Source organism: Plectropomus leopardus, chromosome 3 (genome assembly GCF_008729295.1).
Source record: "Plectropomus leopardus isolate mb chromosome 3, YSFRI_Pleo_2.0, whole genome shotgun sequence".
NCBI classification, from domain to species: domain Eukaryota; kingdom Metazoa; phylum Chordata; class Actinopteri; order Perciformes; family Serranidae; genus Plectropomus; species Plectropomus leopardus.
The window spans coordinates 31,764,090-32,047,607 of NC_056465.1; the positions used below are offsets into that span (position 1 = coordinate 31,764,090).

At 39.1% G+C, this 283,518-nt stretch overlaps 7 protein-coding genes across 17 annotated transcripts; 2 read left to right on the plus strand and 5 right to left on the minus strand.

Annotated features, from left to right (window-relative positions):
* The first annotated feature begins 1,521 nt into the window (after positions 1 to 1,521).
* On the plus strand, positions 1,522 to 36,936 carry clocka (clock circadian regulator a). 8 transcript variants are annotated; one of them, XM_042483134.1, is made up of 23 exons: positions 1,522 to 1,596; positions 12,362 to 12,448; positions 22,194 to 22,427; positions 22,538 to 22,629; positions 23,036 to 23,095; positions 23,420 to 23,568; positions 23,674 to 23,765; positions 23,875 to 23,964; positions 24,142 to 24,262; positions 25,534 to 25,647; positions 25,738 to 25,856; positions 26,470 to 26,552; positions 27,849 to 27,955; positions 28,060 to 28,207; positions 28,773 to 28,848; positions 28,972 to 29,116; positions 29,223 to 29,323; positions 29,466 to 29,657; positions 30,311 to 30,469; positions 30,588 to 30,791; positions 30,890 to 31,077; positions 31,891 to 32,140; positions 33,042 to 36,936. In XM_042483134.1, exons 4-23 carry the CDS (start codon positions 22,610 to 22,612, stop codon positions 33,303 to 33,305), a joined length of 2,682 nt encoding a protein of 893 aa, XP_042339068.1. In that variant the 5' UTR covers positions 1,522 to 1,596; positions 12,362 to 12,448; positions 22,194 to 22,427; positions 22,538 to 22,609; the 3' UTR covers positions 33,306 to 36,936. The 8 variants fall into 8 exon arrangements, with proteins under 8 accessions (XP_042339068.1, XP_042339109.1, XP_042339090.1 ...); XM_042483175.1 differs by having other exon boundaries at positions 31,891 to 32,071; XM_042483156.1 differs by having other exon boundaries at positions 29,469 to 29,657.
* A 4,208-nt stretch (positions 36,937 to 41,144) lies between these two features.
* On the minus strand, positions 41,145 to 50,888 carry tmem165 (transmembrane protein 165). Its single transcript, XM_042483768.1, has 6 exons — positions 50,571 to 50,888; positions 47,286 to 47,511; positions 47,008 to 47,183; positions 45,442 to 45,624; positions 45,083 to 45,188; positions 41,145 to 43,677 (listed from the first exon to the last, which is right to left on the minus strand). The coding sequence occupies exons 1-6, from the start codon at positions 50,712 to 50,714 to the stop codon at positions 43,601 to 43,603; spliced, it is 912 nt and encodes a 303-aa protein (XP_042339702.1). The 5' UTR covers positions 50,715 to 50,888; the 3' UTR covers positions 41,145 to 43,600.
* Positions 50,889 to 53,138: 2,250 nt separating this feature from the next.
* srd5a3 (steroid 5 alpha-reductase 3) lies at positions 53,139 to 56,327 on the minus strand. Its single transcript, XM_042483941.1, has 5 exons — positions 56,107 to 56,327; positions 55,736 to 55,887; positions 54,000 to 54,185; positions 53,794 to 53,919; positions 53,139 to 53,514 (listed from the first exon to the last, which is right to left on the minus strand). The coding sequence occupies exons 1-5, from the start codon at positions 56,319 to 56,321 to the stop codon at positions 53,255 to 53,257; spliced, it is 939 nt and encodes a 312-aa protein (XP_042339875.1). The 5' UTR covers positions 56,322 to 56,327; the 3' UTR covers positions 53,139 to 53,254.
* Positions 56,328 to 60,819: 4,492 nt separating this feature from the next.
* On the plus strand, positions 60,820 to 88,092 carry kdr (kinase insert domain receptor (a type III receptor tyrosine kinase)). 2 transcript variants are annotated; one of them, XM_042483184.1, is made up of 31 exons: positions 60,820 to 61,309; positions 62,878 to 62,971; positions 63,069 to 63,271; positions 64,964 to 65,085; positions 66,036 to 66,204; positions 66,942 to 67,081; positions 67,483 to 67,666; positions 68,210 to 68,324; positions 68,489 to 68,652; positions 68,966 to 69,122; positions 70,125 to 70,245; positions 72,879 to 72,990; positions 73,087 to 73,307; positions 73,765 to 73,933; positions 74,342 to 74,488; positions 74,575 to 74,706; positions 77,543 to 77,649; positions 78,012 to 78,147; positions 78,898 to 79,002; positions 79,111 to 79,224; positions 79,537 to 79,625; positions 79,855 to 80,017; positions 81,421 to 81,512; positions 81,621 to 81,743; positions 81,831 to 81,942; positions 82,030 to 82,129; positions 82,210 to 82,315; positions 84,112 to 84,257; positions 84,350 to 84,434; positions 87,348 to 87,433; positions 87,544 to 88,092. In XM_042483184.1, exons 1-31 carry the CDS (start codon positions 61,243 to 61,245, stop codon positions 87,758 to 87,760), a joined length of 4,098 nt encoding a protein of 1,365 aa, XP_042339118.1. In that variant the 5' UTR covers positions 60,820 to 61,242; the 3' UTR covers positions 87,761 to 88,092. The 2 variants fall into 2 exon arrangements, with proteins under 2 accessions (XP_042339118.1, XP_042339126.1); XM_042483192.1 differs by having other exon boundaries at positions 66,039 to 66,204.
* A 23,541-nt stretch (positions 88,093 to 111,633) lies between these two features.
* kita (KIT proto-oncogene, receptor tyrosine kinase a) lies at positions 111,634 to 139,472 on the minus strand. Of its 2 annotated transcripts, none has more exons than XM_042483225.1 (21): positions 139,182 to 139,472; positions 135,079 to 135,333; positions 132,318 to 132,602; positions 132,094 to 132,233; positions 131,404 to 131,575; positions 129,874 to 130,060; positions 127,832 to 127,947; positions 127,440 to 127,554; positions 124,688 to 124,872; positions 122,178 to 122,284; positions 121,916 to 122,042; positions 121,249 to 121,353; positions 120,800 to 120,910; positions 119,324 to 119,465; positions 119,063 to 119,157; positions 118,819 to 118,949; positions 118,358 to 118,480; positions 116,401 to 116,512; positions 116,206 to 116,305; positions 115,755 to 115,860; positions 111,634 to 114,746 (listed from the first exon to the last, which is right to left on the minus strand). In XM_042483225.1, the coding sequence occupies exons 1-21, from the start codon at positions 139,234 to 139,236 to the stop codon at positions 114,564 to 114,566; spliced, it is 2,952 nt and encodes a 983-aa protein (XP_042339159.1). In that variant the 5' UTR covers positions 139,237 to 139,472; the 3' UTR covers positions 111,634 to 114,563. The 2 variants fall into 2 exon arrangements, with proteins under 2 accessions (XP_042339159.1, XP_042339151.1); XM_042483217.1 differs by having other exon boundaries at positions 131,404 to 131,596.
* A 24,259-nt stretch (positions 139,473 to 163,731) lies between these two features.
* Positions 163,732 to 187,397, minus strand: pdgfra (platelet-derived growth factor receptor, alpha polypeptide). Of its 2 annotated transcripts, XM_042483201.1 has the most exons (29): positions 187,188 to 187,397; positions 184,834 to 184,909; positions 183,929 to 184,210; positions 181,853 to 182,113; positions 180,700 to 180,839; positions 179,092 to 179,254; positions 178,511 to 178,703; positions 177,355 to 177,470; positions 176,973 to 177,269; positions 176,621 to 176,887; positions 176,364 to 176,494; positions 176,070 to 176,238; positions 175,787 to 175,976; positions 175,547 to 175,662; positions 174,614 to 174,740; positions 174,300 to 174,496; positions 173,658 to 173,752; positions 173,106 to 173,238; positions 172,678 to 172,782; positions 171,508 to 171,618; positions 170,957 to 171,110; positions 169,529 to 169,680; positions 169,112 to 169,227; positions 168,174 to 168,296; positions 167,439 to 167,550; positions 167,252 to 167,351; positions 166,934 to 167,039; positions 165,959 to 166,194; positions 163,732 to 165,490 (listed from the first exon to the last, which is right to left on the minus strand). In XM_042483201.1, exons 2-29 carry the CDS (start codon positions 184,889 to 184,891, stop codon positions 165,343 to 165,345), a joined length of 4,398 nt encoding a protein of 1,465 aa, XP_042339135.1. In that variant the 5' UTR covers positions 184,892 to 184,909; positions 187,188 to 187,397; the 3' UTR covers positions 163,732 to 165,342. The 2 variants fall into 2 exon arrangements, with proteins under 2 accessions (XP_042339135.1, XP_042339142.1); XM_042483208.1 differs by lacking the exons at positions 181,853 to 182,113; positions 183,929 to 184,210; positions 184,834 to 184,909; positions 187,188 to 187,397 and having other exon boundaries at positions 179,092 to 179,258; positions 180,703 to 180,774.
* Positions 187,398 to 193,514: 6,117 nt separating this feature from the next.
* Positions 193,515 to 194,436, minus strand: gsx2 (GS homeobox 2). The gene is made up of 2 exons (XM_042483263.1): positions 194,061 to 194,436; positions 193,515 to 193,855 (listed from the first exon to the last, which is right to left on the minus strand). Exons 1-2 carry the CDS (start codon positions 194,434 to 194,436, stop codon positions 193,515 to 193,517), a joined length of 717 nt encoding a protein of 238 aa, XP_042339197.1.
* Positions 194,437 to 283,518: the final 89,082 nt, after the last annotated feature.

Below are 283,518 nucleotides of genomic sequence, written 5' to 3' on the forward strand. Positions count from 1 at the left end.
ATTGCAGTTTGCTGCTCTTGCTGTTTCCATGGTGATGAGTACCACGCCAGGGATGTGGAAAATGTTAAAATAATCTGATCCAATTAATCCAAAATCAGTCATCTAAACAGCAGACAGGAGACCTAAACTGCCAAACAACACAGTATTTGACATGACTATTTCGCTATTCTGAATTCAATTATGTTCCAAATGAAAATAAGCAAACAAACAAAAACCTTATACAAAACCCACAGAATCACAATAGGCTACCTGTCTGTTTGGTGTACTAAATAGTAGTATAACCATAAAAATCAGTAGCATTATGGGCCTGTAATGTTATAAGGGGTTTAGAAAAAAAAGATGGGTTTTTTTTTTTTACTTTTTTTTCTTCGTCAAAAAATGTCTGATACTCATTGTAGACAAATTGTAGAAAAACAAATCTTATATATACATTTTATGTTAAAATCTGCAGTGAAAATCAGCAGAGCAAACTACTCTAAGCAACAGTAGGCCTATTTACAGTAATTAGTCTGACATTCAAACCGTATTACAAAAATGTCATATAACATAAACAAGGGACTGTACTATATGTGACTTTTAAAAGATATATATACACACACACATATATATACATACATATATACACACACATATATACATATATATATTATGACCCTCCCTGCAGTTGTAAATAGATTTCCTTGAGCCTCCCTGAGTGACCATAGGGAAAATGCATGACAATGCCTCCACTATAAATAACTATTTATCATAGTGTCTGGTTACTATAAATAGTGTGATTTTGAAGAAGTTTAAAGAAAATATGCTTTTCAAACCCACTTGCCAGTTTTGGGGCTCTAAGGGCATTAAAATGAGTGCAAAATACGACCATTTAGAGTTGGAAAGTTCCTCCCCTAAGCCAAATAAAGAAATGTTTAGAAAAAAACCCAACTTCATCCGCAATGCTTAACCTTGTATGATAAGAATGATGCCAGTTGGAAAAAAAATGCTTGTAATGTTTTTTGTTATAAAATAGATGTAGTAGTCATAATTTGACAAAACCTAAATAAACAAATTTTCTTGGTGGGATTCCATAATGTTATTATGTTGCTTCAAGGGCAATACTTACATTTTAACAGCTTTCTATCACTTAATTATCAAATAAAGTGCATTAAACAATAATTCAAAAAAACAAAAACAACCCTTACTCATCTGTTATTTTGAATTATAATGTTTTCTAGATTGTAAAAATGACAGAAAAAGACCAGATTATCTTTGTGGAGAGTCCCAAAATTAGGGGAAAAAAGCTCTAATGGACTACTTTGAATTTTGCCTTTCCACAAGTGGTTCAGGGTGACAGATTTTAGTTACATCGAATCAACTAAAAAAACAAACTCCAGTAACATTAAATAACATTGCGTGTAACTGTCAAATCCAGGTACTGTAACTACTCCTGGATGTCCATCACCTGTCTCTAACACATGTGTGTGTTATCTGGAGTAACAGCGGCCCTTTTGGCTCCAGTTCCAGCTCCAGTCAGCCTGCCTCAGCCTGCGCAGTCCACCGTCAGCAGCGCCACTGGCTGCAGGGATATCCCGATGAGAGGGGACACTGTTCGGGGTAAGTGTGACATCTCCACCGCTGAACTCCGCTCCGTGTTTCTGTCGCTTATACCTCCAGCCTCTTGACAGCCTACCGACACACGAAGAGCCGCAAACGGAAGAGTTTTGCCGGCGCTTGTTTGGTGACAGAGTCTGGCCAGAGGCCCGGTGACCCACATTCTTATCTAATGCTGCATGTAAGCTAGCGCCGCGGCTAAAAGTGGGTTGACACACATACAGTTGCATACGAGTTGAACGCTCGCTTTATTACAATATAAAGTCGTTACCCAGCGGAGAAAAAACGTCAATTTAACGTGTGACGGATGAAGTTGCCATGGCAGTGTGTGTCATATGTCGCAGTGAGTGTGGCAAACTGTAAATCTGTTGTTTTGTTGCTGTAACTGACGTTAGCTTGCAAGCTAGGTGGCGTTAGCCTTCTAGCAATCACTGCCCGGTGTGCCGGCCGGTATCACCGGCAGCAGCGAGGTAGACGGATAGATGTGCTGCACCCGGGCTGTCACTTCAAGACTGACTTTACCGTAGGTGTCTTAACATCTCACCGACACAGTGTTTTCCACATCTACTGCCTTTTTTTAACGGTATGTCTGTTTTATTTCTCCCGGTGTTTATTAATATATCTGTATCAGCTGCGTTTCTCTCCAAAACCTCACTCTTGTTTTCGCATGTTTCTATTCTGCTGCTCTTCATTCAACAGATATGATCATATAGTAAATTTGTTCGTTGATCTATCTGTCAGTCTTGTCCAGTAGTGTAATTTGGACCTGAATCCTATCTGTTGAGATGTTCACATGTTTAGTTATTCAGCTCTATATGGGGGATCAAGTATGTTTTATTTGTGATTTTGCAAAATGCATATAAACCAAACGGCAAAGAGCAAAGAGCAATTGTTGCTCCACCATATATATATAAAAAAACATTTAAATTTATTTCCTGTCATGTCTACAGAATAGGATGCCAAGATACATTTTGTGTATTGCCAATTATGTAGTACTTTCACAGTAAATTATTGAGACTTATAGCGTATTGTGTCTTTGAATCAGATTCACGCATCAAAGTTTGGATGACAACTCAGATTTTATGTTTATCCTTGAGAACAATAACCCTTCGAAACCTGGAACATTTGTTTTCTTGGGTTGCTATCATTCATAGGCTTTTAAACCTTTGTAATCAGAGAAAACTGGTTTGATTTCCTTGGGAAAGATGTCTAAAAGGCACTGAGCAACTAGGTAAGAAATGTCCCACATAAAGCTGCAAGAAATCAGGAAAAGGTGACCAGAAAATGACCTGGAAATTAAAGAGAGAGAGAGAGAGAGAGATCACTGGAAGGTAATAATAATAATTTAAAAAATAGGGAAAATGTCCAGAAAACCATATTTATTATCATTATGTTATCTGTACATTTGTACATTTTTGTTGTTGTTTTTTTTCTTTTTGCCATTTTTCTTTCCTTTCTTTTAACTCTTTTCTTCTCTTTTCTGTATTGTACTGAATTTCATGTGATTTTCTTGTAACTTTTTCCTGTGTTTTTCAAAGAAAAGCCAATTTGGGTTAAAGGAAGTAATAGGTAATAGAATTTCTTATTTACTTTTTTTCAAATATACTTCTGGTTAGTAAAGCAAACTTTACACAACCCAGTGGTTTTCAGCCTTTTGTGTGTCAAGTAGTACAATATGCCTCCCAAAAAAGATTAAGATTATTTGACAGATATTCTGATATGAGCCGCTATTTTAGTGGCAACTTTTAAGCAATTATTATCAATGAAAAACAACATATGAACGATGATGTGGTTTGTGGCAGGATCTAAACCAAACAAAAGCTTTAAGTCTGGAGTGTGATTTATTGGCCGGGGCATCTCTGTAGCACCACAATTCTTCATTTATAATGTTATTTTGTGACACACTTTACCTTTATCAAAAATGCATAGCTACTGTGATTTGGATATTGCACATGGCTGTATTTCAGTTTTGATAATATTGTGATTAATTGTGCAGCAACAGTGTTAAGGACCCTTAAATTGACACACATTGGGTAATTTATGGACCTCAATCTAAGATTGTGGTTGTCAGATGTAATTAAACCTTAATTTCTATTGTTGATAATTAAATTTGAGGAGATAACTGTGGAAGAAATGAAACCTATGATCAAAATAGTGACTCTTTAGCTCATAGTGAATAAACAGTGACGATAAACTATGCCCCAGTTTTCTGTGGACCCCCTGAAACTCCCTTTAGGACCCTTAATGCCTGATGCAGCAGATTCTGTATAATTTAATTCAGACTTATTGCAACATGATGTGATCTGGTACACAACATGATGCAATGATGTAATGCGATGAAGTCTTTATTTTTAATCAAACTTTTTAACATCTACTTTGGTTTGATTTTTATTCACCCCTTGAACCCTAAGTGAATATGCTTGATTTCTTCATAAAGATATTTTCAAGAAAGCCAGTGGTGAGCAACTTAACACAACACATGGCCCAAAAATTACCAAGAAATAAGTTAGAAGTTACAAGAAAATTAAAAAGAGAGAAAAGACAAAAACAAATAGCCTCAACAGAAAAAACCTAATTTTTTTCTGTAACATAATTTTAAGAATCATAAATATAGTTTTCTGGACATTTTTCTCAATTTTTTAGCATATCTATTAATTCTCCCCAGCTAACTTTCAGATAATTTTTCCTTGTCATGCTCATTATGTTTTTTTCCTGTATTTAAAAGAAATCAAATCAATTGTGTCAGGTTTCAGAGGTTTAAATGTAAAATGTGTCTAAATGCAGCACATGAAAACTGATGTTGATCTAGGGTTAAATGAAATCATGAAAGACTGGTAACATTTTTTTAAGTGTCATTTGATAGTAGAAGAGCTGACTAATACATCAGTAGGCTATTCATCAAGTCATGTCTTCCAAAAATAAGTTCTAAAAAATGTTGAAGCCAGTGATGATTTCTGTTTTAAGTCCCATTATAATGCAGTTTGATTTCATGAAGAAAAACTAGACAAATTTCAACATCATGTTTCCTACAAGCTTAACATGTCTGTAAAAAAAGTATTTTACAGTATGTCATTATTTTAGCTACATGTTGATTATTTTTAGTGGAAATTAGACAGCCACAGTTTCCGAGAAGCCATTGATAATGAATAATACCTTGTTTACTCACCACACAGTCATTTAGTCATTTAGTCATTTTTACTATACCGAGTTGTTGGAGCTGTAGGAGGAGCATGGAAAAATACTTTGACACTTTCTTTGTTGTTGGCACAGCGGCTGGCTGCAGGTGAGGGGAGGCAACTGCTTTGGCAGATAATTACTACAAGCCTAATCTATTGTGTTTCATTGTTGCTCAGCATATTTTAGACATTAGAGTATGTTTATCAAGTTTTACAAGTGCTCTCATATATATATATATATATATATATACACACACACACAGGGTTCCCATAGTCATGAAAAATTTGGAAAAGTCATGGAATTTGTTTATTTGTTTTCCAGGCCTGGAAATTCATGGAATAAGTGAAAATCATTAAAAGTTTTGGAAAGGTAATTTAAATAGTATCCCTTTGAAACCTAAGCAAATTGGCTTGATTTTTTTCAAAAATGGAAAAAATATAAGTAACCTAAATTACCCAAATTATCAAGAAAGTCACCTCAAAATAATAATACAAAAAAACCCCCATAATTTTTAATATATATAATTTTCTGGACATTTTTCTGTAGATTTTTTTTTTAAATTCTAAATTTGCTCATTTCTTTGCTAAAGAAATCTAACCAATTTGCTAAGTACTCAAAATACTTGTGAAAGGCATCTTAACACAGCACAAGCAATCTGTTGATCCAGATTTCAAAGGTTAAAAAACCATGGAAAGTTTTTGAAAAGTCACAGAATTTTGTTGTGTGTAATGAAATAGTTGCAGTAATCTTCTATAAATAACCCTCCAAGTATAACAGAAAATTCATTTTCTGTATCTGCCAATGTAATTTACTTTAATATGTGTTGACATGTGACATTGTTTTGGTTATCATCACATACATCTCTATTTTCTCCCCGTGTTCCCTTTCTTCCTTCACGTTTTTCACTAGATAAAGTATGTGTGAATACAGCTTAAATTTGACATATTTGCAAAATTTTGGGCAAGTGGGGCAAAAGTTATTTATGTCACGGAAATGTTTTTGAAATGTTGTCCATGAAATTGTGTGGGAACCCTGTATACACAGTTAATGCGTGTTTTGTGTATTATATGGAAGCAGTTCTGACAAAATAGTGGGCAAGCTTGGCAGCAGAGCACTGGCATGTTTTCCTCAAACAGAGGAGGGGGTGGGACTGACAACACTGTCAGACAACGAGGGGGAGAGAAACACATACAGATTACATTATTGCGCTCTACGCCTAATAATGTAATTACTACACGCCTGTCATATCAGGCTCTTCTGATACAGAGGAGCCTGCGTGGATTCAGCTGTGATGTTCTCCGGCTGTGGACTCATGCAAGCTCCCAGCCTGAGCCGTTCAGTAGGCTGATAAGAAGTGGAGGTTGTACTACCATTTCTGTACATCCAGAGTTGATACTGATAGTCAGCAGCAGACCGGGACACTGTTTTTCTGATTAGAGACTTGTTAATGAATGCTAAAGTTTGGGAATTTGCAGTAATGTATATCCAGTGGTGGAAGAAGTATTCAGATCTTTTACTTAAAAAAGGTCTAACTCTGTTAAAAGTAAAGGCCTGCACTAAAAAAGTTACTTAAGTTAAAGTAAGCAAGTATAATTAGGAAATTGTACTGTAGTATTAAAAGTAAAAGTGCCCAATTTAAGAAAAGACCCCAAATCTCAAAATTATTAAAGAGTAAGTAGAGGAAAAAAAAACAAACTCAAACTTTTAAAAAGAAGAAAAAAAAAACAAACCCCCACAAATAATGCAAACAAAAAAAGAGTTTTCCTGTGAATTGACTAATTGATTACGCAACTAATTGTTGCAGCTGTAGTTGTGTAAACTGTTTGGTGAGTTAATAACAAAACATCATATTTTATAAACACCTCTTATGCTTTTTCATGCAAAAATCTTAATTTGTAAAGCAACCAAAGCTTTCAGACAAATGTAGTAAAGTAAAAAGTACATTAGTCCCCTGTAGTGGAGTAAAAGTGTAAAGTGGCATGAAAATAAAATACTCAAGTGAAGTACAAATGCCTCAAATTCATACATTCTGCCATTTTTTATATTGCAGTTTCTGTTATGCTTCTGCAGCTCAGGTGGAATAAAAAGACAACTCTATAGCTGCGTAAACATTAGGGCCTTTGGTTTTGTGCAGTGGCTTTAAATTTAAATTGTATATTCATGGTGTCTCAAGTGTGACTTCTAGTGTCATCACCTCATGGTAATCTTCCTTCTGTGAATATCAGAGAGAGATTTCATGTGCTAAAATATGTGCAGTCAGATTTATAAGAAGGTTATCATGCTTTACAGTCCCTGAAATAGCATTTTACATAGCGCATTTTGTCAGTCAAGGTTGACCATATGACTGCTACAGTTTGTCTGACCTGCTATCATGAGGTTAAAGACTTAACTTTGTGTTTTGACACCAGAGGTCTTCACCAGAGGTGACCCTGACTTTGACATCATGTGAGGTCTTGCAGTTGTTACTTATCATGCTCGAAGGTAACAGAATAGAAGAGGGTTTTATCTTTTCTATCGAAGACCTATCAAGATACTAGCAGTCAGTAGCAATTAGGAATCCTTTTTTTTTTAAATTGACAAAGTGTACATGTACAATACATCAACCCTAAGTTACAATATTTGTCTTATTTTGCACAATAATTATTATTACACACACTAAAAGCATTGCATTTCATGTCTTCATTCACTGATGGGCCATCACAATAAGAGAATACATAATATGATGTTAATTCCACAACAGAAAAGACCTGATGATCACTAAATTTAGGTGAAGAAAAAAGTGTATATATTGATACTGGCATTAGTGATCAGCCAATTGAGTTGTTGTTTATCTGCGTATCAGATATCAGTAACAAAATCCAATTTCATGCATCCCTAATAGCAATACCAATGAAATTCCATGATTCTCAATAACCAATTCGATACCATGGTAAAAAAAGAAAACAACAATAAATCCAAAACATGTAAATGAAATTCAATTAAATTTTATTGTATTAATAATAAAAAATCAGCCTTGAATGCAAAATACTAGTCTATGTGTGAGAAAACATGAAGTAATAGATAACCTTCAGGTATTAAGATATTTCTCCTCCATTGTTGTTCAGCTCTTGTACATGTGACGATACATGTATTTATAAGACGTGACAGTTGGTGTTTGTTATAGGCTATTTGTTGCACCTCTCCTCTTTGACTGGGCGGCTTGTAAAAAAGTGATGAGCATTTTACACATAGTAGAAAATTTTCAAATTCCTGCACCTGGAACGAAGATGCTCAGAGCCTCGTCACGTCGTTGGTGATTGCAGCATAATGTAAATGTATCGAGGGTACAGGAGAAAAACGAGTACTGTAACATTTTCAGAAAGTTATTATCAACTTGGTACCCAAGTATTGATTCTAGTGACATCCCTAGACCTGACTGATGATGGGTTACACATGTGAGGTTGTTACTTAGAGCAGAGTTTGATAAGATGGCACTCATCCAGCAGTGACAGTCTTGAGTTTTGCTTTAATAATAAAAGTAATTTAATCTTAAATGAAAAAGAATAACTGTTCATTGTCCCAGTACTTCAGTGTTTGATATATCTTTGTGTAGAATATCAGATTGACCACGTCTAGCATTCTTCTTAATGTTATCGTCTACGGATTTAGGAGACGGCATGTGACTGTGTCATCATGACTGCCAGTAAGTATGCTGACTTCATCAGTAGAGCCTTGTTGTGGCTACAGACTGACGTTTCCCCTTTCACGGCCCTGCTGCAGATAATCTTGTATCACCAGTATTTAGTCTGCTTCACACGCAGTTATTAATGCTTTTTGTTGAGATATTGAAATGAATTGTGCTGACGTACTGGACTTCATTATGCTCACAGTATCTTATTGTATATTGTATGACGATTTTAAATCATAGGGAGTAGTTAGGGAGAATTTACAGATTAAACATTATGTCACACATGCAGTATTTTTTTGAAATGTAGTGTAGTGGTAGTATAAAGTAGCATAAAATTGAGTACAAATGGAATACCTCAAAATTTTAGTGAAGGACTTTAGCAGTAGAATCAAGACAGATAAAGATTCAACAAATATTAGCTGTGACGTTAATAAGGGAAGACAAATTTCAATAAATAATCTGTCATTTTAATTTAACACATATCAAATGGATTTATACAACAGCTATGTTATACTTTGCTGCTCCCTTTTTTAACACTGTTGCAGTGTTTAAAACCCTGTAAAAAAAACTTTCAATAAATTATTTATTACATACAGTATCATTTGTTTGTACCCCAAAGGCGTTTGATAGCCATTCACTGCAGAGATGATTTGTTAACAGATATGACACATAACACACCTTCAGACAACTGACAGTGCTCTGACCTTGTTCATTTTAATGAAGGAATAAGTCACCCAAGGCAGCTTTTATGTGTTTTTAATGTGTTTTTGGACAACAATAGAGTGTTATGGCATCACTTTGCTGAGATATAATAATACAAGCATTATCCTTGAAATTCTTCCACAAGTGATACTGGTAAAACGTTAAATTGAAGTTCGTAAAAATGCAAATTTCTTGCATTGAATTAATAATAATATGTACTCCTGTGAAAATCGAACGCACTTTTTTTTACTTAGTTCTTATGAAAACAAAGCATTAGAAAAGTTGTTGTTATTAATGAGCTCATTATGCCAGTAAATACACAGACTAGGCATTCACAATGATAGCTTCTACTGGTTTCACTTTACTGTTTTGTTTCTCCGAGCTCTAAAAAAAAAAAAAAACATCCACTGATAGCGACATCAGCTGCGGAGAAATCCCTCTGCAACACAGTATTGTTTCTGTCAGAGCGACCTTTCTCTGAGTGCATTCTTCCTTTCAAAAGCACAAATCAGCACCCAGACTATTTATGTGCATGGCCTAATGCACTTCATCACCAACTAAACCATTAAAATAATGTTCCATTACTTGACAAAACTCCTTAGCGTGTCTCAGTGTGTGCGAAGATGACACGGTAATGCTACCTGACGAGGCGAAGAGGAAGACTTTCTGAACTTTTAAATTAGTGTTAATCAGGGCTGGGCAATATAAAGATATGTCATGTTGAGATATGACACTATATATATTGTCTTAGATATTGGTTATTGTTTTATTGTGATATGAAAAAAAATGTTTTTGCCTGATTTTAAAGGTTGCATCTCTGTAAAGTGATACAATGTTCTCAACTTATCAGACAGTTCTCCTCGTTTTAATAGTTGCCTTTACCCATTTCATTATATCTACATTACTAATGGTTGTTAATCAAAAATGGAATTTTGTTAATATTTTTCAAAGTACCAATAGTCATTCCTACAATATTGTTACATCAAAGAGGGAGTTTTGTTTTAAAAAAATACAATTGTAATGTTTATTTTATCTCCCAGTTCTAACATTTATGAAGTGATTTTGAGGAGATTTGAAAATATCGAGATACCAAGCTGCAGCCATTTATGTCTCTGGCCAAGTACAGCAAAACTAAAATTTTTGGATAGTTTGACTTTTAGAGGTAAATTGCGGCTGAAAAATACTGGCAGACAATCAGAAACGAGTCATTTAACTCTTGTGACATGTTGACCTATGCTAGGAAGATTTTATTTGCGCATGAAATGCATGAACACGCCTCTGACCGTAGAAAAATGTAATCATTGCAATAAGCTTGCCGCTGCTTATTAAGTTTTTTGGTCCTAAGAGTGTCTTTAATTAGAGAGGATGCAGGTTTAAGGCATCTCCACACTGGCTTCACTTTCAGACCTGGAGGCTTCGTCCACTTCTTTTCTTTAGTCTATGGACTGAACCACATATGTGGATACGCATCACGCATGTAGACACATGAAGAAAAATAATATATTTCACAACACAATCCACCCTCTGCAAACACAAATACAGGTAGTGAAGTATGCATACACATAATATGTGCCACCTTTAAAAACAAAAGTAACAGTCACTCTAGAGCAGTTGTTTCTTGTAAAAAAATAGGGGAAAAGTTGACCTACATGAAGATCAGGGGCAATCGAAAGAGTGACACTATCTGATTTTACTATGATCGAGAAAAAATGGGTCAAGTCTATTGGGTGTTCCCTAAAATTTGACAGGGTAGAGGTGCATCTGTGTTATCTGTAACATCACTGTCATCGGTGATAGCTCCTCAGTGCTCACATTAGACATTAGCAAATGAAATTGGCTATTTTGAAAGCTGACACTGATTGTTTTAACAAAAGATGTTGTCATTTACAAGAGTATTAAGACAATAATGTAATTGCAATGAGGTTAAGTAATTTAGCCTACAGAAATAAAAAAAAAAAAAATTAACTGGAAATATACATTTAGTGGTGAAACAATGAGTTGATTAATATATTTTGTTAACAGAAAATTAACACTTTTGCTAATCAATAATTGTTTAATCAATTTGTCAAAAAAAGTGCCATTCCAGTCTCTTATATGTAAGGATTTGCAGCATTTCTGTTTTATAATATTAAAAATGTAATATTTTTTTGTTTAGATTAGGGGTATTGACAACAACTGAGATATTAAAAATGATATATTGATAGCATGTTGATAATGAACAAATTATAATATCATGATAATAATGATAATAATCCAGCACCTCTAAATTATTTGTTTCTTTCTTTACTCGCTTGTCTCCATCACCTGACTACCTTTCACTATTTATTAGTCATAATTATTTTTTTTTAGGGACGCAAGCTATTGGATTTTTTGCCAATATCTGATATGCCAATAAATGACATTTTGCCTTTAACTGATACTGATATCGATATATCCACTTTCCCCCCCTTTTTTCCCTTTTTACTTGACTTTAAAAAAAAGTTGTTGGGATCTTGCTGTATATGATGTTAAACTTCTTATATTTGATTAAACATTTGCTCAAGGTACTTAAACAAAGTTTTGTGTTGGAGATTTTTATATTCCAATTTCTAAATTTTGACAAAGATTTTTATTTTTATTGTAAATGCATTTTGGCTCCTAATATTGTTTATAAGTCTCATAAACTACGAATAATCAGTATCGGCCCTGAAAAACCAATATCGTTCAACCCCTACAAAGAATACAACAGGAAGCCAGCATATTAGTAATGTTGTAGTATGAGTCCAGTATATTATCATGAATAGCTTATCAACAGCATTTTATGACACTGTTTGTAGGTGCTAGTATGACAAAGTTCTTGTTAGTGAGGAAGGTAATAAAATATCCAAGTTGCACTGCTCAGACACACTATTGCACACTCACTTGCATACTCACACACCTTGAGCATCACTATTTATAATGATGACACACAGCTTTATAATAATGCACTTCAAGGAGCAGATGCTTCTGTTTACCTTGCCTGGAAGTAAATCCTCTCCCAGCTGATGGCCAGGGGCTCGGGCTGTGAATGAATGAACTTCAGTGAGACGCCCGAGTGTGTGTGTTTGGAGCTATTCTCTTATCCCTGCAGTGCTGTGGGAGGCTCACGATGACCCAGATGTTTTAGTTCTGATTGAGTAATGTGAGTTTCTTTGCTGTGAGCCACTCATTTGTAAATCTAGCTTCTCTCTTTCTATTCAACAGGTGAAGAATTCAGACAAGAAGCAGCCTCAGAGTCATCCGTCATGAGGTGAAGCAGCTACTTAATTAACCATCACTCAAAGATAAAAGGTAAGACAACTTGGGCTTCACCTTCTGAATTTCGGTCTTGGTTTTAGCAGCGGTCTGTTTTTGGGTCAGTCAGATTAGGGGATGGACAGTCTTGGCTAATTAAGTCTTTTGAAGCCTAATTCATCAGCAGCTATTACAGAGACATTATACATCCTTTCAGTAATGTTCTATTTTTGATCTGCGGCCTGTCGATGTTTCTCCTGAATATAATGAATATGGAATTGAAATGATGTTGACTGAGTCATCAGAGCATTTCGAATCATTTTCTCATGATGAGATATTATCATGGAAAAGCTTTAATATTCCTTGCATCTGCTGATGCTCTTTATAAGTTGGTATTGCTCATACTGCTGTGTTTGCAAGCTGTTTGTGCTTGTTATTGTTTATATAAGTCCCGAGGCTCAGTACAAAAAAGGGCTGCATCTAGAGCCAGAGTTCCCGTGGATCCTCAAAAAGTCCTAAAAAGCACTTGATTAATTAATCTAACTATAAAGCCTTAATTAACGACATGGTGGTGTAGTGGTTAGCACTGTCGCCTCACAGCAAGAGGGTCCCCGGATTGAACCCAGGTTGGGGACCATGGACGGGGGCCCCTCTGTGCAGAGTTTGCATGTTCTCCCCGTGTCTGCGTTGGTTTTCTCCAGGTTCTCTGGCTTCCTCCCACATCCCAGAGACATGCAGGTTAGGTTTATTGGGGACACTCAATTGCCCGTAGGTGTGAATGTGAGTGTGACTGGTTGTCTATATGTGTCATCCCTTCGATAGTCTGGTGACCTGTCCAGGGTGTACCCCACCTGTCGCCCCATGACAGCTGGGATAGGCTCCAGTCCCCCCTGCGACCCTTACAAAGATAAGCAGTTACGGACAATGAATTAATGAATGAATAAATGAGCAAAACCTTAATTGGTATTGAAATATCTTAAATAAATCTTTCAAAAGTTTTAATGATGCTTAGACATGAGATATGGGATTTTATGATTTTTTTATTATTATAATTGTTATTATTATTATTATTATTATTATTATTCTTATTATTGTTATTATTATTATTGTTATTATTATTATCACCATCAATCAATTATGTCTCTCTCTTTCTCTTGAAAGTCGTGTTTTTATGTTACAATAAATATTTCTGCATTCATGGCATGTGCGATGTACTGTGCAAGCCCCTGCCCCCAAAGACCTGTAAACCGAATTTGATGTGTAAAATGTGGAGTTGCCAATTCACAGTAATGACTTAAGGGCTTAAATGCATATATCTCTGCTATAAAAAAACAACTTTGTTTAACCCTGACCATTACATCCACATTCCTCACAAAAATATTCAGCATGTCACACACAAGACCAGGCTTTGCATGCTTTACTTGCCTTTGGTATAAAAGGACAGTCTGTAACACTGGACGAATTTTCAGTTTCCCGTAGTTCCTTTTAGAAAGTCATATTTGCATCTTGAAACTGTATAGCATTTGAAACTTTTCTCTCTAGTCTCTCATAATAGGTTGACGTGCTTTAGAGAAAAATGTTGTGCGTGAGAATGTTACAAACTCTTGTGTGCTTTCACTGCCAATATGCCTCGTTGGAAATTGTTCATGAATTCCCAAGCGGGCAACTTTTCAGTTTGAGGTTATTTTCAAACATGATGTCAACTATGGCTGAAACTAACATTTTTTTGTAACTGATTTAGAACAACATGTTTATTCTGCAAACAAAATCAGCAAATCCTTCCGAGATGCCACTGTGTTGCATGTTTGCTCAACAGTGTATCAGTTCTTGAAAACGTTGATTTACTTTCTGTCGACTAATTGATGAATTGACAAGTTGAAACAGAAAAAATGAAAGTATTGCATTAGTAGTGTATGTCAAAATGGGTCTTGTGCGGTGGTCAGGTTTTGTATCAGTTGTTTGTGAATTCTGCCTGATGAATGGTGTTAAGATCATGCAGTGGCAGAGCAAAGGAAGTACTCTGTTTTTCTCCGATTATCGGCAGTCAATAAAGTGCGATTTTGCCTTTGACACATTGATCAATAGAGTAAAATATAATGTGGTGCAAAGTCTTTTGGGAAACTACAAGCTACAAAATTGAGTTGTATACCAGATTAAATATTGTTGATTACGCGTCGGTAATATGTTTTGATCATAGACTGTGGTCTTCCAGGGCTGCGGGTCTGTAGTCATTCTTGATTGCTTCTCTTGTGCTGCCAGTCGTCCTTCTGAACTCCAATGACCCACTTGGCATCAGTGTGAGGCCCCTGGCTGAGTTCCTGCTCCGCTGGGACAGGAGGCCAGCAGCAGTCGAGGGGCCCCTGCCAGCCACTGCTGCTTGCCTCTCAAACATTCCTGTCTGTGGGCTGTGGAGTGAAAATGCAAAACAAAGACCCATTTTGTGCTGCCGGGCCTGTGGATGTATGCGCTTTGAGTGGAAACACAGCTGGCTGCCCAGTGTCGAGGGTTCGGTTGGTACAACCGTGCAGCAGTGTGGTGGGCAGAGTCAACAAGCTTGTGTTGTGTATTTTACTGCTCACAGTCCAAATGACCATGACATTATTAAAACCATCCTCCATGTCATCTCACATCCCAGTCACGAGGACACCACTAAGGGATTCACATCTTGTGGATGCCACCAGGATGTGCAGGCCTTGATGCTGCCTCAGACAGGATGTGTGACTGAGTAATTTATTCGTAGGTGTGTTTTTTGTTGATTTATGTGACCTCCTTGGCAGCGACTCTTTTGCTTGCCGGATGTTAAAATCTGCATAACATTATCCTTGATATTTCCCAACACTTGGAGCAGGATGAGAAACAACCCCCATCCCCCAACACCCCCCCCTCGTTTGCTCCGACCTGAGTACCAAAGCAGTTTTGCTATAGACTGTATCAGTGTTCCTATCATGAAAAACCTGGAGAAATCTTGGAATTTGCAAATACCAAATTCCAGGCCTGGAAAAGTTTTGGAAAACTAAATATACACTTAACTTTTTTTTTTTTTTTTTTTAAACAAACCTGTATAATAAGACATGATGTGTTCAAGAACCATCAGAAATTTGAAAATCCAACAATTATATCTGTTTTTTACAGTTTCTGGCTGTGACAAATGGTGTAATTTTTGGTGACTTTTAAAGAAAACATGCCATGGGTTAGAGAGGCATTTTTTTCTATAAAAAAGTAAAAAAAAAAAAAGTCAAATATTTTTTCTTAAAAATTGCCAAAAATTTGAAAGAGAAAAAAAAAAACCAAACACCAGTTTTTCTTTAAAAAAATTCAGCCAACATTTTTAAGGGAAAAAAATGTCAGAATCATTTTTTAAGAATCAAAAACCCGTGGCCCTTTGCTGCATGTCATCCCCTCTCTTCCCCCTTTTACTCTGCTGCGGTCCTTTCTAATAAAGGTGCAAAAAAAGTTTGCCTTTGAAGACGTGTTTTCTATCAATAAGATTTTCTTAAAACAGCTATTTTATTGTTGTGAAAAAAAAAACAATGAGGGTTTTAGAGAATGTATGGCCTTAATTTGCCTCAATGTCTTTCTGGAAATGCTGTAAAAGCTGAGGTCTCTGTTGTGACACCTGGATTCATTGAGGGTTCACAAATCCCCTGCTCTCAGGTGTCAGGGTGTGACGTAGATGATGAAGAAAACACAAGGGTTGCTATGACACCAGAGTTTACCTAATCATGTGATACAAGACCTGCCAGACAATACTGTCTGCACACAGGGTTTAAAGTTGCAGAAAAAATGTCCCTTTTTAGAAAATTTAACAGTAACATTGTCAGATAATTTGAGGCACTTTTGGAATATAGCAATAATAATAATAATAATTAATAATTAAACAATAATAATAATATAGCAATTAATTGATGACTATTATGATCAACTCCATAGAGAAATACTAAAAAAATACTAATACTAATACTAAAAAAAAAAAAAAAAAAACAACAACAACAAAACAAACAAAAAATAGGGCTTTGTACGTGGAATATGTCATCTTTTTTCCCTACTAAAATATAAAAAGTCTAGACAGTCCTCAGTTTGTTATGGCCTGAGAAAGCACTCAAGTTGATTGAATAGCCCCTTAACTGGTGAGTTATGTCTGCTACTCGCCAAACCTCAGCAAGACCAGAAGGTCACCTGATCTGATGCACTGATAACTTTAAGGGAACTTACTTGTTGAGTATACTGAGATGATAAATTTGGATGACTGTCAGATTTGTGCATGTGTATATATGTATTTGTGTAATTATGCATTTTGTGTTAGCTATAATAGAGGCAAGCTCTGGTGATAGCGATGGCGGTCTGTCTGTGGGCCACCAGCCTGGTAAAAAAAAAAAAACAAACTGAAATATGGCAACAACTATTAAATGGATGGCCATTGAATGTGCACATATTCAAGTTCCTTAGATGATAATTTTGAAAAAAAAAACAAAAAAAAAAACAACTGTGCTGTTGTCAGTTGTATGATAGAAAACATATTTATTTAGCTGTTTTCAGCAAAATAGAAAAGCTTGATTTGGTTCTATTGTGGATAAAAACGAACTATTGTAAAGAAAAGGCTGTTTGAGGGCTTTAGCCCGCCTCTGCACGGAGGGCTGCTGCTCCTTTGCATATCAACAAGTACTTTCTGCCCTCATTAGAGCAACATCTAATACACAGTGATATTATCCTGTGTGGTGGAGCATAAAAGTAGAAAAGCTGCATCCCTGGTGGATATTGATTACTGCTCTTTGGTTCACATTAGGATTTTCATCACGGGGTTCATTTGATATGTCGCCTTTTATTTGAATTTCCGGGCTTCCTGATTCATAAGAGAAAGCCGTTTACCTCTGTTGTATTCTCTCTTTGTTCAACCTAATTTAATAGTAAAAGCACTCTCCCTGATGGAGGGAATCTGCTTCATAATACAATAAGGATGGGAGGGATTGCTTATGATTGGTTTCCCCTAAATGATGCAGAATGATGGCCACAGCATGAGAAAACATGACAGTAATATTTACATGACACGTGTTCCTGCGGCGCTGCACAGCTCGATCTGTCACAGTGTTTCACATCCACAGTCTTAGCCTTATAGTCTGATAACTCTGTGTATGATGGAGGGAGTATCAGCTTCGGAGGAATTCAGCCGGGCTATTTTCACTCCGCACGGTGAGGCCCGTGTTGCTATGGTGTTGCCCATTGGCACTGTTGCTGTGCTGGCATCTCAGTGCGGGGTGTGGCGGGGTGCGTGACAAGCGGCGCCATAGATCCACTTCAGAGTGACTCATATCCTCAGAGCTCTGCTGCCCTACATCTGAGTATGCGTGCACACACCCACATACGCACACACACTCAACAGATACTTCACAATGCTGTGTGAGAGATAGAAAAATGATGATAAAAGAGTGTTTTGGGTGTGATTTGACACATTTTAGGATGAAGAATACTTCTGCGTGTGTAAATTGTGTTAATCTGAATATGTGTGCTTATCTAAACTGTTGACATTACTAAAAACTGATAATGAGCTGTTGAAAATTCAGCACTTTTACACGTCTGCAAGGCTTTTTCCTTGAAGTCTGTGCCCACTGAGGCTCTGGCATCTTTGCATGCCATGTGATTAAATGAAGAAATGTGATCTGCAGACAGCGTGATTCCCTGCTCACACCTTTTATGAATGTACTGGCTGCGTAAAATGGTTGGCTTTTAAAGGATTTGTGTTGACAGGGAGTGTGGTGTTATTGGTAAGAACAGGAAGGTGTTGCCTGTGGAGCTGTGATTAAGTTAGATCGGAGGAGGAGGAAAGTAGGTCATTGGGCCAGCAGGTCAGTGAAGCACGGATGACATCACAGTTATACAACCTCTGCTCTCACGCTTACACAACGCTCACTGACTGCGCTGCTGCTACTGCTGCAACCACCGCTGATACTGATATACACAACATTTTCCTTCCTCTTATTTGGCTTTCATTAAATTTCTTTTTTTGTTTTGTTTTTAAATTTCCTGGCATTTTTCCCTTTTTTCAATCCTGTTCTGCGGTCCACATAGTGGAGCAGAATAGCTCTTTGCATCTGTTTTTAAGTAGGTAACAAGTGTCTAGATAAAGCTCTTTACTACAACTCTCCACTCCCTTTATAATGTTGCCGCAAAGTGCACGGCTTGTGTTGACAAACTGTAATCGGAGATAAGGCTCCCAGTCTGTGTTAGTTTCAAAACAGTCACACGCAGTGAGCAGTAAAATAACACTGCATAGCTGAAAGTCAACGGACCATTATAAACCCTACTCCTCCTTTTACTGTCATTTTTGGCATGCGTTCCTTAACATGAAGGTGTAAATACTAAGTGCTTACTTCCTGTCCTTTTTTTTTATGAACTTGGCAGTAAATTGATTTAAACCAGGTGTCGACTAAAATCGTTTTTCCAGTGCTGATGCCGATTATTAGTAGTTAATGAGACAATAACCGATATTTGGAACCAATATGCATTTACAATAAAAATGAAAATCTTTCTGTCAATATTTAGAATTTGGAATATAACAAACTCCATCACAAAACTTTGTTTAAATGCCTTTAGCAAATGTTTAATCAAAACTTTCAGCGTCATATACAGCAAGTTCCCAGCAACTTTTTTTATAAAGTCAAGTAAAAAAAAGATAGAAGAAATAAAAATAGATCCATGGGGTTTTACAAAGTAAAACTTTCTTTGCACTTTTTGATTATTTATATCAGCAATCATTTAAGCAAAATGCAGATAGAGGTAATTGGTAAAAGGCCTAAAATCGGCTCCAGTAATCATCCAGGTCAATTATCTGTCAACCCCTAATTCAAACACATCTACAAAAATTGTTTTCTTTTTTATTAGGGATATCCCGATCTGATCTGAAGGATCAGTATCAGGCCCGATCAACGCATCTTTTAAATGATCGGGATCGGTTGTTTTGAACATGTGTCCTGCCCGATCCTTTGTTTACATCAGCTGTCACACAGTTACCAGAAACAGAGAGCATGATATGCGGCAGACTTTCAGGGTTTATTGTAATGCTGCTAAGTGGAATTGTGATAATAGCCATATAAAAATATATGTATGTTTGTTTACTTTATTATTTTGAAAAAATAGTCAGACACCCTCTCACATTATAATGTGTGAGTTTTTAGTTGCACTATAAGATGTTGAAAAGACTGGGGATGCTGAAGGGTCACTATTCGCAAAACTACAACTGGATTCCTTTAGAGATTATTTCCATCCTGCTCCTCCCGGAAAATACTGCGCCAAACTCCCTTCAAGAAATATGACATATCAACAACAATTAGTTACATGTCTGCAAAAACACATAAGTCTAGGAAAACAACATAAAAAGTGTCAGATGCTGACAGTATTCTTGTCAATTCTGCATCAATATAATCCATGAAGAGAAACTTTACATTTTGGATTTTGTCACCTCAACTTGCTACCAGCCTCTGTTTGTTTGCTGCATTGTTTTATTGGGAGGAGACCATGGGAATGAGAGGTAAACCATTTCAAAAATTAAGATTTTTCAGTAAAAGTGAACCAGATACACTCTAAATCCCAGACACTCTTTTCAACTCCACAAGTCCACCAGTTTCTCCTCCTTTTCCACAGTCCAAAAGAACAGAGACTTGTTTACATTCTTGCGCCTCCCAGGAGTCCCCTCCATGTGGACTGTCCACTCTGCTTGCTGCTTCTTGTGAGATGCTGGAGAGAGCGCAGCTATTGGTTGTTGACAGTGCTGACGTGATTGGACTTCACTATTTATATGAGCCAAGACTAAAAACTTGCGGAAATATTAAAAATGTTTAATTTTGTTGGAATAACAAGATGAGAAAAACACTGATTTAGGTCAGCTGGACTAGGTTTTATGACTACCTTACATCTAATGATCAAGATCACGAAAGTCAGTAGAGGTAAAACTACTGACACTGTATTGTGCTATTGAATATGAAAATAAAAACAAACCGAACAAAGCAAAAATAATAAAATCAAATGAAGAAACAGCCCCATTTTGTGATGTGTGTGTGTGTGATGGCTTGGTTTGGTGTTTTGGGGGTTTACCTTGATTGTATATGAATGTGTTATAAGGCTTAACCAAATACTTTTCACAATAACAGACCTTCATTTAAATATTTTTGTATGTATATATTAGCTTAAACGACTTAAGCATACATCTCAGAAATGGGAAAAACTATAGTAACATTTTATCTGAAACACTTGTATGGTAATGAAAATGTAATGTACCATGATACACAGCAGAGAAACACTGAAGGGATTTTCTCACCAGCACAAATAGGCCATTATGGCAAGAAAACCTCCCACACAGGTTCTGACGGTAACTGGTTCATGAAATAAATGGGTCAAAAATTTAGGCTAGAGACCCAGTGGGCCTTCTCGTTTTAATTTGACAATCTATTGTAGGCCTACCTGCGTACGGAGAATAGTAGAGTCAGACGACAGGAAGAATACGTCAGCTGTCTGTGATGTGCGGTATCTGAATGTAGATGCTTTTTTTTAATGACTTATTTAAATCAAGACAGGCGCTTTCATCTTACACATCTCAATACAGGGTGTCAAACATGAGGAAATAATTTATCTTAATATTTCTTACAATATATGTTGCAGTGATTCTAACAATATGAGGCTTAGTTCATTGCTTGTGCCCATGCAATGTCTTACACTGACTAGTATTGCCAGTTGAGGTGGGTTACTGTGATGGCCAATTAGACACATCTGCTCTTTTGCTAAGGCTGAGTATTGTTAATTGTTATTTTCTTTGGACCAGAATAACCCAGTACCAATTAGTATAAAATCATCTCCAGTCAAACGATACCTGCTTCCGATCTAGAGCTGCACGATCAATGACAAGATAAGATTAACTTTATTGTCCCAAAGGAAATTTGTCTTGGGGCAAAAGTGCTGAGTGCAGCTGCAGAATACACGACAAAGCATAAACCAACGAGACAAATATACACATTGACACAGATATAAAGAAAGATAGAACAATTAAAATCGAAATCAGAAAAACTGCACGTATCCTATAAGAAACGTAAACATCTTATGAAGAAGATTGCTCTTCAATTAAATGAAGATGGACATACATACAAGAGAAAAAAATAACTGCAAAACTATAAACTGTAAACCATAAAACTATAATTAGAAGTGGATGAGAAGAGTCAATAATAATCATTTGAACTTAACTTGAGTGAGTTCTTTGTATATGCTTCTTAGATGCCTTTGTGGCTTCCCTGTGATTTTTGAGGCCATGTTCACTGTTTTCTGCTGTTTGTTCCTCCTCTGGATGTTCAGATTACCATAACACATGATCATGTTAAAAGATGGGATGCTTTCCACTCAGCTTTTATAATCAGTTTTTCTTTTTTGGTTCACTTATTTGGTAAAGTTAGATAATTGGAAAAAATGTTTTGGTAAGCAGCTACATAAAGTCAGTCTGCTGCTGCATCACTTTGAGTTTAGCCGGGCTGTTAAAGCAAAGGTCCATCACAGAGCGTCGGGGGTTAGCTGGCCATCTGGAGTTGTAGGAGAGCACACATGGGCATAAAAAATGTCCCATGCTTTCTCCCATATGAGACCGACCAGACAGCTTTATTTGAGTGGCATGGGTGTAATTAATCAAATCTCATGCATCAATCTTTTCTCCTTATCCAACCTCTCTTTGGTACTCTGCGTTCTGCCTTTCATATGCTGATCTGCGGGACACACTGATCGTGTCTGTATTTAAAAAATGACAATGTGTGTTTTTTTTAACCTCTCACAGACTCTGATGTTGCTGCCATGTGCCACACTCACACCCAGAGCAGACGAAAAACTCAGCTCATTGAAGACTTCTCGTCAACTTTCTGCCCTCTGATTGAGGAAACTTTCAGTGACTTTCCTCCAAGACTCACAGAGCTCCACTTCCCCCATCGCCACAGTGTGTCTGCACGCACCCTGCCTTCATCCAGCAGCAACTTCCTCATCCTCTCACAGGACTGGCTGCACTGTCAGTAAGGTAAGATTTAGTTTTTGCAATCTCATTTTGTATTTGTCTGATGTTTTAAACCAGTGGGAGGTGATGAACCTGTTGAAAGTTGTAAAATCATGTTGTTTTTTTCCTAAAAGGTTCATTCACAAATGTCTACCTCACGATTAAAAGACCCCTCTCCAACACTGCGACCCTGAACAGGATACAAAATGACCTCAAGCATCGACCGGTGAGTCAGACTTTTTGAGTTATCTGCATTTAGTTTGTTTTTCTTATTAATTTCTAATACTTTTGTTGTCTAAGAAATGTCCAAAAACACATTTTCCCCCTCCTATGAACAATACAACTAAAAAAACAAAACAAAACAAAAAAAACATGTATTCAATTTACTGTGATGTTTTTGCTAAATGATGACTTATTGTTCATCACAATTGCTGTTGATTTTGGTCAAACTAATTGTTTCAGCACTTGATAAAATTCCCTTGAGGGATGCAGTGTTCAAAATCTTTTTATTCGGTTTTATACTTTCCCACTTATACCCCAAAATAAAAATGTAGGATAAACAGGGACTCTCTTATCAAAGATTATTGCAGAACAAATATTGGATAACAACTGCTGGTGTGTTCGCTCTGCAGGGATGACAGCAGTATCTTTGATGGGTTAATGGAAGAAGATGAAAAGGACAAAGCAAAACGGTAAGGTTGCAGTCGTTGTGTTCATTTCATTTATATTTTATTAACATTAAGCAGCATTTCTGTAAATGTGCCAGGGTTAGCCATCAGGCTAATTTTGCTGCTGTAAAACCCCGACGAAAAGTAATAATAAGAAACCTGATATGCAAAAAACGATCTTTTGAAAATGACTTAAGTTACTTGTGGAAAGCATTATTATTTTACCCAAAATGAATGTAGTTGCATTTTTTCGGAGCACTCACAATGATGCAGCATTGCTTATTTAGTGTTGACCATTGTCCAAACTGTTCTATGTTAGCATTTATGTCATTGTGTTTACACCCACAGTGTGTCCCGTAACAAGTCTGAGAAGAAACGCAGAGACCAGTTCAATGTCCTCATCAAGGAACTGGGCACCATGTTGCCGGGCAACACCCGCAAGATGGACAAGTCCACTATTTTGCAGAAGAGCATTGACTTTCTGCACAAACACAAAGGTGAGGAGCTCTGCAGACAGCCAGAGATCGCTTTTACTCAGACAGCTGTGGTTCACAGACCTCAGCTGAACAGTTTGTTCAAGTGTTTTATGTCTTGTTTACCAGAAATTGCTGCTCAGTCGGAGTCGACCGAGATCAGACAAGACTGGAAGCCTCCTTTTCTTAGTAATGAAGAGTTCACTCAGCTGATGTTGGAGGTGAGCTTAGAGCTCTGCTGAACATGGAGCGCACAGTAGTCTTAACTTGTCATCGTGTTTACATGCAGGATTATGAGTGAATTAAAAGAGTGTGTTTTGTTTCTGTCAGGCATTAGATGGATTTTTTCTTGCAATCATGACTAATGGGAATATAATCTATGCCTCTGAGAGTGTGACATCCCTACTAGAACACTTACCTGTGAGTATAAATTTAATTAACAACAAAATAGTATTACAGTTTCAGAATATTTCAAGACTACTTCAAAGTCCAAATGTCAACAGTGCCAGCTGTTTGATACACTGTTACTTGCTAAGTGTTTTGAGCTGCACATGCTCAAAAATTCATTCGTGTTAAAGATATTTTTTTGTGTTTCAGTCTGATCTTGTGGATCAGAATCTGTTGAACTTCCTGCCTATGGGTGAGCATTCAGATGTGTACAAGGCTCTGTCCTCTCATATCATGGAAGGAGAGACGCTGACACCCGAATATCTGAAAAGTAAGAGGAATCTTTTATTTACATTAGCTTTATAGAAGGTAGAAGGTAGATTTAGTAGTCATTTTTAAGCAAGGTTTAAAAAACGAAATTTCATTTGTCCTTGATCCTGCTAAATCTTTGGAGTTTAAGGCTGAGTCGATTAAAATCAGCAGCTACTATGAAAATTTCATCTGGTTCTTTGGGCTCCTGATGGCATCATTCAATTTCTGCAGTGCATTTTTTGAATTTGCATCAGTCTTGTGTCCTTATGGCTCCCAACAAGGTCCGTCTATCCAGTACAATACCTTTATCTAGGATGTTAAGGGTCAACCATGTCTAGAAGATTTAAATAGAAGATGTGCACAGGGCAGTGTCTGATTTCCCATTGCTAAGTGAGTCTCAATCACATTTCATCCACTTTATTCTCTTGCGACCAGACATTAGCCAGAATAAGGCTTGGTAGAGGAACAGCTCTCAGTCCAAATTGGGTCAGCCTTGCCCTGATGCCGGCTCTCCTCCCTCTCTTGGCGCGTTCAGTTTCATGTCTCCCCTCTGGTCTGACTGGCTGCTCGGTATATGCCATTGGTGGGGATCCTCTCGCGGTCTGCTGCATTCAGTCCAAACTCCACACAACTTTTCCCGATGTTGATTGGTGCTTCTCTATTGTACAAAAGTCATGCTTCAGCATAAGGGGCCATAGAGTTGAAAAAATAGGAAATTATTGCAAAAAAGTAATTACACTGTTACAGTGGAAACCTCTTAATAGTGATCACGTCTGTGCGGGTCAAATGAATCACTATGAGCAGATGATTAACCATTTTGAACATTGGGGGCAGGCTGCTTGATTACAATAAGTGAAATATTTATACAGTATTTGTTTAGCTTTAGCTTTTTAATTTATGTAAGCGTTTGATCACTGTACCTGTGATCATGATAAGCGGTTTCTACTGTATATTGTTTTATTGGTATAATTTGTCTTCCTGAGAACCTGTTCTTTTCGTCAGTGTTTTACTAAACTGGATTTTATATCATTTTAAATAATCTTTTTATCTCTGCATCTCTTGTCTGAACTTTTCTACTTTTAATGGTGATTTTTATTTTAATTTAATTAATTTTACCCTTTACATCCTGTCTCTTTACTCTTTTATTGTAAATCTATATCCTTTATTTTGTTTTAACATTTTATTTCTCTGTCAAGCACTTTGAATTGCCCTGTTGTATGAAATGTGCTATACAAATAAAGCTGCCAAGCTGCCTTGCCTACTTTTTAACACTATCATTTTTTCAACCAGCAAAAAATCAGCTAGAGTTTTGTTGCCACATGCTCCGAGGGACAATCGACCCCAAAGAGGCCCCCGTGTACGAATATGTCAAGTTCATCGGAAACTTCAAGTCCCTGAATAATGGTGAGTTTCACTGCAATAACTGTCTGAACCTCGAGTAGTTTTCCTGTCTGAAAATGTCTTAAACTCTTCTGTTGTTTCATTCCTCACCAGTGCCTAACTGTACCCGAAATGGTTTCGAAGGAGTGATCCAGCGATCGCTTCACTCTGCCTTTGAAGACAGAGTGTGTCTCATAGCAACTGTAAGGCTCGCCAAACCACAGTTTATCAAGGTAAGAATCATCAGCCGTTCGCCCACTTCTCACTTCTTATCTGGTCGACACACATTTGGTTTCATGCTTCAGGGTTTGGAAAAAAGGTAGTTTTAATTAGGACAGGGCTGAACAGTAATGCTTGCCCAGTCTCTCCAGGCGAACACATTTTGGCTCCTGTCAACCATTATGTGCAAATCTCCTGTTGCCTCTGTTGGCAACCGCTTTTATTTTGTTAAAAACACTTTATCTTTTTTGGGTTTTTTTACCCACTGTTTAAAATCTTTCCTCCAGCTGAGTAAAAGAGCTACTGTGGATTTTACTTTTATTGTTACTGTCAGAAATTGAGTTTGAAATGAAATCAAAGGACCATCATCACAGACTAATACACAAGATGATGGTGCTGAAATTGAGTCAGCAGAACCCAAATGAAAGAGAAACAGAAACTTTATTTAAATGTTTGAAACAAAGTAAACAGGAAATGGCAGCGGTACAACAGCAGGTGTACAATAAACGCTTGTTTCCTGCGTGTTCAGCTCAACATGAGCCCTGATGATTTAGTATTTAGTACATGTATTTTTATATAAATGGAGATGATGTCTTTTTTCACGCTTCCACCTCTATCCCCTTACAGGAGATGTGCACTGTAGAGGAGCCTAATGAGGAATTCACCTCCAGACATAGTTTAGAGTGGAAATTTCTCTTCTTGGACCACAGGTACATATTTTTGTTAAATGGTCCTTGTTTCAATGTCTGTTTTCATTGTGCTCTGTTGTTTGTGTTCAAACTCTGCCAAACTCTGGTTTAGAAAGCTAAACTGAGACCATCTGTTAAAATGGGTTTCTGCTCACATCCAGCTGAATTTTAAGCAAAACGGACCGACCACAGGACTGTGAAAGTCTGTGTTTATATGGTCTTGTGTTTTTTCCTGCGTTGTTTGTGAGAATTATTTTTTTTTATTTTTCTATTGTCTGTGTTGTTTTTATAGTTTTTGCTAGTATTGGATTGTACTGAACTTTGGTCAGCAGTTGTTGTTTTTAAATGTGCTTTTTAAACAAATTTGGATTGGATTGGAAAGTGATAGAGTAGATATGTGACATGAGCATGAATCCTAAACCTACTATTGAATGCATCTGCTGATTGTTGAATGTTTAATAAGCCATCTTCGAACTTATTATTAAGTGATATATAGCCTTTGCATTGAGCTTGTGCTCTGTGTGTTTAGCAGGTCCCCAGCAAAAATGATGTTTGTCCTTTCTGTATCTGTTTGCCACTGTTAGTGATATACGAGATCCAGTTGGAGTCATTTACAACTTCAACGTCTGGCAATCTAAATGTTGAGCTTGGTTAGTAAACATAGTTTTGTTGCTGCAATAGTGATAAAAAAAGGCCACTCTACTGTTGTAATTGAAAATCACGGATGTCATTAAAGTCAATATTAATAAGTATATACAAATAAGTAAGTAAGTAAATATGGCTATGATATAAAAAGGGAGGCAATACATTTATGAATAAATGTAGACATAAAAATATAACTGGGTCAAGTTCAGTCAGTAAATCGTGTTTTTTTTTTTAGGGAACTAATGAGAGCTGTGAAATAAATGAGGCATTGGGGAATAAAAGTCCCCTGAAATAAATAAATGTGATTTTTTGAAAAACATCCTTTAAAAAATAAATAAAATAATTAAAAACCCCTGTATTTTTTAAACAATATATATGTATTTTTATATTTTCATTTATCTATGTATACATTTATTGCTTAGTCTCTTTATTTCATGGTTTTTTTAATAGCCAAATTCATTTCATTAATTAAGTTATTTATTAGATATTGACTTAAATGGCTTTCCATAACTGTGAGCCCTCTGGGAAAACTTTTTTTTGTCCTACTGCTGGGAAAACGTTACGATAATTAGCCCTGAAATGATGGTGTGTGATTAAAACTTTATTAGTTGAAGAGGGTGTATAGAGGTCTTTCAGTGACTCATCTCAGTAATATTTTCTTTGTTTGTTAAGGGCTCCACCCATCATAGGTTACCTCCCCTTTGAGGTCCTGGGTACTTCAGGATATGACTATTACCACGTAGATGACCTGGAAACGTTGGCCAAATGCCACGAACACTGTGAGTAAATCCCTCTCAGACATCATTTAAGTGAGTTCATCTGCGTCTTTCTGAGCTTTCAAGTAGTGACTATCAGTCAGCTCCCTCTCTCTGTGTGTCTGCAGTAATGCAGTACGGCAAAGGAAAGTCGTGCTACTACAGATTCCTCACCAAAGGGCAGCAGTGGATTTGGCTTCAGACCCATTACTACATCACCTACCACCAGTGGAACTCCAGACCAGAGTTTATTGTCTGCACACACACAGTTGTGAGGTACATGGAGGATTTACCTGGAGATACTTATAGAGAGAAGAGTATAAAAACACACCATCGTGTCTCTCATCTTTCACTTTAACCACAATTCTATGTACTTGTCGCTCAATGCAAACACCAGGGTTCCCGCAGATCTTTACTTATGTTACTTCATTGCCTATTTCTTTCTTCAAATGTTTTTTAGAAACATATTTCAGTGCACTGTTTAGCTGTAAAATAAGTGAATACATGTTTATTATAGGATTTCTTGGATTATCAATAAAAATTTTAACCTAATCCAGTGGAAAAATAACAATAAGTGAGGTTTAGAGTACACTTACAAAAAACTACAAAATGATGAAATTCAGCTGAGAGAGCCAAACTTTAAAAACCTATAGCAAAAAAAAGTATTTGGTGTATAGCTCTGGTATTTTGCCAATAATGGTTTAGTAGTTTTTACATTACTCATTTTTTCTTTTGGTGAGAAAATCCATGATGTGAACTGGGAAAAGATATTAATCCTGTGTGAGTTGGCATGATATTACCCATATGAAAGTGTAATTTAATTACTGTCTTTGCTCTACAGTTATGCCGAAGTTAGAGCAGAACAGCGCAGAGAGCTGGGAATTGAAGAATCACAACCTGAGATCACAGCAGACAAGGTGTCACTTCTGTTCAACAGTATTAAGGCTTTTTTTTAGATTAATTGTAGGATGATGGATCAGTACTTTGTGACGATGCTTTGTACGGATATCCAGAGCTGACATTGTTGCTCTCCCTCACAGCAGTCCCAGGATTCAGGCTCTGAGTCCCAGCTCAACACATCCAGCCTGAAGGAGGCTCTGGAGCGCTTCAACCACAGCCGGACGCCCTCGGCCTCATCTCGCAGCTCACGCAAATCCTCACACACCGCTGTGTCTGACCCAGCCTGTAAGCACCCTCAACAATGTTTTTAACAGTTTTCTATTCAGTGGTCCTTTATAATCTGACAGTGGTCCTTTATAATCTGAGCATCATGTTTATATCTCCCTCTCAGCGTCACAGATGAAGCTTCAGGGAGATAGGAGTACACCGGGTCGCCAGTCTGTCTCTGCTGTGGAGATGACATCACAGCGAAGATCGTCTATCAGCAGTCAGGTCAGTGAAGGGACGTGAACACAGAGAACAGAGAAAAAGGCTTCAATTACTGGAAAAGATGCTTGAAGTGCCAAACTCTGAGCTGTTCTTCATCCTTTGTTGTTGTTTAGTGCTAATGTTGTTTCTGAATTAATTTTATCAGCAGTCGATGAGCTCCCAAAATACAGGACAGAACATGGCTCCATCCATGGTTTCACAACAGCAACAACAACAACAACAGCAGCAACAGCAGCAGCAGCAACAACAACAGCAGCAGCAACAACAACAACAACAACAACAACAACAACAACAACCGCAGCCTCAACAGCAGCAACAAGTACAGACCAGCAACCAAGTAAGATATTTATTGTTTGTTTTAAAGACTAATTCACATCTTATCTTTTTATGCACCATAAATCTATCTGTTAGCAAGTTTTTCTTTTCTTTAATATAATTTGAATATAATTTTCCATGTTGTAATAGTTTGATTCATAAACAAAATAGCAAAAATGTTTTAGAGGTGGAATTGTGTCATGGTCTCCTCTGATAAACAGGGTTCCCACGGATTCTTAAAAGGTCTTCAAAGGCATGGAATTCATTAATCTAAAAATAAGGCCTTAATTGGTAATAAAATGTCTTAAATTAGTCTTTCAAAAGTCTTAAAATGCTAAGACATAGGAAATAGGATTTTTAGGAATTGTTTTTCTGATGTTGCATTGTAAAAATCTCACAATAATAGGTTTGAACTTGTGAAAGTGCCAAATGCCTCTTGCATTAACATCACCAAAAAGTCATGTTTTATATCACAGTAAATATTTGGCAAAATTCTCCAGTATCTTAAAAACCTGATTTCAGTTCATGATTTTTTCCCCCCATCAGTTTTGACTCATGTAAAATTGATCCAAAATTTTTATTATAATATTATACATTAAAATGTTCACATATAAACCACCTCAGCAGCTGCCATTTCTCTCCCTGTGGTGTCCCCATGACATTGTTCTCTTCTAGTCAATGGTGCAGTTCTCCAACCAGCTAGAAGCCATGCAGAACCTGAAAGATCAGCTGGAGCAGAGGACCAGGATGATCGAGGCCAACATTCAGCGGCAGCAGGATGAGCTTCGGCAGATCCAGGACGAGCTGCAGAGAGTTCAGGGGCAGAGCCTGCAGGTGAGACTCAAGAGAGCTGCTCATGAGTGTGTGTCGACATGCATTTATTTATTTTATTTATTTACAGTTTGTGTGAATGTCTTGCTGATATTGTGAGAATCGTTGCTGTATGTTTCAGATGTTCGTGCAGAAAGGAGCAGGAGGACTAAATCTGGGCTCTGTTCAGATGGCTCAAGGGAACGCGGTGCAGCAGGGAGGAACACTCAGCATGCAGGGCCAGGTGGTCTCTGCAGGGCCTCTACAGAACAGCATACAGCAACAACATGCTGTCCAGCCTCAGCAACAAACACTCCTGCGGGAACAGAGCACAGCGCTCTCACAGGTCTGACAAACTAAATAATTCTCCTTCTCCTCGTGTTGTTCATTAAACACGTCAAACACAGCCGCATGTTGTGACTTACTCTGCACTGTGTGTTTCAGTCTCAGCGGTCGTCTCTCACTCTGCAGCCTCAACAAAACCCACTGCCTGCGTCTCTCTACAACACAATGATGATCCCTCAGCAAAGCCCCGCTAACGTGGTCCAGATTGCAACAAGTCTGGCTCAGAATACTGGACCCAACACTCCTGCTGTGGCGACATTTGCACAAGACCGTTCAGCTCAGATTAGGTTTGCATCTTCATTTAAAATCTATTCTTATTTTATAGTCAAAGTCACATAATATATCTTCATACAGAGTGAATATGCTACCAAAGGGGACCTACTATGCTCATTTTCAGGATCATGCTTGTATTTAAGTCTCTACTAGAACATGTTTACATGATTTATTGGTCAAAAAAACACTTAATTTTCCTCATACTGTCTGTACTGGAACACTTGAATTCACCCTCTGTCTGAGACATTCTGTTTAGCCTCTTAAAGTCAACCTCCCAAAAAGTTCAGTACTGCAGTTGGTTAGAGTTTTCGGGTCTTCCTTATCTATGCATCTTTGCATCTCTACACCATCAATGCAGGGAAATAAATGTAACAGAGAATAGTACACATCCAAAATCCTCAGCAAAGCTCTTAAATGAAACTGGACACGCTCAAGCTGGAACCTTATCTGAGATCGAGGATTAATGAACAACATGGCAACAAAGAAAACAGGTTTCCCTGACATTAGCATGTAGCTACATGTAGCAGTGTACTTGCAGCCAGAGAATGACTGTAACGGAGAGTAGTAGCATTTCTGTCGTGAAATATCACCAATAAAAGCTTCTAAACTAAAATCTTCACCAACAACCACAATGACATGTACATTGAGCAGTGTAGGCTACATACTGTAAACACTTGCAGTAGCGTGCTTGGAGCAGATGACCATATAAGAAAAACCCATCACGGCCTGACGTCAGCTGGTCGTGAAAATAGAAAGAAACACTGGAAAATGAGTGTTTAAGACAGTCTGAGGTCTACCTGACTAGTGCTCTCTTCTGTCTCTGACAGGTTTCCTGCCAGTCCTCAGCTGCTCACCAAGCTAGTGACGGGACAGATGGCCTGCGGAGCAGTCATGGTCCCCACAACCATGTTTATGGGCCAAGTGGTGACTGCCTTCGCTCCCCAGCAAGGCCAGACCCAGACCATCAGCATTTCTCAGCAGCCGCCTCAGCAGCAGCAGGAGCAGCAGGTACAGCAGCAATCACAGGTCACAGCCATGCAGCCGGGGCAGGCCCAGCAGCAAACACAGTTCCTACAGGTAACACGAAGGGGGGCTAAGAACAGTTAGGTAACTTTGCTCTTTTGTGGGTCTAAATGATGGTGACAGTTACTTTAGCAACTGTGTATTTATTTGTGTGAGCTCAGTATATTTAGCTTGCTGTTAAAGTGGCCATTTAAAAGGTCTCGCTGTATTCCTGCATGTGCTCACTGCACACTTTCATATCAAAAATGCATTCTGCTTAATGGAAAATATGCATTGCATGCAATGTCACTGTACACACAATCACACAAAAAAAGTGCACCAGTCGGTACCTGCATAGTGCGTTTTTTGTTAAAAAAACAAACCTTGAAAACACTAACAAAACGGTAAAGACACATTTTTCAATGCTCTGCACAAACAGATGCAGAGAGAAGCCATGAATACGTTTTTAATGACCTGCAACATCCAAAAGCAGATAAGCTACATGCTGACTTTGCTGAGCCAAAACCCAAATGTTGCTCAGTGCAGTTTCAAAGATATACTCTGCAGGATTTTCCTAAAAAAAACAAAAAAAACAATGTATAAACTCATACAGAAGTAATGCCTCTTAGTGTGTGGCAGTGTATTTTTCTGCCTGTATTTTCTTTTGTTCTGGACATTCATGGGTGTGAACCCCCACAGCACTCAGGTGACACTGGGATTTACAAAAAGATAGCAACGAGGTGCCAGACCGTAATCAGAAGGCATCCAACAGACACAGTGCCAAAAATACCCACATCTAGCTAAGCGAAACGCCAAGAGAGAGTGAATCTGAGCTTGGCATTTACTTTTACTTTGACTTTCGCTGGCAAGCACGTTTCCAAACAGCATGCTTTAGTTAAATCTTGACTTATTTTGCATGGCTCAACAGGTTAATTTTACGCCTAAGAATTGGCTAATCACATTTTTTTGACTCAAGGCTCCTAGACTTCTTCATGGAAACCAGTCCACCCAATTGATCCTGCAGGCAGCGTTCCCTTTGCAGCAGCAGGGTACCTTTACTGCCACAACACAACAGCAGCAACAACAGTTACAACAGCAACAACAGTTACAACAACAACAGCAACAGAAGCAGTTACAACAGCAGAAACAGCAACTTCAGCAACAGCAGCAGCAACAGCAGCAGCTGGCCCCTCACAGGGCGGACAGTTTGTCTGAGCGCTCTGCTACGCAGCCACAGTAGCTCTTGATGAGATGAGACCAATCAGAGGCGGAGTTAGCCAAACCCGAGTGCAGGTGTCTTTGTGACAAGGGTCTGAAGAGGCGTTATCTCAAAGTGCAGCACTGAGTGCCTGGATCAGAGGCTGAGATGTGATTGGATGGGCAGGCCGTGGCTTCCCTCCCCTCACAAGGATCTTTTGCTGTTTGCACTTAACTCCTGAGCACAGAGTGCTGCGGAGAACCAGGACGGGCCTCACTGTGGCTCTCTGGCACTGGGCTTTGGCTCAAAGACGAAGCCCTTTCTCCAAGAAAACAGGGAGCAACAATCCCTATAATGGACTCCCCCTCACACCCTCCCTGGCCCTCTCGCTGTGTGTTCAGTGTGTGTGTGTGTGTGTGTTTACTGTGTGTGTGTGCTCCAGTCACCCTCACAGGATTATTTTATGCAGAGCTCTCTGGTTAATTAAGTTAACGCAGCGAAGCTGCCATCAAGCTTCAAGGACGTCCTGCAGAAAAACCAGAGGCCTGTTTGTTTTGGATGTTTTCTCCTATTCTTGTTTTTCGTGTAAAAATAATTATGGGTCAGAAAATATTTTTAAGAATGTGGTGTAGATTGAACTTTTACTGTACAGAACATCATATGTAATATATTATGTAAATATTATGAAAAAGAAAGAACTAATATTTTATATGATGCATGAAATGAAATGCGTAATCTGTTCTTTGCAGCTTTGAATATGCTTTTTTTCTTAAGAAAAAAAGATCTTAAAAATGCTCAGTGGCTGATATTTTCACAGACTTCCTTTCTCCTAGGGGATGTGTTTGTGTGTCTGCATAGCAGACAATGCCAATGCTGCTTGTTGTGTCACAGTTTGTTTAATCCTTGGCCCATATTTTCACAGAATTTCATAAAATTGTCAAAACAATAGACTTTTAAAGTATTTTTAAGCTTTTTAAAATGTGCTTTACTGTAAGTCTGCACACTAAAGACTAAATTGAGCTTGAGTTGAATATTGTGAATGAACTAAAGACTACTAAGGTCAAGCTTAAAGGTATGCAACAGTACAAATAGCCAGCATAATCGTTCATATTCTTCACATGTAGAACTTCTGCTGAAATCCCTCCATTTCAGAGGCATCCATGATGTCGTTATGACTCCCGAGCAGACTTTATTCAATATATAGATATTTATTAAACCTTAAAATATGTATAACAGACCTGCATATCTGTGGCTAATATTCTCAGACTTAGCTTGAGTGAAATGATTTGTGTTAGCTAATCAAACAATGCCCTCTTTGGCAGTCTGGTCATCCATCCAGTCTTCAGACGCTTATCTGGGTCAACAGGGTAAAAAGAGCAGCACAGACGGGCTCTTCCCAGGCGTCCTCGCAGAGGTTCCCTCATATCTCTTAACTCCTTGCACTATCTGGAGGAGAGACCAGTCACCCCAGAGACTCCATTTAGCTTCCTTCTATCCGTAACCTTGTTTTGTGACCAGTGTTAAGTGGTTTGAAGTTTGTCTCGTGAGAAGTTCTGGTTCCCTGTCATGTTTTGAGAAATCAGATTCACCCTCAGAAAATTAAACCTCTTGTAATTTTCTGCATGTTCACTCACCCTCTGTAAAACCTCCAATAATTTGTTTTCGGCCATGAGGCAGCAGCGGAAACCAGCTGTGAACACCAGTCTGGCTGAAAGGATGTAGACTGTGGAGATGAAGCTTGTCATCAGCCGCCTATTTCAGGCGGTTACACTCTTAGTGCGTGTTACTGTTTTCAAAATCCCCATTACCACGTGAACGTAGTCTTTTATAGTCAGATCTATCTTCACACTCAGCGATGTGTGCGAAACATCAACAATTTCGGAGCTGAAACGTCTTTTTTATGCAGAGGTTTTTTTCTGTTGTTTGCGTTTCTTTGCAAGGATTTTGCCATTTTAAGTTCTCTCCTAACACTATTTTGCAAGAGCACTGTTGTCTCATCCTGTTTTTCCCCTCATACCACCGACAAAAAACAGGTTTCATTCTGATCTTTGCAACTAATTTCGAGCCGTTCAGAGAATTTCAACTAAAAAGAAATGAGTCTGAACCCAAAAAATTGGTTCCCTTTTGGAACCAAAAAAAGCAGGTTTTTCTTGATCTGAATCGTGAACTGTAATGACATCAGTGGTCGTGTCATATTCTAATGAGAGTGTGAAGTCTTGCGTGGAACAATCTTATCATTAATAGTTGGTCCGTGGTTATTTTTGGGATAATGACAAATATTTTTAACTAGTAGCAGCTCAAAGTTAATAAATACAGTCTGCCATCTTGCTACTACTTCTGCTACTTTCATTGTGCTTTGTGCAACACCCTTTGTTGATGACGTATCCTTGACTACAATGGCTCCACTCAACACTGGTTTGCTAGAAAGCACCATTTCATTTGCTGGAAAAAGGTTATTTGTGCAGAATTATGATGGGTAGGCCAGACCTGCCTCCGGCGCTGGCACAGCCTGAGATAAGTGTGGCTGCGTTGCACTCAGTATTTTCACCTGTGACACAAAGAGTTGCCTGTTTACACGTCCAGCAGATTCAGAGCAGCGATATTGTTCTTTCAGAGTCCGTAATTATTTGCAAACAGATTCTGTCTTAAATTGCAGTTGATATATATTCAATAGTTGGAACTCATCTATTTTATTTTGTACAGTTTAAAAAGGGGACCACCATCGTAAGTCTGGAATGAAAAGCACTGATATCAAACTAATGACACTGAGGAGATTACAATCTCTCTGCAGTCGCAGACCCCCTCTACACTTTCTGGGTTAGCAGGCGTGCCTGGCAGCCTCCTCACCATCTGATCAAATTCACGGTCAGATGGTGTCGCACTGATGGGTCAGCCCATTCTTCATCTGTGTGCAGTGACGGGCTGAGAGCGACACATGGCCACTGGCCTGCTGAAATAAATTTGGTCAGTTTTTGACCCGAGTTGTCTGGTGCAGCGTGCATCTCGTTATGTTTGAGTATGATGTCCACGATGGGGAAACCAGTTTAGCAGAGAAATCCAGTAACTTGAGATCATCACATCTAACGGCTGCTGTTTCCACTGCGACCCGCCCTGAAACCCAGCTCAGTTTGTGTGTTTGAACATGTGGAAAATTGATATTGATAAGATCTTTTCTCCATCATAACTGCCTTGACATTATGATGCTTCAGTTTAAAGTCTTGATCTGTTACAAGTGTTAGTTAGTAAGATTTACACTTTGTTAGGAGATTATCGCCCCTGTTGTGTATTTAAAGTTCCTGTCACTCATTTCAGAGCACAACATATTTATATAATTAGTCTTTTTTTTAAATGGTTGTCAAGTTGCCTTTGTTAGCTTAAGTTGTCATTTCATATCTGAGTAGTTATTTTATGAAACAGGCCTGTGTGGAGTGTGTAGTTCCCTCTGGAGCTGTTGTCAGACTACATAATACTCAGTCACATTCAGCGTCAGTGTTGCTTAGTGTTGGCCACTTAATTCATTCACTCGTTTATTTTTCAGATTGCAGTTAAGACATTTAAGGGACTGTACAAAAATTATTGAGATAGGGAGAGGGGCTAAATCTTATGTTTGACTTTTTGAAAAAAAAAAAAAAAAAAAAAAAAAACAAGACCTCCTCCAAGGTTATTATTATATTTGGTTTGGACCCTCCCCTTGACTTAGAAAAAAAAACAGCTCAATTCTACTTCAAACTTAAAATGTTAATGGGACCATAATTATTTACATAGCCCAAATTGCACAACATAAGTTAATTTAGCAGTTCTTAGCTCAGCCAGGAGCTACAAAAATAAACAGGTATTACCATCACTGAGTTTACCAACTCAATTCTACTTCTATCTTAAAACAGGCTCTTACTCTTGTGCTAGTAAAGGTTGAGTCTTGCTAAAAATGGACTATATTATATGATACATTCAACTTTACTGTAAGTTATCGTTACCTATATCAGAATAAAGTGAAGGAGATAGTAGACTGGAAAAAAAAAGTTGCAGAGTTTTATCCCTACCAACAATAAAAATCAACATCTGCAATTTAAAAAAAATTACATATTGGTTCGACTACGAAGTAGAAGATAAACTCCTGTTACAGAAAAATGTGTTCTGTTTCCATGTGAATTAACAAGAGGTCAATTTTAACTTTTACTGCGCTCCGCCATTCAGATAATGTGATGCTCTGAATCAAATGATATATTCTAACATCATCCCCAATTTATGAATAGTCCAGTTAGTGCCTGAAGTGGCTATTTACGAACGCAGCCTGTGTCACGAATGTCTGTTACTGCACTGAAAAGTCTTAAGTTAACTTCAGCTTGCAAAAATGTTTGAAATTTATCATTTTTTAATGTGGAATTTAAGTTTTTACATGGGCTCGGGCCCAAAACTGCTGCTGTGGTTCAGACAGAAACTATGTGGTTCCATGTGAAGTTGGCCCTGATTTTATCACAAAGCATGTTTTTGACTTAACTTTTTTGATGTAATTAATTTTATTTTTATACTAAATCCTGGAAGAAAATTCTGAAGGAAAAAGGAAATGGAGGCCATGAAAAAATGAAAGACCCTTCATTGCTCTCCAGAAAATTTAGGCCCTCCTTTTTGTAAAATAGCAATTGTACAGAACCATCCCCCTTTTCTGACCCCACTAATAATTTTCATACAGTCCCTAATACCTGCCTTCTTCACTGTCGATTCTGTGCTTCTATATTGACTGAAAAGAGTGTACAGGTAGACTTCATAGTCTGGTCTTTTACACAGCACCCCTCTCTTCTTAAGAAACAGTTTTGGAGCTGCATCACATGAATAGTTCAGTAAGACTCGCGACAGTTCCCTGCTTAACAAACCTGTAGAGTGAACCTGGTCCTGGAGTGTGATATACGCGGTGCAATATAACTACAAGAATGTAATTAAATATCATTAACACGAGTATTTTTGCATGAGACGTGTGGCTGTGAGAGACTTTGCACAATGTATGAAAGGACATGCAGTAAATAAGAGAACTCAATTATTTTTCTATTACTGGAATAAACCTCATTGAGCTTGCAGAGATGCGTAACAACACTCACAGTAATGGCGCCGCTTTTAAACGCTTTTAAAAGGATCTAAACGAACTGTGACATAAACACAAAGACTGTTGAACTTCTTTCCCCCAGAAAGAGCTGGTTACATGCGAGTTGATGGTTATGCAAAGACTTTGTATCAGATCTTAAGTTTGTTTTGAGTCTTTACCAGCCAGTCTTTCCCTTTATGCTGGAAATAATTGACACTTTAAAAAGAGGACACTTAAGTTATTAGTGGGTCGTTGCCAAGTTTTAAAAAAATAAACTCGAGGGGTTTTGTTATCCAAAGAGAGCCCAAAATGAAAGGACACAGTGCATTGTGTTAAATGTTGTGTAGTTCTAATGTACACACTAGAAACTCTGAATGTCTATCAGTGTTCTCTCTCTCCGTTTTCAGTTCATATTTGTGTGGCGTTATCGTTTGGCTCGTGAAATTTACTGCTGCACTGCAAAAAATTCTGGCCACACACCTGAAGCAGTGATGTCAGAGCAGGTGTGTCAGTGTCCTGAGAGGAGCACCACACCTGCTCTGACACTCAGGCGTGGCCTGAGGAACAGAGTGCAACATTTCCACTGAAATACAGAACAGCTGTTTATCATTCAAAACATTTGGTACCGCTTTCCAGTGAAGCACCTTTTTTAAGTTCCAATTTATCACTCCTTTTGTAAAGGATAGCCTTATTAGAAAGTGGTACCAAATGTTAGATATTTTCCCCATACAATAAGTCACTTACAGTACCAACCAGGGTTCCTGCAGATCCTTAAAAAGTCTAATAAAGCACTGAATGCATTTATCTAAATATAAGGCCTTAATAGGTATCAAAATGACTATTGAAAGTCTTAAAAATGCTCAGAAAAGGGGAGTAGGATTTTATCAATTGTTTTCTCTAACGTTGCGTTGTTAAATCTCATAATTTTTTATATATTAAAAACACAGAATTGCCAAGAAAACCAGACAGAAGTGGCAGATATTTCCTACTTTTGTTGGTAAACCAAATAGATAGTTTTATGCTGGACAAAAGAAATTTCATGTTTTATGCCGTAATAAACATTTGGGCAAAATAAAACTGTCTTTAATTTTGGTTCTTAAAAAAATAGTCTTAAACTTCATCCAAGTGAGATTAAAAAGCCATTAAAATACTTAAAGCTATCTTGCTTAAAGCTGCAGGAGCCCTGGTACCAACACCAAATTAAGCTTCACTATAGATTCACCCCTGAAATGTTGAAATGTTCAGTTTTTATTCTGATGCTGAGGCACAGGGATGGAAAGTTCATTTTGCACTCTTCACGTCCACTACTGCCATCTGCTGCCCAGTTTTAGGTTTAACACCTTTTTAGTAAACATGTAGATCACAGGTTACATTCTCAGAGGTGACTAAGGCCCCAATAAACAAACCTTCACTGCATTGCAACTGATGAATTGCTGCTAACAGCACTTTATTTCTTGAGCCAAACCAACCAGAAATTAAAACATGAAATAACCTTTGAAGGCAAATGTATCAATCATTTGCTCCCCTTCAATTTGAAAATAAAACTGTAATAAAAATACTCTTGCAATTGGTAACTTTATTTACTTGTTCTCCTAAATTGAGTTCCCCAAAACAACACAGTCGCCAGAAAAAATGTTGCCGTGGTTCATTTCTGCAAACCATGGGTGTGGATTTGTACGTTATTATGTGGCAGATGTGCTGAACTTTATGTTTACGTAACACTGTGATTAACGTGGTTATGTTCAGACACAAAATCAACTTGGTTATGGTGAAGAAAAGATCAGGTTTTTAGTTTGGCCCTTAATCTATCTATATCTATTGATTATATATTTATACATTTTAGTCTGTTTCAGTTTTACTTCTTCCTATATCGTTTTGTTATTTTTAACCTTTTTTTTTTTTTTTTAACTTTGTGCTATAATCCTGTCATTTACCTATTATTTATAGTTTGAGTATTTTACTTTTTTTATTATTTAAGTTTAAGTCAGTATTTATCTTTTATTGGAACTGTTATCATTTTTTAAAAAAATATTTAGTTATTTGTTTATTTATAAAGGTATAGTATGGTAGCATTTCCTTAGTGCTTTACTTAATCACAAAGTCTTGTTTTTATTTTTGTGTGTGTGTGTGTGTGTGTGTGTGTTCATGTCAGGGGGTTTTGAAAAGCGCTATACATATAAAGTCTGATTGATTGATTGATGTTTTGGCTTAATATGCTCCGTTTTTGGGGCAACTTCCACGCTGGAAATGCAGCGATGTCTTGGTTAAAAAAAAAAAAAAAAAGCTTTTCATGGCACGGTTTCTGCTGGAAACACAGTGATGTTTCAGTTACTAAAAAAGGCTAAACCTTTACAGCACGCCCCTGAGCGGAAAACGGCTCACTAAAGAAAAGTGGTCGGCAGCTTGTTTTACTTTTGTGTCAAGGTATTTTTCTCCCCTCTTCCTCCTGATGACCAAGTCAGCTTATATACTACATCACCTTATAAACTTTTATAATATGTATGAAAACATAACATATTCATGGTTTGTAGAAATGTACATTTTCTTCTGGCAACTGGGCTGCAGAAAAATGGAGGAATAGTTTATTTACAGCATTTAATTCACTGTAGAAATTAGCTAAATGTGAGTGATGGGTTATTAGTTGTTATCTCTTTATATAATCATATATCAACCCCCAAATTTTTCAGATGGTGGTCCGTGCAGCAAAATCTTATCAAACGGGGATCTGTCACAAAATGTGTATTGACAAGTAAAAGGTTGAGAATCACTGTCCTAAATGAGCACACAAACAGTTAATCCAGAAATCAGTCAACACAAGAAACATTTTTATTGAGCATTTTGGATTTATAGGTAATTCAACCAACCATGTATCACAAACAGAAGTATTTCACAGCTGGGCACGGCCTGTCAAATATTGACAACGCAGCTTTTAGCCTGTTCACTTTAAAAAAATATTTCCATTCCTTGTTTATAGTGACCTCCCCCCACCTGCTCTGTTCCTACAGTACATGTGCTTAAAAAGGAAAGACAACGAAATAAATAGAAACCACTTTAAATACAAAGGTGAAACGTAGGCTTGAATTACATCGCCGTGTTCGGGTGTCGCTACAACACAGCTGCTTATGGCGAAAAGGAGTGACTCATACTGGAAGTTTTTAGCAGGATAAATTACACAGTGGTGACTTATTGCTTCTGTACCCAAAGTAATCGTTGATTTTGTGATTCATGGCGGTAACAATAGAGGCAGTGAGGTTCATACTGGTTGGTACATAATGGCTGTAATCTCTGAGGAAGAGTGGGAGAATTTGTGATTATGACTGGCCTTCAACCTGATCCAGATTTTGTTCACTGTCGGCACCTGAAACTGGAAGCAGGAAATATAGAATACCCCGATCAATATCTCCAATATGTGATCTTTTTAAAGTACCTCAAACATCTGTATGGTGACGTGGATGCAGAGCTACTCTAGTAGTTCAGGTCTGTCTCTTTAAAATACCGCTCCTATGTCAAAGAGACTGAGGGGAATATTTCAGTGACCTCTGTGACTCAAAGTTTCAATTATGTGCTGTTGGTTTTAATTTTAGTGTTTTTCCTCCCACTGAGAAAAGCAAAATTCAACCTGCTTCTTATGTTATTTTAAAGGAATACATCACACCTGAAAAGATCTTTTACATATTATATTTTCACCCAGTGTTACAGCAAATTTGTGCAGCAATCTGTTTTTCTTGCATGCCTTAATAATGGACAAAGAATGAGAAAAAATGAGAAAACTCTTGATTAATTTAAGTCTTATGGGTACATATTTAACAACAGCTAAACTATATCAAAACAGCCATTTAAACTCGCACAACTCGTGTTATTATCCAAGTCTCATTTAACCAGTTTTATGGTCAATACTTCCCAAACACATGCATTTTTGCCAAAACGTTGATTTAAAACAGAGTGGAAAGACTGATCTGGCCTTTCTTAGAACCAGACTCCATTGACAAAAATCAATAATTTTACCTCACTGAACACGGGAGCTGCTGGTCTACCGCTGCCTCGATCGGTTGTGTTTTTGTGTGACTTTGGTGTTTTAAATGGTTACTTCAAAGTCACAAAAACAGAAACTACAAATAAAGGCGGTGTTATACCAGCAGCTCCTGTGTTCAGTGAGGTAAAAAAGGCGTTTTTTAGGCTTTGAAGAGAGCATAGATAGAGAGCACTGAGCAAACGACTGCATAAACGAGACTTGGACTATACTGCACGAGTTGTGTGAGAGTTTGTGTTGTTTAACTGTTGTTAAATGTGGCCCCTATGACTTTAATTCATCAAGAATTTGGGGATTCTTTGTTTACAGCGTAGACATGCGAGACAAAAGTTTTCTTTACAAATTCAACTTCACACAAGGTAAATAACTGAAATACAAACGATCATTTGGGGGGTGAAGTATTCCTTTAATTATGTGCTGCTGGTTCTGTTTTTCACTGAAAATTTAAATTTTACATAAAGTAGGCCCATTTATTATGTGATTTTAATGCATTGTGGCAGAAAATGTCACCCAGAGAGGAAGATGGAATAAACAAACACGCCACACCAGCCAACTGTTGCACAGTGAGAGCAAGCTGGCGGCTCGGCCACAGTTACAAATCTGTCAACAGCCACCTGACAGCATCTGGGCTCATGTCAAATTAACAGAAAAACATTCAACATTTAAAAACAAGAAAAAAGTAAAGGTTTTTTATATGGACTCAAGTGTCTGACTGAGGGAAGTACTGCATGTCGGGCTCTGTTTCGGAGCCACAGAGCCTTTTACAGATGGGTCCGAGAGCAGCTATCAGTAACAATCCTGTTTCTTTCTCTCACACACGTCGTGATGAGAATCCAGCTCTTATGGAGAGCTACAGTCCTGCTCCTCCGCTCCGAGCTAGCCCTGTAACTCAATGATTTCTCCTGATTGAGGCTTTCAAGCTCCAAGAGCTTTCTGTTCTGAAGTTCAATATTTCTCTAACTTATGTTCTTGATAAAACACTGACAAACGTTTATCTAATGGTAACAAAATAATGTTGAAGTGCTTGACCTTCAAAGAGGAGAACCCACTGAGTTACAGACTGCGGTGGGTCAAAGGCTAGCTCGGAGAGTCGGACGGGACTTTGGCTCTCCGTTCAGCCCGTCAACACTGTCTGCTGGACACACACAGAGTCAAAACTACAGTCTCTCTACAGCAACTTAACCAAATTTTACAAGTATGTACAGAGAAACCTGAAAGTCTTTCGTGCGGTTAAACTCCAGCGTCTGGCTTGATGAACAGGGCAGAGAAGGCGAACGCCAGAAAAACAATCCCTCCGATGATTGTAACTATGGAAACAAAACCAGAAAAAAAATCATTTAATTATGGGGTGGATTATAAAACAAACAACCAGTGTAAATGTACTTTGTGCTACGGATCAAGGGACGAGTCAACACGTGTTGCATAATTCACCAATATGCGTTTTTTAGGAACAAAATTAAAAGAGAGAAAGTGAGAAAAACAGGAGTCTAAATGGGATCATCAAAATGTGCACAGACCACTGATTTGTTGCAGCTTTGAATTATAACTGATGTTATTTTGAATGAAATTTCCAATCTGAGACAATCTGTCATCACCGTTCATAACCCAAACTGCTGGAGGAAGCTCCCATCTGGTCTCTGTGCTCTCAGGGGTTAAATTATGTTTGAGCTGCTCTGGTTTCCATGTTGCCATCACAACACTGACCAGGACAAGTTATGCAAACGTTAATGGATGGATGCTAATTCACCCTGGGAAACTGAGAGCCTAAATCATAAAAATTTACAGCTTAAAACTGTCCAGCTGCAGGACGTGAACAATCTCAATACAGAGTTCCCCCGGGGTTCTCAAAGTTACATCTCAGACTTTTTAAGACCTTTTTTTACCACCTAGAATGAAATTTAAGTCCAACTTCAAAGCCATGCTGGAAAAAATGTGACTGATATAATGCGACAACACTGTGAAAGGACAAGTAAAAAATATAAGAGCTTAGTCGACGTATTTCAAGACCCTATTTGCACATTAAGAGTTTTTAAGGTTATTATTTTAAGAATATTAAATTTAAGGGTATTTACGCCTTTAAAGACCTGAACTTAGATGTTGAGTTCTAGTCTGGGTCTCGAGTCCTCAAATGTGACTTGAATCTGACTTGAATACATTTCTGTGACTCAGGAATCGCACCTCTGTCAACTGGTTGCTAACAATCTTTAAACTGGCAAAAACTGGTACATTTTAGTTTTCTGACTTATTGTCCTAGAACCCAGTCATCTCAGGTGTGATGTTATTCTCAGCTCCGACTCTCGAGGTAACTGGAACGCAGCACGAATCAATAATCTCCAGACTCGCATACTTTAAATAGACACCTGCCGGCATTGGAGAACAAGTCGCTCTATTTTCCAGGCATCAAATTCAGATTTATCGCCATTCGAATGATATCTGTGTGCTGGAAAGCACGTTCCTCCGCTGTGCCAAAAGCCACTTACAACAATCTTTTCGTGTTAAATAAGGCAAACGTGAAATTTACACTCAAACTATTGAAAAACATAACACTAACTCTGTGTGTATATTACAACAGAAAACTTTGCACATTAATATTAAAAATAAGATCCACTGTGATTTAATTACAGTTTAGTGCACTTTAGGGATGGATTTAAAAAATGAAAATAGATGAAACAAATCTGCTTTTTAAAAATAATACTGAGAGCAGAATCTCACCTGTCCTGACAGATATTTTTTGGGCGATCATTCTCCCTCCGATCACAGCCAGTCCTGTACACATACAGTGTCCAAGTGTACCACCCACTGCAACTCCAAAAGGATCCTGGGAATTCAAATAAAGATCATTTCATGTTGGTGCCACAGAAAATGATACATTTATAAAATATGTAATTATCAGTGTTATGAACACAGCGGTGAGGGACACTGAGTTTGTGGTACGGATCAAAAAGATAAACAAAGGTTTGTTTTGCACCACGGCCACCCAAGAGAAAATTCAGACACGCTACTCGCTGTTATATATGCTATAAAAAGCTTTTAAAATGACACAGGCGTGCTGCAGAGTCAATGTAACAAACCTCCCGGGCAGCTAGAATGATGGTGGTGAGCTGCGAGCGGTCGCCCCACTCTGCCAGGAAGGTGAGGGTGAGGGCCTGGATGAAGATGGGTGAAATGAAGCTGTGCCACTTTCCCTGAGGAATGGTTGTCCCTGATCCCGCCTCCACATCTGGAGTCCCGTTAACCAGCTTGGACCGCTGGAGCTGCACAGACAACAAAATAACCAAGGTGATTTTATAAAAATACTGGATGTACTGCTCCATTTACATCATGAAATACAGGAGTATTTTAATAAATGTTATGTTTCCCTTTTCTTACAGAGAGAAGCTGCCACTAGACAGAAGATGCAGAATCACCGACTTTATGGGACACAAATTTAGATTTGAAGAGGTTTGAGTCAATCTTCTGCAGAAAAATGCTCCAACAGTTGCCCTTCTGATGGTACAAAGTTCAGAGACGGCATCCACAACAGGTAGGACTCCCAAATTAAAACTGTAATTAAACTGGTAAAACCCTGATACAGCCTGGTGTTAAAAATTCATTTAACACTACAGTTCTTTAAAATAACAAATAAGTCATTGCATTAACTTTGGATTCCATCAATTTTACATTTCTTAACAATTACAATTTCACACATAATGCACATAATGCATCACTTTGGTATTTTCCTCCTTGCAATGTGCAAATTATCTTCAGCACCATGACAGAGATTTCCTGGTGATTAAGTGGAAATGTTCTGCACGACTTGTGTTTCTGATCTTTAAATGTAAATTTAAGACTTTTCTACTAGTCGCGAAGTAAGAAAACCATAAAAAAAAAAAAATTGAGCACAACTTAATCTATATGATTAAACATTGTCTGAAAAATGTGGCACTTTAATCAGTGTATTATAAAAATTGCACATTATCCTATAAAACAGGACAACAGCTCAATAAATTAAAGTAAACAAATAATAACTGTATTTACCTCCCAACCCTTTTTCATTAAAAAACAAACAAAAAACAGCAAAAACATAAACATACACAACTCTGAACTTTCTTATACAGGAGCGTGCACACGAATTCACACACACACACACACACACACACACACACACACACTCACACACTCACACACTCACACACACACACCAGGATCTCCTGTGCGCCCAAAAAATGACTAGCCTAAGCACCTGTCTGGTTCAGCCAAGTGAGAAGACATCCAGCCTGTGTGGGTGTGTGTGATTTTAAGAGTGCGTGTGTGCGTGTGTGTGTGTGTGTGTGTGTGTGTGTGTGTGTGTGTGTGTAAGAGATAAGGGAAGAGCCGTTGGTGATAAGAGCAGCTGATAGTCTTGCATGCCAAAGTTTTACTACCTAGTATTTCTGGTGCCAACTAGCGAGACCAGCTTTGTTTTATTTAACATGTCAGTGATACAATAATGTGAACCAGTTAAGTGCAAACACTCAGACTTTACCCACACTGAAGGTGTTCATGTGACTGCTCGTATACATTTTGTATGTGTACTTGTAGTACCTCTGAAGTTGTACTACTTCATCTGCCGCGGATAAGAGTGTCTTTGTCGGTCTTAAAGTGAAAAGTTGGCTCACCTCTTCATCCTTCTTCTTGATCTCTGCCTGGACCTCCTCCAGCTCCTCCTGGCCTTCATCCGGACTCATCCTCAGCCCCTCTCTCAGCATGCGGACACCGAAGATGGCGAAGAGAGCGGTGGACACGTAGTACGTGTAGATTCTGGGGATGATGGTGGTGGCATAGCCGAACAGCACTGAGGGGTGGATACACAATGAATTATTACTCAGCACAAAATGGAGAATAACTATAAATACATCACAGTTTGCAAAACTAAAAAATATTCACATCTACTGACCAGAGAGGCAGGTCATGAGACCCAGGGCCAGCATGGCGCCTGCCAGCACGGTGAGACGGTTATAACGCATCGCCATGATGGCTGCAATGAAAAATGTCTTGTCTCCCAACTCAGAGACGATGATGACAGAGATGGAGGCCACGAACGCGTGGATGAAACCCAGGTTTCCTTTGCTGGAGTCATCCTCAGACACTACTGGGCCGATGGGATGCGGACTTGAGGCTTTCTGCAAAGAAAAGTAACACGGTAACACACGGCGACAGTCAGCTCAGTTACACACAGTTTATAGTAAAAGATGAAAGGCTAACTTAATATTTGGGCTAATAGGGTCACAGTGGTGTACTTACTTCTTCTATATACTGTGGTATGAAAATTAATGGTTATCATACTGTGTACATTTGCTTATTTAATGAATTAAAAAAGTGCAACTGGACGGACAATTTCACCTTTAGTTATTGTCAATAGGGAGACTTTTTTTTACACACTTTAATTAAAAATATAAAGTTTCAATTTTAGTAATAAAACATTAGTTCAACCCCCCCAAAAAACCATTTAATGGTCATTTTAACTTGCTATAATAGTATTTCTCTAATACAGCAAAACTGCAATATTTTCTGACATGATTATTGCACCATAAAAATCTCATATCGTTGCGACCCTAATGGCCGCATGTTTTACGAACATTACATTAAATGTAAAACGTGGCTGCTCATGACCCCTTTGTTATTTTTGTTAAATTACTTTTATAGGGTTCAAAAAAAAGAATCAAATGTGACATGTGTGCCAACTTGACACAAAACACATATAAAAAAGAGTAAAAAATAAGTACAAAACAAAATATACACATTTATAAATACAGTGGAAGAAGTACGTATTCAGTATACCAACATTTTCTTATTAAAAGCATTTTTAATGCAGCTTTTCACATGAAACTCAAACTACTTAGAAAGAGAATTTGTAACTCTAATCCATAAAAATGTGCAATAAAAAATGTGCTTTTTTTATGTGCAATAAAGTGGAATAACACAAGAATAAAAGTATTGAACACACTATGAGAAACAACAGTAAACCAGCTGATTCCACTGATTAGTTCTCCTCCCTGAGCTCGTTCAAATCAGCTGGATTAGTGCTGATTTGAACAAAAGTTGTCAAAAGTCTCATGATGCGTAGAAGAGCTCTTCTAAGACCTTCACAGCAACATTGTTGAGCAACGACACTGAAAACCGATGGATTTCTCAACTTTTATGTTCCTATAACCACCTTTGGGGACATTATCAGCATGTGGAGGAAACGTGACTCGCATTAACCGACCAAACACAGGAGCAACATTTCCTACCGGATAGGCAGAAAATAAGTGAGAGGAGGAACCCTAAAGCATCGGACCACTCGATAAAAGAGCTTCAGAAAAGACCTGGAAGCAGCAGGTGCAGCCGTCACAGAGAAAACAAAAGGTAATGCCCCCCATCACCTCACTCCGTGCACAAGACTTTGCTTGTTTGAAGTTTTCACGCAAAATTCGGAGAGGCCTGGAGATTACAGGGTGAATGTCTTGTGGTCAGACGAGACAAAACTTTTTGGCAACAATACGACGCGCCATTTTTGGAGGAGACACGCTCTTTGTATGGCCTAAAAACTACTATACGATGGGAAGATAAATGGAGCCATGTATCTGGAAATTCTTGAGCAAAATGTGTTGCCATCCACCAGGATGATGAAGATGAGACTTACTGCAAAAGACTGTTGATCGGCTCCAGAGGAGGAAAAACTGTGTTAGTTGTCCCAGTCAATCACCAGACTTAACTCCAATAAAGCATTTGTGGAAAAAACTGAAGACTACGATTCCTAAAAGACCGTCTGTGTGGAATAATGGACTAAAATCCCACCTGAACACTGTGAGAGATCAGTTTCCTCACACAGGAAGCATCTAAAAATGTGTCGCTGCAAACAAAGGCCTCTGCACCAGGTATTAATTACATTCAGGTAGTGTGATCAATACTTGTTTCCCTGTGCTTTTCCACTTTATAGAACATAACTCTTTTATGGATTGGAATTAGATTAATTTATCTGTGTAGTTTTCTTGAGTTAATACTAATGTCTGATCTAAAATTTATGCGAATAGCTGCATTGGAAATATGCTAACTGAAAAAACCCCCACAAAAAAACCTGCCGAATAACCAGTTCCCCCACTTATACACACCTTCATATAAACACACACAAAAATACACATGCAAATCAGTATACCTACACATTCACACCAACCCCTAATTATTCTGCACTTGGAGAAAAAGAAAATTATTACAAATCGGAATATATGCAATTAATGCGAATATGTTATTGCAAGTGGGAATTTTAGATTATAGTATTGAGATATTTTCTGTTGCAATACTGTATCTATACACAATCGCGAAGTATCTATATTTTATTACATAAAATATAAATGTTGCTAATGTAAACTAAATGTATGCTGCTGTAGTAACGATGACTCATTTACAGAAAAATCTGACATTTGATTGGATGTGGTACATGTTATTCTATCCTTATTAGCATAATAGCAATGTGAGAGGCATTCCTTAAATGATTTAAAACATAGTTATTGCAAAGTATTTCGAGATTTTGCAATGCAACATCATTAACTTTAATACCGGTTAATGCCTTATTTTAAAATAAATGAATAATGTTACAAATTGTAAGCACTTTTAGCTATTAATCGATTTTTCCTCAAAGCTCACAGCAACATATTATACATATTTTGACATTTCATATTAATTAATCGATTAAATTTCACATGTTCGATTAAACTCTTATCGATCATCATTAAATGTTATCATCCTCAGAATGAATTTAATGCCTTTTAAGACTTTTTAAGGAACCGCGGGAACCCTAACATAGTTAATTCATTTTGAACAATTTTCATCAAAAATCTATTTAATTTTTTTCTCCATTGTTTACATAATTTAAACTAAACGGATCATCTTGTTTATGCATCTTTTTTTAAGCCTTTTTTCGGGTGACAGCATGTTTATATGCTACTAACAACACCGTCAGTACGTATTTAAACGTCTGTAATATTATCTTAACTTTGCTTTAAACATTTGCTTTGCTAATCATGTCTAAAAATGAGACACTAACTTTACACACTTGAGCTGCACCCGGAACAATGTGGAGGGGACCTCCGTTAGCATGTGCTGCTAGCCCGGAGGCGCTAACAAGCACCGGCGTCAAAAAACTGTGTCCTACCGACGACGATAAAATGTTTAACTGGTAATAAATAAAGAAAGCTTTTACCTCTTGTTGTGGTTGCTCTTGTACCGGGTTGTTCTCCTCTGGAACAGCAGCAACTCCGACCGACAACAACAACACGGCGGCGAGCAGAAACAAGACGCGCACACGCTCAGCCCGTCGCTCTCCTCCGCCGACCGTGAGAGGCATTATGGCTTCCAAAATACCGATCCAACGCTGTTTTCGCTTCGATTAGTCTTCCGTCAATCACTTAATATCATCGGCAACAAATCTGGCTAACTTCATATTAGCCACCTAGCTTTACAATTTGAGGAACTCCTCGGTAATACACGTCACGATCACATCGACCGAGCCAGGGACGAGCAACTCAGGGCGGAAGTTACAGTCCTGCTGCCGCGTTTAGAGAGACATGATTGGACCGTAGCAGGGTGACGTTGGATTCTAAGGTGACGTACGTGCAACGCGGCTCAGTGATTGGACAGTCTCCTTGTCGGTAACAGTATGATGAGGATGGTTGAGTTCGGTGCTTAAAAGACAAACGAGGAAAAAAAAAGTTATCATGATAGGTTGATTGTCTCTAAAAGTGATCATATACACGAACTATAAAGATTAGAGATTAAAATAATGTCTTATCGTTTTATATTTATAATGTGTAATTTTCTCCGTGTTAACTTTTGTGTCTTAAAACATTGTGAATTTTTAACCCTATGGAAACCTGGCCAAATTTGCTTGAATTCTTTCAAAAACATGGGAATCAGAAGTTATGAGTTAAAAGAAAATGACCTACAATTGAGAAAAAAAAAAAAAAAAAACAGAAAAGGTTAAAAAAAAAAAAGTACATAATACTACATAATAAGTACATAATAATAATAATAATAATAATAATAATAATAATAATAATAATAATAATGATGATGATGATAATAATAATAATAGTTAGTTAGTTAGTTTCTATTTCTGTATCACGGCAGACTCTAGACCAACCCCATATGGGATTACAAGACACCTTAACAATACAAATCATGTGTCATCATCCGGTTTTACAGACTTTTTTCAGGGAAAAAAGATACATACAATAAATTAGTTACTCAATAATATGACCAATATTCTTTAAAAAAGAATGTACAGTGAAAAAAATGTAATAATAATAATAATAATAATAATAGTAATAATATAGCTTTCACCTTGTCTCCCTTTTTTCTTCTAATAAGAAAGTAAAAAAAACAAACAAGGCAATGACTTGGAAAAAGTTCTAAAACTGTAATAATTCTGCAATTACAATATAATTTTATATGTTTATTTTTGATGATTATAAATATAGTTTTTGTTCCCTAGCTTTTTTTATCTTTTTTTCCCACCTAGATGTTGTTCACTAGCTTTTTAAGAGAAATTTTGTTAATTTACAAATTTCTTGCAATTTGTTGGAACATTTCTCACAAAGTTGTTCATTAAATATAAAAACAAACAAAAGAATAAATAACCTAACATGCAAAAGCATTAACTATGTGCACAATGTTTATTCGGAAGACCCCCTGACCACTTTAAATGTCTGAATAATCTGCAGTTATTTTTTTCACAATAATTAATTAATACAAAAATGCATTCCCTTGGTACACTTTTACAATTTTTAATCATGTTGTCAGCCAAAAGTTCAGAAAACCAAATAATTTGTTTAGGGTTTTATTTGCACAAAACAAAAATAAATACAGCAGCAAGTTGTGCATGTGAGATTTATCAAACCCCTGGGGGCTTATAAGGAATCTCACCGCAACAAACATAATAAGCAAATACAAAAGTCATGTCATCAAAAAACCTATAGAAACAAACAAAGGCTGAATAAGCAACATAAATTAAGCATAAACAGGAAATAGATCAAATAATGAAGCAGGAGTGAGTATGTTTGTGTAAGTGTATGAGTGTGTGTGTGTGTGTGTGAGTGAGTGAGTGAATGCACATGCACAAAGGCATACTTATATTCAGACAACTCTTTCTGATAAAGAGAGAGAGTCAGTTATAGCCTAATATAACCAGATCAGTCATCAGTCAATTTCATTGCTTTCTAGTGTATTCCTCAAATCTCTGTAGACACACAAAGTAAGTAAAATAAATAAGTAGGCAGAGAGAAATAACACATGAATTTTTATTATTTGGTTACTTCTACTATTACCTCTAATTTTAGGAGATGAGTTAGTACGCTGTAATAAAAACAACATTTTATAAGTTGCTATAACAAGATAATATTCAGTCAAGGCCTCAATTTCTCTGATTTCTCCATATGCTTTGAAATAAACTTTTTTTTTAATCAAAGAAAAATTTAAAACTTCCTTATTTTAACATGACTTATGAGTTATAATGTGTTAAGTTTCTATGTCATTATTACATGAATGTACATCAGTATACCAAAAACAAGGTCTTGTAATGATCAAATGATTTGTGGTAACATTTCTTATTTTTTCACGTCATTCTTGAAGAAACAGGTCACCTGTCATCTGGAGAGACTTTTGTGGTGGAGGAATATTTCTGGTCACTTCACACGTCTGCTGTCAACAACAGTCAGCGCTGTCCTGTGTAGCAGCTTCACCTGGTTGAGAGCACCTTGTCAATCAAGGCTGAGAGAGAGGTGAGTTTAACTCCCACACCGTCACGTCCTCAGACACCTCGTCAATCATTTCTGGGACTTGACAGCTCCCAATAAGGAATGTAAAACAGAGGACAGTAATAGTACCTATTCAAAGCACAAAGGGTATAAATGCTTTTCTTTTCTTTGGGTATGACTCATATTTGCTGATATAAAGGTCATGACAAAGCTGTGCTGCCAGCGCCTGGTTGAAGAGCACATAAAGAACAACAAGCCACCAGCTAAGACACAAGCCTCCAAAAACTAAGCTCAGGGAGACGTAGATCAGCAGCTCTGCAAAGTAATGCGGGCACGACACCAGCTCGAACCAGCCTCCCTCTGGCACTCTGTGAGCCAGCGTCTCCACTGTGCCTAAAAGACGCCACAAAAGACAACAAACAGAAAATACATCAGAAAAAAAGTGCACATAACAAGCAAATTATATATAAAAGGCAACCAGATGGCGTTTAAAGAGGAAGACAAAAGAGGAACAGAAATAAATGGCGATGATTTACGAGGTGCTGGATTATTATCATGTGTATTATTGAGATTATATTGATATTTCGTTTTTTTTTTAATATTGCAGTTATTGTCAATACCAGTACATCACAACAACCTCAGTGTTAAACAAAAACAGCAGCATAAGCTTACCTGACTTTCCAGTGCGAAGCCTGGCCAGCAGGACCATGCACTGATGCTGCATCAGCGAGGCCCAAATGAAAAGTGCAGCTCCAGCCACATGAAACCAGTCCAGCTGAGAGAGGAGAGATCCAGTCCCTAAAAAGAAAAGCAAATATGTCAAAACTGCAAAGCAGATAGCAAAAAACAGATGTAGAGAGGACTGAGTTCAGTTTAACCTTTTCGCAGACGATCCGAGCAGAGCACCGTCAACCCCAGCACGACGTAATAGCACACGCCGAACACATACTGCACCACGTGTACGGCTCCGTCAGAGAAAACACTGACAAACAGGCACTCCAGCAGCCTCCTGAGGGAGTGGACGCAGAGCAGCAGCTGCACCAGCAGAGTCGACAGCTGTGGGACTACAGACAGTGTGAATATCAATAACAGTGTGAATCAAACAGGAAGACAAACTTTACAGTTTTTATCATTTGTCCGACCAGAAGTTCCATTTTTAAAGCAGTTCACAAACAGGCTGGCCAAAAAACTAACAAAACTTTAAAAACAAAAGCAAATATTTCAATTAAACAACACAACTTGTGATCGAATTAATAAATTATTTCAATCAGTCATACTCAAACACAATGGACAACAAAATATAAGACAGCTATCAGTATGAACTGGTTTAATTAGTCTGTGCGATGTGCCAGTGCCATTTGATGATACCTCATATGTCCAAAAAAAGGCAAGAAAGCATATCACAGCATGAACTGTATTCTTTTCTTCAAAGGTGATTTTATTAGGAATTAAAGTTCTGCTGTAGTCTGAACCTGCAATTTATTTTGCAACTTTTTAAGATGCCCTGTTGAAATACAGTTAAAAAAAAGAAAAAAGTTTTCTTCAGAATCAGAAATACTTTATTAAAATTGTGTAAGCTGTGTGTCTTTACAGTTGCTATGATGTAAGCATAGAAGATTAAAGAGGTAGTAATAATTTCAAGTATAAAGTCTAAAAATGCAATATAGAAATATGTGCAATATGCTGCAATATTAATACTAGTATGTAAAAATATTTTAAAATAAAAATATGTAAAAATAAACATATAAAAGTATGTCTATGGTGCTACAATGTACAACACAATATATACATAAATAGAAATAAGAATAAGAATCTACACAATATATACATATGACATACATACATACATACATACATACATATATGTGTTGAATAGAATAATAATATTATTATTATTAATGATAATAATAATAATAATAATAATAATAATAATAATAATAATAATAATAATAATAATAATCATAATAATAATAGTAATAATAATACACGTTATTTGTAGGCACCTTTAAAAACACTGAAAGTCACCTTACAAGGCAGAGTTAAAAAAAAAAAACAACTGTATTACAACAGATCAGTTAAATTAATGAGACAATTTTACAGTATATGAAAACATTATTTACAAAGGTTTAATGTGACAGGATCAAGCTGAATAGGGATGAAACTGAATAATAATAACTTACATTTAAGAGTTGAATATTGCATGTTTGAATAATTGCAATAATTGCAGTTGAGTCAAGTTTATTTCATCACTTCAAATATTCCTTTTTTACCTACATTTGACCTCTTTGATACATGTGTGCAAATAGCAGCACAAAGGTGTATTATTTTACAGATGCAGTTTCATACAGGTGCTTTAGAGATTAATTATTAAGCAAATGATTTCTGTTTAACCCAAAAGAATTTGGGGTGTTTCTGCGAGATGTGTGTGAACTGTTTTGAAAATAGTGAAATCAATGAAAAAGTGTCCACGCAATTTACAAGAGAAGACTTTTGCTCTGCTAAGGTGGTGATAATGAAGATAAAGTGTATCCCAGTTTCATTTATTATGTCTTAGCAATCTAGAAACACTATAAAAAAAATAAATAAAAAAAAATAAATAAAAAAAGGAGCCTACCTTGACTGTCAGCACTTGGTACACCCGTCAAAATGTTTAATAACCCATTCAGCCACGATGGGTGTTGGTGCTGCTGAAATATGAAGTTTAGGTAGAAGGCCAGAAGAAGACTGTTCCAGCCAACAGAGATGGCATAAAAGTGCCAAAACCACCTGAAATATGGAAAAAAAAAAGTTGTCACAAGTTATAATTGTTGTGCGTGTTGAACTAAATCACCATCTACACATTTAAGATTTTAAAATATAAACAATGAAATGAACCCCTAAAACTTAACATATGGGAGGCGGGTAACTTTTGCAAAACACGTTATATAACTGTACAATTTCTTTTAAAAAAAATACAGTAATGTTTGTTTTTTAAATGTTAGTTACCTCTTTGGGACGTCAAACGCGCGCAGCCAGTCGTCTCGTTTGAGGTTTTGTTTTGTTTTTCCGTACCGGATAAGATCCTGAAATAACACGTAAATACGACACGTTTCATGTTTTATCGGTAGGTGTTGTGATATTTTATGAACACAAAAAGCTACAAGGAAACAAAACGCCAGAAAAGACCATAAAGCATCAATGAAACTCCAGCTGAGTGACATTTTCCGGATGTAGCATGGTTTGTTTTGTGCGCTGCTGAAAAGAGACCGTCGGAAAACGGTTGCAACAGTTCCGGATGAAATATGAAGGCAGGAGAGATTCCGGGTAGTTATTCAGTCGAAATGATTTAATTGTTTGCTTGGTATATTTGTAAAATATGTTATAGGCTACTCGGCGTTCATAAGAGGAGCTTTGAAGTTTATATACAGACTTTAAGTGAGCAGTGTTGGAAAATGATACAGCAGGTGGCAGCACAACATACAGCAACAAGAGGAGCCAAAATGAAAACATAGACCATAAAGTCAGTGCTAACAACATTTATACATGTGATATTACGCATTGCATTATAGATTCATCATATGTTATGAAACATGAGCAAATTGTCTTAATTTCTTTCATCAACATGAGAGGAGGGCAATGAGCAACTTAACAAAAAATGGCCTCAAAATTAGTAGAAAGTACCTAAAAATAAGAAAACAAACAAACAAAAAAAACAATCAAACAGACATAAAACCACCAAGAAAGTGCTAAAATGAAATTAATTCATTCTACTTTTTTGGGAACATAATTTGAAATATATAATCAGGACGATTGTAAATACAGTTTTCTGGGCATATTTACATTGTTTTTTGGATAATATCTAATAGCTGAAGATATTTGCACTGTAACTTCAACTTCTGCACAACTGTACAATCCCTCCATTGCACCTTTTGTACATATATTTTGTGTTTATATTCCATTTTTCATTTTATATTTTTAAAATGCTGATATATTTTTTATCTTATTTTTTTAAATGTACTATTTTTATTCTTCCTTTATTTAAATTGTTTTGCACCAAAACACCAATTAAAATTCCTTATATATAAACCTAATTCTGATTCTGATAAAGCCTATTTTTGATAATTTCCTTGTCACCTTTTACTAGGTTTTTTTTTTTTTTTTTTTTTTTTTGCAGTCTGAAGGATATTTCTTGCCAAGTTGCTCATTATCAAACAAATTTTCTCAGGTTTTAGAGGTTTAAAGACATCTGAATGCAGCACAAGAGAACCGATGTCGCTCCAGGTGTTACAGGGTTAAGTCTTTATATTACAGCTCCAGACAAATGTAGAGGTAATTCAATGTAAAACAATGATGTTTCCCTCTGAGATGTAGCAGAGTAGAAGTGGAAGGTGCATGTGTGTTTTATGTGTCAGTGATTGTTCAAAGCAGTTTTCTGGATTGAAAAATCTTCGTCACACTTTGATCTCAGCTGATGTTGACCGACCTCTTGGCCTCTGCACTTCACTCAGGCTCCGTTTTTTGCTGAGCTTTCCTCTTAGTCTCGCTCTGTGTGTTCCTCCGCTCCACAATGCAGTAATGTGTCAGAGGAAGAGAAGTGTGTTTGTGTGAAAGACTTGGTGAAGCCTTTGAGGCATTAGATTCCAGGATGCCTCTTAGAGGAGCACAGTATCCTGTCTGAGGAAGTGTGGACCATTTCCTGCTTCCCTCCCTTCTCTGTCCTCAGTGTCCTCTCTTCACTATGCCAAGAGCGGGACCCCCATAAGACCCCCTAAAGACTGCAGTCAGGCTGGTGGTACATTGGCACCACAGAATATCATAAAAACATATATACAAAATCTCTGAGCCCAAAATAAATGACACAGACAAAGAAAAAGACTATTACTCTTTCCCCTTTGTTTCTGACACACTGGAGCGTGCAAAGGATCTGGAAGCTCGTGCGCCATTTGGCAAACCCTCCATGTTTTTGTGTTTCTGCTAACAAAACCCAGAAAAACAGAAGTTGCACTGAAAAGTCTGACATTGTAAGTTTAAATATCCTGCTGTTTGTCTACAAAACATTAAACAGCTTTGCCCCGTTTACATTTTGCAACTCGTGTCTCCATGTCACATAGCTGAGCCTGAGACTTTCTGACTGAAGGCTCCTATTTATCCCTAAGCTCACATCTTCCCCCTCTGGTGCATTTTCTCACTCAACTGACCCTTTCAGGAGTCAAATAATAATTAAAAAAAAAAAAGTAAATAAAGTTAGACGATAAGATCAATACGTCAAAGATCTTGTAGCTGCCAGGGCAAAGTGGCTTGAATTCGTTCAAAAATGAAGAAGAAGAAAACAATGAGCAGCCAAAGAAGAAATGAGCTAGAAATGAGCAAGAAATAAGTTTAAAAAAAAAAAAAGGTACCCCCCCACAAAAAAAACCCCCAAAACAACTAAAAAAAACAAAACAGCAAACTAAAACAAACAAACAAACAAACAAACAAACAAACACAGAAAACAGGGAATGAAAATAATAGAGCTATAATTATGTCCTTATGGGATGTTTTTGTATTAGTGCTGCGGTGTTCTGTTTTTCACATGTGTTGTCAGTTTGTGTTGTTGTGCATTAAGTTATCTCATCTCGTGCATTCAAGCATTTCCTTCATGTATGTCTGCTTTGATTTTAGTCATTTTAATGCTGCATGCTTTTCCTCTTGTTTCTGCTAAGTTGTGTATATATTGTTATATACTTTTCTCCTTGTGCCCTCTTTTCTGCATCAATCACAACAATGCAGAGGATACCCAAACTCTCTCTCTCTCTCTCAGTCAGCATCCGAGCGCTCTGTGCCCATTCTTCTCTCTTTATTGAATTGTGGGACACTGACCTTTGAAATCCCTCTTGTGATCTCAGAGCATAAACACAAACTGTGCCAAACAATTTACAGCTTTTTACTCATGAAGACTTTTGAATAGGAGTTGTTTTTCAGCAGATTGTAATGTAAACACTGTTTCTGAATTCAGATCTATCAAGAACTTTCCCTAAAAACAAAAACAAATTAGTGCTCTTTATGTTTTGTTTATTATTCAAAAGAAAGGACAAAATGCTTCATTTAAAGTGTGTTGCAGACACTCAAGACCCAAATTTACAAATATTTTGTAGATATTGTCGAGAGTAATATGTTCCCCAGAACTTTCAGCATTTGTTTCTCTTGTTTTTCCAGAGATTCTTTAAAAAAATCTCTTCTGTTTCTTTTTGAGTGGGCCAGAGTTCAAAGCAATCACTTCATGCTCGGTGTGGAAAACAAAAGCAGACTGAAAAATGGAAAATGTTCTCTGTTTCCAGCTTTTCCAGAGGTGCAGTTGGTGTGGAGTGCCCTGCAGGAAGTGCTGGTTCGGAGGACGGTGGGCGGTTTAGTGGGCAGAGAGTCCCTGTAGAAGTGACCAGGCCAGGAAACATGTGGATGTAGCGCAGAACATACAACCCCATCATCTCCCTACACCCCCTGAATCCACGCCAACTTCAAAAAACACATACACCTCCTCCTCTTCCTCGTTAGGGAGCAGGTGAAATTCTGCTCCCTGCTCTCCTGGTTTGAGTTGGTATTGTCCCAAACTTCCAAACTTTAACAGACATCTTTGGGCAGGTGATAAAACTGGATCCATTTATCAGCCTCGTAAGAAGAGGTCTACTAAATATGACATTGATCATAGTCCTCTGTCTCACAGAGTCACAGTTGTTTCAGTTTGTAACACACACCAACATAACAACAGCCCATAAACGTAATAAACCACAAAATACAAATCTGCAGCTTTTAATGTAATAATCCCTCAAATGTAATAGAAGTTGCCAAAGTGATACATAATGCCCTGCACATGTAATAGCTGCTACATTTGCAGAGATTACGTTTGTGGGAAGGTGAAAATCTTCAGCTTTCAAAATTTTAATGAATTGTTATTGTTGTTTGTTTATTTACTTATACACCTGCCATTAGATTTGAATCAGCTCATTGAAAAAATATCACAGGTTTGGGCAGAGCAGGTCACAACGTGTCAACGCAGCACTCTGAGTAAGTTATGAATAACTTACAGACACATTACGTTCAATATCGGCTCCTGCAGATGTAATAGCTATTACATTCCATATTACATTTATTATTTTTATCTTTTATCTATATATTTCTATAAATTCCTGTTTTTAATGAGAACTCTTATGTTATTGTGTGAGTAACACTTTGTCGTGTGTGTCGTACAAATATCATGTGACCTATAAAAGCAAAAAAAGTGTTTCCATTGCAGTTTTACAAAATATGGCTTTTTTCAAATCACTTGAAATACCACCTCATGCAAGTGTAAAAACGAAATTGACAAGTTTCAATTATGAATATTTTATATTAACAATTTCAATTTGCGCAATCTAAGGGTGAATGGAAACCAACCTACAGACATTTAAAAAAAATTGTCAAAGTTTTGCACATATCTGTAATGGAAACCCACCTAGTGTTTGGTTTGTCCATTCTGGGCTACTGTAAAAACAACATGGCGGAATCTGTGGAAGAGGACCCCCTTCTCCATATGGCTTCTCCATATGTAACTTATTTTAACGTAACAAACACGCTACAAAACTTTGTATCAGGGGACTATAAACTAATGACAACATGTAATATAAATTACAATTTCTACCAAAGGCTTCCACTAAATCCTACATATTTTTATTAGCGGTTGTGTTACTGCTAATGTGTAAAGTAACATCTTTACAGCTCTATAAAAGTGAGATTAGCTGCTCCGCTGCTCTCTTAAATTTAACATTTAAAGTAAAACTCCTGACTTAGTTTAGTTTTTGTGCCTTCAGAGGTTTGTCTCGTGTGTGATGGTTTTAACAGTGAGAGAGAGTCGCTCCTCCCCCGCAGGCTGAAGCTGTCTCCATCCTCAGCAGCAGCTACATGAGGACAAACGGCCGCACTTTACTCTGATCCCCGTCCTCTGTGAGTCCTCTGTCCGTCCTCTGCGGCTCGTTTTCATGAATCTGTGGCGCCGAAAACTTTCTCTGGAGAGGAATATAAAACACCAGAAGTCAATGGATTAGCGCTGAGCGTGTAGGATTATTATTAATGCAGAGACGTTTTTTTTAATCGGATGTTCATGAGGACTTTGTCCATGTCTTCTGTCGGATGATGGCTGAGACAGTGTCCCTCATTCCACTGTTGGGCATTATTCTGAAAATCAGCTGTGTTGCTGGTAAGAAAATAAAGTTTTCTATCTTAACTACTAACTTAATCTAAATAGCAAACTTGAAAAAAGTTTTGTTGTAAAGTTAATTATATATTACACCTGATCATTGTTATTTCTGTGTTTATTTAATGTAGTCTGAATGAATACTTTTTTTGGTTTTTGAACAGCTGGATAAGTCTGTTTCGGATACATTTTAAATATGAAGAGTTTGCAAAAGTCTTGCAGTGTGTCAGATAATTTCCTCTTCTGGGATAAGTTGAGAAAATGAGGGAAATGTGAGTTACAATTTCAGCAAGTCATCTGGTTCATATTTGCAAAAAAAAAAAAAAAAAAAAAAAAAAAAAAAAAAGAAGCTAATAATGAACTTAAATATACAAATTGCTTTACAGGGACGATATTATAGTTAGTTTAGTTTTAGTTGAGTTGAGTTTAATTTAGTTTGTTTTCATATATGTATAAAAAATAAAAGGGAAATTAAACAAGTCTGTGCAGGAGAGGTTAGAAGCCCAAATTGACTTATGCAGATACCCTAATACTTCCCTATTAAATAATTCTAAAAAGACAAAAGATAATAACAAAGATTACATAGCTAATCATAACTTCAAGACTAAGCAGTAATACAAAGTTCATAAAAATGTACAAGTGTCACAAAGTTTGTATTTACGAAGTAAAATGCATTACAAATATAGTGATTAAGTCAAATTAAATAAGAGTCTTTTTCAGATGCTTTTAAAACGAAGATAATGTAGATATTGATTGTATGATGAAAGTAGGTTGGTCCAAAGAGATGGTCCTTGTAATTTCTGTAAAATAGTGTATATATAAAATCAGCTTTAATATATAAAAAAAAGTAAAACAAAACAAAACAAAACACTGGATATAGGTTAAAACCAGAATAAAACAGAGTGTGTAAAAAAAATAATACAATTATTGAAAGGGGCAGAAACTTGACAAACAACAGATTTATTGTAAAAAAAAAAAAAAAAAGGAAAAAAAAGAAACTTTCATGTAAAAGTTGGTTTTAAGCATACAGTTTAAAAGCAGATGCTGTGTTTGGTAATCTAAGTTAAGAATAAAGAATAGCATATTAATTTAGAGGTCATTAAGTTAAATTAAAGCAAACTTATATAATGTCTTCCGGGTCAGTCTTATGTGTTTTTTCCATACAATACATTATGTGCTTTAAGGCCTCACAGGGAGGTGGTGGGCAGCCTGTATCCTCAGAAACAGGAACCCCACCTAGGCCACACTGTGCTCGGCTATTGAGCCTGACCCAGCCCATCTTCCCCTGCTTCCTGTTTTGACACAACTCCGCCATTTTCTGCAGCGGAGGAATAATGGCCCTGAGTAGCCCAAAAGCTGGTCACAGAACAGCCCTACTTTTTCTCTGTACTGTTTCTTTCAGTTTCAGTTAGGTTGACCTGATTTAATTTCCATTAAAACATTTTAAGGACTGTTCTGTGCTTATTATTAAAAACAATAGTGACCTCTGACCCCTTTATGTGTTTGTTAAGGATGTACAGGCTGATCGTCACTGTTGACGTCTTTGTTATAACTGAATTTTTGATTCTTAGCCATAGAACTGCGGTTTATGCCTGATCCGCCAACGCTGAACATCTATGGCGTCCACAGGATGAACAGATCTGACAACGTGGAGCTCACATGCAGGTGTGTATGAATACATCTTACTGAGCTCAGTCCATGCTTTGACCCAGACAAACACAAACATACATGCTGACTTTACTCTCTGTCTCTTGATTGGCAGAGGTCGGCAGTACCTGAGGTGGACGACCCCTCCTACGAGCACTCGCTTCTCCACCAGTGACTGCAGTGGATCGGGACTCTTCTGCACAACGCTGCGGATCTCTAATGCAACTGTCAATGAAACTGGACAGTACCAGTGCGCCTACAAAGACATGAAAGCCGAAGATGGCAAAACTTCAGCAGCAGCCTATGTGTTTGTCCACGGTATACCTACTTATAATTTTATTCTGAAGTGTAGCTGAAGTGATGCTGTGGTTTATTGTGATGTTATGTCATGCAGAAGAACTTTATGGCAAATTGGCACTGGATGGGGAGAAAGACATGTCACTAAAACTTCATAATATAATATGTTGTTAAAAACATATTTTAAAAAAATGACATAATACAGTATGTCATTAAAAATCACAAGAACAGTCATATTATATCTTCAAAATTCTCACGAAAAATGTCAGAGTATAGTACCTTGACAAAAATGTCAACAAAATCTCATAGCAAAGCATGTTGTCAAAATTTTTACAAAAACTTTACATGTCCTCAAAAATCTCACAAATACGACACTTGTTTAAGCCTGTGGTTCTAAATCAGGGCTCATGTGACCCCCAGTGGTCCTTGAGGGGGTTTCAGGAGGTCCCCAGAAAAATGGGGAGTAGTTTTTTAGATTTTTCTATTCATTTCACTCTGGAAGTGAGGACAATGTGAACAAGAGTCGTAAGAGCTACTCTTTCTCCACTGTTGCCTTCTCAACTAGTCGACAACAATAATCATATCCCACAACCAGAATCTTGTCAGATGGAGGTCCCTATAGCCAAATCTTGTCCAATGACTTAATATGTATCAATTTACTCACAAAAAAGTTTGTTAATCATGTTTTAAAGCTGTATAGTAATGGTTATTTTTACAGTATTGGTTTCTTTGAATTGATACATGCAAATATTTCTTGAATCTTTCGAACCTTTCAAGTTTTGATACTTTTTGTAAGTATGCTGTCAGTTTACCTGTGAACTCTGTTATAATTCATGCACCTCTGACAGCTTGTGATGGCCGCCCCCATAAAAGTCATCATCATAGATTTACATCAATAATGATAAAATATTCATTTTAATGCGTCAATACAGCATCCCAACTGTATGCAGATGTGCTATGTAAACTCATTATGATGCACAAAACACTATCTTTGTGGCGTTTATGTTGTTTCACATTATAACTTTGAGCTCACGTACACGCTGTAGTTGAAAAAACGACCACTTGAGGAGCACGTGAATGCGTGGAGGTCTCATCTTCATCGTTCATTCAGTGCCTGTGTTTCACTACATTACGACACGTTAGGGATTCATGAGCACTCTGACGTTGGACAGGTTGACAGTATACGTACTGGACACTAAAAAGTGTTGTTCACATATATTTGTTTGTTCATTTCCGCCTATGACATATACAGTAAAAAGGAAATCTTTCATATAGCACAGTGGTTCACAAACTCCCTCCCAGGTCAGAGACACTCAATAATGTCTGGTAAATGTCATTTGGTAAACTTTTGGATTGATATGAGTTAATATTACTGCAAGTAGTGTCACCATTTAAACCCCAAAATACTGTAAAAAGTTGTACATTTGTACTGTAAATGGTGTTAAGGTTACAGTACAGTGGTTAGAGATGTATTTTTTTACATTAATCAGGGTCATTCACCGTAATAAAAAAACAACCACTACTATACAGGTGTACATGAAATGCAATATCATTATTATATAAACATCCAGTCAAAGAAATATTAAGACGGCCAATCTTAATTTAAGGGTAGCCTGTCTCGCCTAGCTCCTGCCAGTTTGGTGTTGAGGTCACTTTAACTTTCTTCTTAACTTAATTTAAACACATTTCTTATGTTTGTTCATTTGATTTTAGATTACAAGGTGCCATTTGTGCCGTCTGAGAAAGAATACGAGGTGGTGTTCATCCGCGAGGGAGAGCGGGTGGTGATACCGTGCAGAGGATCGGTGGAAGATCTCAACGTTACACTGCACACTGTGAGGAAGAGTTATTTCTGTTCTGTTTATGTTGTTTCTTAGTGAAATCTAAGGTGTTGTACAAGCTGGAGCAACTTCTGGAGGATGAGAGACATAATAGTAGTGTAATATCTCATCTCAGTTTAACACTTTAAAATCCCTTTTAAATAATGTAAAGAAAAAAGTTGAAGCAACTTTATTTTTATGAGTAAGTAGCTTAAAACTTTTGCTCATGAATATGGTAATTAAGTGTATAATACTTTCTTTTTCATAATGTGGAAAACTTAGTTGGAACTGCCTTTTTCCCTGTTTTTTGGAAAGAAAATCAAACCACTTAGCTCAACTAGATCAAAAGTTTAAATACTCATGAAAGATGTCTGATCTCAGCACATGAAATGTGTTGTCAGCAAAAAATTCTCTTGATAAGGGTTAAAAAAAGTTAATTTTTTACCATAAGATACCCTGTTTTGTTTCCACAAACATGGCTTGAAATGTCCAGATGAGAGAGACTCAGCTCACAAACATGTAATCTGAACTACGTCACATTAGAAACACTGATACGATAACTATGAAATGCACAAACACAATTTATCCATGGTTTGCAGAAACGCACCATGCCAACATTTTACTCTAGCGACTGGGCTGGAGCAGTCTAACCTTCATGTGTAAAACCAATGGAGTTCCCCTCTAAACCAGTGGAACTGAGACTAAATGCCTCTTTATTAAGTGTGGTTTCAGGCTAACTGAAACTGCTGCAAATATGTTTTCAACAGTTCCTCCATTATCAGCAAACTCCTGATGCTGATAATATTATATCAGTTTACTGAGTGTTTCCTACTTAAGTGGTGTGAACAAAGTGATGTTATCTTGTTTACACAGACAGAAAAGGCTCCTCATGTGTACAATGTGTTGGTGTTTATGTTTTTGTTTTCATTCTATGTTCGAAATCAGTAAATTTCTATGTCTGTCAGAAGTATCCAAATAAGGAGCTTCATCCTGATGGAAAAGACTCTTTGTGGGACGCCAGAACGGGTTTTACTGTTCCCAGTCATCTGATCAGCTACGCCGGCGTTGTGTCCTGCCAGACCCGGATTGGAAATGAGACGTTTAAGTCTCCTCTCTACATTGTCGCTGTTGTCGGTAAGATGGAGAGAGATTCACACAGAAAATTATCACAAGTCAAAAATGTAGAAGTAATATACTGTAGGTGTGTGAGACAGAGAGAGGGGGACTGATGGTTGAGTTAACCCTTTAACCCTGGGAGGGACATTAGTTATCTTGTGCTACTTTCAGCATTACAAGCATTTAAACTCCTGAAATCTGAGAAAATTGGTTTTGAAAACATGGCCTAAGGGCTAGAGGCAACTTGGCAAGAAAAGTCCCACAAACCGCAAAAAAATATTGTAAAAAGAGAAGAGAATGTGACCTGAAAATCAGCTGAGGGTCATTATTTACACACATTATTTATACACAATTAAAAAAAAATTAAAACATTTTTCCCTTATATTTATGAGGGAATTTTAAAAAATATATTTTTATTTTTAAAATATTTCTTCTCTGTTTTTTTTAAAATAGCAATTTCATTTCTGAAGGTCTTTTTTTCTTTTACTTTATTTTTTTTTTCTTATTTTCATGTAATTTCCCTGTAACTTTTCACAAATTCCCTGGTAGGTTTTTGGGCATTTCTTGTTAAGTTATTCATTGCCTTCTCCCAATACTTTCAAAAGAAATCAAACCAATTTTCTTAACTTTCAGAGAGTTTAAGTGGGACTTGGTGGTGTAACAGAGCGGACCAGAGAGAGGGAGAGAGAGTCGGTATTCTCTGGAGAACAATAGGCCGTCCACTGACTGCCTTGTCTCCCCTCCCTTTTCCGCAGGATACAAGATCTATGAACTCACCCTGACCCCCGCGCAAGTGAGGCTGTCTGTGGGGGAACGGCTGGTGCTCTGCTGCACCGCCAAAACCGAGCTCAACGTGGGCATCGAATTCAACTGGACGCACTCCGGTCAGGCCCTGGTCAGTGCCCGAGGCTTTTCTGTTTTTCCTCCGTGATGATCAGTGCCCCTGTATGTATATTTATAAGCCAACCTTCAGTCACACTGGTTTACACACCGCTGAAGACAGACAGACACCAGACATGGTGCATCTTGTTTCCTCTTATCCGGGCACATATTTCTGACTTCCTGCTTTCAGGAATCCTTCAGCTTCTCTCTTTGTCAGGTCAAAGTGCAAAGGTGACCATGTTTATTTTGATGTTTCACCGGCTCACATAAGACAAAATAAGACTAAAGCCCTTTTGTGGTCGTTGTCCTCTTTAAAAAAAAAAAAACAACTCTTTTGCTCTCTACTTTCACAATTATTCTAAGTTTGCTAAACGGTCTAACTTGCATTTCTGATGTGTCTCTCTCTCGTGTCAGACCTCGGTGAACGGTTCGAGGCCGACCCACGCACAACCGCACAAAAAGAAGCTGTGGAACTCTCTGGAGCTTTCCAACACACTCACAGTGGAGAACGTGACAGTCGATCACACCGGAAAATACACCTGCACTGCATCCAGCGGGCAGATGGAGAAAAGTGCCTGGGCAGTTCTTAAAGTGTATGGTAAGTGTACTGAACACATAATACAGACAGCTGTTTTGATGCTCATTGTAAAACGTTGGGAAAAAAACCATTCCAAAGACATTTATGCAAATTACGTCATCTCATCCTCAAGTTCTTTTATGCTATTTACGTTGGTATGAAAAGTTTTACTCTTTTAAAGACAGCTGAGGATTTTAAAGTGTGTGGGTTTTTTTTGTTTAGCTGGACATATTCAGGATGTCTTGTGCATCATTTTGTACATCTTTCCCTGTAATTCAGCCTGAAATATCATAATAACATAATTAACTTGTGCAAAATACATGATTAAGTTATAGTTGTAAAGTTTTAAAAATGTATTAGACAAAATTCACATCTTTTTAGGAGTCTTTACTTTTTGCAGAGTTTTTTCTTCTTAGTTTGATGTACCTTACCGAGCCCCAAAACAAACGTTCTGCTTCTTTTTTGTTTTTCTTTTACATGACCTTATTAAAGCAAATTCCCATTAGCTTTGCTGAAATGGCAGTATTAACTCTTGAAACATTTTGTGATTTCTCATTTTACCAGAAAAGCCTTTTATTGACATGAAAGAACCATGGCAGAAGGTTTGGGAGGTAAATGTTGGAAGTCAAGCAAATATCCCTGTCAAGTACTCGGCCTACCCAGAGCCCAGTCTCAAATGGTATGTTCAGTCTGTAATACAGTTAATCAGCTATATGTGTACTATTTATTTTGGCTATAGTCTGTGGGCTGCAGATTACTTTTTACTGTGACCTTGTTGCATTCATTTTTGATATTTTCTGACACAGATTACTTCTGTAACATTCCTCTTTTCTGTCTACCCAGGTTAAAAAATGGCCTACCACTGGCTGATTACAGAATAAAACAGAGAAGTGATACCCTCATCATCCAAGGAGTCACAGAAACAGATGCAGGGAATTACACAATGGTCCTGACCAATAAGAATACAAAAGAAGAGCAGAGACGCTCTTTCCAGCTGCTGGTCAATGGCATGTTTTGTTTTTTCTTGACCTTTTTGTATTTCTTCTTAAATAGGAACTTAAGTGCTTTTCAATGTGGACTCGTGTTTTTGTGTCCAAGTGACTGGTTGTTTTCTTGTTTGATTTTTACTTTTTTTTGCTTATATTTTAGATAATTTTCTTACAATTGTTTGCTATATATTGGGCCATGTCTTGTTAAGTTGATGTTGCCTTCTCCCTATGTTTTACAAATTAATCATACCAGTTCGCTCAGGTTTGAAAAGGTTAAACTGTCATCTGGTCAAGAGACACGGATGATAACTTTTTGTCTCATCCTCTACAGTGCCACCTCATATCATTGAGAAGGAGGTGGCGGTGGACAATGATGTGTACCCATATGGCAGCAGCCCCACCCTGAGGTGCACCGCCCGTGGGTTTCCCACACCTGCACACATCCAGTGGCAGTGGATGTCTAAAGAGGACTGTCCAGAGGCCTTCCTGTAAGTGTTTTTAGTGTGTCTGAGTGTGTGTGTGTGTGTGTGTGTGTGTGTGTGTGTGTGTGTGTGTGTGTGTGTGTGTGTGTGTGTATGAGGGAGACACAGCAAGAGGTGGGACTTCCTTTCACACGCAGTGTTCACATGCTTCTCAGTCACTCATTGTCAACAGGTTGTTGATTTAGGAGAGGAATAGCTGCTTTCGTGATGTTGACAAAAACAAGAGATGAGACAATGAGAGCACACTCTGTCCTGATGCAGATCAGCGGATATGATTCATGCTTTTCACAATGTCCATTTTTTAGAAGGGCATCAGTTATTAAGACTGTGTTTACTCATTTGTACAATCCGCGATTTTCAGCCGTGTAATACTGCAGCTCTGTCCGAGGTCTCAACTGTTGTTACACTACAACCTATTTAGGTATGCTGTGATTTTACAAGTGTTGATATAGAAAGGAGGGGGTGCCTGTGAGTGGTGGCTTTGTCCAGAGGAGACCATCAGCAGGTTCCTTATCTCCTGCCTCCACATCAGAGCACTTCCTCACTCCTGCACTTTGTTTCCTGTTGTTCTCCCGTCATGCTCTCTGTCAAAAAAAGAGCTTCTTCCTGCTAAAGCTGCGATTCTCCTTGCATACTTTCTGTCCCTCGTTATCATGTACCCATTTTCACAATCAACAAACACTCAGTTTTCCTGTGTTTCTTAATTTGGATTGACATTTTGTCTGCGCCTAAAATAAGAATAAATTACATAACAAAAATAGAAAAGAATGAAACTGAGCATTTTTGCAAAACAAGATGAAGCATATGAAAAACACTGTAAAAAACTGTAATAGTGAAAGTCATAGGTCTCCATTTGTGAGTATTCATATCTACTTGGAGTGATAGAGACACTCTTGCAGTGTGCAAGAGAGTGTAACACTGAAGCTACATTCAAAGGAACATTTCTTTAAAAGTGTCACAGCCAGATTTGTTAGTCTCACCTGTTTTATGTTTGTTTTTATCCAACAGGTCTGGACTGATAAAGTCTGAAGTAAAACTAGAGGGGTGTACAGGTTGGAGAGATATCAGCAATAGCACTGGTCACCATCCTGTCGAGCGAATTATGATTGATGCTGAGCCTAACCGAAAGGTAAATAATTGCTCTTCATTACACCCCATTCTCCCTGTTGTCCATCACCATGAGTGTCCTGTCAGTTAAAAGTGAAAAAAGAAGTGTCACAACTGCTGACAAGCAGTCAGAGGCACGCTCGGCTCCCTCTCACCTAACACTGAAGCTCCATTGCGCATGGTGTCTCTCTCTCACCTGACACGCTGAAACTATAGGGGGTTTGGGATCCCATCCCTCCTTCACCTCCCTCATCCTTCCTCAGTCTCCCTCATCCTTCCTCATTCTCCTTCATCTGTGAAGCACATGGTCTCTCCCTCACTCACCTGAGAGTGAAGCTCTTGGGCCCAAGGTACCAGCACAGTATCGGTCATTCTAATCCTTTAGGAGAGGGGAAAGTGCCTCTTTCTTGGTTATATACTGTTGCTTTGAACAGAGGAAGGTTCACGCACTGAAGCTCCCCTTACAGTTTTTTTTTTTTTTACGTTGAGCTACGAGCTTTTCTTCAGTCTGAAGATGTGCATGTAGGTCAGAACATCACTGGTTTTGTGGGTATCGCAATAAAAAAAACTGTAAAGGGAACTGAAGTGTACAGACCTTCCTCCGTTCAATATTCACACTTCAATGTGGTTCCAGCACCTTTTTCAGCGTTTTTATGGATGTGCACATTTTTAACTTTTGCTAAACACTGTTGCTTGTAATTGTTTTTCTGTTGTTGTAGAGCCTGACTTGTCCCGATTTTAACTTATTTATCCAATGCATTGCTTCTGTAGGCTTACCTTCCTGTATATATCCTATATATATGAGACGTGACGTAACGTCGTCACTGCAACTCAGGAGGATGTAAAACCCAGATCAGATCCTTGCTGAACTGACTTGGACTTTGTCAAAATCCTCCTTTCCTGCATGCTTATCGGCATGTTTCTTTCAGCAACTCTCCTGCTTTTATTCAATGCACTGTATCCACGTGAGGTGCATGAATGTGGTCAAAAGGACATAAACCGTGATTTTACATTTTTTAGGAGATTCCAAAATTGGAAGACACAGATGACTGTAGACCCCATGACTGTTCGCTATCTTGTTAAACTTTTTAGTCTTTATGACTGTTTTTTAGTAATTCACTCGTGTGATCTAAGTCGACCAAAGGCTAGAAATGACATTTGTGCCTACACAAAACTCAGCAAAAGAAAAGGTCCCATTGTTTTGTTGCTTCTCCTATCCGGGAATGTTCAACCCAATCCTGACTCCCATTTTAATTATTTTAACTGTTTGCATACTGCTGATGATTTTAAAGCTAGGTCTGGACTTTGTTTTATTCATCAAAATGTCAGAAGTCTGCTTTCTATATTGGATTTACTGAAAATCTAGACGAAATGTCCTGATGCTGATGTTTGGTCTGAACCGTGGTTAAACAAATCCATCAAAGATAAATACAGAGTTATAATGTCTTTTGTTGTGATCGTCCCAGAAAATGTGAGGGTGTTGCTATCTCTATAAAAAACAAATTTCTTGCTACCATTCTTTTATCACTGCCTCTCAGCAGATGATTTGAACTTCTTAAAAGCCATTTTACTACAGCTTTAGGGTGTTATAACCTTCATCAGTAAGCAGTGACACTTTATCATCTTTGAGTAATCAGTTATAAGCCTTAGATTTTAATGAGGTTGTCCTTGCTGGAGATTTTAATTTGTACTTGTTGTCCCCTGTCTCTGACCATTTTAAATCTCTCTGTGACTCATACAATCTTACATAACTAATTAATAGCTCAACTCATCCAATTCTTGAATATCCAGAAAAATATTTCCTTCTTGATTTATTTTTGACAAATGCTGCCCACAAATATTTAGACATTGGTATTTTTGCAAATGATTTGAACGATTGCTGTGTTACAGGGGCAGTCAGACGAACTGAGCTGAGCTTCCAAAATCAACACCACAAATAATTCTTTAACAAGACTTTAAGCATTTGTGTGAGAAAGCTTTTTTTGTTATTTGTGGAACTTTGAGTGGAACAAAATGAATCACATTATTGATGTAGAATTTTCTGGGACATAGTCTCACAGTGCCCTCATTGATATTATAAATAAACATGCTCCCTTTTGGAAATTTAGAGTGAAAGGTCATAACAATCCTTGGTTTTCCCGTGTGCTGTCCACTCTGTTAAAAGAAAAGGATATTGCCGATGTCTGGCTATACTGGCTATAGCCAGTCAATCAAAATCCCAGGCAGACTGGCTGATCTTTAGACAGCGACATTGATTAACCCCTAAGTTACCAGAGAAAAAAGTGAACAAGTTGAAGCAGGACCAGGCTTGTGGTCCTTCTCAGACATGCTGAACAGTATCAGAGAAATCAGTGAGTCACTGATTTCTCTGATACTGACTGCTTTATTTAGGGTTTTTACAGGTTTACATTACTTGGTTTATTTTTTTTGGAGAAGGAGAGACCTCTGCGGATAATTCGGCTCCTGGTAAAAACCTCCTGAACTGTGAACATTTAGGGAATTTTATCTGAGAGAAGTTTCAGCTGGTTAACATCTGCAGTCCTCACCGCTAGATGTGACTAGATCCCCCTAAATCTTTCACACTGTTCCTTTAGATAAGTGAATGTTGCGTTTTGACCGCATGCAAATATTAACAAAGTAAATGCATTTCCCCAGAAAATCGCAAGCTCTTTGAAGATTCAGAAAGCGGAGGCCCACGCCCTTTACAGATGCACGGCTGCCAACAAAATAGGAGAGGATTCACGAATCATCTTCTTCCACGTCACACGTGAGCAACGTTCTCTTTTCTGTCTCATGTGGGTTATTTCTGTAATAATTTATATTCATCACCCTGCTCTTATTCTTGCTACGTGTCCATCTGCAGGTGGCCTTGAGGTGAGTGTGTCTCCGTCTAATAAGCCCTTAGAAGAGGACCATGTGGTTCTGCGCTGTAAGGCGGACAACATGATCTACAGCAACCTGGTCTGGTACCGCGTCCACAACATCTCAGAGTCAGAGCAGATCACGCCGATACAGCCCTGTCGCCCCTGGTGGACTATAACTAAGTACACTAACTCCAGTTCTGTACTGAAGAACAATCTTGAGGTACTTGTACATTACTTGAGTATTTCCATTTCTTCTCTGCATTTCAGTGGGAAATACCTTTTACTTCACTACATTTATCTGCAAGCTTTTGTTACTTTGCAAATTTGGATTAATAATACAAAATATAATGAGGTAATAAATTATGAGGTAGTATTAAGGATAAAGGCACCCAGCTGTAAATAAAGTAATCTGAATAAGCTTCACCTTCAAAAGCTGCAACTTTAAAGTGCTAAACACATTTATTCATCAATAATTATTCCAATAATCAAAATCTTTAATATGTTTTATTCTGAAATGGGCCATTTATGCTAATGCTTATGTACTTTTATGTTACTTTTCTAAGATTTTGAATTAAGGACCTTGACCTATACCACAGTGTTTTTACATGATGGTATTGACACTTTTACTTGAGTAAAATTTCTGAATACTTCCACCACTGCCTGTCGCTCCCCTGCAGCAGAAGCCCCGGTCACATGTAGTGCTGTCCAGTCTGCAGGGCAACAACGTGACCCTGGAGCTGTCGCTGCACAACGCGTCCCGTGAGGACCAGGGTCTGTACGCCTGTCAGGTGGAAAATATCAAGACTCGAGAGACAACCTGCCTGCTCCGCCGCCTTTCTCTAAAAGGTAATGTAACTTTAAGGTTCTCTTTTTATTGTTGGAAATCATGTGACATGCGGGACCTACAAGTTGGGACTAGTGTATCATATTATAGCTGCAAGTTATTATTATTCTGCTTATTAGTTAGTTAGTTAGTTTCTATTTCAGTGTCATGCCATTTCTGGCCTATCCCACATGAGATCAAGACACCATTACAATACAAAGCATGTGTCATCCTGTGGTTTTCCAGATATCTGCAAAAATTACAAAGTGGGTACACAAAATAAATGAAGTTGATTAGGATCATGAAGAGTATACAATAATAAGAAGAATATATTATTTAGAGTATTAAGAGTGGGGCATTAGATTGACACACAAACTAATATATATAGTTTTAAGTGTTTTTGAAATAAATTTCCTTTAATCTTCTTTTAGGTCTTGAGGCTGCCAGAATCCTTAATAATTTGACCGATCAAAAAGTTAACGTGAGTGCAACGATCAGCCTCCTCTGTGATGCAGCTGGGACACCAAACCCAATGGTGGTGTGGACCAAAAACAACCAAACTGTGGTGGAGGGCTCAGGTGAGGCATGCAGGCTTTACAATAAACACTCACTCGCTTCATGAGGAGCCAGAGGTATTCAAAGGCACAATATTGATGGTTTTCAGGTGTGATTCTGAGCCAGGATAACCACATTCTGACTATTCAGCGCGTGAAGAAGGAGGACAGCGGTCTGTACACCTGCACTGCATGCAACATCCGCGGCTGTGACACCTCACAGGCCTATTTGACTACTGAAGGTCAGTGCTTCCCCAAATAATTGAAATACAACATTGTACAATGACGAAGTATTTCCTGTTTGCTGGTAGCATAGATGGCCCCGGGTAAAGACATATAAACGTCCCCACACCCCTTCTCCTTCTCCTTCTGTCTCGTAGGTTTTTTTCAGTCACTTTGGTCATTTAGCTTAATTTTTTAAAACCTTTTATACTGTTTTTAACATTTGTTTTCTGTCTCTTTGTAGTCATTTTGTCTTCTTTTAGTGTTGTTGTGTATCTTTGTGGTGATTTTGGTGATCTCTTTGTATTCATTGTGGTCACTGTAATTGTTTTGAATTTCTTTGCAATCTTTTTGTGTCTCTGTCATCATCATGCTTTTTCTTTGTAGTCTTTTTGCATCTCTTTGTTTTGCTTATCTGTCTACGTCTTTAATGTCTCCTTTGTATCTTTGCCATTTTGCATCTATTTGTAGTCTCTCTAGGATCATTTTGCTTCTCTTTGAACTTATTTTGTGTCTCCTTGAAGTAGTTTCTTATTTTCTTTGTGGTCATTCTGCAAATTGCAGTTGTTTTGAATCTCTGATGTCTTCGTTTCTCTGTCATCATGTTTTTTCTAAGTAGTAACTTTGCATCTCTTTCGGGTTTTTGTGTCTCTGTGTAGTCATTCTGTGTATCAGTGTAGACATCTTGCGACTCTTGTATTTATGTGTTGTTTATGTGTTTGTTTGTGATCATTTTCCTTCTCATTGTACTTGTTTTGTGTCTCTTTGTAGTTGTTCTGTATCTTTTTGGAGACATTTTGTGTATGTTTATAGTCTGTGTCTTTTTGTGGCTGTTTTTCTTGTGTTTGTACTTCTTTTGTGTTTCCTTGTGGTTAATCTTTTCATCTTTGCAGTCGTTTTGCATCTATTCTCTTTCTGTGGTTGTTTTCTGTAATTTATGTCTTTTTGTTGTTGTTTGTCTCTCTTTGGTTGTCTTGTGTCTCTTTCCAGTTGTTTTGCGTCTCTTTTAGTTGTTTTGTGTCCTCTGTAGTTATTTTGTGTTTCTTTGTATTGTTTTTGCATCCTTCGTATCTATTTACTAGTTTTACAGTACAAGTTAATAGTCACTGGTCCCTGAGCCTGTGTCCGGTAGACCCGGTCAGCAATCCATTGCTTATAGTAAAGAAGGTATTGCTCATAGTTCATGCTAAAAACTTAAGCCTGAACCTTTTGACAATACCCACAATACTTACAAAGACAATGTATTTATATCTGGCCTCAAGACTTCAGCAGTTCACATCACACATATGACATGTTTGATATCAAAGATGTAGAGTAAGAATAACTCTGCTTCCGCATGACAGGAAGTTGGCCCAGTTAGTGCACATCCTCCTGGGAGTTTCTAAATCCAAAACAATGAGGAGACTGCAGGACAAAGGGAGAGGCCAGCCCTGCCACAGCTCCGGCCTCTGCTCTCCTGTCCACCCTTTTTTCTGTCCAGTGACAAACAAACAAATGCGCTAACTAGAACCAGGGGCCTACGTGACCTGGACCCCGCCAGCAGAATGTAGACCCAGTTACAGTAGCTCCCAGCTCAGTCCAGCCCTGCAAACGAGGGAGGGCAGAGGAAAGATCAGCTAACAAGAAAGTCACTGTGTGTGAGGGATTTTTACAGAGCAACAGAGGGGGAGAGAAAAATATATTCCTCAGTTTTTTGGGGTGGAGAGAGCGGTTGAATTATATGTTTGACATTTATGAAATCAGACATGTGACTGTTTTTTACTGTTAGTTAATCCTGAGTTACATGTTAATTACATGTTTCCCTAAAACTAAAGCTGTCTTTGTTATAATAAAAATGATAAATAATGATACACTTTATTCATAGAGCACCTTTTATACAGACAATGGAGAATCGACATTGATTTTCAAGATGCCTTTCATAAGTATTTTGAGTGCTTAGCAAATTTGATTTCTTTCAAAAACATGGGAAAAAAGGCAATTAACAACTTAGAAAGAATTGTCGTACAAATTACAAGAAATAAGTACATTTAAAAAAATATTTTTAGAAAAATTGGGAAAAATGTCCAGAAAAAATATTTAGAATTATTGTAGTTATATATTAAAATTTATGTTACAGAATCAGAATTATTTTAAAGTAATTTTTAAGCTAATTTTCTTTTCTTTTTTAACCCCCAATTTTTTCAAGACAATTTTGTTCTGCTTTCAAAAATCCAATTACTTTTCCACAACTTTCATCGATTTTAGTCTTATTCCATGGTTTTCAAGGCCTGTAAAACATGATTGTGAAATTCGTGACTCTTCCCGGTTTTCCATGACCGTGGGAACCCTGGACAAATAATGAAGACAAACTGGCTCTCAGCAGAAAGAAAAATTACCCAGACCTCACTTTTCTGTCCCCCTCTTTCCCCCTGATAATTTTTCACGCGGTCTCTAAATTGAATTACAGGGGAGAGGGTTCATTACATCGTGTAGTTACACACTGCGGCTCTGATAGGCCTTTTCCAAGTTGTCTTTGGCAGTGTTTGTTCATGCTGACTGCTGACCATTTGTTATGACTAGATAAAATGTCAGTATGCTTACAGACCAGATTCCAACAGTCTCCTTCCTCCAACCCAAACACAGACACACACATACACATGTGTACATGCCAAAGACAATGACAAACCCGTCTGAGCTTTATGCAACAACACCAAGGCACGCCACCCAAATTACACTCGACATTCCACTGTGACTGTCCCACGACTTCCCCTGAAGCACTGACACCAAATTACCTGCATAATCTGATCTGTGACACATTTTTTATCATAAGGCCACCTGTGAATACCCCTGCCACTCATATTGTTGTGTTTATTCTAGGTGCGGAGGAAAAGACAAATGTGGAACTAATTGTTCCTATTGGGTCAGTGGTCATCGCCATGTTTTTCTGGTTGCTGATCGTCTTTGTCATCCGTGGCAGAAAGAGAGTAAGAACTTCCTCATCCTCCCTTTGCCACACTTTTCCTTCCTTGGATTTTCCCTCCAGTTACACTCAGGGGAGCTGGTACTGAATTAAAAATATAGCTAAAACACACACATGCACGAGCACACACACTGTGGGGGTGTATGAGTGATTGGAAGTGACTGGTCTGGCTCTCAGTAGCCGCTCTCTTTTGTATGTGGGAACAACAGGGCCACTCTCTGCTCCCATAGGTCACGTAGACCCGCATTACTGATTGGGCCCCTTTTTACCGTCACTGGAAAACGGCTGTACAGTTTTATTGTGAAAGGAGAGAATGAGATGTTAATGAATTGAGGCTCATTAATTTACACGTTCTCTCTCTTTCAGCCAAGTGGTGGGGATCTGAAGACGGGCTATCTGTCCATGATCCTGGACTCGGAGGACATGCCCATGGACGAGCAGTGTGAAAGACTCACGTATGATGCAAACAAATGGGAGTTCCCTCGAGACAGACTGAAGCTCGGTGAGAACGCTGCAGGCAGAGAAGTGGCTCACTGAGTAAAGAGTCAGTGCTTTAACTTGTGACAGCGTCCTGTGTCCTTGAGAAACACACTGAGTCCTACAAGTGCCAGCTCAGACAGTTTCCCTGGAAAAGTATAATCCTAATGCATTATGCTAAAAAAGAAGTTTTTTTTTGTGTTTTATTCTACTGAGATTTTTTAGGTTATAGTTCACAGTTCCTGCTAGCAGCAGGCATGATGACAGTGCTGGTCTGTCAGTCCACCACCTTTGCAGATATTTCGTCACAAACCAAAGAATTGGGCAAATTTAAATTTTTGACCTGATGATTAATGATAGCATTAAAGCAGGGATACTCAACGTGCTTAGCCTCGGGGACCCTTTTTACAAAATGACAGGAGGCCAGGGGCCAGTTAATAAAATTATGTATGTATATATTTAAAAAAAAGCCTGTTTTCAACATTTGACATTTTATGTCCCCACTAATTTTTGCTAAATCCAGGCACAGCAGCATTTCTAGGATTTGTTGACATTCAGAGTGTCATTTAGACCTTTCTCAGCCCACTCCACCACCCACTCACTTTTATAATTAAAAAAATAAAAAACTGTATTTACATTAAAAAAAAATCCTTCTATGAATAAATCTTTTCCTAGTCTGAATTATAAAATGGTCAGGGGGCCACTAAAAAAACAATGTTGGCACTGATGGTGATATTTGCATGTGTGTTTTCATGATAAATGTTTTACATTAAAGGTGACCCGCTGGGACGAGGAGCGTTTGGTCAGGTGGTCGAAGCAGCTGCCTTAGGCATCGAGAAAGCTACCACGTGCACCACTGTTGCCGTCAAGATGCTAAAGGGTTAGTATTTTGTCCCTCTTTCTCCACCTAAAACACACAGGTCCACTAACAGTACACACAGTTAAAACTGTCAAACGCTAACAGGTAACGCATCTCTCTGTGTTACAGAGGGAGCCACATCGAGCGAATACCGCGCATTGATGTCCGAGCTGAAAATTCTCATTCATATCGGACATCATCTGAATGTGGTCAACCTGCTGGGAGCCTGCACGAAGCCTGGAGGTGAGTCATCATACGGAAATGTACTGTACATGAAGACGGGCCCATATACTTTGTTCCCTTTTGTATCCCGAGCATGCAGTGTTACCGGTAATTTTCCTCTTTATGACGGCCAGTGATGGAATTTAACAAGCGTTTCCAAACCTAATTATAGTTATCTATTTGAGTTGGCTTGTATTTATTTTCCTTTCTCTCTAATATGCCTCACACTTCTCATTAAATCAGCCTCTAGGTGTCCTTCCTGGTTCCGTTATGTAAAGTTACGAGTCGTCTAACTTTGATCCCTTGCCTCTTTGCTCTTCCCTCTCTCTGCAGGGCCTCTGATGGTGATTGTGGAGTACTGTAAACATGGAAACCTCTCTAGCTACCTGAAGAGCAAGCGTGGAGAGTACAGCCCCTACAAGGTAAATGAAGTGTGGCCCTCATGCAGTCAGTAAACAGCAGCCAAGCCTCTGATGTGGTTACACTCAGCCCACACAGCTGCACACAGTCCCATCATCGACCACAGATCATTACGCAGGTTTAATGGCCAACAGACTATCTAACATATTGTGATACACACATACAAAAGCTGCAAGCTGAATAAAATATTGTGATTCTAACTCTTGTCTCTGTGTTTCCCGTGGTCAACAGAGGAAGCGAGTTGACAGTCAGAAGTGGGCGTCTGCAGAGGAGGATGTGACTGAAGGGGATCTGGGTCTGGGGAAGATCGCACAGCTGGACCTCTGCACAGGAACGGCCGTCTGCTCCAGAGATGAAGAAACGGCTTCAGGCAGCAACATTGACACTCAGGAAGGTGGGAGAGACGACTCAGAGTGACACAGCTTTCACTTTAGCACCACTGCATAGCTTCAGGACAAATGCCATACGGAAATGTGATATAGTTGTACATATATTGAATTCCCATATATATATATATATATATATATATATATATATATATATATATATATATATATATATATATATATATATATATATATATATATATATATATATATATATATATATATGAAACCAATTAGAATTTGGAGAATTTCATATATTGACATATATGTCTAGCCTATACAAATGTGTCGCTTTTTGAATATTTGATACATTTATTGCCTTGTATGTCGCGTGTATTTTTCAAACATATATATTTGCATACATTTGTAAAATTACACATACATAAATTTCATCTAGAAAAAGACATTATCTAAGTTTTCCAAGTACAGCGTAAGGCAAATACAAAATATGTTTTAATTGATGAAGGATATAAAAAATTAAGAAGAAAAACATACATACATAAAGTACACAGTATATTTATGTATATGCTGATTTAAAAAATTTTCATATATAAATTAGATATATATTGTTAAAATTTATGGTTGCAGCATTAATTTTGGTATAGGAATTCCGAATACAGATATTTTTAATATATCTACTTTCTGATTTTATATATGTATGTATATATATACATATATATATATATATATATATATATATATATATATATATATATATATATATATATATATATATATATATATATATATATATATATATATATATATATATATATATACATATATATACACACACACACAATAGAAATACATTATTTACATCTATATCAATCCTGAAGCCCACTGAAATGTGTTGATATTATATACATATATATAGAAAAGATAATAATATGTCAAAAATGAATAAGAAAACATATATAATCCAAATAGAATGTTTATGTTATTTTCATAAACTTGCATATGCATTGAATATATATTATTTACATGTGTGGTTGCAACACATAACATAGTATAAAAATTCGTCATGTAGCTATTTTTAAATATATGTACAAATATAATATACGCTTATTTTTTAAAAAAATTAAAAAAAAAAAAAAAAGAATAAGAAAAACATACATAAGCATACTGAACTTATACATGTATTAATTAAATATGTATTATCAACATGAATTCTAGCAATGTATAATACCATAACAAAATCCTTATATAGCTATTTTTAATATTTGAATAATACAAATATTTCATGTTTCAATCTTATATCTCTATATATTTTCAGAGAATGTATGTGATAATAAAATATTGCCTCACTCGTAATATAGAGGCATTTATGTCATATGTTACATTTCTGTGTGGGTTGTAATGTTTAAGGGTTCATATTTACGTTTGTTAAAAATGCATCATGTGACCGCAGAGAGCTCAGACGATGACCACCTGACCATGGAGGACCTGATAAGCTACAGCTTCCAGGTGGCCAAAGGAATGGAGTTTCTGTCGTCCCGCAAGGTAAAACAACTATTTAGAAATCTGTGTTTATGCATGTAGACATCAAAAAATTGTAGATAATAATCTTGTTTGCTAATGTGAATTCCTGTGTTTCTGTTTGATTGGCAGTGTATCCACAGAGATCTTGCAGCCAGAAACATCCTGCTTTCGGAGAACAATGTGGTTAAGATCTGTGACTTTGGCCTAGCCAGAGATGTATACAAAGACCCTGACTACGTCCGCAAGGGAGATGTAAGCTGCCCAAAGTTACACATAGCTGATCTCTCACATAATTAAGATCTGTGAAATAATGATGCTTACATCTTCATCATATTACAGGCGCGTCTACCTCTAAAGTGGATGGCTCCTGAGACCATCTTTGATCGTGTGTACACTACACAAAGTGATGTTTGGTCCTTTGGGGTTCTTCTCTGGGAGATATTTTCTCTGGGTAAGCATATTAATCACAAGTTCACATAACACAAGACACATAATGATCACTGTATGTCTGCAATTTCACCTGTTTAACCTCCTGCAGGGGCTTCTCCCTATCCGGGTGTTTGCATCGATGAGTTATTCTGCAGGAGGCTTAAGGAAGGCACCAGGATGAGACCCCCAGAATACGCCACCACTGAGATGTGAGCGGACATGATGCAACTGAATAAATGACGGGAATTTAACTTATTCAGACGTCTTAAAATGTACTCTCTGCTCACAGATACCAGACCATGTTGGACTGCTGGCTGGATCGTCCCACAGACAGACCAACGTTCACAGAGCTGGTCGAACATATGGGCAACCTGCTGCAGGCCAGCGCTCAACAGGTCTGTTTGGTTTAAAGCAAATGTCTGCTGTGTCCATAAAACATTTAAAGTGATAGTTCACCCCAAAATCCATTATACATAGATTGTTTTGGTGTGAGTTGCAGAGTGTTGGAGATTCTTAAAACCTATTTTTATTGACTTGCTTTTATGTGATGTCATTTATTTTTTTTTAATTAGTGTATTTTATTCATCTATTTATTTATTTAGTTTTTAATTTATTTATTTATTTTTTATAACATAATTTATTTTTTATTCTGCAACGGCCATCTTTAATTCTATTACTAGTACTATTATTTCTGTTTTTACCACAAATATTTTTCAAACAGCATTTATTCATATCGGGATTGGTTGCTGTTGTTATTGTTTTGTGATTGTTTCTCTCTTTTCTCTGGCTTTAGTTTGGTATTACTTTTTGGCTCTTTTTGTCATGTTACTTCTGCGAAAATCACCTCTCGCTTCTGCTTTGCTTTGTTTGTCAAAGCAATTTGTAAATTCAGTTTTTAAAGGTGCTATATAAATAAAGTTATTATTATTAATATTTCGCCCGTAGAGATGTAACTAGATGGCACTCGGCTTGTGCCATAAAAATATATTTTAAAAAACTCAGTTGAAAGGTGTGTTTTCAGAAGTCATGGCCTAGTTATTCAAGAATATCCACAGATCTTGTTTCGAGTAGTTAATTTGTTTTTCCTACTGAACTACACCCACCAACATATCAATGCAAAAAAGAAGCAACCATCTACTTCAAGAAGCAGCTTCACGGGTTAAAAAATGAAGCCAAAATGCAAGTGCTAAAAAACTGCAGTTTCCCAAAAGTCCACTTGAGTCTGGCTCCAAGAGCAAGTCAATCCCCATGACCCCCATGTTAAGATGCCCAACTTTACAGAAGAAATAAACATGTTTAAAGCCTGGAAGAAAAAACAAACAAACAAACAAACAAACAAACAAACAAACAAAAAAAAACGGTTTTGGACTCTATAGCTAATGGCAACATTCATGACAATTATACGGAGTGAATTTTTATACAATTCACCAGTTTACATTTTATTAAGGCTTAAAGTTTGCAAAAAATAGGGCGGAGCAGCTGACTGGCTGTGTGTGAAAAGTGTCCTCTGCTTCAAAGTCAGATCGGCCCCTTGCTCATCCGCAGCTCCAACCTCTCATCACTTCTGTCTACAAACAGCCAAGGTGGTGATGGCCAAAATGCCAAACTTAAGGCTTCAAAGTGAGAGTCCACAAACCACTGGGTGACCTCATGGTGGCGCCATCACTTTTATTCACAAAATTACAAATAACAATTTGCCTCAGATTGCTTTAGAGCATATGACATTCCTCTGTATTTGGACCCTCACAGCGACTAAGGAAAAATTCAAAAATCCCAAAAATGCCTTTATCGAGGAAAAAAACCCTTTAGAAACGAGGAAGAGCGATTGAGGGGGGATCCCTCTTCCAGGATGGACGGACGTGTAATTGATGTTGTAAAGAACAATTGAATTACAATAGATGACAAAATAATACACAGCAACAAGCAACAAGTTCACACTAATTCGCTGAGCAGTGCCAAGTCACTGTGGGAAATTAAGGAAGTCATTAGCTGAAGTAGAAGAAAAAAACATGCTGATGCAAACTCGTTGCAACAGGAAATACTGATTATAGCATCAGGAAAAAGTAATTTCTGGATATATTTAATATCAGTGATCGCTTTAATGTGAGCTCATATGTCCACTCATTTGTGTGGATTTATTGATCCAGTGTGTATTTGAGGTGTTGTAATTAAGAGTATTCTTGGTCTCCAGGATGGGAAAGACTACATCCCTCTGACAGCTGGCGGCGAGGCACAAGAATCTCCAGTAACCCCGGCCCCCAGGAACCCCTACAGCCGGCCCCAGAGTGGAGAAATCCTGGAAGCTCAGCTCCACTATGACAAACCATCGTCCCTTGGGTCAGCATGATGATCTCATTCCCCACTAACATCTCTGAAAATTAAAATACTCAGCGGTGAATCTTGTTCAATAACTTATCTCCTCTGTGCAGACTGCAACAGCAGAGTGAGCGGTGCAGTCGTCCCCTCAGTGTGAAGACGTTTGAGGACATCCCTGTGGCGCGCAGCAGTGTTATGGTGAGCGAGTGTGACTCTGCACAATCATCACACATTTGCAAAACAGATTTTTATCTACGTATTGCTTTGAGAATGAGCAATGTTTTCTTTGTTCTTAAATGTTTCTCTACTTTTAAATAAAAAAATAGAAATGTATTATGAATAATGCAGCTCAGTGCATCACAGCCACAAAGTAAAGCTTTAGAAATAACAAAACCAAAAAAAATAAATGTAAAGATAAATGTAAAGAGGAGGAGTTTGTTAAAGTATGACCCCTGTAAATGGCCAAAAAATGCGAAAAAAAAAAAACCAACAACAAAAAAAGCACAGTTAATTTAATTCAAACTCCCAAAGACTTATTTTTACGTCTGGAAATGATAAATGTTCAAGTCAAATTTTGCACATGTAGGTGAAATGTACAGGAGTTTTCAAGCACCTTTAGCCCTTAAAAGTGTAATTTATTTGAGAGAAAAACCCATCAGTTTTTATAAAAACATTAATAAATAAAATAATAGTCATTTTGTTGGGTTGTAGTACAGATGTACCTAATAAACTGGCAACATAGTGCACTGTACAGTAATTTCTCCACCCATAAACTAATACACATACATTCTTTTTACACTTTTATACATTTATTTTCTGTTTGTGGTTAGATAGTTAACAGGGGTTGAGCTGCACCCTGAAAACCTTCGGTAGTCATTTTTCCTGGTGCAGCAAACAGGGAAAACGTATAGTGAAGCAAGGGAGGACACACACACAGAACTAAAGAGAGTCAGGATTTTTTTTTAAATGCTTACATTTAAAATGTGTACATAAACGGTGACAAAATGTGAAAAAGTGCAAACATTTTGGTCCTATTTGACTTTTCTCAGTGCAAAATGTGGCATGATGAGTCTCCCTGTGTGTGAGTTCCTCCTCAGCTGCACCTGGTCAGTAATCTTTGCGGTATTTGTGCATATCCAAAAACCTGCTGATATCTAAGTCTTTCACAATGTTTAAAATTAAGCATTTTTTTCCTTCTGACTAGAAAAGTTGGATTTCTTCAACAATTGTCATATTTTTTCCCCCTTTTTTCCCAGTTTATTTTAGCTGGATGTCACAGTTCCCTTGAGTTAATCGCAGGTTGATTCAGATCACCTGTTGCTCAGGGTGTGGGGAATGACTCCTGATTAAGAATTAAAAGCAGCTTGATGCATTTTCCCTCTGGACCAATCAGAGTGTGACTTCTGGGGGCTTAAGAGAGGTGGTGAAACACACACTCAGGGCATTCTGATCATGCCTCCAACTGATACACACATGCACAAACACCTCATATTAGTGCCTACTGCCAGCAAGAAATGGATCTGATCTTTAGATCTTTTTGAGTCTTCTTTACTTTCATTTTCTTCTCTGTTTGAGGGTGATTTTGAGCCTTTAGAAACCTAAGTGGAGAAAATATTAAAGAACACCTTTCCCCTGGGTTACCTTCATCCAGGGGTGTAGATTTTGAGGGGAGCATAGGGGACAGTGGCAGCTCACCCCCAAATAACACATATTTAAACCATGATTTGTCTATCCCAATAAAAACATGAAAGCAACAGAGGACTTTTATTTTGAAAAAATCAAGACATTCAGCTTTTGCCATGAATGCGTGCAGAGACGGCATGAAAAGTGCATGAAAATAAACCAGAATGCAAGAACTTGAGTGTTTTCAGTTCAAAACCCCCAAATCCCCCCATTTCATAAGTGTCTCCCCCAAAATTAAATGAAAACTATGCCCTTGACTACATCAAGGCAGTTCTTAATGTTTTTGTGCAGGACTTTTTTGTCTTAACAATGACCAAATGCCCATTTTATATGAGATTTTGTTTATTGATATGATCGCAACCCCATATAGCAGCATATTTGTTAATTATCAAATGGGCGTTATTAAGGCAGCATTTTATTTGTCGTGACAGCTCTTTTGAGATTTGTTTTTCACTCATTATTGAAAGTTGGGGCAAAGCCTTATTGTGATTATTTCATTTATTACCTTTCGATTATGCTCTTTAAAATGATAAAAATCTTGGCTTTTTACCCTTGTAGTAGGCCAACCTAACAGTGATATATTTTTTTTTTTTACATAGCATTTTTTACAGTTAAAGACTTGATTTTTTCAACTGTCAGGCACACAAAAAGTCTAAGCATTATCATAAAACATGAAGAAATGTTAAAGGATTTTGGTTTTATTAAATAAAAGGTTATTTAAAGATCTGTACAATAAAAGTTTGAAATCTCTATTTAAGAAATAAAAAAAACATTTAATGTTGCCCAAGCAACATGTAATTTAATTTATAGAACAAAGACCACAGTGTGTGTGTGTGTGTGTGTGTGTGTGTGTGTGTGTGTGTGTGTAAGAGAGTGAGAAATATCCATGTTTTCACAGACATGGAAGTAAAATGTAACTGCAAAAGCACTATATAAGATAGGACTTATCACACCGGGAACATTCATATGTTACGTCATGCTCAAGAATCAGAAACAGAAAATGCAAAAGTGATTTGAGTGCAAAAAAAGGATTGAAAATTACGAAATAAAATAAAAAAATATACACCTTTGACTTCTGTAGATGCTGTATATACATGATTGATAGTTGCACAGGATAACTGAAACACACACATGATGAGGAGTATATTTACCACAAAAATATAGCAATATAGCCTACGAATATTATTGCACAGTAAGAAGTAAAATGTTGCATCCAACTGCGATGCAATTATTTTGGAAGGACATAATTTGTCCAAATTCTCAAGGAGTTTTCTCAGAGTGAATTTTTTTTTTAAATTATAATGGTTGGGACATGGTTCTCAGATTTCTTTCTAACCACCTAAAATCTGGGGAATTGGTACAACCAAAAGTTAGTGTTTTTCTGAATACACCAAACATCCGTGTTCATTCCACTTGTTATCTCGACAGGAGGGTCACACAGACAGTGGGATGTGCTTCTCTCCAGAGGAGTCGAAGGGTTTGAATCAACAGCTGCCAGCTACGCCCAACTTCAGGTGTGAGGGCGACGCATCAACACAACTTATATAACATCTATCTGGGAACATTTGTTTTAGCTGCGAACGAAATTTCAAATATACGTCTCCTTCCTGTTTTCTGTCTTCAGCCAGCTGCTGCGCTGTAAGAGTAAAGAGTCTCTGGCTTCTGAGTCATCCAATCAGACGAGCGGATACCAGTCAGGGTACCACTCTGACGACACAGACACCCCGATCTACGCCAACGAGGAGGTGATCATGAAGCACAACATGCTGAAGAAGCCTCCGCTGCCCAAGACGCCGGACAAATTCAACATGGAGATCCGTTACAGCACACCACCTGTCTGACCCCCAGTACTGAAAGTCTTTTCACTGTACAGTGTTTGTTTGTTTATTACAATTTAGAAACAATGACAACAGTTTTTTTTTTTGGTTTTTTTTTTTGTTTTGTTTTTTTTACAAGAGATAACTTAAAGAGTCAGCTGTTAAAATGAAGGTTGCATGATAAGTTTGTTAGCTCTCTTTGGTCAGCCGGAGGAATGCTTTCATGTTTACACAGTGAATAAAACGTCTGGGGAGCCGAGACACGGGGACACGCCTACTTCCTGAGGCGCAATCCACTCACTTCCTGTGCAGCAGGAAATGACATCTGGAATTTTTAGATAATGGAATCAGCAAATGTTTTTTTGTTGTGTTTTTTAAAGTTTTTTTTTATTGTGTTGGCATAGTTAATGCCCGGAAAGGAGGCAGTTCTCTCAGATCAATCAGAACGAAGTTTCTGTGGAGTCACATTTGTACAGTTCCTTTATGCATATAACTTTACAGTATTTTATTAAATTGTATTACTAAACCTGCAATAAATGTAACTAGTTTTATAAAATAAAAAATACTCACAGATTAATACACGTTTGCTTTTTTATTTGGCACAGAAAGTCCATATTTGTTACTTTTTGTTCTTACCAAACATGATAATCCGTGAGCGTGTTTGTCTGTTTGTGTGTGTCATACACCTCATTTCCTTTCTGTGTCTAACGCAAAGAAAACAGCATGTTCCCAGCCTTGGTCATTGTGTGTATGCGTCCTATAGGAACAATGCCCTTGCAGCCTTGGGTATTTTCTTTGCTGTTTTCAGCTCACAATGCCCATAATAGCCCTGCCAAGGCCAGTGTGGGCCAGTATGACAACAAACAAAGTAAAGGGTACATTTTAACCCTCAGTGCTCTTGTGCTGTGATCAGGCACTTCTCACAAGCATTTAAACCTCTGAAACCTGAACAACCTGGTTTGATTCTTTCAAAAAGGCAATCAGAAACTCGAGATAAAATGTCCTGCAAATTGCAAGAAATAATTAAAAGGTGACAAAAAAATACCTGAAAATTAGCTAAAAAAAAGGGGGGAAATTGCCAGAAAATTCTATTTATATATTTTTTTTAAAAAAATATTCATCAAAATTCTGAGTAAACATATTAGTTATATACCACCACTTTAGAAACACAGTGTGACCATAGCCTTGTTCATGCATGTCTTGTTATATGAAACAGTAAATGTTTGTATAGTGTTATAGTGTATAGTATAATGAGTGTAATGCTGATGACTTTTGTTTGAGGATTATGTCAGTGCATTGTTCCAGCCCTGGTTTACAGTTGTTCCAGGATGTATTAAAGGGACAGAGTACCGCTGCCACTGAGCTCGGCCTAAAATGTAGAGGTGCAGGCCTGATCGTGCATGTGAACACAATTTATTTAGTCTGCAATCAAGGGTTAAAAAAAACAGCTAATTATTGCTGCTAAAGGAAATGACTGGCGGCCTGTGAGGAGTTGTTTCCACATGTGACACTAGGGGGTAAATTTAGAAAATCCTCCCCATTATCATCAGAGGAGGCCAGAAGGACAGCTTGATTACTGTCGGTGTATTTAAGACCTGGTGGAGGATTTTTTTAGTTTTTTTGCCCAATATTTGTAATACAGTCTTTTAAATATTCATCAGATATGTGTGTTTATATATAAATATTTCCTTTTTTCCTTTACACTTTGTATTGTATTTGATGTACTTCTTGGTTTTATTTGATTAATGTTTACTGACTAGTTACTGTTTCTTCTCTTTTTTGTCATTTGCATTTTTTGCATTTATCTGTAAAATGTTAATTTAGAGGTTTTTCTTTGTTGCTTTAGTTTGCTGTTTTCGAGTTAAGGGTGTTTGTACAAGCCTGAGGCCTCTTGACCCTTCGTGATACCAAAAAAAAAAAGTTATTATTAATGTGGATTTTTCTGCAGTTTTTAATTGTGTGCAAATGAAATAAAACTAAAATAAAAAATCTGAATCAGAAATACTTTAATTCTCAGAGGGAAAAGTTTGCAACTTGAGTAAAAAGATAAATACCAAATGTGAATAACTGTCAGAGAAACTACTCTATATTTGGAAAATGGACATAAATCATCCATCCAAGGCTTTAAAATTACTAGATGAGAAATTACTTGGTGAAAATGATCACCCTCACTATTCAGAAGCTGTTTTTATTGTTATCGTTTGGAAATAAGTGAGCAACAGTGGCCTCCACTGTACTAAAGCTGTACTTACACATCACGTCCCCCCTCCTGTTTTCTCTTAATTCAGAAGATTCTCATAACACTGGGCCTTCTAATATATATATATATATATATATATATATATATATATATATATATATATATAAATAAACCTTTAATAAACCAGGTTGGTCCCACTGAGATTAAGAATCTTATTTTCAAGGGAGACTTGGCCAAGACTGTTTGCAGTGAAAACACATAATAAGAGAGAAATGCAAAGGGAGACCAAATACAACTCACAAACACTAAAATTTTCATGTAAGGGAACTACCTATGAGTCAGGAGACTTTTGGGGCATCAGCTGTACAACCAGGCAGGCTGAAAACATTGATATTCTGTACCATTTTTGATATCACAGAGGAAAAACACAGACATTCAAGGCATAAAATTTTAAATGTTACTATATAATAAATTATAAAAAGGCTATAACAACTTCCATTAGCTTGGTTAGAGGCAGAATAACTATATCAACACGTGATCTCATAAAGGGACACAAGGCAGAGGGATCATTTAACTTCTATTTTTTCTGAGGCTCTAAATTCCACCACTAAGTGGTAGTAACGCTCTAACATCAGCTCCCTAAACTCTGAAGTCTGAGGTCAAAATCGGCAGCAGCAGCTGACTGGATCTCTTATCACTTGATGGCACAGCCCAGATTTTTACACCCCAATACCCCGATGATATGTGACATTTGGTATGTGAGAGGAAATGAGACTAATCAAGAGTGCCTTGTAGGATCATGTCTACATGAAATCTGCCTTGCTCTTTTCAATTTATCTGCGTAATCACGTCGGAAAAGATTTGCTGAATTCCCAAACACAGGTACACACACGCACACATCAGTTTTGGATTGACTGATGCCTTGTTAAACTGTCAGTCTTGAATCCGTGTGTCAATCAAAGATAATAAAGTGTGAACTCTTTAACTAGTATTTAGCATTACACTGTCAGCTCACAGATAACTACCAAACCTGCCTTAAATATATGAGAGAAAATTATACATCAACACAGGGGATTAGCTGCATTTTTAACACACTACTGTGCACACAACACACAGACACACACATATTGATTTGATAGATATGCTTGTTTCACTGACGGGTCCGTAGTAGCTTTATCTCCTGTTCTTGTCATTTCCCCTGAGCATTTAAAGGCTGCTTATACAAGCCTGTCACTCACTTGCTGGCACCGAGATTGACTTCTGTGATACACAACAACAATTTAGCAGGAAATCGACTCCTGTGGCATTTCGGTGTTCAGAGGCAAGAACAAGTCTCACAGCGACTACGCCTCTAAATTTTCTCAGACAAAAAGGCAGCCAGATGCTGAGTTAATTTGATGCAGTTAAAACATGACAAATTAAAGCTGACTGAACCACAAATGATCAATGATGATATCATCTTGCATGCAGGGCAGAATAAATTGGATGATTTGATTATAACCCTATCAGGCCCTTAAGGTCATCAGGCATCTGAAATCACTGAATGAAAGTTTTTTGAGTGTGTTGGTTGTACTGGATTGTTAAGACAAAGGTCATATGAATACATATCAACTTTGTGAGGATATTTAGTGATTGGACGAGTGCTGTAATTTTGCAATATTATTTAGCCAACCATAGGGGATGGCAATCAACCACCACAGTGGCTATGTTAACATTTTTATTTCTTTTTTTATAATGGGAGGTCCGTGTTTTTACACTTTGCTTCAAATGTGAGCAGTGTTATGAGGTGCTGAGCGTGTATTCTCTGCTGAGCGCTGCACATTTGCTTAATCATGGAAAATTCCTTAACAACATTATCATTGACATATTGCCTTAAATATGCACATTTCTAACACAATTAGTTGCGGTGTGTCTTAGGCATTTCAACAGCTTGCTCATTTATGTATACTAGTCCATACCCAGGGATATGTGCACCGCAGCTGCATGCAGACTTCAGGGAATATGCATGCCACAAACTTGTGCAGACAACAGATTTGGTGCAGATTTTGCAAATAAACACCAAAAAATCTGCTTTTGACAACATAGGTTTTCAACTTCTGTGACAGAATGCTTTTTTCTGTCACTCAAGCTGCAGTCCCACAATGTGGGCTGCAATGGCAGAGTGATGTGTTTTCATTTGTTGACTCTATGGGTGGAATAAGAAGCAAGTCAATAGTCACTATATATGAAGAATTTTTATACAAAACAGTCTCAGTGCCCATGTGCAATTTTATATTGATTAGTCATCCCATCACAGAGAAAAATTGATGCAGGCAGACAGATGAAGTTTGCTTCATTGTAAAGTAGGATACTGACATGAATCCACTTATGTGTCTGTTACATTCTGTAATAACTGTCACAACTGTTAGTTTTCAAGACCTCAGTGAACATCTTAGCATCAGTATTTGTGACCAAATGCCTTAAATATGGTAATATCTTATCACTCCCTTTGCAGATTCACCAGCCGTCAGTCTCCGAGTCATCAGCCACCAGTGTCTGGACACAATAGAGAAGCTTTATCTATAAGCTGCTCAGATGCCTCTCAGTTACAAAATCTCCCTCTGGAGTCTAAGTACCAAAGCATCTTCTGTCAATTCTAAATAACCAACTCATTCTGTTAATACATACACTTGTAATTGCTATTATTTTTACTTTATTTATCCGACTCTTCTGATTGAAATACCACATATCATGCTTATCACCACAGTGGAAATTCCATCACTGCGACAGCCCTAATGAAGACAGTGCTGATGTCCTCAAAACCCCCTTTTTCTCCATATGATATACAACTGTACCAGTGTTCTCATGTTATACACACATATATATATATATATATATGGTGTATGTAAATGCTTTACATGTATTATTTATGCCATATAAATAAAACTGCCATACTGACGTTATAAGGGGCCTGGGGCTGACTGTGCATCTCATTTGGTCTCACTGTGGGTAGTGTCTGGAAGGGGAGCTGAGGTCTGGCAGGAGCAGTAGGTGATATTTAGTTCTGTTGGAGCCTCTGGGCACAGACTGTGAGCAATGTTCCTATCAACCTGTCAGTCCGACCTGCCAGTGCCCTGCAGGATATGGTGCTTGTATGGAAGGTGTGTGTGTGTGTGTGTGTGTGCGTGTGCGTGTGTGTGTGCAGCCGAGCAGTACAGATGTTGTGATGCAGGTGCTAATACATGCTACAGTTCTGGGAAAGTTTTTGTAAGGTTGTACCTGCGGTTTGTGATTTTGACAGAGTAATGCATTGTGCATTGATTTGATGCGGGTAATAATCATTTAATGAATTGTAGGGACAATCTGAAACTGGTTCTCACTTATACATCATTATAGATTATGGCCTGTGGAAAAAAAAAAGATTTATTTATTTATTGTTGTGATGACTGATTTATAAAGATACACTCAGGTTTTTGGTCCTGGTGGCACAGCAGCAACCGCAACCAGCTATTTACCCATGACTCAAGCAAACCATGTCAACTGTTTATCCAGCACTGTTTTCTATTTTTTTTTAATGCATTACTTTTATCTGAGTATTTTACCATTTATCCATTATTTCCAGCCAGCTGTTTAACACAGAAAAGCTATTAAGGCAAGCACAATTTTTTTTTTCTGGTGATTTTTCTGAACCCCTTCTTATATGTGACAACAGGTGAATATTCATTTATTTACTTAATTTTTTTTTTCATCTGTGTAAATGGTTTAAGAAAAAAAGACCTTCATGTCAAAACAATGAAGAAAAAAACTGGGTGTGTCTCTTCTTTAATTTATCCATTACTTAGTTATTTATTTTAGTTTATCGATTACTCAAAGCTCATTAACTGATCTGCTGGCTTGCTTAAGTTTTTATGCACTCTGAGTTGCTGAGATATATCAACTGTCTCAATATCTGGATTTATCTATTTTTCAATCTTTCAACCTGTAAACAACTGCAGAAGTGCACCCCGGGGTACGTATCCCTGGTAGGAATTCTTTACATTATAGTGTTTCAACAATAAACACTCAACAGTGAATGCTGCATGCTCTGGCTTAGGGCTATTGCCTTTGACCAGTGTGTCTACAGGATGTGATGGTAGTGTTTTGGTTATAATCTCAAAAAATGATCTCAGATTCACCCACAGGGAGTGTTGCACTGTTTAACATGACTGTTAAATGCATTCATCGTGTGTGAGATCAGATTAAGAAATCAGTGATCCATCTTCCTGTCTGTGGCAGGGGGTGTGCAGCACCACCTATCCATCAATCAGTGTGACAGACAACTGTCAACATCTGCAGTCCATATCAGGGTGAGAGGAACGATGAACGCCCCAGAGTGACTGTCAGAGGGGGAAAGTAAATGTGTGTAACGTGCTTATAATTCCTCAACATTCACCAGATGACAGATTTAAGTGCAGATGTATAATCACAGACACACCTATTTGTACCTTTCAGAACATCTGCCAAGACAGACTTGAAGTGATGTCAAAATTTAGCCCACAACTGAAAGAGATCCCAACCCATGATCATTAGAAATGCAAACAATCTGAAACATTGCTCTGTGGTTCAGCAGTAAACAAAGATTTTATTTGTGTAAAGGAACCTGTGTAAACTTTGAACAATGCATAAACTGATTTATATCAGCAGTGGTTAACAAAAACAGAAACATTCTGATATTACTTTGTTGTATTTATTTATTAAAGCACCCCTGCAGTTCGGTTTTATTTTGTTATTGTGAAACTCAACAATAGGAGGTGGAATATATCAAGATGCTCTTTGAAAAGGAGAAGAGGAAATGGTGCCAGCTACTGGAATGGATAGCGGAAGAAAACAGAGATGGGGCATAAAAGCATAAAATATTAACATACTGAATTTGTATTGTATCAGATAAACAGCATGAACAACAGCAATATGATAAAATGTGTAATAAATTACATCCAAAGCCTCCGAGATATATGGGAAAGCATTTTAGATCATAAATTCAACATAAGGTTAAAGCAGTCTTTGAAAAATGCTTCTTTTGAAGGAATTAACAACAAGCATGAGATTGATAGTTTAACTGAGTCATATGACCTAATTTATGACATTTCAGAGATAATAATGGTAAAATCAAGTCCTTATTTTGCATGTCACAAGTAAGTCTCAAGTCAATGCACTCAAGTTCTGAGTCAGAATAGACAAGTCCTAAGTAAAGTTTCAAGTCACAACTGAAAATTTCCAAGTCTTAAACATGACTCTGAGTCCTAAAAAAGTCATTATGTGCTCTCACCAAATGTTATGCCATTTTATCACAGTATTAATATATTACATGGAAATTGTTGCTTTTCTAACTACGTGAACAAAATGATCTTTGGCAGGGGCGTAGCACCAAATTGTGAGCCCTATGTGTAAGCAGTATCTGTGCATCCACCCCCCCCCCCCCCCAGCCCCGCCCCCCACCTCGACCTTTCTCTATTGGTTTCCTTAATATAGCTTTTGATTTTTTTTTTTCAAAGTCAGCTGCTTTCTTTTCCTTTACTTCCTTTACTTTCTTTTTTTTTTTCTTTCTCAAAGCCTTGATTTCCCTTTCTCGGGAAAAGATATGACAATGCAGGAGCAGACTGAACCATTTTGCAACGTTAAGGGGTGAGAGGAGCCCCAGAGCACCACTGTTTGTTGTTTTTTTTTTTTTTTTAAATACAGGGTTAAGGCCAATTTAAATTTATTTCTGGCACTAGTTACTCAGAAGAAAAAGTGGCTTTTCAAGGGCACCCCTTCCACTGCAATCAGCTGGTTCCAGTTTTGCCCGTTCTACGAAGCACCTAATCTTTGGTATTCCTTTTTCCAGCTGGCGCTCAGTAAAGTATTTCTTTAAATTTTTTTCCTGCAACTTTTAAGTTCAAACAAAGTGGATCTGGGGAATAAAAGTTGACTTGATGGGAATGAATATTGCTTGTTACATTTGTGACCCCAGTCTGTTTTGAGTCCAATTCATGTGACTCGAGTCCACACCTCTGCAAATACTAACAAAGCAAACACTGACAGGGGGGTTTTTCTAATTTTAATTATGTTTTAATAACACGAGCCTTAAATGTCCCATGGTACTTTTTTGTCCACATCAGTTTGTTTGCATAAGTTAGTGTGGTATCAGAAGACATGAACAAAATGGCCCGACTCCAGCCAAACATTGTTAGTGTAACGCAACTATCTGCAGCTGGTATCAGGGCATGAACTGCATGATTCCTATGCAATGGCACTGTATTCTCACAACAATTGATTGCACAATTATCCATTATGTATTGAGTGAGGCAGGATGTGCTGGCTCACTGTTATTGTGTCTCGTAGTCCTACAAGGGGCTGAAATCTGCAAAGTCTGATAAGAGTACCGGCTCCTCTGTCCATTCACAAATTTCTCATGAGGTCACTTAGCTGATGGATATTAAAAGCCAGCGGGGCGGTTGAGGTGGTCTTGGCGGGGGGGCAAGAAAGTATTACCCCTCAGGATGTTTTTCTCTCTGTCATGATAACACTGCTGGTTCCTTCCTTCAAAAAAGGATTGTCTGATTACAGTGACTACACTACATATCAAGGAAAAGACAGGTATCTATGTCACCAGTGCCTCTTTGTGTGTGTGTGTGTGTGTGTGTGTGTGTGTGTATGTGCACACGTGTCTTCGGTGAATAATTCATTCATTCAAGTGTTGTTGTGCCGGTCAAGCACAGCTGTACAGGAAGGAGACCCTCTCAGGTTATCTCACCGGACACTCGCGTCATCCCACAGTTACACTGCAGATGTGTGTTTTCTCTGCTCAGAGGGAAAACATGGCAGGGAAACTGCAGCACTGATAGGAACATAAAATATTTGTGGTGTTGCACAATTCCTAAAAACAAATTGAAACTGATGTCAGATATAAAACTTAATATGAACATAAATTATTGCAATCCTATCACATTCATTTTTAAATTAATCACGATAAAAGCCGCACAGAGAGTGTGTCTTCGGGCCATTACTTTTCGCTATTAAATATTATAAAAATCATCTGTGGAAAGTCCACAAACAAACCTTTAGCACTGCAAATTATCTGTTGTTAATAAAATTTTACTTACTTTGTAAATAGACAAACTCAGGCCCATATGTGAATCTTCAGGTATGTTTAGTCAACTTCATCATGGGTGCTTTGTGTTGAATAGTTGTGCAACTGAATGCTTAAATTTAGTCTTGCAGGAGCTCCTATAATTTGTGAAGCAGTTCAAAAACATATTTTGATAAATTCTGCTGGATGAAGCTAACAGGAAGCGGAACTAAAACAGTTTGAGGAAGAGGAATCTTTATAATCTCTGTTATTTATTACCTTACTTACTACTTAGAAAGCACTTCTCTGCTGTACTTCTGCCTAAAGAAAGGGTGCAATAGTGTCAATAGCCCATTAGTGAAGTCATGTTTACCTATTTGTTCAGTTATATTCAATTCAGGTATTGATGTGTGTCCCTAAATTTTCTTGACAACTGTTCATCCAGTCGACTTCACACTTTGTGGGTGTATAGCTGAGGAACAAAGAGAGTGTTGTGTTGAGTGTGAGCTCTTGAAATCTACAGGATATATTAGTGGCGCCACTACCACCAGAAGTACACACTGTGTACACTGCTACACCGCTGAAAGGCACGCTGGATGCACAGTTCACTCTTTGTCAGTGGGGAGACCGGAGATGTTACATTGTAGCATCTCAAACATTTCAAGCATCCCTGATATAACTTTTGAATCACCACGTTTGTTTATGGAAATAGCCTGTGCATATACACTAGCATTGCTAGGGGACACAATTATATCATGACAGGTTTATTGCTCAGGACCCAAAGAATTAGGCAGAGTATGACGCTGCTTGGATGAGCGGTTCTCAAAAAACAAAAAACAGCGAGTAGAGTTACCAGCTGAAATATCAGAGGCCAAACAATCATGGCACATTTGGGGCCTGTTCAAAGCACATGCACTAGTTCACCTCCACTGTGCTGGCTCATGTTACAGTTCAGCCAAGTAGGACGCTGTAAATGTTAACATCTTTTACTGTCTCTTGTCCATGATTAGATGCACACTTCCTACTGTGGGGTGATACATTTGGCAGGTGCAGTGTGGTAGAAATTAAATAGTTACTGCATGAAACTGCTCAATCTGTGGATTCTCCTGAGTAACTGGCTCGTTTCAGTCGTGCTACATTGCTTGCAAGGTGCACCTGGCCTGCACCTGGCCCGAGAAGAAGTTGCTCAAGAGTTCCCGTACCAGCAGCAGAGCAGAGAGGCCTCTGGCATAAGGACTGCTGCCTGTCAGCTTGTGATTTTATTGTCTTGTTTGCATGTCTTGTAATAATAAATCAAATCAATTTGATTGTTTTACAGTTGTCTTATATGGTTGGCTTGGTTTAGATGTGGAATACTATTTGTCCTATAGGAATACCTAAGGATGGTGTGCAATTCCCTTTTCTTTACATTACTGAAGCACTGATGTAATGTTTGTCAGGTATCCACTGAACTCCAATCCTGAAAGAGAACTGCTTTTTGCATAACCAGCCCCTGGAAAAGCAGCTCAGCCTTGCAGCCCATTTTTCCCACTGGCCACTTGCAGTATTGCAGCAAAAAAAACAAAAAAAAAAAACCCAACCTGTAGCCCAAAAAGACTTTTTCCCATTGACCCCACTGAATTATAAAACACACATCTGTAAAACTGCAAGGAAGATAAATTATAAATCTTTCTATTATGAATTTTTGAGCCACGTCTTTTTTATTTGTAAAACTTTCCTCAAACTGAAAAAAACAATTAAAAAATGAGTGTCGTCTTCACAATGTAAAGTCTGTGAGCCGAGCAGTAAATTGATGGCGGGGCCAAGGGGAGAAACAATATTGTGCATATTCGTTGCTGCAAACCCCGGGAGTAAACCCCACAGCTTGAAAACCTTTTTGGCATATGCACCAGGCAAACAAATCCACTGTAATGAATAGGCACCGTCTTTGGTCCAGCGGCAAGATATTAATAAAATCTATGGCAGCTACCCCCTAACTACTAACTAATGCTTCCAGTGTTTACAGCCACATTTTAACCCAGAGCCCACCCACAGTTTGCTGTCTCAAGGCATGTGCACATTTAGGAAGCCCTCATGGCTTGTTTTGAGAAAGTACTAATATCTTTAGTAAAAGTGGTGATATCGCAGTGTAGAAATACACCATTTTAGGAGACATATTTGTCTGATTTCTATTCTCTGCAAAGATATGGTTCATGGTGAGTGAATCTGGTCCATTTTTATCTGAACGATCTGGGACGCAAGAGAGAGAATGAGTGCGTATGGATGTTTATTTAGCTGTAAACAGCTCAGATTGAAGGGGAAGGAAGACTGATATCCTTGCTCTCAAAATAATGAATGCAGAAACAGGATGTTTGGTGCGTAGGATACTACACAAGGTGAAGAGATAACAGCATTGTGTACAGCTCGGTCAGTGGGAATAAAAGACTTTCATCCTCTCAAGTTGTGCAGGCTCAATTTCCATCCTGATTTTTTTTTTTTATTGAGCTGAAGAAATTGAAAAATTTGACTACAGCACTACAATTCAACTATTTCTGATGGAAACAGGCTAATTTGTCATGATTGAAGATACAAAATCAAAATAAAATTCAAGTTTTCACATAAGGAATTTGCATTGGTATTTGATGCATACGTCAAACATACAGTGTTGCAACACAGAACATAAATATAGAAAAAAGTTACACTAAAAAATGTGACTGATTTAAAAAAAAAAAAATCTTGTGACATAACAAATATAAACAATATAGTGATTTCAAAATAAGATGACTGTACAGTTTTGGTGTAGGATGTGCGAAAATATCAGTCAAGGGATGTGCAGAACAAATAAAAGTCTACAGAATAAACTGGCATTTCTTATAAGACTTTACACTGAAAATCACAGAGGCGTTAAAAGTTTAATTCAAGACTCACTTCAATCAATGGTTGGTTCAGAAGGTTGGGAGTCCCTTTCGGAAGTGAAAATGACTCACTACAGAATCTTAAAATGAAGCTGAATTTATTATTTTGTACTTTTCGAAATCCAGTTCCACTAAAATAAAACAAAGTCAAATCAACAGAGCAGCTTATGAGACACTAAGCAGGGGAGCTTCTGGTCAGTGAACTCCAAACATCCTGTGGAATTTCAGACAGCTTTCACCAAAGAGCCCCAAAATAACAAAGAGTATCCTCGGGGCAGTCTGTCATCATGGATATTAAAGCTCATAATACCCGCAAACTATTTATAATAATACCACATATGGACAACAAACATTCACTTATAGCCTCAAAATCATCTGCAGGTGAAAGAATTTCTAGAAAACAAAACAAAACACACACACACACACACACACACACACACACACACACACACACACACACACACATATTATAATATAGGATGCACTTAAAAACTACCTCCAGGCTCAATATTACATGTGTGTGTACACTTATGAAGAAAAATTCCTAAAATGACAGTTAAGCTCTGTATTTCAGCAGAGCTGGCCTCACAGTCAATCAAAATCACAATGATAGATTTGAATTGGCAAAAAAAGCTGTAGGTGATCTTGATGCTTATCACAAGTCATTGACAGGGATGACGCCATTGTTCGCTGTTTGCTTTGTCAGTAGTTAAGTACAGAGGGGTTGCATGGAGAACCTATGACAACAAACATCAGTGTCTGTCAATTTATCACTTGGCGGTGGAACGAGAGAAACTGCCTCAGGCGTTTTTTTTTGTTTAAACCTCTGCAAATGGCAGCATATGCTGCAGCTACAAGTGCCTCAGTGAAAGAATAAAACAATCAGATTTCCCTCCTAGACTTGTACATATATGTCCAGCATGTGATGTCACATACCAGACGGGTAATTGCAGTTGTAACAAACTATACAGCTCGAAGGTCTTAATACGCTGCTGTCACAAGTGTCAACAATGTGTGCACAGCTGTTTCTTACACTTATAGTTGTTATTAGAAGGAAAGTACTTCAGAGTTTACTTTGCTGGAGGAAAGGCAGTCAGTCTATTTGATCATCTGTTCTGACTCAGACTAAAATCCTCCAAAAAAAAAATTATATAGGATGCATTGCCATGAGAGTTTGTACATTATCTCCTGAACTTTATTCCAGCACCAGCCACTTGGCATTTTTGGTCGTTGGTAAAAAGTCCTGACAACCATTTCCAGTGATATATTTAATGCAGATATTTATGGTGCCCAGGGGATGATTTTGCTAATCTTGAGACCAAAGTGGACATTTTCAGAATCTTAGTTTCTTGCATTCTGGTGACTTTAAAAGAATGAAAATAACATATTTATAAGCACATTGCAGCATCTGCATTTTAATGTTTGTTTTGGTTCATGCCCCAGGTGCTCTGGAGGCCAGGCTGTAGGCTTGGCACATGCCAGGGACCCACAGACGGCTGTCTTTCCTGGTCCACAAACCCCTGGGTCCTGGATGCCTAATCAAGGCAAAACAGGAGGCTCACGGTCTCTGCAGCTGGGGTACCCTGTTGTGCTGAAAGATGGCAAGCCAGGTGTCACCCCCCCAACCTCCGCTAGAGCATCACACTGGACTTAAGCAAGTGCAACGTGGCCAGCAAGATGACGTGGTGTCCAGTGGCAGCTGGCCCGACTCATGCAAACATCTTTTTCTGGTCCCAAGGGGTCAGACAAAACGAGCGAGGGTGAAGCACCAATGGATTGAAAACAATACACTTTTAGAGTTGAAGAGCTTATGATGCACAGTGCCAGAAACAAGTTGTGATAACTAAAAGGGAAAAAAATGTGTGAAAATGTTTCATAAATTGCTAGAAATATGGGAGACTTGTTACCACAGGAGGGCAATTGAAATCAGGAGTCTCCAGGGAAAATGTGAAGATTGGCAAAGATGTGGATGAATCCTAATGTCTTTGGTGATCCCTGACAAGACAGACTGACACAGATTTGTTTCAGGTATTCATGTTCCCCTCAGGATGAATTGTTATATCTTTGTTGATCTACAAACTTTTCATCTAGCACCATCTTTAGTTTATTACCAAATATCTGCTAATGTAACCATGCTAACATGCTAAACTAAAGGCTTATTTCCACTCCATTTATGTTATGGTTATATCCATCTTAAACTACTCTATACTGCCCCCATAATCTCCGGTGGTGCTCCGTTTCGTCTGTATCCGTAAGCTTACTGGAAACGTGCATGAATATGGACGAAATATTCATGCTAGTATGGACACAAGGCTCCATCTGTGTCCATATACGTATTTAATGTTGAGCATAAGTGTGCCCTTAGATGGTGAATATTGTTACTATACCTGCTGTCAATGTGAACATGTTAGCATGCTTACATTAACGTCTCAAAACGCCACTGGGTGAACTGCAGCCTCACAGAGCTGCCAGCATGGCTTTAGACAGTTAGTCTTGTTTAAATAGCACTATGTGAACCACTTTGAGTACCTTGCATTATATTTGCTTATCATCAGCATCTTGGCAAGCTGGCACAAGGATTTAAGTGAAAACACCGCTGTGCATAGCCCCAAGCAGTGCCACTACAATATATTGGTTATAGCTCTGTATCTTTCCCCAAAGTTTTCCACATTTGTTATACCACATTTGAAGATCTTTGCTAAGACCTTTTTTAGTAGGTATATGTGCGGAAAAGAACGAAAATGCTTTTTATTAAAACAAAAATAACTTCATAAAGTAATTTCATAAGCTTTAATGGAGGGGGGTGTGAGGCAGGGAGCTGCTCATGTGTATCTTTTAGATGAAGGCCTTAAAACCCCTGTTTCCTGCCTCTAGTCATGCATGCTCTCCCAGATTACCTCTGTCATCCACACCATATGGGAAGGGGTTGAGGGACTACGAGAAACAGCTTGCTTGAAATTCCACAATCCAACGCACTCATCACCTGAGCCACAGCAACATATGCCGATATATATATATATATATATATATATATATATATATATATATATATATATATATATATATATATATATATATATATATATATATATATATACACATATGTTTTTAGCTTTTTTATTAAGGTAATCTTTCAAGAGACATCGTAGAACAAATAAAACATTTAGAGAAAGCTAAATGCCTTCCAGACATGCAACGCAGCAGGAAAAAATCACAATAATATAAAGTCTGACTTTCATGCAACAACAAATAAGAACAAAAGCTTGACTGTCATAAAGGTTTTGGTAATATGTCTTTACAAAATATCTCAAGAGGGCAAAAGAGTTCAGAGGTGTTTGCATTTCATTGTCTTTTGAAGTTGAGTTGTGCAAATCCAGTCCTACAAGGATGAGTATGCAAATAAGGGACATCCAAGGTTAAGTAATTATTGCATCGTTTATCATAATCGTAAGATTGAAATGAGAGAGATGATGTGAGGTTTGGAAGATGTGACAGTTGAGCTTCATAGATAGACATCATGAAATGTATATTCTTTCTGGTAATATAAAAGGTTATCCAAGCTTCCAGAGCAATAAAGTGTACAAAAAATATCACCAGTGATGAAACACAACGAAATGTGTTCAGCTGGGTTTAATTGCGGCTTCAGAATGCAAAATGCCTCAAGTTAAGATCAGGTGTAACACTGGAGCGAATAATAGTTTGAAATGGAATGAATGGCATGTTTGGTGGAGTTAACTGTGGGTAAACGTCATGATCTATGTGCCAGTTTCAAGGACATCGGAGATTAAAATGAACTCAATACCTTGCTTTTGTCAGTCAGTTAAATATTTGATGGGCGGACAGGTGATATCCTCTTACCCAGTGGAATGTTCCAGCACACAGAAAGGCTCGGAAAAAATGTTTCACAGGACGAATGAATGAACAAATGAACAGAGAAGTTTTGTTGACATATAAAATACCTGAGAGGATAATTTATTATGAGTCAGAAGAGACTGCACCAATATTGTTAAAGCTGTAGAACAAAATTAATCAAAGTCACACATAATTCTGTCTAATTATGACAGTAAGAGGTCTGTTGACATCCTGGGATGCACCTCAGGCGTAAAAAACTGTCAGGAATAAGCATAGCAGTTACTCTGAGTTGAATTTCAGTTGCTAGAAGTTAATGTTTAACCCATTTTTTTAATGATTGGCTCACAGCCAGGAATATGGGCCATATAAAAAAAGGCAGCGAGGTTGCCATGGTACCCTGTGTTGCACCGACACAAATAATGTGGCATCAAGCCTGAGGTGAACAGGGACGGGTGAGATTAATGATTACCTTAACTGCACAGGGATGTTGACATCTCTTTGAAACAGGGAAACACACTGATGCAGCTCTCACACATTCTTCAGAAAACAATGTCATTCCTTTTAAAAACTGGTTAAACATGTTTTACATACAGTTTTAATATTTCTAATATTTACACCACTTCAAATGAAAAATCTCAACAGCTGTTTAATGGATGAAATTTTGTACAAACAGACATGATACCCAGAGGATGAAGTGAAGTGACATTTTATGTCAATTTATTGTGAGGATTTTATTTCAAGTGAAATGTTGCAAGAAATAATGGACAGGTTGTCATGGCGAAGTTTTTTCACACTTTGTGTTTGTGAAACATCCTATATGCTTTATTTTCTTGTTTCAGGAAAAGAGAGCAGTTGTCAGATTTGAAATGACAAGAACTGGAGATGCCATTGGGCCCAGAAAGACCCAGAAAGATTTTTTTTTTAGCATAACAATTTCTGCAAAATGACTTGTGTGATCAGAATGTGACCTATAATGTTGTGCGAAGTCTAGAAGAGCTGCAAGATTAAATCATTTCCCATTTAAGTTAGCAGAGTGCTAAACCAGGCGAAGTTGGATCGGCTGTCAAAAGTCTGTAGTGCGCTTGCTCAGTAGGTCCAATGATGCACAAGCAGTGCCAATCATCTGAGTAATTTCATTTGTGGTAGTTGTGTTTTTGGCTTCATGTACCACTAAATATCGTTTACAGGGTTGATAGACAGGTGTATAGAGCTCTTTTTATATACCAATGTGGTACATGCCTCAGCTAAAACTTCCCAGTCCGCTGGCTTTGGGTGGTTTGGATCTTGTAAAGACTTAACAACCTGATATAATGTCTTAATTAGCGGGCTTAAGAAGTGCTGCTCAACAGATTTTGTTACCTTTTGATAAATCAGAGCTTGCCATTTGTCCCTGTTTCCAGTCTAAGTGGTTGCTGGCTGACAGATAAGAGAGTGGTATACATTTTGCCTTCTACCACCCTGCCAGAGAACCAATAAGCTTATTTTGCAAAATGTCAAACGACGATATAAATATGAAGCTGGGGCCTGGAGACAGTTATTTTATCTTTAAATAATGACTGGAGACGGGTGTGAACAGTTAGACTTACTGTGAAAGTATCGCTCCAGGAGATCAATGTTCTCTGTCTTCAAACAGTTTGGCACATAATTCCCGAGTAAACCATCACTTGTGATTTTTTTATATATACATAAAACTTAAGAGGGATCTATTGATAGAAATTGAATATAATATCCAACTAAGACCCGTTGTGTTTTCATACAAAGAGCCCTTCATATTTGCTTATCTTCCACAGAGCCTGAAATGTTGCACTGCCTTGTTAGTACAGAAGCGCTCTGACCAGAAAAACCAAACACTGGAAAAAGGCCTCTAGAAAGAGTGTTTTTACACTGAAGTGAAGGCCATCATAGTTGCTGGCTCCTACATGCTTGGAAAGGAAATGGTGAGGAGAGAGGAATTCAGTTGGTTGCAATCTGCAATCTCACTGCTAGATGCCACTAAATCCTTGACACAGGTCCTTCTGTATGGATCATAAAAAATTACTGATCTTTGAAGTTACGTGACATTTTTTTTTTTTTTTTTTTTTTTACCTTCGGTTCATGGTTGCCTCCAGTCTTTATGCTAAACTTAATTATATCACCTCACTCCACCTTCCTATTAAACAAACAGATATGACAGTGCAGCCTGTTCTCATTGGCAAGTCATCAAGTAATGAAGTATTGTCACGTTTAATTGATGCCAAAAGCACCCTTAAGCCCTTCTAGGAGATGCACCGGGCTTTCATCTAACTCCAATGTAAACCCACTCTTGGCAGTTCTTACCGCTGAGAGCAACTGATGTAATATACAGAGCGAGAAAGTCCACATAGGTCGGAACGGAGGGAAGGGTGGTTGTTGGGTCAAACAAAACTGAACTTTCACCCAAGTGACCCAAGATCTTGTCCTGTGTGAAAAAAACAATCTTATTTTGATATTTTGTAATTTACCAACAAGTTCTCATCCCAAGTCATCACGCATTGCCTCTTTGTCAGTAGATTTCTCCGTCTACATATTACGCTTTAGGTAATCTTCTGTGTCTGCTGTTGACGTTCTGGGATGTTAACAAAAGCATGTGGTGGGATTTTTGCTACAAAAGCATGTAGTTGTGTTTATGCAATAAAAGTGCATTGCAACCAATGCCGGGACATCAACAAAAGCCCATGTTTAAGATTTGGCAACAAAGCCACTAATGGTTAGGTTTGGGCAAAAAGGGCACATGGTGAGATGTAGAAAAAAAACATTACATTCACACTGGAAGAAAACACCAACCTCCCAGGTGAAAGTCTGGCTTTTGACCCATCCACCCCTTCCACTTGTCCTATTGAGACCTTCATGTTCCTTTATATTAAGTTGTTACTGGCAGTGTTTCAACCTAGTGGTGCGAATCATGTAGACGCGACAAGTTCTGTCAAGCTATGTTATCAGCTGATACTGTTCTATCACGTATCATGCTGCCATGGCAGGTACACACAGACTGGTCCTTTCCAGCTGGCCGTTTTCTCAGCTGATGCCGCCTGGCAGAGTATCATACATCTTACACCGAAAATATTGCAAAAACATCGATATTAGACAACTTTGGATTAAGAATGGGCTGTCATGTCCCGTGTGAAGCCAAACGTTAGTGTTGTTTTATTATGTACCTCGTCACGCTCTGACATCAGTCATGTGACTCATTTATGTCAAGGCTCTTTGTCTTGATAAACATAAGAGCTCTTACTTTGATACTGTCTTAATATTAGACCATACCCAGGAGAAAGGCACAGCTGTGCATGGGGCTTCATTGGTTTTTTGAACTACATGAGGCTTGTTTTACTGTACTTTGTTTTAATGTCCTTTATATGTGTATTGCTGTGTTGTTTGGGAATGCTGAATTTCCCATCTGCACAACATATTTAGCCCTGGGTACGTATAAAGATACCTTGAATGTTATGTAACAAGACCAAAAACATAACTTTTTTTCTAAATCTAACCGAGTCATTTTGTTGCCTAAACCTAACCACAACCATTTCACAACATTAACCACATGTTATAGTGTGTTTCAGCTGTGCCTAACATCAATATGCAAAGCATTTAAGTGTCAACATTTGACGACTTTGGAATGAGAAAAAGCTGGAGAGCGGCATCAATTTTGTCATCGAACTGCAAGCAAATAAGTGTTTTTTTTCCAAAAAATATTGAAGTACTATCTTATATTCCAAGGACCTTTACATCTCAATAAATATAACCAAACACAACAATATGTGCATCCTCTTTACATGTCATGAGAAAACACTATAAATGGTACAAATCAAAGTAAAAAAAAGTTGTTTGTCCATCAAGGTCGCTTTTTATATTCACAACAGAGTTACAGCAGCCATCTGCTGGAGTCCTGAGCCTGTCACTGACCCAACACCCAGTGCTGGGAACAGAAGGTTCCCTCTTAGCACATGAGGAAGTGCAGTGTACCTTAGATAAAATGTTGCCCCTTAACGCGCCCCAACACACGCACATCCTTTACCAACCTTTTGCACACACACACAACTCATCCTCACCCAATCATCTCTGCCTGCTCCCTCTGCGGTATCTCGCCGCTTCTTACTGGCAGCCCGCAGTAGCACCCCTCCTCAGCTCTGCAAGGGTACACACGGCAGGGGCGGCGTGTTTCCTGGGCAACTTGAGCAAATATGGGAAGTGGTGTTGACCCGAAAGGTAACCCATATGTGACACCCATGTCGCCTTCCTTTCTCACACCCCAGAACATCGGTTAACTGCTAAAAGTGCACCATAAAAAATAATCAAGAGACTTCATGCTGGTTCATTTTGGTTCAAGCAGGACATGGTCTGTGACAATGGCAGTATTCAGCCCAGCAAAGCTGTGGGAGGCTAGTGTGTAGGAATGTGTTCTGGTGTACAGTACTTCAAGAGAATCCTTTTTTTCTAACCCAAGGCTTGATGTTATCTTCTTGAAATAGTAGCTCACTGAAAATAGTCGTGAAGTATCACATGGTAAGGTATGAAGCATCACATGATGCAGAGCAAAGACATTGTGATTTGATCAAGGAAGGTCATTCATTAAAGGGCCCTGGAGGTTTACTGTTAAATGTTTCTTTTCTCTGAATAAATTTGTGATTAATGAGCTGTAGGCAATCTTCTTTCTGTTTATGACGTAATATTAATTTTCTGGAAATCGAGAAATTCCCAACAGTCACAAACCAAAGAAAGTCATGTTCTTTTTTACATAAATGACCTCCTGTCCTCAACAGGCCACAGTGCACCAGCCTCTCTATTTCCTTCTTACCTTTAACTTAAAAACATACAGGAGTGTTTCAAATTAAACTGCCAGATTTACCACAAACTGTGTCGGAAGGAGTGTGACATGCTTATCAAAATTTACAACCATGGCAAGGAACCGCAGCAAGGTTGAGCAACCGCATTCAGCGCATACTGAGAGGGGACCCATTGCACATAACAGAGTGGCTACATGCACATGTTTTTACTTATTTTTTATGTTTTATATTGCAAAATACAAGTCTACTCTTTTGGAGTCAGACCATGTCCCAAAGTTGCAGCTTTTTGGGTTAAAGAGAAGAGACAATTGCAAAAATGAATGGTGGATCTTCTTTGTAATATAACTGCCCCCCCAGAAAAAACCCAAACCATACAGAAAATGTGTGGTATGTTTGCTTCTACAAGGAAATTTCCATTCTCAATGTATAAATATTCAGCACAGTGCACAGCTATTAGCCCTCAAGTCAATATGACTGTTGTATTAATCCCAGAGTTGACAAGTCTTTACAGGTCAGTGGGTTCAAAGCATCATATTCCACTTTATTCCCATACTTCTGCTCCATGAGGATTAAAGGAGCAACTGACTGTGTAACTGAAAATGACATGTTCATTAGAAAGACAGTTTATGGAAGTGTGTTATAGCCATACTGCTCACCAATTTGGAAATCGAAATTATATACAGATTTAAAAAGTGGCAAAGTCTCTTCCCTCATGGTGCCTTATCTACCTTATCTCTATGGACCCGATGAAGTGAAAGCAGCATAGATAATCTGGGTAATTTTATGCACGGCAGTTAAACTATTTTGGCTTCATGTGCCACTGAGAAACTTTCATACAACACACCTGAGCAACATGGTGGCACACACAGTGAACTGAAAAAGTGGCCTTTTCATCAATTATTTCACTTTATACAGTGTTTTTTGTAGTTTGTGTTGTGAAAAGTGCTTTACAACATTGTAGCTGCAATTTTCATTCTGCGATTGGTGCTTGATAGAAGTTTTTGTGAGCATGTGCATCTCCCATCTCAGTTCACACAAAACAAATACACACAAGAACTTGGTGGTTCAAACTTTTGCGTCTGGCACCTGTTTACATGATTTTGAGCTGTGGTACATTACCTGAATCAGCAAAGACGAGCAAGACAACTGACTTCTTCTCTGTACATACTTGTGAAGCTCATAAACTTGCCATACAAGCCTCAGTTTACATCCATGTTTTCCCAAGCAGGTGCACTGGGACACATTTATAACGGAAGTCTGGAAAAGTCTCAGAATGATCAGCTTCCGACTTGCAATAGATTGCAGTGTACGGTCCCATAGTGGTCCACCAGAAGAGGAAGGACTTCGCCTCTCTTTTGACTGACATTAAGAGTCATGAGTGTTGCGACAAGTAACATTTTATATAGTGAGAGCTGCGTTAATATTTCACCATTGGCCTAATTACTATGAAACTACAAAGATACATCTCAGCCTTTCTCTCTTTTTAAAACTTCCGTAAGTCTGACTAACAAACATTTATTTCAATGGTGGGATTTCCTGTTTTCTCTTATCAGTTAGATCCTGAAACAATGGACTCTGCCCACGCAAAATTTGTGCACCAGGCTTGTCTGCTCTCAGCGCTGCCGTCCTCCTCGCCGGCTTTCCCCTCACGACCAGATGTCCCTTTCTGGGCTGGAGCCAAGGGACTTTGAGTAGAGGCAGGAAGAATGGCTAAAAAGAAAATCAGATAGTGTGTCATCCATTACTGTGCTTTAGGTTAGTATTTAAACCTGCATTTTACAGTGAAGCAGAGAAGATCTGGATTACTTGTGACAACTGCCACAGGGGACAACCTGCTATGAGGTTCACACACACAAAGCAGCTGGCACTTGTAAAAATATTAAAGTTATATTAGCCATGAGAGGATCTCAATGCATTATCATGCACAATTTAACAATGATAGTAGCTGCACAGACCAGTGCTGATGTTGATGCTAATGTGTGCAAAGATATAAAAAGGTAGCCTGGTAAGACCGTCCCGATGACATGAACTCAACATTCAGTTTCTCTCTTTTTATTAATCTGGACTCTCTGTCACTCTGAACATTTTCAGTGGGCGGGATCACTCAACTTGTCAGGATCGGCTGAATAAATTTGTCTAGCCTCAACCACAGAAACTTTAGATGAGAACAAGAGTTCTAAAAAATACAATTTATTCATACCATTTGTATGTGACGTTTACCTCATTGACAACAAGCTCCTTTCGCAACAACACAGACACAGGTCGTTCTCTGTCACACAGGTGTTTATTAGGCATTTCTGTCCCTCTGCAGCTTCAGCATCTTGTCACGCCATGAAAATTATTTTAAGGAAAGACATAACAGAAAATACATTGCAATGTAACATAAGAAGTAAAAAAACTAACAAATTGCAGTAAGTGCAAATATCACATGAAAATATCACATGATCACAAGAAAACATCACATTCAGACGGGAAGCAAACACCTGACTCCCAAATGAAAGTCCAATTTGCTGGATCCATCCACTGCCTCTCCCACTCACTGTCATTCTCTTTATATCACATCGTTACCAGCAGCGTTTCAACATGACGCCATCCAGCGGTGTATCATGAGGATGCAACAAGTTCTGTCTGGCCTTTTTATTTTCAACTGACGCCCACTTTACACGAATCATGATGCCTTGACAAGTGCCATCAGGCCATCTGGTCGTCTAAAAGGGTACGAACACACTTCTGTCTAGCCACGCTCTCAGCTCATACAGATGCGAAAAGTGAGCTTTTGGCATTGGGATCTTTCACCAAAAACACTGCAAAACCAGCGATATTTGATGACTTCAGAATGAGTATGAGCTATGTTAATGCATGCTGCTTCTGTAGCCGCTATCACTGATGTGCAAGTGCTGGCCTGCCTTTTATGTCATCACTACAACACAGTCCCTTCTATGGCTAAGATTAGATTTAAATTTCTGGAAAGTGTTTGGGGCAGCAGTGATTCCTGACTAATACAGAGAGTAAAGCAAAATGTTAAGCTCATGTCATTAGGACGGTACAGGCGAGTAAAAAGAGACCCAAAAAAGTTTCATAGGGAATTCAATATACACAATTTTATTTACATTGACACATGTATCAGCAACACATCAAATTTACACAGTAACACTAAAGCCTCAGGTTTAATAAATATGTAGCAAAATGCAGGAAAAACTCTTAGGGGATCAATGAAATAATGAAAAATATCTCTATTACTCTGAAACATTTCCTTCCTGGCTGTTAAATTCAGTAATATAATTTTCCTACTGATCAGATATGACCACTGGGAGCAGTTTAGTCTGTTTAAATGAGCCAGTTACCAAGTGAGTTGGCATAACTGGCGAAATCAGCCAAAATTAAAACATTAGCCAAAGTGAATTTCCTCCGTTTAAGTTACCATGGTGACAGAAACACACGCAGTGTTTTGTTGTGTTTTTCCAGTTAAACCCCCAGTTTGAAATCTGTGCACACATAAGAAAATACAGCATAATAAAACTCTGCATCAGTGTACCACATCTTCATTGAGATAAACATCTTCAAAAGCATTGATATAACTTTACAATATATACGCACATTTATATTTACAAAAAGACAGAGCAGTAAGACGGTGGGGTTTTTATAGTCTAAATGAATATTTAGTAGTGGCACCTCTTGACAGTGATTCTTTTAAATCTGCAGTCACACAGTCATGCACACAAGTACACGTGATGCTCTCTCTCTCTCACACAGTTACACACACACACACACGTTAACACACACACAAACAGGACACTTTCCTGGTGCTCTTCACAACAACATCCACCTGTGAGAAGAGGGGAATCATCATGGTCTGGACTGATACAGACTACTGGCTGACAGGAGCTGAAAGTCCCACTTGTGCTGGAGGAAACAGCTGGATACAAAGAAGAGAAGAACTGCCGGGAAACCAGCTACTGGTCCGAGAACAATGAGATGACCAACACGCTGAGATTGAACGCTGTATCCAGCGAACTCTTCAGGCTCATCACCTCAAGGAATATTGCAGTCCACTTAATGGCATTTCACATGAGCATCGCCCTGACATTGTCCATAATATATACTGTACAATAAGATCTACAGCACAGCATGAGCAAAAACCAATTACCTCTCAGCCAAAACAGAAAGGTTCCCGTTTCCTGGTCCTTCATGAGGGGGAAGACGGAGAAAAGCAGAGAAAACACCTCAGAAATGGCAGTACCTGTCTCATGCTTGTAAACAAAGATTATACACTGGATGTAACTGGAGAGGCAAACCATATAAAGCTGAACACTTTTTTACACTTTTACAAGAGACCTCTCCAGCAGTCCAGCTGTCATAACTATACACCCACATTACATGCTTAAGTAACAAAGTCAAGGTGAACGCGAAGAGTTACAGGCTTCTCAGAGTGTCCTCTTTGTCACGTTTAATTTCCAGCCCAGTCACCAGAAGAAAATGTTGGCATTGTAGGTTTTTGCAAATCACACGTTACATTAGTGCATTTTATAGGTTTCATATCAACATTTATAAAGTGATGTAGTTCTGATTACATGTACATGAGCTGACTATGTCACTTTTTTAGCAAGACTTTGCAGTTTTCAGCTGCAATTGTGCCACCAAATTTAGTTTTCTAGTGAAATATCAGCTGCGTTTGAGGCAATTGAGTAACCAAAACTGGGACCAGTGGGACTTCCAGCTGTGATTGAGCTGCATTTTCAAGTCTATTGTGCAACAAAAACCTAGTGATTTTTAGCCAGACAGCAACACTTCCTGCCATAATTGTCACACAAAAGTCAAAACATGATCTTTTCCTAACTGTATTCAAGTGGTTTTTTTTTTGCACTTTTGCATAAGCAGAAATTAATCATAGCTTTGCTGAAAGTTACAGAAACATTAACTTTCAGCATATCTGCTACATAAAAACACAAAGGTTACATATTGGTGGTTTGCAGAAAAGTACAGTGCCAAAGTTTCTTCTGGCAAATGGGTTAACTTCCCAGCTCATTGTACAGCAATGACTAATATCATTACCTACAGATATGTACACATATACAGTCACAAAGCACATATATGAAAAGCTAGCGTACCATGTTCATATCTCAGAAGATGACTGCGTGTGTGAAGCAATTGTGGGCTGATCTATGTTATGTGTTTACAGATCCAGTGAAGAGTTTGCTTTCTAGATGGTGACATCCAACATAAAAGGAGCAGAAATGTATCTCCTAATTGACTTGAAGCACTTATGGACTCTAAGCATGACTGACCATGCTGTCTAATAGCTTATATACCAGTGTCTCGATATCTATATTTAAATTGGCCCCCAGAAAAGTGTCTCCTTCATATCAATATAGATGTGAAAAGTTGGAAATAATACTGACTATAAAAGAGTAAAAAAAAGAAAAGAAAGCTGCATTATGTGGTGTTTGTAATGATGTGAAGTTCAAGTGCCTCAAATGCTTTTCCTCTGACAGTTGCAGCAGCCAACCAAAATAAAATGCTACATAAATATCCACGACAGAAAAACAACAAAGAATAACAAAACACAAAAAAAATGTAAAAAGAAAAAATAAACTCCAATTATTAGAAAGAAATAAAACGACCTTTATGAAATGGTTAGGAAAAATGTAACTGAAAAAACAACAAAAAACCCCACAAAATAACAAGACAGATAACAGTGTGATAATGAACGTAATGACAGTTTTAGGGGAACAGTTGATGTCCCTCCACCCTCACCGGTGCCTTTACAGTTCTTTGCTATGACTATGGGGACATTAGTCCAACTGTCCTCCCTGTAATCTGCAGGCAAGTATTGTTATGATAATGATAAAAGCCATTTGTCCTTTGTTGTTTCTGGTAAAAGATGGCAATTACCATTCCTCTGCAACACGTGAAAACAAATGCTGCTGGTACTGGGTGAGTGGGTGTAGTGGTTGGATGGTTTGTGGCAGAATATCAGAGGCACTTTATGAGGCAGCCAGACAGGTTGGGTGGGTCCTTACACCCGTTGGGCTCTGAGGGTTGTCCCCTCCAGGAAGACCTCGTGCTGGACCAGTAAGGGCTGGGTCGGAGTACTGTTGTTGCCAGTTGAGTTGAGACACTGAAGTGCAGCATTTTGAGAACTGGGCTCCTCCCTGCCTCTGGGCGTCACAGGAAGCCTGGAGCTAAAGTTCAGATAAATCTGCAGATATGTAAGGAATAGTGGAGGGAAAGGAGGGAGAGCGAACTTAGTTTGATATTTAATATTGATTCAGTTTTGCATTTGCAAACATCTCAGTGAAATGTCAGTTTTTATCTTATCTGCACATTTTGTTTCTTCTGTCACTTTATTTCAAAATGCAGATACACTAAAAGAATAGTTTGACATTTTGGGAAAAACTCTTGTCAAGAGTTGTATGAGCTGAATACCACTGTCACACATCTTCTTTAATCAGTGTTGGGCATGAAAAAGTGCATAAAATACCTGAAAATAGTGAAATAGGCAAAAACAAACAAGGAAAATGACCTAGAAAGCATAAATATATATATATATATATATATATATATATATATATATATATATATTACATATTTTGTTATATTTTCTTCTTTTGTATAATGTCAGTTATGGAATTTTCTGGACATTTTCCCTATTGTTTGGGGACAGTTTTCTATTAATCATCTCCTATTTTTTAAAACTAATTATTAAGTAATTTTCTTGTCACCTTTTACTAATTTTTATGCAAATTTGTTGCTTGCCAAGTTGGTCATTGCCTTTTCTGGTAGGTTTTTAGAACACTGCAGACTGGCACATTGCATGTGGTTGCAACTTATTTGTAGTGAATCTTTGGTCGGACCGGACAGTCATGAAAAAAAGTCAGTCATGTAGTCATGTAGCAAGATAAAATCAGGCCAGCTGTGAATTCTTACACATTTGCTCATGCTGTGAGAGGCCCCTGACCTTAAGCTGAATTATGTGTGAACCCTTAGGAGGTTAAAAACAGCTTTTACCACGAGAAGCGATGCAACATTCTTAGAAACACACACCGAGTGTGTTAGCAGTTTGTATGAAAAAAAATAACTTGGAGTTGCTTCCTTCACAAACTCCTAATCCTGCTGAACCACCCATTAAGTCATCTTGATTTTATTATTTTTAAGAATTTGAGCCATTTATAGTGAAAGTGAACAACATCAAAGTGGTGCAACCTACATGCTTAGTGGCATCTGACAGCTGTTGTTCGATCCTTTCCACGACCTTCCTGAAGGGGGGTCTGTTGAAGGGGTCAGGATCCCAGCACGACCTCATAATCTGATACCTGCAGCGCAGCATGGAAACACACAAACACTTTTATTTCTCTGCAGTTATTACATCCCCTTTTCTTTTTTGGTGTGTATATTGTTTTCTGTTCTCTGTTCCACATAAGAGTTTTAGTTACGCTTGTGAAAAGCCAAATGCAACAGGATGAGAGCTGACTGCTATTCACATCCCCCCGCATACTGCATTCTTTTATAGTTTACCACCTCCACCTACCACTTCACAGCATCTCTCTCCTATGATCTTTTTACGCATACTTGTATTTCACCTCAGCACCTTTTATGCACACACACACACACACACACACACACACACACACACATATTTCAATCCAGCAATAACTCACATTTCACTGGGTGCAAACTCTGGAGCATCCATTCTGTATCCTTCTTTTATCAGTTTGTAGAACTTGGCATCCACCGGCATACCAGGATATGGACTGTTTCCTACATTTATTGGAGAAATTCAGTAACATTACGTTCCTTTAAAAACACAAGAACAGCCAAACAAACACACACACATAATGGATGGATAGACTTACCCAGTGAGAAAATTTCCCAAAGCAAGATGCCATACGACCACACGTCACTCTCAAATGTGTAGACACACTCAAAGATACTTTCTGGAGACATCCATTTCACTGGCAGACGAGCCTGAGAGAAAAACACTCAGTCAGTTGGTGGAAAGACTTTTGAAGTTGAAACCTTTTTCCCCAGTTATGTTTTCCTTGTTTCATTTTTTTGTTTACTTTGGTTGGGGTAAAAAAATGTTTGTTACTGAGCACTGCTAAAAGAGCAGACTGTACAAAATGCCAGGTGTACACACAATGTTTGCCTGAGGATCATTAAAATCAAAAACCCCAAACAAAACAGCCCATCTGCAATGCCCGTACCTGACATTTGTGGAAAAAATGCAAAGATGTGCAGGAAAAGTTCATCAGCTGTCATTTAGAAATACTACTTGGTTGCCAGGAGCCACAGTAAATCTAATATTTTAACAAACAGTTTTATGAGGTTAAACGATGTGTCAAACATTGGTGTCAATACTTCATAAATGTACGTGTTTATGTCTATTTTTTTAATTATATATTAACAAATGTGCGTCAAAGTTGATGTATGTCAAACGGACCTCATTAAACTAACATCATAGGAATAATGGTTTATTTTGTTGTTTTTAACTAATTTTTCAGTTTACATTGTTGGTAAACACTTAGTGTTATGCCAGATGTGTTAATCCTGTTCCATATTATCTCATTCACGCCTCGTTAGAAAGCTAACATTAGCTTTGTTGGTCAACGACTTACACAAGAGTTACACCTGGCAACAGTAGGTGTAAGTATTTAGTTACAACTTAATCTTATCTATAAAAGAACTAGTTTGTGTGGTGCAACCTGTTTCATTATGTAAATGTTCACATTGTAAACACTTATGTTACAACTAGGTTATATTTGTATTGACAAATACCTGCAGAATCCAGGGCACTTGCTAAAAGTTTCCTAGAAGTAGTTAATTAAACAACAGTATTTACAGTTTGGTCTCGAAAATGTGTTGGAAATTCATTCAAAAGCTTAACAGCTTTCTAGTGAACTGGAATAGCCCCCGAGGAAGAAGTTTACTCATACAGAAGCTCTGGCAAGTGAAGACATGTTGGACTGAAAAGCCTATCTTATGGGGCACTCAACATTTTGATGGTTGTAGCTTAACAGAAATGAGGTGCTTTCATTTATAAAAAAAAGTGTTGCTCAACACTTTTCTTTCATGTCGCCCACCTTGAGAATTTTTTTTTTTTTTGATACTGTCAAATTTTATCGCGCGATGTTATTGGGTAATCACGATATGAGCAACATACAAGGCTGGTGTTGTGTCAAAGACTGTGTCCCTATCGATATGTATCCCTTACTTAAAATTAAACTTTATCCCTAACCATGAACCTGAACACTATTAAAAACCGGAACAGACTTTGATGCAATACCAGATATGGTTGACCAATTGGCAGACATCCGAAAATACCAAAAGTGCAGTGCATAAATTCACATTTGTTGGACCAAAACACCCTGTAGCTTCTATATTTGGTACAATGTATGCATTGACCACTTCATTTTTAATGCTCATGTTGTCATCTCAAGAGATGTAAGTTTAAAATCTCTTCATCTCTCATCAACACACTAATTTCATCAAATCCCTCCATAATCAAAATGCAAAAGTATAGAAAGTAGCACAAATATGGTTGCTGATAAATGAGCCTATCGGGACAATAAAATGTAGGATGTAGGAAAAAAAACGTTCCTTGGCTCTTTAATTGCTGTTGAGGGACACGCCCCAAAAGTGTCGAGTGATTTATCATAATTCAGACTTAAGCAGACAGTTTTACACCAGTAAACAGAGGCAGAGTTTGATTCAAGACGAATATAGCATGTTGATGGAAGACATTCCTGATGGCCACCGCAGGATGTTCCCTTCATCTGCTCTCAAATTCCCAAGTGTCAAGTGCGGACTTACATTGCCTTTGACCACGTAGTTGGTGTCTGTGTTGATGTCTCGGGCCAGGCCAAAATCACAGATCTTTGCCACTCTTCCTTGAGTCAGGAGGATATTTCTGGCAGCCAGATCTCTGTGGATACACTGAAAAACAAATGCACCACTACCTTTAATATCTAACGAATCATGTCAATACATGACCAATCAATAAAATAACATCAGGAAATACTCTTTCTGATGCAGTTTGGTGATGAATTTCCACACTTGAATCTGTAACACGTAACCACTGACATTGATACATGAGCTCACTGGCAACAGTATCTTGTCTCCGCAGCTAATAAATCTTTCAACAGCATGCTCCAACATGCGTTTTTAGATCCGTTTACTAGCTGTGGAAACAGGATCCATGCTCTGTCAGATCTTATACATAGAAATTCAAATAAGAACTGTTTTGAAAATCAAGTATGTTATTCCATGCTCACATTTTTGGAGGCTAAGAACTCCATGCCTTTGGCCACTTGATGTGAGAAGCTGAGGAGGTCTTCGGTATCAAGAGACAGACCGTCCTCGTCAAACAATTCACTCTCTGCATCTGCTTCAATATATGAGCCACCTGAGAAGACAAAACAGGATGGAGATTATTTTTCTGAAATGGTACGAGTCTTACTTCAGCTGCTTCTCTGTATTTTAAGACTGAGAGATTTGATGAATGGCTGGCTTGCTTGCCTTTGCGTATCGAGCGTCTCTTCTCGGAGGATGAGCTGAACGGCAGGTTGCCAGCAGCAGAAGGCCTCATGGTCATGTAGCCGTTCAAGCTGTCACTGTGAAGAGGAAAGGAGCAGTCTGGTCTCAGCTGAGCACAGCCACACAAAGGCACGCTGCTGTCCAAATACCCTCCTCCTACGCACGTTCTGGATAGTAAATACTAGTACTCTTTTCTCTTACACACACAAGATACCACTCTTTAAACACAAAAAAGAACCTGACCCAGTGGCGTCTCTCTGCGGCATGACGTTGCGGTAGTAACAGTCCTCTTCAAGCTTATAGCAGATGAAGGATTCCCTTTTTCTGCGGAGAAAGTTGAGGAGGTCCCCGAAGCAGCAGTACTCTGTGATCACCAGTGTTGGGCCTGCAGACAAAGAAATGCACCTCATGATAGTGATCTTTACATGACTCATAGCTTCTGTAAAAAGCTGAGTCAGTTGGTGTTCTACAGTGACAGCAAACAAAATTAATCTCCTCTGTCAATAATGTTTGGAGTTTATAGTTTCACTTCACAGTCTTTAAGGGGCTGTATGCAAATTTCAGAGTGTGAGTTGTCTGGAAATGGTTCTCAACATGAAGGTGGCTCAGCAGCTACTGGTGCTAACTCCATAAAAAGTGCTGACAGAGCTAATGGTGCTAACCAGGGTTCATGGACAAAATTTCTACACTTTTCCACAACTTTTCGTACCCATAATTTATTTTTTCTTGCCCCATTTGCCTGTCATTTTTTAAAACACAGCAGACTCAAACTCTGTTCAATCATAATTTTGAGAGAGTGGGCTCACATGAAGGAAGTGAATGAAGAAATGTACATGTTGATAGAAATAAATATCGTCACACACTGACGCATATTAGAGCTAAATTACGCTGTCAGCTGCAGCAGATTTGCTGTAAAGTTACATTTCATGAAAGTTATCTGTGGAAGATGGTTTCATTACACGCAACAAAATCCATGACCTTTTTTAAAACTTTGCATTATTTTTTTCAAATTCCAAGACTTTCCCAGGCCTGGAGAATGTGACTGGGGAAAAACCATGACATTTCGAGGTATTCCATGAGCGCTGGAACCCTGGGAGGAACCAAATAGCCATCCCGATATCAATGATGACCGCTGTTACAACAGCTGAGCACAGTACAAAGCGGCGGCAATAAGCTAGAAAGTGGCATTAGTGTTGTCATACACTATTTGCAGATATACGAGTAATGCACCAAAATTTGTAACACATGTAAAGCCGGTAATTTGTGTATATTCCACGTTATTGGGAACGTTGCTATCATGAGACCAATGTGCCAATATGTACCAATGCCAAAACTGTTCCTTTTCCTAAACCTAACCTACATACCTTTATGCTAAGAATGTAATTTTACTGACATAGCTAGTCTGACAATGCCATTCATGGTGCTCTAATTTGTTAGATAACACAAATCATTGAACGTGCATTTTTGGAACATATATGCATGAGGATACACTGGTGAGATATGTACATGCACTAACATGAAAGACCAGCTTACCACAACAAACCACAGAGAAGCTCAGATTCAACACACACAGAAATAGCATGACTTCATTCTCTGTGCAGGACACTATTTCTCCACTTTATCTTGAAATTACAAATAGCTGTTTGCTGCTATAATAATGCTCTGAATGTCACATACAGAACCTTGAAATGATAATACAGGACAACATGGCTGCCGTACCTCCAACAGTGCAGGCTCCCAGCAAGTTGACAATATTCATGTGATTTCCCAAGTAACTGAGGACTTTCAGCTCTGACATCAGGGCCTCTTTCTCCGTGGCATGAGCGCTTGCTATGGGGAATTCAAATTTTAAGATAGAGCATAATCAGTAAACAACTCAAGTTGTGCTGTGATATCTTGATCTGGTATTTTCAGGATTGAAAAAACAAAATGGGTGGTGCTGGAGGCAAAATAAAATAAAAAGGTGCAAATTAAATATTTTTGATTTGGCAGCCCTGGGCAAGCCAATAAAAAGACACATAATTGCTACCTGTCTCTTAACACCTTCACAGTCATTCACTCATCAGTCTTTAAAACTTTAAAATTAACCATTCACAGTTGTTACAGAGTCCCAAATAGAGACGCTGTGCTCGTCCCACTTCATTTGCATGTGTGTTGACAGTGCTTACATTTCAGCATTTTCACAGCCACCGTCATGACTGAATCTGCTTTGGAGAGTCCATATGCAGTGGCTTCCACCACTTTCCCAAATGCACCAGATCCCAGTGTCTTCCCTGAAGACAAGAAGACAGAGACAAAACTGTTATTCCCCATCCTGTTCCCCTCCCACAAACTGGCCCCATGCCAGCGTTCCTAGGATAACACCAGTTTGAGCCCCTGGGCTGTGTACGTAGGCACCAGGACACGCAGGATCCTGTTTAAGGAGGTTTGTCAAAAACAACACCCAGAATATGTCAACAATCATGCTTGCAGTGAGGGAGTAGGGTTACATCATCAATGGGCTGTGAAACTGGTTAGTGACCACAGACATGGCTAAAACCTTAATGCTGTGACCATACACACAAAAAAACAGAGTGTTTGTCAACCAGCATGAAGTAGCCTGAGGGGGGCAGTGGTGATGTCATGCCGACTGCACTGTTAGGCTTTATTATTGAGACTGTTACTGACACAAACCCTCGCTAATCTCCACATCTCTGTTTCGTGGATGACTTACACCCCAGACATGAAAACCAGGACGTACACTTCGGTGTCAGATATGACAGATTAATGTAATTAGGAGGCCTAACTGCAGCATAAACCACAGATGATTGTGATAAAGGAGTGCAGGGTGCTCACCAAAGCGCAAGTTGTTTCGTGGAAACTCCCACTGGTGATCGTACGGTAGCTGGGTGGGGTCAATGTAAACATAGTTATTTCCATGGATTCCTTCGATGACTTTCCACTGAATCTGGTATTTAGGTTTCTGGCATGAACACAGACAAAAGCAACATCAATTACAATTTAAGTCATGCAGTTAAAACATGCTTTTGATTGAGTCTTGTTGTAAAAGTTAATGGAAGAGGGTGTGCCATGTGAGAAAAGTGCAGAGCTGTCTTACCTGCATGTACTTGTAGAACAGCACGATAAGTACGAGACAGAGGATGCCTGCTGCTGATACGGCGCCAATTAGCAGAGGGGTGAACAGATCATGGGGAACGGTTCTCTCTAAAGGGAGACACAAATGATCATTTTAGATACAAGAGAAGCAGGCTGTTATCATGCAGAATGTAGAATGTATATCTATGAAAACTAAAGCATCGCAATTCATATATAACCTATGTAATCGGAGAGGCTGTGCTCACGTGACCACTGCACTGACAACAGTAAGGAACAAAGCAGTATAAAGAGAAAGAAGAAGAAGAAAGAAAGAGAAGTCTGTGCAAGTTGTTGGACTGGTCAGACAAACACAGTACTTTTGCCCAGGAGACCTGTGTTTGGAACTGTGTGACAAACTTTAAGTTGTTTTGGGGTGCATTGTCACCACATTTTTTACCCCCTTAACTTATCCTATGTAACTTCACATAAAGTACGCAGTAGGAAAAAAACAAGCCATGTTTCTTTTCCTACCTAACCTACATAAATTTACTTTCCTAAACATAACCTACACAACTTTACCTCACGTACATAACAAGTCCAAGCATATTTCTTTTCATTAACCTATATAACTTTGCTGGCCCTAAAACTCTTAAACCTAGTTTAAGAGTTCTTTCAAGATATGTCGTCACCATGTTTCTTTTCTTAAACGTGAACAACTTAACTTTACTTTCCTTAACCTAAAGATGCCTATCCATGTTTCTTCACATTTCTACTTACACATTAGGTACATAACTTTACGTTATGTGTGTAACGCCATTTATGGGGTAATGTTGTATGAGGATACGTTGAGAGCAGAGGCTATAGAGTCAGTGATTGACTCTTTCGATGGTTTACCATGTTTACACTCTAAATGACATTGCAAAGGGGCATTAAGGTAACCCAGAGAGGGCTAAGTCACAGTGAAGCTCACTTTAGTCAAATCACAGTGTACTAATCCAATTATATGTGTAAACATACACCAGTGTTCTTTGCTTGTTTCCTTTTTTTGTTTGCAAAATCTGCATTTTATTTTGTACTAACTGCTTGAAATCTGTTTTGATCATATAGTGTTTTACTGTATTTCTGTTGCTTTTACATCTGTAGTTGTGAGTAATTATATGTAATCAGTGTTCTATTCCTTTGTGTCTGGCTGTTTGTGGTGCCTCATTGTTTTGCTCCTCTGTACAGTGGGGTGTAATAAGCTCTTTAGAGATAAGAAGCTTTCTCTCCACTTCAAATCTGAGAATGCAGAGTCTGCAGGAACTAATCCGCTGTAAACCTGTCAGTGGTTTCTAAAGCTCTGTGTATTCTGTGCCGCAGCTCACTGACACCTCCAAGCCTCCCACAGCCCCAGAACGCCCAGCACCGCCAGGACTCCCACTGCGCTCCACACTCTCAGCGCCTCCGCCTGGTCTGCTGTTACTCTGTGAAGCACAAAAATCTTGGGCACACGCTCCCAAAGGCCTGTCCTGCCTGGCCATAAACACTCTCCTCCCTCATAATGCTCGCCCACATACCCGCTGTAGCCACAGTTAGCCCCCTGTGTCCTGCCTATGCCCGGGTCTCCAGGCTCAGGCAGGGACAACTTTGCTGTACTTTCAGTTCCTGCGGTCACACCACTTTGAGAACATTGTGCAGCAGATGGGGAAGTCGTTATAACAGAGCGGATTTGGAGTCATAAAGTAAACAATGGACTTAAGCTTATTCCTATCTGTATGTGACATCTTATCATGGCCAATCATGTTTTAGGTGTCTCCACTTTCTTATGTTTACCTAACAGATTACAGGCGACCAACCTCTGTTTGTAAGACCACAATTATGGGTTAATCCTTTCCAAAATCATGCTTGTAGTAAATATTTTGGGTTGCAGATTAAACCCCATGTGGAGTTTCAGAACGGCTGCGATAACTTTGTTTTCTAGTGCACAGGGCACAGAGTCAAACTTTTTAACGTCACAGAGGTTACTCCAATAATGAAATTAACTGGTGTAGAAAGATTTGCATCCTGAAAAGAGGAGATTTTCATGTCTATATGTCCTCACTTGTGGTGTTGACTCTGTTGTGCTTAATTCTAATCTGAAGGTGAAGACATGTCATATGAGGATTACATCAAATCAGCAACAAAACATGAGACTAACAGGCGCCCCCATATCACGTGGCCTACCAAGATGGCTACAAAGCATCACAAAACAACCAAAAAATCACAAAATTACTTCAAAGAGACACAAAACAACTTGAAAGAGACACAAAGCGACTATAGACAACAAAAAAAACCCTAAATAAACATGGGCAAAACAACCAAAAACAGACACAAAATGACTACATGGGGAAAGATATATGCAAAGAGATGCAAAACCGCCACACCACAAAGTCAGAGGTGATGGGGCCTTTTGCATATCTATGCCCAGGGGCCCATTGTTTTATAATCCAGCCATGCATGGACTGCATCCACCTTTATTTAAAATATGCATTCATATACATGATATCAACTCACCGCTGATAGAAAATAGTGTGTAGGCCTGCTCTCCTTCTACCGTGGCCACACATTCCAGAGTACTGAATCGACCCCTGCTCACATTCACCCGACTCTCCACCTCCGTCTTCCCAAACATTGGACTGAAGAGGGTGACGGTGATGACATTGCTCTCTTCCTGGGTGGCATTCACCTGTTGGGAGCACCTGGGGGCAAAAGATTATATGTGGTTGACATGGGAGTGAGGGGATCACGGATCAGTTCATCAATAATGTCACTTGGGCATGTCTCCCCTAAGACTCACGAAACCAATAATGTATGTCTTCCAAACAGTTGTGTGATGTAAAACTTAGGTGAAATACCCTGGGTTCAAAAGTTCACAGAACAAAAAAAAAAAAAAAAGCCGCTGCTATCTGAGTGCCCTAATGGTCATACACTCAATCACGTCACTTTCTTTCTGTACATACATTTGCGTGCCAGTATGTAATTAGTATTAAGTGGATTTGAGTATAATTAAAAAATTACTGGATAATATTTGGATAAGCACTTATGATTCACTGCCTGTGTTGCCTGGGATTGGTGTCGCTATAGCTACCGGATGCTCCTCCTTCAACACACTTTATGTTTGACACGAGATGAGACATGTCCAGTTGTATCCAGGCAGACGTGCCCAGCCCCCGCCAATCACAAGTCAACTATTTCCAATCCCCTGTCACATGAGGGCCGTCTTATGTCTGTCAACCAATCACAAGTCAGCCCACGTCAAATCCAACAATCCTACTTTATTCCACCGTCATCATTAGTCCTGACACTGTCCAACATGTCTTTAGTGTGACCTTTAGGACCCTTGACATGCACGTCATGTGAGTTTTTGAAACAAATGGGAAACAACAACAAAGATCTAATTGAATGGGTGGATGCCTTATTATGAATGGGTGTTGCCAATCATCTGAGTAGTCATCAGTTTCACCTTGTATCTGCCGTTGAACACACAGGCATGAATGAGTCATTACCATGGAAAAGGCAGCGACACAAACAAAGATCTAATAATTGGACTGATTTAGGATTGTATATTTATTAACATATGATGCTTTGGATTTTGGTTATGCAGTTTTTCTTTTGTTTAATCCGTTAAATGACCACTGTCCCTCATAAAAGTCAGGCTCTGGCTCTAAAGTTTAGTACACTTATTAATAATGCCAGCATATTTTGTCTTTGGTATTATTATTTTTCTTCCTCTTATTTTTTTCTCTGATAAATTCAGGAAAATTCACCAATATGCATAAATGTAGATGAAGTTTGGAATTAAAAGACAGGACCATGTTTACTTTTTTTTTAATCCAGAAAAATAAAAGTTTTAATTATTTCACCATAATATTTAATAATCTATGCTAAGTATATAAATATGACAAAATAGGGGTGATTATGTAAAAGTGTAGATGAAGTTTGAGAAGACAGGACCATATCTACTGGTTTTTTTTTTTTTTAAGCAAATGTTTTTTTTCACACCTTAAACAACTTAAGCATCAAGTATTTCTCAGTAATATTAAATATTCATCACTAAAGACAACAACAATCAGTGATTAAGATCAAAAGAAAGTTAGAGTGTGGTTGTTATTGGTCTGATTTGACAATGACCTGGCAGCCTAGGCAAATAACGCCACAACTGTCCCTAAATTCTCATTGGTGCAGGGACCTATGAAATGACATTTCCCAGCATAGCACCACCCATTGCAAAATGAAGGAAAATAACACCAATAAATATGCATACATCTTGATAAAGTTTATGATTGAAAAACTTGATTATGAAAAGTGCATTTCATGCGCAGAGCGATACGAGTGTGTTTAATATTAAAGCTGGCCCTGTCATGCCTCATTCTGTTGGTTAAGTTGTCTTTTTGGTTCTCCTTGTGTTTCATTGTTTTGTACTTCCTGTTTTATTTTGAAACTCACAGTCTCATTGGTCTCATTTCAGGTCCTGCACTTCCTGCTTCTGTCTTTCCCTCCTGTGTGATTACCTGCCCAGCCTTAATGTGTTGCACCTGTGTCTTAGTATATAGTCTCTGTGCTCCCTTCCTTCTGTGCCAGGTCTTCTTGATTTTCTGTCAGTGTCCTAGCCAAATTTTGTGAGCCTTTTTGAAAGTGAGACCTGTTTTCTGTTTTTTGCACTCTCCCCTTTGCCTGAAAATTTTGTACCTCTGCCTGAGCTTTGTTTGGATCTTCTGTGTAACGACCTATTTTTGGATATTATAGGACTGATAGTTAATTCTTCCCACACGGTGTCTGTGTCTGCATTTGGGTCCAAGCCTGTGGTGTCTGTGACAGGCCCTTGCGTATTAAGTATTTCTCTAAAATATTCAATATCAATTACTAAACAAGCAACAAACTGTGGTAAACTGTGGAAAAGAAAAAATTTATTTATTGGTTGTTGTTTTTTTAAGCCAAAAACTCATCAGGACTGTGAAGGTGTGGTTATTACTGGCCTGATTTGACTGACAATGACTTGCCAGCATGAGCAAATAAGCCAGAGGCTGTTGTTACAACATTCAAATTTCTGCAGGGATGTATGACATCACATTTCCCAGCATAGCCCCACCCACTGCAAACCAGTAAGAGAAGCACAAACAAAAACAAACACAAATCTCTTAAGTAAATCAAGCAAGGTTGTTTTAGCTATGGAAGAAAATTTGCATGGTTATGCAGCACTCAGTCACTGATAATAAGAGGCTGACTGGGGGGAAAAAGAGGTTTTTGGGTTCTTTAAAAATCTCACCTGGCATACGGCTGCTCACAGTAGAACCAGGTGATCTGTGGGGCAGGGAAACCCTCCGCCACACAGCGTACCTGTCCATCCACCGGGCCCTCATGAGACACAATCTCAGGTTTACCTAATCAACACAAGTTAATGTCAGAATATGTCAGGTAGGAGAAAAATGACAAGCTGGAGAGAATTTCGCATTCAAATGCATTGAACCTTAGTGAGGTGTGAAAGATTCCGGGTAAGGCGAGGTAAAGAGCAACACCTTGTTTCACATGAACAAAAAGGTCAAATCTACTCCCACGTGTCAGCTCCTCAAGATTAATGCAATGTGGAGTGATGGATTTCATTACGTGGCTTAAGGGAACAAATAACCTTTTAAAAAAATCAATCTAATCACAACTTACTGATCACAAAGATGGTGAATGTGTGGTTTACTGAAGCGTCACCGTTGGAGGCTTGAAAGGTGTAAACTCCGCCCTCTGACATTTTCAGTCGCACCAGCCTCAGCTCACTGCTGTACCTGAACATAAAGAAATCCCATTTTCAGCATGAATAAATCGTCAGTGTTTTAGAATCATCAGCTAAGGTTTTTTTTTTTTTTAAAGTTTTTTTCTTTTAAGTTTTTAATATGCAAAAACAGAAAAGAGAAGATACTCTTTCATCATGCCGCCCGAGGAAGAACTTTAAATGCTCAGATATTTGAATTTTAGATTATAACCAGTCTTGTGTTTGTCTTCTGCACTTTTATGCACATCAGCTCAATGACTGTATGCACATGCAAATCATTAATTGATTAAATAACTGTATGCAGCTTCCAGTTATTCTTAAGTCTACTTTAGACATCTCTTTTTCCCACGGTTGATAAATTGATTTACTGATGACTGATGTGGCCTTTTCTTTTGGTACATGCAGGCAGATACCCTTTAAAGGGACAATTCACTCCAAAAACAAAAATACTTATTTTTTCTCTTACCTTTAGTGCTATTTATCCATCTAGATTATTTTGCTGTGAGTCGCAGAGCACTGGAGATATTGGCCGTAGAGATGTCGGTCTACTCTTTAATGTATTGGAACTAGAGGGCACTCAGCTTGTTGTGCTAAAAAGTACATTTGAGAAACTCAACAGCAATGTCTCTTTCCAGAAATCATGACCCAGTTACTAAAGATAATCCACAGAGCCTTTTGTAGGCCAGGCATGTCCAAAGTTCAGCCTGGGGGCCAACTGTAGCCCTCAGACCAATTTTAATCAGCCCTCATCTTGACTTTTGAAAATATAATCTAGCCTGTCACACAGTATTTGTTTGTCAAGCATGATCACTTTTCATTTTTTCTGTTCACCTCACAACAGCAGGACTATAATACAGCTTGAAGACACACATCAATAGGATCTAATGTGTTTTCATAAACAAACAGTAAACAAGCAAACGACAGACATTTCCTGCTATGTAGCAGACATGGCCACAGCAAAGAAACATAAAATGGACAGTGAGGGCCGCTGCCTCCAGGAGCGGTGTAAAGTTGTACACATTTCACTGAAAGATGAAACTTTTGCATTTGTCTTGTTTGTTTGTGGGTTTTTTTTTTTCAATTACTTATTTTATGTGAAAAGCCACTGCCCCCTAGTATTTTTCTTTGTATAGTCCTGAAAAATCAAAAAAGTTCAGACACTGTTGCTGTAACTTCTCATTTTCAACCAAGTACATCCACCAAACATGTCATCATACAGAAGCAACAGCAGAGAGACTTGTGCTCGTGACGGGGCAAAATGTAAAAATGATTGGCGTCCCCCTCTGCTGAACTGTAATGTCAATCAGCTCAGTGGTGAAAGGTGAACTTGCAATAGATGCACGCCGCCATCTGCCATCAAGTTCCTTTATGTTCAAAAGACGGCACTGATATCTCAAACACTGTGCAACTCATGCCAAATCAGTCTAGACTGATAAATGATAATAAAACTAAAGGGGAAAAATATGTATTTTTGGAAAACCTTCCCTTTAACGTCATACAAAAACTGTGTTCCATTATGTAAAATTCACTGAAAAGAGATGCCTCCAGTAGAGGCTCAAAGGTCATGTCTTATCTTCCAATGTTGAAAGAAATCTTTGTAACAAACACCATGAAGCTTGAACTAAAATCCATTACACTGAGTATGCAGCCTTGGACAATATTATGTAATATTTTTTATCTGCAGCAGAGAGATAATACTGCAGATATTTCATGGTTTCTTTTTCTGTGGAAGACATTTATATTCTGAAAGTTGTTGTTTCACTAGAAACCCCGGAGCCTTAAAAGCTGTATTAGCTGTATTTTTCATGTAGCTGTTACATCAGCACCTCCGCTGGCCTGCTGTCAAACCGAAGGTGTGAAATTCCCCTGAAAGAGGGTAATGAACATTTCCATCTATGTGGTAAAAGTGGGGCATCTACAACAAGTGTTTGTGTCTCACCTGTATTCGTGGCTGTGTGTGGTGATGACATGGTCGGTTGTGTTCTTCAGCTCATGGCCCATGAAGCTCCAGGAGAAAGGGTGCGGCTTTGGATAAGCCTCCATGTCAACAGTTAGGGTCAAACTTTCGCCTGAACGGATATGAATGGTTTTGTTGCTTAGGGGTGCTAAGTTGATGAAACCTTTCTCTGAAAAATAAGGAAATGAGAAATTTTACTAAAAGGATTTGCAGAAGTAAAATTGATTCCAAATTTATTTGAGTCAAAATTATTTAGGTGGTCAGAGATTTACAGACAAGTCACAAACACATGCACATGAAGACCTCACAGTCCACAGATGAGGCACAATAACACATACCGTATGTATACGCAAAGCAACAGTTTGACATTTGGGAAATACAGGTTTGCAAAGATGAGAAGATCAGTAAGCTTAGAAACTGTAAGGCTCATCATGCACGAGGAGTTTTGTTTTTTTTAGTTTTTGTTTTTTTTTAGTCTTCGTTTTTTTTAGTCTTTGTTTTTTGTACTTATTAAGTAAAAGTGATAAAACATGTTAAAGCAGGAGTAGTCAATTTTATTTTGACATCAATGGGCAAAAATCCCATAATAATCTTTGAGCATATTATGATTTAGGTGGACTGAGAGAAAACTTGACCTCTGCAACTCTTCTTGCCTCTTGTTTCAGTCTTTAGAAAATCTAACCCATGGAGAGAGATGCTACTCCAGCATTGACATCAACTGCTTGCAAAGCAACCAAAGACGATTTTTTTCCAAAACATGAGGAAAAAGTCAATGAGCAACTTGGCAAGAAATGCCCCACAAATTGCAAGAAATTAGTAAAAGGTGACATAAAAATTACCAGAAAATTAGTTTTAAAAAAGAGGAACATTAAAGAATTTAATGGAAAATGTCCAGAAAACCGTATGTATAATTATTATAACCAAAAATTTAAAATGATGTTGCAGATAATAACAAATACTTTTTTTTTCTTTTTTTGTGTGTAATTTTTGGGGTCATTTTCTTTTTTTCAGTTTTTGTTTTTTTTACTATACTTTTTTTTCCCCCATACACTTAATTTCCTGCATTCTGGTGATATTTTTCATACGCCACTTTGTACCTTTTCTGCATCACTTTATGGTTTTACTGGCTTTACTTTTGACAAATTAAAATTCTTGTGCTGATTTCATGATTTTATGGCGCACATTTTAAATACCAGGGGGGACTTGTTCATTGCATCCCACCTGGAATCTAAATGTGGGGTGTGTTATCAGTCTTCTCATCTAACTTTGCAAGAACGTAAAAGTGTATTTCTAAAATTTAAAAATTGGGATACTTAAAGCCGCTGTCAGTAATTTTGTGAGAGAAATTAAATATCAAGACATTCAACTCAAGAACGAATGATTAACAGACAACACTTTCTGCTCCAGATTTGTCCTCAATGACCAGTTAAATTTCCACAAATTCTCCGTTAAATGACTTTAAAAGTTAGCAATTGCAGCTTTAACCTGAAGCAAATCTCTTCATGTACTCACCATAAACTTTGAGCCACACTGACCGTGAGCTGACCCCTTTTTCATTCTCAGCTTTACAGTGGTACCTCCCGGCGTCTTCAGGTCTGACTGCCGCGATATGCAACGTGGCGCTGCGCACGTGAGTGAAGTTCTCTGTCAGGATGCGCGAAGCACTGTCAACCTCTGCTGGTTGCTGTGGATACCAGACGGCACCCTGTCAACGCCCAGAGATCTCTAGAGATTAACCCTGTCTGTGTGTCTATCCTCGCCAAGCACACAAATACTGACACAGACACACACAACCGCCTGCATGCACACACAAACACACACACACGATCACTGACACACGGCAGTCTACATGGTGCACACACAGCCAAGATCCTGAAGTTGAGACAGCATGAACTTTGACCCCTTTTACTCTCTTTCATGAGAACAACCACTGATACCAGGTCCATGTGGAGAAAGCCTCATTTTTTGTGGATTCAAAAGTCACTTTTCTCATGATTGTCACTGAAAACTTGAAGCCCGTGAATTGTGTTAATTATCAGTGTATAACATTTCTAAATGCACTTAAAATGTGATTTTCATCATAGATTTTAACACTGGTAGTGGGTATAAATCTCCAGGACAGCTGATAATCAGTGGTTGACTCTTAAATATTACAAGACAATGAGCAAAGCACACAGCCAAGAAAAGGCAAAAGGGTCTCACCGAGCCAGGCGGGGTGACCCACTCTAGCTTGATTTCTCCGTTGACATTAGTGGTGTTGCAGGTGAGCGAGAGACTCTCCCCCAAAGTGAGAATCACCCTGTTGGTTCCCTGCATCTCAATCACAGGAGGTGCAATGGGAACTGAAAGGGAAACAAATGAGTGAAATTTCAACCTGTGTGTGTCTGAGAGCCTTTGAAGCAACAAATGCATTTACACCACTGTACCTGGTTTTACTGTCAGGTAGTAATCATGTGATCTGACAAACTCTTCCCTGAGTCTTCCTGTGCACACATAGCAACCCTCGTAGGCCTTTTGTGTGTTGCTGATGACGATGCCTCGCTCCAGGCTCGCAGAAAAATGGAGACCAGAGGCCAAAGCTCTACCGGAACATGTTTCCAGGCGCAGGTTGTCCAGACTTGGATCAGTTGCCAGGCAGGGAATGGTTGCATTTTCTCCCACACGAGTAAGAATCTTGAACACCATTGATTTTCTGAAGGGATTGTCAGGATCTGCCAAAAAATGGAGGCGTCAGAGCTGCAAGTGGGGCTGCAAACTGAGTTGTTGAAGCTTTTGGTTTACTGACAGCTGATATTACAATGCTACACTGTTTAACATGCCCTATTTTCCCAAAACTATTTTGTTATTTTGACCTCTTGCCATATGATTACTAGGAATCCCTTGCTTCTGCGTTTATGGTGTAACAGGCCGTGTGTTTGGCTGGCTGGTAGCACACCATAACCTTGAAAATAAAATGGATGAAGGAGATTCATTTGTGGGAATGCTGTTTTTTTGCATGGACACTTTTCTTTTTTCACTTTAAGTTATGATCCTTCAGATTTTCATGTTTTGCTGTGGCGGGGTCTGCCATTTCCATACTGGATTAAAATACAATCATCCACATAAGGGATTCAAAAAATAGTGGGACTAACTCTCCACTCAGATGCCAATAAATCATTGCAAAAGAAAAGGATACAATGAGATGTAATAAATTGCCAGACAAACCTTAAATGGTGGAAAACAATGTGGGAAAACATAATGGAAATATGGCATTAATGGTTGTTTCATGTATCAGTTTAATGAATGTTACAGTCTACTCCTATGCAGATCTGATGTTTTTGTTTTTAGTCTCTCCAGTGGAGCAAAGGCTTCAGAGGACCTTCAAAAGTTCCCTGCAGAGTTTTTTTGACCTCTAGTACCCTGACGGAGCTGTTTTTCTAAGTGGTCCATGTTTTGTTTGTCTCATGCATGAGAACGCACTTGTGTGCAGATGCAGGTTGCGCAATGCACAATTCTGCAAATGGTTCCACATTATTCCACTGATCTACAGGTGGTAGCACCAAGAAACACAGCAACAAAGATTATGATGAAGAAAACATCAAGCTAGTAAACACTGATTTAAAAAATAAAGGGTTTAAAAATGCTTCAAAAATTAGCTTTGCAAATGTTTTATGAGTGCAGAAATGCATTTAACGTGTTGGTTAGACCTCAAGATGAGTAATCTGCAAACCATCTGTGTCGAATTTTTCACATTTCCACACAGATTTTTGTGCACTTTAGCAGATAAACAGATTCATTCATTCAATACTTTAATGCAGTATCAATGTAAATGATTGGAATTTGTTTCAGTGAGCTCCACGCAAACAAAAGAAACATTCACTCCAAATACATAACAAGGATAAAAACAAATATATCACGAGTGAAATCCAAACCACTGGGATGGAAATGCACTTACTGTCTAATTGTTTACTGTTCACTCAACCCAGTCTCGCCCCCAAATCGTCAAATACCGACACTTAGTCAGTAGCCCTAAACATTAGATGCTACCCTTTAGGAAGGGTAAGGAAGTAAACTTAAAAACAAAGTTTTTTCCGGACGTTCTAAGTTTCTTTGATTGTATGTAATAAGCAGAAACTGTGTATTTACTGTGAAAACAGAAATCTATTTTGAGAAGACACAATGCATGTAAAAAACCTAAATTGACACATCATCCCCTGCATCCAAAACCGATGCAGTAAGGATCATAATTTGACATGTAGGGCTTCTGACCAAGCGTCGGTATTCGACGATGAGGTAGCGAAAATGTGTTAGTTCGCTTTCTTTTACTATGTCAGAGCTGTATAAAGTTACAGCTGATGCAAATGTAACAGTTCCTATTGCTTTTGCTTTACATTAAAAGCACTGAATAGATGAAATATGGGGTGGTTTTTTACTTAGGTCACCAATCATTTATCAAAATGTGGCCAACAAAAAAACAGTAACAGTAATGTAACAGAACAACATGAGTTTTTGCAGAACAATGCAAGTTTGGTTGGCTGCACTGTAAACAGATACACCAGCTGCTCTACTGTTGTATTTCTGAAATGTTTCCAGAATTCTTTGACGTATCATAAAACCATGGGTGTCAACGCATCAACCAGAATTGAAATTGAATGAATCACAACTTTAAATCTAGTTATTGCAATAATTTTTTTTTTCAAATTTGCGGAATAAACAGGCACAAAGACTGATCTGCCAAAGTGATGACTTCTACCCTACGGATGCGAAGAGTTGCACAAGCTTGAATTTTCTAATCATGTTAATCCAATTCATATATCTACTAATAATGCTATATCTGAGCCTCTTATCTATAAAGTTGTTACTGCTTGTTGCCTCAGCAGTTGAAGCGGTGATTGTGAAGTGAATGATCAGCACATGATATAAGGCAGCCTGCAGCCATGGCAGTGGGCCAATGGTATGTGGAGTCACATCGCAGAGGAAATACAGTAAAACTCATCCATGCACTCGATAAACAGTTACACTATCTACTGTACCTGTCCGGAGCAAAGTTACAAACACCTTTCGCTGCGAGAACACCTACACACAGTGCTCCCTGTCACTGCTGACTTCCTCTGCTGAACTCACTCTAGATTTCAGTTGTCTCTCTTACGCAAACACCACATAATCTCATGTAAATACGCACAAAGACTGACAGTTACATTCAGCTACCTTTCACGTATACGTAGATGGAGGTTTGCTCCTTGGAGATCTCCTCCAGACAGATGAAGCGGCCCATGTGAACAGGCTGAGCCCTGGGGATGCGCAGTGTGGACATCCCAGCGCTCTTTTTCTCTCCCCGCACCTTCAGCCGGTCCTCCCGCTGCCACTGCATGGCCTTCTCACCCAGACAATGCAGCTCGAAAGGTGTGTTGAGCGGGATGACAAGGTGGGGGCCGGCGGGGGTGATGGTGGGCTTGGTGTTGCCTGTAAAGGAACACAGAGGGAAATCAGCAGCATGTCAAACATACCAAAGTCATAATGAGACAATTTGTGCAAAGTGATCTCATTTTCACCGGGGAAAACATCATGCATAATCATTGCCACATTGCGGATAGTTGGGTTCACTCAGAGGAACAGAGATAATAGTTTGAAACACCATGAAGTTGAGTTAAAAGTGAAATAATTTTCTCACCACTGTGAAGTCATGGTGTGTCAGCACCTATAACCCCATGGGACTCATATGCTTCAGAACAGCTTAAAGGTACAACACATGATCCAAAAGTAAACTGCAGGATCGTTCTGCCTCCAAACTCCAAACAAAAGACAGGATTTCTACTGGCTGTCATTTCCAAAATGATTGAGAGGTTTTCTGATGCACATCTTAAAAACATGACAACGCCTTCTTACCGTGCAGGTAAAAAATGGTATGTTAAAGCCGTGGTTCCCAACCAAGGCTTGTGACCCATTAAAACACAGTATAGGCCACTTGTGATCCCTCAGCAAGCCTCATTGTGGAGAGAAGCTGTGAGCAGTTCAGCCAAAATTTTGATCTAAGCAGTTAGTAATGCAGTATTTCACAACCGAAAATCGTGTTTAAAAAATCTTATGAAGCCTCACATTTATCCTGGAGCCTCTTGGGGAGATCAGAGTTTGGAACCATTGTGTTAAAGTTTTGTCTTCATCAGTGCTGTTTGTAAAAGTAGAAGTAACACAACTATAATCTTTCATCTGAAACTCCAACACAAAATATACGTGACTGTACTTGTACTTTGGATTGTTTAAAAAGTGACAGACTGAGCTTTTCCGTTCTGACTATGATGCAGGTAAAGAGGTTTGGAGTGACAGCAGGGATTGAACCATCAGCCTCTTGACATATCAGCAGATCTCTGTGATCACAGGGCCGTTTTTTACCTGCCACGGTCTAACCATTAAACTATGTAAGCAGTTTTCTCATGGGCCCCTAACCTCTGGGGGCCCCATGAGAAAGGACAAAACCAAGGCTGACAACATTTAGGCCATTCTTGCCAACAAATACTGACAAAACAAAACAAATCCCTCCATTGCACCTTTTGTGCATACACTTTGTGTTCTTTATACTCTGATTTCCATTTTTTATATTTTTATATTGCTTTTTTATATTTTAAATTTACTATTTTTATTTTTCCTTTATGTTATGTTGCACCAAAACACCAAGTCAAATTCCTTGTATGTGTAAATGTACTTGGCAGTAAAACCTGGAAAAAAAAGGAAAAATAATAACCAATAATAATTACCCACAGAGACGAGAGAAACTGACAGATTGTATAGAGCGAGTACGTAATTTACCTGCAAAACAGGCACTCCCATGATTCTGTGGTTACAAGAAAAAAAACATAAATCCCTTTGTCATTTAGATTGAAGTTAATTATAATTCATGAACAAGATAATGGCAAAAGTCAACGCAAACTGGGATAAGTATCCTCCCATGATATTCTCTGACAGTCTGCCAGCCCTGCAGCCCATCATTAAGTTCAATAAGCTCCATTTGAAAGTTAGTTTCAGAACAAGGTGTAATCCTTTTCATATTGCAACAGCCACATGTACTGTCTTGATGTGCCTGCATGTCAAATGTTTCAACCAGTTTGGAATTTACTGATTCATTACAAATTATTATTTTTTTCATAGTTTCTCAGCAGAAATCATAGGGAATCACATGACTGTACTTTAACTCTTAGCATGTAAAGAGATAATTGTTATAATAATCAATTAATGAAAAATTACATATATTTGATTAAAATAAGACTTAAACAACTTGTCTACAGTTTTCCAAACCAATGGCTGATTTAGGGCTTTGGCTCCTCTTAATATGTTCATGTTTTGCCCTTTTCTTGAACAGTTTTATGTTAATACTTCATTTAAACAGTGCTCCTTCTGCCTTTCTTTCTCATTTTATCATTGCACCAGACTTTGCACAACATTATTAGTTACTTTTCTTTATAAATGTGTGCTCTTCACCATATGGATGCCTGATACATCATGTCTTATTGCTTGTGTCACATCCTTTCTACATTTAGACATCTTACACATGAAGAAGAAGTCTCAGGCCAGTCTTAATGATACGAAATAGAACAAATGTGTGCGGCATGAGTTGCTTTCTATGCCAAATATTTAATCCACCTGCTGAAAACAGGTTGGGGCAGCAAGGCATGAGTAGTGTTACCAGAAAAAGCATCTTCATGGAGATACTTTTTCTATTGAAGCCACCTGTAGCAAACACTGCAAAAGTGTGGCCTGAAGCTTCCTCTGGTGCAGGAATGTGGGGGAAAAAGGTGCTGCAGATGAACACATTCCCTTCCATCCCTCCTTTGGTACAATAAATAAATAAATCCTAATTACTCTTCCATTCTCACAGTCTTTATCAGTGGCTATTTATAGATCTGCCATAACATGTAAAAAGGGTGTGGTGGCATGACAGATATTTATAGAATCACAGGACAGCAAGCAGAAATGTATCATTGTACAGAAATGGGTCTGTTTGTGGCTTCTGTGTTTGCAGAGCTTCTGCTTCTGTGCGTAAATATTTGGAAACTGTGGAGGGGATGTACAAGTTCTCCATTTAAAATATCGTTTAATTAGTTTAATAATATAAGTGTTGATTAAATCATAATGGAGCGTAAGAAAACGTGGTAAAAGTTAACTGCGTAAACAGGCTTAAAGCAAACTTCATGGCGTGCCTTATTGCATCACACGATAAAGTGTAAGCCCGTGCACACTGTGTCGAGATGTGGGGGTCATTCAAATTCCCAGATGATATCGACATGGACATCAACTGCCTCCCACGAGCGCATCGTATACTCTCAAGCTGCCCATCAGATGGAAATATATATGCGGGCAGAAATAGAGTCCACCTGGTGCCGAGAGGGGTTCGCAGACGCAGCGACAACACTACAACTACAACACTTTGCACTTCACAGCTTGTGTGTGCAGAGGATGCGCTTGTGTGTGCGGCTTCAGTCAAGTCTGAGAAAATCTCACACTCAGCTACCATGAATAAGTTTTTGTAAAAAAAACTTTAAATCTTGATGACGCTCATAAAACCAGTTTGCAAACCATTCAAATGTAACCTCCCAAACAAAAACAACAGACCGAGGCTAGTTTTGGGTAAAACGGCAATAAAGATGCAATAATGAATTTTATTGAGCGTGACTGCTGAAGCTAGCCTTTGGTGATGAAGCCAGGGCATAATAGTAACAATCTGTTTCGGAAAGCACAACAAAGTGTTTCCAAATTGCTTCGTTAAAGTCACACTTATACCCCAAAAGTGATATATTACATCAGCACGCGAACCAGCACTAGGCATTCCAGTCGATAGTTTGCATTGCTTCCTAGGAATTAGGAGTTGCCAAAAAATTTCCATAATGACGGTTATGCGCGAGGAGGACAACCGCATGAACCTGTCGCTGTTCATCGAGCGCAAAAAGTCTCCCTGCATCGCGTTCATTTGTAAAATTCCGCATCCTACTTCACCTGCACTATTTGATTACTTTTTTTGTTAATGGCGCCCTGTTCTCAGAATAAAACATTAATTATTAAAGTTGCGCGTTGGCATCCTGATCATCCGTATCCACTTTCCACATTGGGTTTCAGTGAGTTCAGATCTCGTTGCGGCGCTTCCCTGAACAAAGAAAAGTGCGCAGAATTGCATCATAAAAACGATGCGGAGAAATTCAGTTCACTATAATGTGGATTATCTTTGCCCAACTGGGCTGAAGGGAGATGAATACCTGCAGTCGACACCGTGCTGCACAAAGAAACCAGCAACAAGTTGCGTGCGTGAAGTGGAAATGTCTTACCTGGATGGAAGGTTAAATGTAGAAAGACAGACAGCAGTATCCAGTGGTATTCCATAGTGATTATTCCATGGGTCTAGCTGTGAAGGTGAGCCAGTGCCTCTGTGGTTAAGGTGTCTCTACTCTACTCGCTGAGCGCGTCGGACAGAGTTGTGGGAAGTTGACTGTGACAGAGGCGCACTTACAAGTCTTTAAAGGCACAGATGCTCGCTCGCAGCAGCAGCAGTCGTCGCCTGTGTGCAAACATGCTGTTCTCCCTGAGCGCGCCAGAGGGGACGATCACACACACACAGGGCCGAGCAGGTATCTCTGACTGACTGTGGCGTCAACAGCATGTTTATAGGAGCCAGTGGCGGAGCCTAAGACTGACAGGGCGCGCAGAGAGAGAGAGAGAGAGGGAGGGGGGGCGTTTGGGACCTGTTGTCTGCTTCCCGACAAAGAAAGAAAGCGCAGATACAGACTGGCATCAAGACAAAGAGACATGCATCCAGTCCAGTTTTTACATGCCCTCTTCATCTATTTAAATTGTGGTTGTCAAACCATTATTTTTTAATATAATATATACATACACACACACACACACACACACACACGTGTGTATGTGTGTGTGTGTGTGTGTGTGTGTGTGTGTGTGTGTGTGTGTGTGTGTGTGTGTGTAAGTATGGAAAGAGGGCAACAAGCAAGCTAAACAATGGCTCAAAAATGGGTAAGAAAATAGTAAAAATTTACAGGAAAATTAGAAAAGAATGAGCAAAGAAAGTAAACAACAAAAAATGACAGAAAGAAAAAAAGAAAGAAAAGAAAATGACCCCAGAGTGCCAAAAATGACCATTTTATTTTTCCTTCTGTAACAACATAAATTTAAATATTAAGAGAAGTATGAATGTAGTCTTGTGGACATTTTCCTGCTTTTTGGTCATACTAAATGATCCCCCCTTCAACCAATTTTCAGATCAGTTCCTGTCACCTTTTACGATTTATTTTTTCAGTTTGCAGAGCCTTTCTTGCCAAGTCGCTTATTGTGTTTTTACCCCTGTGTTTCTAAAAGAAAACAAACCAATTTTCTCAGGTTTCAAAGGTGTAAATGCTTGTGAAAGGGGTCCGAATGCAGCAAAAGAAATGTTGATTAAGGTGTTAAAGGGTTAAACAGGTTACATTATGATTTATTGAATCAATAACTAAGCTGATAAATGGATTGTCCCATTTTACCTTAACATGTCATCAGAGTGAGACAGAGGTTCTCGAAATATTTGAAGTTGCTACGTTTCTAAATTATTTAACTTAACAACATATTTTCTTCATAGAAATATAGCAGAGAACCATAACAAGTTATACAAGACTTTACCCTATTAATAAAAAGCTTGGACAGTCTTTTTTTAACACTGATACACATAATTTCAGCTTTAGGGAAACGGTAGCCAACAGTAATGTTTCCCCAAAATTTTAGTTAACTGATTTATATTTATTTTATCAAACAACACATAAATAATTTTAACAAGAAAATCTAAATTTAGACACTGAGACCAAATAACAACCCTTTGTGTTTTGCCGCCTCATGATACCACACATGACATATTTTGAACACTGGCGCACACTCTTCCACAGTTGGCCTAGTTTTCTATTGGCTATAAAACACCCATTACAGTCTAATGATGCATGTTGACAATGGCAATTCCATTTTAATTAAAAACAGATGTTTATAATCCACTGAACCAACCACATCAAGTTTGCATAAAGTTCCTGTGACAAACCTCGTCCTGTGATTACAACAAATACTGGCACCCCATTTGAGTGACTTTTTAGGGGAAACCATTACGAAAAGTGAGGAGAAACATGAAATGCTTCACATGCTTATATTTATCCTGTGATATGATGCTAAACTGTTTTATTTTTCCTGTAATTTTCACAAACATTCCTGCACATGACTGCAAATTTACACTCTTGTGGGAAGCTATCCCTCCAGCTAAGGGCACTATAATGCCTTAAAAAGTTACCAAAGCTATTCAGTTTTGCACCTCCATAAACCTATGGGAGCTAAGAGTGAGTGATTAAAAGAATGAACTATATATATACAGAGGTAGAAATATGCTATCTTTTATTCTTCAGTTCAAGCTCCAAAAACACTGAATCCAACATTTCCCATATAGAGCACCTTTGTGGTATCTTTCATGTTTGTGTTATTTATTGCCTGTCAAACACCCTTATCTTTCAAACTACAAACTCCCAGTTTATTACCAGTTTATAGCACAGGTTTTCTGTCAAATATTTTTAGTCCATGTAACTAAAGATAAGCCTGATGACATCATCAGGTGATTTTCTCAGGGAGCTCCCTCCAGAGCCAACGAAGACATGACACAGCTGTTGATGAGTTCACTGACCTTTATGTGTAAAACTGGTGGAGCATCCCTTTATAAGCCACTTAGCTTATATGTTTGGTCTGATCTAAAAAGCGTGGGTGGCTACACATGTCCATTTAATTCTTTATGATTTGTATTTTGGACGATCAGTTTCTGATTTGACTTTGACTTTTCTCGGTGCATACTTGCTCAGTGGTGCTTTCCTTTTGCACAGTGATATAGTTCAGGCCCTGAAAAAGTGTGGCAAGCATTGAAGCCAATTTTCGTAGTGGCCAAACATTTGAATTACAACTCCTGAGACCGATAACATTTGATAAGTCTAGAAGAGCCACACAATTGACTTTTTTTAATTTTAATTGTATTTCCAATCGTAAGCAGGCATTAAACCAGAAGTTTCTAGTGTGCCTGCTCTGCACAGTGTGGAAGCAGCCTATCATCCAGATAATTTTATACACAAAAGTTGAACTTTTTTTGCCAGCAATTTACATAGGAATGAACTGGGCCCCAACCTCAAACGATGTACCCAATTTTTTTATATATCCATGGTGTAGTTCGGTACAGAGAAAACTAAATTGCTAACAGCAAGGTCTGTGGACTATCACAAATAATGCTTATTATTTCTGGAAAGAGACATTGTTGCTGAGTTTTCCAGATGTATTTTATTGTTGCGTGGAGCATCACAAACTAAGTGCCATCTAGTTGTATTATACTAGAGAAAAGGCAGACATCTCCACAGGTAATAGGAAAAAATCTGTATTTTTGATTTTGTTGTGAACTGTCCCTTTAACAGCCAGTGTTTGGATGCACATGCAAATAACAGGGTGTGGGATGTTGCCTAAACCCTGCCCCAACCCCAAACACCCATAACCAAAACACTGTGTGTAAGTAATGTGATCTACTTGTTCAACAAATGACAACAAACAAGTCTGCGGTGGCATTTTTCACTTGAGGGCATGAATGTCACCACTACTCTATTTAAACAAATGCCATGAAATTTGAGACGCATGCTTAGGAAATAGGTAATCACTCTAAATCCAAAGATTGTGGCTAAAGTGACACGTGGCATATGAATGTAACCTCACGTGAGGCATTTGGCAAAAACCTGTTATCTAGGCTCCACTATCTTGCGAGGATATATTCAATATCTGCACATATAGTTGCGTGTGTTTGGTCACGAGTGCTATAGGCACTTGAGCTACAGAAGCGCTGCAGGCTGCTGCATTAATATATTTATTTAACATAAGATCCCTGCCATCTGACAAGATTCCCCAGAGGTTAGTTTGCAATAACAAGCTCTTGTTTTCATTCTGTGTGCGGATTTGTCCTCGCAATCACAGTTTTTGAACCATAAGCAGTGCATTTGTTTAAGAAAACATGCTTGTTGTTAAAATGTGTCAACACCATTAAAGGTATGAACCATAGTTTCATTATTTCTGCAATTTAATATCTCCCAGAATCATTTCTCATAACATGGACCACTCTTAAAGGCTCTAATGGCTTACCCACTGAAACCAAATCTCTAATTTGACTTCCTCGAAGCATTAACTCCTGTAAAAGAGCCATCAATTATCACACATTGATTTTTCCATTCACATAAATGTCTTTTAGGATAACAGAAAATGATTTCTGATCAACATGTGAAAACACGTGTGACAACAGCTTGTCGTCAGATCCACCAATGAGAGCATTTTGTGCATCCGGAAGCACAGATATTGAAAGGGAGAAATTAAATCTTATAATTCATAAGTTGTTTTCACTGGCAGAGCCCAAACATACAACAAGAAGGAGCAGCCTCCTGCGGACCAAAAAACTATTATTTATGTGTGAAGCAATGTAAAATTCATATGTGAATGCACTGAGCTTGACAAGGTGCATAAAACTATATAAAACAGAACAAACAAAATAAGGACAAATCTACTGTTAGCACTTTGCAGTTACTGTCACTTAAATTTACATAATTACCAACTATTGTATAGGAAATCAGGTAGATGGGAAATATGAAATTAATACAAGTTGTATTTAATTGTTTAAACAAGTTTGAGGGAAGTTGTTTGCTTCTCCATCAGTAATTTTTGACCTGCATATTTTTTCATCGTATGTTTCCTTTCTTTTTTCTTTTTTTTTTTGTTGCCCATCGCATAGTTTTTGTACCCAAATAAAGTAATTAGTGTCAGCTCTCTGGGAATGAATAGCATTTATCTTAGTCCAAGAAATGAAATTATTTTTGGCACAGTTTTTAAATAATATACTTTTTAATCTTTGGACCTGAGGGAAGGTTTATAGTATTTGAGTCAAAAGGCTCAAGTCAAAGCGAAGTCACAAGTCATTGGTGTGAAAGTCAAGTTGCAAGACTTTTTTTTCTTTCAAGTCTAAAGTCATCAGATTTGGACTCAGACTCTGGCCCAAGTCATTTGGCTCAAGTTCACACCACTACAAAATAGATACATGTTCTGTTCTAGTCTAAACATAGATAATACACAAAAACAAAGTCATGTTTATTTTCTCTGTAGCCAGAGCATCATCTCTACCCACAAAAACACAACTGTAATATGAAAATGTTTTGTCTATCCTGTGCTGAGATAGAGGAGGCATCAGTTTCCCCTCTCAGTCTCCAGAGCAAAGTTTTTACTGTGTTTCTGTCCAAAACATTTCAAGTTTTAGGTGGAACAGCATACGGGAAAGCACAAGGCTATTGGAAGAGGGAAGTAGGAACATGACACTATCTTCATGTTAAATAATGTTTGTTTAATTCTGAACCCGCCCACTTACGACCAACGGACTCCAAGTTACAGTTACAATAGTCAGTTTTGATAATATTGTCAGACCAAGTTTTCTTCAACTGCTTCCCTAATGGTTACATGACAGTGCATGCAAGCGCATGCATAACTAAAAAAGATGAAAAGGGGTGATGCATGGAAGTGGGGCTTGTTTAGGAACTGAGGCTTGTTAAAACGTGTGCAGGTGATAAGTCTTTGGGAGCCTTCAGTTCCAGAGAATCTGACAAAACAGAAACGGTTTCTTGTTTAAGGATGATTTCACCTAAAAAGAAAACTGTTGTAGAGAATGATTATGAAATAAGTGGAAACAGTTCATAAAAATGAAAACGATTTTTAGTTTCCATTTCTACCATGATTTAGTTAACATGTGGTTAGGTTTAGGCTCAAAAAACACTTAGTGTGGTAAGGAAACAATCATGTTTTGGCTTCAAATATCCAATCTTTAGGGCATAATCTCTGCTGGAAATCCGGCAATGTCTTGTTTTTTGTGGCACTGTCCTCCCTTCAAAAAAAGAAACATGGCAGGTGGCTATAAATCACAGTGTTTGGTGCCTAAAAATCCCTGGAAAATCAGTGACATTAATTAAAAAAACACCCACGATCGTTATAACAACCACATGTGGTGCCCAAAAGACACTCGAAAAATAGTGATGGGTCACAAAAAAACACCCATGTTTGTTGTCTATAAAGCTGCTGGAAAAAGGCAACAGATTGTTACAAAACACCCATATTTTGTGGCTAAAAAAATGTTGTAAAAACAGCTACAGGTCACTAAAAACACCCACGGTTGGTACTACAAAACACCCACATTTGTTGCCTAAAAAGCCTCTTGAGAAACAGTGACAGCTAACTACAAAACCCATTTTTATGTTTAATATGTCCCTGGAAAAACTGTAGACACACACAAAAAAAACCCAACAATGTTTTCGGGCACTATCGTCTCTGGTAAAAAAAAAAAAAAAAAAAAAAACAGCACAAAAAAACACAGCAGGTGGCTATGAAAAACCCGAGTTTGGTTCGCAAAACAACCATGTTTTGTTGATTGTTGCTCTCAGACAGAGGTCTGACCTTAGTGACACGCCATCTACCAACCTTTTTCTCTTCCCTCTGACAAAGTCAGCCCATACACTACGTCTCTTTAGAAATACTGATATGCTTCATGTGAATATGCAAATGTACCGTATTTGTGGTTTGCAGAAACGTACAAAGCCATAATAATTCCCCTTTTTATTTATTCCTTCATTTTCTTGTTTTTGTCATTAACCCAGTCCTTTGGATGCACTTTAATAGAAATGCAGTGCATAAATCTTTCACCAGCAAAGTTGGATGTTTGACATTTTGTCCAAGCATCTGTTTTTACCACAGCCAATCTTGGAAGACGCTAAATGTCTGTCACCTGTGGATCCGTGGTCTGTAATCATCGTGTTCTAGTACTGTTCAACTCTAAATAAAGCTGTTGACATTAGGTGACTGCTTGCATCTATAATTTACATTCCTTTTCATTGCTGATGGTGAGAACTCAATGGTTATATATTGTAAAGGTTAAAACAAAATGTTGATGGATTTATGCAGTTTATGCAACATCAAAACACTTGAGAAACAAGAGTAATAACTCTTTTTTTGTGATACTCAATATTCAAGCAAAGGATAACTGCTCCAAACTTGTCTGCATAGCATTACTAGTAATGGTGTGGACATTTTTATTCCCAGCTAAGATAAAGCAGATGTACACTGTGTCTGCCATCTTTTGAATGTTCTCTTGCAATATTGCAAAGTAATACTATATGGACGAGGCTTTCTGAAGGGTGAAATAAGTTCTCACTGTGTCTCTAACTGTGATACTCTGGCAACCTGTCCAGGGTGTACCCCACCTCTCACCCAGTGTCAGATGGGATAGGGTCCAGCCCCCTGGCGACCCATAATGGTTTATAAGCGGTTACGTCTAATGAATTAATGTCTCTCATAAAAAAAATGAACAGCCCTTAAAACAGTTTTAGTTCTGCCATCAGAATGTGACAAGAAGCACAAACAAAGGAGGCTTTCGCTGTTGGAAAACCTTTATTTTAGTTGAGTTTACATTAAATTGCAAAGAAGATATTGACTTAACTTAGCATGTCAAAGGCCTGTGGGAAAAAAGTGACTTTTCAACCTCTTAAGGGCCAATAAGAAAAGTAGTTATAGCCAAGACACTAAGGGAAGAGATATGGAATGAAATATTCTTTCTATATTCTTTCACCTGTTTTAAGTGTTGACAGGTTGGAATTTGAACAGTACAAAAAACTAAAAAAATATAATGCATAATCATAAGAGAAACAACAAGACGCAAGCTAACTCCTTCCGATATATGATATCATTATTTCCATTAACTTTTAATGTATCAGATTTTGAAACACTTTTATAAATCCTTTCAAAATAAGAGCTTTTTGAATTTCCGTATATGTTCAATTAGCAGAGAATGTGACTTTCACCAGTTGTGTCTAAAAACTAGACAACATAGAGGGCACACACATAAAACAACATTGTGAAAACCACAATCAGTTCAGCCTGTTCTCATTCCAAAATTGTTAAATACTAGCACTTCTGCAGAGATTTTGGCGTGAGATCTCAACTTCAAAGCCACCTTTCACCTCTGCATAATATGTTGCTGGATGTTGCATATTATTCTGGATCAGTCCAAGACATAAAAAATATAATTGGTTGCCTCTGTTATTTATCATAAGGACTTGATTAATAAACAACAAAAGAAAAATCTGTCTGCTTTCTAACTGGGATCAACACAGAATTAAAGGTCAGTGGCTGGATAAAACAGTATTAAAATGGTGTTTTCATTGAGCTTGACTCGAGAAGTGTGCCAAGTGCAGGAAGACAATAATACACAAGTTCAAAGCCTTTGAGCCATGTGTATTATACACAAGCTCAGAGCTGATGGCACAAATTTGATGCCAAGTGGGACTGATCACCAGTGTCCCCGCAGCAATTTGATTGGCTGTTTGCCAGATACAAGTCAATGATGACAACAGTACTTGGCAATTAGTATTCCTTTTAGAAAACAGTCATTTCTGTCACCATGAATTATGTAGATTATCTTTTAGCACCAATTTGAAAGTCTGTCTGTTAAAAAAACCATAAGATTTAATACCTCGGTTCCCCCGAGCCATGGTATATTGTTATAAACACACAATATTTGCACATAACATCACATGCTATCATAGAGTGCATTTAGTAATTGTACGCTTATCACTATTGTAATACGACATGCTACTGTTTCCGTTATTGCTGTGCATCTCTCTACCTCTCTCCCTCTCTCTCTTTCTCTTTCTTTTTTGTCATTATTGTAATAGAAATGTTATTTACTATTGCAATTCTGTCCGTCCTGGAAAAGGGATCTCTCCTCAGTCGCTCTTCCTGAGGTTTCTTCCATGAGGGGGTTTGGTGAGTTTTTCCTTAGGTGATGTGAGGATCTAAGGACATAGGGATGTTGTACGCTGTAAAGCCATCTGAGGCAAGCTGTCTTTTGTGATACTGGGCTTTATAATTAAAATTGACTCGACTTGACTTTTATTTAACCCCTGTTAAAAAAAAAAAAAAAAAAAGATTTAGTGTGGAATGGTTCTCTTGGAAAAACTGCTGGTTTGTCAGATACATTTTTTTTTTTTTTTGCTTCCCATGTGTTATTTGGAGTGGATGGTGATCAAGGACAAGGTCAAGGACTGGTCAAGGACTGGACTTCAAGTATCTTTCTGAGAGGATTACCAAAAATGAAAGCAGCAGGACTACGCGGTAAAATTAGACTTGCTTGTCAGAGCACAAAATGACAGCGCATACGAATGGGGAATTGCACAGTATATATTTACAGAACAGGAATGTTTCCAGCTGAATTATAACCTGTATTGACCAGGGAGGGAAATATGAAATAATGCATTTTGTCAGACTGTAAAACTGTGTAATTATTTGGTTTCCATCTGTGTAAATTGTTGTCCCACCATTTTGTTCCACCAAAAAATGCTACCGGGGCTATTAGATAACAGTAAAATAATGTGTGCCTTTTAACCTAACTTGCAGATTATCTCACTAGTGAGTGCTATCTTGGCTCTCCTTCAATGCTTGGTCATAAAGGTCCATTGAGAGTCTCCTGAGGTAGGGGGCCTTGTTTCCAGAACACGTTAAGCTCCTTTTTTTTTATAACTTCCTGCTTCCATGCAGAGAAGATGGGCAAAGAAAAAGGGACCTTTATACTGTGCACAGGATGAGGCATTGTTAGGGTTATGTTTAGAGTTAAATTTTTCCCAAAGGTCACCACAGAGTGGCACGCGGGCCAACAACTGGGCATTTGGTCTGACCAGAAGGTAATTTTGGGGACACTGGGGCTGCTGAGGAGACTAAAGTTTATGGACAAAAATAAAGCATAGAAGTATTGTGTTAGGGTGCAGGCACATCCTGGTTGACAAAAGGACAATTTGGCTTTCAGAGCAAACGCACTGACACAGAGCGAAATGGAAAACAACAGCTTTGAAATTTGGTGCATGCAATATTGATGAAAAAACAAAGAAACTTAGATGGAGACCGGGAGGAGGATGGTGGGAGCCGGGCTTTGGAGTACAAGCAAGACACAATATTGGCTTTAGTAAACACTATGAATTACTTATTCAAGACGTGATGGAATCTTGGCAATAACTGAAAGAATCGGGAAGGAGCCAGAAACCTCACAGAAATGTGTTTAGAAGTGTTTGACAGTCTCCTCCATGAGAACTTTAATTATACCCATTACATAACCAAAAAAGCGCCTGAAATAAAAACAAGAGATTATAAGTCCAATATGTTTACTAAAGTAAGCTTCTGCATCTTTTACCAGTCACTCAGGTGACAAGATTCATGATAAATGCTCAAGCATTATGTTTTAATTATAAAGACAGTAAAATGATTCAATAATTTCAGTTATACTGCAATACCTTTCCAAAGTAATCTAACATAGCCAGCATAAGATACTCATTTCACTAGGTGGAGTAAGACTAAAGTGCCAAAACTGCTTTTCAATTTTGAGTGTAAGATTGTGTTGTTTCTTTCTCTCTGTTTTTATTTTTTAAGCTACAAACAATGTTTTATGAGCAGTTATTGAGAGTAGATAACAGAGATCCAAATGAATTCATCTATGTAATATTTTGCGATAAAAAATGTTTACATTTTTTGGGATAAATGTGAGAGAGTCATGGACTGTCATTGTATGCCGATAATGTTATTCTGTTCATGTGGGTATTTTGACTCCAGTCGATATGAACATTTGGTGTGGTTTTCAGGATATGTGGCAAGCGTGTTTATTAGTATGCTTTCAATCATAAATTATTGACAAACTGCTGAAATAACAAGCGCAGTCACCAGAATACAATGTTGGCATTGTACATTTCTGCAGACACACATATGTTAAATTTGTGCATTTGATACATTCGAGATATATATATATATTTAACCACTGAGTTGTTGCATCTTGTTTATATAGTTCTTGTAGTTCTATCCCAAAGCAAATTTCCCCATTGTGGGACTAGTAAAGGATTGTCTTATGTTATTTTATATTTTAGTATTTTAATCACATGAACTCAGTTTGAATACCTGTTCTGGTGTCATGGACAAGAAATGATAGCTGTAATTCACAAAAGCTTCATTGACTAAATGCAATAACAGTGAATTATTTTGCCAGTGAGCTCCTCATTGGACCCCTCATGGTTCCCAGGATCACACAGTCAGAAAGACTGCCGCTTTTAAAAAAAGAGGCCAGAATGAAAAATGAGCTTTTATCACTCATCCCACTCTATGGTGTGAATTGTCAACTTTGCCCTTCCTCCAATTTTAATACACATCACATGAACTGGTTGCAATCTCTTCCAACTATAATGCTTTGTTTGTTATGTGCCATAAACCTCTCAGCATGATGCTAACAGACTGCAATGAACCTCTGAGAGTCACAAGAGAGGAAGTAACAGGTCTGACACAGCTATACTTTAAACATTGTCTATTATCCACTTGTGTGCAAGGAGGCCCAGCTGTCAGTTATCAGTCTGTAGACATTAAAAACAGTTTCCCAGCCAGGGAACGCTGTCTGTTGCTTGAGTTCAGACACATTTACGATTTAGATAGACTGGAAATTGCAGCTTTGAGAGAAGAGATATGTTTTATGTTAGCTTTATTATTTACTCCATCATGGGTGGTTTGATATTTTATTACAGAAAGTTTGCTTGGATATTAAACACAATAAGAGAGCTCTGTAATTTTCTCCCTAGCCTTTTGTTTTGGCTTCAAATTTTCTTGGCAACACTCAGGTGGGGAAAAAAAAAGTTGTGAGAATAAGCCTTAGCAGCACATCTGCATAATTCCCTACAGGCCTTGTTTGCTTATGTCGATATTGGCAAAGTCCATAAACGCACAGTGTGACAACCTAGGTATATGTGTAGGTAATAGGTAAAACACTGCTTAACCACTGCATCTTACAGTGCAAATAAATGTCAACACTAGAATAACATTATTTGTCTTAAAGGCAAGGCATTATGTCCTACTATAAATCCGTTATTCACAGTTTTAGAAGTTTTTATTGATGTCAATGTTATTTCCCCATCTGTTACAGTTTATAGTCAGAGTTGCAGTATGAAGGCTTTGTGATCTCACAGCACTTGTTAAATTTAAAAATCTAAAGCAGGTGTTGACCAGTTTCCTTTAAACTGCCATGTGCCCTAGTGTGACATTTGACACAAGGCTACCAAATCCAGAACTGGAATTTTATCAAGTGATGGCTGTCCCTTTTTTTTTGGAAAAAAATTGAAAAAAAAGAGGACATGAGGGAAACAGGTGTTTTGAATCGCTCTCTGGATCGCGGATGGATTTGGAGCAGCTCAGCTGGTTGGAGATATCCTTTAAATCTGCAAATTCCACCAAACAGCCAAAACGGAAGACTAAAAAATGAATACATTTTACATTTTTCACAGGCATGCATCAAACTTATTCTCACTCATTTCTTTTCCTAAAACAAGAACCTGGTGCCCAGATTTTGATATGGTTTGAGGTTCACGCTCATTTCCTCCAAGATCACAACAACCTTTAAGTCAGGAAAAGAATAAAATATAATAATATTGAAGTGTATTTATATATTAAAATGTATAATCAGTGCAAACTTACCTTACCACTAATTTAAAAAAATACAAGAAGAGTAACTTGTACAATAAACACTCATCTATGCAATATTATACAAACTTCTGACATAAAAAATATGCTACACACTATTATACAACATTTCTGCTAAGTATTCCTATAAGAGCTGTAATACAACTTACCTGCAGCATATAGATTCTCACCTTTAGAGATCTGTAAATATTTTCTCTGTAGTCAATATGCAAATTGCGACTGAAGAAAGTCAAATAGAATTGTACTCTTAGAAAGTTTGTTTTTCTTCACCTTTCATAGGCCTAAATCACATTCTTAAATGTTAACCAATAGCCTCCAGACAAGCCTCAACTGCTGGCAGATGAGAATGATAACAAAGAGGTCTTAACAATTTTATGGACTTTTCCTCTGTAGCTGGACCATTACGATCGCTTCAGGCAACTGCTGCTCTTTTGATGCTGCTCTGGAAGCCATCCTGGTTTTTTTTCTCATATGTGCCATCGCTGCTCGTGTAATGTGGGCAAAAATTCAATTATGTCATGCAGAGCAGTCAGTCCATTAAATTTTATCTACATAGCACCTTTCAAACAAATCAAATGCAGCTCCAAGTGCGTTACAGTTTGAGAAACAAGAGCAACATATGAAATAAGGAAAAAATGATCTTAAAAAATGGATCTTTAAAAAAAAGTAGTAACTATAAGAAAGTAATATTCATAAGCCAGATTAAAATGATATGTTTTTAGTCTGGCTCAGGTATCAGTATTTCCAGCTCTACTCAGATACTCCGGCAGGCTGTTTCAGCGTTTTGGAGCATAATGGCTAAAAGCAAAATCACCAAATGTTTTAGTTCTACTCTGCAGAGCAGCTAAAAAAGAGCAGTCGATCTGAGGTGCCCTCTCGGTTCATGAACTAAAAGCATCTCTGAGATGTAGTCTCAAAAACTCAAAAAAGAGGAACAGGTCAAAGCAAAACAATCATTAGTTCAGCAGTTGTGACAGAGGAATCGACAACCTGCTAATCAACCATTTCAAAGTTTGTGTCATGGTTGCTTATTTACCATTCATTTCCTCACTTGATTTGTTTGCACATCATTGTCTAACTCTGCGGTCACTTCAGACTCTGACACTCGCACTGCCCGCCCCCTCGTCAGCAGATTCACTCCACCTGCTGATCACCCCTCACCTGTTCCTGATTCCCTCATTATCTCCCAAGTATATATACTGATCCACTTTCACCAGCTCTCTGCCACATTGTCTTTGTGCCATGTTTTTGAGCTTTCCAGCATTCATTTTGTTTTGTGTTTCTTATCTAGCTCTCAACCTTGCTTGTTTTCTCAACAATTCTGCTGCAGCCCAACCCCTTAATTTTTTTTTTTTTTACCCGGTGAAGACTCCTTGTTCAGTTCATCTGCCCTCGGAGTCATGCTCTTTGGTTCTTGTCTTTAAACTGTGACAGGTTCTGCTCCAGACATGGAGTTTAATTGTCTATATTTTAAGCACTGAACTGTGTCATGATGGATTTGGTTCACCAAAAGCTTTTTAATTACAGTGACCTTGAGTGCCAAGCAAACCGCAGCCAATAAAAGATGTTACAAATGGGCGAAACAAAAAAAAGTACATATCTGTGCAAAGAGGCAGACACTGAATCTCATTCACAAACAATTTGTTCGCACAAATGTGTGCCTAAACGGTGCATTTTAATCAAAATCTGGGATTCATCCATATTTTCTTACCTAAATGTTTTCTTATTCTGCGAACAAATTTGTACACACAGATTGTGAAAGCCCAGCTGTCTTAGAAAATGTAACCACACACCTGAAACTAAATGCAGAGAATGTTAAAACTGCACTCATTACAAAGGCTTTAATAGACAATATTTAAAACCATTCATTTAACAATAAATGTACTTATTTCATTCTCAGCCATCCATCCTCCTCAATTATTGTCATACTTACAATATTCCACAATAGAAAACAGTTCATCTTACAGTGGAGTATTTGACAGCAGAATCTCCCTGTAATGAGGGCTGCTCACACCAGTTTTTAGTGCCTTGCTGCTGTTACATTCACAGACACTTCACAGTCTGATAGTGGTGTGTGTGTTGCCTTGTCTTAATTCTTGTTTGATTAGATGTGTATGGTTAATACTGGGGCAGAAATTGGGAATATTTAAGTTTTAAGGATTTTATGAGCATTCACTTTGTGCTAATCCTTTTTGGAATTTAAATACTATTTACTGAATATGTCCGATGAGCATTCTGGTGTTGTTTTTCTTGCTTATTTTTATTTGGCATGTTCGAAATAAGGATCTAAACCAAAGATTTTGTCATGGATTGCTGTAATTTTATTATGTGTTGGTCTGTTCCAAACACACAACATCTATTGCACGTCTAGTCTAGGAAAAAGATCTCTCCTCAGTTGCTCTTTCTGAGGTCTCTTCCAATTTTTTTCTCCGTTAAAGGGGTTTTTAGATGGAGATTTTCCTTATCTGCTGTGAGCTTCCAAGAACAGAGGGTGTTGTATGTTGGGAAGTCCTCTTAGGCAAATTGTGATGTGTGATATTGGGCGTGATGTGTGATATTGGGCTTGATGTGGAAAAAGTATTTAATAGAGAAGTATCTGATTGTCATCATGTGTATATATACTAATAATTGTGTGACTGCATGGTTTATCTATGGTCATGGTTTGGTATTTTTGGAGGCTTCAGAGTCCTTCACTGTCTGCTGCAGGCATGTGAGGAGGCTCCAAAGTGTCTGAAGGTTAAGATGCTGTTAGACCAAGATTGTGTTGTTCAGACTTCACTGTGGATGCTCACAATAGTCTTCTCTTTGTCTCTCAGAAATAGATGAGCTTTTTACTAGTAGGTTAAAAAAATTCTAAGCTTTTTCTCCTAAACTCCTCCCTTGGGAGAATAAGGAGCAAAAGAATAAATTAGCAGGAGTTATTTTGCTGTGCTTACAGGTTTCTCAGAAGTGGGGAAAGTCTGAGAACAGATAAAATACACAGAGTTATGACCTTTTCAAGTTACCTTTTGGATCTTGCTTGTATGTCAGGAGCTGGTTATTTCTGACATAAATATGTTGTTGCAGTAAGAGAGGAAGAAGAGTATTATAAGATCTAAAATTACGATACAGTCGAGACAAGGGTGAAGGCTATCTCTCAGGAATTGAATTTCACAAGAATGAGAAAAATGTCCAAATCTCATATTGATGTTAAATTGAGTTCAGGAGACATAAGCTGGACAAACAAGAGATCAGTGTTGATTTTTCTTTTCTTCTGGGTAGACACCGCTGCATGGTGTGTGAAATTCGCAGGGTGAATAATTGTTCTGCTACTTTAAATATTTGGTGTGTCTTTGGACATATAAGTGCTTCACCAAGAGCTTCTTGAATCTAATGTGTGTTGTCATTAAACTTAATCAAGTTTTTTTACATATCAGGGCTTTAAAAATAAAATTTAATTGAACTGAGATGAATTTAGAAAAAAAAAATACTGCAAGAAAAGAACTTGACCGTTGACAATTAGGGGAACGTTAATCCCACAGAGCACCGTGGAAAGTTTTTTTTTTTGTTTTTTTTTTTGTTTTTTTTTTAAGACCATGGAAAGTAGGCCAATCTCTATATTTAGCTGTTTATTGTATGTGTGGCACATTGGGGAGCAATGTCCTGAGGGGAGTCTGTAGTTAACAAATATTATAACAATGACTATTTTGTTTAACTCAGGCTTCAACATCTGTTTTTTTTTTGTTGTTGTTTTGTTTTGGGGGTTTTTTTTACCACAGATTTATATTTAACGATAAAATAGAGTTCCACATGACGAACACCTGTAAGAATTAAATCTATAACTCTCTATCCATAACTACGGGGAAATACTAATAAAAAACTAATAAAAGAGATCAAAAGTTGAGAGAAATGCTGATTTTTCTGATTAGTAAATGTTGCAGAAGAAGACAGACTGAATGTTTCTTGTGCTGTATCAGTAGAGCTGCAGCTGTATCGGCTCACTGCAAGGTTTAAAACCATCTCCACTATGATCCATTTTAAAATGCCCCTCAGCACTCAAAATAGTTATCTGTATATAGTGCAGCTGAGTATTTGGACATGTTTGCTCCACACCACACAGAGGGCATATCATGGCCATTCTTTGAAACAAAGCAAGAGTCAGATGCGCTTTGTTGACTTTGTAGAGTTTATTTCTGACTGTCGGCTAAATGAAAAGAGTATATTTTCCCCCACTTAAGCCCGAGGCTCTAACAGAGTGCCACTATAGCCCACTGTCACTGATCACATGAATGGAAGGGTGTCATCCCCAGGCCAAGGCCAAAAGTGGAAAAGCACATGACCACTACAATGGGTCAATAGCATGCAAGTGTACATGCATCCATACAGACAAGCCAACACACCAAAGCAAACACGCACACAGTCTCAGAAGACACTAAGATACAAAAACAAGCCCTTACATGTTAAAAAAAACAAACCACACATGATTGTTCTGAGTAAACATTGTTCTATCTGTCTCAAATCTTCCAGGAAGCAGCAAGGCAATGTTCTAGACTGAAACCTCTACCATGAAGAGACGGAACAAGGGTAAAGTGGAAAAAAATAATAGGAAAACGAAAACAGTCATAGGTCTGTGCAGAATTTCCAAGATGCCTGTGTGTGTTTGGGAGGAGAGGGAGGGGTTAGGGGGTCATACAGACACCATGGGTGTTGCTGCTTTGTAGAAGTTTGGAAGTGACACGGACAATCTGATGGTTCTAATACATTTAGCTCAGGGGCAGACGGCTAGTGAGCGTACTGGAGAAGATTTTTCTGATAGAGCAAATTCCATGAAAGCATGTCAGTTTTGCACCAACTGACCCTGCATGTACAGAATAGAGGAAATACTGTAATGTGAGGCAGGCTGCGTACATGTGGCTGGAGTGGTGTACGCAGCAGTAGAACTGAATAGCTGGGTGTCTGGTGTCCTCAACAATCACCATCATAGTCCATGACCAAGTGGTGGTGCTTTTCAAACCTGAACTGTCAAAGACTCTCTTTTCAAATGAAGTCCGCTCTCATGGATAATTAACATTAGGCTGATATGTACAGTTATTTATGCTTTGGCTGTAGATGCTTTGGCTGAATTGATTTGTATGGCCCCATCAGCTAAGTTTATGGATCAATTTAGGAAATATATGATAAAGGAATCCTGTGTGATTTATGAGGTAGAAAAAGTAAGTAAGTAAGTAAGTAAGTAGGTTTCTGTTACAGATTTGAGCAAAACTTAAGCTATTTTTTCGAAATGTTGTCAGAACATGATATCATTCAAAGATGCATGGCGATGGATGTTCAAAACATTAGCGGGTTTATTTCTGTTGCAACCACTGCACTAGACATCATTATTTCCAATCAAAGGCAATGTAGGCGTCTTATCTGAGCAATAATGGAAAGACAAGCACTTTATACGCGGGAGCGACCATGTCTGAGGGATTTCTGGGAGGTGATAGTCCACGATTTCACAGAGGAATTGTGGATTTAAAACTTCAGGATGATCCGCTTAACTGAGTTTTGCGATGCAATAACCACTTTTGTAGCACCTGCTGCATCACGCCCGAGGGACCCATTTCCGACCAACAAGTCCATAGCATCATGTGAAATAGCACCTCATGCAAGTGTTAAAACTTTATCAGATAACTGAGAGTTTGTTCGAAGTAGACATGTTTCCATTAGGTGTATTTTATATTCACAGTTTCAATTTGCGCAATTTGAGCCTTAATGGAAACCCACCAAGTGATTATATGAGGTCACTGGTTGTTGACCTTTGGCCCTGAATCAACAGGGGACTCATCGGAGACAGAGAAAGTGCCTGTTATTTGGCATAAGCAGCATAACCTCTTATGAGCCCATTTAACTTAAAGCTCTGACACTTATCTTGTAAAAAAAAAAAAAAAAAAAAAAAAAAATGAAAGAAAGATAAGAGACAAAATAAAAGACTGTATGGGAGCAATTTTAGTTTTATTTTCATTTCTGGATCTTTCTTGAACTCCCAGACTCAATATAAGAGATGAAAGCTTGAAAGCTGAACAAAAATTTTGTGACTTGTGGTCCATTTTGGTCTGAAAACACACATTAAGAAAAATGCATTAATACAGTATTCACAGTTATTTAACACTGGCATTGTCATTGCCATTACCATATATATATTTTCAACAATAAAAAAGTGCACTACACAAATAAACACTATAAAATGTAGTTTTTATTATTATTTGTAATTTCCAAGGAAATATGAACTTTTAGAAATACCGGCCAACAAACATGTTATTGATTTTAACAAAATTGACGCGGATTTCTGTTCCCACTATGGCATTTAATGTCATCCAGCCATGTGCTCCCCTGCGACATGACTTTAAGTATGGTCACCAGGTTTACACGCTCTTAAAAATAAAAACTGAGTTTGAACTTTGCACAGTGTAATGAAAATTATAGTAACCCCAAGGGAAAAAAAATGCTTTTTATAAAAAAAAAAAAACACACATAAAATACCATTGCATCTCACAACACATTTCATCAAAATGGGTATTTATGTATTAGTTGCATTTGGATTTCGCATTAGATCAGAATTAAAATTTACAATTAATCACGGTTAAATGTCCAAAATCAGCTCAGGGATAAAGGAAATGCAGCAAAATAATAATAATTAAAAAAAAAAATACATAAAAGGAAACTTTTATACAATAAAAATATTGACTGAACCATTTTTTTTATTTTTTGTATATTTCTTTTGGGGTCAAGTATGTGTGACAAAAATAAAAAAAAAAATAATAATGTGCTTGTTTTCTTATGCCCAATAGGGAAACAAAAATAACTATATTTTAAGAGTCCCCCATGTTCTAAGGAGACAAGATGTGACTGAATTCCAAATGGTTTGGTTGCTTAAAAAATAAATAAAGGAAGTCTTAAAAGTGCTGTTTGGAGCCCTGTTCTGCTTGAGCCTCTAGCGTCTCATATGATTTCTGAAAGCAAACTTTCTTCACAGTCATGAGTTAGCATGTTTTTCTGGCTTGCAGCAAGAACTACAACAAGGCCTGTGTCATTGCAACTATAAATTGGAGATCAGTCGGTTTTTGGTCCTTCTAAAGCATATACAGTATGTGTGTTTGTTTGTGTGTTAGGATATTATCCTAAAAGTACTGTTTATGTAATATGGCCATTGTTAATTTTCCAGTCATTGTGTGACAAATCAATGGCAGTATCTGTTTCAGAGATGGTATTTTAATCTGGATGTGATGCCCCCTGTTAAACAAAAAGCCTGGGAGGCACATGCCGGCCCCTCGGAGAAAAAGCTGGAAATAGGACACCGGCCTTGAGGACACGGCCAAGAGACAAATCTCTTTTACAGCGGCTCTGTCTAAACCCTGGACTACTCCTGGACCTGCTCTCCCAGAGGAGAGTAGGATGGAGACCGCACTGATGGCAATAAGGCGTCGAGTTTCACAAAGGAGACTGATGTTACATATCAAACAAACCAAAGAGATGGCTAATCTAATTGTCTCACACTCACTCGGACAGCCAAATATATCAAAATCAGATTCCCTCTCACTCTTGTAAAGTAAAACATGTTGCAATCAAATTTCCCCCAATCTCTCTCCTGACTTATGATCTGGTACGGTCTCACCCAGTCTTTCCATTCTGTTAAAAGAGATCTTTATTTGTTATTTTAAATCACATTTAGTGTTGCTCCTCAAAGCATTCAGTAGATGCACCACTTGTACTTTGTTTGCAATATATTTGCTGCTGAGACCTCTGTTTGCAACTCAAAGAAATGAATTGTTCCTGTGTAAAGGCAGGGTCAACCAGAATCCAATCATATGATTTGTTGCACATATCTGTGTGCTAACTTGCCCAACAGTAGTTTTTTGTATTCCAGGTTCGATTGAGTGCACCCCCTTTGACACTTTTTGACAGAGGCCCAAACCCTGCAGGGCACCAACTGTCCTAGGCACTGCGGTGAATTAGCCTGAAAAATGAAGGCAAAAGCGTGAAGTGTATCGCCAGCAGTCCAAATCACTTTATAAATAAACAAGTGTTGACACAATAATGTGTGGCTTTGTCTCCCCCCCCCCCCCAGCAAGATCTTATCTTATGCACATTTGTTAAGTTGTTAGGGTGGTTTGCTTTGCTTTAACTGGATGATAGTTTATGTGTCAAAGCCAGAGCCATGGGGTCAGCATCTGGTGGGACCAAATCTGTCTGGAGGTCCTCCCCCAAACAGAAATAAAAAAACTGAAAAAAAAAACTCTCTGTTATGTTATCTTATTTATCATGAGCAAGTACAGCTATACAGTATACAATATGAATATGCAATACATAAAAGATCCTACTGTTTACACACATTACACATGGAGGGCAGCATAAATTATTGACAATTTATCATTCATGTCACATTCTAGTTTTTCATTTTTTATTCGTGTGAAAGCAATGAAATATACAGACAGTGTCTGACTTGGTTCCCACTGCACTTGAGCAAAGGCTACTAGATTGGTGTGTTTTGGTGTCAGCATAGGTTTTCCCACACACTTTGGTCCAGATAGATATATATTGAAAGCTTTCAGATCAATTGCTGCTAAAGACATTTATGGTCCTCAGAGGATCCATTCTAATGACTTTGATGATCATGTTTTTTTTTTCTTTCTTTCGACAGAGCCTGGAGTTTTCACCTGTTTTGTAATATATCAACATCTGCTAAAGGAATTATATTGAAATTTTGGACAGACATTCGTGTTTCCAAGATGATGCATCTTTATGACTTTGGTGATTTCATGACTTTTCTATTAGTGCCACCATGTCATTTCGAGTCAAATGTCTTCAAGGCTCATTAGGTCAAAATTATGAATTTGTCCAGTCTTAAGTTTATGACCAAATACCTAAAAACAACAACAACAACAAAAAAACCTGATACAATTCCCATTAGCCTCAGCTGTACTTTGTCTTTTATGCTTATACATAAATAAATTCTCATAAAGTATTTTACTCTGGAATAAACTTCCTTAAATGCAATTGTTTGTGTTTTAGTGTCAGTCTGTCTGACACGTTGGTCCAGACTGAAATATATATTAACAACTAAAAGATGGATTGCTGTTAAAGAAATTTATGGTCCCCAGAGGATGAATTATTAAAACTTGATGTTTCCCTGTCTTCTTATTTTGTTAAATTTCTCAATGCTGGGACTGTTGTGAAATTTTGAATAGAAAATCGTGGTTCCAAGAAGATGAATCTTACTGACTTTGGTATTCTCCCAAGTTTCCCATTAACGCCGATGACATTTGTGCTCTTGCATTTATTGTCTTAACTATTAAATCATCAGGTCAAAATTTCATTTTTCCAATACTTTGGTTTATGACCAAGCACCTAAAAAAACAAAAGAACAACCATAACATTTCCATTAGCATGAGCTGTCTTTCATACTGATAAAATTCTCATCAGATATGTTACTCTGGAATACATTTCCATAAATGCAACCGATCTGCAAAAGCTACAGTTATTTTATTGCTGTAAGTTCATTGCAATACTTTGCATGCATATCTCACAGTGATATTATGAGATAATGTTTCGTCCACCCTGGTGCACACTGCAGGGGACTTCATTTTTCTCGAGAACAAAGCCTCCCATGGAGCCATTCTGGGCTAAGGTTCACTTTAAATTAAAATAATAATTAAGAATTATCATTCTGACATATTTAGACGTAATGTGAGCCTTTTGTGGAAAATTATTTGTTCCATTCGAAAGCCCCTGCTGGCAGACTGCAGTTCACATCTGACTTTGACAGACTCTCGCAATTATTTCACTGAACCCCAAATGTGAGGGTTAATACTTTTCATTTCTTGGCCCAGGTGCAATTATATCATAAAGATGTTTTGTTTTTTCTTAAACTGTTCCCTGTAGCTCCAGCAGTTAATTTCTGCTGCAAGAAAAACCTTCAACTGTTGGTTCTTCTTAGCACGCTGATATGTTTACCAGTAGCCTCCAGCACACCACTACCAGCTATCATAACTTGTCAATCCAGAACAAGCTCCTCTGCAAGCTCCCCAGGGGTTGTAAGCTGCAGCTGCAGTTTGGAGTAGATATTGACCCTGCTTTGTAGTAGCACCGGTCTGCCTTAGGGGTTTCAACACTTTGAACAAACAGAAGAGAAAAAGGGGACACCAGTAAAACATGACTGGATTGGAAAGACAAATAAGGTTAGAGTTGTTGTTGTTAAGCTGTGTAACTGTGCCGATGTGGGTAAAATAATACTATAGGAGTGATGAAATGCATCACGATACAAATATTTGTCTTCTTAACAGAGTGGTTATGTGGTTAGTGAGGTATTTCTTTATGCTGCCAGGTAAAGCTGTGCTTAACAAGCATATCACCAAACAGTCTTTATAGATTTAAGCTCGAGGAAGGTTATGTGGTGGTTCAGATGAAGAACAGGTGTGCATGCGGCCTGATGGATCATAAAGTTGTACTTTCCTCACGACACACCCGCTTCAGGACACACACCCTCTGAGCTTGTTGTGATCAGGATTAAAGCTGGTGTGAAGGCCCTCCCCAGTCTGCAGGCTCCCATCATTAGTTGCACCTCTACATCATGCTGACCCTCCTCTTCTCCCACTTTAACTCCCACCCCGCAGCCGCTCAGCATTATCTGCATCCTACCTCCCTCTAGTGGGACAAAATGATAATGACAAGTTACTCTCAGTGCTGTGAGCAAATGCAGTGGAGCTTATTTGGGGATTTTCAGAAGCTTAAATTAATTTTAGACTTCAGCTACACAGACCACCACCAAAGCAGCGACACTGAGAAAACTGGGCAGCATGTTTTATGATTTAATGAGTGTTTGCTGTCTTTTGGCAAAGCATTTGGCAGCCTGATGGTGAAGTTGTTGCCCTCTAATGGCTATCTGTCTGACTGCATTTATCACATTTTGACAGCTTACTTTACTCCATGTAGTGACATAATATTTATATTTGATATAATATCCACATTTCTATTATGTTTTTGGGCTGTCCACGAGTATGTACATATGTCCCATTGTTGTGAATGTGATATTTCAAGAATTCCATATGGGAATTTCTTCAAATTTGGGAGAAACAACCACTTGACTTCAACAATAAACTGATGGTAATTTGGTGGTCAAATGTGGCTGTGATCTTCTGCATCCATTTCATTCTCATGAAAGTGATATCTCACAAACACCTTTAGTTAATTTCCTCAAACTTGGCTCAAACATCCACCTGGACTCAACAATTAAGTGATTTGATTTTGGTGGGCAAAGGTCATGGTCATTATGATGTCAAAAACATATTTTTGGCCATAACTTAGGAATTCATACACTATTTATGATAACATTTCACACAAATATCCAAAACTTGTAAGGTCAGCTTCACTGTAACATCATAATGTTCTGCAAAAACACTTTTCTGACCATCATCATACACCATGACTCAGGAACAGAAAGGGGGACATTTGTCCAGATACTGAATTGCTGACACAAATCTTGCCCACCTTAAAACTGTGCTGAATGTACAGATCTCCTTGTTTTAGAATTTGTGACTTCTATCAGCAATATTTATATTATTTTAAGCACTGTATACAATCAGGGTGACATATGAGTCAGTGCAAACTGCAATTGTAACTCCACTGCTTTGCACCGGCACACAAGGATACTAATTCTGTGTCTTTTGTGTGTGTGTTTTGTTGTGTTTATTTTTTCCCCCTTTCCCACAATTGATAATCTCAAGACCCCCCTTTTTAACCTGGTGACCCTCTGAAGAGGACTAATCCATTGGTTAAGAATCACAAGTACCATTTGACTTTTTACAGTGACTTTTGCCTGTAATTTAGTATTTTCCATTTTTGTATTGGTACTTTTACTTCAGTAAATGATCTGTGTATTCCCTCTGCTGGTCCTTTGTGTGTGTCACTGCTGTTATGTATGATAATGCCCTTATCTACAGAAGGCATTTCTTTTTGCAGTCTTGTTTTATTCATACTGATGTTATTTACCAATATGTTATGTTGCAACATATATAAAATGAGTCTCATTATTCTTGTCCAGGAATGCTGCATCTTCTATTGCATCCTTGCATCTTTATAATTAATTTTCCCCCAGTACATGCACCTCATATATCCTTTTTTATTACTAGTGTTACTTCTGTTTGTTTGAGTAATCCTTTAAAATCCCAGACTTGAAAAAAACACCCCCCATTTACATTATAAATCATTTATTGAAATATAAATCATCTGAATGTACACGTTGTAACATAATGAAACATAGTATTAAATCATCATATTGGGTGTGATTACCTATAATTACAGATACTGTACCGTCGACAACACATCACTCACCTGCGGCACAAACATTCGCATCCACACAGCTTTAGACATCAAAAGCCAAAAGAACTTTCTGTTTTTTTTCATTTCTTTTCTTTTTCTGCAAAACAAACAAATGGAGACAAAAATAGGAAAGTGCAACAACTGATTGCAGATTATATCACAGTCAACAGGAAGAGGCAGAGGCAGTGGCACAGCTGGTACAGTAGCTGGAAGATACGGAGGATTACAAAGAGTCTACACATAACTGATGTATAACATCAGATCGACATGAATCTCTAGTCCATCTAGTGTCTTAGTATAACTAGAACCTGCTAATAGACAATGGATATTATATGAGACTGGAGGACACATATAGCTGTTCTCCTTTTTCCAATACTGCCATTTCTACTGACAAGATGAACTTGGTTTCATTTTAATCCCTTTTATTTTTCCATTTTTGCAGTAGATAAATTGATTACTATCCATATCATACATAAAATATGAATATTTCTAATCCACAAATATTGTCATTGACTATATGCTGTCCACTATATTGGCACATTTTGAGGAAAAATTGCTGTTTTCTTTGTTGTAACTTATTTGGCTCCACGGGGGCGAATGAGGGTGCAGAGGCTTAATATGTGCTTACATAAAATATCGTTATCCCAATAAGTCTCTCTTATAAAACAACTCTGGAGCTATTTACAATACAATCACACTTCGTTTTGTTTTTCAAAGCCCGTTTGTCACACATGACTTCAGGGATGACATTTGAGAACTTCATGTTGTATTAGGGCAACTCATAAGCTCTACTCTCATAACCATTCAAACAGCTATGGTCGACATCTACTCGGTATTCACAAATAATACATGTATACAAAATGAAGATGTACAAAAATAAATTTGAATTACCGCATGTATTTCGACACTGAAAACACTACATGGTCATATACAAAACAGATTTTGTGCTTTCATATCTGAGTATTGCGACTGATTGTGCCAGCATCAGGTGCTTCTCTTGCAGCAGGTGATTGTGGAGTGAGTTTACCTGCCAATGTTGTTGCTAGTATCGGACTCGTTTAGTTTAGTGCATCTGTAGTGGTTTAATATATAATGTGAATGATACTCCGTGGTGTTCATTTAGAGTTGCTGACCGACTTGTTGAATTCATCCCTTCTTGCTTATATTGCTGTTTAAAGAATGCCCGATAAAATAAAGCTCTGCAAATTAAAAAGATCTTTTTTAGGTCCGACACAGGCTCGGTGGTTCTTTGAGTCCTTGTTGTCACCTTTTCATTGATGCTCACTCACTCCTCCAGCCCAACAGGGGGCAGTGTCCAGGGAGAAGTAAAGGGCGTACCGCACTGTCACCACAGACTCATTCAGACAGTAAAGTGGTTTTGTTCTGTCCTCTGAACGGGCGGTCAAAGAGGAGGAATGGAGGGGTGACAGCCAGAGTCTTTGGTTGATTTACAAGTTTGTCTCTAGTTTTCCCATGTCCTTACACCCCCTATTTTTCCCTGCTTCTGCTCTAAGGGGTTGGTAGTTGTCACAGGAAGCTGTCCTCCCCCAGGTCGCTACAGTCCAGACACATCTCATCCAGCAGCGTGATGTCCTCCAGAGTCTCGCCCTCACGCTTCGCGTAAGTGGAGCTGCTGGAGCCCGTCTCAATGGCGCTCTCCTCGGATGTCTGAGAGCTGCAGGGGACACGAATAACGCATTAGTGTCATCTGTGGTCCTCAAAGACCAGTGATTCCTAACTTTTTTTTTCTTAGGAGACCCCTTTTCTATTATCGAATGAAGTGACAACCCTGACTCAGTGACATATTATAAGGACAGGAGTATAGCACCAAATTCTGGTCCCTATGCATAAGCAGTCTGTGACTAAACCATTTTGTGCCTTTAAGAGGTGAGACGGGCCCCAGAGAAATTCCTATATGATTTTATACGTAGTTCAGTCTGTCAGCTCATTGATTCAGCCAGTATATTTAGTTCTAGCACTACTTACTTAGAAATAAAACCTTGCAAACAAAACCAAACTTTTCTTCAAGGCTTTTCGACAGCCCTGCTCCCACTGGGGTCCTGGCTAGTTAGTCCCACTTCTCCCCTCACTCCAGCACCCCTGTTTATGGATGTTTTGGAGACAAATGTTTGCTTTCATTTACCCGTGTCTGTTCCTCTTTCCATATTCATCGTCAGATATGGGGTCCAGGTCGGGGAGGGGGATGATGTAGCCGCTGTCGGAGCTCAGCCGCTGCTCGTCGAAGCCGCTCTCCCTGTCCTTCAGCTTGCCCTGGTTCTTGTAGGTGATGCCAATGTAGGCGTCGTCGTTTTCCATGCACACCCGAGTCACAGCGGGGTGGTCGCTCTTCAGGAACTCGTGGTTCACCCTCTCATAGTGCTGCACAAAACAGACAAATAAATCAGAATTAAATGCTTAAATTTAATACAGTGTACAAGTGTGAGCACAGAATTAATAAAGCTCTACAAAGTCACAGGAGAACTGTGGTACGAGTGTGATCGCTGGTTGTGTTGCCAGCTGGACGGTGCCATCTAAACTGAAAATCACACATCCCATCCAAGCTGAGGTGCTAAAACAAGATTTGGTTCCTGCTCTGCCCCACAGCCATTAAATCTCTGCAAAGGAGGCAGAGGTGAAGCTGTTTTGATGTGCCATGTGCGGTGTGGAGTTTAATGGGGTAATTAAGGTCGGGTGGTGGAGGCGAGAACTGGGGCTGCGTCATTACACAGTCTGAGGCCAGCCGCTCTGACATCCAGCTGCTGCATTTGCGCTCTAATCACTTGTAGGTTTTGGTTTCACAGAAACACAGAGAGCCCACAGTAACACTCCTAATGCGCTCTCAGAGGAAGCGGAAGGGGGTTTTAAATGAACAGCCTGCTACTTTAGGAGTGTGTTTAAATGATTTTCAACCTGTACTTTGCTCGGGGGCACAATTAAAAGCAAAAGCATGAGAGAGGACACTTTGACATTTAAAAATCAGCTGAAAAAATGACAAAAAAAAGAAGAACAGAATGTGCAAGTTCAAGCATGGGGTCAAGAATGAGAGGTGGTAAACTAAAAAGCAGGTGTTAAGACTCCAAAGAGGTCTGGGCACATGAGAGGTCACAAGGAGACTCACCCTCTTGTAGCTGGAAGGCAGCAAAGAAGATACAGTTTCACTCAGGCCCAGGAAAGACGGCCTCTTCTCTGGCTCGCTGTTCCAACACTTCATCATCATCTCATACCTGAAAAAAGTAAAAAAAAAAACAGGCAATGTTACCATAGAGAACAGTACGACCTGTCCTGTACTTTGTAATTTTGCTGTGACTCATGTCAGGCACTGTATATCACACTTCAGAAACAAACTGTTCTGAGTTTACAGCATTCCTCATCTGACAGCATGTTAGGTAATGTAATGCGCAGCAACAGTACAGTCATCATGGAAATTATCACGTACACGTCAGAAGGTGCGTGCTCCGGTTTGGACATCCTATATCCGCTCTTGATCTTGTTGTAGAAGCTTGAATCCACAACCATCCCCGGGTATGGGGTGCCACCTGCAGACCAAAACAGATTCTCATTAGATTATCATCCAACATCAGTCTAAAAGATTTATTTACTCTAATATGTTTGCAGAGGCTCACCTAAGGAGAAGATCTCCCAGAGTAGGATGCCATAGGACCAAACATCACTGAGAGTGGTGTACATGTTGTCAAAAATACTCTCTGGTGCCATCCACTTCACTGGCAGGAAAGTCTGTGTGATGACAGAGAGGAAATGTTCAATCACACTTGCAAAACCATGATGGAAAAGAATAAAAAGCTGTGTTTTAGTGCAGTATTTTTCACAAAGAGCTCCACCTGTGCTGTGTTCATGGATGGAAGAGACACAGAACGATACAAAGGGACATGCAAGCATTTAAAAAAAAAATCAAAACAAAAACCTGTCATCAGCTATCGCCACATACAGCTATCCCACATAATTCTGTGGGAAACACTGTAGTTCATGTAAAATGAGCTATTTTGATGAATTTTAAACTGATTAGTTCCTGCATATTTTGCATTATAGATGCATCAGAGTTATCCTGATATTTTTCGGAATTTTTATATACCATTCTCTGTCTGCCTTATGTATTTCTTAGACCTTTAATAATAGTCTAAACTTAAAAAATAGCCATTTATTTTAGATGTCTTCAAAAAAATATATTGAAATTGTAAGATTATGCCTACTGTTTTTGGGTTTTTTTGTAAGTTTTCTTACATCTCTAAGAATCAACGTCTTTTGATCCCCCGTGAAGCTTTAGTGACCCATAGTGAGGTTTGGGACCCCCAGGTTGCAAACCATGATTTAAGTGCATACAGTGATGAGCAGAGACTTACACTCCCTTTGGAGACATAGTTGTTGTCATGCATGATGTCTCGGGCCAGTCCGAAGTCACAGATCTTCACTATCTTGCCCTGAGAGAGGAGGACATTCCTGGCAGCGAGGTCCCGATGCACACACTGCAAAAAAAAAAAAAAAAAAAAAAAAAAAGTGAAAGAAGGGGATTTGGGGAGCTCATTGCTTCATCAAAATTTTTTTTTAATCCTCGGTTTCATCCACTCCCAACACATTTTGCTCCCACAGCTATCTATTTCTGTATGTATTTCATTTCAGCTGAGTTCACTTTTAATGCCGTTTCATATTGCTTTATAAAGCATGGTCTTTGTGTAAACATGCCAGTTGGAGGGATGGCTGTGACCACTGGATATTTAGGGATAATAACTATGAAGCAGAATGAATAGCTTCTGGCTGCAGTGTGTCCCTGCCCGGTAATTCTAGCCCTGGATGTGCGGCTACTATATTCAGCCCCTGGCCTCTCTCCTGAGTGGGCTCAGCAGCCTCCGTGAGACTGCTTATCACACAACTGCTGATTTCCTCAGTTCCCCTTTGGCCACCACTGCTGTCACCATATAGGAGCAAAATCCACAAGCAGCGGGTAGCAGGGGAATGTGAGGCTACAAGACCTATACGTGGCATGCAAACCCCAGCTGAAAGAATGTGGAAAAATTGGATAAAAATATACGTTTCGTTCATTTCTCTTTCCACTTTCAAATCTCATCCCAAAATGCATCTTTTAAAACCTGCATATTATAACCTGTGTACCTTTGTACATAATGATTTTTTACATTGTTAATTTGTTTTGTTAATTTAACTGATCTGTTATTTTTTAACCCTGCATTATAAGGAGACCTTGAATGTTTTGAAAGGCAATTACAAAAAATATATATTATTATTATTATTTGCCCACATTGCGTTCACTGTGGACATAACTTACATTTTTGGAAGCCAGAAACTCCATGCCTTTGGCCACCTGGTAGGTAAAACTGAGCAGATCGGTGGTGCTGAGGCCCTCGTTCATGTCATCTGACAGCATGTCGTCCATCTCACCCTCTGAAAACACACAGAAAACACCATGAGTATATGTTCAACATGTATTGTAAATATAGTACTGGCTGCTCAAACCTGGCTTTTACTAATGGCAGGGAGAAACCAGGCATTATTATGCGTGTGCTACAATTATCCTCTCCATGTAATTACAGGGCTGTACCAGTCCTAAATTCTGACAAGGGTGTACCCCTTCACCAACACTGACTCAAACACAGCGCTGAAGCCAAACGCATCCACACCAATAACTCAGAGGGGAGAGTGGAAAGCAGGACACAGAGAGGAGGAACAAACTGTACGTTCGTACCTTTCTGAGAGGGTGGGTGGTCATAGTCAGACCTCTGGATGTCTGAGTACTTGGAGGCGTTGCTCATCTCCAGCATGGGGACATACTGAGTGTTGTCAGCCTGCTTCATGTCCATGTAGTCTCCTTTGCTCTCGAAGGACAGGATCACATAACTGTGTGCAAAGAAGAGGCTGTTAGCGATGAGGGAGGAATTGTTCAAGAACCATGGTGATAAAACATTGTGTTACACATCTTATCAGTGTTGGAATGTAACTATGTACATTTACTCAATCACTGTGCTTAAGTATAAATCTGAGGTACTTGTACTATATTTGATTATTTTCTTTTCATTCCACTTTATACTTTTACTCCACTACATTTCAGAGTAAAATATTGTATGTTTAATTCACTATGTGTATCTGACAACAAAGATTTTTCTTATAAAGTAAGAGTAATGAAATATAACATTTTGTTTAAAATTAAACTACCAAACAGTTTATACAAGTACAGCTGAAATGAACAGTCGAGTCATCGATTAGCTGATCAACAGAAAATTAATTGGCAAGTATTTTGATAAATATTTAAGTCATTTTCTTTACTATTCTCTATTCTTTTGGAATAGTTTTTTGGTGTGTCTTTAATTTCTTTCTGACTTAGGTACTTTGGCAAATATTTTTCTTTATTTTTTTGTAGTTTTGAATTTTGGGGTGTGTTTTTGTTTGTTTGTTTGTTTGTTTGTTTGTTTGTCTTGGGGGGGGGGGGTCTGAATAGTGTACTTTTACTTGTCATACTTTAAGTAGATTTTCCTGATTATACTTACTTACTTTTACTTAAGTAACATTTTCACTGCAGGATTTTTACTCTTAACAATGTGGTATTAGTACTTTTACTTAAGTAAAGGAACTGAATACTTCATCCATCACTGCATCTGATTCAGTCCCCACTTGTGTGTACGTCAGTGCCCTTAAATCCTCTCCCTCCCTCCATGTGGCTGGGGTTAGAGGAAGATGTGGTTGAGCCTAACATGGTAGCCAGGATTAAATCATGTTATGGTCAATTCGAGGTGTGGTCACTGTGAGTCATCCATCAACACAGATGAGCCAGAGAGGGCTGCTGTTTCACCCTGAATGTCTGGGTTGGAGAGAATTAACAGGTACCTCCGATACAATGAAATTAGGTTGAAAGCCGAGACCACTTCAGACTGTGATTTGATTAGGTGAAGACGCCAGACAATCTCCACAACCATGGAGAAAATGGCGATAGAGTTACCGATTAGGGGAAGGGGAGAATGTGAGTGTGCGTGAAGCAATTGTGCAAGTTGTTGGGCTGTAATATTTAGGAGTGGCAAAGGGGAATTGATGTAAAAAGTGCATTTAAATGTGTCCTTCGTTACATGTAAAAGGATAAAAATAAAACTTAAATGCATGTATTTAAGCGTATAAGGGATACCTCCTGCTGCTCTCATCTGCAGGGTTGATTCCAAAGATATCCAGCTCTTTTTTGCTCTTCTCTGGGTTCAGGCTGAGGAAGTTCTCCCTGTTCTTGTGCAGGTAGTTGACCAAGTCTCCGTAGAAGCAGTACTCAGTGATTATGTAGATGGGGCCTGGGAACAACACAGCAGATAAAGTCGTGCATCGGCGTCAGTCTGCAGGCTAATCTTATCAGAGGCTCGTAAAGGCTAAAAGCACAGTCACCAGGGCAAGCCTCCACTTTCCCATAAAAAGCCTATTAAAATACCACACCCACCGAGAGCTGAGACAGGGATGTCAATCATTTCTGGCTGTTAGAGCCATAAATGTGTACAAATGTCAAATCTGAATGAGTGTGTGTGCATGCAGGTTTTTGGCAGCATGGACGTGGGCGTTATTGTGTGTCTCTGGTGACAAAATTACAAGGGAGAGACAACAATGGTTAAACTAAGCTGTTACTATATATTATGTGTTTGCCTGTGAAGGATATGTGTGTCTTTACGTTTTGCAGTTTGTCTGTGTATTAATCACCTGACTTGGTGCACGCTCCCAGGAGGTTAACGATGTTGAGATGCGGCCCAAGATGAGTCATGATCTTCAGTTCAGACATCAGGGCCTGTTTCTCACTGGAGCGGGCTGTGGCTGGAAGACACCACAGAAACCATGATTATCATCGCACATAATCAAACCATCAAACAACAAAATGTTAACCCAAGACCTCTTTAATGTGAAGCCTATAATTGGTTGCTTTATCTTCTTGTAAAAAAGTGTATTTATTGTCCTGTAGATTCTTTAGTATTTTCCTTTCTATCACTTTTTCCACTTCTTTGTCATTGCCCCTATAAAAACAAAGTTCTGCATCAGCTGAATAGAATCAACTGTCTGAGTTGTTGCTACGTTGCATCTTGCAATGTTTTCAGAAACATTTTAAATTGTTTAGCAGGTCTCATATTTTATGCTACTCATTGAATTTATTATTGCAGTGTTTTATGGGCTCAATTATTTATGGCAGGAGTCTCAAAGACCCTGAACACCCCCAGTCTATGTCCTGTTTTGCAATTTAGCACTATTAAAGGTATCTCGAATTAGCTGTTAGCAATTCCTTTTTGCATTGTACTAATGCATGTACAGACAACTATCACTGGATTACTTTTAATTACAGCAAAAGAGTGCCCCAGGAAATAAGTTACCATTCAGCACTCCCGTTTTCCTTGTCTCAAAGTCAATGGGTTTTTTTGAATAGGTTTTTTGTTACAAGCCTGAAATAAGGTCTGTGGTTAACACAAGCTGAAGAGACACAAAATACGTCAGTAAATACCCCACTCGTGAACTTTGAAGCTTTTATGTGTCTTAAAAAAGACAGTTGTAAACAAGTGGCAAAATGAGACTGCAAAACGTCATCACATCAAGCCACGCTGGACAGCCTTGTTGTGGAAGTGACGTTAAGTCATGCGACTGTAGTGTAGTTTGTTTTTACCCTAACGTTAGCTTTTTACCTCTGGAGATTGCATCGGCCTACATAAGAATGTCATCTATAGCCTCCATGTCACTAATACAGCTTCTGCTGCTACTGAGGGACAAATCAGCTATACTATAGTATAGAGTTACAGTACAGGTTCCCTTTCACCTAACCAGTGCCCATAACTAGTGAGCTTTGCTAACATGAGGTAGCATCACGGCTTAAATGTCTTGTAAACTCACGTTTCAGCATCTTCACTGCCACCTTCATGACAGGCTGGGAGCGGCTGAGACCATAGGCAGTGCCTTCTACCACCTTTCCAAAGGCCCCAGAGCCCAAGATACGACCTGGAAAAACAAAACAAACAAAAACACACACACAGCAATTATCAACAAAGAAAAACAAAAGAACCTGCACAAACACATCCGTACACTCTGGATGCCTCTGCTTTCTCATCTATGACTCTTCCGGTGGCTGAATGTCCCCTTGATCACTGAGGCAAACCAATCCCCAGCCAGAAAACCCCTTCTGCCCGAGCCAGATAAGCTTATGACAGCCTCACTTCAAAGACGGAGTGAGACATCCTGACCGGAACATCCCTGCAGGGAGGCTGCAGAGCCACCGGGACAAGAATACGGCTTTAGCACATCGAAAATGAGAATCAGCTCACCGAGCACAAGCCTGTCACGGGGGAACTCCCATCTGGAGTCGTAGGGAAGCTGCATGGGATCCACATAGATGTACTCATGGCCGTCTGGGCTCACAGACTCGATAACCCTCCAGCGGATTTCATAACGTGGTTTCTGGAGGACAAAATACATTTAAGAACTAGTTAATTAACCTTTGTAATTTTGGCATTTGGGACCGTTTTAACATTCTCAGTTGTTTTTAAAAGCAATTTACTAGCCTTGCAAAGTCTGCCCACAAAATTTGTTTTATTCATAGCTCAGGAGACTTCAGAAGCATTGCTGTTTGGTGGATACTCAAAACAATTTGGCACAGTGCACATCTGCTATTCAAAATACATGACTTCTCATTAGCTGCCATAAACCACTAATATCATACATTTTAAGGCTGCAGTCTTAATCTAAATGCTTGATTTTGCAAGGAAAATATGCACTCCAAAAACAACTTTTCCCGAATGCATAAAAAAGGTGGAAGAGTAGAGCGTAAATATGAGAGTGGATATGCAAGAATGATTGCAGAATGGTGGCAACAGTACCTGTTTCCAAATAACAACCAAGACAATGAGTGAGATGATGACAATGACGAGGAGCACCAGCACAGCAGCAGCTACAGTCAGTTCAGGGTGAGGGCCTGTGCAGGAGGAGAGCCAGCCGTCACACATGTTAGATGGGCCGCACATTGATCACACAGATGCAACATGTGTTTGTTGTAATGACAAAATGAAATGCTTGCAAAGAAATGTGTGTATTACAAAAGTCATTTATCAGGCCTTAGAAACAATTAAATCCACAGGGAGTCCAGATTACTAGGACCAAAAGGTATGCTGGGAAGATAACATGGAAGAGGGGGAGGGGTCCAGGCACTTAGGGGAAGAAGATAGGGGTGTAAACTCATCTGGAAGAACCAAATGGCCTAACGATCACTTGCTTCCAAGAATTAGCTGTCAGAGCCCCTTCCTCGTGGCTAAAGCGCAGCCCCCTATCAGCTGTCTCACTGCAAACTCATCATCTGACAGCTGCTGTAACACTGACAGCACTTTCCCAGCCCTGAACACAGCTACTCACAAAGCCTGTCGCACTCTGAGTGTCGGAAATGGAAGCAACTTAAGAGGAAACAAGGTGAAAACAACAACATCAAATGTCAGATAAAAAAGCTGGTTAAAGACTTTTGTTCTTACCATTGGACACCAGTTTGACCTCCCTGCTGACAGCAGCCATTTCATTCCTGGCTAGGCAGCGTACCGCCAGCGTGCTTTCCAGGTGACCAAACATGACTTGGCTCTCCAGGTTACTGTCCTCGTCAATGTGCGAGTCCATTGTGATCTCGGTGGAGTTGGCGGGGAGGGGCACCCATGAGGACGAGTCATTGGCACAACTAGATGTGAATTAAAAAGAGAGAGAAGTGTGGCGTGACTGCATTGATGTGGACTGAGAGGTCTGGAAGCGTCTCTTTTGGCTGTTGAGCAAATGACTGTCGAACTAAAGAACTTACTGTTTGATGTTCTTGCAGACGAACCACTCTACAACTGGAGTTGGCTGCCCTCTGGTAATACACACCACAGATTGGCCCGTGGCTGAGCCATGGTGGATGTCCATCAGTTCCACAATGACTGCAGGCACTGTAACACGGTCAAAAGAAGTGGTTAAGCAAAAACTGTGTTTCCGCCAAGCAGGTCAGTTCAGTTCAATTTGCATTTTTCACGTTTCCATTGTGAAAAGCTGAGGATGCTATCTTTGGAATTGTTCCCCTTTGCTTGTTTACCTAGCACACTGATCAGGTACTAAAGGGTAAAGCTAGAAACATTGCAGTCCATTGATATGTCAGTAGAAAATCAACACTCTGTGCTCAGGGCTGAGCTGTAGCTGGTTTAACCACTGTTTATACTGTGACAAGTTTTTTATACATTAGTAAGCTAGATTTATAAAATGAAAGGATGTTTGTAGCCTCTAGCAGCAGCTGTAGACGGTGAAAAAATAATTTATCTCTGGGCCGACTGCCAGCAACTTTTAAGGTGGAATGCTTACTTGTAATATCACTAAATGTATGAGTTGATAATGTGAATTCAACACTTTAATTTTCAATATGACAACTTTGACCACTCCATCTGTTTTTATTGCCTCTCTTGGATGACACACACTTTGAGTAATGAGTGGATCTTCAACCATTTAAAAAGAATTATATTCATTTCAACAGTATTAATGTGAACTGCATACTCTAATCCTCACTTGGAGACAGAAAACATGGCAGAGCTGGGAGGTACATGTTTGTAGGGTTTACATTTGGTTCCAAAGGTACTATACCAAAAGCTGCTGATGAAAACACAGCTAAAGTGTGTTCAAATATGTGAAGACAGACCATAACATCGACTAAAATGTTGAGGTGAGAAAGAAAGTAAAAGGTAATGAAATGTTTCCTCTCTCTGACCTTTGACCTCCAGGATTAATCCAACATCACGAATTTGGTCTCCGTTCTCCACTCGCAGGGTGTAGTTCCCGCTGTCCTCCTCCTTGGCGCGGATCAGGGTGAGAACACTCATGTAGCTAAAACAGAGCAACCAGAAACTGTTTTAAACACACAGTCACAGGACCTAATAACAGGCCTGGTTGATGTGAGGGAAGGTCAACGCCGAGCTTGTCATTAGTCGACCTTGTACAGGAGGCTCACCTGGTCTCACTGAGCTGCCGGAGGCTGGTGGAGATCTCGGCTGTCACATCGCTGAGCGGGATGCCGTCTTTAAGCCAAGTGACGTGAGCACTGGGGAAGGAGCTGATTTCGGCCCTGAACTCGCGGACTTCATCCAGCTCTGCAGATTCGTATTCTCCAAACTCCGGCCACACGGACATAAATTCACTTGCTGTAAGAAAACAGGAAACAGACAATCAGCAATCATTCATCCCCAAAGGAAAGAGAATTTATGAAATAAGTCAACAAAAAACAGCGTTCATACCAAAAACTCGAATAACTAGTTCCTTTGTCTGGCTCTCATTGCTAATAATATCAGTGATGGAGCAGGAGTAGATGCCGCTGTCTTTGGTTGAGGCCTGAGGGATCGTCAGGGTGTAAAGGATCTCCTGATCTCTCTTATTCTCATGCACTGTCTTGACAGCACGATTAGCCTGTCACAGAGAGAGGATCATCAGGTTTCAATCCACCATGCAAAAAGAGGTTTGGGGGGCCGACACCAAAACAGAATTAGTTTGAACCGTTTTTTTGTGCTGCAAAGGGTGACTTCTGCTCTCACCAGTTTGCCAGGGTATTTCCAGTGGTCTTCCAGAATCTCAGACCCCCGAGCCAGACAGTTGACTGTGATGGTGTCTCCCACCAGCAGAGCAGTGCGTTTGGCCGTCAGCTCAACGTGCAGCCCAGTGCCACCTGAGATTAAGAGGGTTGAAATGTGTTTGGACACAGATCCACAAAAGAAAACATGGAGCTGACCCATCAGATTTTACAAGGTATGATGCCTCCTTTTTTAACACATTTACAAATGCAAACACACACCTGTCCAGCCGTGGACGATGTATTCCCCGCTGACGTGTTCCTCTCCGTTTATGACGGCCTTACAGACGTAGGTTCCAGCAGTGAATACTCCCAAAGCACCCCTCTTGCTGTCATAAACACTGGGCACAGGCTGCTGGGTGTCCACATTAACCAGGGTCACGTTAGCACTGGGATCAGACACTCGACACTGGATCTCCATCTCCTCGTGGTCAGACAGCACGTGGTTGCCAAAAGGCACCGGCGATGGCACAAAGGGAACATCTGGATCTGAGGTGAAGTACAATTTCTCAGTTTCTCAGACTAGATAATAAAGTCGAATCATAAAACATGCAAGCTCAAAGCTGCTTTGTACCTGGCACATAGATGTAGATGCTGCTGTCCTCTGAATCGTCAGTGCTGTTTCTGCTGTAGAAGCAAGTGTAGTAGCCGGTGTGCATGGCAGTGGCGTTGTTGACAGTGACGGTGGTGACAAACAGACCACTGTTGTCCTCCTGTGTTTGCTCGTGCACATCGATCGGTGTCTCCCAGGCTAGTTTTGCCTCTCCTCGACAGGTCAGGGTGAAAGGAGTGTGGAGGGGCACCACCATCTCCTCCACCTGTGGCAGCAGCACTGGGGCTGAGGAGGGTGGGAACATCATTGCGGTAGGGGCTGAAAGAAAGACACGTGCAGCGCTCAGTTACAGATCACAAATCCTCTATTTGTTTATCTTTCTATCATTTGTTATCTATCTTACCTTTCACTTTGAGGGTAAAGGAGAACTGAGCAGTGCGAGAGCCACTGAGGGCTGTGATGGTATAATTCCCGTTGTCTTTCCCCAGAGGCTGCCGAAATATCAGAATGCTTTGATACCTGTGAGAAGAAAAGTAGAACATATTTTTTTCGTTTAAAGGAAATTTTGGAAAAGCTATATTAGAGGATTGATGCCACTTTCCTGCCTTTACATTAAATATGAGGCTGGAGTCAGCAGGTGGCTGGCATACAAAATCCACCTACCAGCTCCTCTTAAGCTTGCTGATGTCATTTATTTGATTTGAAAGAGGGTTTTTTACAAAGCACAGTATAGAATCATGACATGACATAACTACCTGTAAAACTGCAATGTTTTTCATTTTAAAGAAATACTTCACACTCCAAATGACCATTTGTTTATCAGTTAGCCTACTCACCCTGCGTTAGACTGAATTTGTGATTTTTTTCTTTGTCTTGAATGCATTGGTGAACAAAGAATTCAAAAGTTTTATAAGATTAGGTATGATTCACCATTAGGCAGTGATATACCAGCATCTCCCATTTTCAGAGAGGTAAAATCATGTTTGGCTTTTAAGAGCAAAGATAAGTTTGACTTTTAGTTCAGTTCCCCGTCAGAAAGGGCTGTCCGTTTTGAGAAGTACGACTGGACAAATAAGACCGTTTTACTGTTGCTAAAGGTGGACTCCTATGACTTCAATTTATCAAAATGTATCTCCTTTTTGGGCTGTTCATTCACCATGGAGGCACGTACAAAAGACAAGGTTTTATTTACAAATTCAATGACACCCAATGGCACACAGTGGGGGGGGGGACTTTAGGACTTTTGTTTTGGTACAAATTTAACAAATGAGATGTAAATTAGGGAGCTTTAGAAGTGCTGATAGACTGATTTTGTCACCTTTGTTTGCACCCAGCCAGGCTAGCTATTTCCAGTCTTTATCCTGAGCTAAGATAACCATCTCCAGACTACAGCTTCATATTGACCATACAAACATCAGAGTGGCATCTTCTTATCTAACTCTCAGCAGGAAAGCAAAGGAGCGTATTTCATGAAACATCAAACTATTCATTTCAATGTATTAACTGCTGTCAGACTAAACAGCCCCTCAATTAACTTATAAACAAATCTTTATTCTCACCGATTGCCTTCAAGGTGGCTGGTTTTGGTGAGGACGTAGTAGGTTTGTGGCATGACTTTGCCGTCCTTCAGCCACGTCACTTTCGGGGCCGGGTAGGCATCAATGAGGATGGTAAACTCTGTCTCTTCTAAAAGACTGACAAATTCAGTAGCCAGAATCCCACTGTGGTCCAGTGCCACGAAGGAATTCTCCTCTGAGGTGAGAAAACAAGAAAAGAATAAGCAGGTGAATGAAAACAGGAAAAGAAACAGATTCAGTGAATAAAAAACACAAGAATTGAGATGAATGCACAGTGACAGAGAGGTGAAATGAAGGTCTGACACACATCTGCTGGAGCCATCCCATAAAACACAGTAGCTAATGTTGAAAGCAGAGGTGAAGCTTTACAGTCGGATGGTAGAAAATGACTTCCACACACCACTGAAAGCACCTCGTGCACATACGTGAAACCAAGACAAATTTAACTGGATGATGATGATGAGAATATTTGGATAAAGTGGGTGTAAATTGGTGGCGTGAGCACTTATTCACATCATCACAGTTCCTGAAAACTCATTATGTAGGAACCGTCTGAGACTTACCGAAGACAGTAACAGCCACGCTGCTGACTCTGACCTTTCCGCTGATTTCGTGGGTGATGGAGCACTCGTAGGTGCCGCTGTCCTGAGCAGTGGCTTGTGGGATACTGAGTGTGTAGATGACCCGGTCAGGGAGAGTCTGTTTCATCTGAATTGCATCCACAGCCTATAAGAACAGAAGAACAATATGGGTTTAAGATCACACACACCAGAATACAAAGAAAAACTTCGTAACGAGATATCTGAATTTCTTAACTCTTAGTGTTTTTTTCCATTTTACAGGTACAATGCATGAGAGCCAGTTTGTCGTGCTGCTGAGGGCTAATGGTTAAAACACTTGCTGGGCCACAGGAGATAAATCAGCTTCACAGAGCCTTTTAAAAGTCTGTAATTGCAACTGAGACCAAAACCAGGAGTCGCGACTCCAGCGTTCTCCATCTCTGGAAAAAGGCTTAGAGAAACCCCATGCAGAAAAACATACAACGTGCTGCATAGATTGAGAATCTGAATATAAACAAACGTAAATTGCACATGAAACTCTTTCGGATCCTTTCAGCTAACACTTCAAACGCATTAAATGTTTAGCTGGCTGTCATGTGTAGACAGCATCTGTCCAACATGGCACAAGGTCACAGGGGTCAAAGGATTTACTATCCTTTTCTTTTCCTTTCCTTTTTTTTTTCTTCTTTTTTTTAACTGCCTGCTCTCCTCAAGCCATTTGTCCTGAACTTCCCGTCAACATTTTGCGTACGAGGTGGAGCCTTTGAAACATCAGCAAATTGGTTGATTCCTTTTCAAAAACATGGGGAGAGGCAAAGTACAATAACACGCCATGGCCCAAACATTTGCAAAAAATGAGCAAAAAAGAAAAAGAAAAAAATACCTAAAAAGAGCTGTAATAAAATATGTATATGTATTTATGTTATACTTTTTATTATTTCATATGTTTTATAAATCATTTTAAATATACAATTATTTATAGTTATTAATACATTTTTATGGACAAAATATTGTGGATTATTTTTTTCTGGACATTTTTCTCTGTTTTTTATATAATTTTTCTCTAATAATCCTTTCCTTTTTAAAAACTGATTTTTAGGTCATTTTTGTGTCACCTTTTTACTGTTTTTGCAATTTGTGGGACATTTATCACTAAGTTGGTCATTGCTTTTTTTTCCCTCATGTTTTTGAAAGAATTCACACCAGTTTGCTCAGGTTTCAAACGGTCAAAACGCTTGTGGCTTCTGCATGCAACACAAGAAAACTGCTGTGCATCCAGGTCTCAAAGGGTTAACTGCTGGAAGAGCTTTTTGGCTGACGTTCCTCAAAATGAAGACACAACATTTGGTTGCTGCTTTCCTTACATACTTTGTAACCACTAAGGGCCGTCCACAGAGCTATATTCCACTTGCCACTGCTACAGTAGGTTTAGGTCCAAAACCATTATTCGCTAATTTAAGGCTCAGTGCTGCTGGGTAGGAAATAACATGGAAATATGACAAGGGGTTGAAGGAAATAGGGCAAGAAGGCTGAGAAGTTAATGTTTATTATAGATGAACCCATACAGGAGACTAAATTGAAATAAAAAACACAGAAAAGAAAACATCTTGCCTGTTTTTTGGGATGGAGCCACTGCTGATGAAAGCCCAGCCCAGTGGGAGCGACACACGTGACGTTAAAAGGCTGCCCGGCTCTCAATGTCTCCTCACTGGCTTTCACTTCAATGTTGAAATCCTCCATCTCCACAGGGGCTACAGGGACCACCAGAGAGCAAATATCAGCACCGTCATCACAAAGGTCCCAAGATAGTGAGATCTCGATCACCATGAGCTCATTTATCACAGAGCTGTGGCTTACTAGGTCGTCATTACGCAGTCTCACACACACACACACACACACACACACACAAAGAGTGAAAACAGACGTGTTAAGTCATCTCCCTCTGTGATAATGACATAATGTCATTGCTCTCATGCAGTGAGATCACCCTGCAGTTCCCTCATGGTAAACAGACTTGGGGAGTGATTCCAGCTGTTCAGGTTTCGATTTCCTATCCTTTAAAGTGCTTTTTTGGAAAGGCGTGCACAAAAAAAAACTTTCTTTCTTTCTCATTTGAACTTACTTTTACAAAGATTAAAAACATATTCATCACAAGGAGGCAAAGGTCCTGATATATTCAGGGATGTTTTCATAAAACACACACAGAATTTCATTAGAAATACTGCAGGGTCCCACACATTACGTAATATTTTTAATTTTTATATTCTATTTATGTATTTACTATTTTTTAGCCTATTTTTATTACTTTATTTAAGTAGGTGAGGTGGGTTTGGCCTATAATCACGCACTTCCCTGGATGAGCAAACTGTTAGCACTTGCTATCATTATTTGCAATTTCGTGCTGCCAAATAGTTGTATGTGCAAATAGACCAGCGGTGAACTTACAGGTACTTTACAAAATGTCCAGGCTGCATCCCTTTTTGGACGATTAAAAAAATGCTAATATGATCAACGGTCATACACTGTTTCACTTGATTTTAAATACAATGTATTCTATGTGACGTGTTCAGGGAATTTTATGCACATCATTTAAATGATAGCAAAAACAATGCATATTCAAAACTTTTCCAAAACTTTCTGTTAATTCCCAAGCATTTCCAGGCCTGGAAAACAGTATTTCAAATTTCATAACTTTTCCAGGTATTTCAAGAAACCTTGAATATGACCCCAAATCTACAAAATGTCCCTTTTTTTGTTGACTTACCCTCAGTCTCCACAGTATAAACCGCACTTCTCATCGTCTGCCCATTCACGGTGGTTTCACACTGGTACTGCCCGGGCAAGAGACTCCCAAAGAAGCCCATCTTGTTGTCGTAGTAGGTGGACATCTCCTCTCCGCTGGGGACGCTCCTCAGGATGACGTTAGAGTAGGGGTCAGACACACGGCAGGAAATGGGGACCCCAGGTACATACATAGGGACGACTAAGTTTTCAGGGGTCTCGGGGACAAATGGAGCCTGGGGATCTGAGAAAGAGGAATTAGGTCAAACTTGGTTGATTGCAAAGTGTATTATGATACATTGTACCTCTTTTTCATACTTAAATTCATATTTGTTATGTATTTAAATTACTATATTTTTACGTTTTTACCTTATATTTGTTTAAAACTGGACTATTGGTTTGTAGCCTAACTTTTTAAAGATGTACAATGACAATTTATTGTGATATTCTTTTAAGTTTATTTTTGTGTCTGTGTCCAGTTCCTGTTTTATTTTGAAATGAGTTCTCCTTGTGTTTCGCGCTAATTCTACTTCCTGAGTTTGCTCACCTTTGTTGATTACCTCATGTGTTTCACCTGTGTCTTTTTCACTCACCTAGGTGTAGTTAGTGATCAGGTCTTGTGTATTTAAAGCCAAGTGTGTCCCACATTTACTTGCCAGATTGTCTTTGTTGCCGTTGAGTGTTCATGCTCTCCAGCTTTTATCTTTGTGTTTGATTGTCTGATTTTTGACTCTGGACTTTGTTTCTTGTGTGATTTCCCTGAACAGATTCTTCTGCCATCACATGTGTGACCCCTGACCTCCCAAGTAAAGATTTGGTTCTGATAAGCTGTTCTTGGTGTTTGTAGCTTTTCTCTTTTTGGTTTGTACTGTTGCTGTTTGGTTTGTACTGAATTTTTACAATTATATGTCTTTTACATGAAAAGTTGAGTTCCTAAACAATAAAACATGCTCTTTCTTAATTGAATGTACTCTGGCTCATGGGCGGATTATGAGACAATGGGCCCCAGGGCATAGATATGCAAAGGGCCCCTCCACCTCTGTCACATAGGACCAAGTCAAGCAAACTTTTTTGTTGGTTTTGCATCTCTTTGTAGTTGTTATGCATCTTTTGTGGTTGTCTTGTGTCTCTTTTTGGTATCTATGTGTCCTTTTTGTAGTTTTGTATCTTTTTGTGGTCATTTTGAATTATTTCTTGGTTTATACATATTATCTGACACTCTGGGCCCTTGGGTCTGTGCCCATTAGGACCGTTCAGTAATCCATTAATGCTCAGGTTTTGCTGCTCTAGACTTGATCTTGTAAGTTATGACAAGTTTATGGGGGCCAATGCTAACTTCTATTAGCTAGCTTTAAGTAGCCTAATTCTGCACAGGCATAGATGTTGGGGTTGAATTTGTCTTCCTCAATAAAAACATGACAATGGCAGAGAACTTTTGTTTGGATAAAATTTCAGACATTTACACCACCAATTGATGCAGAAAATTGGCACATAATAGTGTTTCATGCTTAAAATTTTCCATGGTTCATCTTTAGCCAAACTTTAATGTTTTGCACCATTTTACTCCAGTTTCCAGATTAAACAAGTTTCTTCAAAATGGTGTGCAACAGACTTTAATTTATGTTTTCTCCTGTTTTCTGGGGGCTTTAGAGGAGCGCTGAATCAAAAGCAACATGTATAAAATACAAAGTCTTACTCTTTTAATTTTACTTTTGTTCTGGCAATACGTTTCCCCACACCAATAAAGAATTAGATTAAATAAACCTGGCAGTTTTAAAAGGCAATGCTCCTGCTTAACACAACAGGGTGTCCACACATGTCTCTGTTTAAATAAACTTTTTGCTACATTATATTGGGGCTAAAAGCAGCCCAGAACAGCACTTCCTTATTGGCCTACAAAAAAACGTCATCCCTGCAGTTCTCTATCAGCCACTCTGTTTTTATGTTTTATTTTTTTCAGCATTTACTTTTATCCAACAGTTAATATTTGTGTCATTTCCCTAGTCCCACTGACTGTTGACGACTTAAAAAAATAATAATAATCATTTAAAAAAATCACCTGGAACGAAAACATATATTCCCGCTTCATTATCTTCTTCCGGTTCGGACCCCAGGTCATCCTCATAGGTGCACATGTAGTATCCGGTGTTTTCCACAGTTGCGTTGTAAATAAAAAGTGTCGCCGTGTAGTATCCCGGATAAACGAAGGTGTTTTTCGGCAGAGGTTCAACCCAAACTACGTTTCTTTTGCCGGTACAGCTGATGTTGAAGACGGAATTTGGCTGCAGGATGAACTCGTCTTTGTTGGACACGATGGTAGGTGGCGACAGTGCGGAAGTCACTGAAACAAAGTGTTTAAAAATATTGGAGGAAAATGCACTTTTAGTGATAACATATGGAAACATGAGAACACGTAACTTTTCAATGTGTAAACATGACTATCTTCTGGAGTGATTTTCAGTTTCAAAGACACTTTGGTAGGAACATTTTACTCGAACCAAATTTCTCCAACGATGAGCAATATATCATTATTTTGCTCGCTTTTAGCTTAGTTTTACATCCATAAAATGTTTATTTAATTTGCCCTCATACCACTTTCAAATCAGATCTAGATACATATCTGAAAACAACGTTAAACTTAAAAAAATGTAATTAAATTAAAAAATCAACTAGCATAGCCCTACCAAAACTGTTAACCTACTTTATGTAAATACAACTTTATTAGCCCATTTCATACTTGTGTATTTTATTTTATTTGTGTATTTATTTTAATTTTATTTAATTTTATTTCCATTTGTGTCTGTTTTGGACCCACTTGTCTCGCTATTTTTATTACAGTTTTTTTTGCATTGACCACTGATATACTGTTTTCAAAACTTAAAAAGCCTAAAACAAACAAACAAGAAAACAGGAGCTGTCAAAACATGACAGAAAACATCATTATGCACATTGCTATGTATTTACCTGAAACCAGCGCCACCAGGATACCCCCAAAGACGACATACGCCTTTACCCCATCCATGTCTATGGATGCTGTGGTCTGTAAACACAGAAAGTGAGTTATTTAGTCAACAAGTAGATGCACTTTTGTATTATTCGATCCTCGGTGATAAGGCATGATAACCTGCTACTGTGTCCACATTCTAAACAATAAGATAACATTACAATTTAATCAATAAATCAACTGAAGTCCCGTGAAGCCCAGCCTGTGCGCACTAACACTGACTCCTGCTCTTGCTATAATAAACCCACAAAGATTTATAGAGGGATCATTCTCAGGGGGATTTGGCAGCAACTCTTGTGGTCTCCCACATCACTTCAGCGCACAATTTGAAATTTATCACAGGAGTACATGATTTTTTTTAATATAAAGTGAGGGTGAAGATAACAAGACTGTTAATTCCAGTGATGGATGTTGGACCGGATAGAGAGGACAGACAGAGCGCTCCTCTGGCTGCAGCGAGCCGAGTCAACATAAAGACTGTCGGTAGAGGGCGACACAGTCCACATTTTGGCACTAAACCTTGAGTCTCATCATCTCCAGTTTCTCCAGTCGCTTTTGTAAAGTTTTCTTTTCGTCCAAATGAAGAAAATGTCCACTTTTTGTTGATTTTGCTCTAAACAGTTATCCCTAAGCCCCCAAACATGTCTATCTGACTTTTTTTCTTGATTAATCCAAGAATATTTTAAACGAAATATCTACTGGATCCCTAATTAAGACAAGTTTAGTCCAGACTCTTCAAGTCATCTCACAGACCCTGTCAAGTTTGGTTTTGTCACGGAGCTCTCCAGCCCGCATTCCCCTTGTCTCTCTGTCTGTCCCTCTGTCTGTCTGATGTTGGATCAGCATCAGGGGCCCCACAGTTTGAGAGGCGCGGACTAAAGGAAAACGCTTCCAAACGTTTTAATTTCCACTAATCATACATTTTTCCTTCTAAAACCATCTTTGTTTCAGGAGTAATTTGAGTTAGGATCGTTTTATATCTGACTTATTACTATTTTCCCTGTTTTTAAACGTTCAGAAGCCAATGTGGATATATTTTATGGACAGTGTCCCCAAACAATAAAACGTTTTGGCCCCTGCATAACTTCCTGTGGCTGTCCGCTCTGTCTCATCCGAAACGGCCTAAATTATCCATGGGCAACCTGGCTTTCTTTAACTCTATAATTAGCGGACCCACTCCGCGCAAAAGTACATATTCGCGTGGGAATCAGCTGACAAAAAGTCTAATCCGTTTTGACTTGTTTGTGCACACGCCTTGTCTCAAACAATTTCAATATTTTTTTTGCCTTGGCTTTGGCGAAGATCCTCCAGCCACTGCGAGTTAATCTTAACTAAAGCCTGGAGTGGCAGTCAGACTGCTTGCATGTCTTCTTTTATTCCCCCGCTCCCAGCAAGCGACCCAACAAATGTGGCTGATAGCAAATGCATCGCTGGATAGTTTGAGCAACAGCTGACGAGGCGCCTCTCAACTTTCTCAGTTCAATCCCACTCCAAGAAGCTGATTTCCACGGAGAGATTTCTTTTTAAAAGTGAATATGTCGTACGAAAAAAAAGAGAGAAAATTGTGCAAAAAGCATCAAAAAAGTTTTAAATATCTTTTTTTTTTAAATGCATTTTTGTCAGTTTTGACCACAGGCATATGCAAAAATCCCTTGGTGACACAGCAGGGTTAGGTGGTTAATGAAGAATGCGCCGTGGCTCCAAAACAGCTTTCTTTTCTTGAATCCATTCAGCTGCAGCTCTTGAAGCCCCACTCGGACTCATTCCAGTGCCTCCAGTGCCGATTTTTCCATTTTAATTCCCCACATTCCTCCACCAGACGAGAAAACAATGTGATGTACAATTTCCAATGTGTTTCCCATTACATGCCAGGCAGCATCCCACAATGGTGCCTTCAGTCTTCGAGGTGACACCTCCAGCTGTGAGGCCGAAACCGAGCGCTTTTATCCAGCCGAGTCAGCGACATCTCCCTGCTCGGCGTCCAGCGGGGAGACCATATGGTGCACGGGGGACACAAATCTAATCTAAAGGAATAAAATGCGTTTCCTAGTGCAAAAGTTGCAAATACAACTTCAAGAGCAGAAATGCATTATTTTTATTAGTGAATAAAACTTTAAAATAAACTTTTCCAGATCGGACTCTAATAATTAGATACACTAATGAAGTCTGCAAATAAACTATTTGACCTATAGATGTAATATTTCTTGAATTTCTAATACTTTTTCCGATTAAAAAACACCCCAAACTTTTTTTCCTAAAAGACTGAGAAAATGTGTTTCAGTCATCTTTTTGCTCCCAGCAACCTTTCAATTACCTTTTAGTAATCCCCTCTTTTATATTCCCTTCGTGCAAGTATATCCACAGTGAATTGGTCGCTCCAAAAGGCGCAGTGAGGGTCCTTTGCAGCGGCTGTAATCCTCAGAGATCCTGCGCTGTGAGAGCATATGTGCGCCCCTCTGTCCGCATCCGCGACCGTCCTCACAACTGCGCTCCAGCTAAGCGACCTGTAACTGATTCAATGTTACAGTCCTCCCTCCTCCCCTCCGACAAAAAAAGTAATCATCTGGCTCAAAGTAAATAACTCTCAGGAAATGACACCCCCCTCTCCTCCCTTCCAGCGCTGGACCCCTTTTCAAAGTAAGAGTCTTTTTAAGGAGTGGGAATATCCGCGGAGAAATAAGGGGAGGAATGGCATTTTCATGGGGGTTTTATGTGGATACGAGAACTTTTGGAGGATAAAAGGAGGTTTGGTGTGTTTATGAGAAACTTTCGGTGTGTCATGATTGTTTTTCGCTGTCTTTGATTTGCATAAAAGTTCTTGTTTTGTGAGTGCAATTATTGGCAGTTTATTTTAGCAAGCATTATTAACAGATTTAATTACATAATTGCACTTTTTTACGGCTCCTTTTTGCATGATGCATGGCAGTTTAGTGAATGGACACAGTATTTGTGCATCTATCGCAAAGTGGGAACAGTAGAGCCCTAAACTCATAGAGGGCGCTCCAACACCATCATATCACAGCAACACCAGACCCTCTCTTTCTCTTACTTACACACACACACACACACACACACACACACACACTTTTTTCCGCAGAAAACCTAAGGGTTCTCCTGTTTACCGACACACATGCGTCAGCTGTGTACCGAGTCCCTAAGCTCAGCCATTATTATTATTTTTTATTTTACCCCCTCACCCCGAGGCTCTCCTGTAGGGCAACAGGAGAATAATGGGCCGCTATGAATCACCTATCTGTGGGCACAGATGAGGGGCATCAGACCGGTGTCTCTGCACCGAGCAGAGCCCCGGGGCTGATGATCACCCCCTCCCCTCCTCCCTTCTCCCAGCTCCATGCAGCCGCTTGGCGCAATTACTTCCACATGTTGCCGAAAAGAACAGTGTCCTTGTTCTCCAAACAAAGGATCGCAATTTCGGAAGGGCCAAGCTTACCTCCAACTGGTTTGAAGTTCTCACTTTTAGGAATCTTCTTTAAAAAAAAAAAAAAAAAGATTTTTGATATGTAAATTGCACTCAGGTAATATGGATTCTACAGGCAGTTTAAGATCAATATTTACCCCAAAAAAGTTATATATACTTTTTATTTTGAATGAAGTCAGCATAATCGAAGGCACATATTTCCCATATTTCCCTTCATATTGTGACTTAAAAGTTTAAGTCACAAATAAGTCCCCAGATAAGCCTGTCTTCTCCATCTTAATATCACTAAAAAGGTTGCTGAGTCATACTAGTTCTTCTCTTGTCTATAACATGATGAGGCCGTTTTGGAAAAAAAAATCGTTTTTATTATACCCCCCTCAATGCAACACCATGTCGAGACATTTTTTTTTGTTTTAGTGAGGCACTGACTTACACCCATACCTACACCCAATCCTACTTTAGTAACACTGCAGTGTCTTTAGTTTAAGACTGAATTGCACCTGTAAGCGAAAATTCATTTTACTCGTCAAATTGTTCGAACTGATTGGGTAGAAAGCCAATTGTAATGGTGTGGCACCTGGGGTGGCCAGTCAGATTTCAGGGTTGGCACCCCTCGTTATTCCCTAGACACGCCCCTGCCACCATCACGCGTAAGTGTTGTATATGGTGATAGCAGGGGTGTTAAACGGGGGGTGGGGGTGATTACCCACCCATAGCCTCGAATGAAAAAGCCTAGAATGAAATGTTTGTTTTTTTTTATTTCTGAGTAATTGGTGCCATATAGCTAAATTAAAAAAAAACAAAACAAAAACAGTTGTAAAACTGAAATTTGTATTTAAAAAAACACAAAAAACAGTGGACGCTCATGAGGCCCCTTTCATCCATCAGAGGCATAAAATTCTTGAATCTGTTGTTTTCTCATATTTCGTCTCTAAAGGCAGAGCTAGGTGACTCCTTATGCTGCCAAAGCACCAATATGCACTGTCATGTTTTTCACCAAGAAAGAGAAATAAGGGTTTCAAAAAGAAAGAAAGGACAGGAAAAGAAACCGAAATTACTTTGTATAAGAAAACAATATCAATAAAAAATAGAGTCACGTGAAAAATGTGGATCAAAAGAGGGAAGGTGAGGGGGCCCACAGAGACTGCTTATAAATAGGCCCCAGAATTTGGTGCTACGTCTCTGGGTGGTTAGACATTCTTAACTTAAAGATGGAGGCGGAAATCTCACAGTCAGGATGTTTGCACACCATTGCTTAAAGCAGGATAGTACCATTTACCAACATTACTCATCTTCTTTATGATGACCTCCCCCCAGCTGTCCACCAGGGGGCTTTGGTCAAATATGTGGATCTACAGTGAAGAAGTAGCATACGTCCAAATTGGACTTATCAATAGGAATGATCATAAATACTCTTTAAAACTAAACAAATTGAGCAGATAATTTTGTTATATGGCTCGTGCTTTGTGTTTTAACGAGAGCCCAAATCCGAGAATGACTTTCCTCTTTTAAAACATGCGTTCCGATACGCTTCACTTTAAATTTACAAATAATATAATGACATAAATGTAAATTGAATTCAGCCACTTTGTTATTGTTTAAAAGTTGTTAATTAGATTAAATACAATGACGTACTTTTTTTTGTATGTCACTCTCCGACTTGCAAGTCCATGATAAACAGCACATACAACATACAGGCCTGAGTGCACGTGATCATACAGCACAGCAGCCCACAGATGTGCTCAGTGTTTGAAGATGTACAGTCTGTCTGTCTGTCTGTCTGTCTGTCTGTCTGTCTGTCTGTCGGTGGCCGTCGGGCGGCGGTCCCTGTGGGAGCTGTCCAGCGTGCTGAAATCTGTCTGTACCAGTCCTGGCAGTGATCGCCTCTCAGCCAACTGTCTGTCTCTCTGTTTATCCAAATAATAAATAAATACATCAATAAAATCCCCCCTCTGTATTTTTCAGGAGCTTAGACCTCCCTGAAGCTGCGGACTGAAGGAAAACTCAAAGGCCTCATGGAGAACTCCATTAGGTGAGTTTTTATTAATTAAAACGAAAAATAACATTACATAAATAAAGAGGAATTGGGACTGCTGCATCTATCTATCTATCTATCTATCTATCTATCTATCTATCTATCTATCTATCTATCTATCTATCATCTTTTTCACACAGTATAATGACAAAATGGGTACAAAACAACCTTAAAGGGCACTTCTTTTCATCTGTGTGTAAGATATTTTAAAAATCCCCTAAGAGAACTGGAAGGCATATTACTTTAAAAAGGCGCATTTCTTGGCTTTTCAGATCAAGAGCAAGCAAAATTATTTCAATTAGCCTTATAAAACTGAATAATGTTGCACCGCCCCTTCGCCCTTTTTTGTGTGAGTGTATCTGACCTTGTTTATGCAGGGACAGATTTACACACTTGACTTTCACTTTTAAACAGTCGCCATCATGGTTAACTAACCCCCCACCCCCACCGCTGCACGCGCGCACACATAATGGCCTTTCAACGCCACGAAAGGATGTTCGCAATTCAATTCATATCTGAGATTATTCAAAAATGACCAAACCTATTAGCATACTGTAAACGTTTTAAATGTTCTACTGTAGTTCGGTTTACAACGGTTTGATAACATCAGGTCATAAGTGTTAATGATGCACGTTTAAATGTACAAAAAGTTGCAAAATGTGGGAAGCAAGAGGTGTGAAAGTGCCCTTGGCTCTCAGAAAGTAGAGTCTATTCTATACAGTTGTGATGATTTCCAGTCTGTATAAGAGGGATCTTTTTTCCCGGATCTCGTCACACTCTCTGGTGTTTGGATGCATGGGCCGCATTTATATATCGCACTGCTGATTCATTAGTAAAGTGGAGGTCTCTTCGGGGAAAGACAACGGTTCTCCCCTCTTTTCCACACCGGCACTTCAGCTTCTTCCAGCCTCCATCTCTCCGCATGAGACAGCAGCTGCAACCGGCTGAAAAGCGCTCTTATTAATTGTCTTTTGTCATGCGTAATTGCCGCACTTTCAATGGTGGCCGAGGCCTGACGTCTTTGGAGTGGTCTCTGTGCAGTGCAAGGTATAGTCCCTTTCATGTAAAATTTACATTCCGCTCTCTGCTTCGTTTTAAACATTTTGTTTGATGAATGTGATCAGAAGTTTTTTTAGTTTGTGGAGAGCTGTCCCATTTGACCTGGACGAATGGATCCACTCTCTAAATGCAGCTTCGGTTCATTATAGTGGCCTTACAGTCTGAGGTCACGTCCTGGGGGGCTGAAAAGGGGGGAGTCTTTCTCAAAACTGCGATTGTTAATCACTTTAAATGCTGCATTGGTCTTTCACACCTGCAAGGGAACTCTAATTCGATTAATAGGAACTTCAATATATATTCATTAGGTGGCTTTCCCCCAATAATATATGATCACCAGCGGGATGTGAAAGGGGACCATTTATTCCGGCTCTGAATGGGTCTGCGTGGGACCAAAACTTCACCTGCTTCCCCTCTCAATTAGGAATGTATCCCAAACTCTGACAGAAACGAGTTAAATTAGGCGTCAGCTAATTTCCAGCGGCCCCTCCCACGTAATCCCCCCTCAGAGTCTTTCCATTTGAGCGTGCCCCCTTTAATTCACCATAAGTTGAAAGGTTCAAATAGTGCCTAATGAAACAGTGACTAAATCGTTCTCTGTCGCTCGGAGGAACCCTGTAGCTGTCTCTCAAAGCTCTCTGAGCACACAGCCGTCGGGGGTCTTCGGCTAAATGCGAGTCCCAAGGCAGGACAATCTAACCTGTCAAAGCCTTTGCCCACTTCTATATATCCTTGTTCTGTGGTTTCAGGCAATAGCAGCATAATCAACCAACGTGGGACCGAAAACGCAATTAAACTCGCTTTGGACAACCAAAAATCTTTTCAAAAGTGAACATTAATGGACTATTGGCTGCTCCCCAGGGGCGTTATCGGGTACCCTTTTGTGGTCAGATCTAAGGAGAAATTACAGCTACACTTTCATATAGCTCGCTCCATCCAGTTTGAATTAAAAAGCTTATATCATCGTATGGAAATGGTGCTGCATAATGGCCCATAATAATAATTTAAAAAAAACGCACACCGAAGATTGGCTGCCAGTCTATTAAACAGCAGCCATAGCGCAACGATGCTTAATAATTATAGCTGTCGATTGATAGAAAAGAGTTGGAAAGGTCATGTTGTAAAAGTGAAAGATAACCGCACTTATAGTTGTGCGCAAAACGTATTCGAAGTAGAAACTGTAAAATTTATTAAAATCATCCAAAAAACCTTTTCCGGAAAAATTTAGATTTTGTTGAGATGAGGAGTCAGAATTATATATATAGTTACTTTATACAGGCTGCATTATGTTGAATGGTGTTTTAAATATTTTGCCCACCCACTGGCACTCCTGCGTAATGTATGTAAATGGGACAAAGTTAAGTGGATACTTTTTTACACAGTCATATCACTACTATATGGACAGCATTTTCTTGTAACCAAAATGTCACAAAATGAAAATGACTAATTTAGGTATCTCAACTTGCATTGACGCAAAAATACACTTTTACAAATAATTGTCCCAATTTTGAATATTTTTTAGAAAAAATATTTTTAGAGTAATAAATAATTAATAAAACAATTTAACAGAAAATTTTAGTAATACAATTTTTTTTTTTAGTACTGGATCCTTTTTTAAATAACTGAACACAGTCCTTAGTAAATAAATAGACAACTTCTTAGGACAACACGTCATGTTTATTACAATAAATACACATATACATAGTTTACAAATTGTTGCGTACTCCTCACAGGTTGGGCCTATACTATTTCTAAGGGCTTTTGTTACCACACAACCTCATGGAATAACGGGCAACATTTAAAAACATTTACTGGGGATAGTTGACCAGACCTGGATATGTAGGTGAGAACCCTGCAGGGATTAAAATACCTCAGTTTATTACGGAAAACAGTAGGTGAACTTTCCCAATATTTCACGACAGCGTAAAAACAGTCACATTTTCCTTTAATTTAAAAGGATAAACATGGAGTAGAAAACAACTGACATTTTCAACACGTCTCAGACTTCATGCGGGAGATTTTTGTTTTGGCCCAGAGGTTGCGTGATGCCCATAACCGCAGCAGGGCAGAGTTAAGTGGCAGCAGTGGGAGTTTGGAGAGTCGCGTTTCTCTCAGATCGGTGACACCTCTTTCTCCTCCGAAGCTGAGGCCGGAGATAGAGACTCCTCGTCCTCTGACCTCGAATAGTCTGTGTGACCGGTTGTGCACTTGCAACCGCTGTGCGCGCTCCTTTGGGTGGCTTTCCCCTCCTTCTTGTGCTTCACTCTGCGGTTCTGAAACCAGATTTTCACCTGTTTCTCTGACAGGTTCAAATATGTGGCGATTTCGATTCTTCTGAGTCTCGAGAGATACATGTTCGTGGAAAACTCCCTTTCAAGTTCCAGGAGTTGCGTGCTCGTGAAAGCCGTGCGCATCCTCTTGCCATTCTGTATGTGGCTGCTCTCGGAGGTGCCTGTTGGAGTAAAAAAGTCAGATATTTTGCTTTTTATTTTCTGTAAGTCTAAACTCAATCAAAGATGGAAATGGCACAACAATCGCGCGTAAATCACTGTGCGTAAAAGACGAGCGTTCATCAAACTGTGCATCAAAAGGTGCAGCAAAACAAATCAAACAGGTGTAAGACAGTTGTGCGTTGAGAGAGCAAACAGGTGGCTTACCAATAGAAAGACAGTGGTATCTTCTGGGATCTGTGACGCTGAATGTGGGCGTGCAGACAGGTGTATGTCCCGGGTGCGCGAGTGCAGGAGACTGCTGATGCGCTATCCTCTGACAGTACTGCGCCTCCGCTCCTGGAAACTGACTCTTCAGCATGGGAATGCCGCTGCGCGAGGAGTGGATGTGGGACGTGACGCACAGCGGGCAAACACAGAAAGTCCCAGTTTTCCTGGACGGGCACACCGGCGCGGTGACCGTCATTACGCTCGGAGAGTGCATGCTGATGGGAATTAGGAAGTCTTGTCCGGGATGCTCAACCGGTCCAGGTCGCACCGTATCCTTGATTATTAAAGAATCGACGTAAAAAGACCTCGACATGGCTGCGCAGCTGATGAGTGATCGCTCCGTGCACAAGATGATAGCTGTTTCTCATCTGAACCCCTCGGGAACTCCAAAGGTGCTTATGTTTGATGGTTCAACAAAAGGGACCCAGAAGAGGGTTGGCCCTGCAGCGTCACCCACGTGCGCACCCGGCTCCAAGGGTTTATACTGTCAGCGACCCAAACCACGTGATGTCTCCCTGGGCCTCCAATCACAACTTGCAGATTTACTCTTTTTATCCCCGAATTTAGAAAAGTCTTGTGCACTAGAACAATATAACCAGGTACAACAAAATATTTACACTATTTCCTATAAAATGTGCAAAGTTCTGCACTGTCTTTCGTTAACAGACTTAATAATCAATTATTTTTTAAACAATATAACAAAAAATAAAGCTTGACAAATATTTTTTCACACATGTGCTGCTAAAAATGTGTATTAATGATGTGGAAAATTTGGTGTATAGAATCTAATTGTTCAGTTGTAAATCTGAAATTTTAAAATGTCATTTCAAACCCTAATCACCAAGCAACACTTAAAAAATAATAAAGTGTGTCAGATAAAACAGAGGAATGAACTAGAATTAGCTGAGAGAAGAACCTGTTGGAGCAGGTGCAGTGGAAACTGGAATAGGAATAACTTGCAACCTGCATTGTATAATGTCTTTTTTTCATAAAAGAAATAACAACTGTTTAAGTGTCCAGTCAACTAAATGTGATTTTATCAAGTTTCTATTATTCTAAATCAATCAATAGGTCAGTTAAAATTGCCCCTTTTTCTCTTCATGATTGCATAATCAGGCTGTTTTGATGAAACTTATCTAAATCTGCTTTTATTCCATGGTCAGTTTATTTTTCCCAGATGCAAGTAAAGGAATTGCACGCGACTTAAATCACTAATTGCCCCGCAGCCTAATCACGTTTTGAATCCGGTTGGTCCAGGTTTCACTTCCAGCAATTAAAGAATTATGAAGTGATGGTGCAGTCTGGGCTGCGGTTATTCGATGGCGATTAGGATTCAATTAGAAAGTGTTTATAATGGTTGGTCTGTGCGGGGGTAAACAGGCAGCTATTTCAGAAATGCGTTAATCCCTCATCTTGTGACAATAATTAGCGAGTTTGATCCCCGGGCAGGTCACCGGGCAGTTTAGCTTCTGCTTTCATCTGCCAAGTAACGCCTCGGACCTTCAGACAGAGGCGAGCCGTCAGTAGGTTTATGGTGCAGACGGTGCAGTTAGTTTCTCCTCTGACCTCCAGAGAGAAACACAAATAAACCTGGGGGGGATCTCAACTTGTAGTACACCACTTTTTGTTTATGCTGCACCTCCTTTTCTTTAAAAAAAATCCACTAACCTCCTCATTTTTAGAGAAAATACACGCAAACAGAAGCAGTTATTGAAGTGTGAGCTAAAATGCACTCTTTGAAAGAATTAGAAAGTCTTTAAAATCCAACCACAGTAATGATAAAAACAAACATGTCTGTCACACAGACAGTAATTGCTATAATAAAGTGAATCCAGCGCCTGACAAGGAAGACGCACAGAGTTGTTATGGCACAGATAACAAGTCTGAAACAAGAGAGAGAGGGATAGTCAGAGGGAGAGAGAGGAAACCAAGCGGAATGATGCGTGGCGCGCGCCCTCAACACACCATGCGAGCTCTAATATTATTTTTCCATAATTCTGCACGATAAAATTTCATTGTCTATTAAGTAATCCCACAAATGAGATCCTTTATGAGGCTATAATGAGGCCTAATTGCCAGGACTAGTGGAGCCACGTGGAAGGATTTAGGAAGCATTAAGCCGGTCGGGTACTGAGCACAGGCTGTTACCTAGCCATTACTTTCATAATTCAAGGAGAAAATTAGTCCATTTAAGGGAAAAATCCTTTGATTCCCTTTTATTCTGCTCGGGGTGACAGGGCTGCAGTTTTTTTGTCTGCTTCGGTTAAGAAGCAACAAATGGGGGCCGGTGCTGTATCACTCACTGTTTAAACGTTAGATTAAATACATATATATATAAAGAATTTCAGAAATGTGTAAGGCTCTCAGGGCCCCACCTCTCACTTGCTTCTTCTTTCTCTCGGATGTTGTGCGCCTTTTACTTTATAGTCACCCCCTTTTCAAATCATGTTGATGGGCAATTAATCACTGGCCCATTCAGCGACATGAAAATTACATTTAAACGGGATTTAAAGAAAAGTTTATTCTCTTTAGAGGCTGATTAGTTTTTTCTCCTCAGTGGAAAACATTTCTAGTATGAGTGTAAGTGCTTCAAAGAGGGGGGAAAAAGGTTGTGTGTGTGTGTGTGTGTGTGTGTGTGTGTGTGTGTGTGTGTGTGTGTGTGTGTGTGTATGTGTGTGTGTGTATCAGCTCCTCCCAGTAGTAAAAACACACAAACTTGTAAAAGTGCACTGCTAAAGTTCCCCCCTCTCATTCACATCGCATCCCATGCCATATTATACCGTGAAGAAGTCCATTAATGTTTTGTTGAACAAGCGTCATTAACTTGTTTCAACGCCTTTTTACAAACCTCGCATTGTTGCGCAGGGCCAGTCTGCGGCCCATCTTGGCCAATACAGTGGATGATTTGCCCCTTTATTAGTTACCAGGCAACAGATCCTGAATACCAAAACTCAAAGGAAACACTCTGGTCCTCCATATAGATCTCAATGGCGATGGGGGGAAAATGAACAATGATCCCGTGGACAACATAATGCCACGCAATGACTTTTCATTAACAATTATCTGGTTGGTGTGAATAGCAGCTGCAGTGGCTACTCTCCATCTCATGGTTTTGCAGAGAAAAGGAGAGCGGGGGAGAGAAAGAGCCTCACCAGTGAATAGCATCCTGCAGGAGTTTAGGGGGTTCATGGTCGCCGTGAATGTGGGATCTAATTTATATCTGGGTGAATAATTAGGTTTCTATGCAAAAATGAGTTGGAAATAATTACAGTTTAAAACACTGTGACAACTTGGTTGGATAAACAAAGGAAAGCAGTTCCTTTTAATGTCTCGCAGCAGGAGTTTGTCAAGATCAAGAAGTTTAAATTTTACTGCAAAAACGGATCAGGAAACTCCTCTTTCAAAATGCTGAGTTGCAGCTACTGTGCAAAAGTCTCAGGCCACAATAAACTTTGTTATTTTAGCAAGGTTTTAATCAGTGTTGGAATGTAACAAAGTGAGTTTGCTAAAGTACTGTGCTTAAGTATGAATAAGAACCTTGTATTTTACTTGAGTATTGTGTTTTCATGCTACTTTATACTTCTGCTCCATGTGGTTTCAGAGGGAAATATTGTACTTTTTTCTTCAGTACACTAATCTAACATCTTAAGTTACTTTACAAATTAATATTTTTGCATAAAAAAACACAAGAAGGGTTTATAACATATGATGTTTATTATAAATTAAGTCTCCAAACATTTACACAAGTACTATTGACAGTTAGTTAATTTATTAATCAGTTGATTCACACAAAATTAGATGTGGAGTAAATTAGAGTTTTGGGGAGTTGTGATATTAGATTTGGTTTATAATTTTGAGTTATTGGGATATTTTTCCTCTTTTTTGTAAGTTATTTTTTATTTAGATTGTTTGGGATGTTTTTCTTTTTGGGGTGTTGTTTTCTTTTTTTTCCCAAAATTTTTTTTCCTTTTCTTTTTTAATGATTTCGAGTTTGGGAAATGTTTATTTTTTTACTTTTTAATTTTGAGGTTTGGGGTGTTTTTTCTATTTTATTTTTTTTAATAATTTGGGTGAGGTTGGGTTGTTTTTGTTTATTTCTTTTAAATTAAGTTTTAAATGCTTTGGTTGTGTTCTTTGATTAGATTTTCCTCTTAGGGTAATTTTATTATTCCTACTTTAAGTACATTTTCCCGATTACACTTACTTATACCTAAGTACCTTTTTCAATGCAGGACATTGACTTGTAATATTATTATATTACAATAGTAGTGGAGTATTTTCAAAAGATAGTATTAGTATTTTTACTTAAGTAAAGAATCTGAATACTTCATCCATCGCTGATTATAATGATCATACATATTTATTTATAAGTAGTGTCCTCACTAAAATACAACCAGAACATACAGGAAATATGTAAACAGTAAGAAAACACAAGTATTTCAGAATAAAAAGTTGCAAAGTTGCAAGTATTTAGTGTGGCCTCTGTTTAGCATGTCTTGAACTCTCTTTGGCAGACAACACGAGATTTACAATACTAATCTTCACACCAGGTTGCATTCAAGACATGTCCAAAGCTCAATATTTATTGTTTAGTTACATTTTGTTAAAGTTGTACGATTCCATGTTTCACACTAAATAGGCCTATTGACTTCAGTCTGAAGTAGCCATTTTATTCAGACTTTTTATGTTTAAATTCATTGTACTTGTTCTCTCTCTTCTTTGTTTGTAGCTTAATAAACATATTGTTAAATAAATGTATAAATATCCTCATTACAACTTTGCTGAAACAAAAAAATCTATGGTGGCCTAAGACTTTTGCACAGTATCTTTAAAAATGTCCACAAACGGTCTCTGTGAGTGGGAACAGACAACAGTGTAAGGGAGCACGGCGCTCACTCCTATAGAAAAGTAAAGTGACAGCTTCAGTGTAAGAAGAGGCTGCCGAACAAAGCCAGCGAGGGCCCTGTTGACGGCCTATAGAGAAGTCCTGCACCAGGCTCCCTCTAATTAGGGAGACGCTTCTCAGTCTCACAGAGCTGCTCAGACCAGACACTCCAGACTGAAGTGTGCCCCAGCGCCAGCGAGTGCGTCTGCATGTCCACACTCGACGCAGCATGTGTGTGCGTCTGCGCTCGGCGGCAGCGCACAATTAACGAGCCTCGAAAATGAGATAAACACCGACTGATAGTGACGCCGATCACGGTTAAGTTCCCAGAGAAACGTCTTTATTAAAGCTCATTGTTCGAGGCCCCGATTCGTCCCTCTGCCTCCTCTGTCGTTTCCAAAAGACTAAGCAAATGCCATTACAGAGACAGCACAGAACAGCCCTTATTTCAATCTGTTCTTGCTTGAGTTGTCAAATAGTCCTGAAATTCCATCCTCTTTGTAATGGGAAGCTCTTCCACTGTTGGTCACTTTGTAGTGCATGTTCTCGCTGCAGGAGTTATCAGCTGTAAGGACTCATTATGGTGCTTCTCGCTGGTTTCTAAGGAGATCAAGATGCTGTGTCATCTTTGTTAATGATTGGCTTTTAAATGACTTGTGTTCAGGATGATGCATTTAGACTTTGGCTACATAATTAGACTTGTTCTGATACCATTGTTTCCTTCCCGATACTGTTTCCCATTACAACCTTCGTATCGGCTGATACAGAGTCCCAATACAATTGCATTTGAAAACAAAATCAATAGCTGTAGACTACTAACCCTATATGGATATGAAGTGATTGCTATGTTTGTGTGGCATGGCTCAGGTTAAACGCTTTGTAAAACATGAACAAATACATACAGAGAATGAATGCCATAGAACCTTTATTATCTTGTTTGTAATTTTTCACTAATTTTTAACAGCTAACGTTACACTTTTTGCTAAAAGTCTATTTTTCTTCAATTCTTTACCTGCACAGCACAACTTTCTTAATAGGCTATCGTTTTAGAGTGCCAAATTATTTGTTTTTTTTTTATCAGTGCATAGATTTGTGTGCCTGCTGATACCTGATATAGCATTTTTGGCAGTAGCAGAGGCATTTGTGATACTAGTGTCAGTACTAAGTTTTGTATTAACATGCATAAGTATTGCTATTTTTACGCCTAATGTCTACACTACTTCGGTATTTGGAATCTCTAAAACAGAGACCTTGGAAAATGCTGCTGACCCCATTTGATTTGGAAAACTCCAGGGTTGCGTTTTAGTCTTGAAGAGCAAAAATTTAGACATTTAAAAATATGACATAGAAACCCACATTTGCTTTCCAATTGGGTCTTAGCAGTCACAATGTATGAAGCTTAAACGTTCTAGCTTGGCTTAACATACCTTTTGTGGTTTCATCCTTTTTTTGTGGGTATTCCTTTACCATTGCCAAGGATTTCTTAGGCAAAGTATAATGCTGTGGTTACTGCTACACAGGACTAGACACACCAAACCACCATCAAAGAACTAATGCTGAGAAAGGCCAGCTGTTGCTTAGCCTCACGTCAACTGTGTTTCAGCCAGAAAGTTGCATCTGAACACACAGCAAAGACTGCAGCCAAAGGCCAACTAGCATTCTGTGCTTGCGCGAGAGGAAATATCTCTCCATACCAGCAGGCGGGGTAGTCTGTATTTGTCATTCTGTTAGGAAAATCAGAAGATGGATTTAAAATGCAAGTTAGCCAAATATGTTGTGATCTCACTCCCCTTTTCCTTTAGCCGTTTGTTCGCCTCCGTTTCTCTTCCCGTGCGCTGAGTTGGACTGGCAATCAGAGTGATTTAAATCACCAACGGGCTTTTGTCAACTCTGACGCTGACTTATCGACCAAAAAAAAAAAAAAAGCAGACAAGGGTCGACTACAGGTTACAAGCGCCAATATTAGGGAAACAGATGCTCACCAAGACATGACATTGACCGACGCCGGACTGTCATCTTGGTGTGTCAGGGCCATAATATGTTGCCGTATTTGCTTTGCAACAGCTCCCAGTCTGTTTTCTGCCACATTGACCGCCTCATACTTCTGTGCTAGTTTCTATTGGACCTCGATGTCAGTCCAAGCAAAGAAGTCTCTGGTTCCTTTTTACACCAGCAAGCGCATGCTTAGTGTACATGAATGGTCCTGTGATATGCGTTTTCAGGAGTGTAAGAATGGACGCAGATTAACTCTGAAAGGGTGCTAAGATGCTGGTGTCTACAGAGATTGTTTTTTCTTTAAAACAACATCTAGAAATGAAAAATGAGTTAGTGTGGATTTAATGTTTGTATGCAAACTCGCTCACATACACAGACAATTTCTTACTCAAATTCACAAATTATAAACAGCTCAACATGAAAAACAATCAGTTCCTCCCCTAAAAAAGCTTCAACCAAACCTGAATGGGTCGCACCCCGCCTCTGCTCAGAGATTCTGACTTCCCCTGAACCCTAAATGAGGAAATGTTTTAAAAGAAATGAATGACAGGAGTCCCTCCACCCGGTTTCCCCGACCAGTTTCTCCCTCTGTCTAAAGGAGGTGATATTGTAGCCCTTTTTCTCTCCTTTGAAAGGGGAAATCCCAGGATTGAGCTTGTGTGCTGGAGCGGAAGCAGGCTGGAATGTGTGTCCGGACCGCATCTTTTGTCACCGGCCAGGGGCATGAATAGACGTGGGCCAAAATCTCTGTGTCCTCTGTTTATCAGACTGTGAAGAAGCAAACAAACCAAAATGTTTCATCCACATGGTATCGCCACCTTATACCTGTCAATCAGATTTCTCCCTTTCAGAGGGGACGTTTGAACTTTTCCAGTAATAATCTCCATTGAGTTACAATTTTTAATCCAATCTGCAAATAAAAGCAGAAAGCTTTTTTAATTTTGATTAGCATCCTCGTTGCTGTACTGCTGTTCTTCATGCTAAATTTAGCCAAAGAGGACAGCTTAAGGCTTTATTTTTAAATAAATAATATTTCTAATTTATTTTTTCTATGTGCTCTCACTTCAGATTTAATATTGATTTGGAAAAGTGTCTTGTCGAGTAGAGTTTGTCATTATGTTGATTTTCATTGTTGCCTGTTAGTGTCTCTCGGGCAGCTTGTCAGCGGAACCTCATCCTGATTTTCCCTCGTTTGAGGTCAAATAGAGGCTTTCAAACAAATGGGAAAGCTCTCACGTTTCCTAATTGAGACGATGGCCACATTTTCCATCTATTATCATGAATATAGTGTGATTTATTGGAAGATGTGCAGAAGTTTAAAGGAAGGTAGAGAGCGAGCTGTCGGGATCCAGCCGCACTCTCTGGCTCTGACTTATTTGGCTCATTTGGACAATGAAGAAAACATCGATCTGATTTTTCCTTCTGTTATTGTCTTCATCATCGTTGCAGCTGTTGGCATTTCAGAGTTCATTTATATTCATTCCACTGTTCTGCAAAAATGCGAGCCAATATAACTGAAATCCTTCTCGTATGTTACACAGTCATGTTCCTTCCCGCCTGTGCATGTGATTCTTTTTATGAGAGGATTATCAGATTTATACATATTAATTGGCAGTCAGCAGCCACAGACAGTACTAAACTGTGTTGAAGATCCCAATTAAACTATATCAGACACATTAATTTAAAAGTAAATGTAACTAAATGTTTTGATCATCATAGTGTGTTTCATTTAAAATAATGATACAAAATCAACTCACGAAAAACTGATGATGTGATTTCATAAACTTAAATTTTTCTTTAAGTTTATCTCAAGGAAATTGTCACGAGTCCACTGTGAATTGGCAGATGTTTATTTTATTTTCTATTTTTTTACATCCGCTCAACTTCAATAGAAGGCATCACAAGGTTTAATAACAGAGAAACTCATAAAGTGTTTTAAGCCCGGCGGAGCTTATTACACAACAGGCAGCTAATTGTGCGTCAGGCAGTTTGGGGCGTCACATGAACGGGCTGGTGGGCAGCTGCATCCAGCCTGCAGCTCAGTGAGTCAGCGAGCGCAGAGCCGCCCGGCACAGGACCACAGCCTGCAGCTCTGCTTTGATTTCTACGTGTGATATGATTTTTAGAATTCACGTGATGTGTTTAAATGTGCAGAACTCTAATTTGGAAATGCCGTAATAATAATTTGAGCTATTTTAATTTTTTTTCCACAATTCTATACACCATGCTAAATAAAACGTCATAATAAGCTACAGTGTTACTATCAAATTATACTATGAAATATTAGTAATAATAACTGTCTTGGGAAAAAAAAACAACTTTCACCGCACATCGCATTGTTTACATTGACTCCTGCTGTCTCTTCTTAAAGGAAGATAAATCAAATCTGTCAGAAACAAACAAGGATATAAACAGTATATTCACCTATAAATAAGTACAATCAAATTTAATAAATGAAAGAATACAGTCCGAAAACAAATCTGCATGCTGGTTCCAAATCTTGAGAAAAAAGGCCACCATTTAAGTCAGAATGCAACTTCAAAAACTGCTGTCAACAAAAACACTATCTCTCTTTAAAGTTTTTTTTTCAGACCATTTTATTCACTGATTTATTTATTTGTTTAATTATTTATGGTCTTAATTACATACTTACTATCACTGTCCAGTGCTTTTAGCAGATTTGGTATTTATCTCTTTTAAAGATAATAGAAAAAAAAGTATTTTAATTAAATAAATTTGGTGCAATATTGTATTTTTTTTTTTAAATAAATGTGATATAGTTATGTGCCGAAAACATAATGCAAAAACACAGGCCTTTCTTACAGAAGACATTTTGACATGTAACAGTAGGAAAAGCACAGGTGTGTAAGTTACTGATGGCTGAGTTCTATTTAGCTGCTTCAGTTTCAGGGTCCTGCTGGTTCTGTATATTCTGTTACACAGTTATGTCTTACTGAGACACTTGAATAGAACGGAGCCGCGGTTAATGTTATTATTAACACTGTGCTTTACCTGCTATGAAAGAGTTGTATTTTTTAAACAACTGAAGAGCACCAAAACCAGAAAGAGTGGATAAAACACAGTTTTCAAAATATATTCTATAAAATAAATGCATTTATGCATTTTACATTTCTGACTGGTGTACATTTCAGCTAGAAGTAAATCTAAATCTTTTAAACCATCTTTTAGAGTGATTAGATACTATCCACATTTTCCACATTTCCAGGAGTGTACTTATACAATTTTAGGTGCGCGTGGTTCACCTCATTTTTCATTTTATCTTTTAATTTTATGCTACTTTATATTTCTACTCCACTTAATTTTTCTGTCAGCTGGTTAATTTTCAGGTTAAACGTTTCATCCAAAGTATAAGATCAATATGCATTAGTACTAACATTGAAACTCTATATATTATAAATATACTATGAAAAAGGTCACTCTGTGTATTTTAAACATTTAGTTCTGATACTTTTAGTTTGTGTTTCTGTTAATACTGCAGTCAAGCAAAACTTTAATTGCAGGACTTCTGTCTGACTTCTTCAGTCTTTTCCTTAAGCTCAAGATCTCTGTGTTTTCACCTTGATTTAACCTGTGCATGATCAAAGGTTGAGAATCCTAAACCCTTAACTCTACACTATTACCCATAAAGCCAAACTTTATTTGCTTCAGTTTTAAACATAAGAAAAAAAAACATATTTTGTGTAGATTAATGTCCAGGTGTACACACTTCACGCACCCAAAACGATAGTGTTTTGTAGTAAAAATACCAAAGAAAGTAACAGTTGTTATAGCAATAATATATGTATGTTAAAAAATCCATATTTTATTATTTAATTTTGTATTTGTTTAGTAGATACAGTAACCACATTCTGAAAGGCTCAATCACGAGCTCCACCACCTGCACAGCCTGTCCTGTAATAAACATGCAGCCCTCACACCTTCTTATATATTGAAGTAATGCAGCAGCTGTGTTGCAGCGCTGTTTACCTGAAGAGCTCAGACCAAAATTATATGATTGAATAAAATTGTAGACAAATTCCTTCTGTCACTGCATATCATGAAACGATCTCTTGATGTGATCTGTGCGTAAATCTTCAGTGATGGAGACGACTCAGACGCTAAAAGAAATAAGGATGTTATTTTGAGTTACGTATACTTAGATGTTTGTAAAATAATTCTCTAACAACAACAAAAAATCAGCGCCACCCCACATAACGAGCTATTCATTGCTGAGTTCTCTTTGAAAGCAAGTTCATTTAAAGAAATTTAACAAGTGTTTTGCTCCACGCTGTTTGCATTTCCAAGTGCAGCGGGCTTTCCTTTTCACCGTATCGAGACAGCGGAGGTCAGGGCCAGGAGCTGCTGTCTGCATCGTCCCAGCTCTGTGCCAGCCAGATAAATGGATAGAGTGTTTGTAAGCTGTCTGAGCTTTGTGTTTGCACAGAGTCACAACTTTGTATGGGGGGTCGAGGGGTGGGGGAGTCCCGAAGATTTGTATGCAGACTACATCGCTCCGCCGCCCCCCTGGTCCACTCTATGTCCTCTCACCTGCCTGTTGCAGTAAATCATAAAGCTATCAAGTGAAGCGTGTTGATGGGGCTGCACGTGCAAGAGCTTTGCTGCACCTGTCGCGTCTCTGTGTCTGTCCGTGCGTGTGCGTGCGTGTGTGTTTGTTCTGAAGAAAGGTTTTTGCAAATGTTTTAACTGTTTCTATGGATGTTTACTTCTCTGTATTCACATCTACCCGCTGAATGGGATTCTTGTTGCAGGCCTGGGGGTCGGCGATAAGAGAGTTTGGAGATCTGCCTAATGGTTTAGTAAATGTGTGTGCGTGTGCATGTGCGTGTGTGTGTGTGCACGCACAGCGCTCCGTGATAGAAGTAGGGATGGAAATTGAGGTAGCTGGGTGTCAAACAGGAGGTCTGCAGATGCCTGTCCGGCTAAGAGCTGCAAGGTCCCTCCCTTTGACAGAGTATCCATTCAGAGTCAATGAGCTGGGTCAAAGCCTGCACGTCAGGCTGCAGCTCGGCCTAGCACTGGGGCGGTCCAAGAGGTCAGTCTTATTCACATGGCGCTGTCATGCAAATGAACCCACCCACGCTTAAACAACTCTTGGAATTTTTATGTCTGCTCCCTGGCCTTTTTTTTTCTCCATTTCCCCCTCTTTTTTCCAGCTTTCCTCACTCCCTCGCTCCCTCTCCTCCTCTCCAAATCTCTCTCCCCTGTATTCACAAAGTCATTGACGAGACATTCAAAGCTTTTCAAATTGGCCAGCTTCATTGTGCAGGCACTGAAGTGAGGGGGGGATAGAGAGAGGGAGAGTGTAAAGAGGAGTGGGCCTAAATATACTCCGGTCTGAAAGTAGTTAGATCATGTTCTTTTCATGGTCCGATTAGAATCAAATCGATCCCCCCGCCCCTCCTGACACTCCAAGGTTTGAAGAGGAGCGGCCAAACAAAGATTTCTCGGCGGAGACAGGGGGAATGAATGACCAAACCTGAATGCTAAACACACTCTTAAAAAGTCTCTTTCTGAAGCATGACAATGCCCGAGAGAGTAAATTTGTTTTAAGTGTGAGTGAGAGATGTTTGCGTGGATGGAGAATAGATATCTTTATAGTGAGGATACTGTAGGAGCATCTTTGGATGAGACCTGATCTGCATATAAATCAGAAGAAAAAACACACAGACCTCAGTGGAGGATCTTCTCCAAAAAGGCTTTAAGCCTCATGATGATAAAGAGAGGATTTTAGACAAAGGTACTAGTATCTGCTCATAAAGGAGTGTTTTTGTTTAATCCATAATAAGTTTTCTGCAGGAGCAAGGTTACATATACAAAGTAAAAAGAAGTGGGTTGGGGTGACGAGGTTGGAGGTGTCCGATGAGAGAGAGAACGGCCTCTGGACACGGTGACTCTACTTCAGGGAGGTGATGGCTGAAGGGGAGGGATGGGCGGAGGGATTTGAACTTGGTGACACTCTTTCTGCACCTGCAGCTCTGATAATCATCGGCATAGTCTTCCACCAAACTGTAATAACTGCTACTTTAAAAAAAAAAAAATTATATATATATAGATATGCATTTGTTGTTTTTTGTTTGTTTACACCATAATTATACGTTTTTTTTGTCAGCCTCTGAAAACCATTTATCTCTGACTTTTAACTTTTAATTTAAAAATAACCTCTGTGATTTTAGTTTTGTTACAGTGTATTTTCAGGAAATCCAGTGAGTTTTTAAATAGTAAATTTAAATTGTAAAAAAAATACACACAAAAAATTCTCACGTGATCGTTCTTATTTATTTCTCTTTTTTTTTTTTAATTCAGAATTTCCTTTTATTTACAAAAAAATAATAATTCTGACTCACCAAGTTTGGAGGTATGTGGTTTTCATTGGACAAAGACATTTTCTGAAATTTAATTAATGAAAAAGGGAACAAGCCAAGTCTTGGATTATGTGCTCCCTTACCAAATCTGTCCATGTTCAGATCCAAAATAATGAGCTAAAAAAAGGAAATTGGCGTTATATTGGCAGTTACATACTCCACTTGCCAGTTTATTCTGTACACGTAGCCAGAAGCAATGCAGTCTAATACAACAGTCCTGCAAAAATCCTACCATCATTATGGTTATAAGGTTCTGTCTTCATTTAAAGTGTTTTAGAAAGGTATTAATTTAACTGAATGGTCATTTTTGAGGCTGCAGTGCTGTTGAACTGTATTGCGTAATTATATTTTATTATATTATAATATTTGCCCTCCCCATTTATATTTAATGTTTCGATGTCATAAGCACGGGCCTCTTTTCTGTGAGTAGATGAACACTGAAAAAAGAAATTTCTGCTGACTTTTTCAAAAATAATTGTTTTTGGTGCTTTGAGAGCCACAAGCCAAGTGACAACTACTGTTATTATGTTGGAGAGAAGGCAGGAATCACGACCAGTATCTCCGACACTCGGCAGATCACACCAAAACAATCCACCTTTATAATTAACACAACAGGTGAGAGGAAAAATATGCAGTTTTTTTGTTTAATATGTAGTGAACATGTCCAAACTGGATGTCAACGTATTTTAGACCATATTTAGAGGAGCACGGCCGCACAACAGAAATGTCTTTCGTTTGCATTAAAAAAAAAAAAAAAAACTGCATTCAAATGATGACATTGTGAAAACAATCCTCATGTACACGGATCTGCAAAACAACCGAAAACGCTGTAGTGTACATGCCAGGCCAGTAGTTGACGTTGAAGAACACCATGCACATGTGCAAAGTGCGTGCGTGATGTCACCGTTCTCACAGGATCCAGGTATTACCAGTTTCCACGGCGACAGAAGGGTTGCGTTTTTAAAAGATAACACTTTGGAACCCTGTTTCAAAAGTCTGCGTTTTCAGGCCCCATAAACGCCGTTATCGTGTGAACGAAAAGGCCAAACCGCAACAAAAGTTTAACATTTAATGCAAGAACTGTTACCGTGTAAACGGCCCCATAGTAACTAACAAACTCTCTTCTCCCACCCTGATGGCTTACATGTGAAACCTCGAGGTAAACATTTACACCTTCACCACTCTCTGTGCACATTCTTTCACCCCCGCTTGTCGCTCAGTGGCGTTGCAGAAACAGCGTGCTCTCGTAGCACGTAGCATGAAGTTGTTTGTGTTCTGAATCCTAAGAGGAGCCAAACAACAGTAGAGGTGGAGGGACGGAGGGGTGGGACCACCCTGCAGCTGCCCCCTTCTCTCTCTCTCTCTCTCTCTCCCACCTCATCCCTTCATTCGCTCTCCTATTCATCCTGCAGCTGCAGTCTTGTGCCCCTCTCTCTCACTCTGTCATACAAAGTTTTTCCCTCTCTCTCTCTTTCTCTATTTGTCCCAGAGACACAAAGATGGATGGAGACGCTCCTGGAATGGGGCGCACAATAGGTTGTGCCACAAGGTGAGCAGCCTCAGCTGCATACGGCCCAGTGCTGCCTTTTTTAGCTCCTGCGAGGCTCCTTCCCCGACTTGAGTATGTGTGTGTGTTAAGGGGGGTCTGAGCGGCACAGTATGGCAACAGATGCTTTTGTTCGGCCAAAAGTCTGAAAGGGGCCTTGGGTGGGGGGCTTAGCAGTGTCAGAGCACAGAGTCATTTTTCTCTCCTTTTTCTCTCACTCTGCCCCTCTTTCTCTGTGTCTCCCTCTCCCCAGCTGTGCCTGCCGTGGCGGCTGAGCAAGAGGAAATGTGAGGGCAACGGCATGATGGAATACGTAAGTGGGGCGCGCGGTTTTGGCCTGTTTTGTGGGCGACTTCATTAAAGGGTCGTTTATCTGGCCTGTGATCCCATTGTCCCGGGCCTTCTTTATCAGCCCCGGTGTGTCAGGGGGGCGTAATTGGCCGATTGGCCACGGTCTGCACATGCTGAGGTGATTTATAAAGCTGTGAATGGAGCTGACTCCTCTCCGGGCAGCTCTCCCTCTCCCATATAGGAGACACTGCACTGCAGAATAACACTGACTAAATGCAGAAGAAATGTGAAAAGGATGAAACGTCCCCAAAGCTCTTTGTGCGAGTGTGAAATCAGAGGCTTGAATAAAAGCGCTCTGGAATCACTCTTTTCCCTTGTCATCTATTTTCTCCACCTTTATACTCTATCTGACTTTGTTGTTTCACCTCTTTAGACTCTTCTGCTCTCTGGCGCTCACCCACTTTTCATCCCTTTTTAAATTTTCATTTTCTCTATATTTCATTCTATGAAGCATGACCAGAGTGTAACCTTCTTTTTACCTTTTAGCCAATCATGTAGATGCTGTTCCCAGGAGTGATGAAATGTAGAAAAAGGAAAACTTCATTTTTTTGCTTTGTTTTCATCACTTTATTTTTTAACTATTCTGCCCAAACATGACATTTTTATTCTTACACTGAGAAACTTTTTTTTTTTTCAAGAGAACACAAACTAAACAATTTCACTCGGCTGCATGCATGAAATGACCTGAAATTTAAATTATACAAGACAGTGTAGTTTCATGGAGTAGTCAGCTGTGTCTGAATGGAAGTCACAGTGCAGATTTTGGGATTGCAGGTGGGAGTGAGCGCCGGCTTTATGTGGTCCCATGGTGTGTTGAGGTTGGCTCTTAATGACCTCCTAATTAAAGCAGGCCCTCCTCTCAATGGGCTGATCATGTAGTGGAGGTCAAAGGTCATTTACAGGGCTGCTGGTGGCCAGAGTTCTCGCTCCATGCTAATTGCCCTTCAATATACACAAATTAACACAATTCTGGCCGGTAAACATTCACAGTGTATGCGGTTCCTCGAAACATTGTCATTTAGCATTTTTTTACCATAACTTCTTTATGTAAGTTCAGCCAGACTGAGATCACCATCTAATCTCTCTTCTCTCAGCTCACACAGACAGACTGACCGACAGTCTCTCTCAGGGACTTTTGCATTGTCCTGCCAGACGTAGAGCCTGAGATCATTAAGCCAGACTAAGTGTTTGTCTAAAGGCTAGACGAGACAACTTAAATCCCACAGTGTTTGTGGACATGCAGATAAGGTCTGCAAAGACACGCCATTTATAGGATTCACATGAAGATTTTCATCTTTCACAATAATTTTTGCATGTCCCATGTTGTAAAAAGCCAGATTTCCATGTTTTAAAAATATATATAAAGCAGGAATAGGTGCTATATGAACACTGTTCAAGTATTGAGGCCATTCTGTCAGGTGGAGTAGTTTATTCTGTCAGGTATAAATAGGTATCGAAATGGATGACTTCCTGTAAAGGTGTAGTTAAATTTGGCAAAGGTCATTCTGTCAGGTACAATTATCTTTCAGAAAGGACTACTTCTTGCATAAATGTAGTTAAATGTGGTGAAGGTCATTTTTTTAGGTACAAATATCCTTCAGAGCAGGCTGCTTCTTGTATGAATGTAATTAAATGTGGCATAGGTCATTCTGTCAGGTACAAATATCTTTCACAGGGGACTACTTCCTGTATAAATGTAGTTAAATGTGGTGTAGGTCATTTTTTTAGGTACAAATATCCTTCAGAGCGGACTGCTTCTTGTATAAATGTAATTAAATGTGGCGTAGGCCATTCTGTCAGCTACAAATATCTACCAGAATGGACTACTACTCCTTTAAATGTGATTAATTGTAGAAAACGCTCAATCCACAGAGAAATGAAGTCCGTTTGTTTAGCACTTTGAGAATTGTTTCTAATGTAAAATGCATTATAAATACAATCTGTTGTTTACAAAAACTTGAAACGAGCCTTCAGGACTTCCCTGAAATTGTGATGTCACAAACTATACTATATAGAACAAGCCCCCAGGAAGTACAGCAGACTCTGATGCAAATTTTACATGGTGGTCAGAAGTGGAATCACACCGTCCGGGGACCGGTGATCCAAAGGGTCCAATCAGGCCCTTTGTGTGACTTTTCAAAGTGTGAAGTTTCAAAGAAAACATTAATACTAGATCCCAATTTATTTTATCTCAAACAAATTAAACGGTAAATACCACTAAATTGTGAGGAAAATGTGTTTATTCTTTGATTTTTGGGGCTGCTGGAAATAAAAGTTGAATAGATACATGGTACATTTCAGTTGAGGGTTTCTCAGATTATATACGGACACAAAAATCAAGCATTTTAATTGTATAAATTTTGAAATATTTCAAACATACATACAATACATATTTTTTTTGAAATTACATCAAATCTGAAAATTGAGGCACTAAAAAAAAACAACCCAAAAAACAATGCTTTATAATTACTGACAATGGCTGAAATATTTGAGTTCAGGACATCTCAAACTACACCAGTACTGAAAATCAAGAATTTTTACTGTATAAAAGTTTGGTTAACTTTCAATTATCTGATGGTGTAACTGGTCCGGCCCCCTTGATATCAAATTGGGCTGTATGTAGCCCCCGAACTAAAATGAGTGTGACACCCCTGGTCTGTGTTGTCAAAAAGAAAGTTCTCCCTTTTTATGAGACCAAACTTAAGTGCGACTTGTCATGTTTTATGGTAATCATGCATGTTGCCAACATTTATCTTTGGTAACTACCTTCCTCAGTTCTCTGAAACAGAGCAAAGTCCCACAGGAGCTTCTGTCCGCAGGCGAGGGAAGGCCGGGCGAGGAGGAGGGGCCTGGCTCCGGTTTAATGTAGCTGATTGTGCTCCCTTGAAAAAAGGGAACAGTTTCTTCTGTGTTAATTTTCAATTTTGTCGCAGTCTGTGTGCCCAGGCTTTGTGTCCAATTCTTCTTCCCTCCCTAAACGGCACCACCGCCCCTCTCTTTTTCTTTTCTTTTCACTCCTCCTCTCGTCAGGCCGTCTAGATTATGTTGCTAAGGAGATTTTTCTCTTTCTTTTTTTGCTTTTTTCACTGTTTCCCATTGATTTGGTGTTAATGCGTTTTGAATGCCCCTCGGTGTGTGCCGAGCGCTGGGGGAGGAGGGGAGCACAGGGTCTTGCCGAGTGGAGGAATTTCAATCTGAAGCGGTTAGGTGGGGGTCCGTGTGGGTTAAGGCCCAAAGAGAGGCACTCAAGTGAGAACTGAAGTGGTTTGCAGAGCTGAGGAACCTCTCGGGCCGCCGCTCCCCCTCTTCTTCCCCCTCTCTTTTTTCAGGGTCACTCCTTCATTGGCAGCCCACAGGTGCACTGTCAATCTTTGCTTTTCATACCCAAAAAACTAGCCCATGAGTAAAACAAACATTTTTTTTCCCTCAATAAGAAAATTGTGTCCAGCAGCCATTAGATGTGTAACAAAACACAAAATTCAAGATAATGTTTAATTTGTGATTTTGGGATCATAGTTCAGTATATTTTTGACACAATGTCAAAACAAAAGATCACATGTATTTAAAACTTGTATTTATGCGCCATATCTTAGCCCCAGCACTCTGTTTTTGGAATTATGCTCTGATATGCTCTGTGTCAGTGCAGGAAGTAGTTTGTCTTTAACAGTGTGTAGCTAAGGTGGAAAGTTCAGGTGTGAAAGTCAAGGTGCTGACGTCAAGTCTGACTTTCTATAGTGGAATTCGCATCCAGTCACAGATCTACAATTAACATTTAAATTACCTGTGACCACAGTCCTTTCTTAACTTGCCGAACCCCGTGCAAGCAAGCCAACACCAGACATTGTTGTCTGGTGTTGGCTTCCCCAAAAGCTCTCAGAGAGGATGGCTGGGTAAACAAGGTGTTTGCCTTCGAATCAGAGAACACTGTTTGCATACTGTTTCCTACACAAACAGTTTGTGGGTTTCTTTTAAACAAGATCACAATCTTTCCCTTCAGCACATCAACCTTGTCTCCAAGGACTGATGTTTACTCATTGCAAACAACAAATATGTTTTTGAGGGAGATGTAATGTTGAAGCAATTGCATTTTCTGTAAACATATTAACAAAGTGTTGCTTATTAATGTACCAGGTAAACTGCAAAAATGCAGGTACCAAACATTTCAACAAAAATGTTTTCTGACTACATTTTTCATTAGTTTTCCACCAAAATAGGCAGTCTTGCATTGTACTTTCTACTAGTGACTTCAGCATTATTTTTTAATTATTTCCCTTTTTTGTTGAAATCATGATCTTTCCTTAACCTCGGGGCTGGACATAATATCACAATACTTTTGACCAAATACCTTGATATTAATATCACAATGACAGGGTAGAGTTGACCATTGGTGCTTTCATAAAATATTTACACAATGAGATTTCTGATGAATAATCACCCGTAATTTGGATATAATGACTAACAAACAGTAGAACAGCTAGAACAGTTTGTTAAGTTCGGAAAATTACATTGCAGCCTTTAAAACCAAGAAAAAACAACACATACAATATTACGATATCCAAAATCTATGATGGTATCTTGTCCTTATGAAAATATTGATATAATGTTGATATATTTCTCAGCTACACCGTAAATCTAAAGTCTTTTTGTTGCCTGAACCTACCCACAGGAGTCTGGACCCGAACTGGGATTCTGGTGCCATCGTCAACCTTCTGATCCGACCGCATCCTACGAATCCAGCAAGGTAAATAAACGTAATGTTTCATTAACTCAAAGAAACAGTGTGTGTGTGTGCGTAGTACAGGCAACAGTTATGTTCTTTCCACAACATAATTATGAATAGTTAAGTATACAGACTTAATTTTTGGGATACATGGTTGAACACATTGGGCGTAAAATTAACCGTAGAGTTTGCAGATCAGATAATGTTCATATGTGTTTAGTTTTTTTCAGAAGGCAACAACAAACAATTTGACTTGTTTAGAGAAGTGTTGACACACTAGTTTATTGTGAAATATGCTTGTTCCAGATTTTTCGTGTAATTAAACTTTGATACGCAGTTGTCTAATCCACTCTTCATCCAGTTTTGTCATAGTTTATTAAAGAACACTCCACCTCAACCTCTTAAACTTCTGATTGAGCATTTGAATTCATGATATTTTAGATATCCAGGCTGCTTACTGACACTGCTGAGGCTAACTGGGTGGAACTTGAACGTAGGCTGTAATTAGACTAATGGGACTGTAATCATTTGTGTCGTAGGGCGCAGTGTGCAGAAATAAGTTGTGTACTAAACTGAATGTTCTGGACGACACATTCAGGAGAAATATCATCTCACCTCAAGAGATGAATGATCTTTTTGAAATGTTATTTTTCACATCCACAATGTACTCTATTGTCCTGTGACATCGGTTAAAATCATCAGTTTAAGAGTTACGAGGTCATCGTGCTGATGGCCTTGATTCTGTGAAATTATTTCCATTTCAATTAATGATATTCATAACTCATGAAAAGGAAAAATGCATCATCAGACCAAGTAAACAGACAAATCTTTTCCACCTGGAATCCTGTTTTGTACATTTGTACCACAGGACAAGGTGTAATACCTCTTGTTTGGAGCATCATACTTTTGTATTTTCAGTTTTATTTCATTGTTACTTCCCCTTTAGTTTCAGTCAATTATACCGTAATTATAATTTGTTTACTCCGCCTCGTCTGTCCCCCCTCTGTAACTTTCTCTCACAGAAGCACAAACCCATCTGTCACTGCCCTGTAGCTCTGTGAGAAGTATCTCGGCATAATGACCTCTCAGACCATTTCATCTACACTGACTCTTAACATAATTAGGCAATCAGAGATTCGCCTCCAGCAGAGGCTGCTGTTCCGAGGAAAGCTCTGACTTGCAGCAGCTGTGTACATTATTAGGTTGCCTGTAGTGAGGCTCAGTGCAACATTACAGAAGCAAACACTGAGTTACCAGAGGAAACACTTAACCCCAATCATATGTCCTCCTCAAGGGCTTTCTCGGTTACCTAACACCGTAGAGGGTGGCTGAAAGTTTTTCACCAGTCTGATGCCTGTGAAGATGGTATTTTAACCCTCTATGGTATGCATTATGATGCGTAAAGAAAAAATGTTTTCAATGATTTTTGTTCAAAAAATCGATAAAGTAAACATATTTTAAAGACATTTTCAAAACAAAATGTTTCTGTCATGATGGGATTTTGTAACGGTACGACGTTACACGGCAGCATTTGCATTTTAGCAATTTTCTGTTAATCACTTTTCAAATTAAGTTAATGGGGCTGAACAATGCGAGGAAGGCCTCGAAAAAGGGACTCAGCATGGCCTGCAGAAAGTCATGTTACAATTTATACAGTGCTACAGGGTCCTGGCTCTACTTAAAGTAATTGAGGGTGTGTTGTGTGAGTGTAAACAGCAAAAAAATGGGTATGTTACCAAGAGGCAACAAGGTACCATAGAGGGTTAAGAGTCTGTAAGCATATGAACACAACTACTTGTATGTGAATATGATGCTCAGAGTGATGAACCCACAGAGATTGCTCAACTCTGCAGTTTATAGCATCTTTTAACTCAGTGTTTTGGTTTTCATGCCTGTGACTTGACTGCTTTGGTTCACTCTTGCTACTCTAATAGGGTGTTTTTGGCCTAAGCAGGCATCTGTAAAAAGAAAAGTTATGATAAATTGGGCGTAACTGGGTGTTACCTGCCCATTACCAGTTGGCAGACAAAGTTAGCCGCTACCTAGTAAAGCTGGGAAGCAAAAACACAGCTAAAAGGAGTGTGAACGTTGGACAGACTCTAAATGAAAGCTGATGTTGCTCTGTATCAGCTGGATGTGTGAATAGAAGGTTTAGTGTTTACATTGCAAACAATCAAGGATGCACACCCAGCAGGAGGGTAGAAAACACATCGCAACAATCATAATAGCTTATTAAAGGTTTCTTAGTATTCATGGGTGAGGTGACTTGCAGTCAAAATATTGTTAAAGGCAAATTTGTATGCAGCACTTTTCCTATCTCCATTTTCAAAACATTTTACCACATGCTAAGCCTGTCAACCTTGCACCACGAGCTAACATGATGCATGGAATTCCAGTGAGAAACAGAGGGTCGTAGCAATAATAATGCTAGTCTGACTTGCAGGAAAACAAGAAAACAAGTGCATCTTCCTTCCTGAAATTCTGCCTATATTTGTACCAGATAAAATCCAGAGCTATGATCACTGAAGTTACTAATTCTGCTTCTGCAGACGGAAAACTCTTTCTTGTAATAACAAAAAACAAATGCGCCCGTTACTTCTGTGATTTGTGCAGTTTCAGGCAGTAAAACTACATGTTTATCTGCCCAGAATTTTCCAGTCATTTGCTCTGTTTGAAACAAATGACTGTAACTGTAGTTCTGTTAGCTTTGGATTTGCCAGGAAACAGTCCTTGAATGTTTTTAGTGTTTTCCTCTAGACATGTGCGATGGGCTCCACAAAACTAATGTCACAGGTGACTGCCTGAGGTGGTTGGCTCCGTGTCAATTAAAACTACTCGAACACCAGGGCCGGTTGACCTCTGACCTGTGACCCTCATTTAACTAACCCTCAGCAGCGTACTACAAGGAGACAAACACTCCCAGCTGCTGAGGTTCTCAATGGCCTTTAACTGAAGGGGAGCAGAGTCCATTCTGCAGCCGCAGACGAAGTACGCTCAAGATTCTTGTAGCGCACTTGTAGGAAGTCACTTGAGACTGTTGTGTCAGCAGATAATAACAACTCAAATGTGCATGGACAATGCACTCTCACAGTGTTTTTCCAATGAAGGAAATTGTTAGTGGTGTTGATTTAGGCATCATTTGAGGATAACTCTTAAAAAAAAGCAATTTCAATAATTCATAAGCGAGTGCCAAATGTATTCAAGTTCCAGAAAAACAATTATATCAAATATTCTGTCTTGATGTTTGTGCTTCCCTCTGTGTTTATTTTCAGTGTTTGCTGGGAACCTCTCTGTGTAAACTAGTTTATTTATGCCGGATGTGCCAGCGTAAATCACACGATGTGTGAACAGAGGAAAGAAAAAGACAAATCACCTGACACATTTCTGATTCGCTCTTTTATTTAAATAATGACGTTGGTTTTGGTGGGAGAACAGACGGAATTACAGATTACTTTGCAGCTTCGTCGTCAATTATGGTCTGCCCTGTTTGTTTAGTCGGTCTCCTCTTTGATTGGATAATGACAGACTGAGCTGTGATGAGAGATGCAGACGAACAAAGAAACATTTCTTCCTCCATGTACACCAGTAATTATCCCCCCATGCTTTATGCCCGCTGATGAACTCTAACCTTTTGTCTGAACAAATATGAGGTTTACCAAAAAAAAAAACACTTGGATCACACATTCACATCAAATGTGATGTTATGAGTTTTTTGAGTGTGATGTAATCTCCTCACAAAAGGCGAAAGTAGCTGTGTGCACAAGTATCTGAAGACTTTTGTTGGATCAAAACTTCAAAATCAAAGCTCAGAGGAGCTCTGATATTTCTTTTGTATTCTCTTAATTGATTCACCAACATGAAAGTAATACTTAAGAGAAATAAGGGCCTTTATGGAAAAGGTTCTATATTGGAATGAAGAAAGTTCTGTAACCATTAACTTTTTTTGAGTAAGTAACTCAAGGAGTTGCTTTAAAATAGCGTATGATTTATTCATTACCTAATTTTGAGAGGAAACCACACAATTTTAACATTTGGATACACTTCACAATTTATCCAAATCGTATTAAATCAGTGCATGTTCCGTTCTTTCCTTCTCTCATAAATAGGTTGTTCAGCAAACTATATGATGAACGAAGCAAATACATCATAAAAATGCTCACTTTATTACCTTTACTTGTGGATTTTCATGTAAAAGCAACAAGATGGCAGTTTTAACTAATGAACTCACTAAAGGATTTTTTGTCTTTATTTGAGTTGATCTTTTGGCTATTCTAACCACTGACTGCACGTACTATGAGCTAAAATCCCCTTTTTGCCAAATATTTTGTAAGTATTTCATCACTTTCTGAAAAATCTATAGTTTTGAAAATGACCCTTTGCACAAACCTGCAATTTGTGTTTCTAAAATGTCAAGAATTACAGCGAATATCCTGGTGACTGGATTAGTTTAACATGATTTACTGTATAAAGCGATGCAGGTTGTCAGTGGGCGGCGTTGACCGCAGTCAAGGTTAAATTCAACACTAAGTTATGTTAAAGTCCTGTGGGAAACATGACAAACATTTGACTAATGTGGACACCACTTGTTCAGAGACAAAATTCATAAGCCCAAAAATGTTTTCAGCAATACATTCACAACATATGCATGCACTGGCTGCTAAAGCCACCTGTTTTCTTCTTTTTCTTTACATAACACACACGCACAAGAAAATGCACACACATATTGGACACACACACACATACACACATCCTGCGCAACAGTAGCTACAGCAGCTGCAGTGGGGTGCCATCACTGGTCATGTCTTCATACGTTTGATCCTTTTGGCTGGGAGCTTTACTGCTGCAGGAGAAAAAAACAGCAAAACTGAGCTAATGTGTGTCTTTGTCCTCCATGGGAGGGGAGAGCCTTTCTTCTCCCCAAGTACAAATCGCAAGACTTTGGCTGCATTCTTTCAGGACAGAGGGAGGCAATGGCAGAGAGAAAGATCCCAATCAGACATTGATCTGAACCAAACTAATCCCCCATTGGTGCCAATGTGACCTTAAAAAATCGGCTTAGAGCAGCTCGGTTAAACTGGACACGGTTTTCTATTTAAGTGGCCCCAGCACAGCCCACCCTAATTTTGCCACCCACAGACATTAGTAGAAGAGAATTAAGACATATACATTCATAACACTTTTCATTACAGCGAGGATGGGGCTGAGGGTGGCGAATCTGCCCGCCCTCACACAGCGAAGCGGCTCTACGAGCGGGATAAGCCTCCGGGCCTGATGAGAGGAGATGGGATGAAATCTACCATTTTATCTGTCAACCTCTGCCAGTTCTCAGTGTAGAAAGTTTGAGTTAGAGATTTTTTTTTATTTTATTTTCCCAAATATGGAAATTAAGGTCTTTTTTGGGGCTCATGTGCTGGGGGCTGCATATAATGGATTTGGAAGTTTCTCTAGAATATATATAGAGAGAAATGCTGCATATAAATATGTATTTAGCAAATGTGATTCACATTGGGTTTAAGTCTTAGCTGTCATAGGGGAATTGGAAGCAAGGCATTCGCTGGTAAATTGGAGTCAGAGGTCCAAATCAGTGCGGGTGTCGTCAGGTCAGATGTGATGTGTTGCTACTAATGGACATGCCTCATAAACACAACTCTGTGATGGACAAACTATGGAAAAAATACTTGAGAAAAAGAACAATTTGCCTATTTTTTTCTGAATTAACAAGATTATTATCTCTGTATTCTGAAAAAACGTTTTCATGAAAAGCAATCTGCTCTCATTTTTCTAAAGTAATGAGATAAATTATTGTTTTTATTGTTTTTAAAAAAGAACAAGATCACTATCTTGTTATATAAGAAAGAGGTTTTTTTCTTTAAAGAGTCAGTATTTAATTTGCCGTGTATCTGACCCCCTGTGCTGCACTTATTTTAGTGAGAATCTTAATTTTTTTAAACAGTTCACCCCTCATTCCCATAGTGTCCTCTCACTAAAATAGTGCAGCTAACCAACGTAGACTGGAAGCCACAAAATCCAAAATATAAAGTTTGTACACAAATACAGTTTATCTTTATGGATTATATTGATGCAATATTGCTAAGAAGACTGTCAGAGTTGTGTTTTTGTGGACATAAGGAATTGGTGATATGTTGATTATCTTTAAAAGAGTTTGGTGTAATATTTTCCCCCAGGAGTAGGATGGAAATTAATCTCAAAAGGAATCCAGCTTTAATTTTGCAAAAAGTGACTCTGCAAGATCCCCAGTCTTTGCAAAATATTAGTGTGACTAAAAAAATCACACTCTTTAGATGTGAGAGGGTGTCAGACTTAAGTCTTTTAAAAGTCTGCTAGTGTATTGTTTTATTAAAGGCATAACATGCTGATTTTGCGACTCACGCTGTGTAGACACTGTGTAAGTGGATGTATGTGATGATAATAATAATAATAATAATGCGCTTTATTAATACAGTGCTGTTCGTGGTACTCAATGACACTTTACATAAGTTAAAACAATCACAGAGTAGAACACAATAGGATATGTAAACATTATTCACACATTAAAAGCAAAAAAACAAAGTAAACATTATTCCTGCTAAAGAGCAGCATGTTTACATTATTGTGAGCACGTTAGCATGTTAACTTTGTGCCAAAGTACAGCCTCACAGAGCTGAAGATGTTGTGCAGGAAGGATAAGTCAAAGGTCAGATGTCAAACCAAACCCTGGCGTTATCTCCTTAGCTGCTCTATCAATGCAAATACCTCAGACAGTTTTACAAAGTTAGTTTTCTATACGTATTACATCATTTCTTAATTACCTCAAGCACTTCTTGGGAAATGTACAGCTCTGTACTGCCTCCCAGATATGTCAGTCTAGCTGCAGCTCTAAACTCCCGAGGAGCACATCTCAACGAAAAGGAAGCAGCCTATGAGCACAAAACATTTTCCATGTTCTGTGTGCCAGCGAGTGTCACACAGCTTTCTTTGGCTGCGACTAACATCTTTACTTCTGCTTCTGATTAGAGAGCGTGAGCCCCAACTGCTATAATCTCAGCTCGTCTGTGCCCGCCTGTCTGTCTGTGACTGAGTGTGTAGGAGGCTGGTATGAATGGATAAGAGGGAATCAGGAGCGGACTTTGTTTTCGGGGAGACCGTTGTATGCTTGTCTGAGAATAACGAACACGACACAAAAAGAAACATTAAAGATGTCGTGTGTTGTGGCCTGCCGGCTCACAGGCCTATCTGAAGACGGAGGACTATTTTAAGCAGGAATAAAAAGCATCTCAGCTTTGTTAGAGAGCCTGAGCCCATTGTAGAGATGTAAAATAAAAACCATCAACCACAGTAAAACCACCCATATCCTGTGATTTATACGAGCGCCAATACGGCCACGATCCTCCACCGCCACTTTCAGGGATCAACGGCTAAACCAACAGCCAGTAAGAGGCATTTGGGGTTGCTGGCAGTGGGCCAGGTCTCATAGAGAGGGTCCCATTATAAAGCCAGATCCTCCTATTATACAGGCCGCACCACAAAGACTCGGCTGACACACATCACACACAAGAATTACACAGATACATCGAGCACAGTTACACTTAGAGCTTATAGATTCTGTCAGTGTGCCAGTCATTTTACAACATGACACATTTCTCTGTAATTACAGACGCAGTCCCAAACACTTATGTCTATAAATAACAATGGGAATGTATTTCAAAGGGCATTTCCCAGGTTTTTTGTTGTTTTTTTTTAAAATATGAATGAATTACCGTCATGTGGAAAGCATGAGATTTTGTTTATGTTGTTGCAGTTTTGGGTAATTCAGATGGGAAATTCTGTAAACTTTGACTCTACCCAGTGAGGTGTCTGTTTACTGTTTAGTCTGCACCATCGGACAACACAGGCCTGGCCTGCGTCCTGTCTACTACTGTGCCTCTCTGCAGGGAGGCTGTGTGTGTGTGTGTGTGTGTGTGTGTGTGTGTGTGTGTGTGTGTGTGTGTGTGTGTGTGTGTGTGTGTGTGTGTGTGTGTGTGTGTGTGTGTGTGTGTGTGTGTGTGTGTGTGTGTGTGTGTGTGTGTTTCTGCACCTTCATAAATCACTCAGTGGAGTTCTTCTCAACGTCTGGCTGACACATCAAAAGACTCACAACTCTATCCAATCAAGACATGAGCTGTAATCATACCACCCTACTGGAAAACATACACGTGCGCACACACACACACACTCACACCACACACACACACACACACACACACACACACACACACACACACACACACACACACACACACTCAGTCTTCATGCACGTTAGCTCAGAGACATGCAAAACCCTATTATGTCACACTGGCTGTCATGGTCGCACATTTGTCTTGTCTGAGAAAGAGGCAAGGCGGCACACAGAGGGGGATTTGATTGCTAATCTGTTCGCGGGGATGCAGTGAGGGGATTTGGTTGTCAGTTAAGGTCATTTGTAGGTGAAACACATCGCGTGTTGCCCGACCCAGCACTGAGCTGCATTACCTACAATTTATTGAACTTGGAAGCTAAGTTAAAGTTTTAGGGGGATTTAGTGGCAGCTAGTGGTGAGGATTGCAGACTCCTCCTTCAGTGTTCACTGTTCAGAAAGTTTTTACCAGGAGTTGAATTATCTGCAAAAGTCTCTTTCTTTTCAAAACAAACAGACCAGGTGATAAAATCAGTGAAAACACTGAATAAAGCACTTTAGAAATCACGCTGTTTGGTCGTCACAGACAGGCCACTCACTCAGTGCCTGTTAATGTATGCTCATTTTTCCTGATAACTTAATATCAAGATGTTCAGGAGATTTTAATCGGGAGCTACTTTATTCATGGAGGTTTTTCTTATATATAGAACAAACAGACCAGGTGACTTAAATGGATAAAAACACTGAATAAAGCAGTATTATGTTACAGATGGACCTGCTAATGTGCTGATAACTTAAGTTCCAGATGTTCCGGAGATTTTTACTGGGGGACAAATTATCTGCAGAGGTCTCTTCCTCTCCAAAACAAATGAATTATAGAATTCAAACCAGTAAAAATACTGAATAACATAATAATTCACAATAAAAAATCAGTGTTTTTCCAATACTCTCATCATGGAAGGGCTGCTAACTATGTTGGCCAACACAAGAATCCAAATGCCCTTATTTAAAGCCAGTGTTTGGTTTGTATGTTCAGGGCTACTCTAGAAACATGCCAATTCAACATGGCTCTGTAGACACGAACATGCTCCCTTCATAGATATAAACGGCTCATTTTAAGATAACAAAAACATGATAATACCTTTTTTCAGGTGATTATACACTAAAGAAAACATACTTATTGTATTATATTCCATTTCTGCCACTATATCCTCCTCAATCTTATACACTAGACCATTAAAAAAAGCCGTTACAGCTCATTTGCGTTCCCAAATAAATGGCAAACAAAACATGACGTCATTGATCAGTGTTTGTAGAACACAGGCCCAATATAAATAGATAAAAAACAGCAGTTTTAACAATTGAAAGCCACATGTGATCCGGCTCCAGAACAGAACATGTCAACAGTGACAGTTTCAGCAAACATTTGAAGTGGAACAAACCTTTCTTTTGGACAAACCAATGTTATTTCCAAGTTGGTTCTACATCAAAGTCTGCAGTCGAGCATTGTTCTCGACGGGCTGGAGCGCAAGCAGAGAGCTCGCCGGAGACACACACTCTCAGGGTAAATGAGGCAGCTTACAAAAACCACACCACTCTTAACTCCTCGAGAGAGACAGATGCACTCGAGACTATTCTTAAGACGCTCTCAAATGAGTCTCTTCAAAGGAGACAAAAGTGTAAGTAGCAATTACGGTAGCTAATCATTGTCAGGATCAACAAAGTGCTGTTAGAGATTCAAACACAATAAGAATACTCCACCCAGCACTGTGCAGTAGATAAAGAGATTATGGAAAGGCTTGGATGATATTAAATTCATGTTGTAGGATGTAATAACATGTGCATGGTAATTGTGGGGACTTTTTTGTATATTTGGGCAAATGCACATATGGGAACACCTTTTAAATGTTTTGTTTTTCTTCCTGCTGCTGTTAATGATTCACTGATCATCTCCCTGATCCCTGTTTATCTATAAGAAGCTTGTCTCTGCTCTGTGCTTCCTGTGAGACCATCTCTACTTGAAAAGACAAACACTGCCCTCTATCTCCGTCATGTGGAAACACAGGAACATGATTCACCTTCTCTCCTATCCAGAAACAATGTGATGTACCCCAGCTGTCACCCATGGCCTGCAATTATGCATTTGGCCTTAGATGATATTATATTTTTGTTGTAATAGTTTTACGTGTCATTTCCCTCGCTTGTTTATGGCCGAGAGACTGAAGCTGGCGGTGCTTTTGTTGACTCAGTGAGGAGTGTGGTCGGTGAATCGATAAATTGTTTCTCAGAGCAAACCAATAGAATTTCATTTACCAGTCCAATGACAACGTGATGTCTTTTTTAACCTGGGGGTGTGTGTGTACCTCTGGGGCCTTTCATTCAGCGAGTCCCGTTAAGAAAACAGCCATTGTGACGCTGTCAGCCTGATCTGCATGTCAGTGCAGTATTGCTGTCTCACACGCACCATTTTATTAGTGAGGTTTTTGTAAGCAAAACAAACATTTTCAGTGAGTTCTCGTGGAAACAAAACATGTGACATGTCCACAAGGCAAATGGGAGGAAGGGTATTAGATCCAGGATATAACTGAGGATGTTACTATTTTGCCTCAAGTTAAAAAACAAAAACAAAAGAGAAGGCCTTAAAGTAAAAGTTAGTTTTTCCCTGTTGAAGCTGCTCTGGTAGCAACTGCCCAGCTTTCTAAAAGCAATATCTACTGTAATCTTCTCTGTTTAAGCAGAGTAAACTGAAATTATTTCACATATAATACCTTATTTACTTTTTTGTGTCTGAAGATCCAGATTGAATATCATTTTATGTCAGTCATTTCTTTGTGCTTTCAGAACAGGCTCAAAGTTTTTTGAGTCTGTCTGAAAACATTGCATACATATAAACATATAAAAGAGCAGTTTTATTAAAGATCCCTTCCAAACTTTCAAAGTGAAAAAATCTCAGTCCAGTCATTACAAGGAAATGTTGGTATTCTACAATCCTTCAAACCACAAATATATTAACATATTTAATATGTTATCATATCAATGTTTCTTAAGTGGCATTGTATATGAGCTGGGGATGGGGATGACGGATGGCGTAACACCAAGGCGAGATGCCTGCCAAACTGCAGACCTGTTTGAGACCATCAGATAACAAAACTGGTTGTTTTTTGTGAGTCATTGCTGTGTTTCCGTGGCTTTTCACCCAAATGTGGGTGTTTTTTCACATGAAAGTGGTTGTTTTTTAAAGAGACATCGCTGCTTTTCCAGCTGGGATTGTGTCCCCCGTTGAATAAGCTGCAATACAATATTAACAAAGTTCGCATTCCCCTCACCCCTTCAATTAGTGTTTCCATATGGTGTTATTGTTGGTGCCGCTGTCGTGAAGACAACCAAATCACTCTTTGTTTTCTGTCCAACAAAACATTAATATAAAACATCTGTAAGTAAGAAGGTTTTGGTGGGGTTGCAAGTCCATGTTTCTTTTTCACTGTGCCTGGAGTTCTGCTGCTCTGTCTGTGCCCAGAGTACGCTCTGTGCTCTGAGAGTGGGGTGCTGTGCATAACCAAGTGGTATATATATTCCAATAGCACTCATAATGAACATTCCTGTTCCAAAAATATATAATCAATATGTGGTGGAAGATGTTTCGATCGTGGCGGGTGGCCACAAATAAATGAATGTGTGGGAAACCTGCCAATCAAACACTGATGGGGTGATTATTCTATAGCTGTTAGATTGTGCAATCAACTCCTCATAATGTTAAGTTAAAGCGAAAAAAAGGGGGCTACTTCCACTTAAAAGACACCCATCTAACTGTAAGAAAGAAACGCACACTCACTGCTGATGAGACTACCTTCACCTGGCCCCCCCGACACCCATTCTCCTCTACCAGTGACAGTCCACTTTCATAAACCCATTGTACTCATCTTAGACGTGACAGCTCATCATGTCTAATCCCTCCTGGGCCGTCTGGTTTCCATGGTGACAGTGTAGGTCTGTGTGCCTGTGGTGGCTCCTGGGGAGCTGACCTATTACAGTGGACGGGGACCAGCTACAAATGACAATGACCTCTGTGGCGCTCCGAATCATCTGTGTCACTTCTTCGATCAGCCTGACCTGACATTTGGCCCGCAGTGAGATTAAAACCATCGCTTTGGCAGGAAAACTCATGTCCAGTTGGTAATGACTTCTTCATACCTTTTAATGTACAGACGTGGGAAAGTTTGGATGACATTCTTGCTCAATAAAGATCATCAAATTTTGAAACTCAACTGAAAGTGTTAGAGTATGCTGTTTAATGGCAGAACTCTATCTTTTCCTTTCATTTCTGAAGGTGAAATGAGGATTTACATGTAACTTTTTTTATGGTTAAACACAGTCAGAGCACCTTTTCTGCTGCATGCCAACTCCATGTGGGGGGTCATCTTAGTAACCTAACTCCACCTCCACCCTCTGTGTAGGAGGTGGGCTAAGATAAGGGACTTTAATGGACACATGCTGGGGAATTTGTCATGGTTTGTTGAGGGGGGGTTAACATTCACAAGCATTTCATTTTCTGTCTCTGTCGATCCGGTCTCTTTAACTTCCCATTTTCACTTTTTTTGTAACTGCAACCTTTGTAGACTTCCGTTAACTATGCTTTTTGTGTCTTAATCTCTCTATATCCACTTATTCCAGCTTTTTCTTGCCCCCTAAACCCCCCTCTCATCTCACTCTTAGAAATAAGGGTTCCTCACAAAGTCTTCCTGAAGGGATCCAGAACCATTTGGTTACATGCAAAACTGGTGGCAACGCGAGCTGGTTCACTCAAGACCACCAAGGTTCCAAGAATCTTCAACGGAGTCGGTTTAAGAACCAGAACTAATGCTCAAACACATTAACAATTCTCCAAAAACCCGATCATAAACAGGTTATTCATATTTATGTAAGCGTACTCCATTACTCCGTTGAAGGGTTCTCTGCAGAACCTCTCGTCTGGGTCTCAGGGTTAAAGGTTTCACAGATTTTTCAAGATATAACCCCTAAGTTCTATATAGAACCCTCTGAAAGAGTTACACATGAAACCTCGGTAAAAGATTCTATCAAATGGGCGAACCTAGTAGGACCAAAGAACCCTATGTGGTTCTAGTTCGGACTTCTATTTCTGAGAGCAAACTACATCCTCAGTTCAATGAGGTGTTACTGATGCTCGGTTCTTTAGTTGTTCTTTGGTTATTCTCTGTCTTCTGATTTGGTAAACTAACCCTTCCTTTAGCCTCTATGGGTCAGAGGTCAAAGGTCAGGAGGACTGGTCTGTTGGCATGACCTCCTGTAAACGCTGTCACTTACACCACCCGATGAATCATTCAGCATCCCGACCCTCTGGATGCACATCACTCTGACAAAACCAACGTAATGAGAATTCATGCGCACGAGTCGGCGTTCTGACTGTGTGCAAACAAATATCACAGTCTGCTGCTCGACATAACAGCACCTCATATATTAAAATAGCTCCGAGCAGGTCGTTGTGTGAGCCGCAGTGTTTTCTGGTTTGTGTGTGATCTCTGTGTTGCTGTTTCTCGTCCACAGGATCCATGTTCTGCATTCCAAACATGCAGGAGTTTTATGGCTGTTGGTGTCGGCGGTGGGGAAAAGCCAAAATCCAGGCTCGGTCTGCTGAAGTCATTAGGATTTTGACGGACAGCCTCTGAAATGTTTTACTGTTAAAGGCCCGGTGCCCAGGAACTCCCGCCCTCTCCCATGTGGACCCCCACAGCCAAGTATGTACACACACACACACACACACACACACAAACTGCAGTTTCATACACAAAATCTACACCCAGGAGGTGCTTAGCAGACTGCACACCCATTCTTTTCATTGCATAAGCTGACATGAAGCACATCTCAAGCCAAACCATAACGCATCAGGTATTTCAGCACACACATGGCACACGTATGCTTCATATGAAGTCAATAATACATTTTACAGTCGTCAACACTCCCAAACCCAAAATCTACATCCCATTCTGTATCACGCCCCCCTCCTCTCTGCTTTGAGCTGTTGACCAGAAAACTGACTTTAGACCCCCCAGACATCGTTTGTTTCCCATGAGCTTACATATAGGCAGTGATAGACGAAGTATTCAATCCTTTACTTAAGTAAAAGTACTAATACCACTCTGTGAAAATACTCTGTTATATAATATATGTAATACCCCCCATCACCCCTAAAAATAAAAAAAAACAGGAAAAAACACACAGAACTTAAAAAAATATATAAAGCAACTAGAAACTCAAAATTATTACAAAAAGAAGAAATTAAAAAGCAACAACTTAAAATTATAAACAGAATTAATATACACCCCCAAACTCAAAATCATTTTAAAAAAATAGAAAAAGACTTCAGACTTCATCAGCATAATTGGCAGTTAATATTATGTGAATCGACTGATTGATTAATCAACAATTGTTGCAGCTGTACTTTTATAAACTTGTTGGTAATTTAATTTATAACAAATCCTCATATTTCATAAACCCTTTTTTGTTTTTTTATGCAAAAGTCTTAATTTGTACAGTAACTAAAACTGTCAGATAGATGTTTGAATTAAAAGTTTAACATTTCCTGCTGAAATATAAAAGAGTAAAAGTACAAAGTGATATGAAAAGAAAATATTCAAGTAAAGTCATTCTTAAATTCAGTACTTGAGTAAATGTACTTAAGTTACATTCCACCGCTGCATACAGGGGACGGCCCAGGCGCGGACACAGAGGTCACTCCTCTGACAACAGAAAATGAATGGTGTGCTCCTCTGCTGACCGACCAGCGTGAAAATCCGTCATCGTGGCCCCAACGTTAAACACTTTCACAGAGGTGTTTGCTCACCTCTAATCCTTTGGCCATGGTGGGGGGACTGTGACAGCTCCATGTAAACACTGAACGCACGCACGCACGCACGCACGCACGCACGCACGCACGCACGCACGCACGCACGCACGCACGCACGCACGCACGCACGCACCTACAAATAGGCTATGACTTATATAAAACCTCCCAATTAAACATGACTCATTTACAATGTTGTCACCGGCAGGAAAGACCAGAAGCAGCATACAGTGGTTGACTTTCAGTATCGCTGCATCTGTAAACACTGGAATCTCGTGGTTAATTGACCAAAAATCATCAAAGCATCTGACAATGAGGCATACCTTACTGAAGGTGTTTTTCATTAAAGCTATGGATTTTTCTTGCTACGAAAATGTCAAAGCATTTAGTCAATCGTAATGAAGCTGTTAGGAGTTAGCGTGGAGAGGTCTGCTGATTTGTTATGCATGCAATGAGGACAAATGATGACTTTTATTGTGTAAAACCAGAGGAAATGCCAGAGGTGGGACGAAGAGAAAGTTTTGCAAGACACAAGTAAGTTTTAGGTCTTTGCACACAAGTCCTGAGTCAAGTCAAGAATCCTAAACTTTGAGTCCTGAAGAAATCACAATCTAGGCCTCAACAAATGTGATTCAGTTTTAACAGAAGAAAAATATATTAATATTTCAAAAACAAATGCTTTTTTCTCTGGGTCTTGTCCATGAGTAAGGTAGGTGGTTTGGCACAGCGTCAGCACTGATGTGGGCGCTGTCGTGGTGAAGAGGGAGCTGAGCCCGAAGGCAAAACCTTTGATCTACCGGTCCATCTACCCCCCAACCTTCACCTGTCCTCCTGGGTTACAACATAACTAAGAGATATGATCACATCAGAGCACCTGTTGGAAAGCTACAATAATAACATTTTGCAGGCGATTTAAAGTAAGTTTCTGGACAGCATTGTTAAGAACTTATTCTAAAACAGTCAATAGACTACTTTGATGTAATATCCTACATTGCTGGCTTTAACATACTTCTTTATCTTTGGCTTTGAGGACAATATCAAGTATTTTCAAGTCAAAAGGCTCAAGTCTACTGAAGTCAGGAGTCACTGGTTTTTAATTCCAGGTTGAGTTGCTAGTCGTTTTGATTTTGTTGAATCTTAAGTCATCAAATTTCTGACTTGAGTTATGTGGCACCTCTGTGAGATGCCACACTGTAAGAAACCTCTTGCAAACTGAGCCTCTTGTCAAACTGTTTGTTCCTTTTACCCTCCGAAAAAAGTCCTGATCCTAGGCATTTTTAGGAGAGGTGTCATGGCGGGGGCTCTGGCGTTGATGATGCTAAACAGACTCCAGATGTTGAAGGAGAGCAGAGGACAAGAGTGCAGGAGGCCTGACAGAAAGGGAGACAGAGGGAAAAAGGGGGAAAAAGTAAGCAAGAGACGCTGCTGGCCCCTGAGGACCCCACAGGGGACATGACTAACCGCCGGGTCACATCCGTCTCCTTCTTTCAACATAAAGTCATTCCTCTCTTTCCTCCCCTCCCTCCGCAACACTCCGATACATGTCAAAGCCTTTCCTGGCAGCAGCATTCCTCCCATCCAACCTCCTCTTTCTTATCAATACCATATCTGCTAAATTTACTATTTCCGTTGTTCTAATCTGGTCCTTTATTCTGTGTTTCATCCCTTTCCTGCACCCTTCTCTTTGCTTGTGGCCACTCTTGAGCTTACTCCTCACAGTGAAGCCTCTGTCTGCAGAATACAGAGGAATATATTTACTGGAAACATGAATGCAAATTAATGCAGGATCTTGGTTTATTCTCGCTCAAAGAGCTGGCTTGTTTTCCTGACATGTCCGATGTAGCGGATGAGGAGGAATTTGCAGTTTCCATCAATCGTTTTCTAAAACACACAGACATGCAAACAAATGCTCCTGTTTTTCTAACTATATTTATGTCAAAGCTCTTAACTTAATAGAACAACTCGGTTTGCAAGGACAGGAATCAAATCAGGTTAAGATTTATTTGTATGGGCCTTCATGCATTTTGTAAAAGTGAGCTAAATATGGGGAGATAGAGTGCTGCTATTTCAGGGATATGTGGAATTTTTCCATTAAAAGGATTTATCTTGGTTATCAGGGGCATAAATATGTAGGAGCATACACACACATACTCACACACACAGACAGAGAGCTGCAGGAAATCTGTGCTACACTGCCATCTACAGAAACACACGGCCACTTCCTCCAGCATCACACAGGCACAGCATCACTCTCACACTCTGTATTTGTTCTTTTATGCCTGCTGACACTGTAAAACAACAATCTTTCGTCATTACTGTAAAACCAAGTTACGTTCACTGAACTTGAGGAGACGAGTTCAATTAAAATTGTAAGCTGCGGTCATTATTGCAATATGTTTTCTCAGTTTATAAAGTTAAATCTTCATTTGACTCAAATAATGCACAGCTGTGGCTGCAGTTGGAGCCACTCTCACACCAGACTTAGTGCAAATTACACCTCGTTAAGCTGCTCCCACTAAATTTATCACATGCAATACTAACCGTCATCATAGTTAGCACTGTTTTGATTATTATGAAAAGAAAAAAATTATACAGTATGTAGTGTATTAATAGTGGCCATGATGCCAGATTAAATATAATGCGATATGGAAATGACGACGGTGTGCATAAGAGGCAATGGTGGACGTGGCAGTGCTGTTGCCATGTCAATAAGGCCTTAGTTTAAGTATATGTATGTATAAGATTTTACTTTGCTATGCATGATGTATTCTCACAAATCCTCATTTGGTCATATGGTTGTATGTAGATGCACTGTTGTGGTTGCAATGTTAGCTGAGGCCTCGTCTGCACAAATCAGGTACACAGTATTTGAAAACAGAGCTTTGTCTTTGTGCTTTGGCCTTTCATCCACATGCAAACTGCATTTAAGGTTACAGAGAATTAACCTTTTGTAAGAAAAAAATCCCTCCAGGGAGAGGATTTTTAGGAACTCCGTATTCATTGTTGACGTGTAAAGAGGGATTGTAACGACAGAGTGTGGACTGTTATAGTTGTAAGATGGTATTTTGTGCAGTGGTGTATGTGGCCAAGATATTGCTGTCTGTAACCTTGCTAACAGGACTTTTTACATGTTTACACATAAGTGTACAGTTACTTTTCCATTATAGTGAGAAACAGGTTCATCATAATGATCTGTGGAGGTCACTGCTCCAGGTAGCTTTCTGGTAATAGCTTTTTTTCAGGCTTCTGATTGGCCAGCACCATCTTCTTCTTTAGGTAGTTTTTGGATTATAGATATATTGCCGCTTTATGGTTTGGCATGCTTGATAGCAATTACTGATAGTGTTTTTGCATTTTCATTTGGACAGATTTTTAACAACAGTGTTTGTGATGACAGGGATTTTTTTGAGAATGAAGAGGAAACAAACTTTTTTCATAAATACAGTGTCCGTGTGGACTAGTGACGTGGTATTTAGAGCTCAGTGTGTCCAAAAAGATGCATACTACTCTTTATTCAAACAAAAATATGTTGAATGATAATACATATTGGGCAAATTAACTTTCAGCTGTACATCCACTCATTTCAAGACAGAAAACCTTTACAAAAATTTACAAAGTGCAAGTTGAATTAACTTGAATTTACTGAGCATACTGTACATGTGTATTTGTACCCATGAATGCCTGCATACAGTAGTTACAGTATACTGTGCAAGTGACTGTGATTGACACCATCATTCATATGTGGAGCTGCTCATGAAATTCACAGTTTCGTGACCTGCAGCGTGTAGCTGGAATGTGCCTGATTGAACACATCTTCCCTCCTGAATCCCACCTGATTACTGAGCCGGCTTCTGCTGACCCTGACTCAGACGAAGTCATGCCAGCCCATTGTGACTAAAAGACTTCAATCAGAGCTGTGAGCCAGAGCTGTAATGACTTCCATCACACGGAGAAAATTGGACTGAACTTCAGGCAGTTTGACTCTCTGACATGTAGAAACGCAACACAGCGGGACAGACATTCAGACAGGTATGCACGGGTACATATTGACAGTACAAGCACGTTCAGGACCAGCTTGTGCTCATTTCTGTTTTCCTTCTTCTTTTCTCTTATCACTACCTCAGCCATAGAAGCAAAAGAAATGCTTCAAAATAAAGGCTCTGGCTTTTTCATTTCCTCCTCAGTGCTCAGAACCATTCCATTATTTCCGAGGACCACAGACACATCAGCCCCCTGCAGACCATCCTGTCAAAATCAGGGATAAAGATTCCAACAGCAAGAAAACCTTTTCAAGTCAGACTTCCCACTGAGCTTTTCAGAGCATTTATTGATTTACTTAGAAATCAGCGATTGTATGCAATCAAACTTTTCACAACTAAAATTGTCCCCCCTGCATTTACAGATTGCGTCTTTTCCACTGCGTGTTACAGCAAACTCTTTTTGGCTTTCCATGGACAAAAGTTGTGAGAAACATAATAAGAGGAATGTAAATTGAGCGACACAAAATGAAACAAGTGCAATTTGAAGATAATGAACCTATTGAACAACCAGAACTCAATTAGACTATTAAGCCATAAATTCAGAGGCCTTATAAGAAAAAATCTGTTAAGTTTCTGTTGCTGCAGTTAGCCATGCATAGGATAGACGCAGCTTTGAAGGACTGTCGGCTCTCCCGGTCGGTTCAACATCTGTCTGGTTAGTATGAGCTAACACAGCAGCGGCTAACATCTGACGCAAAGACGTGAAGCAGTCCTAAAAACCTCACACCTACATGGTAACGCCTCTACGGTGTTCTTAAACCCATTAATAACTGCTAGGTAACGTTACCCTTGTGATGCTAACAGTTTGACTTCTCACTGTGTTTTTTTTTTTTTTTGTGCGGGTAGACCTCTCACTTTCTGTAAGCCTGTGTGGAGCTCACGCTCCTGCAGCAGTAATTTCATCATCAACAGAAAGAGGGTGACGGCAGGGCAAGGAGGCACTAAGCAAAGCAATGCACTGTGTGCAAACAAAAGATTTTACTTGATTTATATAGTTAAAAAATAAGACATAAAAATATATAAAAAATGTCTACATGTGGGAGGTTTGGTGGTGATTAATCAATACTTTAAACAACTACTGATCAAACAACTACAAATCAAATACTAGAGTACTCATTCCCATCCCTAGATAAAACACGGTACTTATTTTGGTATCACTTCCATCAAGGTTCCAGTTGAGTTGTGCCAAAACTAAATAGGGGGAGTTAAAACTATGCCTTGGTCAGCTGATGAGATGCAGACGTTCCTCTGCTGTTGAAAGAAACCGTTTGTTTTAACTTAAAAAAAAGACAGTGTTCAGGCTGTCTTAAAATTAAAGTTGACTGAATTTGGCAGTACAAGTTGAAGTAATTTTAAATGATTGAACTTGTCATCTTAATGGCAGCCAGACTCTTAACTTTTTTACAATAAAACAAATTGTTTCTTTTTAAGGAGTTGGTTGCCAATTATCAAATGAGAGTGTGGTATTGATGACAATAACAAGGCAGTTTCACGCAGTGTTGCTATGACGACCAGCTAAGAATCCAACCTACAGTGACGGGGTATCATATTGTGGAAATGAGGCTCATAATTTCTCTGAGATTTCCTGTGCAGATCTTAGCTAAGAGTAACAAATCTGCAAATTCACATCATGATAAATTCAACCAAGTAATAATTTTTTTCTGGATAAATTATAGTACCAGACCTCTGTCTTAGTCATACAACCTCATTGCTTCAGAGTGTTTAACTGTGTTTCAGTCAGTGAAATTTCCACGATAAATAGAAGTCCCACTGCTACACCACATCAGCAAGATGGGTTACGGAGTGCTTCATCTCCCTCTGATAAATAGCATTAGTGACAAAAATCCCGAGTCAGCTGAGCGGCCGTGTGTTGGTGGCCTGAGGGGAATGTTTATGGCCACGGTAAACTATTGAATGTTATGTATGCAATCATCAAAAGATACAAAATGCTCGCCAAGGAAGTTTGTGTTCCTGCAGAGCTCCAGTCCAGATGTTCGGAGAGTGGGAGGAGGTGGAAAGACAAATATTAGTCCACTGGAAAGCTCAGAGGAGTGGGCTTTGGGTTCGAAAACATCAATAATAAAAGGCAGAACACAAAATTTGGTGAGAAGAAGAAGAAGGGAGCAAGACACTTTTGGTTCGAGCATCTTAGTCACTTGGTTGCAATTCTTTGTTCAAATACATCAAGTGTAAAAACTCCACTCAACTTGGCTGTTTGGAGAGAAAATTGTTTCTTAGCAAAACTGTTTCTCTGCATATTTCTGCACCCTTTGAAACCAGAACAAATTTGCTTGATTTCATTCAAAAACACAGGAGGAAAGCAATGAGCAGGGAGGATGAAATTTCTACAACATATTTTTTATAGGTAGTGATAAATATGATATATGAATATCATATGATAAATATGAATACAGTTTTTCCCTATTTTTAAAAAAAAAAAAAAAAAAAAAAAAAAAGCTAAATATACCACTATGGGGTTGTATCCCTACGCGCACCAGTCAAGATGCACTTACAGTTTACATCCATCTCTGTAAAAACATGGATGCTTCACACACAGAAGAAATACGCAATCAGCACAGTTTCAAGGTGGTTATTGAGGCTTCTGAGTTATGGCCAAAAACATATTGTATGAGGTCACTGTGGCCTTGACCTTTGACCTTGAATCACCAGATTTTAAGCCGTTTATTCTCGAGTCCTAGTGGACATTTGTGCCACATTTGAGGAAACTCGCTCAAGGCCATCTTCAGATATTGCCTTCACAAAAATGAGAAGGAAGCAAGGTCACAGTGACCTTGACCTTTAAACACCAAATTCTAAGCAGCTCATAGTTGATTTAAAGTGAATGTTTGCGTCAAATTTGAATAAATTCCCTCAAGGTCCTTTTGAAATATCGTGTTAACAAGAATAAGACAAAGGACACAATTTTGTGCCAAATTTTAAGAAATTCCCTTCTTCAAATGTCACAATCACAAAAATCGGATGGACAGACGGACAACCAGAAAACAAAATTCCTCCAGCCACAGCTGTCGCCGGCATGGAGGCATAAAATACTTTTTAAATTACTAATTTCTTGCAACTTGCGGAACATTTTAAAACAAGTTGCACATTGACTTTTTCCCCATGGTTTTGGATGTAATCGCACCAATTTGTGCAGGGTTCAAAGGTTTAAATACTTGTGAAAGGCATTTGAAAGCAGCACAAGAAAAGTGCTGTCGCTCCACGTTTCAAAGGGTAAAGGATGTCAAGGGGATGAATAATAATGGCCTAATGGTATATATAGGCCTTTCGTCATGCTTATGTATGTAATCAAATGATTTTAAAACATCACAGAGAACAGAGGGTGTGGTACAGAAAGAAGCTTCCTCTCTCATTAATCTGGCGAGCATCATAAATTATGAGCGATTGTGTATGCGTGTGTGTTCAGCTACACGTGTGTGCTCATGTGTGAGGTTTAGACCTGTGGCCGCCGAGTTCAGTTGCCCTCAATACCACATATGAAGTCAGCATGTATTTCTGCAGTTGTGGCAGATTTTTCCTCCATATCAAGGTTAAAGTGTTCGGGAAGTTCAGAGGCCGGACACCTCAACTCATTCGGGTCATCTCCGCCCGACCAGCATGCATCAGCCGAGGGAAGTAGCCGCAGTACAGAAAACCAGCCTCTATGTACCTCTAGGGGCCTGTCGAAGGCAGGGCTCTGGGTGTTAAGTGACACCGAATTGAATTAGCAAATAAAATGGACAGGCTGTAGCAGGGTAATTTACCATGTCAGGGCAAATCAAATTATCCCTGAGGTGCAGATGGCAGTGTATCCATTACTACAGCTCAACTGGTAAACGCGGCCGTTGTTATCTTTAGAATCCCAATTTCCTTTTCTTCGCTCTGTGTAGGAGGGAGCATGTTAAGTAGTGATGATAGAATAATCAGCGGCTGATTAAACAAGATTACTACAGAGGTATTTAAGACTTTGGAGGAAAGCAAGACGGAGATTTTCTGTATTGTTTTGTGTTAACAGAATTCAGACAGTTATTTAGAAAGTCTCGGATCACGGAGGGAGAGATTCAGCTGTCAGACACAAGACGAAGGGTCTGTTTCAATGCCCATACTTGCAGTATTTGTGAGTAGTCAAGTGTCTACTGGTGTGATGTATTTACAGCAGCTGCCAAAGTGCCCTAGAGCCCATTAAGATCGTAAGCATGTGGACATTTATGAGAGCTCATTGGGACAGTTTTACAGTATTACAGTTACAATCAGATGACAATAAAAACACAAATCCAGGAGATGAGAGGAGCAATACAATTAATTAAGGGATTAAATCTAGTTATCTAAAAAGAGAAGCAGATACCACAGGCAAATTAGATTATTTTAAATTCTTTCTGTGCGATAACATTTTTGAGAATGGAACATTGTGCATAATTGCATTAAGTGTTGGGTAAGTGCACTTTGTGTTAGCATGTTTCAGACATGAGACACACCTGTTTACTACCTGGTGTCGCATGCATGCTGAGGTCTACAAGAGTGCAAGTCTAGGTAGTGGGACAGATCCTCAAAGGTCCAGTGGGTATGATTTAGGGGCATCTATTGGCAGAAATGGTATATGATATTCATAACTATGTTTGAAATAGTTTAAAATCAACAAGTCACTGCACACTTACACCCCCTTGTACTGTGAGAGTAACGTCTCTGAAATAGGAGCTTAAAAAGTCCCTCAAAACAGCATCTAAGAACTACAGGTGTTTCTAGTTCTTGTTGTGCAGATGCGTTAAAAAGATTGGTTCTTAAAACTATGTCTTCAGATGTGAAAAGTCTCTTCCAGTCCAAAAAAACGTAATGGCATCGCTAACATGCTGATGTTTAGTGGGTAGAATATTCATCATGTTAACAGCATGTTAACACTTACTAACTAACACAAAATAAAACAGTTGAGGCTGATGGAAAAGTCATTAGTTTTGCAGGTAAAACCTAAACCAAAGAACTGGAAAAATTGAAGTTTTGGGCTAATGATTGAAAAGTCACCAGAGTCATTTGGATTCTCACTCTGAGGATGATAAGGTAACTTTATTTATACCTGCAGGTAGATTTAGTTTGCAGTGAGTGAGTCAGCCTCCTTTTTATACACACAATCAACAGATGACAGGTATTAACATGATAAAGTGACAGCAGCGCTCAATCCTATAAAAGGCATTAAACAAGACAAATAAAAGATAAAGTAAAAATAAGAGAATACAATGGGCCAATAAAAACATAGTAAGTAAAAGCAAGATAAAATGATGAGAATGAGGATATAACACTGATCAGTAAAAACACGGCAGGTGAAAAACAAGATAGAAATAGAAATGTTCCATCAGTAAAAACAACACTTAAAAGTGCAAAGATCAATAAAGAGTCAATACATAATACTGAATTTTGCTCCTACATCATCAGAGCTGTATTGCGATGAATATCAATACAAAAATTTCATGACAATTCATCGAACAATTGTTGAGATATTTCAATCTGGACCAAAGTGTTGGATGCACCGACTAACAGACTGACATTGCCATCCTGTGAGCCATGCCACGAGCTAAAAATATTGTTATTGCAAGTGTTTCAAATAGCATAAGGTATCAGCAAAGAAACAGTAAAAATGTTGGTATAGTAAATTTTATTTTTGTGCCCTCTGCAGGCTTCCTCCTAGCATGATACACCATCCTCTCGCCCTTCCCCTTACACAAATATTTAGGTTCCCCTGATACATCTAATAAAACTGTTTAGAATGTTTCCCCGGTGTTTCACCTCAGAGGAAGGACGTAAACTATTTCACAGCACTCAAAAGAAAGGAAGCAAAGAGAGATTGAATGTCTATGCACACCTTATGTAAATATTTGAGACATCTGCAGATTCTGGGTAACCTTTTCTGTCTTGAGGAAGATTAACTGTTTCCTGCGATACGTACTCAGCCTCACCTTTCCAATAAATAGTGTCTCATTTGCTATCGTTATCTCTGCTGTGTATGTCTACCAGCCCCTGTATGGCGCTATTACTCAAAAGCCTGATTTTTTTTTTTTTCAGGCTGTTTCGGGAAATTAGCATTTTCTGACTCTGCCTTAAAATACCAAATAACCATGTCAGGGAAGGTTTTTTTAAAAAAAGTGAGATAGACAGATGAATGGGAGGGATCTGGCACTCTGTGTTCTTTCTGCTGATCGTTATGAGTCAGACATTTCAAACCCGATGAGAATATATAACAGCACTTGTAAAAAAATCAACTGTCTTCTACTCTCCTCACGCACACGTGTCCGTCTCCTTCCCACTGGCGCCGAGGCTTACATAAGTGGCATCGCTGAATTAATATTTAAGGTTTGTTTTGGGGGGTGGCGCTCCTTGTTTTTTGATGCTTGGCTTTCTCCTGTGATATTTCAATTGAGCTGTTACATCATCTGGATCATGGCCACAGCTGAGATAAAAGAGCCCTGTGAGCCATTAGTGCAGGAAGCGTGCAGCGGTATGGTCCATGTGATATGCATTAGGCGCTAACTGGGATGGCTGCTCATTAATATCAATGTTCCCTTAGATGTGCTTCCAATAACAGAACGATTGACTAATCATTAATCCAGTCACTATCACAGAGGTTATTTATCATCATGGATTTGTGCACTCATGTGACTAATACCAGGGTTCGTAGGGTAATGAAAAAACTCGAAAAGTCATGGAATTTTCAAATAGCAATTACCAGGCCTGGAAAAGTTTTGGAAACTAAATATACCCTGAACGTTTTGTAAAAGTCAATGAATATTTTTTTTCTAAATCTGTATAATATCACATGATGTGTTCAAGGACTGTCCAAAATTTGAAAATCCATTTATAATTTCTGTTTTTGCTTTTTCTGGCTGTGGTAATCATTGTGGTGATTTTTAAAGACAAAAATATATCGCCAATTTTTTTTCCTTAAAAAATCACCACAAAAATTGTTAAGGAAATAAAAAAGGTCCAATTTTCTCATTTTAAAATCACCAAACATTTTTAAAGGAAAAAAAGTGCTTTTTTAAAAAAATTTAATTAAAAAAAATTGCCAAACATTTTCTTGAAAATCACCCAAAAAATTTAAAGAACACATTGCTTTTTTTCCTTTAAAAAAAATTGCGCAAATCAGCATTCAAAATAAGGCCATTTGATGTTGTATGCTGCTCCCCTAAGCCAAAACAAAAATTAAAGATCCCTCCCCAGTCCTTAAAAAAATATTTGACAAGCCTCCCCCTTTTTGCACCCACCACCCCCACACCCCCATAATAACAAACAGTCCCTTATTTATTTTTTAAATATTCAGTTCTAATCCAGTTCTTATTTTGTTCTTTTTTAAAATAATATATATAACATAGTATACTGTATATAATAATATGTATTTTAAAAAGCTTTTATATAGTCATGAAAGAGAACTGACAAGGAGTATTGGTGGTTGTTTCAGAGAATGTCTGAAAGATTTTGAAAAGTAATGAAAATTTATTGGTACATGTGTATGAACCGTGTAATACAGCAAGCCTGCATGACTTTAAACTTTAGTATGGTATATTTTTTTCACTTAGATCTTTGCTGTACTTTTCACTTTGCGTGCCCCTGTGGATGTACAGAGTGTGATAGATAGAAACCTCAGGGGTCAGTCGGTCGCTGTAACAATACAATACTCTCAGAATATCACAGCCTCAGAGTCAGTTTTTAAGTTACGGCTGGCTGAACGCGCTCCTCTGTCTCTCTCTAAAGACGACACCGCAGAGTGAGAGAGAAGCAGCAGGCTCAGTCTACCTTTCAGCTCGCTGCACAGGCCTCGCCATGAACAGGCATCAGACCAATCAGCAGGTGTATCAGCCCCCTATACAGACCCATATTTACGAAGCTCATAACCAAAGATAACGACCATTTAATGAGCTGATAAAAGTCTGATTGGGTGCCAATTTAGTCATTACATTACAGTTTCTTTATCTGTAGTCAGATCAAAAATATAGATACTGCATTAAAACATCACAGGAGTAACGATCAAGTCCAGTTGAAGTGAGAGATCAACACATTTAAAGGCTTCTTTGATGCCCAAACCACGTACAGAGGCTTGTAACACAAACACGAAATGGACTTTACAGCTCTAGAAAGTTGCTCCGACAATTTGTCCAGCAGCTTATCCGCTGTTATTAAGAGTTGATGTGAGTTTGGTCTCTTTGTTCAGTTGACAGTGTGATTCATTTAACTGAACACAGTGACTGGATGGGTGCGGAGGCAGCTTTTTTCTGGTATCTCCAAAGATAATGTAATTTTACTTTTGCTTGCTAACATTTGCTATTGATAAACCTACATTTAGTCAAGAGCTGGAGGGTGGACCCAGAGCTGTGTTGTCGCCAGGTTTAATGTTAAGTTAACTGTAGATGGTTAGTAATTACAGTGACCACATAAGTAGTCAGCTTGTTAAGTCAGAGTGACTTGTTTTCCATTACTTCATGTTAAATACAGGAACTGTGATGTGTAGGCGTGGAGGGTGAAACAGTGTGTTTCCCAGCTCAATATCTTTTTATTATAAGTCATTAAAGAGACCTTTCAGGCGGTTTTATGTTCTCAGCAACATTTTTCCCTGAGGTCAAATCTGTTATGTATGTTTCCCTGTTGGGTCAATATGTTGAAATTACCCACCTACAGCTTATAGCCCACACTCGAATTTGTGTGCAAGGCAGTGTTCTTGATTTTAGACACTGATATCTCCACAATGGCTCAACAGATTTTTACCATTCAACCTGCTTTTAAGCCATCTGTATCCATTCGTTCTTCTTCAGTTTGCCAATTTTTTCTTTGGCATAAATGTCTGAAGCTCTCACCATTGTCTTACAAGGGGCAGAAGACCCTGGGAACATATGGATGGAGAATTTAGAGTTATTTAAAGGCAGCTTTAAAATAGCTAGCTGTGCTGAGTAACTTAAGTAATGAAACTAAGTCATTAATAACATTATGTAGAACCTTTTCAGTGATTTATTCATTACACATAATTTTTAAAGCAACTTTTTAAAGCACCATGAACAACTCTGAGCAGAACATGTTTGAATGTTGTGTCATCTTAATGGTCAGCATTCATAGATCTGAATGACTTGTAATTAATATACAGTTTACTTCTTGCCAAAGGGAGCCATGCCAAAGGGTGCCACGTCAAATCACACGTTTTGTGATTTGACGTGGCACCCTTTGGCGTAGGAAATGCTATACCAGGCTTTTAACCAGCTCCAAAGAAAGTCCATCTGCATAATTATTAGATTCTCTGAGCAAAGGATGTAGAAAAAGAGCACAAAAGTCTGCTCAGGGTCGGCAGGAGCGAGGATGGGATGGGTCTAACAAGCACAGGACTTTGACCCAAGAGATTTGTGTTTGTGTCCTGTGTGCCTACTTGCACTCAGAACGCATGTTAATACCAGGTCAACAGTGAGTTATTTTGTCATGTCAGTAATCAGCATTGTGATACAGTCATTTGTTAGTCATTGAACTCAAATACAACCACAACCACAACCTTTTTCTAATAATAACCAAGTAGGTTTGTTAATCAGGGGACTTGAGTCACAGGACTTACCACCCACCCATTCTGGGTTATAACAACGCTCAAGGCTTCTCCCAAAGCATCAAAATATGCCAAGTAGGTAAGAGATCACATTGGACATGAACTCTCAAGGACCTGAGACTATACTTAAGACTTGCATCATAAAGCATTAGACTTGCACTTGTCACAAAAGACTTAAAAACAGCTTTTGCCAGGCACGCCGACTCTATTATTCCTGATGGTGTCTGTAAGCAGTGAGCAGAACTGGAGATATTAAGACTCATTTTCCTACCCAAAGAAGAAGCCATTATATATTTTTTGTACATTATGAAAATCAAATTCCACCGCCTTGAAAATTGCCTGAGCTAGATAATCCGTCACGCTGACAATGAAGTTGTGAATGTGGTTGTGTCAGAGTTTGTCTCTTTTTATCATCATTTCCAGTTGAGTATTCTCACATCAGCCCGCTCATTATATCACGCTCTGGTTATTGTGAGTTACCTGACACCCTGAGGAAGAAATGAAAATTCTGGCAGGAAATAATCCCTCCAAAAATATGTCGCCTTACAAACTTGTTATTTCTATCATGTCTTTTTTATTTAGAGGGCTTTTGCCGGCAGAACAGCAGTTAATTTCAAGCTTGGTTTACTGCCATAAATTTCACCCCTTAAAAATGACAAAAAAAAAAAAAAGTTTATGTCCACAAATCTAATTACTTTTGGAATGCATTATAATAGTAGGCAGAAATGTAGAGCAGAGCTGCAGATTGAAGGCCTGTAAGAGGACTTTAACTTTAAATGATGCTGGTATTCATCGCTGAAGTCTTTAAGGATGGTGGTCTCTATTTTTGACGTCTTTACTGCGTCTATAAAACATTTTGTTCATGAGGAACTTCATCAAACACATACCATCACTCCATATGGAAGTGCAGCAGTAACTTTGGCACGCCACCCAGACTTCCATTCATATGTCACCAGTTATTTTCTTTGTCATGTGTCGTATATCATATCACCGTGTCCTACTCTTCTGTCAGCTCTGGCCAGGACTATGACGGCTGCCTGTGTCTGTCTTCAGCACCCTGAGGCGTTCTTTCCTGGTTTTACATTTTTTAACACTGAGCCTTTTTATACCTACAATATCTCCGTCGCCTGTCTGAGTCAGAGCGAAATAGAGAATAGGAGAGTGAGTCAGCGGGAGAGAAAAGAAAGACAATTTTTGTGGCAAATTATTAGAATACCAGAGCTGTGTTCCCTTTTTCCTCCATTGATTGAAGCGATTTCCCTCCAAGTTCCGCCGTAATTGATCTGCATACTGAACCGTGTTGTTGCATAATTTTTTTACATTATTCATATATTGCAGAGAGCGAGGATGTGTGCAACATAGCAGAACATGGAGTTCTATAAATCCAGTTTCTTTTTCATACTCTGAACTACTTACGGTAGCAACAAAACCTTTTTTTTTTCAGTTCACAGTGTCTTTTCCCCAATAAGTGAAGAAATGTGTGAAAGATTTAAGCAGCATCCAAAGAATCACGCTTCAACATGTGTGCGTGACCCTGGGATGAAACAGATATGAATTTCTGACATGAGATCTCCTGCTGATTGTGTAACATTTGTTCATAAATTATTAAATGAAAGTGATTACACTGTGGACCTTATTACGCAATGCAGCATCCCCAGATCACTGGTGCTATACTCAGACATCCAGAGCTGCTGGTCACAAGACTCCTCACCGGAAGAAAAAAAGAGTAATGAATATTTGGCGTGTGTTAAAGATGAGGACCTTTACACTCTGCTGTGTCAGCTGTAACGCTTGACTAAACTTAAAAAAAGTCCAAACTAATCATTGAAGGAAGTGCCTGTACACAGTGGTAGCATGCCTGGCTGTCTGAAAAGTGAAAGGTGTGCAAAGGTAAAAAGGAAATTACACAATCTACTCTGTTATCCAAGTTAATCGATTCTGACAGATTGTCAATTTCATTTATGAGAGCAACTTTAAGGTTAACAATTGCAATTAGGTTTGACGTGTTGTGGGTGAAGGCAATCAGCAGGGTTAGACAGTGGATCTATAGCAGTGCACGTGTAATTAATGCATTCAGCTGTGCCCAAGGCACTCCGCCGAACAGAACAAGCAAATTGCAAAGGCTGCCTTAAAGCTGGGATAAGTGCAGCTGCAGATGTGAGCACATTTTATTGTGTGTGCAGTTTTTCTCTGTCGCACCTCCCCTCCCTCCACCGTCTTGCCCATTCTGCATGTGTGGGTATATACAAAAGGTGAATACACGTGCTAATGAACTCACTTACTTAGTTTGTTTATCCTTTTCATGTGTATTACTACACTTATACAGTATGGGTCAGGACATGCGTGGCAGAGTTGACAGGCCATCAGAGCCGCTGTGGCAAATGAAAGTGATGCTCAGGAGGAGAGACGCCGGGAGGAAGGCTTGGAATAAACAGCCGGATCTGTGACGCACTTTGAAGCACACATCTGAGAGGAAGGAGAGGAGAAAAGAGCAAGACGAGAAGGGACAAAACTGAGTAGGAGGGAGGTGTTTTCATTCAAGCCATTACAGAGCAGAGTCTATAACTGACCAGCAGCAGGTCATCTTTCAAATGCAGAATAGCTCAACTTTTCAACCAGTTTTGGATCACAATAATGTAGGTGGAATGTGTAAATTAAGGTAAACCTCCCCCCATCTTAGCAGCTTCCAGATCTCTCTGCTCATCTCTTTTCGTTGGCATTAAGGCCCGATTTACAGATTGCACTAATTTTGCATGCCCGCAACCACAGAAACAAAGATTATAAAAAGCTGATTGAAAGAGACCTCCCTCACTCTCTCCTTCTCTCTTAAACTCAGACCAGACTCTGTTGAAACTGTAAAACTCTACCTTTTCTCCACCAAAATTAGCATATGGATGGAGGCTTTTTAAAACCCACTAAAACAGGTAATAGACTCCTCCCCATTGCCACTAGACCAGAGCAGCAGAAAAACAGGTTAGTAAGTGGTGGAAAGCAGCATGAAGGCCAGTGAAAATGTTACAGTGATAATTTTTTATATATGTCGCTTATTTTTTCAGTCTCAATCTTTGAGTAGACTAAATTTTGAACAGTGTTTGTGCGCTGCTGGGATAGAGACAGCCAAGCTCGCATTAACTCACCTAACAGCGGGAGCCTTTATTGGTCCAGTGTGGCCAGTGAATTCTGGTAGTTGTAGGTTTTACACCACTTTAGCTAAAGCGAATGCTGCAGCACTTTTCCTTTGTTTTCTGTGATCATGTAGCACCAGTTTCAAAAATATTTGCATTTTTTTAATGCATAAACGGCCCAGTTCTGTTAAAAGTCCATCCTTCCAGCCGCGAAATACCTCTTTAACTTGCTAGCATCACACACGTCGGCACGTTTAGTGGATGCATACTTTTAAAATCCAGAGGGACTTCACCTGAAGAGCGTGGCATCAGACATTTTTCTGATGTCAGAAATGCTATGAACTTAACTTATTTTCTTGTAACCTCATTGAGTAAGTAGGTGAATATAGCAGGAACAAGCTGACAAAATGATGAAATATCAGATAAAACTGCCACGCCTATAGCAATGCCCAGAGGCAGAAGATGATGCAGAGACTACACTTCCTCTAAGTTCTCATCACACAGAAAAAAAGACATGAATCCAAGGTCCTCGTGGGACACACAAGATGTGATAAGAGAACGCGATAGTTCACAGATTTGCCGCAGTACAAATATAGGTTTTCAAGAATGTATTTACTGCAGTGTAGGATTAGGGTCATGTTATTGTGCCGGCATGATAAGAAGAGCTGAGATTACTGACATTCTTATCTAAAGCCCACCACCACTACGGGCAGGACTAGTCCGCTTACTGTGACACAGAGGAGTGTGTTGTATGCATGTACACACACTGATATCTGTGTGTGTATGCATGTGAGATGTACATGTGTGTGTGTTGCATCATTGGAGTCATAGTTTTTATCTTTTTTTCTGAAACTTTTAAACCCTTTTATCAGGCAGTGACACTAAAGCTGTTGCGGAAAGAGTTATTGACCCCCACATAAATCTAAAACACTGGATATGTAAAATCTATAAAGTATAGTGCAGTCTGCTCTTACTTTGGGTATATTAGATTCTATGAAATGCAGGGCCATTAACAAAAGACAGAGTTGAGGGATAAACAACAACAGTTTGCAAGTGGTTGGGTAATTTTACTAATATTCTCATTGCATGCCATCATGAGAAGGACTAATGATTGAAATTACCTGGTGCAGTCAGTCAGAATAAAAACCTACTTATGTGGTGCTCAGTTGCAGATGGTTGTCCTTCTCTGCTAATGTGAAAGATCATAGTGTCACAGAACAACCCTTTCTGCTAGAAATCATGTTTATATACTAATTTGTTTGGCCAATTATGTTTTAAAAGGAGACCCAATTTTTGTCTGGATTATGCTCACTGGCATTGTTTTGTGGGGAGTGTTACATTATAACAGCACACAATTCATTCACAAACTAGGCATCTGAAGACTGTAGGCTGGTTTCCATTACAGATTTTCGCAAAACTTATGATGATATTTTCGAAATGCCAATAAAACACAATTGTGAGATGAGTGATGAGTGATGTTATGTGACTTTTCGTCTCATTATAACATTTCCAAGAGGCACGGCGATTGATGTTCAAAACATTAGCAGGTTTATTTCTATTTCTGCCATGGCACTAGCCATCATTATTTCCAATTGAAAGAGATAAAGGCATGCTATGCGAGCGATAATGAAAAGGCAAGCCCCTTATACATGGGAGCAGGGATTTCTGGGAGGTGATAGTCCACGATTTCACAGAGGAATTGCAAGTTCAAAACTTCCTGATGATTTGCTCAACTTTTGAAGACTTATGTGATGCAATAACACCTCCTGTAGAGCCTGCTGCAGCATGCCCAAGGGTGCAAGTTCCTACCAACAAGCACATAGCCATGTCATCATGTGACCTATAAAAGCCAAAAAAGTGTTTCCATTGCAGTTTTGCAAAAATATGGCTTTTTTGAATTTCCTTAAATACCACCTCATGCAAGCATAAAAACTTTGTTGCGATAAATAGGAGTTTTTTCAAAACTGATGTGTTTTCATTAGGCGGATTTCATATTCACAATTCGTGGGATGATGGTAACCTGCCTTGTAACTACATGGAGACTGGGGTTTACCGCCTGAGTCCTCCTGAGTGGTCAGAGGTTTAGGCAATAAAAGCATATTGGTTAACGCTAGGGAAACTCCCTGAGTTGATTAGAGGGTGATTCACACACTCAGGGCATTCTGATCCTTCCTCCACCTAATGCAGGTTTTGTTTTAGCAGATATTGTTAGCCAGAAACTCTGCTTTCAAGGCCCCTTTGAGACTTATTTGCTGTCTTTTGCTTTTCTTTTTGAGGGTGAGCATTCAGAAACTTCTGTGGAAGGAATATGAAAGAACACCTTCCCACTAGGTTACCTGCATCACATGCGTGAGTTTTTGCATACACAACAAAAACCTAACCCGGGCAGTCTAAATTTGTAAAAAAAACAAACAAACAAAAAAAAAAAAAGACACACAAATGAAAAACTTGTACAATTCTTGAAAGCACATACAATATTTATCAAAGCTCCACAGGCAGAACATGCCCAGCCTTATGTGTTTAACAGTCCACCCAGGTCTATGGGTTGCAACAATTAGATGGCTGTTGGCTGCAGAGGTGCATTATTAATAACTTTGCTGAAAACACAGCACACACAGTCTCACAAACCCACAAAAATCCTCCACCCGAGCCATCCCCACATGCTATAATGAGCAAATGAGCCGCCAGAGACTCGCCGAGGTTCTGTGACGGATCACTGACAATCTTGAACCTTTTAGGGATGAGGTGCTCTGAATGCAGGTCTCCCATTATCGGACAGCCAAGAGATGCAGAGCACAACCCCATATTAACGATAATCACTTTAATGTATTCACCTGCACATTCTGAATGATTAAGCCAGGAAGCATTCACAGCCATCCCCGGTGCCATTTAATACCGTGAAAATAAGCAGAGATGCCAGTTGGTTTGGTAAACACTAGTGCGATCAAAGAGCTTTATTCAACATGAATTATAAGTTACAGATAGAACAAGAGCGAATATGTGTGTGTGTGTGTGTGTTTCTGATTTAGAGTTTATACAAGTGTGCATGTGGTCCCCTGAGAGGCCATCTGTGTGTGTTCTGAAGTGTTTATGCGTTTTCGTGTGTATAGCTGGGACCAGACTGGTGATAAGTGATAAGGGTCATGGAGAGTGACAGGGTGGACAGCCAGCGGGAGTGTGTCAGTGGTCAGGCCGGGTGAACTCTGGGTTATCTGACAGGGATTTCAGCTGGCACTCAGGACACAGCTGTTCCTGAGCAGCTACGAGGTGGCAGTCGGTGGCAATGCCGTGAAAACAGTGGCAGCCATATGACCACTGTCTTTAAGGTGGTCACACTTGAAATATGGCTGTACGATTTGCACAAAAAAAATCATATACCATTTTGTCAGAAACTTTGATTGCATCGAGATTTTAGGAATTTAAGGAATAGTTATTTTGCATTTAATTTTCACACAAAAAAAAATTAATGATGATGTTTTTTTTGTAGCACCACAAATGCTTCATTTATAATTGTGTGTAGTGCCATTTTGCCTCAATCAAAAAATTGTAGCTCCTGTGCCTAGGATACAGTGATTGGACACATTTCGATATAATTTCGACAAATCGTGCAGCCCTAACTCTGACTACAGACCTGTCAATACAGCAGAGGTTTGTCCCCTGACAGGAGTTCATTGTATGTTGGGCAGAATATTAGGTTGTTATCAGACCTGAAACATAGTCCACCCACATTTGATCAGAGTCAATGGGGTGGAAAACCAAGAAGAAATCCTTTTTTGATGCAAAATGGCACAAGCAACTCCAACTTTTCCACTTTTTTAAATATTTTGATGTAATAAATGTCAAGTTCAGGCACCTTAATCAGAGTATGCACGGCTGAATATAAACAAGACTATTAGTGGAATATTCATTTTAATTATCCACGTAAACATCTTAATAGGAATATTGTTTTCTTTTTTAATAAGAGCAAAAAACAGAATGTTTTGTGAATAGTCAGGATCTTGATATTGTGCATGCTTGCTCACCGTCACAGTGTACTGGGACCCTCGAACAGAGCAGAGCCATCATTAATGTTATTACTACCACCTGTGCTTTCCCTCCTATGACAACTCTGTTGTGAAAAAGGCTTTTGTCCAGTCAACAATGGATTGTGGGATACTAAATAAGGCTGCATTTTTTCTCCTCTGACCTGCGATGGCTACATAATGACGTTGGCCATCTTTCCTCTGTGAAAGAGCCTGTTTCTGTGTGCTTTGTATTCTTTGCTCATACTCAGTCACACCATACCTGCCCAGTAGGCATTCTCCAAAGTTCCCTGCCTCCGTTAAATCACCTGACTGCTCTTGTGATCAGCCACCTGCCTGCACAGCTGCTGCTCGTTTGCTCATTAGCTCCCCAGGATATATAGCGGGCAGTTAGCATTGTGCTTTGCCAGATTGTTTATGTTGTTGTGCCGCTGTAGGGTTTGAGCCCTTCTTCACTTTACCTGTTGCCTCTTCTGGCTGCCTGTTGCCAGTGTACGTTCTGATTTTTTTACAGAGTAAAAAGCACTTAGATTACACCTTGCATTTTGCCCTACAAGTCTGATTTTGGGATCTAGGCTCAGCTGCACGACACACAGAGCTAATACACACAGAGGCCTGCTTATCGAGGTTCTCTTGAGCCCAGTAAAATCCCACTATTGGAAGAAAACCTTGTAAACGGCCTCCAGTCTGATCCTTTAGCTAGTGAATGTGAATAGCAAGAGGAACATAAGTGAAAGACACTAAAAAGTAGACCACTTTAAGAGAATTTTTTTACCAGTAAACGTCATTACCAGCAAAGTCATTATTTTTTACTGTCATCAAGTAAAACCAGTGACAGGATATTGATGCTATTTTGGACACCACGTTTAACAACTAAACGCAAAAAGTTGGAAAATATTTGAAGTAAAGGATCTTAAGTTGATATTTTTGAAAGCAGTAATGAGATATAGAGGTCTGTTTATTGCATATACTGATTTTTTCAAAGCTGTGTGCATACTGACTTCAAAAGGTAAAAAGAGGAAAAACAATGCGGAGGAATAATGGCAGCATGTTGAAAGACTTGAAGCACATTTTGATTGGGTTAGAGCTTCAGTATTGTAACACTGTGTGCTAAAACACAGACATAAACAGAGAGTGAAGTAAAATAAGGTCCCCACCCTACAATGATGGGTGGGGATGGAAGTCATTGTGCAGCTAAGCCTTTTCCATATACATAACCTGTTATGATCTCTATGTGTTTAGATGATTAAATCCAGTTTAAAATGCTGAGCTTTTACAGACTGAGCTGAATGTAGAGCACACTCATGTGTGGAAACATACAGTTCCACATACAGCTGTGTTCATTTATAATAACAGGCTATTCTTAGCTCACTTTGTTTATCGTCAGTAATGAGTGAGTGATTAAAAGACTGTATTAATTTCATTTTAATGCCTTAGAAGTTCTCTGCACCAGCTGTCTCTACCAAGCGGCAACCTCTGGGACTGAAAAATGAAGTCAAAGCAGGAGTGCCAGAAATCACAGTGCCTGAAACTGCCACTTGAGGCTGGCTCCAAAAGCGAGTCAATCCCCATAGACTCAGATATTAAAATACCCAACTACGCTTTTTACGGCCAAGCACAACCCATAAAATATCTAATGTTTCACCAGTTCTAATAAATGTGCAAAGTGTCAAAACTTTTGAAGCATCTTAAATCCATCTAAAAGGCAATTTATTTGAGAGAAAAACAAGAATTTTCGGGGGGGTTTCCAAATCCATAGCCTCGCCAGGGAGACTCAAGAGTAGCCACCGCTACTGAGGTTCAGCTATATTTAGAAAGCTGGCAGGCCATAGATGTGTGACACACGTTTTTGTTGTGAAATGTTAAAACTGTACTGATTGTTACAATACAATTGATAAATATAAATTAAAATGTTAAAAAAATAACAGTTATTCATTTCCATATGAATTTTGAGTCAGAGCCACAGGAAGCTACTGTAGATGGGCAAAAGAGCTGCATGCGGTTCGGGTAGCCACAGGTTGTCTACCTCTGTAATAATACAATCTTAGAATTTCCTCTATGTAATATCACTGTTTGCTGTCTATTTTTTTTCCAATTGGACCACTTAAAATGCATCTTATCTTGCATCTTAAAACAGTTTTCTCATCACCAGATCTTAATACCACTGTAACACTAAACGATCCAAACACTCTGATGATGTTAGTTTCATCATCATCAGTTCAGCTGACACAGACATGCTGTGAGCTCGTCTGACCTCTGCCTGGATGGGAAAAATGATTAAAAAAAGTGACTAAAGTTAACTTTGTGCAAGTTAAAGTATTCCCTACAGCACTTGGGTATTTTATCGGGCAAAGTGATGACAAGAACACTGGACATCAGCAGTGTTTTGTTACCTTCATCATTCACACTGAGGCACACAGGTAATGTACTTTAACTACCCCAATTTTTGAAGGTAGGATGTGATGCAATTCAATGCAATGCCAATTTTTGAGAGTGCAACTCGAAAGCAATACTTTTGTTCGGAGGAGATTTAAAGACTATCCACTGAAATGTGGATAGGTAATATTATTGTTTTTCAGTGATATAATGCATATTGATGAGTATTAAAGGAAAAGTTTGACGGTTCTGGAGCTCATTCAGTTTCTTGCAGAGAGTTACATGAGAAGACTGATACCACTTTCATGAAGCTGAAGCTACTGGCAGCAGCTAGTTAGCCTATAGCACAAAATCTGGAGACTTTTTAGATAAAATTCAACTAAAAACATAAACAAAGAAACAGCTGACCAAAATGTGAATGCCATCCACTGGACAGAGCAAACTTGACTTTTAAACAAGACCATTGGGTCACAAACCTTTTCGTTATATAGTTAAACAGTACACTGAAATATGTTTCTGAAAACATTTAAGGTGAGAAATAGGCAATGCAGAATAATGATTCATATTGAATCAGCGCTGCCTTATTTGACTGCAGTTGACAAGCAGTAATTGACATGATTGACAGCTCCGAAAATGACCTGGGCCAGCATAGGTCCAAACACAGCATACCAGAAGAAGGGCTGCATACTCGGCTCAGACATGGCTTTAATGATACCCAAAAATCGAGCCAAATAAAGTGTCCCAATTCTGCCTACCAGCACTGCCATCAATAGGCCATTATCAAATATGACCTGCCCCAGCATTGGCCTAAACTTGGCATGCTAAAAGAAAAACGTCGGGCCGCTTCTGGTTGCCCAACTTGCTGTCCTTCAGCTGCTGTGGATAGTGCAAATTACAATGAGGAGTAGGAGGAGCATGATTTTTTCACAGAATATCTGTCTTGTGTATCTGTCTCGTGTGCTACTGTCTTGATATACAGTTGCAGCAAATATGACAAATAATTTGTGTAAAAGTTGCTAACTGGCACTTTAAGTCATTAGAACAGCGCTGCTGGGCGATGGCATCTACAGAGGTATTTGGTTTTTGATGGTGTTGTCTTGATGATCTGTATCTGCTGGTTGTTAATCTTTGGCAGGTTGCTGGCTGCTGTTTAAATGGGGTCACACCCACAAATGATTTAGTAACGATGAGGAAAGCCTAGGGCTGAAACCTGTCCGTTTTCCTCTGCTGCTGTGCCTCATTAAAAGTATTTCATACTTATTTTTGAGTGCTGTCGACTTCATTTGCTAAATTTGTGATTTTTGGGTTGGCGCCCATTATACTAAAGACATTTGAGTTGAGCCTGCCAAGTCTTTAGTTTTTCCATGGAAAGGGACCATGATGTATGTGTGATTAAAAAATAGCAAACTTGGAAGATGGTACCATGAGGGCTGTCATTAAGAGCTGGAGACCTGGCTTGTCGTGACTTGAACTCAGAGTGGAAAAATACTTTTGCTCCAGTGAAAGGACACTGGTCCCACCTCACTTTTCACGCTGACCCCTGTCCACTTCCAAAAGCTGTTACTTGAAGCTGCTGGTTTATGGAGAGTGGAAGCTGCTGACAGGTACCTCCCCAGAGCGCCGTTAGCGCTGTCAGCAACTGCTCAGCAGGAAATGCCCAGGCTTCAGGCCTATCAATGGACCCTTTCAACAGAAACACACCAGTGCTGTTCAGGGCAGGTAAACAGAACGTGATTCACACCTACCGTGCAAACACCATATCCAGGTAATTAGTCTTAGATATGCCACATGTATGTGCACATACTTTGTGTCATTACAGCCTACAACTTTAGCCAATAATAACAGAATTATGATTCTGTATATTTTAAAGGAGCAGTGTGTAGGATTGAGTGACATCTTGCAGTGTGGATTGCGACCAGCTGAAACTTCCCCCAGTTAGAATTTCTCCAGTGTTCATTGTCCAAGAGATTTTAACTGGGAGCCAAATTACACGTCTCTTCCTCTTCAAGACAAACATACGTGGTTTAACACGTGAATTAAACCAGTAAAAACACTGGTAGTTTCATGTTAAAAATCTATGCTTTTCCGATGCTGTTTGGCTTGTCCTGGATGGGCCGCCTGCCCAGCTTCTGCTAATTTGTGCTCACTTTTTTCCTTTGCTAACTTAATCTAGATATTTTGGAGGGTTTTACTGGGAGCTGAATTAGGTCTTTTCCTCTACTTTAAACAGGTAAAAACACCGGATAAATCAGTTTCTTCTTACAAATCCACTCTTTCCAATGCAGTTTGGCAAGCCACTAGTCTAGCACCTGCTTTGTTGTGGCCAACTTTTTTTTCTCTGATAACTAATCATACAAATATTCAGGAGGTGTTTACTGGGAGCCAAATTATCCGCAGAGGCCTCCCTCTTTCCAAACAAATGGATCCAGTCATTAACTGGTAAAAACACTGAAATAAACTCTTTCGTGTTAAAAATCAGTGTTCTTCTTATGCTGTTTGGCATGTCGCAGAGGGGCTGCTAACTACAGTGGACAATGCGAAAATGCAAATGGCCCTGTCTAGAGCCAGTGTTTAATTTGTCTGTTCTGGGCTACTGTAGAAACATGGTGCTGCAACATGTCTGACTCTGTGGACAAGGACCTGCCTCCTGTATAGATAAAAGCAGCTTATTCCAAGGCAGTGAAAACCTGATGATTGTCATTTTCAGGTGATTATACACTAAAGAAAACATATTTTTTATACTAAATTTAATTTCTGCCAACATATCCCCCTAAATCCTATCACACTGGACCTGTAATTAAAGGTTTATATGACTGCACCATCTGCATCCAACCTGTGAGACGAGGATTTGCTGAGTCAAATAAACAAAACCATCTTCAGACGCTGCGGGAAAACACACAATTAACTGATTTGAAAGTCATCTTTTCTCACACCTGTATGCAGAATCATCTGGGTCATTAATGAAGTTAGCGCTGCATTAAATGAGGCGAGGGACGCAGAGAGAGCAGCAGATGAATAAGAGCATTAATTGGGGACCTGGACTGAGGGGGATAGAGGTAGACGAATAAACAGATTTAGAAAATAAGGCCGGGATGAAAAGCACATCTCATAATCATGAAGATTAATTCACTATAATTACACTTCGCTGTGAGTTTTGACTGTATTTATGATGAGGAATTAACACATTTTAACAAGCCGGCTTTGAAGTTAGTATTGATGAAAGGAGAAAGGGTGGGTGTGTATGTCTGAGTGTGTTTACAAGATGGAGACAAGAGACAGACAGAGACAGAGAGGAAGGGGGGGGGAACATCTCCTCCAGACAGCTGCTTTTCGTCGTTCTGCTTCATGCTCGGTCCATCTTCCTCGTTAGTGGCAACTCACGCGGCTTTCATCAGGATTTCTCACACATCTCAGAGCTTGGAAAAACAGTTTCTGGTGTGTGTGCCCACTTATTCATAAGTCACCTTCCAGCAGTCATTTACGTTGCATTCACTTTGAGGCGGCTGATACGATTTCAGAGCCAAAAACAGCGGAGAGCAGCCCTTAATGAGAGGGTTTGCGTCAGATAAAATATTAAACCGAAAACATACAGGTAGAGCATTGCATAATGTGGCTAAAGTGTTACGTCGGTGAGCTTAATGATATGAAGCAGGACTTTTCAGTTGATCTGATTATCATACTGAGTCATTCCCCTGAAGGCTGTGAGCCTTTCACATAACCTTGTCTAATCACTGATCTCCCACATCAAAAGTGTCAAGCTCCTCACATGAATTCTGGCAAATCAAAAGGCGGGGTACGGACTGTGCGCTGAATTATAAGTTTAAGTTGTTCCCTCTACATGGAACAAGGTGTTCTCGCCAGTTTGCCTGCCTCCTTTTCCTCCTGTATCTCTCCCTCACCCCCTTCTCCCCCCCTCTCCGTGCCCCCACCTCTCCTTTGCCGCTCTGATAAGAAGACAAAAGATAAACAACCCCTCCAGCATCTGCCATCGATCGCTCCGGGGTAAAAGCTTAATGGCTTGGCTCAAAGTAATAACACTCCTGGAGTTCTCTCAACTGATGGGAGTGATAGATCCTCTCCCCTCAGCTGCACCTAGAGTTTGCAGCCAGGGTGAAAGCAGGAGCACGGAGATCAGGACAAAGAGTAAAAAAAAAAGGTTTATGCACCTCACAGAAATACTTCAAATGAACAAAAGGACACTTCTGTTCGTGAGTCAGAGAGTGTATTGTTAGCCCTGCCCTTCCTGACTGAGAGGGTTTGGGTTGTGCCCCAACACTTGTCACTCATCTTGATGAGCTGTCCGCATTGAAATATTGTCTTGCTCATGGCTGAGGCAGCTGCGATCTCTATATCTTATCCATCCTTGTCTAGTTTAGCTGCAGTTTCTTTGTCACTGATTTCCAATTTTAGCTTTTATTACAGCTTCCTTGCTTCTGATTGCCACAGCCCAGCTTGCTGCAGGGTATGCATGTACGTACCCTGAGAGCCAGATATTTTCTATTCCAGAAAACATGTCCCTAAATACTATTAAAAACCCAATTTCGGGGCAAACAAGGAATTCGAGGCAACACACAGCTTGATAACGTGAAATAGGATTTCATGGTCACTTTACTGTAATGCAATGAAGACGTGTGAAGACTCATTATTGAGGACAAGCATAAAGCATTTAATTCAGAAAAACAATTCCCTAAAAGATGACTCCTGGTGTTTCGATTGTAGTGGAGTCAGGGAACTTTTTTCTGTTCTGCAGCAGAGGTTTCAAAGATTTTTCCAATCTTAGTTTGTACTTTGGAAAGTGAGGATTGTGGAGTAATTTAGATAGAGAGCTGAACTCCTGATGTCACCCCGTACCAACTCCTCTAGCTCCTATAAGCGTACCAACTCCTCTAGCTCCTATAAGTCAGTCTCTCAATGGCGTTTCTGCAAAAGAGACACACCTGTTCCTCAGGCAGCCATTCTCATTATGAAGTTGTCAGATTCTGCAGGTTACAGTGCTTTCGGCGTTAAATCCCAATGCCAAAGGCCACCTTCTGCGAATATGACTCGCAAGCAGCCAGTCACACAAGTAGCTCCGCTGTTAACCATGCGTAACTTTGAAGCTCAATAAAGAATGTAAAGGGGTAAGTTATAAAATGTACTTCCAGTACAATTGTCATGAATGTTCAGATTAGCTTTAAACCTGATTTTTGGACCAGGTTGTAAACATGTTTATTACTTCTGTAAAGTTGGGCAATTTAACGTAGCCCATCAGGGCTCATGGACTTGTTGCCCAACTACACTTCATGCCAGTGCCTTATTTCAGCCTCAGTACCCCAGAAAAAATGTTTTCTCTCAATTTGCTCGCAGCTTGTACATCACAGCTCCCAGAGCAGCTCTTCTTTTCTGCTCCCGTGTCAGCTTGACTCCTCCGCTTGCTGTGTGGTCTTCTGTTGACGCACTGTAGTGGAACGCATCCTAATGGTGCTCTAGGCACCACTTGACGCTCGTCATATGACATGTTCTTGCACCAGAGTGTTTTAAGGCAAATTTGCAAGGTAGCTAGATTTGTGTAGCCCATTTCACACAACAGGGCAATTGAAAGTGTTTTACGGAGCAATAAAATATAAAAGTATAATAAAGGATACAGATTTTCAATAAAAAAATAAAGAGATGAGACATTAAAGGTAAAATGAATTGCTTAATGATTTAAAAGTCATTTGAAATAAAAATCACCATTGAAAATAGCGAAAGTGCTGATAAGAGGTGCAAAGGTTAAAAGATTATGAAAAATAATATGAAATCCGGTTTAAAAATAAGATTGCTTCTAATAAAGTTTGCATGCCATATTGCCACCTCTACAGTTTGCTCTGTGTTCTGTCTGAACACACAATTAGATTTAAAAGACATTCTGTTTTTGCTAAAAACATAAATATTTAATCAGCAGTGGCATTATTTTTTCTAAAAAATATTGACATCCTGTAATTCGTGTTATAAAGGGTCAATATTGTTTGAACACTCATCTCGTTTTGCTGTAATGGTGAGGAGAGGAGAAGGAAGGAGAGTAAATGGGGGACAGAAATAAACCTTCCTGCAGGTCCCCTCCTCTTTAACGCCTCTGTCTTTCAGAGCGGTTTGCTTCCACATTGGCTCTGACACTTTCTATAGCTTAGCCCTCCAGACTCTCCCATGAGACGGTGACTGCTGCTGTTCTCTCCAGTCAGGAGCAGCTTTCTCTCCTCTAGAGTATTTAAAACATTTACTGAGGTCCCAACTCACTGCAAACATGTGTCAGACTCAATCATGCTCACTTCACAATTCCCAGGTGTGAGTGCAGAGTCAGAGCTGGACCAGGAGGATTGCGGAGGTTTGATAGAGAGACACAATCTTTGGGTTCAGTCGGCTACAGTAAGACAGAGTTCGGGTAATTTAGACAGTCAATTAGGGGACTAATTAGCCATTGAGTCATTACAGTGACTTATTAGATTGAATGGTGTAAGAGATTGAAACAGTGTCATCCTCGTACTAAAAATAACAATCTGCACTTCAGATGACTTCAGTAATTCGTGCGGCGCTGCCACACACACTGTCGCACTTCTAAAATTGGAATTAGTCTGCTTGGAAAATTGTGTTTACGAGGCTTTCTTCCATTTACTTTTATTGAAACAAGGATTACTCTGTGTCAGTAATGCTTGGGGTCAAACGCCGTGAGTGTGCTGATGAGGTGACAGTGAACAGAGACAAGCCCCCTCTGCTACTGTGGGAACAGGCATGACCTCTGACCCCTGACCTCACCGCTGAGGCTCTCTTCGGGTTGGCTGTCTCAGCAGCTCTGTGGGCCGCCTGATCACAAACACTCACCTTGGGCATGATGGACTGTGATGGATGGTCACCCGCGAGCCACGAGGTCGGCCGAGTCAGCCCCATACGGAGTCAACCGGCTGACCTCACAGAGGTGTGGTTATGATGAGCATGTGTGGATGCATCGCAGTAATTTGTCGAGCTGTTTCTTTGTGTTTGAACAGGCAGTTGGTAGAGTTTTGCTCGGGCCAAATCAAATTAAGAGGTGTGAAAAAACTAAACGGATGGTTTGAAAGCTTAAATCTGCAGGCGACAGGTGGGTATTGCTTAGCAACAAGCAGCTTTTGTTGATTTTGGAGGATGCTTCTTGATGCAAGCTCAGAGTTGATTGTAAAACCCGGCACGTCATTGCTTTTCTTGTGCTGCTTTCAGATGACATTCATAAGTATTTAAACCTTAAATTAGTTGATATATACAAATATTTTTAAAAAGCTGGGGAAAAAATGAAAAATCTAAGGAAATTTTTTTTTAATTATCATAATTAAATATTTAAAATTATGTTACTACTTTAATTTTTCCAGTTTTTCCATTTTTTATTTTATTTTATTAACTGATTTTTAAGTAACTTTCCTGTACTTTTTAGTAGTTTCTTTCTAATTTTTGGGTCATATATTTTTTTCTATAATTGTTTTTGTTCACTTTCTGTTTCTTTTTTTTTAAAAAAATGAATTTAGCTGGTTGGGTTTTTTTTTTTTTTTTTTTTAATAATTTCTTGTTAATTTTTGTGTCATTTCTTTTTTCGTTGTTCATTGTCTTCTTCCCATGTTTTTCACAGAAATCTAGCCCATTTGCTCCAGTTTCAAAGAGTGTAGCACCACCAAAATTGTTAATATTCACACATGAACAAACACCAATGTGTGTGTGTCTCTGCGTGTGCTGGATGTTCAGCTGATGGCCTTGAGTCCTTCCTGCGGAGTCGCACTGCGGTAGCTCCAGTCTCTCGATGCATGGCCTTATGATGATGATATCTCCCCTCTTAATCTTCAAAGTGAGTCCTGACACTCATGAAAATGTCCCTCAGCATCAGTCCCAGACACCCTTCCTCCCTGTTCCCATCACAAGTGCGTAGATCCATATATATACATATGGGCGGAGGGGATGTTACATAAGTGTTCTGTGATAGATGAGAGCGCTGGCTGGCTAACACGTCCTATCTCTGAGATCAGCGGGAGGTGGCTTAAAGACACGTTGATACAGAGATGATGACGAGGAGTTCAAAGAGAGAAGCCCGATCTTGGGTAATAACCCGTCATGATTTCATTATTAGGCAGACCAGTTTATAAATTACATTTTCTGGAAGCTGGTGATATGCATAGTATTTGATTTTACAGCTAAAGCCAGGTAGAGAAATAAGCTAAAGTGTCGTGACGTGATAGAGGAAGTAGGCGATTTGTTAATTTTTAACAATGTGGACTGACAACTCTGTCTAATGTCTAATTTGTGTTATGATTAAGTGATGCAGCGCCGTATAATTTCTTTTTATTTTCTGTGCCCTTACCTCGGACTTGAGTGGGTGTTTTTGCTCAACAGATGCTCAGTGCTTTGTCCGGTCATGGTGCTTCACATTGCTGCTTTCAATACTCACCATGGTTTTGGAACATGTGATGAAACATGCTGATTTTGAGCCACCCGTGGGAAGAATGAACATGTAGGAGTCCATTCTTGATGAAAATCTTTCTTTTCTGTGTACTTTTCTCTTTAGAGCACCACTGCCATGCCCACTGCCATGTAACGCGTTGCTAAGACTTTGTGTTGGGGGGGGGTTATTGAAAATTGTCTTTTATGAGCTAGTCTTTTGAGCTTACTTGTATCTTGTGACTTGACCTTTTGAATTTTGATATCTAGGCGTAGCCTAATGCACTTTGCACATTTCAGCTTTTATGACCCACACTTGCAACATAAGAGGAACTTTGACAGCCTGTCCAATAGAGAGATGATCTGCAATCAGGAACTTGGAGATGAGTCACAGTGTGAAGTAGCTAGTCAGCAGGGTGTGACAATCTGAGAAGTTAGACAGGATGCACCCTTTTCCTTCCCTAACCAAACTGCAACCATTTGTATTGGAATTGTTTTCTTGTTGCCAGCACATACTTATAACACAGTTAATGCCCACCAAAATGTAATGCGTTGCTCAGAGGTTGTGTTCAGTTCATGCATTTCTGTGAGACGCTGTTACAGCCGATCATACTATGGTAAATTAATGGCACACTCATGAAAAGAAAGTAATGGATGGGAGGTATGTTTGCAAGGATGGACAACTGAACAGGTCTACTGTGGACAGGCCCAGGGACCCAAAGTGTCAGCCCCCCCCTCAGTTGTGGCACAAAACGCCACAAAGAAACACAAAATAACTACAGAACTGGGCGAAACAACCACACAGAGCCACAAAAAAAAACAAGACAACACAAAATAATTACAAAAATGGTCAAAACAACCACAAAGACTTATAAACAACTACATCAAGATTAAAAAACAAGAGGACACAAAATAACCACAAAGACACACAAAACAAAACAACCACAAAATAACTTAAAAGCAGCAGAAAACCACATACAGATGCACAAAAAAAAAAAAAAAAAAAAAAGTCCGTAAATCTTGCTCCTATATAGAAGAAGTTGTCGGGCCTTTTGCGTATCTGTGTCCAGGAGCCCATTGTCTCATAATTCATCCGTGTATATGAGGCATTCATATAGGGTGCCCTTTTAAAATCTATCGCCAACAAGCCGTACCTGCAGCTGTCATAGGACTGATTGCAGCTTCACTAAAACCCACAGAAACTGAGAGGAGTCCACCTGCCATCACGAAGGGTGTGCAGGTAATTGCTGATATCATCTGAGGTAAAATTAGACAGATTGCTGCTGTAAAAGCCCTATAAATGGAAGCAGCCCTTTTGTTCTTCCATCAGAGAGAAAGTCACAGTCAAACAGGGAGGCAGATGAGTTGTTTTTACTTTAAGAGTGGAAAGGCTTTTACAGACCTCTTTAACTAATTCACCGACGGCTTCCTGTCATGCAGCCATCATACAGGAGCTCACACAAATTATATTTCTACCGTGATCTTAGCTTTGCTGAAGATGTTCTGTTTTCATTTAATTTTACAAATGCCTCTCAGAGAACATTGGTGCTCATAAAATCAAAGGCGTGCCACCTTGGTCGTGGTGCGTTGGCTGGCATAGGAGAGGTTCTGGGTAGGAGAAAGTCACTGGAGTTAATTATGAGAAAGGTCTGTTTTCTGTTTGAAGGAGAGACAGCAGGCCAACGAGACATTGTTAAGATAAAAGCATGGGGAAAGACCAGGCATAAAACGAGACAGAGAGACAAGCACACAAAGATATTTCTGCTTTCCAACCTGCAGTATACCAGAAACAATCAAAGACTCAAGTCCAGCCAGAATCGAAATGTTCTGCTGAGATGGAGACAAAAGAAACAATCTTTGGATGAAGTGCTGCAACTGTACAGTTATGTGGAGAGAGAGAAAAGACCCAGACTGTATTAGCTGCAGAAATGAACACTGAGGCTTCTTTGTCCAGTATACAGTTAGCCTCAAGTTTGACTTTGTAGAATTTCAGTCCTGGTTAATTTAGTGACACCCTCAGTTACCTTTGTAACAATAAGCGTTATTTAATACTACACTACAGTACACATTTAATACTATACTTCCTCTTGCATCTACTTTGTAAGACTGACTGTTGTTTTGTAGTTTGTTGTCTTGTATATTTTAATGATTTATTGCAGTTTGTGCCACCAGTGGAGACAAACGTATTATGTATTATGCTGCCTCACTGTTCTGTATGAAAAGATACGATTTCAAAATAAGGGGGCAAAGTTGTCTTGCCTTTAACCTGACAGCAGAGGTACTGACAGTGCAGAAACGGTGTCTGTTTAAAATGGAAACTTTAAACAGACACCATAGAAAGTGGAGAGTGTGACATTTTGACATGGTATGCTTGTGACCCTCTGCAGGAGATTTTAAAAGCACCTGTTAGCCGTTAGCAGCTAACTCAAAAAAGAAGAGCAGTGGCCATAAATGACTGGAAAACAGTGAGAATCGGGAGCTCCAAAGTAGGGCTGCCCCTTGAACACTGGAGATTCAAATCATCAGTTGGAGACCGCTAAGTTTACTGAGATAGCTTTAAGTGAGCGGTCAGTTGTTGTTTTGTTTTTGTTTGTTTTTTGTTTTGCTGTTAGTGTGCTGTGCTGTGTACTTTACTGGGGGAGTTTTGGTTCCCAGAATTTGCTGCGGAGTGAACGCTCTTGACTTTCACAATACTCTTTGGTACACTGAGATACAGACATGCAGGCAGCTGCTCAGAGGGGGAGAGCTCTGCACTGTACATCTCTGAGATAACTTTATCTTCTCTCTTCTGCTGAGAAGGGGTTAATCTACAGCCACAGCAATTTAATACAACACAGTCTTTGGCTTTTTTCTTGATATTTGGTGTCAGCAAAAATGTTGTTAGGGCAGTTAGCTAGTTTACCATATTAACTAAAAACTGCTGTCACACTGATCTGTTCAAACTGAAAACTATATGAAAAAAAATCCTAGAATAGTCATTTTGAGCAGCCAGATCTGATTCTGAGTCGTGAGTTCTGATTCTGAGAACAAGTTTTATCCGTTATCCAGAGGGCAAATGGTAAATGATTGGAATCGCCATGTTATGCAGTTGTTAATGTTTATAAAGCGCTGCTGATGTGTATGTTAAGTTAAAGTAGATGCAGATGCTGTTGTGTTAAAGGTCACGCCCATTACGCCTCATTTGCTTCCGTGATGCCAGCATTCTGTCTAAATTCAAAAACAGGAGCAGCATTATGCTGCCGTTTTTGGGTTCTGTGTAAAAAAAATACAAAGGTGGTGCAAAGGGACTTAGTAAAAAGACCTATTGAAATTAATCTGTGATGGGTAACATGCACACATTGTTTGCTGCCAGTTTCTCATTCTTCAAAAGGCAACCTAAATCCAGCATAGTAATGGTTTATGCTGCCACTACCATTAAAAAAAACCTTCTACATCAAGATGTAATTACTGAATGTAAAAACATTGAATGAGTTTTGCAAAACTAACGCTGAACATAAATAATATCAAAATGTGGTTTGTTTTCACGAAAATCATTTCATTATAACTTTAAAATTAAGAACACGTGTCTTTTATTCAAAGGCAAAAAGTTGGACAACATGTCCACATACTCAAAAATAAATGTGAGGGAGGCAAAAATTTCCAAAACACAAAACTCCTTCTTCCAATAACAAACTGTTGACAGGACAAACCCAAACTTTCAAGACGAATTTGTGTAGTGGGCAGATGATTCATGAGTTGAATACAGGCAAGAGTGAGCAATCGTTCACATCAGTGCACACTCGGTGATTTATTTTATATTCGTATTCAGCTTTTTGGTATTTGGGTAGTTGTTTTCCAAACAATGCGTTTAGTCACTCCAGTACGCCTGAAGAAGTCTCTGATACAATTTCAAAAATGGGTCTGCGCGTGTGTTATTCAAGGCAAGTAAATAAGAGCATAAACAGATGAAGGCTTCAGCACACAGTTGTAAGAACTCTTACACATTCACACACATGTTTGCCCATCCTGAAGCATCAGGAGAGTAATATGCAGTTCAGGGGTCTGACTTGGATCAAAGGTCACATATTGAGTCTGTCCTCGCGGTGACGTTCATCTCTGACACCTTTGAAGAGGGGTCGTACATCATGGTGGGGAGTCCTGCGTGTCAAACGAAGACCTTGTGTATAACAAGGACCATCCTTCCTGTTTGTGTCTTCCCGTGTGTGTGTGTGTGCGTGTGTGTGTGTGTGTGTGTGTGTGTGTGTGTGTGTGTTGTGTGTGCGTGTGTGCGTGCGTGCGTGTGTGTGTGTGTGTGTGTGTGTGTGTGTGTGTGTGTGTGTGTGTGTGTGTGCGTGCGTGCGTGCACTAAGGGCATGAGGGGGTGGACATCCCTGTCTTCATACTAGGTCCTTCCCACATCCACATCCTGGAGTAATTCACCATGTCAGGGGCTTTTTTTTGTCTCCCATGATGATAATAAATAAAATCTCTAATATCATGTAAGGAAACATTGTGTGTCTGCCAGTGTGCGCACAAACACACAGACTTATTTGCATTGCTTAAAGTTAAAGTAGAAGAGGAGATATATCGGCCTAGGGAAAGGTGTTATAAAAATCAGAGGTAAACTGTTTACTGTTTGCTATGGATGTTCTGATCATGTTTTTTTGCCCCTGATCCTGGTCCAAGTAATTTAACATTGAGAATTTGTCGATACAGGGTCATGATCTGATACGTCTATTTTCTTATATAATTCGGCTGTAGTGGCCACTTAAAAGTGCATTAAAGTTATTAAATTAAATCCTATATTTATTAAAATGAATAGCTTTGCAGTGCATTAAGGAGAAAAGAGTCCTTACATCCAAGCAGTTACTTAATGTTTTTCATGAAACAACATTTGTTACCTGCATGAATGGTTTTCTGTTGAATGTTTATATACAGTTGCAGTCCCATCCCAATCCTGAAAAATGTTCCTAAAAAATGCCTTGATCAGTCAGCCCTAGTTTTTAACAGCCATTCAATCCGGTGTATGGTTCAGTAAAGATATTCGTGCTTATGAGCAGCTTCTACTTTCTCATCAGCGTGTGCTTTTGGAGGAGCCTGGGTTTTGCAGCCATCACCAAACATTTTTTGCAACAATAAACTCTCAGCTGTCAAATTATTGATCCTTTCTGTTGTACTCTGTTGTGCTCGTGGTAAATAAAAAGCTTTTCATCCCTCTGAGAACCTTGGCCCACTTTCATTTTCATCTCTTGCTGCAAGGAAATCTGCTCTGCCTCTGTGTCTCTGTGCAACACATCAAGAACATCTCTGATCCCGTGATGAGACACAACAGTAATGATGGAGTAAAGCTACCTTTCCTTCACTGGCCTATTTTCAGCTGCTTGATCTATGACACTAGTTTGCAGTTGTCCAATTTTGGACCACTTTTTGATAGATGAGCCACACATTCAGATATTACCTTCCTCTCATCTGTGGTTGACTCTTTTCTACCCTTCTGCAGCGCCTCTCGATCCCTCAATCTCATTCTCTGTCGTTCCATGTCTTTTGTGCTCCCTTAAAGTTTCTCCTTCCCTCCCGGCTTTCCTCTATCTCTCTTTACGCTCTCGCCATCCCTCCCTCACAGTGACTTTGTGGATTTTTGCATGCCTGTTACGTAATGGCACTCAGGGGACGAGGGCACTTCAATCAATACTTCAAACGGCCCAGCCCCAGAGGACTCGCTCCAAATGCCACGTGACAACATGAGAGGATGACATTTGGAGAAGGAGGGGAGAGACAGCCCCGAAATACCTACTGCTACCAGCGGTGCTTAGACTTAAGGGGGGTGGCTAGGCCTGGGAGGAAGAAAGCAAGCGAGAACACTGATGAGGGAGATTAGAGACCGCTGGAGTGAGGAAGAAATTTTGGGAAAAGTAAGAACAACAGGCAGATAAAAACACACTCGCTTGGGGACACAAGCCCAGGGTGATTCATATGTCTCACCGAGATAAAAGCTAGACGAATAAATAGAAATAGAATTATTCATACTGTGGCATTGGAGGGGTAGCACAAACTTTTAAAAAGGCGGTAAAGTAGCACACGCTTTGTTTGGCAAAATACAGCTTGAGGGACAAGTGTGCACACACCCCGTTTCACCTAATTCCCCTGTGAGTAGCTGGCTGTATAAGGAGATATGCGTATATGTTAATAATTGCCTAAAGCCTAAGCAACCAAGAACTAGAGTTGTCCAGTATCCCTGTTGATGCGTAATGGTCCCAGTGGGCAAAGCGAGCATCGTCCCAGCGACAAGCTCAGCGACTGGGACTCACTCTGTGCTCCCAGCCTGGAGGAAGGTGAAGACTCCGTGCTCCATAAATCTCCCACTGCTGCCTAGTTCATGCTATTTCAGGCCCAAGTGGCCACAGAGACCTGACTGTAATTGTGCGCTCTCTTTGTATAAGTCTATATTTATTTGAAGCAACCCCTGTGAAGGCGCAGTGTCCTCCGCTCAGGGTTAATCAAGTGAATCAAGCACTGCGAGTGTTTGTGTGGCGGACAGAAAAGGGAGCGCGGAGGAAATACACAAAGGCAATCTCATCCATCCATAGAGTTATTACAGTAATACGTTTAAGTGTTATTTATGACTCTGAAGCAGAGAGAGGCCTTTTGTGCTTTAGCTTAAATGTCAGGATAATTATATGATAATGAATCGCTGGTGCAGTCAAGCAGAGGAAGTGGGAGGAGCTCATGTGTGCACATGTCATATACATAGTACATGCATGTGAGTATGTGTGAGGCCAAAAGAATCGTTGCCGGAATAAAATACGTAGGTTTGGCTGTTCAATATTTGATTTTTTGTTTTGTTTTCCATAAAGAGATTTAAAGTTTAAACAGGTCTCATCGGGACATTCAGTGTGACAGTGGCATTCATGTCATAGTGAACAAGCTAACTGCGCTAATGATGGGTCTTAAATGTGCAACACATTTTTTTGCAGACACTAGATATCAAACAAAAGCCTGTATCAAATTAAGTTATTGTGAGCTGTAAATTTACCACTTCTGAGCAGATCTCTCCTCTCTCTGTGCTTCTGCATATCTGTGGCTCCGTGTACCAAAGAGTAGGATGAAAGTCAAGAGCACTCCCTCCACAGCAAAATCTGAAGACCAAATTGTCCCCACAAGTACACTGCACAGCATGTTGACTAGCAAAAAAAGAAAAAGAAAAAAGACTGCTCTACTTGAAGCAATCTTAGACGACTGAGGGTCTCTAATGATTCAAATATCAGTCTTTTAAGGGGCACCCCTATTATCTAAATCTGCATATGTATGCAGAATCTGTTGACAGCAGGACCAGATTTTGGCATCAGAAGCATTCTGGTTTCCGGATGAATTACAGACTTTAGCATAGCTGCTGTAATTCTTTGTGAAGTACCTCAGTATGTTCTATGTGTGCATAAAATCCAAAGAGATTACTTTTGATTGATATGAGGATGTCACTGACCTCAATACGGCATGGTTTGTGCGGGGAGTTGTGGAAGGGGTCAGATTGTCTGAGCCTCTTGCTGTGGTGTGGATGCGACACGGTCTTTATTATAGTCTGTTTTTGTGTCGCTCATGGTGCAGAGTCAGTTGAAGCATTCATCAATATGGTCCTTAAGGTCGTGCAGGTAGAGTTGTTGTGATAATCCAGTTGCTATGGTACAGTAAAGGGGTCATTTTGTGGGGAAAAAGTGGAAGTCATGTTTGCAGTCTAGAAGTCTGAGGTCGCCAGCTTAGATCTCACTCTGGTCTCATAAAATCTCATGGTCACTGACACATCCCTCTCTCTCCCAGTTCTCCCAGACCACATTGAATGGTAGGTGTGAAGAGACTGAACATTATCGTCTGACAACAATTTCACTATATAAGTGCCTCCCCCTCTTGTTTATAGAGGTTGGCCAAAATGACTGGCTCATGAAAGAAGGAGTCTTGGCGCTGATATCCACTTGCTGCACTGGATCTCCCAAAATATAGGCTGTTGTGCTCAGAGGCTTATCGTCAATAGACTGATAGCCAATGAGTTCCAAGACTGGTTTTGCAATGAAAATGACTCGACTGTTTTATTTTAGGAGAGCACAGCGTGAGTCTCTCTCTCTGTTCTTTGGGGCCAGTGTGTTTCTGATTCAGACCTTTTTGTTCCGTCTGCAGACCTGACCTGAATCTCTCAGCCTCTGGACAGGCTCTTTAAAACAGTGTCCCCGATGTTCTAGATTATTCTGACAGAGGAAGTTCACAACACCAGAACAGTAGTGTACTGGGTTATACAAGAATGTGTGTTTGTGTGCAAAGTACATGCATGCATGTGGTTTTTTTCAGTAATTAGCAGAGATTATGATTAAATGCGATGAAGGTATTTCAGTGTCTTAAAGTGAAATCCCCCAAGTGTGCATACAGTTGAAGGTAAAATCATCAATTAGAGTAAGTGATATAATTATGCCTGAGAAGGCAGAGTGTTGTTCCTGTTCTTGAAGCTAAGAAGTTTTTTTTATCCATGTGATGGCATATGTTCGGAGTTGCACTCAACGGACGGCTGAAGGCTCACGTGCAATGATCAATTTGTCAATGTTATCTATGTTTGGTTTTCTTTACAGTTTCAATAACAGCCCACCTTGCATGCATAGACAGGAGATGCTCTCAGAGAGTTTGTACGTGTTCAGCTGTTAATACATCACAATATCACAGTGGAGTACAAACAGGGCCAAACTAGTTTCAACTCTGATTCACAAATTACTCACAACGATATGTTCCCAGAAACAGAACCTTTAAAAGTCTGAACATTAAATTGCAAAAGCTTTTGGAGCAAAATAACAGTACCCACAGCAGGGTTGCCATTTCCAAAGCTGTTAAGGGAGCAATTTTGCTGTATTTCCACGAACACAACAATGTGGTCAATTAGTGAGTCATAGTAGGCATAGAGTTTCAGGTTCTTAGTCACCGCGATAAAGAGCTCAGGTGGGTGAGACTGAAAAGAGATGGGAGAAACAAAAAGTTTTGTTTTGAACACGTATAGTTATAAAATTCTTTAGGAAATAGTATCTTATGCAGTTTATAATCATATTCACTGAATCTAGCAACTAAGTGCATGACCTTAAGTCAAGTCAGTTTCAATCTTAGCAGTTGGCTGCATCTTTGAACACTGGTGGTAACCGCAAGTGCAGTTTGATACTACATGTTTGTATCTGTTTACAACCAACACATTGTTACATTGTTACAAAAACTCCAGTAATAATTGATATCATAATCCGATTTCTTGCTGTAAAGTTCACCAGGTCACCTTGCTGAGTAGTTGCCAATGTGTCACCTGCGACTCGCCATCTAACTGTTGACTGGCTGCTTCTAACGGTTACATACTCCCTGCAATATTACAGATGTATCCACTGTCAAAATATATTGAAAATCTTTATCCTATTTTGTAGATTCGTTTTTGATAAACTACTGCGGTCAGTACTTACCTCTGCGACAAATACATTGCGCCATGCCACATTTAAAAGCAACGCCATGTTTAGTCACCAGCAGCAATGGGAAATGTTTGGGTTAGTTCAACAATATTAACCCAATACAGCTCAGATACAGTTGTGGTAGTGTGAACACGACTCAAGTGGCTGGGTGTCTAGCACTGTTGCCTCACAGTAAGAATATCCGGCTTTCAACTTATGATCGTCATTTATGGAGGCAGCATGTGCCTGTTTCTGCAACTTTGTGACTTTGGCAGAGACACATTTGGTTGTTTATTTAGCAGCATTGAAGCCCTGGAGCAATACAATCTGCTAGGGTCAGTCGTGAATGCTGTAAAATCGCTCCTCAACATACCAGCATACATTAGAGGTAGGTAACGTCTTTGCCATGAGATTTCTTTAAAGACAAGGCTGAAGTCTGTAATACTGTACATCGTGTGAGGTGTGCACAAGCAGAGTAATCTCCATAACCTTTTCATTGTCATGCATTTATTGAATTATCTCCTTTTTGACCTTCATTTAATCCGGATGGTCTCCTGCAAGTGAAATCTCATTTTCAAGAGAGTTCTGAGTAAAACTGCACCGTCACATTACACAACCCAACACATAGCCAGAACAGAAGTAAAAGAAACAGGAATAAACTTTTAACACCTACATTTTAAATGTAACGGCGGTGTGATGAATGCTCTGTCGTACACCTCTCTGGCTCTTGAACGTGTGTCACCCCTCATCTCCATCACATTGGCTCTGATCATTTGCCTGCGAGGCTGATCAATCTGTGTCAGCGCTGACCTGTATGAAAGTTATCCGTCATGTCTGAGGTGCTTTTGATGGCCTCTTTAGTGTATATTCAAACACCAGGAGGCACGAACAAGTTCCTGGAATTCATTTCATTTGGATGGGGGACTATTCGGATAATGATGATAAACATTGCTAATCCCCCTGTGTGCTTTGTTCCGGGTATTAGAATTTGCAGCGTTGATCCATTGATCATTTCTCAGAGGATTTACAGAGTGTGCGACAAAACACTGAATTTATTTTGGGATCCACGGGGCATTGTATGTACGTTGTCTGTTGTGTAAGATAATTTTTTTAATTGCTCCGTGTTTAATTAATCCTGACTTTGTCTCCCACAAGTCTTCTGTTAAATTATTATTTCTTGGGTCTTGAGGGTTGAATCCTCAGCTCGTTGAGATGTAATCTCACTCCCAGAAAGAGAAGACTTCATTTTTCTTTGAGTCAAACTCTTTCTGTCCCTGTTTGACTCATCAGTTCGGCATAATGGGACATGGACAAGATTGTCATCTCCTGACCTCATTTGACTGCATCGGATGTTCACGTGTTGTCAGCCTGCGTGCGTCTCCGGTGTCAGCGAAGCTACAGTATGGACAGACCTCTCCAGATTTTGGTTGTGTGTTTAATTATCACAGCCGATGCTCACAGAGCTGAGGGAGCAGGCTAAACTGTTTGCCTGCATTCGGTCCCAGTTCATTTAGCTGCTGCCCTGCGGGACAGAAACTCTTTATTATGAATGAGGCGCCTCATTGATGTGCCTCAAAGTCAGAGGCTCATTAGAGCTAAATACTGTGCGCTGGCTGAAGTTGCATCTTGATGACTCCAGCCGCAGTACACTACCACTCTGTCCCAACTCCATCACTTTGATGCGCTTGACAGGCGTCTGACTGACATGGCTGCTTTAAACAGGCAAAACCACATATTTTTTTAAAAACTCAAATGGATCGTTGTCATTCTTGTCAGATTGATAAGGATTTCTGCATGTATACTGCATGTGCTATAAAAAATTCACCAGCTGACTCATTTAACATGTATATATGATTGGGTATAGGATGTAAAATGTGTCCAGCCAGCATCAAACATACGGACTGCAAGCTAATCCTTACTACACCCATTAAGTTTCATCTGCAACTGCTGCTAATGTTGCTATTTTCAGATCACACTTTGCTGAGGAATTAAGATCATTCAGCTGCTACGTATGCAATCTAAACACCACGGGTGAGCTGTGTGTGCATGTATGTCAGTGCACATGTGCATTAATATGGAAATGTGTGCATGATCAGCTCTTGTGTCTTTTTTTTTTTGTATGTTAAAGGACTAGTTTGATATTTTGAGCAATGTACTTGCTCACTTTCTGGCAGAGGGATAAATGCAACCCATTCTCCATAAAAAAATGTTGCCGTTGTTGAACGGATGCATTCGAACTTCCTGTGTCTCTATGTTTCAAAACTCTGTGGTTAATGTGAGGTTAGTTTTGAGGCACATGCATGTGGTTAGTATGTTTTGGATTAAATTAACTGGATTTGGTGGAAATGCAGCAATGTCCCAGTAGATAAACAACTGCTTTCCTTGGCAGTATCCCCATTGGAAATACAGCAACAGGTCACAAAAACACCCATGTTTGGTAGCTAAAACATTGGATAAACAGCAATGGGTCGCTTAAACAAAACTGCATTTGTTGTTTGTTGGTCTCAAACAATGATCTGCAGCTTGGCAGGCATTTCGCCTAAGTCACACACCATCAATCGTCCCCACTTCCTCCTGATGACAAAGTCATCATTTTTGAAAGTGAGAGAAATAAGCTTTTGCAAGAAATGGTTTTGAAGACTGGAAAATATGTCAGGCATTCTTAGCACCCATGAAAAATCAGCCAAGCACATAGAAAGTTTTCATGAATGGAAAGTGTCTGACATAAGTTTTCATGAATGGAAAGTGTCTGACATAAGTTTTCATGAATGGAAAGTGTCTGACATAAGTTTGGCCTTGCGAAGTGCGGTGTACTTTTCTGAAAGGTAAACTTTATTTGCTTCCTTGTCATTAAATTGCATTCCATTAGTTATATGTGTCTGACGCACAATTGCATGCGAAAAATGGTATATAGGTGAGAAAATTTGCACTTATTATTTAGCTTGAAAAGCCAGACTTGTATTATGAAAAATAACTATGTGCTGTCATTACTCTGCTGTATAGAATTCTGAATCATATCATTGAAGTTATTATGGAAGATCTATTCGGTGTGTTATTTGTATATGTATTTACAAAATGCCTGCATAAGGAGTCATGAATACTTTGATATTGTTGGCACTTTGAGCACATAATCGTTGCGCTGACCATCAGCATTATATCAGCCATATTGGCGCTGTTGTCACTTTTTTTTGCTTTTATGTATATCACATATTGGCATTTGTGTGTCACTGCTGGTATGATACATTGCAAATAGAGGGGCAGCATAATTGTTTCTTGCCTAGAGCAGCAAAAGTGCATGCACCACCCCTGGTCCTTGTGCTAAGCTAAACTAACCACTAGCTTAGCACAACTATGCTAATGTGTATTGAACGAAGATGCTGAACTTTTGCACCAAAGGTAAATACGATAAAGGCCATGGGAGTGTATTAGCTAAATGGATCTTGTCACCCAGGCTGCATCATTAGGTTCATAGAAACTCAGATCCATATTTACTGCATACATAAAGCATGGTGCACTAAAAACCTCAACAAAGCTTTACTTAAGGCACAGAAATTTAGATCAATAGCAAGAAATGAGACTGTGCACCTCTAACTAGCCTCATGCTGTGTTACAAAAGCCTGTACTGTGTCACCTTTTCCCCACAATCACTCTTACATCATTTTCATTTTGTTGTCACAGTTTTACTGTCAATAACATTGTGTTTTTCAAATGAGTGCAACAGAGAACTGCACAGCACAAACCGGAGCTGCTCATTGCTTTCATTTGAATAATTTAGCATAATATGCATAATGACTGAACACAGATGTTTTTTTCTTGTAATAAAAAATGACAAAAGAGAATGAAATGAATTCAATCTGTACATAATTTCCTACCTCACCAGTTCACTGCTTCCCTTTTATTGGGCTGAGGCCACTTCGTTGCTCCTTTTTGTGTTGCTATGAGCAGTCCGTGAATATTTAGACACACAAATTAAAGTTACCCTCCATTTCTGACTAATCAGTGCATAATTCTAATACGCAGGGAGTTCTGCATAATGGTTGTTTTCATGTGTGCATATGCGAGAGATAGAGGGGGAGTGTGTTTATGGTGATGAAAAGAGAGTACATGCACACAGCTCCCTTGGGAGTTGTTTACATGTTTATATGTGGGCTGTGTCACTGTTCTTCTCTCTCCTTCAATTGACTTATTGATCCGCTCTTAATTATGTAACAATTTCAGTTTAAAAATAGGCCTTCACCACGGTCAATATGCCCCGTCATTAGCATCTAGTACAGTCCACCCCAGCTCAGGCCATCCATACCACAGGATTAGGGTCTACCTAAATGGGATTACTACCAGTGCAAGGACCCCTTCGTTATTGACTCTAAGATTAAGATACCAGTTTAAATTCCAATCCAGCGCAGGGTGGCTTTGTATCAAATAGCAGAAATTCTGCTCTATTGTGTCCATATGTTTGTGTGCGCATAGATAGATTACTAAACTGGCCTACCAGGCAAAGCTCAAGGGGTCCAACGTGTCGAACAAAAGAGACAAAACAACCAAAAACATGAAATGACCTCAAATAGACACAAAAAATCTATAAAAAAAAAGCACCAAATAACTCAAAAAAGTGAAAAACAACCAAAATGAGACACAAAATGATCTCAAAGAGACAAAATATAACTACTAAAAGGGTCAAAAGTGACCAAAAAGAGAAACAAAATGAATACAAAGAAACACAAAATGACCAAAAAGACAAAATAAACAGAAAGACTCAGAAAATAACTACAAAAAGAGGCAAAACAATCACCAAGAGAGACATAATAGCTACACACATGCACAAAAAAGACATGAGATGACTTAAAATTAACACAAAATGTCCATAGAGAGGCACAAAATAACTACAAATATGGACAAAACAACCAAAAAGAGATACAAAATGACTACAAAGAGGGACAAAACAACCCGAGAAAACACAAAATGACCCAAAAGAGACATAAAAATAACCAAAAAGGAACAAAATTATCAAAAAAAAAAAAAAAACACAAAATTATCAATAAAAACCCCACAAAATTACCTCAAAAATGCACAAAACAACAACGAAAATGGACAATGACTACGAAGGGACCAAAAACACCAAAAAACAGAGAGGCAAAATGACTAAAAGAAACGACCACGGCTACATTGAAACACAAAATAAGAAAGAATAACCTCAAGGGGACACAAAATAACTTGTGCAAAATGACTGAAAAGAAACACTAAATAACCCCCCCCAAAAAAGACTCAGAATAATCCCAAAGAGACACAAAACAACAGACACAAAATAATCTAAAAAAGACACAAAACAACTAAAAAGACACACAGAAAAACGTCAAAGCCACACAAAATAGACACAAAAAGAGGCACAAAATGACCACAATAAAAAGAAAAGCAAAATCGCCCCAAAGTCTGACTGTGTGTCTCCTGTTCTTGTACGGTGGGGCCTTTTACATGTCTTTGCCCAGGAGCCCATTGTCTCACTATCCGCCCATGTGTGTGCGTCTCTTGTCCTGTCTGCCAGTGGTTTGACTCTGTTCTGTCCCACCTTGCTCTGTCACTGTGCAGCGCGGGACTGCTGGCAGATAAAGCCGAGCACAGCCATGCTGGACAAACCTGAAATATGATGGCGTTCCTACTTGTCGAAAAGAGAGAGAGGGAGACTGGCAAGAGAGTAGCCATCTGAGGGGAGGACATTCGTTCCCCGAATCACCAGGAACATCATACTACTCTGTTAAGCTTACAGTAGTTGGCATGTTATTTTAATCCTCCTACAAAAATACACAGAAAAGCGATTATGATAATGCAGTATGCAGCCTTTGCTAAACACAGAAATGTGTGCGTTTATGTTGGTTAAGTTCTGTCTGCCTGCGCGTTAATGTTTGGTAACTGCTGTGTTCATGATAGGTCAGTTTCTATTTATGTCCGCGCCCCCTCCCCACCCTCAGCACCCCCCATGCGCCTCCCCCTCCATCCTCTGTGATGCTAACCTCCACGTCTGCTCAACGTCACAGGACAGCCGCAGGGGAGGTCGAGGGAGGAAGGAGGAGGGGGAGAGGAGACCAGAGGGAAAAGGATGAGGAGGAGAGGGATGAAAGGAGCTGGTGCTGGATAGCGCACAGGATGGAGAGAGAGAGAGAGGGAGGGAAGAGAGAGAGGCAAAGCTCCAAGTGTGACCTAAGTGTCACTCCTGGCCATTTTACACACATGTATTAATCTCCGTTTTTCTCACGTTCATCTCCTTCCTCTCGTCCGTGAACCAGTCATCTGGCTTAAAAGCCTTCAGTCTCTCACTCTTCTCCTCATCCTCTCTGCCTCCCTTTATTAGCCGTGTCGGCTCTCTCCCAGCTTTGTGATGTGAAAGCTCTCTTTTTCTTTCACACAGCAGCTCTCCTCCTCACTCTCCCCCGCATCATAATAACTTCAGATTCAAACACTGTTATTCTTTATCTGACTCTGACCCTATTTCTGCTAAGCTTTTCTCAGAAGCTCGGGCAGCGCTGCTTGAATATCTTATGTCACCCTTAGGTTATGAAAACCGCTGTGTGTGTGTGTGTCTTGCAGATATTGGTAACAGTGCGAACACTGTGTAGGACACACAGGAAGACAAAGACACATTGTTGCAGAAGCCTGTGAAAAAGTTGTACGTTGAGGAGAGAGAAGACGAGTTTTTTACATGAAAAGCTGGATTAAACATTCAGTTATATCGTTTATAGATTATCCTCGGATCCTCAGATGGGTTAAATGTTGCTTGAGGCTCACTGGGGGTGGACACAAAATCATGAATACTTTAACAATAGCATAGCATGACATGTAAATCAAAAGTCCGGTAAATTGTTTGACTGTGTCTGAGAGGTGTTGATCCTATCTATTGCTTATTTTTCACCAGGCAAAGAATAAACTACATCTGCAAAAATGCATTGGTGGAATGTAACAAAGTACATTCACATAAGTACTTTTCTTATATATAGGCGATGGGCTGCATTCTCACTGCCTGTGAACACACCACTGCAGAACACAAGCTTGCCTTTCTGTCAGCTGGCGTGTGTGTGGGTTGATTTGTTGGTGTGTCCATGTGACGTCACAGACAAGCAGGAGGTAAACAGGAAACAGCAGCAGGGACAGATGTCTTTGAAAACATTTCAGTGGTTTCTTCTCTCTATATATCTTTTTCTTAGTCTCTATTTCAAACTCAGTGCAGACTAACTTGGAATAATATTTGAACACAGCTTGGGAGGGGACAGGCTGTAATTAGTAACAGCACGTCGTAGCATCTCGCTGGTTAAGGAGCTGAAATTACCATGTTCACCTGCGTGTTGTGTTCCCATCGATGCTGATCTGAGTCGGAGACAATAAAAACTTGTCTACTGCAGAGTCATTTGACCCAAATGTATTCATTCCCATTGCATTAAAAAGCCAGATGTTACAAAACATTTTTTTTTTACCTGAAATAAGGATAAAACAACCAAAAAAAGACACAAAATACCTACTAAGAGAGGCAAAATAACCAAAAAAAGACACACAAATCTCCAGTTTGGCCAATACCATCAAATCCCTCTCTATCTTTAGTAATATATTACAGTTTGTTTTATTGATTTTGTTTAAGATGTATTATATAAGATCCACATATACTGTAGGAACATAACAGTGAGTTGGCTTCTTACTTAGCTGTATAAGTTTGCCAAAGAAAGTACTTAACAATCATAAATCTAGTAGTAACTGCAAAATGCATAGTAAAAGCATTTTAATAGTAGTGGTAGTACCTACAAACACAAAACGTCTATAAAGAGGCACAAAATCAAAAACAAAAAGGTAAAAAAAAAAAAAAAGTGACATAAAATGACCTAAAGAGACAAAACATAACTACTAAAAGGGTTAAAAATGACCAAAAAGAGACACAAAATGAATACAAAAAGGGTTACAACTACCATAAAAGGCAAAAAAGACTACAAGAGGACAAAATGACCAAAAACTACACTACATAACCTCAAAGAGACACAAAATAACTACAAAAAGGGGCAAATAATGAGACAGAAAATGACCACAAAGAGACAACAAAACAAAAAAAGACATAAAATGACCTCAGAGAGACACAAAAAGACCAAAAAGATACAAAATTACCAATCTAGTAGTAATTGCAGAAAGCATAGTAGAAGCATTTTAATTGCAGTGGCAGTACTTAAAGCAGTCTAATGTAGTACTACAGGAAGTACAGATGCCACACTGTATACACTATATTGCAAACAGCTATGATATCATTCCTACTGCAGTATTTCTCTGACACTTCTGTTGTCCGGGTCACTGTGAGGCTGTAAAGCTAAGCCCCGGGGCTGAATGAGAGCCATCAAGATGCTTCACATCAAAGACTGAGTTCCCCACTGGTGGCCGGCTTAAGAGCAGAGCAGCTGCTGTGACTGGAGCAGGAAGGACAATGGCCACAGCGACACATCACAGTCCACTATAGCAACACGGAGAGACAGCAGAATACAGTGAAAATCAATACAACACAGAAACACTGCAGCAGCAAGAGGCCTCACATTCATGCTAAAACAATCAGCGGAGCAGAACACAAACCTGCACCAGGTACCACTGTGGCAACAAGCAGCTCACAGATCGTGTCAAGAAGCATGAAATTAGAAACCTATTTCCATGGCAACAGACAGACCGAAATAATGACCGTCACAAATGGATGTCAGAACACCCACACAAAACAATTACACTGATCCCGTAATTGTGATCTCGGATTAATGTGATTTGGTGCATCATGTTCCCGGCAAGTTTTCATGTCTCATTCCGAATACATGAATATTTTTTTCCCAACAAATAAACACGTTGAGTTTCACTGAACTAATAAGTTTTTAGAGCCCCTTTGGAAGTTAGCGCCTGCGAGGATCTAAGGCTTTTTGGACGTTGCAGTTAAGCGATCACAGTAGGGTAGAGCGAGAGGAGGAGAGGTTTGTGAATATTCATGAAGCTTAATTCATTCACACTCAACAGTCCTTCCCAAAATGATGTTTGCTTTCAAAAACACTAAACAGAAACAGGCCCTCAGCCCAAGCATCCGCTCTTTTTTGCTTTTGTATCCTGTTCTTGTGAATTCCTGCACCGTCACTGATCGTGTGTTGTTCCTGTGCGAGGTGCTCATGCATGATGAAGCGGGGTTGCATGGCAGTGGAGAGGAGTGACTGTCTAATAAAAGGATGAGAGGATTACGGCTGTGATGAATGACTCCGTCTGTTCACATTCTTGTAAGTCCTGGTCATCTGGACTGTTGCATCATAAGCCCAATTTAATCACTCCAAAATACTATGAAATGATTGGAGCAACACCAACACGGGCCCTAACAGGCCTCTTTTTACAGTATGCTGCAACCCGACCCGGCTTTTACATAACCATTGCTAACATTATGAAAGATGGACAGAATGGGAATTGGAGGGGATGGAATGACAATTTTCAGGTGAGAGTTTTCCCGATAGGAGAAGACGTTAAGGTGATACAGTGAAGCGGTCTCAGCGCAGATCCTGATGTAAATGTCATGGAAAATTACACTGTGGATGCTCTCCACTTGCCATCTATTCTCAGTGGGCTGAGAGCGTTTTCACAGCTCTGCAGAGGCGAGGAGGTCCTGCTGGGAGATCGAGGGCTTGTCAGGGACTGATACAGACAGGGTTATGGAGGATTCAACAAATACAGTGGTGGATCTGGTGAAATCTGAAATCCACCCCAGGTGTCACCCCATTCCCCATGATTTGCTATCTGCCCTCTCAGTTTGAACTGTTTAACTAGTAAACTGAATTTTTGTTTATAGGTGCAATTCAGTCTTAAACCTGAGAGGCAGTAATGTGACAGAGGAGTGTCTAAGACTAATTTTACATACGAATACACTGATACAACTAATATAAAGTTTGTTCACACAGGCTTATTTATTTATATTTCTGTTGGCACTTTATGCTTTCACTATTGTGCTATTTAATTTTGGAGGAAACATTTTAAAACCGGAGCACGGTTTGATTTCTTTTGAAAACATTGCTAAAAAGGCAATGAGCAACTTGAAGAGATGCCCAACAAGTGACGAGAAATTAGGAAAGGAAAATGGCCCGAAAATACATTTTAAAATAAAATATTATTAAATATTGATACTATCATTAAAAAATAGTTTTGAGAGAGGGAGAGAGATTATTAGAAAATAATAATTTGGGGAAAAATGTCCACACCACTACATTTATAGTTATGCTTATTGATTATGCTGTTTTTGTTTTTTTAGCCTTTTCTGTTACATATTTACTTTTCTTTTTTGTTTAATTCTAGGTATTTTTCCTTGTAACTTGTTCCCATGTTTTCGAGAGAAATCTAGCAAATTTGCTCAGGTTTCAAAGGGTTAAATGCACATTTTCTCCATGTAAATCCTCACACTTTAAGACATTTTAATCAGCCTTCTCCTATCACAGCACCCGCAGCCAATCAGGCTAATCTTCTGTTACCAAAGGCAACTTCTGAGTGACATACGGGGTTGGCAGGGGTCGCTGGTAGCCTCTCACACTGGACCAGGATAATGAGACTGTCCCGCTGTCAAGCATCTGTGGCTCTGCTCTAGTTTTCCTTCGACACACACTTCAGTACACACACACACACACACACACACAGACTTTGAGGTTTTTATAAGCAGTCACAAACCAACTTTGAATCTCTAAAAGGCTAAAATGTTGAAATTAATGTAAAATTGAAACATTTTAGCAGTGACGCATGGAGTTGATTGATGGCTGATGTGTGTATGTGAGGGCCTTTATGTGTGTGTAAGGTGTAGTTTTGGCAGCAGAGAGATTAAGTGCATTCATCTTCATTTGCTGGCTGGCGTTAGCTGTGTTACCTGCTGGAACAGCAACGCTCTTCTTCCCCCCTGAGACTCAGACCAGCGATTCAACGCCGAAAACCGAGCCAGACACACTCGCTTCATATCTCTCTCTCTCTCTTTCTGTTCCCGCCCTCTTTCATTCTGCTCTCCCTAAATCTCATTCTGCATTCTGCTCGGCATCTGTCCCTCTTGTCCCACATGTACAAATGTCTCCCTCTTTTGTTACAATCTGGCTTGGTGTCACTGTGACATTTGACAAATAGCTTAACAAATAACACTATCCACCCCGTGCACTTTGAATGATGATGTTCACACCAGTGATTACTGCTTACAGAGCAGCTGTCAAATCCACGCTTGCATTATGTGCGCCCATACATGGCAGTTTTCCCTGCGTCAAAAGTGGAGCCCCTTGTGACGCCAGACTAATGTCTTATTGAATATGTCATTATTCCCCCATATTATTTTGTCAGAGCGGGGAAAATTAAAATCGACTGGCCTACTTTATCAGCGTGCCTTTTTGTGCAAATGAGTCTAGCTGTGATAAAATAGAACTCTTTGATGAAAACGCTGCGTCCTGTCTCCATCGTGTCCTGTCCCAGCATGTAGCTCCAGACTTGACTTGCGTTAGAGGAGGGTCGGGTTTTGGCAGGTGGCAGTGGGCCAGAGGTGTCAAGACAGACACTAATGGATGAGCTCCAGTCTGACGTGCAACGTTTTTTAGTGCGTATATATGTGAAAGTGAAGTGCATTGTATGTGTGGTGCGGCAAGTGATGGAAAGCCACATCCTATTACTGTAGCGAGTGAAAGGGCGAGGGAAACAATATGAGACAGGAGCGCTTGTGTATTTCAGATGCCACCTTGAATTAGGTAGCCGAAGATTACCAGGAGAAATTGAAAGCATTTGACTCAGAAAATGTATTCATGAGAAAAAAAAACACACACACACACACACTCTCACACATCAGCTAAGGTGAAACAGCACCATTTTTTTTCTGAGATTGAATAAAATGAGAAGTGGTACAATAGAAAAGAGAGAGATGAAAAAAGAAAAAGCGATATATCAGGAGTGCTCTGAGGGTAAACCAGCAGATAGATGACAAAGCAGGTTTGCAGGAAAGAGGACTGTTTTGTTTGTTTTTTTCAGCCATGTATGAATGTGCGTCATTCGTCTGCAGTGCGAAGAGTGTTTTTCATTCATGCTGTTGAATAATTACACAGGGACAAAGTCTGAAAGCAATACCTTTGTTTGGCTACTTGAACAACTCAGTCTGGGGCTAACCACCCCTACAAACTCAGTCCCATATTGTCACATAGACAAAGTAAGTCTGAACTCAAAAAGATGATAGTAAGGAATCAAGTTTTACCTGTACATGTCAGTGTTTCTGAAGTGACGTATATAAGCTGACTTTGTCATCTGGAGGTGGAGGTGATGGAGGACGGTGTGTCACCTATAGGCGAAACGGCTGCAGAGTCACAGTCCACTGTGTAAGACCAACAAACAGGAACATTCCCAGGTGTTTTTTTGGTGAGCTTTTGCTGTGTTTCTGCGAGTGTTTGTAGCCACTGAACCTGAGTGTTAGTCGCTGCACATTGCAATATTTGCCAGCACTGTTTGAGACTTTGAGCCTGGATGTCTTTAGTTGCACATCGTGGTGTTTGTCAGCAGCATTTTTCAACTGCATTGGAGCCACCAAACCTGGGTGTTTTTAGCTGCACGCTGCGGCATCCCCCAGCAAACCTGGGTATTTTTCACTGACACATTGTGATGTTTCCAGACGTTTGAGCTAGAGTTTGATTATTGCTCGAACCCAATAGGGCTTGCCTAGTTCGGTGGGTCCATTCTGTCCATATTAATTTCAGTTTGGACCAAAATGTTGGACAGGCTGCTGCATGGCTAAAAAAGTGAAAATATGAAACTTGTTATTTTATCTTTGCAGTGGGGGAAATTGCTGACATACAACAAGATTTCTAGGGGATTTGGATTTTGGTCAAATGGTCAAACTTAAAACAAGCGGTGGACAAATGCTTTTTGTCAAAGAAAACTTTTTTTTTTTTTTTAAATGAGCACATTATGATGACTGAGTGCAGCACAGTGTAGGTCAGTACGGCGTTTTATCTGACTACAATGTGCAAGGGCTGTTTGAGGCTAAATTATTACCCTTTTAAAACAGACGAAGAAGAAAAGCTTAAAAGGCAGAGCGTGTATTTCTTGTCTGACAAATCTTGTCTTTCTGTTAGATTGACCCCCGTGCTCACAACACACGAGCACAAAACCCACACATGCACCCACACACAGTCTGCGCTGAATGATCACATTAGAAGGACGAGAAGGAGGCCATCTCCGTGGTGATGGTGGCACCGCTGCGGTTGCTTCTGTTTGATGACCTTCCTCCTGCCGTTTCCCCTTTTCAATATTCAAGCTACGGCAAGCATTTGCATCGGTACCATGAAATATGGATGCTGTGTGGAAGGAAGAGAGCCGACCGACCTTTCGCTGCCACATGAGAACGGATAGAGAAAGGAACTGATGAAGGGTGTTTAAAAAAAGTGAGTTAAAAGAGAAATACTCCCCGTCTTTGTATCAGCTTTTCTTTCTCATCTGCCATCTGAATTCAAATCATTGCCGGGGACTTAGAGGAAAAGTGTGTCAGAGAAATGTGAAGCGCAG

Excerpts from the sequence above, each read along its gene's own strand:
- clocka (XM_042483134.1), top strand. The coding sequence starts at position 22,610 with ATGACCTCAAGCATCGACCG. Across the intron at positions 24,263-25,533 it reads GACACCCGAATATCTGAAAA|CAAAAAATCAGCTAGAGTTT; the intron begins GTAAGAGGAATC and ends TTTTTCAACCAG. Across the intron at positions 27,956-28,059 it reads GGCCAAATGCCACGAACACT|TAATGCAGTACGGCAAAGGA; the intron begins GTGAGTAAATCC and ends GTGTGTCTGCAG.
- tmem165 (XM_042483768.1), bottom strand. The coding sequence starts at position 50,714 with ATGCCTCTCACGGTCGGCGGAGGAGAGCGACGGGCTGAGCGTGTGCGC. Across the intron at positions 47,512-50,570 it reads AAGAGCAACCACAACAAGAG|AAAGCCTCAAGTCCGCATCC; the intron begins GTAAAAGCTTTC and ends TTTTCTTTGCAG. Across the intron at positions 43,678-45,082 it reads AAAAATATCTGTCAGGACAG|TTACAATCATCGGAGGGATT; the intron begins GTGAGATTCTGC and ends TTGTTTCCATAG.
- srd5a3 (XM_042483941.1), bottom strand. The coding sequence starts at position 56,321 with ATGTCACTCAGCTGGAGTTTCATTGATGCTTTATGGTCTTTTCTGGCG. Across the intron at positions 53,920-53,999 it reads CTCGGATCGTCTGCGAAAAG|GGACTGGATCTCTCCTCTCT; the intron begins GTTAAACTGAAC and ends TTTTCTTTTTAG. Across the intron at positions 53,515-53,793 it reads GCTTCGCACTGGAAAGTCAG|GCACAGTGGAGACGCTGGCT; the intron begins GTAAGCTTATGC and ends GGCGTCTTTTAG.
- kdr (XM_042483184.1), top strand. The coding sequence starts at position 61,243 with ATGATGGCTGAGACAGTGTCCCTCATTCCACTGTTGGGCATTATTCTG. Across the intron at positions 73,308-73,764 it reads TACTGAAGAACAATCTTGAG|CAGAAGCCCCGGTCACATGT; the intron begins GTACTTGTACAT and ends GCTCCCCTGCAG. Across the intron at positions 79,225-79,536 it reads AGCCTGCACGAAGCCTGGAG|GGCCTCTGATGGTGATTGTG; the intron begins GTGAGTCATCAT and ends CTCTCTCTGCAG.
- kita (XM_042483217.1), bottom strand. The coding sequence starts at position 139,236 with ATGGAATACCACTGGATACTGCTGTCTGTCTTTCTACATTTAACCTTC. Across the intron at positions 122,285-124,687 it reads CACACTATTTTCTATCAGCG|AGAGAACCGTTCCCCATGAT; the intron begins GTGAGTTGATAT and ends GTCTCCCTTTAG. Across the intron at positions 121,354-121,915 it reads ACGAAACAACTTGCGCTTTG|GGAAGACACTGGGATCTGGT; the intron begins GTGAGCACCCTG and ends TCTTGTCTTCAG.
- pdgfra (XM_042483201.1), bottom strand. The coding sequence starts at position 184,891 with ATGGATGGGGTAAAGGCGTATGTCGTCTTTGGGGGTATCCTGGTGGCG. Across the intron at positions 180,840-181,852 it reads TTATACTGTGGAGACTGAGG|CCCCTGTGGAGATGGAGGAT; the intron begins GTAAGTCAACAA and ends TGGTCCCTGTAG. Across the intron at positions 172,783-173,105 it reads CCGTGACAGGCTTGTGCTCG|GTCGTATCTTGGGCTCTGGG; the intron begins GTGAGCTGATTC and ends TTGTTTTTCCAG.
- gsx2 (XM_042483263.1), bottom strand. The coding sequence starts at position 194,436 with ATGTCGAGGTCTTTTTACGTCGATTCTTTAATAATCAAGGATACGGTG. Across the intron at positions 193,856-194,060 it reads ATACCACTGTCTTTCTATTG|GCACCTCCGAGAGCAGCCAC; the intron begins GTAAGCCACCTG and ends TTACTCCAACAG.